Source organism: Globicephala melas, chromosome 11 (genome assembly GCF_963455315.2).
Source record: "Globicephala melas chromosome 11, mGloMel1.2, whole genome shotgun sequence".
NCBI classification, from domain to species: domain Eukaryota; kingdom Metazoa; phylum Chordata; class Mammalia; order Artiodactyla; family Delphinidae; genus Globicephala; species Globicephala melas.
This window is the reverse complement of record NC_083324.2, coordinates 76,584,181-76,872,538: the sequence shown is the minus strand read 5'-3', so window position 1 is coordinate 76,872,538 and position 288,358 is coordinate 76,584,181. Positions and strand designations below refer to the sequence as shown.

Here is a 288,358-nt window from a genome sequence, read left to right as displayed (position 1 = left end):
GGGTCCTCATGCTATCAACATTCTCCAAACAGACTCTGCTGATACTCTTCTGTCCAGAGTTTTGCTCTTTGAACCCTCTAAAACCCAGGATACTCGAAAGCATAGGTACAGAATAGCGAGCTCAAAATGTTATTCAAAGTTGTTACGTGGTGTTGAATGAAGCATTCTTTGAGCGGTGGGAGGAGGTGCTTGAAAGAGAGGCATTAGGAAATCCCAGCCTGTTAGGTTTTAGCATGTATAACTCTCAAAACAGATACATGTTTCTGTAATGAAGAGTACACTCTACATGTTATCAGGAGAATTACTGATACTGACACTGATTAAAGAGCTCAGAGAGCGATCAAAGTGAGAAAACAAAAAGTGTAAAGTTATGCTCTATTTTGCCAAGTATTATTAACTGCATGCATTTTTAAAATACCTCATTCTTTATGCCTAATCACCATTGAGATTAAGAAGTAATATGTAAATCACTAAGTGCTTCAGACTAATTTCTATAAATTTTGCTGGACTAGAATATGTCTGTCAACCCTCTTAGAAACTTGTTCCCATGACACGTTAATCTGCGGTATACTTGCCTCCTCACAACTTTAAAAGCATAAAGGGAGATTGTATATAACTAGGTGTATATTTCATGAGCCATTAATAATTGAGATGACTAATGGCTTGATTACATATGTTAACTAATAAATTTCCACATTTACTTGAATTCATCTACTAGAATTATATATTTATTTATTTCCTCTGCATATATTCTTAGAATATGAAATAGGAATATAAATGAAACAATACAAATAAACGCAACTATCTTTAAATGCACTAAGTCACGGAAAAGAATGAATCCAAAGTTCATCAAGCTTTAGTGCAGTTCTATTTTAATATATTCAATGGTCCTTACAGTTGACACTGACATGTTCTTCCACCATGTTTTGCATAAAGGAAAAGAAAAATCACCTTGAACGCAAGATTAAATTGTAAACTTGAAGAGGCTATGCACACAGTTGCAAGCACCCTGCTGATGATTTCTCGTCTAAAACTACCAGCTTTTTCCACCACTGTACCTCCTGCTTGTCCTCAATTTCTTAAATGACCAGAAAAGCATATGCATCATGATCACCACACACACACACACACACACACACACACACAGAAAATAAAGGTTCTTCCCCCGCCCCCGAAGGGCATGGGGGAGAGTGAGTTTTTTATTCTTTAACCAAAGTGGGGGGAAAAAAAGGAAAAAAGAAACAAAAATATCTTGTTTTTATTACTATTACACATAACATAAAGCAAGGGAGATACTTTAGCCCTGAACTACCTAGAATTCGGCCATACTGCTTTGTTCTTCTCTCGTTACCTTGGTATGTATGTCTTTCTCTGCCCCCTCTCCCATTCCACATTAATTCTCCAGCAGCTCATTACATATGGCTGTGTAAGTCACAGCCTTCATCTCCAATAATTTCCCAACCAGAAGACATGCTTCATGTTTTAACTGGAGCATAGCTAATGATGCAGATGAAATCCAGGCCTGGTAACATTTGATCTGGCCTCAGACAAGAGGAGCAAGGTGGCATTAGCCTCCTCTGATATAGTCTGCAGCCAAGGAGCGGCACCAGTATACAAGTGACATGCATATCACATGTATCAAAGTGGAAGCTCAATCTGTAAGGCAATAAGACTCTCTCACATCCCAGCATGGGTGCTGGCCCTGAGCTGCAGTTCCAGTAATTGACATAGTTGCCCAATGCTACAAAACAAACTCAGAAACTATTCTCATTAGACATCCCCCTGCTTTGCGACTCTGTTATTGTAAAACCCAAACACTGAGCCCCATACCAGCGTGGCTCTGTTTTTAATTAGTTCTGATGGCATTGGGCTGTAAGCCAAAGAAAAAATGAACTTCCTGTGACTGAGGTTTGCTGCTCAGTATGTTGCTTCCTTCTTAAAGAGGCTGTTTTCACAATATTTTATGAAAAGGACTACTGACAGAAATAATATGTCTTTACTGCTTTTGATATTTTTTTCAGGCTTATAAAAAGCAACCAAAAGTCAGAGAATTTGTAAAGTTACAATGCCATTATTTGGTCTTTTGTGTGACCCAGTTGACTTGTCTTTTGATTAAAGACATCCTACCCGATTAATTTTTTTTAATGGAGAAAACACAGGCTTCTGTTAAAATTTTAAGACCACGAATGTTTTAGTGTTTCTACTAAATTAATTCAGTGATATATTTTTTACTGCCTGGGTCACTGCTGGCATGGTGTTTGAATTGAGATGCTGGGAAGGTCACCTTCTGAATACAAGGAAGTAAAGGGCTGATGGGAACTCCAGACAGATAAAGAACAATTTACGTAAATGCTAGAATCTTACACAAAATGAATCTCTACTGGCCACTGATTTTCAGTTCTCCAGAATGCTTTGAAAATCCTTCCTATATGGGGAATTTCTTAATTTATGACTCTCCTCCCCAAGTTACAAGCTAGACACTTGTTTTCCAGACTCCTTTGTAATTTGTCACAACATATGACTTAGGGTCTGCCAATTAGACATACCCATACACAACTTCAAGACAGTGAAATGAGGAAGGAGATAGCACGTGGAACTTATTCTGCCACAAGAAGCATTGCAATATCCAGCATTCAGGAGCAGCAGTGGCCCAGGTCCCAGTTGTGGCACCCTCCCCCCCAACACTGCTAGCAGCACCCTGTGCAAAGCTGTGTGCACAGCCAGAAGTCATGGGGTCTCCACTAAATCAGTGCAGCAGTGGGACCGGGCATGCTTTTTGGATGCATATCCTTCAAATTTGACTCCCTGGCCCTCCTGGAGATTCTGTGAGCTGGCCAATTGCCTTTAACGAATTACTTTTCTACTTCCATTAGCTAGAGGGGATTTCACTGCTGACAAATAGGAACTCCTACACAATCACTCTGTATGCTATGCTTCCAGTAAAAAAGTAATAACGTGGTACTGAGTAGTGGTTAAGAAAACAGTCTTTGGAATTAGTTGGACATAGTATGGAGTCCTAGCTCTGCCACTTAAGAGCTGTGTGAACCTGAGACAATTGCTCTGAGCCTTTTTTCATCTGAAAAGTGAGGATGATTATTCATTACTCATAAGGTTCTTCAGAGAATTTGGTAAAATACTAAATAGTGATACTATTATCACTAATAGAGTCTTTTATAAGACTTTTCCAGTCTTTTTAGGTATGGTTATACATTTTATTTTAAATGAACAGGTGTTTACTTTCCTTGGGTGCAGGCTTAGAAGATCCCCGGGTTATAGAGTTGGAAGGATTATCTGAGTCCTCTCCATGCCTCTAAAAGGGTAATTATCTACAGTTTTCTATAAAAGGCCAGAGAATGAGATATCACTGATTATTTTTCACTCATATCTTACTCATACATACACATGTTTTGTGACCAAACCAAAACGACTCCTACCACACTTATGTATCTATTCCTTTTGAACACATCTAGTAGCCTGACAAAGTTCTATACATCCTTCACAGTCCACTGTAAATATCACCTCCTCTCTGAAGCCTTCTCCTATTTCCCTTAATCATATAGGAGCTCACCTTCTCTGAACACAGATACCATTGTCTCTAGTGGCAGTTAATACGTTCTCGCTTATGTGGAGCTTAGTTGCATGCATGACGTTAACTCCCCTCACTGGTATAAGCTAAGCTCCTTAAGATGAGAATTCATCTCTGCATCCCCTATAGCCCCTAGCAAAGGGCTCTGTGCATGCTATTCCTGTATATCGTACTGTAATCTACACTACTACAACATCTGCTCTCAACTGTGTAAGTATATTGGAAGCTCCCTGAAAATACAAATATTTCTTATTCATCCTTATACCCTCCTCAGCGCATATAATGTATTTGTTGAAATGAGTTAAACATATTAGACTAAAGTTTTCTATAGATTTCCTCCTTTTATTATAGCTGCTTTTTTTTCCTTTCAGTCAGTCTTCTTTGAAACTTTAAGAATCTACAGTCTTCAGCATTTATATCACCCCCAGCAAGACTTTAGGAAAGTAAATTCTTTGTCACCATTGCTGACCACACTTATTATTGCTTTTACATAAACTTTGCAAACTGGTCATAAAATATTTTCATTATACCTCATGTTTTAGACCAGCTATTACTATTTGCTCTCCCTAACACCCGCATCTGGAGAGCTACTGTGTAAAATATGCTACATGCTGCTGCAATTCCTCCAACCTACCAAGGGAATTCATACTTATCTGTATTGGACAACACGTCCAGTCCAAGTCCCCGCCAAGTTTCTAAGCCTCTCAACTGGAAGGTGGTGGTGAAATACGCACTTTCTCTTGGTCTACCATCAGTGAGACTTTCTCCTCTTGCCCTGTCTTTTAATCCCCTTAGAGACCCTTATAAGGATAGTTTAGATTTCTTAACCCTTAAAATTATCTCTTTTTGATGTCCACCAGGACCTCACCAAAATGGTATATGAATTTTTTTTAAGTCTCTAATATGAAGCCTTCTCTTTCCCTTTCTACACAAGAGCTGTTCCTGTTCTACAACTCTTCACAAACAGAAACCACCATGTGTCCTATGTCCTCAAATATGCTCTGTCTAATCCAATGCAGGATATGGTCCTAAAGAAGACGTTTGAACAGCTGCCCCAAGACAGGACATACTTCCAAGTTGGGAGGGCAACAAATGGCAAAGAGCAGCTCAAAACTCATCCTCCTTCCATCTATCTTTGCTCAAGAATCGGGTCCATAAGTGAATTCATCAGTCCCTGGAAACCTCATCATATTTTTTCCTTTGAAAGTTTCCTCCTTGGATTATTTCCTTGGTAATGTGGTTGGTATAGAGCCTCTCAAGCCTGCTAATTGATACGAACACGCTCAGTTCCCCAACCATGCTTTTTCCTGTGTGGACACCTCATGCTGTGTCTTACTGCCACACAACACCCACTAAAATGTCTTCTATTAAACAAGTGATATTAATGTTTTTCAGATGACAGATCTCTTTAAGAATTTGACGAGGGTTAGAATTATCTCCTCAGAACAATACACATGAGGACATACATAAATGCATGCATATGATATCAAGGGGTAAAGAGAACCACTAAAGCCTCTCTATAGACCCACTATATGGTAATCCCAGTTAAAAACCCTGCTGGAGTAGAAAAGGGTGTTTTGTTTTTTTTTTTAATAAAAGTACATGAAATTATCCACCACCCTTGAAGCAATCTAAGAGGCCACCACGAATCATATCAAGATGATAATGGGAACACAGGAGACGAAATTCACTTTTGGGAACGAGCAATGCCATGAAAGAGAGAAGCTGTATCTCTCTTACTTTAGAATGTCAAGATGTTACCTGTTGGCTTAAAGTAATGCTGTCAGAAGGCCAACCATTTGAGGAGTAAATCTAACACATATTTTATCCAGCGGTTATGGTTTCATTTAGACTGATAAAAGGCAAGCAGGGTTTTGTCTATTATCTATCTATCTATCTCTGTATCTATCCATCCATCCATCCATCCATCCATCTAGCTATCTATATAACATTATCACCAAATATTTAATTTTTCCTCCAAAAACTGTTCTCAAATTATTTTGAGATTGTCACCCAAAATCATCTGTCCTATTTATTATTTCAAGTTGAAAAATAATAAATACTAGATATGTCTCAAAAAAGCAAAAAAATAGCAAGATTTTTAAAAAGTGAAACCTTCTTAAACATTTTTATACTGGCGAATTCACGAGCAGCTGTTCTTGTTCAGTTGCTAAGTCACAGTTTTCTGAAGACAAGGTAAAATACTATCTACTAAACCATCTTGATGAGGAGTTCTGCCTACCTTGGCTTCATTCTTCCCCACAATGGGACTGGCTATTCACTTGCCATCTGTGCCCTTCTAAACATGTCAGTATAGAGATGCTGGTATATGGAATAATTTTATGGACATTAGAAATTTTATTTGTAAATTTCCCTGGGCAGCCAATCCTTCAAGAAAATTGCTACATTATTCCAAGTGGGTTAACAGACTCAAATACATCAACTAAGACCACAAAAACAGTCAAATCCTCTCTGACCTATACCTCCCCCATTATTCCTCAGATCTCATCTCCTACCAGTCTCTCCCTTTGCTCATGCCATGCCTTGCTTTACCGTCAATACACTAGCCTCACTCTTGGAATTCATTTGCTGTTCCCTCTGCCAGGGATGCTCTCTATTCCTTTACATCCTTCAGGTGTTTGCTCAGATGTCACCTTCTCAGTGAGGCCTCATCTGCTTTATTTTTTCAATAACATTTATCAACCATCCAACATACCACACATTTTACTTATATATTTTGTTTATCACCTGCCCCACCCTGACTCACCTAGACAGAATGTAAGCTCTGTCAAGGTATATATTTTTGCCCACATTTTTTCATCAGACTAACAACAGTGTGACACATAACTGATTCTCAGTAAATATCCTCATAATTATGGCATCTCATACCAGTGGTACCTTTTACTCAATGTTTGATACAGATGGAAACTAAGATTTTTCCCAGTTTGAAATATTATTCTCAAATGTATACATACACATGTATACTTATTTTTAAATAACTGAAATACAGTGAACATGGAACAAATGTTTGGAAGTAAATAAAAGTAGCAAGGCAAGAGGACACAATGGTTGAGGGGTCCAAGTCACTTTTCTAACATGCTGATTCTCCAGACCACAAAAGTTATTGTACGGAATAGCCAGGTCATGGAAGCAACCTAAATGTCCATCGACAGACGAATGGATAAAGAAAATGTGGTACAGATATACAATGGAATATTACTCAGCAATAAAAAGGAACGAAACTGAGTCATTTGTAGAGACGTGGATGGACCTAGAGACTGTCATACAGAGTGAAGTAAGTCAGAAAGAGAAAAACAAATATCGTGTATTAACACATATATGTGGAACCTAGAAAAATGGTACAGATGAAGCAGTTTGCAGGGCAGAAATTGAGACACAGATGTAAAGAACAAACGTATGGACACCAAGAGGGGAAAGTGGGGGTGGTAGTGTGATGAATTGGGAGATTGGGATTGACATGTATACACTGATGTGTATTAAATGGATGGCTAATAAGAACCTGCTGTATAAAAAAAAATTAAAATTCAAAAATTGAAAAAAAAAGTTATTGTATGGAATTTAGGTTAGTAGATTAAGTGAAATAACTAATGGATTCTCACTTCTATGGGATTAAATTAGATCAGGATGCACTCCAGATTCCAATGCCCACAGAGCAGGTAAGAAAGTTTTGCCAATGTCCTTGCTAGGTTACCACTCCCCCCAATCAGGATAGAGTTATCTATCACTCAAGGAACCTCACAAAGTCCCTTTGCCCACCTCAATAGCTTGAATAGAAGACACAGGTTGGGCAGGGTTCTACCAATGAGAAAACTCTGTCAAGGAGTGGAAGGGACTCAAGAACCACTAATCTGGTCCATGGGACCTTGCAGTAGAGTAGATAAGACCTAATGTTGAGATACAAGTACACATACCTCTAGAGTTTCCAAAACATCGCAACCCCTGGTGAAATAAAGTAATGAATCATGTTTGGCCTGGTGGTGAAAGGTGTGACTACAGGACTAAAGGTTGCCTCCACCTCTGATATATTCTCAAGCATTTGCAGTAGTAGCAGCAGCAGAGTTGGAGCAGTTTAGGGGTCAAAGCACTTACTCATCTAAAGCAGGTCAAAGAGCACTTAACAAAAGATCCTAAAGGATCTGCCAATGGTGCCATTATCACAGCTCAGACTCACTAGGACACTAGGGATGTGCCTCAGTACGATACTGACCAGCACAAGCTCAGAACCCAAAGGGCATGCAGTAACTCGTGACTTTGTCAGACCCAACCACCTAGACTGCCTTGACATGTGGAAGTCCAACAAACCCAGCCACAGCACAGCTAATTTTGGCACTTTGGCTGTCAGAGCACACTAGTCTCCATTGATCAATTCAAATCCAGTGATAGCATTTGATCAGTATTGGTCACTAAACTACTACACACCACCTCTACGACATGTCTAGATGGCGCAGAAAACATCATGAATGGATACTACCAGCTATCCACATGCATTCATTTACACTAGAGAAGTGTGTCCAGGTAGCCCAAGAGAAAAGACATCAGAATGATATGTGGTTTTGTCAAAGAAGAAATGTGATCCCTAGTCTAGGGCCCACGGAGAAATTTCCAGTCTGTCTTTGTTCCGCATTATGTTTTCCAGATCCGTGCCAAGCACTTAGTAGGCTGCATCCAAGTCAATTACCATCTCTGATTGCGATTAAATAGACCCAATGCATTGATTAAGGTCTCTTCCTATATTGCCCACTAAGCTTGCTGAATTTCTCTTGTCAATATTCTCATTTACCTTTCATGCCTCCATCCTAATTGGGCATCATTTAGATTCAGTAATGATGCTTCATAATATGGTGGCGATCTTTCCCAAGTAACATAAACAAAAATATTCAACTAGAAAAAAGAGAGAGAGAGAAAGAGGGAGAGTGTTGAAACCCAAGGGTACGTCTGCATTCTACAATCCCAGATCCAGTTGATCAGATGAAGTTCATAAATATCAAGTAGCAGCCTCCCTTAATAATATATTTTACTATTTATAAGAAAACTCAAATCATCTGCAATTGTTTTTCAGCAAATGATCTGCATACTGCCATTCTGTAGACACAGCTAAAGTTAGACGTTATATCTGTTCCAGTGAGTTCAGCTAAAGCATGATAATAAGCATAGTTATTCGGCTAAAAGCCATTAACAGCCACAGTTTTTCATTTCCATCATGGGGTAAAAACTGTTCTATCTTTACTTCTAATAGATGGAAATTTAACTAAAACTGGTAAGTAATATTTCTAAAAGGTAATACTAGTAGTAAACATGACATCTACATAACTATTCTAGAATAAATAAAACGGAGGAGATATACAATGTCCTTTTCCTCATTTTTTTCCTAGAACAAGAAGTTATAAACCATTATGTAGCTTTTAAAATGAATTCAGGTGAAGAATCAAGACAATAATCAAGCTGGTTCTCTAGATCATTAGGAGATCAAATCAAATCTGTTCCACAGTACCTTTGATTGGCTAGAAGTGGGCCTTTGTTTCCACTTCAATTCAAGAAGAAATCTATCATTTACCTGTGGGAGGAAAGGGTAGTAATCCATGAATTATATAGAATGTCTCAAAAATATATGTATATGTCAATATCAAGAAAAACTGAGAGTCATACACTGATTATCATTTCAGTAAGTCCACAACTGGTCACATAAACCTAAGATCACCAGCATTCACTCAAAGGCTAAAAGCAAATCAATCTTAATTAATCTTGAATTAAATGAAAAGACAATAATGTTCTATTTTTTATTTGCTTCATTATGTCATAAATCTCTATCTTGATATATTATACTTATTGCAATAAGAATTTGGGAGGGTTTTGTTTTAGGCTGGAATGGCCTGACTGCAAGAAGGATTTTTTTTTTCTGTTTTGGAGGCCTGCTTACTTTGTTCAGTCTCAGATGCTGAGACTGTGTAATTATCCAGAATATCCTCCTGAAGATCTCGGTGGACCCCGAATGGTTCCATATTCACTCATTTTAGCATGGATACAAAATGCTTTCATTCTTATGTATTTTTCATAGGAAGCATTAATATTGGAGATGACTAAGCACAGTCTACACAAACCAGAGTGTGCAAGGAGTCAATTGAAAACCGGACTGTGTGTTGAGAATGAATCAAATTCAGTCAGGAGCGGAAAGAACTGACTATGGCTCTGCCCTACATATTTTCCTGACTTTGTGAAAAAACCTAAATCATTGGTGGAAATCAAGTGGACTGAGCTGCAGTTGCTACACCGATAGGGTAAGACAGGAACGCTTGCAGACAGATAAGTAAACTACAAAGAAAATGAGACCATTAAAGTAAAAGGCAGGGTTTTGTTTTAATTATCTGCATGATTAACTTTTAACTTCTGTGTACTTTAATTTCTGTGTACAGACCTAGCTTTAGGCTGGGTTCAAGTGATTTCTTTAAAAATATGACTGTGGCAATGTGGATTCACATTTGGGGGCTATCTTCACGAGAAATGTGCTGGGTCAGAGAACCGATCAATCAACAAATACTGAGGTACACTGGGTGCTTACTCCCTACTGGGGGGACAGAGAGAAACCCAAAAGTATGGAACGTGGTCTCATCCTTCAAGTATGTAAAAACTAGCCAGGGACCAGCAGCGAAAAGAGGCAGTGTCACATGATGATAAAACACTCAGGTCCTGGGCTTCCCTGGTGGCGCAGTGGTTGAGAGTCTGCCTGCCGATACAGGGGACACGGGTTCGTGCCCCGGTCCGGGAAGATCCCACATGCCACAGAGCGGCTGTGCCCGTGAGCCATGGCCGCTGAGCCTGCGTGTCCGGAGCCTGTCCTCTGCAACGGGAGAGGCCACAACAGTGAGAGGCCCGCGTACCACAAAAAAAAAAAAAAAAAACACTCAGGTCCTAGGCCAAATACAGGGGTTTGGATTCCAACTCTGCCATGTAACCTCTGATGCCTTGGATTGATACCCATTTAAAATGGGTATCAAAATGGGTAAAATGAGCATGAAAACTGTATCTACTGCTTAGGGTTTTTGTGTGGGTTAAAAGACTGGGTCATAAAAGGTGTACAGTATCTATCTGAGGAATGAATGAACAAATTAATAAAATTTTGTGCACAGTTTTTAAAGTACAGTGACCAAAGATACAGGAAACTCCCTGTGTGAGGTTGAACCAGTTATAAACTTCATGGGTTTCGATTCCTCCTACTTAAAAAAAAAAAAAATGGCTTAGGCTAAATGATCCCAACACAATATTATAGCTTGGTTACATATAATTCTATAATTTACACATTCTTTGATGAACAGAGAAAAGAGGAATCAGTGAGGGCTAGAGTGATGGAAGTTATATTAAGGAGGTAAAGGTGATCTACCTGAGGAAATAGGGGAGAAGTAAATTGGTGGAGTGGGGGCAGAAAAAAACATATGAGAAGACACCAAGAAGGAAATGAGCGGGTCAGATTAGATGAGCTGAAAACAGAAAGTTCAGACGTATTTGAAAGCCTCACACAAGGGAGCAGGAGGAAGCAGGTATTTACACGAAAGGCGCAGCCGATAGTGTATAGAGGCTTAAAAGAAAGGCAAAGCAGCTCCCTTCCATGCCAGTAAGACCTCAAATCTCCTAAACACTTCTTGAGAAGAGGAATGACAACGTGGAAACAGTGATTAAGGAAAATTAATTTGGTAAATTTATGCACAATGAACTGGAGGAAGTGAAGATAACAGATTCAGCTATTTTTTCTAAAACTGACTATTAATACCGCTCAGAAATAAATGGAATGGCTGTTCTGGCCACCTCATAACAAGTTTCATTAATCTATGGCTAAAACTCAAATTTTGGCCATATGTACTATTTTCCCTGTGCCACACTGCTAACTAAAGATTTCATAAAATCTTGTGACATTTAAAAATTAAATACATCTATATGTGTATTTAGATATGTATTACGATCAAGTACCACATAGTAGATACAAGTAACATGTAAAAATACTATCATTCTGTCTACATGTGTCTCCCCAAAGATAAATGTAGTGTGAATTCAGTTGAAATCTTACGATTAATAGAACCTGAGATCTCTGGATAATCTCAGTTCTGCTACACAATGTTCAAGCATGTGTAATGAAATCATCTTTAAACACTTTTAAATGCTTTGTGATGACCTAGAAGGGTGGGATAGGGAGGATGGGAGGGAGGCTCAAGAGGGAGAGGATATGGGGATATATGTGTACTTATAGCTGATTCACTTTATTGTACAACACAAACTAACAAAACATTGTAAAGCAATTTACTCCAATAAAGATATAAAATAAATAAATAAAGTGAAATGAAACTGTAAAAATGAAAGGAAAAAAAACTGACATTTATCACAGGAGAATAAGAAGTCAGAAGTTAGAGATCAAGAACACCAGTGTTGGGGCTTCCCTGGTGGCGCAGTGGTTGAGAGTCCGCCTGCCGATGCAGGAGACACAGGTTCGTGCCCCAGTCCAGGAAGATTCCACATGCCGCGGAGTGGCTGGGCCCGAGGGCCGTGGCCACTGGGCCTGCACGTCCGGAGGCTGTGCTCTGCAACGGGAGACGCCACAACAGTGAGAGGCCTGCGTACCGCAAAAAAAAAAAAAAAAAAGAACACCAGTGTTGGGCTTCCCTGGTGGTACAGTGGTTGAGAATCCGCCTGCTGATGCAGGGGACACGGGTTCGTGCCCAGGTCCGGGAGGATCCCACATGCCGCGGAGCGGGTGGGCCCATGAGCCATGGCCGCTGAGCCTGCGCGTCCGGAGCCTGTGCTCCGCAACGGGAGAGGCCACAACAGTGAGAGGCCCACATACCGCAAAAAAGAAAAAAAAAAACACACCAGTGTTGAGGGAGACCTCCAAGATGGCGGACGAGTAAGACGTGGAGATCACCTTCCTCCCCACAAATACATCAGAAATACATCTACATGTGGAACAACTCCTACAGAACACCTACTGAACGCTGGCAGAAGGGCTCAGACTTCCCAAAAGATTTCCTTTTTTCCTTTTTCTCTTTTTGTGAGTGTGTATGTGTATGCTTCTTTGTGTGATTTTGTCTATACAGCTTTGCTTTTACCACTTGTCCTAGGGTTCAGTCTGTCTGGGGTTTTGTTTCTTTTCTTTTTTTATTACATGTTAACTTTTTTTTTTTTTTTTGAGGTATGTGGGCCTCTCACTGTTGTGAGCACCTCAATACATAAGGCAAATACTAACAGCCATAAAAGGGGAAATCAACAGTAACACAATCATAGTGGGAGACTTTAACATCCCACTTTCACCCATGGACAGATCATCCAAAATGAAAATAAATAAGGAAACACAAGCTTTAAATGACACATTAAACAAGATGGACTTAATTGATATTTACAGGACATTCCATCCAAAAACAACAGAATGCACATTCTTCTGAAGTGCTCATGGAACGTTCTCCAGGATAGATCATATCTTGGGTCACAAATCAAGCCTTGGTAAATTTAAGAAAATTGAAATTGTATCAAGTACCTTTTCCAACCACAACGCTATGAGACTAGATATCAATTACAGGAAAAGATCTGTAAAAACTACAAACACACGGAGGCTAAACAATACACTACTTAATAACGAAGTGGTCACTGAAGAAATCAAAGAGGAAATCAAAAAATACCTAGAAACAAATGACAAAATATGACGACCCAAAACCTATGGGATGCAGCAAAAGCAGTTCTAAGAGGGAAGTTTATAGCAATACAATCCTACCTCAAGAAAAAAGAAACATCTCAAATAAACCACCTAACCTTACATATAAAGCAGTTAGATAAAGAACATAAAAAATCCCAAAATTAGCAGAAGGAAAGAAATAATAAAGATCAGATCAGAAATAAATGAAAAAGAAATGAAGGAAACAATAGCAAAGATCAACAGAACTAAAAGCTGGCTCTTTGAGAAGATAAACAAAATTGATAAACCATTAGCCAGACTCACCAAGAAAAACACGGAGAAAACTCAAATCAACAGAATTAGAAATGAAAAAGGAGAAGTAACAACTGACACTGCAGAAATACAAAGGATCATGAGAGATTACTACAAGCAACTCTATGCCAATAAAATGGACAACCTGGAAGAAATGGACAAATTCTTAGAAAAGCACAACCTTCCAACGCTGAACAATGAAGAAATAGAAAATATAAACAGAACAATCACAAGCACTGAAACTGAGAATGGGATTAAAAACCTTCCAACAAACAAAAGCCCAGTATCAGATGGCTTCACAGGCGAATTCCATCAAGCATTTAGAGAAGAGCTAACACCTATCCTTCTCAAACTCTTCTAAAATATAGCAGAGGGAGGAACACTCCCAAACTCTTTCTACGAGGTCACCATCCACTTGATATCAAAACCAGACAAGGATGCCACAAAGAAAGAAAACTACAGGCCAATATCACTGATGAACATAGATGCAAAAATCCTCAACAAAATACTAACAAACAGAATCCAACAGCACATTAAAAGGATCATACACCATGATCAAGTGGGGTTTATTCCAGGAATGCAAGGATTCTTCAATATATGCAAATCAATCAACGTGATACACCATATTAACAAATTGAAGGAGAAAAACCATATGATCATCTCAATAGATGCAGAGAAAGCTTTTGACAAAATTCAACACCCATTTATGATAAAAACCCTCCAGAAAGTAGGCATAGAGGGAACTTTCCTCAACATAATAAAGGCCATATATGACAAACCCACAGCAAACATCATCCTCAATGGTGAAAAACTGAAACCATTTCCACTAAGATCAGGAACAAGACAAGGTTGCCCACTCTCACCACTATTATTCAACATAGTTTTGGAAGTTTTAGCCACAGCAATCAGAGAAGAAAAGGAAATAAAAGGAATCCAAATCGGAAAAGAAGAAGTAAAGCTGTCACTGTTTGCAGATGACATACTATACACAGAGAATCCTAAAGATGCTACCAGAAAACTACTAGAGCTAATCAATGAATTTGGTAAAGTAGCAGGTACAAAATTAATGCACAGAAATCTCTGGCATTCCTATACACTAATGATGAAAAATCTGAAAGTGAAATCAAGAAAACATTCCCATTTACCATTGCAACAAAAAGAATAAAATATCTAGGAATAAACCCACCTAATGAGACAAAAGACCTGTATGCAGAAAATTATAAGACACTGATGAAAGAAATTAAAGATGATACAAATAGATGGAGAGATATACCATGTTCTTGGATTGGAAGAATCAACATTGTGAAAATGACTCTACTACCCAAAGCAATCTACAGATTCAATGCAATCCCTATCAAACTACCACTGGTATCTTTCACAGAACTAGAACAAAAAATTTCACAGTTTATAAGGAAACACAAAAGACCCCGAATAGCCAAAGCAATCTTGAGAACGAAAAACGGAACTGGAGGAATCAGGCTCCCTGACTTCAGACTATACTACAAAGCTACAGTAGACAAGACAGTATAGTACTGGCACAAAAACAGAAAGATAGATCAATGGAACAGGATAGAAAGCCCAGAGATAAACCCACGCACATACGGTCACCTTATCTTTGATAAAGCAGGCAGGAATGTACAGTGGAGAAAGGACAGCCTCTTCAATAAGTAGTGCTGGGAAAACTAGACAGGTACATGTAAAAGTATGAGATTAGATCACTCCCTAACAACATACACAAAAATAAGCTCAAAATGGATTAAAGATCTAAATGTAAGGCCAGAAACTATCAAACTCTTAGAGGAAAACATAGGCAGAACACTCTATGACATAAATCACAACAAGATCCTTTTTGACCCACCTCCTAGAGAAATGGAAATAAAAACAAAAATAAACAAATGGGACCTAATGAAACTTCAAAGATTTTGCACAGCAAAGGAAACCATAAACAAGACCAAAAGACAACCCTCAGAATGGGAGAAAATATTTGCAAATGAAGCAACAGACAAAGGATTAATCTCCAAATTTTATAAGCAGCTCATGCAGCTCAGTAACAAAAAAACAAACAACCCAATCCAAAAATGGGCAGAAGACCTAAATAGACATTTCTCCAAAGAAGATATACAGACTGCCAACAAACACATGAAAGAATGCTCAACATCATTAATCATCAGAGAAATGAAAATCAAAACTACAATGAGATATCACCTCACACCAGTCAGAACGGCCATCATCAAAAAATCTAGAAACAATAAATGCTGGAGAGGGTGTGGAGAAAAGGGAACACTCTTGCATTGCTGGTGGGAAAGTGAATTGGTACAGCCACTATGGAGAACAGTATGGAGGTTCCTTAAAAAACTACAAATAGAACTACCATATGACCCAGCAATCCCACTACTGGGCATATACCCTGAGAAAACCATAATTCAAAAAGAGTCATGTACCAAAATGTTCACTGCAGCTCTATTTACAATAGCCAGGAGATGGAAGCGACCTAAGTGTCCATCATCAGATGAATGGATAAAGAAGAAGTGGCACATATATACAATGGAATATTACTCAGCCATAAAAAGAAACGAAATTGAGCTATTTGTAATGAGGTGGATGGACCTAGAGTTTGTCATACAGAGTGAAGTAAGTCAGAAAGAGAAAGACAAATACCATATGCTAACACATATATATGGAATTTAAGGGGAAAAAAATGTCATGAAGAACCTAGGGGTAAGACAGGAATAAAGACACAGACCTACTAGAGAATGGACTTGAGGATATGGGGAGGGGGAAGGGTAAGCTGTGACAAAGCGAGAGAGTGGCATGGACATATATACACTACCAAACGTAAAATAGATAGCTAGTGGGAAGCAGCCGCATAGCACAGGGAGATAAGCTCCGTACTTTGTGACCACCTAGAGGGATGGGATAGGAAGGGTGGGAGGGAGGGAGACGCAAGAGGGAAGAGATATGGGAACATATGTATATGTATAACTGATTCACTTTGTTATGAAGCAGAAACTAACACACCATTGTAAAGCAATTATTCTCCAATAAAGATGTAAAAAAAAAAAAAAAAGAATCCACCTGCCAATGCAGGGGATACGGGTTCGAGCCCTGGTCCGGGAAGATCCCACATGCCACGGAGCAACTAAGCCTGTGCACCACAACTACTGAGCCTACGCTCGAGAGCCCGTGAGCCACAACTACTGAAGCCCGTGCACCTAGAGCCCGTGCTCCACAACAAGAGAAGCCACCGCAATGAGAAGCCCACACACCGCAACAAAGAGTAGCCCCCACTCGCCACTAGAGAAAGCCCCCATGCATCCACGAACACCCAATGCAGCCAAAAATAAATAAATAAAAATAATAAAGTTCCCTTTAAAAAAATTTTTTTAAAGAGTAGTCTAATGACATAAGACAGACACCCAAAACTGACCCTAACTGCTTGGTATTTGGCGAGTTATTTAACCTATCCAAGTTCCAGTGCCCTCAACTATGAAGTGGGAATAATTACACTATTATATCCACCTAAAGAGGTTCTTAAAAGGACTAAAAGAGAAATAATGAACATAATACACTTGGCACTGCACTTGGCATACGTCAAATGCTTACAAAACCAGCAGCATTTATTATTAGTATGAGGCTGGAGTCCAGAGGAGCAGAGGGAAAGAGAAAATTTTATCTCATTCATATTTTTACAGTGACAAGTTGTTGCCCCAGGTAGCTTCATGAAGGCATACATTCAGCTGTACAATGACATCATTCTTTCTAAAATAAATTTCTGAGTTCACCTGATCTGCTAAAAAATTATTTAAAACGTGGGGGGCAGGGAAGGGGAGCACAGATGGCAATTTCATGCTTGATAATTCAGTCCTTCTCATTTGAGTTGAAAAAATAAAACAGACTTTATGGATTCTTCCTCCAGCCATGTGTCTTTGGCTACTAAAAAAAAAAAGATAATAGTCTTATCAGGATTTAAGGTTTTACCATTTTAAACAATTGTTTTTTTAAGTTACTTAGAAATCATGCTCCTGGAAAGGAACATCTGGTTGAAATCTCACATTTTCAGGCCAATAATACAATAAACAAAAATGCCTTGAACAAAGCAACCATTTGCAACTTGCTGCAACAAAACTTTGTGATCTTACAGGAGCCTCAGAGAAGATCACCATACCTCCCCGAACTATGGTGTGGTTGAAAATTAAACATACATCGAGAACGGCCACAACAAAAACTTAAGGGACATTCATCAGTATGTTGAGTTACAATCCAGCCTGAAGGCAAGGAGATTGCATAGATCAAAAAAGTAATGGATTTATTTGCTCAGGGAAGGCTAACTATATGCCTAGTAAGGCACTGGTATGCTGTTAAATATTTACATGCTTGCAGAACTAGAAGTTACCATAACCATATTAATGTATGTGTTCCTCTATTTTTCTCTCCCAGTTCTATCCTTACTTTTCTATTTCTTGTCCATATGATCTATGGAAGCCCTGCTGATTAAATATTTTAGGAGTGTCCATTCAGAGACCAGTCAGTTCTAGCAGAAGCAAGTTTTTTCTTAAGAGGACAATGATAGAAATCCTTTTAATACATGAAAAGAGGCACCCGACTTGACATTTGAAACATTTCATAGATGGACCTGAAAATGTAGAGTTATCAAGAAGGAAATAAACATGGAAGAAGGTGTGTTAATAATCCAGGAAACTGATTGTCATGATCAGCTTTAAAATATCCAGAATAGTCCATGGGAAAATAAGGAAATCATTCTAAACATAAGTAAAAACCTTGTTTTCAATGGCATTTGTTTTCCAAAATGGAACATTGATAGAGACAGACACAGACACAGGTAAAGATTTTTTTTTTTCTCTCCAGGAAGTTAAAGGAACCTCTCTTGGACTTCCCATATTGGCAGATAAGCTGACAGCTTGAGAAACTTAGTGAGGTGAAGAAAATTCATATATCCCCTTTAATATGGGATCTTTATTTCACTAAAGACTGGAAAGGTAGGTGAGATGTTGGTTCCACTCAGAATAAAAATAAAAAAATAAAACCACAAGCAAACGTATATTTCCCCTAGAAGAGGTGGGATAAGCAGAAGGATCAAAAAATTTTTTATTTTATTAAACAATACTTAGCAACTAATATGTACAGGCATAGTTACAAGCATTTTACAAACACTATCACTTAAATGAATCTTTAAGACAACGCCAAGATGAAGATTCTGCTGTTGGCTTCAATTAGCAGATGAGAAAACTGAGACACAGAAGCATTACAAGACTTAGCTAGGCTCACATGGCTACTAAGTGGCAGACCTGAGCTTTGAATCCAGACTGCTTGGCTCCAAAATCCACTCTTGTAATCAATATGTTGCTTTTTTTTTTTTTTTTTTTTCCTTCAAGGAGCTTCTCTTTAGAGATGAGTTTAATCTGTGAACATTTCTGGTTTTCCCACAGAGCCTGTAGACAAATTTTACTCAAGTGGCAGGGACCATTCCATAGACAAGATCGGTATTTTATTGGAGAATTTCCCTAGAAACCAGTTTAACATACCTTTTTAACTGCTAATCCCTTTAGAATGACTGAGGAGTTAAAGTCCCACACTTCTCTTTAGGAAAGATAGGTGATGAGCTTTAAACATATGACCTCATCAATTTTATAGGGACTTCCTAGAAGTACAGTGGTTAGGACTCTCGGCGCTTTCACTGCCGAGGGCCCGGGTCCGATCCCTGGTTGGGGAACTAAGTTCCCACAAGCCTCCCGGCCAAAAATAAGAAAAAAAAGTTATAAACATTTCTGGGAGCCAAGAGACAGGTGGAAGCAGAGACATGGGGCTGTTCAGGGACTCCTCCGTGGCACACAGATCACTTTACAGACAGATCCTGGAAAGGGCAACGTGACCTCAGAGTAACTGAACGTGGCAGCCGGTGAGTTTTCTTTTCTTCATCCATCCTATTCCCGAGAAAGGAAGCCTAGTACAGTTTATGATTCTTTGCACACAAGACGTCCTGCAGTAGCAAAATCATCTGTGACAAGGCCATGAGCAGCAAGAAAGAAAAAAAAGAAGCTTTCTCAAGTAAAGCAGGCCCCGACAGCACAATGACTGAATGTGGACCAGATAGTGCTGAATGTAATTGGCGCCTTCTTCTTCGCAAGAATCAAAAGCCATCCTCAAAATGATTGCCCTATTCAGGTTTTTCATAATAGATTGGAAAATATGACGCAAATACCCAGAAAGACTTGGTCCTTAATTTCTCAGGTTTCCCCCTGGCTAGTCTTTAAGCTTCCTGGAAGGTAGTACTCTAGACTTTCCCAAAGTGGTTTCTTTCTTTCCTATCTTTCAACCCAAAAGAACAATATAAGCTTGAGAAACTGTGTGTTTGTGTGCATGTCTGTAGATTTATAGTGTCAGCCCCATTTTTCAGACATCAAAAATAAATCGACCACTAAAAACAAAAGCCAAGCAAAATCGGGCACAAGGTTCCATCAAGTACCATCACACTTTGGGGTGAAGGTGAAGGTGAGCAGTCCCTCCTGACTGCTTGTCTTTGCACAAATACCCCTAACTGCACCAACACCCGGAGGATGGTGATTACTCAGGATTCCACTTCAGATGCTAGCAGCGAGGTATCTATATAAAACTTGAGTTGCAGTTGTTGCCCTAGGCTTACTATTCCTAATTGTATTGTTTTGTTGCTCTGCTTGGTTCAGTAAGCCAATGCATTAACTGTGGAGCAGCATAGAAAAGGAAATATAAAAACATGTTAGTTTAAGCAGTGGCTTCTTAGCTACCTTCTCTGAACATCTCCAGGGCTAGCAGTCAGCTGAAATGAGTGGTAAATGTAACCAGATATCCAGTGAGTGAGGGAGGCCTTCTCACAATTTCATTTACCCAGCTTTGGTCATTACATAGCAAAAACTGCAATGTGGTCACCCTTTTCAGGTTTCTGGTCACATTAGGGCCTTGATTTCATTTTCTTTATAGATTTAGTTGGAAGCAGTATTCAAAAGTTTGGAAACTGGGGCTTCCCTGGTGGTGCAGGGGTTGAGAGTCCACCTGCCGATGCAGGGGACACGGGTTCGTGCCCCGGTCTGGGAAGATCCCACATGCCGCGGAGCGGCTGGGCCCGTGAGCCATGGCCGCTGAGCCTGCACGTCCGGAGCCTGTGCTCCACAACAGGAGAGGCCAAAACAATGAGAGGCCCACGTACCGCCAAAAAAAAAAAAAAAAAAAGTTTGGAAACTGTCAAGCTATCTCTCCAGCGAGAAGTCTCAGAATAAATGGAATCCCATTATTTTCAGGATAAAACTGATAACTGCCTGAAAAGTCACACAAGGCTCTTGAAGAGCTGGAGTAACAGCTGTAGAGTGGTAGTGATGGTAACAGTGGCAATGACAGGCTTCTGAATCCTAGATTTCAGTGAGTTATTGACTCCTGGTTTGTCTGGCAGCCTCTCGAATCCCTCCTTTCCTGAGTGTGGCAGAGGCAGCAGCTCTTCTGGCAGGCCAGTTCGGTAGTCTTATTCTCAGAGGCTTCACCGGAGGTCCAGCCTAGTGCTTGCTCTCTAGCCCATCCAACAACTTTATAAGCACATAACTAACCTGTATTAAACATCTTATTATTTAAGATAACCAAAAATGGTTTTGGATTAAAGCACTGAATCCTAGTTGATACCAACCTGAAAATAACCCTGTGGGATTCTACTATTAGACCACTTTTACATATGAGAAAACTGAGGAACTGAAAAGTTAAGTAAAAAATAAATGATGAAAAGATGAGTCACAGACTGGGATAAAATACTTGCAAAACACGTGTGATAAATGGGTTGTATCCAAAATATGCAAAGAACACTTAAAACTCAATAATAAGAAAACAAACCACTCAAATAAAATGTGGGGAAAATACTGGAGCAGACACCTCCCCAAAGAAGATATACAGATAGCAAACGAGCTTATGAAAAACTGTTCAACAGTATATGTCATCAGGGAAATACAAAGTAAAACAAAGATGAGATACTACTACACACATTAGAATGGCTAAAATCCAAAATACTGGCAACACCAAATGCTGTAAGGATGTAGAACAACATGAACTCTCATTTACTGCTGGTGGGAATGCAAAATGGTACAGCCACTTCAAAAGACAGTATTGTGATTTCTAAGAAAACTAAACATAATTCTTACCACCTGATCCAGCAATCCATGTTCCTAGATACTTACCCAAAGTTGTTGAAAATATGTCCACAAGAAAACTCACACACAGATATTTATGGCAGCTTTGTTCATGGTTGCCAAATGTAGAATCAACCAAGATGTCCTTTAGCAGGTCAATGGATTAATAAACTGTGGTACATCCAGACAATGGAGCATTACTCAGCAATAAAAAATGAGCTATCAAGCCATGAGAAGACATGAATAAAACTTAAGTGCATATCGTTAAGCGAAAAAAGTCAGTCTGAAAAGGGATTCCAACTACATGACATTCTGAAAAAGGGGAAACTATCAAGATAGTTAAAAGATCAATAGTTGCCAGGGGTTCAGGAGAGGGAAGGGATGAATATTTGGAAAAACACGGGGGATTTTTAGGGCAGTGAAATTATTCTTTACGATACTGTGATGGTGGATATGAGACATTATGCATTTGTTAAAATCCATGGCACTGTACAACACAAAGAGTGAACCCTAATGTAAACTATGGATTTTAATTAATAATATATCAATATTGATTCATTAATTGTAACAAATGTATTACAATAATGCAAGATGCTGATAGAAAAAATTGTATGTGAAGGCAGAATATATGGAACCTCTCTGTATTTCTGCCCAAATTTGCTGCAAACCTAAAACTATTCTAAAAAATAAGCCTATTAATTTTTTAAAAATTATATGAAAGGCCATCTAAGGAAAATCCATATCTATAATCATACTAAATGGTGAAAGGGTGAATGCTTTTCCTCGGGGATCTGGAGCAAGACAAGAATGGCTATTGTTACCACTTCTATTCAACATTTTACTGGAAATTCTAGTCAGGGTAATCAGGCAGGAAAAAGAAATAAAAGGGATCTAGATTGGAAAGGAAGAAGTAAAACTATCACTATTTGCAAATGACATGATCTTGTATATGTAAAATCCTAAGGAATCCACCAAAATATATTAGAACTAATAAACGAGCTCAAAAAGATTACAGGACACAAGATAAGCATACAAAAATCAATTATATTTCTTTTTTTTTTTAATTTTATTTTTTGGTCATGCAGTATGTGGGATCTTATTTCCCTGACCAGGGATTGAACCCACGCCCCCTGCATTGGAAGCATGGAGTCTTAACCACTGGACCGCCAGGGAAGTCTCAAAAAATCAATTATATTTCTATACACTAGTAATGAGAAATCTGAAAATTAAGAAAACTATTCTATTTACAAGAGCATCACAAAGAATAAAATAATTAGAAATAAATTTAGGAAAAGGAGTGTAAACCAAACATAAAATAGATAGCTAGTGGGAAGCAGCCACATAGCACAGGGAGATCAACTCTGTGCTTTGTGACCACATAGAGGGGTGGGATAGGGAGGGTGGGAGACGCAAGAGGGAAGAGATATGGGGACATATGTATATGTATAACTGATTCACTTTGTTATAAAGCAGAAACTAACACACCACTGTAAAGCAATTATACTCCAATAAAGATGTTAAAAAAAAAAAAGAAAGAAAAAGGAGTGTAAGACTGGTACTCTGAAAATTACAAAACTTCATTAAAAGAAATTTTAAAAGACTTAAGTAAATAACAGGTTACTCCATGTTCATGGATTGAAAGATTTAATATTAAGATGACAACACTCTCCAAATTGATCTACAGATTCAACACAATCCCTATCAAAATCCCAGGTACTGTTTTTGCATTATTTGATCATAAAATTCATGTGGAAATGCAAAGGACCCAGGATAACCAAAACAATCTTTAAAAAGAACAAAGTTGTAAAACTCAGTTTCTGATTTCAAAACATACTACACAGGGCTTCCCTGGTGGCGCAGTGGGTGAGAGTCTGCCTGCCAATGCAGGGGACACGGGTTCATGCCCCGGTCCAGGAAGATCCCACATGCCGCGGAGCGGCTAGGCCCGTGAGCCATGGCTGCTGAACCTGCGCGTCCAGAGCCTGTGCTCCGCAACGGGAGAGGCCACAACAGTGAGAGGCCCACGTACTGCAAAAAAAAAAAACAACAACAACAACATACTACACAGTAGTCAAATAAGGGTGGTACTGGCCTAAAGATAAACACAGATTAACAGAATAGAATTGAGAGTTCAAAAGTATACACTTATATTTACAATGGATTTTCCATAAGGTTGCCAAAACAATTCAATGGGGAAAGAATTTTTTCAACAAGTGGTATTGAGACACTGGATATCTATATACAAAAGAGTAAAGTTAGACCCTTTCTCACACAATATACAAAATGGAACTCAAAATATATGATAGTCCTAAATGTAAGAGATAAAATTTGTATATTTTCCCTATGGCAGCTGTAACAAATTACCATAAATTTGGTGGCTTATAAAAACACAAATTTATTCTCTTACTGTTGTAGAGGCTAGAAGCCCAAATCTGGAAATCTATGGCGGTCTCCTTGAGTGTTTGGCTGAGTATTGATCTGTGTATGTGTGAGAGGCCAGGAAAAGAATCACCAGAAAACAGTGCCATGCTTAGAGCTCACATAAGGCTAGAGTGCATTAATATGTCTGGGTCACTGATTAGAGTGATCAGAAGGATATCATCTTAGTAGTAGGGTTAAATTAGCCTTATAGTAGGGTTAAATTAGCCTTATAGTAAAAGCTCCTCTGGATCCTCCCTAATGAAAGTTAAAAACTAACTTTAAGATTTATTTTTGTAATGTTTTTAAACAGAGGAAACAACATACTCTTTGGGGAAAGGTTAGGGATAAGACAAACCGTGGGTAAAAATTATTATGACACCATGTGGAATTGATAGGCCTGCTTAGGAGAGAAACACGGGCATTGCCCAGCACCATGAGGAACAACAGACAATACTCTCTGAGGCTCTAGAGACAATACCATCAGAGGAAAGTATGAACCATAACTTAAAGAATAACTGATTTTAAAAAAACAGAGATTACATATATGAGAGTTATCAGAAAAAGTATTACAAAAGTTACAACACATATGTTCAACATGTTCAAAAAGGTAGAGGGAGCTATGAATACGATAAAAAGAGTAATGCAAGATATTAAAAAAGACCCAAATGGCATTTGAAGGGGTGAAAAATACAATATCTGAAAGAAAAAACACACTGGAAGGTGTTATTCATCTTGCTAAACACTGCAGAAATATAAATCAGTGAACTTGAAAACACAGAACCTTGAAACATAAAACTTGAAAACATAAAGCAAAGATAAACAGAGTAAAAACAAATAAATAAGCAGGGAGGGAAAAGAGAAAACACGAGCAGAGCATCAGTGAGCTGAAGGATAATAACAAATGGTCTAACATACATGTAATTACAGTATCAGAAGAAGAAAATAGTGAAAAAATAATAATTGAAGAAAATTTTCCAAATTTGCCAAAACTATAAATCTACAGATCTATAAACTTCAACAAACCTTATGCAGAATAAGCATAAAGAAAGTCACACCAAGTCTCCTCATGAGACTGAACATCAATGTGCTGAACATCAATGACAAATAGAAAATGTAAGAGCAATCACAGAAAAAAAAGACATTGTATCCAAGAAGAAATCACAAAGAGAATTAGAAAGTGTTTTAAAGCAAATGAAAACACATCACATAAAATTTTGTAGTATGCAGCTAAAGCAGAGCTTTGAGGGAAATTGATAGCTCTAAAATGCTTATATTAGAAAAGAGGGGCCTCAAATTAGTGATATTAAGAAATTTAAAACAGAAAAAGTTAAATCCAAAATAAGTGAAGGAAGAAAATAATAAAGATAAAAGGAGTGGAAAAAAAACAAAATAGAAAAGAGGAAAACTATAGGAAAAAATTATAACGAAAACCCGTTTCTTTGGAAAAATTCATAAATTTTATAAATCTCTAGCCAAATTAACCAGGAAGAAAAGACAGAAAACACAACTACCAGTATCATAAATTAAAGTGGTAGCATCACTACATGCTCCACAAATATTAAAATAATAATAAAGAGTTATTATGAACAACTTTATGCCAAAACAACAATTCAGATGAAATGAAAAATTCCATGAAAGATACAAAGTACCAAAACTCATCCAAGAAGAAATAGATAACCTGAATAACCTTACTTTTGGAGAGAGCAAGACCGTGTACAGTAAGTAGAACCTCTGAATCTGATCTCATATATTTTATTTAGGCCCCAAATCAAGTAGCCCAGCACTAACCCTGAATACTAACTTCAAGGGTTTAAATGAATTGAACTGGAAGCAATCAAAGCCATTTAAATTCAGACTAAGACAACCATGTCCATGTAACTGGAGAACATCAAGTCACCAAATGACCGTTTCCAAGATTCCCAAACCCTCTCCCATTCCCCTATTCTGTACTCTCTCCAGCAAAGTTCAGGTAAGGCCATAAACCAAAGTCAATTCAAGCAGAAGCAAATTAATACAATTTCAAGGACTCTGACTATACACCTGGGTCCTTTAATAGGAGGCAAAACATTTCAAAAGAAAACTATTAAAGATGATGTTAAAAATGCAAATGTCCTTAGAGGTGGGATACGCATTAACAGATTTCTGATAAGACTTAAATGATTGATTTGAAATATCATTTTCCAAAGAACTATTTCTGTTAAGCATGAGATTAAATGCCTGAAGAAGCAAAAGGATGGGGAAAAAAAGGAGAAACTAGTGTAGGCATGGGAAGTTGGTGCTGAAACTAGTGTAGACACGGGAAGTTGGTGCTGAAACACATTTCCATTTATGTCAGTTTGACAAATGTTAGTTTTAGCACTGTGCAGGTGTCTGGCTAACTACTATAATACTCTGAGCCTCTCAAGGGCCTGGGAATTACTTAAGGCCTATTAGATGAGCCTTCAGGGTAACACTTCACATGTACCTTTTTCCTCTTATTCATCTCAGTCTTGTGGAATCCTGTTTCTAATGCTGGCTGTGTCATTCACTTAAATAAGATCATTTCTTTTTTATTTCAAAATCTAGTTCTTTTTCATTCTTTGTAAATTTAAATGCAAATGGATATAATACAATCCAAAATAACCGTTTTGGTTCTTTCACCAGGATTGGGCATAGGATAATGCTTTGTAAAAACTGCAAATGAAATAAAACAAAAGTTTCGTGCGTTCTTTTTCCTAGGCGCAATAAGAGATCTATTTTCACCATCACAATATATTTGTTTCTGAAAATCCAGGTATTTAATTAATGATGATAGTGCCCTCAATTAACTTTGGCAGTTTATATAGAGTCAAAGACATACTTGGCATTTTTTTAAGTTTATAACAATGTAAACAAAATTCTGCCAAAATCATTAAACTATTTAATTAGATGTGATGTAAATCTCCCTTAAGTAATTCACTACCTAGGTCATATATAAAGACAGACTTTGCTTATGCCCCTTTTATAGGAGACTAATAGGAGGCCATTATCCTTTTGGAGTAGAGAGATTTATGCACAAATCTTCCATTAGCGTTAATAGGTGTCCATGTAAATCACCAGGCACCAACAACTGAAGAGACCTCCCCCAACTACTGGGTAACTGGCTATTTCAGTTAAAAAATAATTTTGGGAGAAAGAAAAAAAAAAGTTATGTTTTTAATGTAATTATCTTCGGTTAAGACTACATTAAAATGACATAGTAAAGAATAATCGGTGACCTGACACTTCATTTGGTTTTTATTTTCCCTACTCTCTAAGTTAATCATAAGCATAACAATAAGATAGCAAGCATAAAGGTAGATTAGAGTGACTGCTTCTGAAAAGACAGGATAGTGAATTACATGATATGTAAGCACATTGACATAGATCATTAAATTAACAGAATGGAGTCACAATAAAAGCATATTGTTCCCTTCATATGGCAAATGTTTGCTACACTTGTACCTTAGACTAACGTAGGATTTGCTTAACATTTTAATTGTATTATTTTAAGAAGTACAATGTCTTCCAAATGTTCTCTTACTCTGCATATTTTTTTAGTTCTGTATTGCTGTTCACGCATATGGGCTTCTCAGGGTCCCTGGCACAATTTTATGTACCTCGAAATATCATGTGCATATGGTTACATTTTAGTTTTTCATTCTGCACATATAAGAACTTTCATGTGCTTAATGTAAAGCAAGGCTTAGCATGTCAAGTTGTCTTGTGTGACAAATAGTTGTATATAAATAAATTCACTGGATACACTCTAAAACAAAACAGAACTGTTTAACTTCTCAGAAATAGAGTACCAGAAATCCAGGAGTCTTTCCCATATTTGGCAGATGATTTTGCAATTCAGGTTCACTACCAGCAAAGTAAGTTATATCTTCATGGTTTAGACAGACAAATACCACATAATCTCTGCTCGGATTTAAAATGCATGCCTGTGTAATACACATTTGCAAATCTGTCTTAGAAATGTTCTGCTACAGATCAGATGCTTTGTTATTGAGAAATCAAACAGTTCTTTAAATAGAGGTTGAAAATGAGGCAGAAGCTAATTTTTGCAGTACAAAACTAATTGTGTGTTTTATTTTCATTTAACAGATTAAATATAGTTCTACCCTTGGCTTTGATTCCTCTTCTGTTTCTTACAAATGCGACAGTGTTGGAGCACATGCAGGGATTCCACTTAATTAAAAAGACACAGTAACCAAAAGAGAGAGAGAGAGAGAAAGAGAGCGCAAAGAAAAGAGAACAATAAAAACAAAATAATTTATAGGGTTCTAGTTATTGGAATTTTACAAAAGGCATTTCCGGGGAATTGTTAGGGAGCTATTTTATAGTTCTCACAGTAGATGCTACATATTCTTTTATTATTTTTATACTGTATTTATTTTTAAATCAAACATATAGAAGAGAGCCTGTAAAAAAAGGGAACCAGAAAAGAGCAGAAATGGATGACTGCCTCTTTGTGACATATTTTCTCCCTCGGCCTTGCGTATTTGCATTAAAGTGATTGTGAATAATGTACATTTGACCAGTGCTGTCTGCAGAACTAATGCCTATTAAAGGGATGGGAAGTAGCATATGTTGTGCCTAGGGCAGAGAAAGTCCAATCACCCCCACTGTGAGTGTCTCCAACTAAAACGCAGGACAGCCTGGGATTTATCCTAAATGAACCCAGCAGGGAGAAACAGGACACAGTCCCTCGGTCCACATTTAAGCTTCTGAACTACAATTTTTAGTTTGCTTCCCAAAATAACCCATAATGTCTATCACCCCATTCAGAAAGAGAATAGAATTTTTTCCTCCTTTGTCTTATGTACTTCTCCTACCAAATTTCAAGGGAAACCATTAGGACAAGAAATCGGACACAAGCCATCAGTTGTTAGAGAGTCAGGATGTATGTATGCTCTTTATTGCCATTTTAGCAACTCTCTCCTCTGCTTGAGCTATTCCCCAGCATTATCGGACAAAGCACAGTTTTGCCAGTAATTGCAAAATGTTTTGGGTTTGTGGTTTCACTTTTATGTCCTCGCACTCCACTAGAAATGCTCTGCTGTTTAAACACTTCACAAGGCTTCTCAGTCCCGTGAAATAATCTTCCTGGGACCTCTAGCACCAGGTTCAGATTCAAACTAGCTTTCTTTCTACCTGCGTTCACTTGAGAGCTGAAAAATAGCAATTATAAACATGTAGGAGAATAACAAAACCGGCTGAACTAGGGAAATAGAAGTTGCCAAACTGCCATGTCTAAAATGGTTAGGATTGCCTTTTGCCTCATTAGCTGCAGTATTACAGAAAAAAAAGAGAAAGAGAGAAAGACAGACTAGAAAATATATATTCAGATCATCCATTCGGTATATATGTAACCCAAAGGGAGGGGGGTAGTAAAAATAAAATACAACTGGAAAACTTGTAAGTGGTATCACAGCATGATATGAAAGAGTGTGTGCAATGCTGAAAATAACAGACTTGATGTGATTTAGCTTATCTTTTATCCTATTCTCTTAGTGTTTAATTCCTATTCAAATTACTGTGAAGATACTATTATGCTTTAGAATGGAAGAAAGCTCCAAACCGTTGATTTTAGTTTATTGGCCTGTTGGGGTGGGGGGTAGGATGACAAGGAATGGCTTTCCTACCTGCAAGAACTTCAGTCTTCGAATGGTTAGCTATTATGGGTTAGATGCTCTCAGGGAAATTAACTTTGGGGTGTTTAATTTTTATTTCTTTGGGTTCATAGCCTGCGTTTTGCAGATCAAAGATCTCTCTCACCCCACCACTGACTTGGCCCTCCTGATTTACTGGTGGCCCGTGATGGTCCACAAGTTGGCCACCTTCATTTTTTCCCCATGATTCCCATCTTCTCTACTGTCACCCCACAATGTTCCCTCCTAGTGCACAGAGCTCCTGAAATCAACCAAACCCACCTTGAAGAAATTTCATTTCAGGTCATGACTCAGTGACTTGGGTTTAGAAGACATTGATCCCCTATTAAGATTATGAAGCAGCTTCAACCTGCTCTGCAGTATTACAAAGCACCTATAAATTGTGGAGAGCAAAGGTAATGGAGGAGAAACCTCCGAAACAGGCTATCAGAAAAAGTAACATAAAAACCAGCTGACATCAGTCTTATCTTCGGCTCAAAAATACTGACTGTTTGATTAACTAATTGAAGCAGATGACTTTTCATCTTATATATCATCATTTTCTATCTTAATCTTACTCTTGGCCATTATTAAACTAGGGACTGGGGGAGGGGGAAGTGTGATATATTCATTCATTATTTCAGCAAATATTTATGAGGCACGTGCTATGTGCTGACACCAGATGAAGTTAGAGGCCTCTGTTTCCATTGAACTTCAAGCTAGTACTGGGGATAGACAATTTACAATACATTGTGATCATGCTATGATAAACCAAGTAACACGAGGTTTTATGGGGGTGCAAAGTAGAGATTGCAAAAAAGAGAAGCATAAAATTTAATAATTTTTTAGAAGAGGTTTTCAACTTATGCTACCAAATGTGCAAATTGCTTTGCTGTCTTGCTTACATGAAGGCTGCCGTTGTTGCTGTTTCACCAATAATCATATAGTTTATTCCTGTCTTAGCCACTTAGAGCTCAATATTGCAAGTAAATTGGGAGCTGGTGAGCTGTTCTCTAAAGAAAGCTTCACAGCAGACACTCTCCCTCTTATGCTTTCAGAGGCTTTGGTCATCACACATTTTGCTGCTGGGGCCGGTAGAAGTTTGTGTTGTGATGTATTACATTTGTCATCACGTGCCCACAAAGCCCCCTCCTCTTCTTGCATCGTTTTATTGCGGCTCAAGGTCTAAAACCCATGAATCTTGCTGTCTTCCAACAGCCCCCTTCTATAACACTACAACCTGTGCAAAATTAGAGCTAAAAATTCATACCAAAAAGGATAAAAGGGCTTCCCTGGTGGCGCAGTGCTTGAGAATCTGCCTGCTAATGCAGGGGACACGGGTTCAAGCCCTGGTCTGGGAGGATCCCACATGCCACAGAGCAACTAGGCCCATGAGCCACAACTACTGAGCCTGCGCGTCTGGAGCCTGTGCTACACAAGAGAGGCCGCGATTGTGAGAGGCCCGCACACCACGATGAAGAGTGGCCCCCGCTTGCCACAACTAGAGAAAGCCCTCGCACAGAAACGAAGACCCAACACAGCAAAAATTAATTAATTAATTAATAAACTCCTACCCCCAACATCTTCTAAAAAAAAAAAAAGGATAAAAATCACAGAGCAACTGGCTTGCTTCCAGATTCCGTGGAGAATCGAGTATTTTAAAAAGTGTCCTTTGTGAGCAGAATTCAGTCTGTGTGTGGCTCAGTCAGGAGCCCTGGGGTCTAGCTGCACTTCTGCTACAGATCCAGGGCAAGCATGAGTCCCCTCTGGAACACAATTCCCTCATTTCTAGATGAAGCAGGCATGGACTAGGAGATGCCGTAACATTAACGTCAATGCCAATATCCTATAAATGAAATTTTAAATGAACTAGATGAACTTTTTGTTCTTTTAATGTTAAAACCCTTCATCTATCCAAAGTCCTTAAAGAAAATTTTTAGATAGGACCTCATATATCATTCTATCATATGCAAATTGCTGAGAAATAGCATACACTCTACATTTCCGAAATAAAAGTCCTGAAACCCAAAGAGATTAAGTGATTTTTCTAAGAATATATACTGATTCAGCAGAGGAATATAGAATCAAATCCCTATCCTCTCAAATTTTAAATAAGAAACCAAAATATTCCATAGGAAAAAGAAATTTAATCTTTTCATAATTTCCTCTGATTCAGTTAATAATCTGACCCTCACTATGACTAAGTAAAACACTAACTATATTTGTCCCTCTAACAGATAAAGTCACTTTATTGGCCACAATGCATAGTTAAAGGAATTAGATGTTCATTAGAGAGCCAAATGGACTACACAAAAGGCACAGATTAAAGCTCCAATGTCTCTATTTGAAGGTAACAGTCACCACTGGCAGGCAGGAAAGCCGAGCCAAAGGTATTCTCTGTTAACTCCTCTCTCTTCCCCTCTGCATGCTGTATAGACATCACCTATGTGTCTGCATGCTTGGAAGTTTCCCTGAACTGGTTGGCAAAGAAACAACATATCTTCCTAAGGATGAATAAGTATATACTTAACTTGGTGGGTCCCTAGCCCTCAGTGGAACACTAGGAAAGGTCAGAATTACTTTAAATGTCACGACTTGATGACGACAGAATCTAAAGCTCCAGGATCTTAGATTCCAAAGAGGTAACACAGGTAATCTGGCAGTTTCTGTATCCCTTGTTCCATCCTGTTTTCTGCTCATTTTCAAAGTTACAATCAGTTAAAATCTGCACCAGGAACAGATTTCTGATAAATGCTGTAAAAGCTTGTGTGTAGGAAATGAGGGTTAGATACAATATATTTCTTGGGACTTCCCTGGTGGCGCAGTGGTTAAGAATCCGCCTACCAATGCAGGGGACACACATGGGTTCGAGCCCTGGTCCAGGAAGATCCCACATGCCGCGGAGCAACTAAGCCCGTGTGTCACAACTAGTGAGCCTGCACTCTAGAGCCTGGGAGCCACAGCTACTCAGCACACGCACCACAACTACTGAAGCCTGAGCGCCTAGAGCCCGTGCTCCGCAACAAGAGAAGCCACCGCAATGAGAAGACCACACACTGCAACGAAGAGTAGCCCCCGCTCGCCGCAACTAGAGAAAGCCCGTGCTCAGCAACAAAGACCCAACACAACCAAAAATAAAAAGATAAATAAATAAATTTATTTATTTTTAAAAAAACAATATATTTCTTGATATTCTGCTCAGATATCAACTCAGTTATTTCATAGTCACTTTCTCCCTGAGTTAGAATTCAGTCATCTAAAAAATGTGACAGCCTAGCATTTAGAAATTCAATTATTTAAAACGTATTTTCAGTGGCAATTATCATGTCATTTATGTCAAATGTAACCATTTTGTAACTAGTTCAAACCTCAGAGACTATTTTATCTTTTGTGATGCTGTCCTGTGCTTTTGATCTTGCCAAATCCCCACCTCCTAATCTGTACTAAGATTAAAGCTTGGTACTGGTCACTGTGATGTTTCTCTGTAAGTAGAGAGAGTCAAGCAATAAATTCAAAAGAATAAACTCTCTCCATTCCAATTTTTCTAAGGCAAACAAAAAAATAAGACATACAGGTTATCAAACACATTAATTCTTGTATGTTGATAATATATGGGGTCTTCATTCGAAGCATAATTTTATTGTCATTCCCTGAACAGAAAACAACTGGAATTTTGAGGTTTGCTTATATTGAAGAGATGTTTTATAAAACAAGTTCTCACTTTTAGGAACAGAAAAATCTATGTAATTACTTAACAAATATTATATAGAGCTTACTATGTGCTGGATACTATTCTAAGTGCTTTGTAAAATTTAAAGTATTTCATCCTCATAATAACCCCATGTGGTTCTATGACTATCCCCACCTTACAGGGTCAAGGAGACTAAGAAACAGAGGTTAAGTCACTTTCTGAAGGTCAACTAACCAATACGTGGAGGAGCTCGGATTCAAACTCAGGCAATGTGGCTCCAGAGTATATATTCTTAACTCTCAACAAGATGATTTAAATATCAATAAGAATATAAAAACTGGAAGCATTTCATTTCCAATGAAAACTGGAAGCATCACAATTTACTGAACCTGATGCCATCAGCACTGGAGCCATGCTTTCTCATGATACTTTTTCAAATGTTTGAGAGAATATTTGGAGAAAAGCCCTATTGTTTCTCCAAAATTGTTTCACAGTCTTTCTCCAAAATAAGTACTCATGCAACTTTTGCCAGATTTATTTTTGAAACCAGAGAATAATGCGAGAAGATGATTTTCTAGGAAGAGGAAATGGAGGAGCTGTTCTTATTATTTATCATCTCAGTTCACACGGTTGCAACATGTAAAAACAAGAGACCAACATGAATTGAAAGAGCTTTGGCACAGCAAACAAACCAAATCCTAATTCCACCATTCTGGAACTCTGCACTATTTGATCATGCTGAGCTTCAATTTTTATTTTGTAAAATATGGTTAAAATACCTACCTCACAGTGTTGTAGTATAGACTAAATGAAATAATATGTAAAGTGCTTAGCAAAGTTCCCGGCAGTAATAAGCCCTGCATAGATACTCAAACTCTCTCACCTCATTGTAGAAATTAGGGTTTTCTGTGTAAACACTCGAGGGAGAATTATAAAGCTTTGAAAGATGCAGTTGAAGAAAATAATCATTCAATTCTTCAGTAAATATTTTCAAACACCTACTATGTTCCAGGCATGATTATTATTTCAAATATAATAGGTTGGAATTCCAGATGGTTGAAAAGTCCCATGGGTATTTGTTTCAACGTTTCTAATTTTATTAGAAACAAGTGTGTAAATGGATGATTCCTCCAACTCTAATTGCTGGTTCTTTGAAGGAACACACTATTTAGTTCATATATTTAGTTTGAGTATGCTATGATTACTTTGTTTATCCCTGGACTTTGTAGGAAACTCATTTCTGAGTAGCCACACAGCTGAAAAGAGGCATAACACTTGGTCTTAAGTAACAGCTACAAAGCTATTGAGAAGTAACAGGCCAATGACGACGCAATGCCTTCCCATCCCTGGTCATTCCAGGTAAGCTGTCCCTAGAGATTAACATCAACCACCGCTAAACCCCTTTGTAACACGCACTGTCCAGTCTGATCACTGGCATTAAGACAGTGCCTTTCAGGTTGGATCTATTTTGCTAAAAACTCAAGAATATTTATCGCCTTTTTAAAATGATCCAGGTTTATTACTTGAGTTTCTAATACAATTATTAATGAACTTTCAGCCGCATAAAGGAGAATAAAGCAGATGACCTCAGACTTGAGAGCTGTTTCTTCTAGCTCTCTGCTTTGCCCCTGAAGTAGGAGGCAGCTGCTGCCTGCATCAGCTACCTGTGTGGAACAGAGACACTTGAATTCTTCTCAGGCTGTGAATTCTAATGTTTCCAGCCACATGTGTCTGTTCACAGAGCCTAACACTATTAAGAGCTCGGTCCCTCACCTCACTAGCTTTCCACTTCCCTCTTATTTCTGACTGCTGCAAGTCAAAAGATACGGCTCCCCTGGTGGATTCCCAGCAGTCACTCATATCATCACTCCACAAGCAGCTACTGGGCACCTCGTATGTAGAAGAATACTACAACAGTGCCACAAACAAAAGGCTAAATTCCACTTTGAAGATAAGACTCAGACAGATGAAGTTTCTAATAATGCAAGAGTTACATAATTAAGGACCATTGCACACCTGCTCTGCCTAGCCCATGATTCAACACTGGCCCCATCCAAAGTCTCCCTCGCTCAGAGATCTCAAAGAGCACTCCCCAGTGGCACACCCACAGCTGAACAGTCCTCATTATATCATCACTAACAGTTGCTCCTCATAAAGTGATGCTACTTTGCAACCCTTTATATTCTATCCAAATTTCTTTAATAATATATTCTCTCTCAGAATTGGCCTAAGGCTTCCAATGTCTTCATCTGAACTCCAAAATGAACCCCCTAGAATGTATTCCTTCTGCTAAATCTGTCAGTATTTTCACAGACTCCTTGGATAATCATACTTTGGTTGTACAGTCTCACTTTAAGTTAAGAAGATTTTAACAGAAAAACACCGCACGCACACGATCTTTGATTATCTATTCAATGCAGAGGAAAACATAAAAATATCCAAAAATCTAACATGTTAGAGCCAAGAGAGGTCACAAGAAAGTATCTACAATAATTATAATTATTAGTCCTATTTTACAGAAGAGGTTCTGAGGCTCAAAAAGAATGGGGCTTGTCCCAGTTTATAAATCGCTAGGACATTTATAAGTAAATACACTTATTTTCTTTTATTTGTACTATGAACATTTTTAATATTTACACTTACCAGAAACTTATAAAAGTTAAAATTGTTCAGGCATAATTTTTGTCAACCTACTTTTTGTTCTACATTTCATAACTACTTTCCCTGTTTCTTGCTAAACATGGAACTACTGGTTCCTATCATCACTTCTAAATTCAAATAAATTCAATTTAGCCAAAATTTAATGAATAAGTAATTTTGCTAAACCCTAAAAAAATGTTCATTCTATAGATTTTAAATTCCTAGGTCTGAAAGATTCTCACTGATAAAAGAGGAGTTAACAATTTGTGAGTGAACATGAAGATGCAGTCAATCTGAATAGTGCAGGGAATGCCTCTACTTACCACTTGGTCTGAGATCTTAACACATTAAGACTGCTTTTATGTATGGACACCAAGGGGGGAAAGCGGGGGTGGTGGGAGGGTGGTGGTGGGATGAACTGGGAGATTGGGATTGACATATATACACTAATATGTATAAAATAGATAACTAATAAGAACCTGCTGTATAAAATAAATAAATAAAATAATTTTTTAAAAAAATTTGCAAATCAAAAAAAAAAGAAGGCTTTTTATAGACTGTACTATATGTAGGACTTACCAAAGAAATACAAACATAGATGGCCCCAACCCCTCTGATCAGTACCCTCTGGAAACTTACGTTCCATTTATGGAGACAAGATCAAATTACTTTAAACATTAGCAAATAGTAATAGCATATAATTAAATACTACATTGAAGGCTACAGACTGTCAAATGTCACATAAATACAGAAAGAGTGAAATGGGTAAGGTCTGGAGCTTCTGAGAAGGCTTTAGAGAATCAAGCGGACTTGAGTTTAATACCTGTATGGATAGAATGAAGGTATATAGAAGGGAAACTAACACAAGAGAACAAGAAAAACTACACGGTTGAAATCAGGATGTTTGGGAGGCTACATTTCAATGGATAGTCCCATTTGGGTCCCTGGATCCAACCATATTTCAAGCCCTAGAACTTCCCATTAGAGTGAGATGATGGTTTCAGTGGTTTTCTTCTCCTAATGGGTCATAAGTGGAGTATCCATGGCACTCTCCATGGACCCAAAATCTAATTAGGGTGAGCGTATTTTAAAAAAGGAAAAAGGAAAAAGGAAAAAGGAGAGGGGGGGCCCAGAATGGGAAGCCAATACAGACTCCATATGCTTTTAAGATTTTTAAAAGTGATTTTTTAGGGCAGTGGAATTATTCTTTATGAGCCTGTAATGGTGGATCCGTGTCATCATACATGTGTCAAAATCCACAGAATGTACAACTCAAGGAGTGAGCCCTAATGTTAATATTGGCTCATTGATTGTAATGAATGTACCACACTAATGCAAGCTGTTAATAGGGGATACTGTGTGTGTGTGTGTGTGTGTGTGTGTGTGTGTGTGTGTGTACAGGGGTGAATGGGTATATAGGAACTCTCTGTGCTTTCTGCTCACTTTTTCTCTAAATTTAAAAGTTCTCTAAAAAATAAAGTCTATTAACATTTTTTTAACTTTTCACCACCAAAACTCACTAATCAAAATTTCAGACTCCTTCCATTTCTAATGTCTGAAAAAGTAGAAGTCCCCTGAGATTTTCCTAATTAGTCTTCTAGTCTTCTAAACAGAGTGGTCCAAACAGCCAGCAGGAGCCCTTCTTACAGACAGTTTGCACTGAAATGTCTGTCCATTATTATACTGCTTGTATTAAAGAGGCAAATTAGCTAACTGAGCAGTGATACTGCGAATGGGGCAGTGAGCTCATAAACGCACAGTCTACCTGGAGCTCTTCCATTCCAGAAAAATGCTTTCAGTTCAACAGCACAGGTATCTGCTCTCTGCTCTTAAAATGAAATGCTCATTTCACTTTTCTGTGTTTATAAAAGTAATTCATGTTCATGGTAGAAAATTTGGAAAATATAGAAAAGCTTTTTTTTAATAGTCCATCATTCCACCTTTTGATACATTTCATTCTAGAATTTCTTCCTATGCATTTTAACATACTAATAATATTTTAAATATCTTAATATATTTGTGATCATGATTGGCAGAGTTGTGATTTTTTAAATTACAATAATCTAAATAAATTGCTTAAAACTCCATTTTTCCTAATTTTGTCTCCAGTTTCTCTGAAACTGCCTCCAAGTTTCACTTATGAGTAAAACAGCACAAGACAAATCATAGGATAGTCTATGATTTAAAAGCCTTTTGCAAATGTGAAAGCTCTCCAAGACTGCTGCAGTCAACTTTTCAGCAATATAAAATATACAGCTAAAACCACATTTGTGTTACAAGGAACTGGCTTCTTGTATCAGCTGAAAATTTTGTATTATGACTAGAACATTTCTTTCTTTAGTATATAAAAGCAGCTTTTGGACCTCATCATTATTTCATTATTAGTTGTTACCATGTATTTTAATCCTTCAACAAAATATCTAAGCAGCATATAAAATACGATACAGTGAACAAGTTATTAACAAACCATTGGTATTATGCTGCAGAAGCTGAAATGCAAATGCAGCAAGATCACCATGTGTCATCACGCAACCATCAGGTTCCAAAACAACTCCTGCAAAGCTGCCTACACTACAGTCCACTGGTGAAGACCCAGCCAGAAGCAAGAATTTCCCCAGCGATGCCAGTTTTCACTATGGTGGAGGCCTAAAAAGCAAAGTTCGTGAATGTACAAAGAAACGAAAGAATCCAATGATCAAAAATGTTAAATGATATAAAAAGCCAGGGAAGACATAAAAAGATGTGGATTATGTCCATGCAGCCCAAATATTCCCCTCTGAACGTCCTTTGTCTACAGAACATTCCCTCAGAAGGCTATTACTTGAGAACGTGCTCTTTCCTCATGGAGTCTCTGGGTAAAGGGATGAATGCAATCGGACCCTTTGTCTGCCTTACTCTCTCATTGGTATTGGTAAAGAGGAGGGCTCTGACATGTGGCATGATGTGAGCTCAATGAAGCAGCAAAAAGGCAGAGAAGGACCTTGTTCTCGCTCTGCTATCACGTGACCACAGGAAAGTGACGTAAACTCTTTGACCCCCCATTTTTTTTATTTTCAAAGTATGTGTACTGCCCCATTTTCCTCCATCCCTCTCCTTCAACTGTCTTCACTTTTCTTCTAGCCAGTGAACTATTCTGTAGTTCCCAGAAAGCACTATGCTCCACTCTTTGTTTTTGCATCTACTATCCCCATTGCCAGAAATGCTCTCCGTACCTTTCTGCTCCTCAGCCACTTAGCTAATGCCTACTTACGATCCGTGTCTCAGATTAGACATCATTCACCCAGGAAAGCATCCCTGTGCCCTGATATTGGCTGACTGTACCTCCTACATATCCCCACTGCAGTATTCCCTGTACTAAAAGTCCATCTCCTCCCTCTTCTGAAAACTCCTATGAACTTGGCATGGCTAAGCACTCAAAAAAATACAGGTAGAGGAAAGAAAAAGACGGTAAGAAAAAGAAAGAGAGTGGGGAAGAAAGCGCAAGGAGCAAGGAAGGGAACGGTAGCCAAGGGAAAGGAAAACTGACCTTTTCTCTTCACAGGGTTGTTATAAGGACCAAATGAGACAATGTCTACGAAAACACTACAAAAACTCTACGTATCAGGATAGTTATTAAATGAGACATTTTCTGTTCTCTAGGAATTTGGAAATTTCTCCTGAGGCTCAAAGCTGAAGACAAGGGATGACCTAACTGACCATGAATCACTCATTCAAATATATATCTACACTAAATCTACATCTACTCTCTTTCCTGTGAAGCACTATTCAACACTTGGGACGCATATGTGAACCAAGCAGAGACCACAGCCCTTGTAGAGCTTCCATTCATAAGAAGAAGACAGACAATAAAAATAAACATGGCAAATTGGAAAACTGCCTAACATATTAAACAGGATAAGCGTGTTAAGAAAAAATAAAAGAAAATGAGAGTAGCATTAAGACTAATAGGAGTGACCAGGTCTCGGGGTTTATAATTTTAAAGGGATGATAAGAGAGGGGATTTTTAAAGGGATCTTCATTGGCAAGATGGCCTCTGAGAAAAAACCTGATGAATAAAAGAATTAACCTATGGATAACTGGAGGGAAGATCACCCCAGGCGGAGAAAACAGCTCATGCAAAGGTCCTAAGGAGGCTACTTGCCTGTCATGATTGAAGAACGGCGAGGAGGTGGCTAGGACTGGATCACAGGGCTGAAGGCTTATAGAAGTAGGAGATGAAGTGAAAGGGGCAAGGGGAAGGGGCCAATCATGTAATGGTTTGCAAGCCATTGTAAAAAGGCTGTATTTTACTGTGAAATAGAGAACCACTGCAGGGCTTAGAACAGAGCAGGATCACTATCTAACTTATATTTTAAAAGGGCCACTCTGACTGCTATACTGAAAATAGGTCCCGGAGGGGCGAGAGCAGATGCAGGTAGCCAGAGGAGGCCACTGCAGGAATTCAGGTAAAAGATGGCAGTGCCTTGGACCAAAGTGACATCAGTAGTGGTGGTAAGAAGGGTTAGATTCTAAATATATTTGGAGGTTGGAGCTAACAAGATTTCCTGTTCTAGGAATAAAGACACAGACCTACTAGAGAATAGACTTGAGGATATGGGGAGGGGGAAGGGTAAGCTGTGACAAAGTGAGAGAGAGGCATGGACATGTATACACTACCAAACGTAAAATAGATAGCTAGTGGGAAGCAGCCGCGTAGCACAAGGGAGATCAGTTCGGTGCTTTGTGACTGCCTGGAGGGGTGGGATAGGGAGGTTGGGAGGGAGGGAGACGCAAGCGGGAAGAGATATGGGAACATATGTATAACTGATTCACTTTGTTATAAAGCAGAAACTAACACACCATTGTAAAGCAACTATACTCCAATAAAGATGTAAAAAAAATAAAATAAATTTTAAAAATTAAAAAAAAGAAAGATTTCCTGTTCTTCTCAGAGTCTTTGATGCTGCTGAAAGCCAAAGACCTGAAACATCTTGAAAGGACTCTGCCCAAGAAGGCTACCTGGCAGACTGCAGAGGCACCTAGCTAGAGGACAAGAGGTCAGTCTTAAAATGTTACCTAGAGTGTATTCCCAAAGGGGACTCTTCAAAGAACCCATGGGCCCCTGTATGAGAGTGACAGCATCAGACTCTTGAAGTGACAGGGGGTATCCAGCAGCCAAGAGAATCTATATCCACAGGACAGGTCAATTAAAAGGCATGTGCCCCTCTCCTATCATCCCTTCTTTCAGCTCCGCAGAAGTCAGAAGCAGATGAAGGAATGGTGAAAGAGAAATGGATAAATAACGTGCAGCAACTGTAGAAGAAAACTCAATTTCTGGTCTGCAGACTTGTGGATCAGCCCTGAATTGGGAGGCAGTCTTGTAGGACTGAGCCCTTAACCTGTGGAATCTGATGCTATCTCCAGGTAGTGTCAGAGTTGAGTTGAATCGAGTTGAATTCTCCAACACCCTGCTGGTGTCTGAAAATTTTTTTTGGTGTTGGGGAACCCCTCTCCCCACATTGAAATTGGTCTTAGAACCCACTTAATGGCATTCTGTTGTAGTAGCCTGAGCTGACTAAGGCAGGCATCAACCAGAGGCATCTATGTAGAGAATGTGACTTACTAGCTGTGTGACCATGGGTAAATTATTTCTCTATTCCAAACTTTTCTCACTTGTAAACTAGGAATAGCAATAGTACCCACTGGATAGGTTAAAAAAAATTAGTACATGAAAACGCTTAGTAGTAATTATTATGGCTCATGGTAATTATTGAGTATGTGTTGTTATTGGTCTTAATATATATGTATAATCTCTTACTGTGCCTAATATAAATTAAACTTCATCAGAGGTAGAGATGTATAGGAAAAAACATAGTGCATGCTTCAGGCACCCACTAGTAGTCTTGGAATGTATCCCATATGGATAAGGGGGAACTACTATATATATGAGAAATATATATTTGGTCATCTAAATACCAAATATATATTTCTTATAAATCACAATACTGGAACTATAGACTGGGTGGTTTATGAACAACAGAAATTTATTTCTCACAGTTCTGAAAGCTGGAAGCCCAAGATCAAGGCACTGGCAGATTCAGTGTCTGGTGAAGGCCCAATTCCTGGTTTGTAGATGGCCATCTTCTGGCTGTGCCCTCACATGGCAGAGGGGACAAGGGAGTTCTCTGGGATCTCTTTTATAAGGGCACTAATCTGATTCATGAGGACTCCACCCTCACGATCTAATCACCTCTCAAAGGCACCACCTCCAAATACAGGTGGAGGTGGGGAACATTTTCATTCTACAGCAACACCCCCAGTATATTTGTTTGGCTCAAACAGCGTTTTTTGCCTGTTTGTTTTCATCTGAACGACTTTAAACTGGGTACGACTTTTCAGGTCAGCACAGTCTCACCATTCCTAACTGCCTCGCATGGCTGCCCACTTAATTAATTTACATTACCTACCTAGTTCATAGAGACTTTGGGGTCTGCAACTCCGGCCAATCAACCTAATCTCATTCCTGCCCCTGACCCTCATCTGCTACCCATCTGCCTATACTCATCCTTCTCAATCTGCCACATTCTCCATAGCCTCTCTTCTAGATCAACTACCATACTCAAATCTAGCTCAAGACCTAGCCTGAAGCCTTCCCAGACTAACTTCAGTAAACAATAACTTTTCATATCCTTCGCATTCCAACAGCACTTGCTAGTTGTAGATTATCCTCTTGCTCAGTTGCTTCATTAAAGTATACCTTATCTTCCCCTCCTCCCAAACAGAGTGTAAGTGTAGTGTGATGCTTTCTTTGATGTGTCAGCTTTGCTGGGCTACAGCCCCCAGTTATTCAATCAAATGCTAATCTACGTGTTGCTGTAATGGGATTTTGCAGATGTTTTCGGTGTCCCTAATCAACTGAGTTTAAGTAAAGTATGCTGGATAATCTAGATGGGCCTGATTGGGAGGCCTTAAAATAAGAGTTAAAGATACAGAGAGAGAGACTGATTGATTCTGCCTGTGGACAACAGCTCTGGCCTATGCCCACTGAGTACCATCCTGCCCATAATCTTCCCTTCCTGCCCTACAGATTTTGAACTTGCTTAAGCCAACCTTCACAATCATGTCAGCCAATTCTTTGTTTTACACATGTACATAAACACACACACACACACACACACACACACACACACACACACACACACACACACACCCATCCTACCAATTCTATTTCTCTGGTTGAACACTGACTGATACACACAGTAAGTGGAAAGAACCATCTCTTCTCTTTTAAACTCCCCCCATACGTAACATACAAACACACATACACATAAACTCACATTTGGGAACCTAGTTGATACCACTGAATAAACCTAAGACATTAAAATTGAGACAAAGTATCATATGCACAGAGAAACACACAGAATAAACTGGATAAACAAAAGCTGAGTCATCGAAAAAAATTATAATAGTAAGCCAGTAAATCACGGACCCTGTGGAAAGAAAAATTTTTGAAATGAAGTCACTAAGTTTTTAATATAGGCTGGTAGTGATAACAGTAGAGAACAAAATGAGAAAACTGCTTCTGAAACAGTGGCAGTACAAGTAAACAGTGAACCATATCTATATCCACCTATTTATTTGAACAGAATTCCAAATAATTAAAATGCAACAAAACACGTATTTTATTTAAACACGTCTAGGTTCCCAGTTTTTTAGTTCATTCTACCAAGCTGTCGTTGTGATGGCAATAACTGATGTTTACTGTTTTAATATTAAAGTTTTCTCACTAACAGTATTAGATATAAATGACTTTGATTTGTGATTTTCCCCCCAACACTGTGCTTTTAGAATGCATGACATGATTATGTATGAAGTGGGAACTGAAAATTCCCTTAATATCCATAAGCATGTATTTATGCAGTCTTTAAAGTTTAGAATTATGTAGGTTGCCTAAGCACTAAATTCAAACATTCAAATATAAGTGATTACATATATATGGTAATGGTCCCCAAAATGAAGGAATTGCAAGGAGCAGGGAAAGTAACAGTGAGTACAGGAGTTCAAGGTTACAACTTTCTGGATATCGCACCATCTACAGAGCACGGACATTTTTTAAATATTCTAAACCTTACAGTTGGCTATGCAATGACTCAGAATTGGCACACACTGTCACTAAAACCAAAGGATATGCTTTTGGTTTGAAAGCTGGTGTCTTGTGTCAGTTAAAATTCAGAACCACATTTGCTACTCCATGCCAACATCATTCTACAGCACCACTACTATTTAAAATTATTTTAATCAAATGAAACTATGTATATCAAGCTTAACTTTTTACCAAGTTATAAACCCTGAATGCAAGATGTTGTAGAATAGAAATACTGATATTCCACCAGGAAAAGTAGAAGAAGCAGTCTTTTATTTCATTATTTTAGGAGCTAGAGAAAGAACTCCTGCCCCCCAAATATTAAATTTTGGTTCAAATTCAATTTAGTAAACATATATGAAGCGTCTACTATTTACCAGGTGCTGAGCTGACAAATGTGAATAAAACATAGTTGTTGCCCTCAAGACGATCACTGTGTAATGCAAACAACAGCTATGAAACAATGTGGTAAGTATAATAATAGAGATCTATACAGAGCATTATAGGACCAGAAAAGAGTGTCTTCTAACCTCCTGGAAAGGACAGGAGTATCAGGGGTGACTTCCTAACGTGGTTATCCCTGAGCTGAGTCTCGAAAGATGAACTGAGATAACCAAGCAGAAAGGAGGGAGGAGAGCCTTACAAAGGGGACCTCCTGAGTACAGCAAAGAGCAGAGGCAGCATGCTGGATTTAGGTCACTACAGATAATTCAGGGTTGTCGGAGCCTAAGGAGTGAGACCAGAAGGGACAAAGGGTAATAAATACAATAAATACCAATACACTGATTTAAATCCATACCAAACTATACATATGATGGATAACAAAGACTTTCTTGATTAAATAGATGGACTTGGCATCTGAGAGTGTGGAGAAAGGGAAAACCGATACCAAAAAGAAACTTAAGACATTAAAGACAAACATTGCTCCTTTGTAATTTTGGTTAGGCAGATCCTAAGCAGTTGTAGAGACAGATAAACAACTTCCCCACTAACATCAAAAAACACCATCCACAGATGGTTAAGCTTGCCTACAACATAAACAACTAAGCCACGAACACACTCAATCTCAAAAATATCACCAATGTTATGATTAATCAAAACATTATTTTGACGGCTGTATTCATTCTCATTACAGAAAAAATGTCCAAGGTGTATAACATCTCATAAGCTCTTAAGTCTTTATAATGACACATATCTCTCTAGAAATTAGATTTCCTAAATTGTTTTCCATGTAAACAAACAAACTAAAACAATGACAATGCCCCTAACAAGTAATGCTTTCCTCCAAGAGACCTTAACTGTTACATTATGTCTAGTAGTCTGGGAATTAGCCCTGGCAGGACATAATGACCTGACAGTCTTTACAAAAGATTCCACTGGAGATCAAAACTATGCCTAATAACTAAAAATGTGTGATAATTTTGCTCTTACCTACCATCTAACTATCTTCTAGATAGGTGGGTTTTGGATAGGTATGCAATTATCATATGGAAAATATGCAATATAAGTGAGCACTATAGCTTGATATTATAGTTAAGAGGAAGAGACCTTGGGATTCAACCAGATCCTGGATTAAAATCTGTTTTCTGTCTCTAATAGCCCTGTGACCTAAGGAGATGTACTGAACTTCCCTAAACCTGGAGGATAATGAAAAAGATGCATTTCACAAGGCCCTTCAAAAGTCCCGGCAGGATGAAGCCCCCGTCGCCCCTGGGTGACCAAACAATAACGCATCCTATTGCACCTTTGAGTTCACTCTCCCCATTCCCTGTAACAACCCCTCTCCTGAACTCTGGCTCCCTGAGATGGAAATGCCTAAATAAAAGACCTCCACCCAACTTCTGTAGCAGGCTCTGCTCTCGGGGTAACCCAGGACAGTACCCTAAGGTAACTGAAGCTTAAGGACCTTAACTGTAAAGTCAGAAATTTCCGGTTTCTCATCAAACCAGACAGTTCCCCAAGGAAACTAGGTCCTTCTTCAGCTGGCTGGAAGGGAACGTGCACTTCTGGATTAGAGACTTCTTACGCCTTTCAGGACATTTGGTTTCCTCCAGATATTCCCTAGGGGCCAGGAAGAACCTCTTCCAGCTGTACCACGCTGTATTCTCTTCCCAAGCCCCTCCCCACGAGGGGTGTGCGGAAAACACGCAGCCTCTCCCACGCATGTGCACCCCTGGCAACTCAAGACCCGTGCGGTCTGGAGTTGGAGGGCACGCACCCCTTTCCCTCCTCCCGACTGCACACAGTTGTGATCATGATCGGTTCCATAATGCACTTTTCGATTGGCTTTTCCTTCTTCCTGATTTCTCACCTCCCAGTCCCCCACTCTTTTTCTTGCGTTCACTTCCCAAGATAAATGACCCCAGTCAAGCCCCTCTTCAGCCTCTTTAACGGAGATCTAGGCTAAGGAAATGTCTGTCAGCAAATTAGAGTACAGCAAACACACCTTGGGAGCAAGTTGTGGCCTCAGGCTGTCCCAGGGGGTTGTCCTGTTGGTTGGTTGGAGCCCTAAATGGACAGACCCATGAAGTGTCATTATCTCTTTAAAACATATAGCAAAAGGCCACATATAGCAAAAATCACACTTCCATTTCAAGCACATCGTGGGTACCATACTCAAACAGTTTATAATTGAATTATATCAGCTGGATTTATATTGAAGGCCTCCAGTCTTCAGCTATGTCAGAGGCAATCTGTTGACCAAAGTAAAAAAAGTCTCATCATAAGTGGCATTAGTTTGGAAGACATCAGCCTCAGGGAGGTGTTATCCCTCCCACCAATCACCAATCAAACCCCTACGCAGGGACCTGTGTTTAAAAGGAGGAAACAAGAAACATAAAATTTAAAAAGAAATGGTACCAATGTCATTCCATAGATAGTATAGTGTGCATATAGTTTCATATATTTATAATTATTCACATCAAAAGTGTATAAAGGACTAATAAAATCTTTAATTAAACAAGTTAGACAATAGAGTGGAACAGTAATATTGAAGTTTAAATACAGAAAAAGTACAAAAAGGGATATAGTTTAGCAGGTAGTGGGTTCTATGTTATCCCTCTGAACCATTCATTGAAGGCCACTAGGAAAGAGTAATCTTGCTGTATAACCAACGAGAGCTGAATTAGTTTACACTCCTCAGAACAGAGATCTGTGGCCTGAGAAGGAAAAGTAGAAGAGGCAGGTGCTGATAAGAAAAAAAAAGGTGGGAAACATTAGGGGCTCTGCACACCAAGAAGGGAGTGCCACATTTCAGAGCCAAATAGAGCTGCATTGCTTATACACTACTTGAGTCAACAATTGTAGAGGGAACACATTTCCATTAATATGACGGCAATGAAGGAGGGGGAACTTGCTAAACTAGCACTGATGTGAATTCTGTGATTTGCCAGGCATTGTGCCAAGTGATTTATGCTGCCTGCTCATTTAACTGTTCAGAATATTCCTATAAATATTATAAACCCATTTTGCAGATGAGAAAGCTGAAGCATGGGTTTTATGCACCTTTCCCCAAGACCAAACAATCAGTAAGTGGTAGAGCCAGACATGCCTCTCTGACTGCAGGGTCACTGTTCTTTTTCACTACCCAAGGCTGCCCATCTTTCTTTTTGTTTGAGTCAGCATAAATTATTGCCAAACTTTTAATCTACAGTTTTCATTTCCGGAGAAGTAAAGAGTTTTCTCTACAAGATGCCAGAAGTGTTATTTGTAGCATCTAGCTAGCTTAGGAACAAGAAGAACAATTCCTGTAGGTTCCAATATTGACCCCTATGTTTAGAAATGTAGGCTGTGTTTCTGAATTGCATTGAATTGAACTGAATTACATAGAAATTGACTAGAATAGGCCTGATTTACTGACTTTTGAATGTAAGGAATTTGGAATTAAATAATTAAAATTTTTAGTTTTGTAAATTAAAGAAACTCTTTGAAGCGGAATGAATAGCCAGGCCTGATATCTTTCCTTGAAAAGAGAAAAAGCAAACACAGAAAAGAGAAGCACCATTTCCAGACAGAGACTGAAGGGAAGGAAGTTTAACTGCCAGGTCTTCAGTGATTCTTTCTGACTCTAAGACCACTCTCCAGAGGATGATCTGGAGGGCTCTGGGCAAATCTCTTTGGAGACAGCTCTGCATCTTCCTGCCCACCTTCTTACCTTTCTAAAAATGTCTCAGCTTGTCTTTGAAATATTTGTGACATCAAAATGCAATTGTCTTTTCTCTTGCCTTTTCTCTGAACAGCAGTCCATAATTACTCCCTCTACCACCACCCATAAACCCCTAGAATGTGTGCATGTATAATATATCATGCATGTGTTCAACAAAAAATGGGGTTTTTTCTGCATAGAGAAAGGCTTGGAAATCTGACAAAGTCTTCAAGTTTCTATAACAGAATTTTAAGCACAGTATCTTTTTTTCTGCATTTAACATTGACCCCAGGCGTCTTCTGTGGCTTTAAAGTCTACAAACTTATTATTCAATTTACATTCTTAGGGTTACATGAATGCCAGTTCCTTGCAGGCATTGTGGTTGGCTTGTCCTGGGATACTCGAGTTGCCTTATCCCCATTTCTTTTGCAAACTTAGTCAAGATTTTAAAGGTCATTTTTACTAGCCTTTGGGATGTCATGTTTCATGGAATGCCTCGTCCATGGTCTGGAGCTCTAAACAGTATGCACAGTCACCTGCATCACTGACAGAAGCTGCTTTACTTAAGGTGTCGCACCACTTGGGAAAGCTCCAGAAAGAGGAGAATTTATCACAATAGTAATATAGTATGAAGTTACCTGCAAAGAAATATATTACCAGATAAATATCCAACATGGATATCAGGGTGGATTAGCCCTGCATGCCATTTAAAGAAAGAAAACTACTTTGTAATAGGAAAATTATTTTTATATCTCTGATCTCACCTGCTGCATTTCCCTTCCATTCTGCTGATGATTTTATACACTTTTATGAAGAGCAATTCCAGACTTCATTATTGTTCCACGTGCTGACATTCTTGCAGAAAATGAAAAACTGCCATAACCTTCCCTCCTGCTTTAAAGTCCTCGAAGAGGTGGATCAGACCAGAGAATCTTCTGACTTAAGGTAAATTTTTTATTCTTTTACATAAATCCCCCAGGCAGGAATAAGGAAGAAGTATTTCAAACCAATTCCAAATATTTCACTTGGAATCGCTCCCTGAGAAGAATGGAGCCACTGCCAATTAGCATATCTGTAGATGTTCTGAACAAACCCAGTAATACTTTCATTAATGAGTTGACAGAACAGAGCCCCCAGCTGTCACCTGGGTACATACCCCAACAGAAGAAGTAAAACGTTAAATAAAATAAAGAAGGTCAGATGATTATTATTTCTTAAAATGCCTTTGTAAGGCATGGAGAGGCAGGGTCCACAGTCCAACTGGTCTACCTCAGCTCTCTCATTTTACAGGTGAAGAAACTGAGGCCTGACGAAGTTAGAAGAGCTTTACAAGGCCATGTGGCTACTTAGTGACAGAGCCAGCACTGATGCCCAAGTAAGTATCTTGACCACTGATCTAGTGTTCTTCTCACACTGATAAAAATAATCTCTAATGTGCTACTTAACTATTTTCATAGCTTAGAGAGATAACATAGCAATTTGTTTTGTTTTTCTCAAAAGCTTAATTATACCTAGTAATCACATATCATCGTTCTTTCAGATATCCACTGAAACAACTGTAACGTCACTAAAATATAAATGTTGGTCCCATTTCCTCTTTTTCATTTTTATCCAAAATATGTTATTGGGATGGTTTTCCACTCATCTGATTCAGGGTGCTTTTAGTGCCTTTTACCCTAGGTAGTCGTAAAATGGTCCTCTATCTGGAGTTGCCCAGGGCACACTGAGTGGCCATAACTCTCTACTTCCAGAATGCCTGAGACAAGAGGGGGAAACAAACAAACCACAGTGTTCACCTGACTCTCTCAGGTACCCTCAAAAAAGTACCAGCTTTAAACTCTGGTACTCCTAGGACATCTAAAACTTGGGTTGAGATCAAAATAAGCCAATAACCAGGGGTGGTCTTTCTGAGCCTCTTACATGTGCCAGGGAGCTAGGTAGGAGCTGGTGAGATACAATGTCCGAGGTACAAATTTACCCATATTACAAAGAAACACTGATTTGGGCCCCAGGTTTAAAAGCTAAGGGGGTTTTCTCAGGGAGTGTCTTAGCTCAGCCAGCTACAACAAAAATATCATGGACTGTATGGCTTTATAAACAACAGAAATTTAGTTCTGGAGGCTGGAAGTCCAAGGTCAGCTGCCAGCATGATCAGGTTCTGGTGAGACTCTCTTCTGGGTTGCAGGCTGCTGACTTCTTATATCCTCACATGGTAAACAGCAAAGGGCAGAAGCAAGCTCTCTCTCATCACACTTATAAAGGCACTAATCCCATTCGTAAGGGCTCCACCCTCATGATCTCATCTAATCCTAATACCTGCCAAAGACTTCACCTCCTAATAATATCACTGGGGGTGGGGATAGAGTTCCAATATATGAATTTGGGAAGTGGAGGTACACAAACATTCAGTCCATAAGAAGGAATGTTCACTCAGTTATGCATAATACAATATGAAATTTAAGATACTTCAAAGAACTTCACCTTATTAGTCACTTGAGTTCTTTGGGGGAAAAGGGAAATCTCAGGAATTAAATCATCACTCTTAAGGAAAAGAATGCACTATTTAGTATTTCTTTGGGTTTCATTAAATTTCTGTTTATGCTCTGCACTTCAGTTTTAAAACTTGGCCAGATACATCCTTATTAACAACTTCAATCTTGTGGCTAATATTCAGATGTTTCCCATCATCTGCTCCAATTTTAAATGCTCTTACTTGTCCATGTCAACATATATAGAACTCTTTATCAAAAGAAGTTTTCCTTTCTTTTTTTAAATACATTTGTACCTCTAGGACAGAAGCTAACATACTTTATGAATATCATGGAAAAATAATAAAATTAAAATATGATATGGCTATTACCAAAACCTAGAGAAGGGAAATAACGTTGCACACAATTTCAACCATTTGATCATGACGTATTTTTAGATTAAAAAAATTGTATCTGTGAACTCCAATAGTTTCCAAATTACCCTTTGATGACAGACTTCAGAGATTGAGTCAATTGGGTTTTAGCAGCAGTAGGTACCAAGATACTGTGTTAATAGGAACAGTAAAGTGGTCCCTTCTTTTAACAACATCCTGTCCTTTTAACTTAATGCCAAATAAACACAACTCCTGGAACGAAGATTTAATAGGGGGGAAAAAGGGAAAATTTCTCAACAAATAATAGCAGCAGCACTTAAAGCACATGAGGAATTAAGATACATCTCTGCCACCAGATTAGTAATGAATAAATAGAGCCCACTAATTTTTACTGTGCTTGCAGTAAAACAGACCACACAGGCCTTCTCTTCTGGAATCTGTAAGTAGTGCTTTAAAATCCTTACATGGCTTTAGCACCTGTAATGACTTAGGATGTTCAGGGATGTCTAAAGGAAAAGGTACTCAGCATTTTCTTACACAGTTAAAAATAATTTCCTGACTGTTAGCTACTCTGACTCAGAGGACAGCTTCAGGCCCAAACATCAGGGGTATTATTTTCTAGTCACCTATTATCTACATTATGTGACTCATCAATTACCCGTATATAAATTCATCCTCCAGCCCTAATGATTGATATAAATGTTCCCCATCCATGATAACATAATTTACAGTACTAACTCCTTTCATCTACAATTCTGCATAGGTTTTTGACTTGTACTAAGATCCCACATCACTTTAATTTTTCATATGGAATTCATTTCAAGAGCTGCACCCCGGGAACCCCTCACATGACATCTCATTTTCAGGACAATCTGTAAACACTATGACAATCTGTAAGCCAGCCTGATAGGAGGCTATGTTTACAGAGACCCCAAGGACCCACTGCTGCTGAAGGGAGAATCACTCCTACTGTGTTGCTGCTCCCCACATTCGTGAGAGTTCCCGCTAACGGCTGTGTTCTGACTGATGCTGGCACAGAAAGAACTCAGATACGCAGAAATCACTCAGGCGGAGGCTTGGATAGCTGTACAGCCTTTAGTTCTCCGGGAGCAAGGCAGGGCTCAGAATGTTTATACAGAGGCAGAAACATCCCACATTCCCCCTTTCCAACCCCCAAATTCCTACTGTCATTGTACTATCCAGATGTGCCCTGAGTTATGACGGAAATTTGACAGTAAAAGTTTTCAGGAAAGCCCCGCGGGTTCTGTGCATGTTCCACCCTTTATTTCCTATAGCTCAACTCTAAACCTGCTAGTTTTAAAAAAAACAGACATGTCTTTAAAGATTATGATTTGGACCTAGAACATGTGTCATGGTAAAACTCACTGAGAACACTTGGAAGCATGGGTATATGACATATTCAACTGGGCATGAAACAGTTAAACAGTAAAAGCCTGTCGAGGCAGCCAGTGAACAGCTTTTAACCAAGGGCTGCTGATGTCATGGGGGGTCCTTGATAGCAAAACACAGGAAGTAACAATAAAGTAAATGACTTCTGAGTAGTGGGGGAGACTTTTTTTTAACTAGTGCTCAGCTTGAAGTTTGTTCTATTTCCCACCCTTAAATCTGAGAGAATCTTCAAAACCTTTCCATTACCACTGCAAAGAAAAGGCATTTATTTCCAGGCAGCTACAGAATAACTAAACAAGCACCAAATGAGAGGCTAATCATATGTCCAGCGTTAGCATGAATCCATATAGTAGGAAATAGGAAGCAAATAGCTAAAGCCATGAAAATCAGTAGATAAGGAGTTGACACTTCAAATGCTAAACTTTGTAGTAGAGGGACTAATAATTCTCCATAATTCATGTATCAGTCCTGACCCAAATAAGTGACCAAGCCTACACGGGCCACTGTAAGATGGAATGCATCAGCATGGGCCACGGATCAACGTGATACCAGGTGATAACAGAAAAAGCAAGTGGCCAGACTTGAACCAGGGCAGTTTGAAACAGACAGACCACTTGTCATGTGTATTATCCTCAGATTTGGGTTTGCCTAATGTTTCCCTGTGATCAAATTCAGATTATGCATTTTTTGCAAGATATCAAAGTCCATCGTGACAATGTAAGTGACATTGTCTTCTTCTCACTGTATCACAACAGGAGGCGCCTGGCCCTGATTAAGGCAGTGGAGGCCAGGTTTCTCCACTGATATGTTAAGAGGCCCCGCTGACTTCCTCCACTCGTTTTCAGTTCAACAGCAACTCCATCACATTGTCAAAGGCACAAAGAATATTTAGTTATAAATACTTCCCCTATATCCAAACAGGAAATAAGCTGAAATTGTCATTTTTACTTTGATTGAAAGTCATCCGTGCCACATACTCTTCTACATGTATAGTTGTACTTAAGTTTTTTAAATTGGTAGTAGAGAATTGAAAAACTTTGCCTCGTGTCAGGGAAATTTCTGGCTTCAAAAATCAAGTAGAAGAGACCTTAGAGGGGAGGAAGGCTTTTTTTGTCTCAAAGTCTTATTAAATGTCTGGCCGACTCTAAACATAATATTTTAGGGTCCTAAATGTCAGGTTTTCTGTGATAAAGAATGGTGGTATTACTATGATCTCACTTGCCCATTCCTTACTTCATTCTTTATTTCTTATTTCTGTCTTTCTATCTCGCTTTCCTTTCTGTCCTTCTATTCCCTTCATTCCTTCCTTCTGTGGATAATCATATAAGCTACTTTTTGTCTTCCTGTGCCCTAAGTACTGATGGCTGGACGCCAGAAAGACAGATATTTCTCAAAATTCAGTGTCCTCTCTTTCTCCTGTCCCACTGCCCTTGACCTGGACATACACCTCTCCTTAGGTGCTAGATGATTGGAAACACACACTTAAAATTCATCTAATTCGTTCTTTCATTATTTACTTAAATTATCATAGTTGCATTGATAAGTGTGGTTTTCTGTTGTAATTTAGAAGATTCTGGTGTGACAGGATGTCCACTGCCAATTAGAAGGCTTCCAGAGAATGAGCTGAAAGTCTCTTCGTTGCTTGTCACGGGACGAAGCCTATTAACTTTCCCTGACTTCCCTTTACTCAGCCAACTCTGTGCAGTTCATAATATTCCAGACAACTTGTGGCGGGGGTTAAATGAAACAAAATAGGTGAAGGCACGCTATCAACTGTAATAAAGCTGAACAAATATAAATTACCGCTTTCATTACTCTTTTAGACAAAAGATTATTCTTTGAGTTTGCTCAAGGCACCAGTCTGATACGTGTGCTTAGGCACTGGTTCTGAAGATACCAATTAGAAGAAAGAGACATAGTCTCTCAACTGGAATGATAAAACTCCAAGACAGAAAAGTACATTAGATTTCCCCTAGGTATATCCTGGGAGTCCTACACCTAAAAATGAAGATCTGGTGGGCTCAGTGATCTATTCAAAGGAGAAGAGGAAGAAGGAAAGGATGAAGATCATTTTCTACATCTATCTTTTACGTCTATTTGTCTATCTATCTATCTGTGAGAGACGAAGAGATAAAGTGCAAGAGAGGAAAAGAGAAAGAGGGAGATTAAAAGAGAGAAAGAGTGCACATCTCGGCTTCACTTATTAAATCTCTCTCTAAAATAAAAAAGAGGAGGAACACCATGAAACAGAATGTCCCCAGGCCTGGCAGGCCTGACTAAATACTGAGGATGTCTCATTAGTGGACCTGATTCTAGTGCTACTTCTACAGGATACCTGATGACCAGTGTCTACTGATGAACATTAATCGTTAAGTTGCTTTTTCTTCCCTAAACAAAGAGTCAAATGCATTGCCCGTGCTGTGGTTTCCTTAATGCCACTATTGTGCAGGGATTCACTCAGCAAGCTAGGGGAATAGCATGTGGATATTGAATACAAAGAGACAGTAGTTTCCAAATGCAGCCTCCAAAAGACAAGATTGTCCCTGTACCCTGCATGGGATGGAATGAAACTGTGTCTTGTCCAAAATTAATAAAGCCTGACCTGCGGGTCCTTAGAACAGAAAAAGATTTCCTATGAAGGTGACATCTGGATTCTCTCCTTGCTTCTGCTACTACCGCTGTTTTTACCACCATTTTCTGTATTCCCATTTCTTTGCTGCAACTGTCAAAAGTTAAGTTTGAAAATATTTTATCCAGCCCTCTTGCACTAAATTCAGGTGAGAGGGAAATTTAGGATTTCTCAAGTGGATATATTTTAAAAGGGTTTAAAGGCCCCACCATTTCTTCCAGAAATTTTAATAAGCATATAGAAATAGCCAGCTGGCTAATCCTGGGAATATCCCTTCTCCCTGTCCATTTTATAGAAAGACCCTGTGGTCAGGAAATATAAAGCTTTCAACACACTGACCACAGCTAGGATTATAGCCTCATATGGTAGAGATTTTTTCCCACTGTCTTTTTCTGGGTGTTGGCGATATCCAGCCGTTCTTTCACGCGTGTCGAAGTCACCTTCACCCTTCACTCACCGGGGAGAACTTCAAGATTGACTGCACTAATGAGGGAGTGTGGAATTGAGACATTACATGTAAATCCATCAGTGTGATTAAACTTAGCATGCACACTGTGTATGCTGGGTATTTTCAAAGAGCCTGGCTATTAAATGGCTTCATATTTTTATACCTTTTGGCACCCTCATAAAAGGACTTAAGGAAACAGAATTTTTCCTCCACTGCTACAGATGGACTAAGGCAAATCTATGCTAAGAAGCTATAAAATAATTTGAAACGTCTCAGGTTCATTGGTAAATCAAGTCGGTAGCTCTGCAGAATATTTTTACATGTATAAAAATGCATATATTAGTAAAGTTATAAGTGTATATAAAAGCATATATATGGTTCAAAACCTGTTAAGTTGCAAATAAAGTAAAACCTCATTAATTCAGACTCACTTAAATCAGAATTTCTGACCTGACAAAGGTCTGGCTGAGCAGAAGTTTTCTTTACCATATCAATGGAGAAAAGACTTGCTGAACAATTGGCCAGTGTAAATACAGATCACAGGGAGAGTACATAAACTGCTTAAGAGAATACACTGTCTTTAGTATTCTTGAGCACTTGAGGAGCACTTATTTACATACAAATAACTGAGAGTATGCTTACAGAGCAATCTTATTATTAACCAGAGTACTCTTAAGAATTGCTGAAAGGATTCTTTAATTATTTCAAGTATGCTTCTTCTGTATACTTGAAAGAGGTAAAGCTGCATCCTTTTAAAATATTCTATAGTTCCAACTTCTCACAAATGTATACACCTTTTTGTCCAGTTGATATAAATTAGTATGTGTTAAAATATGTATCATGCTATTATACAATAAAACACTACCATTGACGTTTTTGCATATCAAGTTCTGTAACAAAACTTAGTACAGTATTTGTGAATTTCTGTGGTTCCTGTAGATACAGCCTCCTGTTAAGTATGGCAGTATGGAATGATAGAAAGAGCATGGACCTTATCTGCTCTCCAACTACCTGCAAGTTGACCTTGAGTCTCAACCTGAGCCTAGGTTTCTCATCCGATAAAATCAAGAGAGGTGCTTTTGCACCCACTTTACGTCTCCAACTTGTTGCGAGGACCAAATTACATGATGTTACTTAAGTCAATGAAAATACATAAAGTGGAATGCAAATGTTACAACTATTTTATCTATATAATGGATACTTTGATTTAGAAGGAAATGTTGATGAGGCATACCATATTAAGATATGCAGATATAAACTTCAAATTCATTATTACCTGAAAAATATACTGTGTCCTAGCTTGGGGTGGAACTAGAGTAAAAGAAATGGAAACAATCTATAAATATCAATACATACTCATTCTATTTACCATCTAAAGTGCATCATTAGGAGTTGAAACCACCAGGAATTTTAGCAATCTGTCGAAAACTTTTAGATTTTAAAAATCTGAGCTACGTTGTGTAGGTAAGGGTTAAACAAAAATTTCACAAATGTACAGGGTTTAGGAAACACAGGGTGGGTCAATGCAAAGCACAGATAAAACCATGTCCAAACCGAGAGCCCTTACAGCCTTGTGCATCTGCCCTAACCTAGCCAGGAACTAGCACAGTGGCTGGCACAGAGAAGGCACTCAACAATTACCTGTCATACTAAGATGCCTCTTGGCCAACTATCAGATAACCCTAGATAGATCCACAAAGGCAGGGTCAACATACTTGCCTTCCAGGACTAAAGATTGTACATTTCACAGGTAAAGGCCCATGTCTGTCTTGTTACTGATGTGTCCCCAAATTCTGCAATTTAGTAATTGCTCAGCAAGAGTTTGCTGAATGAATAAGAACTACATGTTTCATGTAAGTTGACTAAGATGTGGTCTTTACACTTGGAGTTTATCATATGAGGTGGCCAGGGAGAGACTTTCATAATAGGACAATGGGGAAGCGTCCTGTTATGAAGTTAGTGCTCTGAGAACACAATGCATTGATTTGTTATCTCAGTTGTACCTTAGAATCACCTGAGGATCTTTTGAAGCAATACCAGTGTCTCAGATCAAATCCTCAAATCAGAGGATGGGGCTTGGACATCAGTATTTTTTTAAACTCTCTCTGGGTGATTTTAATGTGCAGCCAAGGTTGAGAATCTTGGGACAAGAAGTTAAAACAAGTAATTATAACAGCAGGTAAAGGAGTTAGGAAAGAAGTGTTTCTCAGATGAGGTGATATTTGAGTTGGGTCTGTTTGTCCCTATGATCCATCAAGCCCAGAGAAATGCTAAGATTTCTTCCCCTTCCCAATTTCCAACACAGCGTCTCTTCTCTAGGGAGTATGGAGACCTGCTTCTCCCACACTGCTTCTATAGACTCTTCCAAGTTATAAATCTCAAGGACTGAAAGGGGCATCAGTGAGGCTTCAGAGTCCTAAAGTCACACCTCCCTGGAGGGTAAGATTCAATACCTCAGTCTGGAGCAAGACTGGAATAAAAGGCAGAACAGAGACCTTGTGATTCTCAAATGGATGAACTGGCTCATAGTGTCCACTTTTCTTCACTTTGGGAGTTCTTCACATGTGATCATATTAAAGGTGTGTGGTTTCAGATTTAATCGTGACTGGCATGATCTGAGAAGTCAAAGCATCATTTTTATCTGCCACAAGTTTCAATCATGTTCACACTGAGTTCTGTTAACTTACACTCACTTTTATTTAAAATAAGTGAAGAACCTGGTCCACCACATCAGGAGGGAAAAACAAGGGAGTTCTTTATCTTATGAACCTGACCCTCCAATCCCAACTAAGTTGGAGGAACAATTTTCACCTTCCTTTTGTAACTAATACAAAAAATTGTAATGCCAAGAGAGTATCTGTCGTAAGGGATCTGTCTTTAAAATACTGTACTTCAGTCCCATGGGATCAGAATTTTTTAAGGCCTCTTCTTCAAAGCTACTGAAAGATATGTTAGAAAAACAAGTTGACACTTATTTAGAATAAAAACCAAAGTCCTAAGATCTTTTGTAGAGGAAAGAGCACTTTGAAACTGAAGTTCTAATGGCAATCTGCCAGGAGCCACACGCATGAAACTGGACAAGCCATTCTCTAAGCATCTGTAAGATGAAGTGGTCAGGCTGATGTCGTTAAAAGGAACTTTTCCATGTTAACATTTTGTCCTACTTTACATTCAACACATTGACAATAGTTTCCAAATGCATCCAAGGCAAGCAGGAGACTATCCTGAGGTAAGAAAAAGCCAAGCCTCCCCCTAGTGCTTTCAACATTTGTTTAGCGATTTCCACATTAAAAATCCTCTGAGGTTTGATCTCACCACCACCACCTTTGGACAGGGCCTTTTTTTGTCTAAGCATATTAGCACCAAGGCAGTTCTACCCTGACCAAGTTCTGAAGAATCCTGGAAGATTACATCTATATAACTTTTATGAGTATAGGCAGCCCATATGGACTTTATTGGTCCCTAGAAACTTCTTCCTACACAACTATGCTCATTTAAATGAAAGAGTTACAGCTCACGTGCTTTATTTCTCTGTGTAAGGTAGGCTGTATGTGAATAAAAGGAAGGGGCTGCGAGGCAGTAGAAGGCAACATACAAAAGGTACTGTTACAATTACTGTTTTCTGTCTTATCATACTTATTCAGGGACTATAAAGCAATGAATAAAAAGGATACGTGAGTAGAATGACAGGGCGGGTCAGTTCTAAAGACAGTCATACTTTCAGGCCCACCACCAGTGGATCCAACAGGTGTATTCAATACAACTGCATTTACAGATCTAACAGAGCTGGAAAGAATTTATGACCTCCATTGCTTGTGTAAACAAACCAAAAAAAAGGTGCTTCTGGGGGAACATAAACTTTCCCTTCACATCTATATAGTTCATAGGCCCTTCTCTCATATTAATGAGATTTTAGATATTACCTATAGGATCTCTAAAACCCTTGCTATATGTATTTTTGTGGCCAGGTACTTATAAAGCCAAAGACTTGTCAAGGAACCAATTGGACAGAAAGGGAACTTAACGTGCATTTGATCAGCATCATGAATTATCTTATTAAACCAACCCAGGGTATGAATGACGGCAGGTCCAAAGGAGAATTAAAATCACCCACATCTTCCCCAAAGCTGAGAAGGGCCACAAAGGACCTAACTGATTATGAGGTTAGAAATTATGTTTTCAAGCTCCCATCTGGAGGCATGTTTGTTTCTTACCGTGTGAGTTTGCTCCTGAGTTCTTCAATGGTCTGTTCTGAAAGGGTGAGACTGACTGAAACAAATGCCTCTGTCTTCAGGACTTAAAAAAAAAAATCATTGAAAACAATGTAGGGATATAAATGTCTGTGCCCACAGCCAAGATAAAAAATGCAAAGTCTGGGCCACCTTGCCTTTAATTTTCTAACTGCTGTTTTGTAAGGCTGTGTCATGCTTCTCAGTTCAAACACGCTTTGGCTCTTTATTATTCATGGACCTTTTTCCCAGTCAGTGGTGTTGAATAATAAAACAGCCCAGGATCAAATGGGCCAATTCTCCACGCCTGACACCAACTGCTACTGTTCGCTGGGCTCTGCCAAGCGTTGCCTCTGATAATGAGTGGGATTTGGTTAAACAGTAAATTAATGAATAATGAAATATCCAGGTTGATCAGTTAGAGAGCACGCTTGCTTTGCCCTGGGCTAAACGCTTGGGGCAGAAATTACTCTCAAAAGGCACTTGCCTGGCTGCTGGTCTGGATAACTATTTTACAGCCTATTGCTTGACAGAATGCTGGGGAGGGGGGAGCCAGTGGGGGAGAGGAAAGGAAGAAGGACAGAGTTATTAACAGCCAAAAAAAAAAAAAAAAATGAGAGAGAGAGAGAGAGGAAAAATAACCTAGTTATCACCTTGTAGGTTTCTAAACTGCATGTGTGATAACAAAGTCACAAATATGATCTGGAGAAGTCTGAGTTCTAAAATTCCCAACACATGTTTAACATCAAGGAGGAATGATGAATGAAAACAGTCTTCTGCGTGTGCCTGTGCACATATGAGACTAAACGCAGAACGACTGCCCTGCAGACACATGTTCCTGGGTACGCGTTCGAGTGAGGACATGCAGAGAAGCCATCCAGTGTCTAGTTGACAGGAAAACAATACCCTCATTTGAAGGCTTCATCCTCTGATTCTTAGACATACCCCTTGTACGAATTTTAGAATATTAAAAATAGGACTTTTCCAAAAACCTCCATTAGGAAAAATGTTTCACTGCAACTGAGATTCTATATCTGTGTATGTGCATGTGTGTGTAGTTTGTCACTTTTCAACTTTAACTTCACGCAAGAGTCTTAAATTGTTATGTAAGTTTATGCATGTATTAGTAATAGGTTTGCTCATTCAAGATCAGATACATGTCCTTTACAAGAAACAAGCTTTGAATCATCAAAAACCCACAGCAGAGTGCCACAGGGACACCACATACTGAGAAAAACGTGTTATTTCACTCGATATTTGTTTTGGAAATAAATTTCTCTAATTGGTTATCTCTGGAATATCTTATTCTTTCAGAACTTGAGCCCCTTTCAAATGGCCTCAAGATGGGTGGACTTTGAAGTTTTACACAGTGGAAGCTGAAATACTTCTCAATAAATTAACATGTGGTGGGTGTTTGTGTTTTGTCAAGTTGTTTGGGTTTGCTTTGGCTTTAGCTTGTTCTTAGGTGTAAGAGAGAGAAGGGCTTTCACAAAAGTAGGAGGAAAGTGAGGATGTATTCAGGAACCTCATTAACTGTTCTCACAGCTGGAAGTAAACTCAGAACAGTGCCGGGGAGAGGTGGACATTATCTTCTTCTGGTGCAGAGGTGACAGATGATAGGACTGTAAGAAAAAACTGCCCACAGCCTCACTGAGAAAGGAGCAATATGAATCACCTACAGCTTCAGTGTACACGATTACCACACTCCACTCCTCAGGGCCTACAAAGCAACAAGGCCTAACGGCTGCTACTCCCCTAGTTTCATCCTGCAGACTAGTATCATAAAGTTTTCACCTCTCCACACCAGCATCCAAACCCCTCCCCCAAGAAAAAATAAAATGCTCTAATTGTCTTTATTACTTTCAGGCACTAGCCACCAAACACAGATGTTCACTATTGAGAATTAAAGGAAGGGTAAAGGTCACAGGGACTCAGATCAGCTTGATCCTTCTTTGGACTATTTGACCCCATTGTCTAGAATGGCCCTTATCTTTGAAGAAGAAAAGAATATTTATATTGCACATAAAAGGGAATGAAATCATTCAGTGGGCCCATTTTGTTGGCAGGGCTCAGGCCTGTGCCGTACCCACCCCTTCCCTAACCCTAACCCTAACCCCTTCTTAAAAACAGCAAAAGGGAAAGTGCGTGAAACAACCCATAAAACGAGTCAACTGTGCTTCTGCCTCAAATCTTGGTAGTTTCCTATCTTTAGGAATCTCTGGCCAAAAGAATTCTCTTGAATGCAAGAGCCCTAATACCTAAAAAACAAACAAACAACAAAAAAACCTTTCCTGGGTTCCTTAACACATAGGACTCCCTTGGAAAAGAAAATTCACACTGGTATATGTTTTTTTGTGGATGTTTTTGTAGTCCTGCTATTAGGGAATTCCTATATTGTGTGTGTGTGTGTGTGTGTGTGTGTGTGTGAGAGAGAGAGAGAGAGAGAGAGAGAGAGAGAGAGAAAGCCCTAACTACAACCCCCAAAAAAGGTCTCATACCTTGTTTCTGGTAGAATCATTTATCAATGAGTTTAACATATACACAAAATTCAACCTAGTCCAAGATTGATACTTTGATCTCAAAGTTAGCACTAGCACCTTTTTTGGGGGCGGCAGCGGCGGGGGTAGTTGGTTAATGGAGCACTAAGATTTGGTTTGGTTTTACACTTGTTTTCTCTGCATTGATTGGCATTTTCCCAGCCATTTTGTACAACCCCTCCCCACCCCTTCCCAAACCTACAAGGGTGGACCGTTTCCCAGTAAAATCCACTGCTGTGTAGAAGCTATCTAATATCCTGTTTCCTTAGAAACTCAGATGATGGTCGCACTCACTTTGCCCACTTGAACAGCCACCGGCGCTTCCAGGTCATCAGGTGTTTCCGAGCTGCCCGGCCTCTACTTGCGCATCCGGACGCCAGGTTCTAGCGTTCAGGACCTGATGGTTCACGCAGGGAGCGCTAGAACTCATTGGGGTGACTTGTGTCCGATTTGGGTCCGAGTTTCCCCAAAGACTTGCAAGCGTCCCTTCCACGCCTCTGTACCCCAGTGCTCACGTGCCAGCTTTTCTCCAGTCATTTGATAAATGTCTGTACAAGAAGGAACATTTGACTGTTCCAGAGGTCAGATTCTGACCTCCCCAGAATATTGTACGCAAACACGCCCTGGACGTGCCCTCCTCCCGGTAAAACGCGTGGGCTAATGACAGCTGACAGCCACATCCTTGAAACGTTTGCTAATACGTCAGCGAACAGGTACGTCCCGGACGTTGACTGGTGGTCCAGACACAGATGACTGCCAGGCCTGCCCTCCGAGCGGCCTGGGCAGGTCACGCTTTGCTAAGTCCATTGGCTATTATGCTGCTTTTTAAAATTTTTAAAGAGCATTTTTATGCAGAGGCCTCTCCCGGCAGCATGTGTGACCCCTATTTGAGTCTGGACGCCTCTCGCCTGAGTCAGCTCCAGAAGGCTGCAGCCCGTCCGAGAGAAGGGAAAAAGCGAAAAGCAGCAGAGTGGGAAAGAACAAATAGGTTCCGAACAAATGGGCCAAAAATCGCCGCTTGACCTTGCTAGTTTGAGACCAGCGGCAGCGTAGAACGTGTTGAACTTGTGTGACAAAAAGGCTCCCTCAATCTCAGCATAAACAGTTTGAAAAAAAAAGAAAAACGTTGCCCACGCCGCAGCCGTTTGCAAACTTAACCTCCAGGACGCGGAGCGAAAAGCCTGACGCGCCGACCGCGCCCTGGGTAGTCGCTAGGCCCGGAGTTACGCCCCGGGGCGCCGCGGCGCGTGCGTGCGTGCGCGTGCGTAGGCGTCCGCGCGTGCGCGCTCGTTGACACTCGGCCCAGCCACCCGGAGAGCGTGCCTAGTCGCGGGCAGGGGCGCCGCGTGCGTGCGCTCCGCGCGGGCAGGGACGGCTTACGCGCGATACGTACGCACGCAGACTGGGCCAAGGGTGTGAATGGCTCAGCGCTGGTGCCTAGTCTCCGCGTTGCTGTCCGCGGTTGCGTCCTGGAAACGTGAGAAAAGGCGGTGGGAGTGCTCCAACCTGTGACCTGAGGGAGGGACCCGTGCCAAGAAAGTGGACCCGGGGAGACGTTTGACTGAACTCGCCCTCAGGAAGCGCTGGGATTATTTATGAGGCCTGATTTAAAAGTAGTGGCTGCCAGGGATGTGAAAAAGGAGCTCACCCCAAGCTATGAGAGAAGTTATAGTCGTAAGAATGCTGTTTATGACGGTATAAATCAGTGTGGAGCTTGTGATGGGAAATAACGGAGAGCATGAGTTTGGGATAGACACAAGGAAACAAAGTCAAGAAGGAAAATTGAGTTTTCGCCCTCCGTGTTCTGCCCCCGCGCAGTTCCTCCTTTCCAAGGCGCCCACGATTCCTGCGGGGAAGCTGGGGAGGGGTGAGCCCACCCCGTGGCGGGTCGGGTCGGTTCGGGTCTTCCCCAAGTTGAAACGAAGCTTGTTAGAGGGCGAGGGAATACATGTAAATAAACAACTCAGAAGATTTATGGGAAGGAGTTCAACTTTATAGGACTGTATTTATAGAGCCATTGCTGGTTCACTTTTTAAATAGATTAATGGGAAGCTAAAATTAATGGACTTGTGAGCTGCACATTTAATTTCTGAGGCTTCGACATGACAGACAACCGCCTTCGAAGTCCACGCACGGAAGGTAGCCTGCGTCGGGAGTCATGAGCGCCCCCAAGAAGACACACGTCCCATCGGGCCAGTATATCTCTGGTGGCTCTAAGCTCTGGCTGCCCGGGGTCCCAGGGAAAGGACCCCATGGGGCTGTTTTTGCAAATGAAGAGAAACAATGTGGCCTCATAAAAAAAACAATCGGCTCTTCTTCCTCCTAGCATTATTTTTAATCAGGGCCCGTAAACCGCTAATGCGGGCGGGCGAGCAGGCGGGCTTCTTGGCCACTGGAAGCCGCGCACCTGGGCTGGCTGCCTCCAGGTCACCTCCTCCAAGGTCACCCAGCGTCCCCGCGCTGGGCCTGTGGTCAGGGTCCACGGCCTAGCGGTTCCAGCTGCCGTTCTTTCCTTACTCCTTCTGCAGCCTGGTTAAGACAGTAACAAAAGGGCCGGCGAGGAGCTGTAACTAGCAGCTCTGGGCCATTTTGTTAGGCAAGGCTCTCTCTGGCTTCGTATCTTTCCTTCCCTCTCCTCAAGTTCTTTCCCCACATTCAGGCCCCTCAGGATCTTGAGTTTGGGGTGACTGTCTCAGATCCTTGTCAAATGGTGGTGGAAAGAGGAGGTGGTCTGGAATTTACCTATGGAATAATAGATGGAAGGTCTGTTTCTCCAGAGCTGGTGTTAACCCTTCAGTAGGAAAACTTGCCATAGGGTATGGAAATTACTCATCACCGCCTTTGTATAATCCTAGTGGTAACCAACCCCTCACTCTCCAAAAGGCAAATGAAAAGGAAACTCAATGTAAAACATTTGAGCCAGAGACAAAGGCATATACCTATTTTCTTTCTAGATAAATGGATTGCACGCCCTCTTAATCACACTTCCCTTGTGTATTTTTTTCTTCCTTCTACTTCCCTTCCCTTTTTGATTCACTCATTTATAATTCTAGCCATGATACCCCCCCTTTTTTAGTTAATAGGGAAGCCAAGAAGTGGAAAATCTCACATAAAGCAGATTCCATTGTCCTTTCTGTCTTTCCCTATAGGGAAGTCCAACTGGGAATGAGTCATCTGAAAAACAGAAAATTGATATGGGAGGCATATTACTAATTACCTGAGTGCCAACTATATGCTAAGCACTCTCCTAATCCAGGGTTTTCGAGATTTAACTTTGCCAGTTATCCTTAAATATATACATGTTGCTGTTCCTGCTTTTTACAATTAAACTAGACAATGTTGGAAAGGACCTTAGGAGGCCCACATTTTACAGATAAAGACTGAGGTCCAAAGAGAAACAGTGACTCGTGCATACCGTTTAACAGCTTGGATGGATTTACTTTCCTAGCCTCAGGGAAGACACCCAAGCCTTGGGATGAAATACAGATTGAGAAGATGTTTGATCACTGCAGCCCATTAGGGCTGGGCTGCAGCCCATTAACCCAAATGAGAAAAGCTCTGGCTTCCCTGGGCATCCTCTGAGCCTAAGGTAGGAAACCTCCTAAGACAGCCTCTTTCCTCCTCTGGTCAAGGGAGTTTTCCTCATTTGTTTACGGAAGGCCTTGCACTGCTGGTGAGGTCAGGGTTGGGTTCAGTCCTGAAATGAGCCAGTTAACTCCCCCAGATCCCAAGGTGTGGGGTGCAGGAGCCCATACCTGGCCCTGTGGGCTTCTGTCCTGCACCATCTCCGTCAAAGACATCATGGCAGAATGCCATCCCACCGGCAACATGAAGAGAGCATCATCTTTGACTTGGACCCAGAGGCCCTTCGTTCCTGGGACACGGACTCTTAATAACCTGGGAAGTAAGTAATTTGACAACCTCATTTTTTTAAAGGGCAATATAAACCAAGAGATGCAGTTAACGTGGGCTTTTATTGCAAATCCAGCTAGAAATAGGAGAGAAGAGTGTCAATTTGGAATTTTAATGAATCAAAAACACCTTCTAGTGAAAACAAAAGTGTCCATTTTTTCTGGGAGGCAAAATTTATTGTATTTATTGTAAGGAAAACACTGCCTGTGTTTCAATGATTGGGGGGGACAAAAAGAAAAAAATTCTTGGCCATAAATTGTTTCTGTCTGTAGAATTAAACAATATCTATACTCAAGAAACTGAAGATGAAAACACAACAAAAACACAACAATCTTTTTATTTATGTAAATCAGGTCAACACTGGACAATAAACCAATTGCTACCCATTACCATAACAGCTTGTCTATAAAGAACAGAAAAATTCAGATAGGATTCTACCTAGGGTCAAGCGGTTTGTTTTTTTTTTTTAACCACCCATTCACAGAGGTATAGATTCACAGATAAATAATCCCAAACTACCTGCTCACCATATTTACACATTCCCATTAAATTAAGCATAAATAAATATATACAAACTTAACATGGATACCCTCCAGAGCTCTTCTCGTGAAGAGTCAATAGATTGATATTTCTCGATTGTTGTCAAAAACAATGTTAGTGAATTAGAGACCAACTCAACAGAGGAGTCGATTTTGGCATTTCAAGAAGAATAGTGTTCATTCTACTTTTTAAAAGAAAACAAAACGAATTTTGTTATTTTTTTTTAACCTGATCATTTAACATACATCAGCACAGGAGGGGAAACACTGTTTGGGCTCTTGAGGCAACATCAGATGGTTTAAGGTTAATTCCTTTCCACAGAATGTATTACGCATACAGGATATCAAATGTGAGGACAAACTCCCTATAAACACTCTAAGTAGGGACGAGTTGCCCTTTTAAGTAAGGCTTTGTACCGGAGGAACAGTGTGTAGATAAGTTTGGGGTATTTCAGGTTTTCCATTCGACCGAAGTTTTCATAGGATATAAAATAGTTGCTTGAGAAAAAGTGGTTTCCTTGGCCAAAGAAAATAAAACAGCCAGGTCTTTGAAAGGTTCTTCAGTTCTTTATGTAGGGCTGGAGAAAGCTAAGGATGTGGTGCCAGGGAGAAGGAAAAAAGAAAGCGAGCTAACTAGGGGAGAATCCTCGCCCAGAACAGCCCTTTTCTTCTCTCTTTGCTTCCAGGAGAGCCACAATACGTGCAAGAGGAGGCAGGACTGGACAGAGAATGGTCAGGAGACCTTTAGAACCTCCAAAGGAACTTGCAGAGTGGAAAGTGTGAGGGCAGCGCTGCCACGTCCTGACTCTTGCTTTCTACCTTTAGCTCTTTTGGTTTGGGACCGGGCACTTAGGAGTGGGCACGCGGCTTGGATACAGTGTCTTAAGAGTGCAGGGGTGGGGTGGGGGAGAGCTGCAACTCACCTGTTTAGTTTGGAAACAAGACTCAAAGGGGCTTGCTTTAAAACGTTTCCCTTGACTTAAAAGGCAAACTCTTGAGTTAATCCCACTGTTTATTGATTTATGGGCCCAAGGAAACCAAATCTTTTAATAACTCAATTATCAGATAAACGTAGCAGGCCTGGCTAACGAAAGCAAGGGGGCGGGGGTCGTACAGGAAAGGAGAAGTGGGGGAGGGAGAGGGGGCAGTGGGTTCTCTCCACGTTGCGTGGAGGCGGGGTGCGGGGGACAGATGCTAAGCGCTCTGCTCAGCCCGGGCGCCAAAGGAACGCCCGGAGGAGGGCGAAGGGCGACGAAGGAGCCTGCGTAGCCCAGTAAGACAATTCCTACCCCATCACCCGCCTTTGGGAGCCTGAGGGTGGAGAGATTTCGTACCGGCAAAGGCGGGGGAAGCTTCCGATCCCCTGGACATTTCTAGGCCACTCGCCCTCGGGAAGCACGCGCCCGGGGCGGCCGCTGGCAGCAAGGGGCTCGGGCAGCGCTGAGACCCCTCCCGCCTGCAGCCCGCGGGGCGCCGCCCCATTACCTACTGGAGCACCGGGCTTTCTCGGTCGCCTTAGCCCTTAGGCTGAGACCGAGAGCGGGAAGGGCCCGCGCGGCCCGCGGCCCCTCCAGCGGCTGATTCTATGTCCTCAACACGACTGGGCGCGAGTGGCCCCCACGCTCTCGGGACCTGCACAGTAAGAGCAAGGCGCGTCCATCGCGTCTCTCGCACGTCACACGCGTGGGGCGCGTTGCCCTGCAAGGAAAGGAGACGATGGTTTTCAGTGCGGTTTCTCCCGGCCTTTGGCAATCAGAATACGTCTAATGCAAGCGGCCAGGCCCTCGGACAAAGGCGCAGGCTTCTGAGCTGGGAAGAGATGGAGTGTCTACACGCTCCCTGAGGTCTAGTTCCCGGCCTTTGCACTCCTGTCAACTCATCTATGGCTGAGCCCTGAACACCCAGAGGCCCCCAAAGAAGCTGACGTGGATGGGCTGGGGTCTGACATCAGCCATTGCTTGGGCCCTCCTGGTGGTCCGAAACCAGCTCCCTAACTCAGCCCCCCCCCCATTAAAATGTCAGTGCAAAACTCAGCAGGTTCCTAAATCCGACCCTCTAACCTCCCTCCTCCCCAGGCCAAGGCCCATGGGGCAGCAGACCTGAGAGTCCCCGTGGGTCCTAACTGTAAATCCTGCAGAACAAACCTCTGGATCTTTATATTCAAGGGATGCTGCAAAGGTCCTAATGCCTACTTTGTTTAAAGAGATGCGTCCATGCACACTCTATTTAGAGACCTAGGTCATCCACTCCTTCGCCCCTGGGGATTTCCCACTGCTTTGGGGATGGTGGGAACAATGGGTTTCAGATCTTATTTCAAGATAATGCTCAGGTGAAGCCCAAGAAAGGAGCAGGGCTGCCAGAAGTGAGAGATATTAAATGTATGAAACTTTATCCACTGGGAATAGTCCCAGTGTATCCAGACAGTACCATTCAAAGCTGAAATACATCTCCTTTCACTTTGCATTATTTTACCATTATTGCCAAAAACAAGTGCACGTCTGGGAGGGGAAAAAACGCCTCATTCATAAAGCATCTTGTAAGAAAGCAGTTGTTGCTGAAACACGGGAGCTTGCACCACCCCCCTCCCCGCGACCACTCGACCACTAGCAAAGCTGCTGCTTTCCCCACAATCACCAAAGAGCCCAAGGAAATGGAATCCGCTTTAAAGGCAAGGCAATAATGTTAAAATATTGGGCTCCAAGAACACTTACTCCTCTCCCCTAAAATTCATTTAGCAGCTCCCCACTTCCCCGGAATTCTGTGTTGAGGTATCTGTTAGCAACTAGACTCAAAGCTGCTTCAATCTCTTATTGGCCACTTTCTAAATTATTCCCTTTGAGCTTCTTTAAAGAAGTGCACCTGCAGAATTCTGACACACAGGCTGTGATTAAAAAGGGATCGGAATTTTTTTTTTCTCTGTACCTTATAGATTGTGTAGGAAGCCCAAGTCCTCTTTGAAGAAGCTCATAAACCATGCGGGCAAAGCTTTGGAAAACAGAAGAGAATGAAATGGTACATACCCCTCCGAAGGAATTACATACTAATCAACGTATTCATATTGTGTTTGGGTTTTACTATTGTTCTTAAAATCGGTAGATGACACATATGATAACAAATGCAAGATGCTCTGTAGGCAGATGCTGGCAAGGCTGGGAACTAGTAACGTTTCGGAAAAGAACTGATGAGGAGTCTGAATCAACTTATTGGTCCGGATTTTCCTCGGCCGGGCCGCGGGAGCCTCTCCTTAGCCAGCCGGCCCGAGAGCTGCAGCCACCGCCTGCGTCCCCGCGGGCCTCCCGCCCCGCCCGCCCTCGCCCTCCCTAATTAAGCAAATGGCCCGGAGTTGGGCCCCCTTGAGTTAAGGACACAGGGCGGGGCGGGGGCGGGGTCACCAAGGGGACCACAACAGCGCACCAGAGGGCTAACCACACGCCTTTTCATCCCGGAAGATTCCCGTGACAGCCGGAGGGAGGGAGGGCAACGTAGAAAAAGGGTGGCTGGGAGAGGGGCGAGGTGAGGTGGAAGGGCGGGGACTGCCAGAGAGTTTCCTAAAAATATATTAAAAATTTAAAAAGTTCGTGCGTCTCAGTCAACCAGCTCTCAAAGCACTGACACCGACACGGTTTCTCCGATTTTCTTCCAATAAGTTAGAGTTTTCTCACGTTTAGTCTTATGTTTATTTTCCAAAGGGGAAAAAAAATCATGGTTTTCTTTTTATTATCAGTATTACTAAGCTCGAAAGAACCGAAGTGGAAAATCCGGACGGTTGTCTCCAAGTGTATCTTGAAATAGACACTGAGAACCGATACTGTTGCTCCGTGGTACGCCTCAAGTTTTTTTTTTTTTTTTTAAGTTATTTAGCTTTGTTTTTTTTTTAACTTTGATTGTATGTGTATTCTACCTAATATAATTCTTCCAAAGCCAATCCAATATTTTTAGAGCTAAAATTAAAATTTTTTTCTGTTTTCCTTTTGTATTTAAAACATTTTTCCTTTTTTTTAAATTTTTCATTTCCTGTGTTTCTCCTCCTTGTCGCCAGTTTTACTACCTGGGCCTTCCCCAGACGTGTGCCTGTTAGTGGTGGTGTTGTTCAAGAACATCTTGTCCATGCCTTTGAGCGCCTCGGTGAGATAGTTCTGCAGGGCCGTGAGCGCGGCGCAAATGGCGGGGGCGCCGAAGCCGTGCGTGATGAGGCTGAAGTGCGTGAGGCAGCTCTGGATCCCCGGCTCCAGGATGGGGCTGGGCCGGCTGTTTCCGATCGGCGTCCGGTCCTGAGCGAGCAGATCTGTAAATTCTTTACAAAGTTGCCTGCAAAGGGGCGGGAGAGGAACAACAACAATAAGAAAGCAAAACAACAACAACAAAAAACCACCCTCAGTGTCGTTGTCATTGACATTCTAAAGGAGACGCTCACAAGAGCCCAGGGGCGCCCAGTCATGGGAGAGCCGGAGAGCGAGGCTAATGTGGGCGATTCCGCTCTGTTTCCTTTCCCAGCGTTCTCCCTTCTAGAGCAGCTGGGACTGGAAGGAAAGCGGGGGTGGGGATTTTAGGCACCCCTTCCATCCCAAAGCCTGGCCTCTCCCCCCGCCCCCTGCCCGTCTTTCCCCCTTCATTCCAGGACTGCATAAACCCCGCTTTGGGAAATGTGCTATAGGCTTTAGCGTTTGATTTGCAATCTTCAGTAACTTTTAGCTCTTACCTGACAGTTCCTCTAAAAGCCCTTTCCCCCTCCTCTCCCCTGCCTCTCCAACCTCTTGGTGATCAGACTCAAAAAGCCGGGAAGGAGTTAGGGCCCTGGGCCACAAGCCTGTCCCTGGCACAGAAGCAGATTGCTGGAGCCTTGCCTGGCCCAGGGCAAGCAACTGTTTATTCCAGGAGAGAATGCCGATTCCATTCAAAGCAGAAAGCTGTTTACCTGCAGCATGTGAGAAGGGAAGTATTCCCACCACCACCACCCCTTTTTCCCTTTCTTTTAAAGTACAGGCTACTGAAGATCTTTGTACAACAATATTGTTGTCCATATAAAAGGATTCCCACATTGTTTAAATAAAACCTAAAGGTAGATGGTTAAGACTCCAGGGAGGGTAGATTTTTATCGTTGAAGGTTTTTATTTCAAGGCACTGACAATTTAGAGGAATCTCCCAGCCTTAGAAATCCTGCGTGCCTAACTATGGACTAAACTTATTTGAGAAAATTTTAATATAGGAGGTGGACAAAAGGATTTTAGCCCTGAAGGTCCAGTGGCTTGGTTCACCTTGTGGTCAGAGGTATGGCATCCCAAAGGTCATAGCCTTTCACAGGCTGGCAGACTTCTGCCAGCCTGCCTCCACCTGGTCTCCAGGGTGGTGAGAAAAGAAAAACTACAGAACGCCAATCACAGGCCTCCCTGGGACAGTCTGACACTTGGTGACACCTGGCCTGGCCAACAGGTGAATAGGGCAGATACCTGGAGGCCCACGTCAGTGACCCTGGGGCACCTTTTCCCAGGGGATTACTCCCGGGAGGAGAAATGGCCAAATTAGATGGGGAATACCTCCTCCCCAACCTGCAGCAGCCAGAAAAGGTGTTTGGTTTTAAGGCTGATGGGTAGAGGACACTACCAGGAATCCTCTCACTACTCGTTTCTCTGTTCGAAATGCATACATACATCCTCCCAAGCAGGAAGAAACGGGTAACAGTTCTGACCTAAATAGGGCAGTTCTTAAGTCAGACATACCTCAGGATCATCTGTGGGGTTCAGATACACACATCCAGGCCTCCACCCTCACTGATTCCCACTCAGGGAGCCTGGGGCTAGGTCCACAAATAATTATCTTGAAAATGCTCCCCAGCTGATTCTGATACTCCCCCCAGGTTAAGAAGTGCTGGTCTTAAGAGAAGCCACAAGCACTCCTTAGGGAAACCACAGAGTTGTTTGTGGAATCCTGTCATCTAATTTAGCCACTTTAGTTTTATTTTTTCCCCAAAGTACCTTTACTCTTTTATAAAGCACCAACAGTTCCCCTGCCACTAGCCACCAGGGCAAGGGGTAAGAGGGCGATTTACTGATAAAGATCTATTATATTGCTAGTTGGTACATCAGAGGAAAGCCTTCTACAAAGACGGTGGGTGCCAGGTTTTGATCGTTGGAAGAGATGGTTAAAGGCTTTCCTGAAGTTTGTACTCATTACCAAAGTGCCAAAAAGGAAATGCTGAACTGAGGAGAACAAATGCTTAGAGTCAAACATTTTAAATCTTCAAAGCCCAAACCAGGGTCTGTAAGCAATTAAAGTTCTGGGACATTAATATTTTTTGACCCTGCGGAAAGGGGCAATCAAATTCCAATCACGTCTCAAAAACATCTGGACAAATTTGAGCAAATGATTTTTCAGCCTTCCATATATTTCTTTAAATTACGCTGTCAACGGAACAAACCGCGTCCTCCAGCACTAAATAAATGAGCGCCGCTGTTTGGGCCGCGCCTGCGAGAGAAACGTGCTGGCGCACGCAGCGCCGCCCACTGCAGGCCTGAGCCCGCCATAAAACACCAGCAATATGACATCGAAGCCAAAGACAGGAGTAAATCAAATAAATAGAAAACCCACTGTAAAAGTTCAAATGAGCTCTAGACCTAAATTTAGCCAGAGATTTACTATTTTCCCCTCTGGAGTTGTAGTAAATTTTACGTCTGTGGAAGATGCCAAACAGCAACGTTGGAAAGAGAGTAATTAGAGCTGCGGGTAGAGATGGGTGAACGTGGGTGACATATAGACACCCTGAGCGAGCACGCGTGGCTGTGTGGATAAGACAGGGAGATGTGGACCCCACGGAGAAATATGCATCCAGGGATGCAGGAAAGAACTGGAACAGGGACCCAACCGGAAAAGGTCTGCCTGCCATCCCCAGGGTTGGGGATGTGAATTGTAAAAAGCCTGGATTCGGATTAATAATGCCATCCCTCTCAGAAACTAGGAAATAGAGAAAACACACAAATACGAAGCCCATAATCAACGCTGAGGGTTGGGTGCGGAGGGGGGCGGAGATGGGAGGGTTCCCTAGCCAGCCAGCCACGGGCTTTCCACCACTGAGCTGCTTCCCTGCCCCACCGAGGAAGTCTGCGCTGCCGCTTCCACCGCCTCCTCCCAAGCGAGGCGGCTCTGCAGGTTGGGAGTCTGGGATGAGGACCACGAGTCCAGGACACTCACTTGGTGGCCAGCAGCATATTCTTCCGGGAGTGCAGGTCACTGGGGTCCGTGTGCTGCCGGTTCAAATACTCAGAAACAGCTTTGGCGGGAAACTCCGTTTCGCAAATGTACCCAAAATCCCGAGCTAAGTGAACAGCCTCTCCTGAAAAGACAACCGCAGAGGAAATAATCAGCACCCAGTCCCTGACCATCCCAAGGGCAGGAGGCGTTCCCTGGTCAATTCTGTTATTATTTACAAAAGAGGCCAGCTGTTAAGGGTTAATAGCAAAGATGAGACAGATGCCCAAACTAAACATGGTTCTCAGACCGTAATTGACGTTGATGGAACAAACTTTGTTCCTGCCACTCTTTCCAGCCTCTCCCTGATCATCCTTCCAGCCAAGTCCTAGCTAGACATCCCCTGAACAGCTTCAGGTCTCCCACACCCCATGCTTTGTCTTAAGGGAAAGATGGGCAGGCATTCAGGAACCACCTTACAATTGCACCTAGATAGACAGTGAGCTGCATTGTCAAGCCAGATTCCCCCTTTCTTTTTTAAAGCATCTGTTACACCTGCTTTAAATAAAATTTAAAAGTCTTCCTATCTTTTGTATCTTCCTATAATAACTAATATATACAAATATAGATCCCTGTGTGTCTATGTCCACATATATTAAAGAACATGTAAATCGTATATGGATCCGTTTCTATCCAGCAATGAAATATTTAATCTCCTTGTCAGTTTCCTGCCATTAGGCTTCAGGTTTCTCCTCTTCAGAGGTTCCTGCCATCATTCTCTTACTTAAGGGCTTTCTACTGCACAAAGGTGACACAGCAGCTATAGAAAACCTGGACAGCTGAAAGATTCCTTAACTTATGTGGAAGCCCCTTTCGAATAAAGCATTATTGCCCTTTAAAGCACAGCCTTCAGGGTTCAAGGGAAGATCCCGACATGAAAAAGAGATATGTTGAATTATCCCATAGCTACGTTATTTTAAGGAGCATGACTTACTTTTAATCATCATTAGCATAGTAACCAAAGACTTCAGGTACAGTGCTTACAACAACTCATAACACTGAAAACTGCCAAATGAATATTGGCATTTCAGTGCATTTTCCAGTTTCCTTCCTTTTCCACCTAAATCCGTCTTGGGCTGAAATTACTTTGACTGTTTTTCAAAACGAAGATTGTGATATTAGCAGTGCCTTAAAGGGCAAAAAGTAAAACCCCCAGGCTAAAAGTCAACCACTAATAAATGTGGTCTAGAAATTTAGTGACCGCTGTCCCTGGGGGTAAGTTTGGGTCAGGCAACTTTGCCTTAAAGATAGCAAAGTGCATTGCCTGTAAATGTGATGACTTTATGGTTGCTGCCTAAATATTCTAAGATCCCCTCCTCTAAAAACTAACTCCCCACAGGAGTGTCATAATATCACATCCATAAAAATAGAAGAAAAAACGAAGACCTACTGTTAGACTCTAGAGAAAATTCTACAACTTCCTCCATTAGGTCCATCTGGCTCTATTTCCTATCCCTTCCACATCCCACAGATTCAAATGCAGATCCTCTTGTTCTAGACTGTGGAGAAGATCCTGTTTATTACATACCATAAATATCATCCGCAATCCCAAAATGATGAGCAAATTAGAGTGTGTTTGTTATAAGTATGGGCCTTTAAATTCACAGCTGAAGATCATACACGACTCCGCTCCATGTTTCCTCACTCCCCACCCCATATTTTTCCTAGGTCACTGATCTTATAAAGCTGTATTTCAATAACAATAAGTCCCAGGTAATCAGCAGGAGATAGGGGCCCTGAGAGTGACACGAGTTTTAAAATAACCATTAGAGGTCATGAATGCAATAATAGTTTCATAAATCGACTGTGTTTTCTACTACTGACGACTCAGAGGTAAAATCTGGGAAGGAGAAGGGGTATAGAATGCATTGCTTCTTACAGAGTTACTGTTGCAGGAGTTCATACAGAGGGTGTTTCAGGCACCATGTCCTGCACCTGGCGGCAGAGACGACCCCTACACTGGCTTGGAGACTAGACCTGAGCACTCTCCAGAGCTCAGGGACCCTTGCATTGTCCCTTGGCCTCTGGACAATTGCCGCTCCCTCTAAGTAAAAGGACCTTTGAACTTCTCTCAAGCAATCGCTTGACATCCAACTCAAAAGGGCACAACAATTGCAATGATTTCCAGTTAATCATAAAACGTGTAAAATGTCAGCCTTCAGCCGACAGTTAAGCTCCACCACTTCGTGAAATGGCCAAACGTCTTGCTTACCTTCCACCAGGGAGGTGAGTAACGTGACATTTGCTGCCTTGCGCCTGCCCGCGGGTAAATTCAAACCGATTTTTTCTAGCCTTTCTCGCAAAGATCTCCCCCCATTTTTCGATTTGGCTCTGAAATTGCAAGAATTAACATTCTGATTAACCTCAGAGTGTTCCTGAAACAAAGTTTAGACTTAGCAATCTAAAGCCCAGTGGAGCTTGAAGAGGTTTTAACTTGAGGTTAGCACTTATTTTTTTCTTCCTTTTGGTTATTTGCTGATAGTTTGCTGAGGTTTGCTTAATTTCTGCAATACAGAGCATAAAAAAAAATTGAGTCGTTTATTTTCTTTATCTGGTGAGAAAAAAAAAGATACCAGATGGGAATAATTAGGGTGTAGGTTGTCGGTCCAGAGAAGGTAGAAGTTGCACATTCACAAGCTCAGCTCTTTCCTTGTCATGGAGCCAGTGAGGTGAGCAGAAACCGGGCAAGTACAACCTTGCCAAAAAAAGGGAAAGAACTGTGTGGTCCAGAAAGGAGAAGGCTTGGCCTGAAACAGATGAGCTTTGAGAGGAAGAGGTCAAGAGTTGCTATAAAATGGAATTGGGTTAAAGGGGGAAGGACACTAATGACGATGGTAATCATCATTACACTAAAACTAGCATTAGAGAGAGTTTAGTTATGGGATAAGCACTTTATATTGATTATCTCACTTAATCGCATAGTAAGTTTCATACACCCACCATCAATGCCCAGGGGTGACTGAAAGAAATTTCCACATTGTGGGGCTCAAAGGACTCAGTTGAAAACTGAACTACAAAGTAGACCAGAGCAAAAGGACTCAAAGTGAGAAAAGTCTGTGGGTCACACCCTTACTACTTTCCAACGACCCTCCTTTATGTGCTAAGGTCTGAGCAAAACTACAAGAAATAAACAGTTACTCTGACCTCTCTTGCTGTACTGTTCACCCAGCCACTTTTAGGAAAGAAGGGGACTTTCAACCCCCAAGATAGGCTAACTTGAAAAATTCATCTCATGCAATGTCACTTTCATATCAGGGACACTAACCAAAGGGTTCAGGCGTTAGCAGGGACTTTGGGGGAGGCGTTGAATCTTAAGATAAAAGCCACCTCCTTCCCCAGTCTCCACAAGGAGTCTATAAGATTGTCTTTCTCCAATATCGGAGAGCATATGAATGGCCCCAAGGAATAATTGTCAATACTTCTAAAGTGGTGTCATTGTTATTACTGGTGGTGGTACTGAAGAAAGGAAGTCACACAAGTCTAGAACAGAGCTTTACAAACTGCGGGGCACAATGCATTAGTGGGACTGGACCAACTTAGTCGGCTGCCAAGTGCACTTTCAAACAAAGTAGAGATCAGAGTACATTGCAGGTACGAAAGGGGTTGCTCCATGAAACTCCTGTTTTAGGTAAGCTTAGGTTGTGGCTCCCATTCAAGGTAGAGAATGCCCCGAAGGGTCCTGGGGATGGGAAGAGGGGCGCCAGGTGCCTGGCAGTGAAAGTGGAAGGTTCCCAGCCCGCAAGGTGAGCGGAAGGGCGAGGCGGAGCGTGCGGGGGCGCGCGGAGCCCTTGGCGGCAGCTGCACGCACTTAGGGATCCGGTTGCTAGGCAACCGCGCAGTATCAAAAGTGGTCGATACGGGGGGTTACCTTCTGAGGACGCCGCCGAGGAGAGACGCATTGAGGCATTCGGGGGGCGACAGCCGTCTCTGAACTTCCCCCACAGTTACTTTGTATTTTGAAGTTGAACTGAGCAGAGACAAACGGCCGGGGACCGAGCAAAACACCTCACCGGTGTTGACAGACATGCCTCCCAGGAAGCCATCCTTATTCATCATCAGAGAAGTCACAGATTTGGGAGGAACCGGAACTAGAGAGGGAGGAAAAAAAAAAAATGCCATAAAGGTGACCGGGTTTCGATCCTGGTGACCGGCCGATAGAATGTGTCGCTGAGTGCGCAGGGGCGAGGCCACAGGGCAGGAGCCAAGCGGAAAGCTGCAGGAGGAAGTGTTTGTTCCCGTGGTTCTGCGGTGCGTTCAGAGCACTGTGTACAAACAAATGCAAAAGCCATCACTCCTCTGGAAACTTACCCCATGCGTGTGGACATGTGAGAGTCGCTTGCCACTGTCCCGCTCACTACACAAATCAAGAAAAACAAGCAACCCAGAGTTTGGATTGTGCTGTGAAACCTGGCAAATTCGATCCCATCACGTGCTGGCTGTGTGACCTTAAACATCTCACTAAACTTCTCTGAATCTTAGTGTCCTGATCTGTCTCCTGATAATCACATTTGGTGCTGAAGCCTGAAGGTGATCACCCCATCAATGATATAAAAGAGTAATACCAATGGTCTTTATGGGAACCCTTCCCTCCTCTCCTATTGGACACAAATCTATGGTCATCACTGGCAAGGATCAGGAGGGTGGGCACCATCTGTCACCCTGCCCAAGAACAGCCAAGTAATAATACCATTAAACAGGGGAGTTGGGCCCCAAAGAGCTGCTCATTTCTCTACAGTGGATCCCATTCTTTCCAACATCCTAACAACAGATTCGTTTAGAAATGAACCCAAATGCTCCTCTCCAGTGAAAGCAATTCTGCGGTGACATGAATTTTGTTTACAAATTAATGTAAAGCACCGGCTGGTGATTGTTTGGAGCAGTTATGATTTACAACAGGTGCCCTGATCAATCAACCAATCACTCTAATTCATGTGAGCAGCGGTCTTGCCTTGCCCCAGTTGTTTCATTTCGGCAAGTAATTGATAACAAACCGCACTCAAGGTATGTTTTATGCGGAAGTTAATAAGAGCTGACAGCTGGTTGCCACTGCTACCCAGGCGCATTCAGTCTCTTCAGCCTGTATTTCTGTTTAATTGTGTTTCAGTGTCATCTGCACCTCAGGAAGAGGCGGGGCTTGATAGAACCAGAGGCTGGCAATGAGCTGGGAATGAGGAACAGTGAAAGGTCAGCCTCCCAGTTCCCTGACAGTCTCCTTCCCTTGGACTTCTACACTGCTGATGCCCATTTGTCTTCTGCAGGCTCTAGAAGCCACTGGGCAGGCAACATCCCCTCCTGGCTTGCCCTACACCTTAGCTACTTCCATTGGGATCTGAAGCCCCTCAAGCACTATTTGGTGATCACCAGTCCAGGGGATTTATGTAATGTTTCTGGTGTGAAAAAGGATGCTTCCATTCCCCCTCTTTAATAAAGACTCTGTCTCATTCTATAACTCTAGGAAGAGAAAGATATGCTCTTTCTACCATCTGGAGCCTAGAACCCCACACACCAAATAAGTTATATAACCTCCCTTGTCTAGAACAGACTAACCACCCTGAGGGTTCTTGAAACAGCTTTTCTCTCTACCACAGATCCTAGCACTCAGACCTCCATGATTATTTAGAGACTCCTAAAAGCCAGGTAGGTCCCAGATCTTTTATTCACTATGAATTGCATTTGGCCCTTTACAAACACCTGCAGAAAGGGCCTTCTGAGGAGAGTGGATGGGAAGACTGAAGCATTCCCTTTTTCTACTTCTTAGTAGACATTTTGGGATTTCTGGATCTGTCTACAGAGTCTGTCTCAGGGCAGATGAATGATGTGAGGTACCAGAGTGAATCTTCTGCCCTGTCACGGTGGTGGTGGGGAGTTACAGAGGGGGCTTTCTTATTTCTGATTCTCCTGATCATAGTCTCATCAGTGAAGTGCTTCTCATTTGAGAGTGAACCAATGCAAACTTGAAGTGTATTAATTAAATTTGGGTAAAATACGGATTTAAGTGACTTACTTAAAAAAACAGTGATTGGGGTGGGAACACCCTGTCATTTAATTATCTTGCACAATATCCACATCTATTTTAATATGTCTTTTCTTTCACTGCAGTCCTGATTTCTATATTTCGGATTCATATTCAAGCACTATAAGCAAATAATATATAATCATGGTAACCCTGGAAAAACTTTTCCCCAAAATATAGACAGCCCTTTGTAGTTTTAACATGGTATGAACTACAGAAATAAAATGTATAAAAAAATCTCATCTTTGATATTCAGCAACATTTTAAAATGTAAACACTATTTAGAAAGAATATTTTAATGGCTTGCCCTACACCTTAGCACCAAGCTGAAAATAGTAAGTTCAGTTCCTATTTCCCGGACTGGATAACTGAGTATCTCCTGAGAACTGGAATTCTACCTGCTTTTCACAGTCCCAGGCGCCAAATCTCTTGAAAACCTAGGTCTATAGAGACATTCTATAACCTGCCCTCTAATTTCACTATTGTTAATTGCCTGATTTACCAGACAAGAGCAATTTCCTTTGGGGAATGTATATCGCTCCCTCCCAAGGGCTGTACGTTTTTGCATATACATTATCACCTAAACATCACCCACCCAGTCAGCTCCCCTCAGCACTCTGCTGTCTAGGGGGAGAGGGAAGAGGAGGGTGGCGTTGTTTTTTCCCCTCAAAGACCAAGACTATTAGAGCAGAGGTGCTTCAGGTTATATTTCTATTTTCTAATTTAAGTATCAATCTTGTTTGCACCCTCTACTCTCCCGTCCTCAGGTTCTAAACCTCTCTCCCACCTGGGCCTTTGCACTGGTCCCCTAAACTAGACTTTACCTATTTCTTGTCCCTGCGCTTTTCTAAGTCCATCCTACTGTTAGCATCTACCTTCCCCACCACTGTCACACATGCTTTCCTCAGCTGATTAACCCCATATTTTATCCTCTTTGTCTTTTCCCTTCTGCTTTCCTCCAGCTTATCAATAAACCCAGGGAGCAACAGGGCCCGGTTGATTTGTTAGTAATTATGAGTGCACTGCCCTGCTCACGGAACCCAGAGATGACTAAGATAGGTTTAAAGCGACAGCAGGAAATGGTAAGGAAATGGAGCATAGCAAAACTCAGCGTGAAGCTTTCAGTTCTTTACATGTTTATAATTTTCTGTGCATACATTAAAACTGAGAGGTTTTTTTTTCTTCTTCAGTTCTCAGTTGGATAGCATGGCCAACTTCTGGACGTAACACCTCCCAAATTTGCTCCCCTCTCTTTAAACTTGCATTATATGGGAGGAAAAGACAAAAAGGTTTAAAAAATGATCAATATTTCATTACAAGGACTGGAGTTTTATTTAAGAGAGAGGAAGGAAAACTGGAGAAAATCTTATTCATTAGTGGACTCTACAGAGCCCAAGTGTTAATAAGTTAGCTCTTCATCTTTACTCTTTAAACTTAAGTATGAAATCACAGCTTTGAGATCTTTGTGTTTGACTGGAGGCACGTCCTCTGTGGGTCTGACCTGCTGGTGGGAGAGAAGGAAGAAATGAACCCATCTAATAGATTGAAGCATAAGTCCCTCTGTAATGTACCTGGACTTAGATGTGGAAACTACACCAGGAAGCCACAAGAGGTAGAGCATTGCTTGAAATAATTACTTCTTACCAGCAGATCACCGCTTTCCTCATACTTGCATTGTTTCTCATCTACCTGTTGGCTAAATGTTATTCCACGTGTATATAAGAGCATGGGTATAAATGTGAGCACTGAAATCCTGGAAAGAAAAATAAAAGGATTCCCACAGAGAAAGCTGGAACTTAAAAAAAAAAAAAAAAGTCCAGTGTTGTCATCCTTTGGGGGCAAAGCCTTCAAGAGGCTGAGTTAGGTCCCATCACTTACTCGGTGTGTGGGACCTTGAGAAAATAATTTGTCTTCTCTCTGTCTCAGTTTCCACACTGGGGGGTGGGGATGGGAGTTGGAGAAGAGTGTCTAACCTTTCCAGCTTTGAAATTCTATGAACTCTGATTACTCCCTGGGTGGCTGGAAACTGAGAGTCTCTAGTTGAATAAATACCAATTGGGATCCAAGTCAGCTCTGGAAATGTGAACCTCTCCATTTGAGAGGAAACTCATACCCTTCTCAAAGGCTCCAACAGATTCTGGGAGCTTTCACCTCCTAGGCCAGAAGGAGGAATCCCAACAGAACCCCTTGTAATTGAAATTGGCAATTTCCATATCTCCCCCCACCCAGAGAAAATCCACACCAATCAAAGTGCTTATGTGGGGAAGGGGCCAGACTAACGGGGAAAAAAGTGGGAGAGAACAGGAGGTTGGACTGAAACGAACCAAACAGGATATCCCCAAGACCAATGAAAATGCCCCACAGTCACAACATTTGGACCTTGGACTCCAGCCACTCTGGTCTTTCCAAGAAATCCCAGCATCTTTTCTGCTACCTAAGGTGTCAAGCCGATTGCATCTTGGCCTCTAATTGCACCAAAAACTTTTTCTGAAAGCCTAGGTGAGCCTCCTTTAGGTTAGGCTGTCGGATGGTGGCAGTGATCATTTACGTGAGCTGGGCACCACCCTGTCCCCTCCCAGCCCAGATTCCTAATCTTAATGGAACTGAGAGTTAAGAATGATTTTTTAATGTCTCGTTGGATTTTTAGACTGTTAATGCACCGAATCCTTCTCATTATTACTTTATTGATTGCTCGTGGACCAGCCCCCTTCAAATCGTATTAACCACCCTCTGCCGGTTTAGATTAGGAGAGTTTAAAAAGCACCTTTCATTACTCCCCCCCACTCCTGCCATGGAGTTGAGACTCGCTGGCTTAATGGGAGCTCTAATGGGGCAGCTAAGAGGAGAGGGGCCCCCGTCCCTGCCGACTGCATTAATAGCTCAAAGGGGGCCAATACAGAAAATTAGCCGTAAACGAGCTCTGGAGATCTTCAAATGAAAGAGCCATTTATCACGCTGGCTACCTTCACTCCACTCGTTTGCTCTCTCTACTGGGAACAACTCATTTCCTCTTAACTAAATTACTTCAGAAATGTCAGCTAAGCCCAGATAGCAAACATAACAAGAGAGCTCACCTACAATCTATGGGGTGATATCAACACGGGTGAAAATGGGACTGGTTAAATTTTAGGAGGGAGACCTTCCATAATTAGAGAGAGAGACACACACACAGAGACATATATCCTGTATGTCTAAGTCTTCCGCCTCAATACATCACACAGAAGCAGAGACAGCTAAACCTGGGCCAGTTGCTGCCTTTTTTATTAATAAGGTAGAATTTTTTAAATCTCTCTAAAAGCCCATTAGAAAACAAATAAAGCAACCTAGTCCCTTGCCAGTTGTTGAAATTTAGAATATTTAGTTCAGGAAACGTTCTCACCTCCTCTTTTATGAAATTAATCTCTGGGAGTCATCCCTCATAAATGTGGTGGAGGGGCAAAGACGGGAGACCAGAGGGCAGGGAAGGAGCTAATGAACCCATAACCTTATTTTAAGTGATTCACAGTGATCTAGAAAAGTAAATCAACCACTTATTCCTCTTTTGCCCATGGCTCTCTAAAGATAAAAATATATTAGTATATTTTCATCATGTAATAAAGCAAATACTTGAAATATTAAATAATAGAATTGACCTCACACTTTATATTCATACCACACTCCCTAAATCAATAAAATGACTGGGGTGCCACTTAGACACTTTAAGCTGCACATTTTTAAAAAAGATTCTGGAGGCCATAAAAAGTACTCTGAGTTTCCAGAACAGAACCAGTGACAGTCAGCATTCTCCTCTTCTTATTCCTGGAGATACCCATATACATACGTATTCACATTTCACTGACAAACATATACAAGCCCTGAAACCAAAGCATCCCACATCTAAGAATATTTTCAGCTCCATTTTGTTAGGTAAGCTAAGTTCCAAATATTTTTATTGGCCTGGCTGTTAAGAACATTTCTGATTGGTCATCAGTTGGGCATGCCCTACAGCCAGCCCCAACGCTGTTTCTAGGATACAGAACCCTGAGCTAAGGGGTTCTAGCTTTCCATGAAAAGGGACGGGGAAACTAAAACAGAAAAGAAACCAAGAAAGCCAATGACGAAGCGCCTCTCCTCCTCCCCATACCCACCTCCCATCAACCAGCAATTAACCAGAAGAGAAGACCCAGGAGGAAATGGTGAAAGTGAGCTGTCAGCGCAGTTGCAAATCAAAGCACGAGCCCGAGTGTCCCAGCAAACCCAAACCCCGGCATTAAAAACCCAAACGATACTATCTAAAGAAGAGCAGGAGAGATGTTTGGAGCAACACTTAAAATAGTTTTGCCCCAAACCCTAGTAGTCTTCTTGGGGATATTACGTTCCAAAGCCAAATGGCATCATTTCAGGGACAGCTTCCGCCTCCCACCTCCCACCTCTCAAAGCGACTTTTTCTGCTTTTGTGAGAGAAGAAAATTGAGGACACCTCACCCTGTTTGGAATCCTTCCTTCACAACCCTCCTATTCTACCGGCTTGATTCCGCATTACTTTCTGAAGCATCTTTTTCTCTTTTAATTGTTTTTGTGAATGTCCTCTGGCTCAAAGGAATCAGAAGTGACTGCAGCTAGGGATTGTTGACACCAAACAGAAGGACAGGCCTTGTCCAGCATCGATAAGAAAGAGTTACAGTAGTTAAAATTGTAGCTCCAAATACCAGTTCTTGTGATCATTAAAGATTGCACTGTTTACACATTCAAACGCCTAAATTTGTGGCATGTGAGTGACATTGGGGCCTTTCGGCAGGCAGCCATCCTAATCGCCAGGCATTCTCTCAGTGACTGTCAGAGAAGAGGGGGGAAAAATTAAGCAGCTGCAATACGCCCGAAATGAGTTATTGTAATTACATTTAATTAGTTTAATTAGTTAATTATTTTGCTTACAGCTGTACAAGAGACTGCAAACATTTGTTAATATCACATGCCCTTTAACAGTATGGGGTGATTGCACAGTCACACTAAATCATGAATGCATGTGTAGGAAGACTGAGAACTGTGCAGAGCCCGGCGCAGCTTCTCGGGAGGATCATATTTAGCAACACACTTGGCACAATTTTAAAAAATCTGAAGAAACAACTCATAAAACACAGAGAACTAGGAACAAAATTACCACCCAAAAATCAAATACAAAGGCCAAGAGAGAAGGAGCTACCCCTAATGGCATAGGGTTTTTAGCTCAACAAACTCCAGTTATCAATGAAATAATTATAGCATATTTTTGAAAGCAGTGTCTCCCAGCCAGTTCCATACGTGATGGTAGTTCAATTATTTACAATGTATCCAGAATTGCTAGCGAAGGTACTGTGAGAAAAACGGCAATAGTTTCTGTTCCTCTGTCTCTCTCATCCGGGTTTCTCCCTGCGGTCCCCCACCCCCATTCCTTCTTCCCAACAGGCATTTTCATCCAGATAGTCGCTGTGCTATGATTGTGAACAAACATTTGTGTCTTATAAAATAATGAAATCCTTCAAAGTGAAAACTCATCATAAAGACATGAACGCAGAGGAAACTTTTCTTACTTTGCGGGTGGAAGAATCCATACCTTTTTTTATGACAGACTGGTCCAATAGATTCATGCCGCTGTTATTGGCATCTTCAACTGACTGTGAATATAAAAACATCACTATTCAAATCGACTGGATATTAAAGAATCACACTCATAAATCATGTCATTCCAAACTGGAGTTGCTGTTATTTCCATTTATATTAATTCACAAGGGAGGTTTTATTATTATCATTATTACCTCCAAATGGACACAGAAATGAAATACACCCAAATTATAAATTCTTCCAATGGAAGAAGAGGAAAAAGGAAACTGTGAGAGACATCTGGGATGCAGGATTGGTTTAGTTATTACGTTAAACATAGATATTACATAGACACATAAACTTTTATATTATTTGCTCTTATGAGTTGTGAAAATCTAGCAGCACTGAAAGATTTTCACCAACATTAGTCAGAGCAATTTCTGTTTTCTATGCTATCCCAGTGCATTTAACCCCAGAGTCATTTTACAAATACATAATAGTTTACGTTATAGGATTTTAATTAAGGTCTGAGCAATTTGGAATGGAATGCGAACAGCAACACATAGGAACACGTCTGCAGGCTGTCAGGACTGCACACCCACTGCAGTTCACACACATCCCTGTGCTGGGTGAGCTTCCTGCCGCAGGACAATCGCTTGGGGGGACCTGCACAATCTGCTCCCCTCCCAACCCTGCCACCTCTGCTACCCAGCAAGAAGCACACCTGTTAGAAAGGCAGTAACTACAGACACACCAACACACACACACACACACACACACGGAGGATCTCCCAGTCAGCACCTGGGTAATGGCAAAGAACATTCACCTTCCTTGCCATTTTCATCCCAGAGAAGGAAAGTTTCGACCCTAGTTGTTGGCTGCATTTCAGAGGGGAAATAGCTGTTAGAATGATATTCTTACTGTCAGGATGCACCAGAACAGGGTTCTAGCCGTGCATCCCAGGGCATCCAAAGGCAGTAGATTCCCTCCCCCTACTCCCAAGAGAAAATCAATGCTAGGCCTTTCTGCCACGTACAGCTGCTTTCCTTGATCCTTAGGCACCTACGTTTGGACTAATCTGTCACCCACTCTACAGAGGAGTAAAAAGCAAAGGGCTTGTAAGGGGGGTTGTGTTTAGACAGCACTTCCCACCCACTCAAGCTGCGTCCCCAGACAGGGCGTGTGTTCATCACAAGGAAGAGACTGTGTACCCCAAACAAGCAGCACATTAGAAACGAGACGATCTAATCATGGAGGGGTCATGTTCATTTGTTTCTTTTCGTTTTTCGTAGCCACTCTTCTGTTCTCAGAAAGATGGGGGAAATTGTTATTCTCCATAAGGACCATTTTCCATATTGCAACATGCCATCTCCAACTTAAGAAATAGTACAAAGCTTTAAAAAAAAGAAAAATGCTTCATGTAACTTGTTCGGAACTCCCAGCAGACCCCAACATGCACACGGGCGCGCACACACACGATTCACGCCTTTTGTGCTCACGTGTCTACAGTGGCGACGTGTCCACGCAGAACAGAAATATTCGCCTGTGTCTGTGGGTGGGCAGACCCGCGATCTCACAGGCCCCGGACCGTGAGCGCCCACACCTCACCCTCACGTCGGTACGTAAATATGTATATACGCCTCATCAGCGACGTGGGGTAGTTGTGGTAGTTAATGAGAAGGCTCTTGTCTGATTTTCTATCTAATTACGGACGCCTGCTGGGTTTTTGTACAGGATATTCACGCAGCATGCTGGCGCTTAATCGTCACAGGGAGGATCGTAAAGATTTAATTAGGACTGCGTGCGGAAGCTCAGAAAAACGACTCCGACTCGTAATTACTAGACTTCTTTAGTTAAAAGTGATACCAGGGGTTGCTTTAAGACACTAGGGTGTGTTTGAGTGTGTGTGTGTGTGTGTGTGTGTGTGTGTGTGTAAGGGCTTTGACTTAACATCCTTATATGTTTACACTTAGGTAGTAAAGGTGATGAGAGGTTAGAGAGCAAAGATCGGAAGAAGGAAAGAGGTGTTCACAGCAACTAAACAAGCTCCAAACTAGCTGTCACCTCACGCTCTCTTTCTTTCTGATGCTGTTTTTCTGACTTTTAAACACAGCCGCCCCTCCCCACGTGCGCGCTCACACACACACACACACACACACACACAATGGGTAGAATGTAGCATACCCAGAACCCAAGCAGCGATTTGCTGGCTTAATAGCCCCTGTGAGTAAATTGAAATAGAAATTGACAGGGTTTTATAGTTTCATTTAAAAAATTATTAGAAGCATTTGGTTAATTAGCTCTCCTCATTCGCTTCTCTCACGGTCGGGGCGGTGGCCCCGCGCGTGTGTCTGGGTCACACAACATCTCCCCCCAGCCCTAGGCCAGGTGAGCACCGCTGGGTGTGAGGGCCCCCGGCCTGGCGGCGCCCTGGGATCTGCCTGATGCGCGGCTGGATGGGGGAGGAGGATCCAGCACACACAACAGGCCCTTGAGATGGAACGAGTGACTGGGGTCCAGGCTGAGGCAACCCTGGTCCCGTTTACAGACAGGTGGGGCGCAGCCCACGCGTCCCGTAGCTGCAGGAAACGCGAAACGCCGAAACCGCCATCAGCTCCTGCAACTTCAGCCGCCGTCCCCCACCGCGTTCCAGATTCCTAAGTCAGAAGTGGATCCTCCGGGACTGGACGGAGGAGGCAGAGCCTCTGGATTCGAGGGTCTGGTCCTAGGTCCATCTCTTCCCCTGTCTTTCTTTGTCACCTGCCCCGTGTCACGTCAACCACACCCCGGCCTCAGGACGCCTGTCATCACGGCGGAGACAGAGATCGCCCCAGCCCCTGTAGTTCCCCTCCTGGGACGGGCGCAGAGTGTATCCCCCGCGACCCCTTGCAGTGAGGGTCGACCCGAGAAAGTCCCGCGGGCCTCCCCACCTCGCCAGGCGACCTGCTGGGATGCATCTGGGGAGGAACGGGGAGAGGTGGGGTGGGCGGGGAGCAGCGAGGGCCCTGGGCCTGCGCCGTCTCTGCTCTGGGCTCTGTCCAGCTCCCGGATCTAAGCTCCGGCCACAACTCGGACAAGGGTGCTCTCCCAAATGCACACCGACCTGGCCCTGTTTTTCTCTGGTCCCTTGCATTTGACCGAACACTCCAAACCTCTCACAATTCTCTCTTTCAAAAAACAAAAAACTAAAACCAAAGAAATCTGTTCCCTCTTTGGGCGCAATCCTTGGGTTCCGTCGCCTAAACCACTAGGCCTGCCGAGTGTGGTGACACGGCCAGTGCAGCATTGCCAACAGCAATGCTGATGAGTTGATCCACTTTCATTATCTAGCACTTTGAACCATACCCAGAAAGGTTAATTTAAAAACTTTTCCCCCCAGACATATATTACCCCAATGCATTAAAAAAAAATACGATTAAATATTTCCTTTCTCATATGATATTCTGAAATGAGCATTATCTCCAGACAGGGACAGTTAAGCTCGGCTAAATCAACAAAACTACCATTCTTATGACTATGGGTAAATCCAGCCACAACTCAGGTGATTCTGTCATTTTTGGAAATATTAAATAACTGAATTTCCTTTAAAGCAGTAAGCCATCATAGACTACACACAGACAGCATTTAATTCTGTCCCCACATTTTAACTGTTCAAAATACATTTTCTTCAGCAAGGTAAAGAGGAAGGACTCATGCACCCTTTCCCTTTCCCATATTGTTTTCCTTTTCTTCAGAGGTATGTCCATAATGATGCATAATATATACAACCATGCCAATGAGACCGAAGGATCCATTGAATACCTTTCAACCATATTTATCTTTTCTGGAGACTATTTAAATTAGGGAGGAAAAGGAGACCTGCTCAGAATCACCCAGAGAGTTTTTATAAATCATTTCTTTGATGTTTCTTTGTTTAGTTTAACCAAGTATTCTCCACCAAATCAGGCTCCATTGTGTAGATTGAAGATGGGATAGTGAGTGGGTGGGGGAGTGTTTGGAGCCTTTTAAGAAACAAACATATGATGTCTCTTCAACTGGGGTGGTGACACTGGGGAGAGGGTATTAGTGGAAAGGAGGACTGGAGAGGGATATGGAGAACATTGCTCCACAGTCGTTTAATGGTCCATAGGGGGAAAAGAATCTCCAAAATCATATGTGTCCTCATGAATTCCCAAACAGAATTATGACTTTCTGGGTCTCTCCTCACAAATCTTCAATTTCTCAGATAACGACCCTGGAACTCAGTTATCTTGGAAAAGGGTTCAACAGCTTACGGGACATTCAAAGTAAGACCTGGCTTGGACAAAATAGCACGTTTTTCTTCCACTGTGCATTGTCATGCTTAACAACGTCTTTGCAAATCCAGCAAGAACCTCTATAGAGGTCCCTGCACCTCCATGCTGTAGCTTCAGGCAGTCAGGACTCCACCTGCCCTGTCAGGGGGCCCAGGCCCACTACTGGGCATGCAGAGCGGGTGGGTTGGGGAGGGCTCCCAGCTTGCTCGCACAAAGCGCAAGAGAACAGGAAGGAGTCGCATAGCTAAGGCAAGACAAAAACATCTAGCCTTGATTCTGATGATCCTAAACTAGCCAAACACACATATATTTTTCTTCTTCATTCTTTCATTTCTAGTGCTTCTGGCTTTCCTCATCAGACCTCCAGAAATCGCCACTAGAGAGCCATACACGTATACACACAGTTACGTACGTGGTGTCCAGCTGGTGCTGTTCTAAAGATGAAAACTACCTCCCCCAAAGGAGACACAGCTGTCCCTCCCCGCCTGTCCCCCCATACGGGGCATTTGTTATTTGTTTACTGTGTGTTTGTTTGTGTGCCGTTACCTGGACATCTTCCATCCCGGGGTGGCCGAGACCGTGCAGCGAGAGGCTGTCACCCATGCCCGCGTCCAGGCCGTGGTGTGCTGAGTGCAGGAGCACGTCCGGCCGGCGGACCGAGTGGTAGTCCCTCCGGGGGTCGAGGCCCGAGAGCTGGGGCAGGGCGGCCCGAGGCTGGGGCAGGAGAGAGCCGGCTTCTGAACCCACTTCTTGCCGCTGTCGTTGCCCCCAGGGGTGCTGCTGGGGCTGGTGCAGGGGGTTCAGGGAGTAGGGGTCGTTGACGTGGGAGTAGGGGTCCTGGCTCTGGTGGTAGGGGAGCGGCTGGTAGGGGGGCGGGAAGTAGGGTGGCTGGAAATCTGACGACGGCGTGTGGGACAGCGGCGGAGCGCTGGAGTAAGGTCCTTGGGACACCGAGCCCAGCTGGGAGAGCCGTGAGCTGTGACTCGGGACGCCATCGTGCCGGTCCTGGGAGCGGAGAGGATAAAGAGAGAGAGAGAGAAGGGGAGGAAAAAATACAATCGACAAATGGAGAAGCCCACCTACGGCATCTTCTTCCCGAGACAGGGGACGCAAGAGTCTGAAACAGACCCCCAAGCTGACTCAGAGGGTACATGATTTCAGCAATTCCAAATGCGAGGCTTTGGGGGAAAAGGGGGAGAATCACCCACTTAACCAACATCTAAGCCCTCTGTTGGGGTGCAAAGCCGGCAAAAGGGGTGAGTGTAAAGTAACAGTGTGTATGGGGGGAGATTCTCAATTCCCTAATGAAAAATACAGGAGTCTGACATAGGGTATTTGCTTTTCTGGGTGTTTTAAACTATTTTTTCCTAACTCTTCCAGAGGCCCAAAGCATGACAAATAAAACTTCATACTATTGGCTTCGCTGTTACTCTTCCTAACCCAGCCGGCTGACCAGGAGCTCCCCACACGACTTGGTCGTTCCAGGAGACCCAGGAATCTGCCTGATCTGAGTTTCCAGTCCCCCCTCCCTCCCCAAGAGGAATTAAATAATTTATGTAGTGTTTGATTGAAATGGATCTCATTCAAAATCATATCCTGAGTCCCTGTTAAAGTTGAACTGTGGTTCACAGGAGTTTTTCTAAGGTTGATTTTCTAAATATATCTATTGCTGTCCTACTCCAGGGAGTGAAGATGAAGGACCTGGGGTTGGGAGGGGGTGGGAAAGAACAAATAAAGGCCCAGACAACTTAGCGCTGGTCCTAAGTGGAGTGTTAAACTCAGTGAAAAGGGAGGGGGGAGGTGTGTGTGTGTGTGTGTGAGTTTCTCCCTCTCCTCTGTGGAAATGCCATGGTAAAGTCCCCATGGTTCTTTTTGGAGAAATAATCACCTAAATTTCCAAACTGCAATGGCAAAAAGTTTTTCTGTTCGGCCTCCCCCCTCTCCCCAGTTGACTCATGGAGCTCAGACGAACACACAATGCAGAGAAGCAGCTGCAGCCTCGTCCAATTATGGTGCTAAATTACCAAGCCAAAGGCGCTCGAAGGAAGACAGAGACGAGAGAGTGAGACGCACACACAAGAGACAGAGACAGAGAGACAGTAAGAGGAGGGAGCATGCAATTCTGGTACAACGTGAATCCGGACTCACCATGGACGAATAGGTGTGCACTAACATCTGGAAAAAAAAGCCTGGTTACTGCTCAAAATCAAACAATGATTTAAAAAAAAATCAAGGAGTCCAGCAGAGAAACGAGCTGGACACAGGAGCCGAGCTTGAGGTGTTTCCAGGACAAGCCATCAAAAAAAAAAAAAAAAAAATTTACCCCCCCACCAAACGAGATTGGCGTCGCCTGTCACACACACACAGAGCTGTTCATCGGTCTCTTGCTGTTTTTTTGGCTTTTTTCTTCTGCGGTTCTTCGGGGCTCCAGAAGCAGTCCTCTTCCGCCCGAAGCTGGGCTCAGACTGCTCGGCCGCCCCTTCCTCCCTCCGCTTGCCTACACCTCCTCATAATAATTGATATTCATGACTATTAATATTACACGAGTACTTTAAAGGGAGAATGGAGGACAAATGGAGCGTGAAGCAGCAGCGGGCGCAGAGCTCCCTACTATTGTAAATGACGTTCATTCAGTGGAGAATTACTAGATGTAATCAGACGAGGGGGCTGGCGAAGGCAGACCGGGGAAAAAGTTTAGCAGGAAAGAGGCAGAACTTCAATTAACTGAGCCGGGGACGCGCGTAAAGCAGCCCCTGCTCCCCTGGACCAGGCGGTGAGGGAGAGAGCATCGCTGGGGGCTTGTGCAGAACGTAGGTGTCCTGGTTCCTGGAGAGGGACTTTCCTACTGGGAAGAATGGATCGCCCTAGGTGCTTCCTGTGCAGATTAAAAAACAAAATAAAAAGGCGTTGCCTCCTCCTTTGGAGGGGAGAGCAAAGTAAACCGGTGGGCCCGGTTGTTTACAGTGACGTTTGCAGACTTTCACGCATACTGGAGATTATGCTTATTTATTAAAGGATAGGGGCGAGATGGGGGCTTTCCATCCCTCGTGCAGCCTTTCCCTCTTTAGTGCTCCTGCAGTCTGTGATTTTTTTTTACTTCAATTTAAAATATATGCAATCAATCTTCAAGTACACTAAACTTATCCTTTCCAGGCAAAGCCAGGGGCAACAGAAAACCTTTTTGGATGTTTCAGGAACCCGTTCAACTGGCCTAACTGCCATTTCTGTTAAAGTTCAACCTTTCTCCCGACTTAAATAGGCTCCTTCCACCGGGCTGCGGGTTCTCCTATATTTTTTGAGCAGAAAAATTAGGCAGATAGGAATACCTGCAGTATTTTCTCTCTCTCTCTCTCTCTCTCTCTCTCTCTCTCTCTGTGTGTGTGTGTGACTCTTCTCTCTCCCTCCCCCTTTATTCTGCCCTCTTTCCCTCTTCCACTCCACCCCTCCCTCTTCCTCCCTCCCTCCCTCCCTGCTTTCTTCTCTCCCTCCCTCCTTTCCCATTTAGCCAGTCTACCTTCCAGACTCTTAGAACGAGTTTTATCCTGCTTACTTTTCGGAACCCAGTGAAGTCCCTCTCTGTATACCCTGAGCTATTTACACCGTGGCCCCTTCCCCGCCCGTGCCAAGCCCACTTCGGGCGCTCACATTCTTTAGGACAGTTCGAGCTCCTTCGACTAGAGCATTATCCCGCCTGTTAAAGAAGGAAGAGGAGGCCGAACAGAAACAAACCCCACCAGGCGGAGGCGCGGCTCTTCGTTACAGTCAATACACAACCACAAAGAGGAAAGGAAAGCCCCAATCATCATTCCGCAGAAAGACGAATCTCCTCTCTCTCTCTCTCTCTCTCTCTCTCTCTCTCTCTCCCCCACACACACACACACGCACACGCACACGCACACGCACACACACCCCAAAATCAGGATTCGGGGCTGGGCAGAGCTGGGAGGCTCCAGGCGCGGGCGCCGGGCGCTGCTTGCGAAACGCAACCAGGCAGCGGCGGGGCGCGCGCGGGCTCCGCGGAGCCGCAGTCTGGGTCGCGGGGCTGGGCCGGCGGCGTCGGGAGGAGCCCGTTTCTAGCGTCCGCAAGGCGGCTCCCCGCCCGGCTTTCAGGAGTCGTCCCGGAGCCGGCGGGATGGCGTGTCCCCCGCGGGCTGGGGATCCTCTTTGCGTCCCATCGCGACCGCCTCGTCCGACCGAGCGCTTCCCGCGCCGATCGCCCGAGACTTGGCTTCTCGTCCTCCCTCCCCTCTCCGACTTCCCCTCCTTCCGACCTCCGACTACTGCCCGCTCGCCAGCTTCTACCTTCCCCGTCCCTTACTCCTCTGCCCCTTTCTCTTCGCCTTCCGCCAAGTTTTTCTTTCCCGCTTCCCTCCCTCGATGTCTCCTCGGAATCTTCGCTTCCCCGCTTCCCCTCACGCCTAATTCGGGGACTCCCAGGCTGGTGAGCTCGGAGCGAAGTTCCGCGGTCCTGGGCCGCCGTCCCCTCTCCGCCCGGCAGCCCGGCCCACGCGCAGCCCCGCCGCCCCGCCGCTCCGTCGGCGCCCGAGACCCGAGCGCACGGCCGGGGCGCCCCGCCCGCGGGGAGGCAGGCTCCCGCCTGGCTTCGGGCAGCATCTCCACCCGAGTCTCCCTGGCCTCAGCGGTAAAGAATGGTGCGCACTCAACCCGGGCAGAAATTTTCGTTAAAAATGCCAAGACATGGGGTGGTTTGGACGCCCCGACTCTCAAAGAAGCAAAACACGAGAAAAAAAGAAAATTAAAAAATTGTCGGCTACGGCTCCTTGGCTTGTGCTGTCTCTGCATCCATCTATCCATCTGTCCGTCTATCCGTCGACCTCCCTCCTTCTATATTTTCGTCCTCTACTGGGATCCGTTGGTTATCGATTTCAAAAATGTTATTGAAAATAAAAATTAAAAGCTCGAATCTGTTACGAAGTAGTCTTGAAAACCTAATTCTCTCCCACACTCAAAACGTGGAGAGCCTCTGCCTTTATCAGTCTCTATTTTCTCTGCCCACATTCACTAGCACCACTGTTCCCCATCAGATCCTAAAGGGGGGGGGGCGACGAAGAAAGAAAAATAAAATAACAAAAAAAAGAGAAATCCGCTAAGTTAAAGTAGTCAGATTTCCATCTTAAAGTCTTTTTTCAGAATAGCGAAGTTTCCCCAAGCCAGCTTTTCCAAAAGTTGGAGAAAGCTGAGAAAACCGACCGGAAACCTAAGAGCAAATAGCTTAAAAATATAGATGAGTTGGGGGTGTCAAGAAGCTCAAATTCTCTATCTGCAAAGCTCTAAGATGCAACCGGGGGTGTCGGCTCACCTCATAGATATCTTCGTACTTGACATTCTCCACGAGCTTCCAGAGCATGATGGCAGCCGGGTCTCTAGGAGGTGAGTGCATTCATGTGAGGAGCAGATGTCTGGCTTCTCAGGACTCCGCTGTCTGTAATGATCCATCTATAATTGGAAATGGGGGATACACACCAAATCCGACGCTCCTCTCCCATCGCAACTTATATCTGTTGTCTCAAACAATAGGCTGGAGAAGTAAGCCTCAGCTGAGAGAAAAACATTATTACACACACAGGAGTTAGATGCAACCCACAGACATATATATTATAAAAATCATAAACACGTATTTATATCCAGACACCCACATTTAGTTATATAAGCACCCCTGGGTCACACAGAGCCTACAGACTCTGAACATGCATTTAAAGGAGAGAGAGTCGGTCAGTGTGATTAATATAAATATAGACATTTAAAAACCTCTATATTGAAAATGATGAATCATTGTAGCCACTGACTAAAGCCTTTACAGTTCATAAGGAGAAACCAGGGTGCCAACAGTCCCTCATTTTCTATGTAGATTTTTAAAGGGGGACCATTACTGAGATTTTTAAACACAAAAGCTCCTCTTCTTGTTTGTTCAGCAGGAGGGTTTTGAAAGCTGGATTTGGGGATTTTAAGGGTGATCTCTCTGTGTTGATGGCTACACAACTTTTTCTTTTTTTTCACTGTACCTTAGTCACTGTAGAACAAAAAACCCGGCTCACCACAGTGACCATTTCTCATATTTTCCGGTCATTCTGCCCAACAAATTTGAAACCTTAAATACTGTATGAAGCACCTCAGTCTGTACTGCTTATGTTTAAGGGTTGTTTGTCTGTATTTTCAATGGATTTCATGTGCCATTCTTTTCTTGGCTGAAGTCTCCATTTTATGAAGGTTTTTTTCTTTTCTTTCTTTTTTCAGATGTAGGGAGCAACATACGTGCACAATAACACAATATTCATTTCAAGCCTTCTTTGCAGAGACATGGGACATTTTATATCTGCATCCGCTGTCTATAACTTTTAAGTGATTTTAATCATGGAGAGTCAAGAAATGGTCACCTGAACCTCTGGAAGGTTTAAGCAGAATGTTTTTCAAGGAGATATTGAAAAATACTATAGGGTGTGTGGGTTTTTGTTTGTTTTGAGTGTATTTTTTCTTGGTAAGGTGATTTGTATAGCTTTTTTATCCCCCCAAGAAAAGGAAAACATAAACATCAACAAGAACAAAGTTAACCAAACTTCGAAAATGGGCACCCTTTAAGGCACAGGGTTTCCGAATTTCATCATAAAGTGAATACTTGCCTCACTGGCCCCTTTTCCCACTCCCCCTTTTTTCTACTTCCTTCCAGGGTGCGGAAGGATTCCCACAGCCAGAAGGGAAGTCCAGTGAAGGCTCTCTGCCCCTGGGGCAGAAAATAAATGACAGGAGGGAATGAGGAGGGACCAGGGCAATTTGGGGTGGAAGTTATTAAACCTGATAAGAGTGAATCTGCAAAGGGCGATTGTCTGTAAATCTCAGGACTGCTGAGCGCTGCTGTGCACTCAGAAGAGAGGGCTCCGGCCAACCACGGTGGATATCGATTCGATAAAAACCAGGGCGATGCTTCATATCGTGCAGAATGAAAAATTCTGCAGATTTTTAATTTAATTTTTTCAAAGATAAGTCAAATGAAAGGAACTCGAAGAAGGTGCTTCAGAAGGAACTTCAGAAATAAACCCTTTCTTCATTTCCTGTTTAATTTTTATGTTTTGCCTTTCCCTCCCTCCCTTTCCCTCCTTCCTTTTTCCTCCATCCCGTTTTCCTTCCTCCCTCCCTCCCTCCCTGACTCCCTTCCTTCCTTCCTTTTTCCTTCCTTTCTCCTTTCCTCTACGTTAAACATTAACAGCTTAAAGTATACAAAATCTGTACAGATTTTCCACTAGGAGCTTGAGCGAAGATTTCCTTCTTTGCTCCCAGAGCTAGTCTGGACATGCGGAGGCATTCTTCCTAATTTTGTTGTGTGGTGGGATTTGAAACGGCTTTTACCCTCCCTTTCCAGAACTAAAATCAGTTCCAGATCAATATTTTGCAAGATAAATATTATAGACTTAGAAACTCAGATTCTCTAGACAGAAATTTATTAATGGGAATAACTGTCTTTTCCTTTTCAAACCAATAACTCCTTTATCTTTTTTACCTAAAGATCATTCCAACCCAAATAAAAAGCACTTGGAAAAAATCTTAATTTTTTTCCCTCTGAATGCTTTTAACACCTTTTTCATCTCTTTTTGGTATATCATTGCTTAGTCTATAATAAATAAACTCTAAAACTTGAAACTAAAAGAAAACCTCAGAGGGATACTTTTATATTTAAAAAACTACTTAAAAATATATGTTTTTAGTGTAACTATTTATGTAGCCATATACACATAGATATAATTTCAAATTTTCATATGTAATTTTATTTTATGGTGAAATAGATATTTTTAAAATTAGAAACGTCTGGAAATATTTGGTTAACATTTATGTAAACTCTTCAGAAAAACTGAAATCTGGTTTATTAAGAATGAAGCATAAATTTAAAAATATACACACATATAAAGAGCTACTCAAAGAAATACATAAGTACAATTAAAGTCCGAGTCAATTTTTCAACGTGGGCCTTGTTCAAAAAATCCTAGAAATTGCAAGGGAAATTTTTCTTAGGGAACCTTCCGTAAGTCATTGAACGGGCAACAGCGCCCTCTGTCGGGATTTTGTGTAAGCAAATCCTGCACGGCCGCTCGATTTTTTTTTTCTTCTCCAGCGATTTCTTCCAGTTCTTGAAAACCTTTTATTGCTTAAGAGCATTTTAAAAGCTCAATTTTTATCATATCTACTAATTTTAGAAATAAGTGTTTAAGCATCTATAAAGTTCAAGTGCCTCAAAAAATGTACAAATAAAATCTCATTCTTTACTAAGAAAAATTTCCTAACTTGAGCCAGCTTCTCTCGCTCTTAACTTTCTGTTGCATTTCGCTTTAACCTTCCAATCAACGTGAGGTAAGGAAAGATTTCCGCAAGGACTCAATAAATGCAAAACAAAATAAAGGCAAAGGCAAAAAACCCTCTGATTTTGAAGGGAAGATAAACGAGCAAAATATGTATTTTCATCATCATTTCATTTTCCACTTCGTCTTGTCCTATGCCCATTTTTTTGTTTTGTTTTTGTTTTTTCAGGGGTGGCACAGGCTTGCCTAAATATAAGCGTACTGGAGACATCCCAAGTAGTTATATTCGTATTTTCCCCTCTCACTTATATTTATTTCACTTATATTTATAATAGTAGACAGGCGAGTTAGTAATACCCCCCTTTTCTTAGCCTCGGATAGAGGGACTATTTTCCGATAAATGTAGGAGCCACTAATGGAGGTGAATGCACCTAGCTTGGAGCCCTCTGCTGGCGGTTTTCCGAGTAAGTTTCTAACTTTTTTTTTTTTTCATTTCACCGAAAAATATCATTATATTAAATCAAGGTCAGCTGTTAGCACTCTCTTGTCTCACTTCTTCTTTCTTCTAAAAAATCGAATTAAGAATTGTCTAAAGTTCTCAGACTTCCTTCCTTCCTCCCCCTATTCCTTACCTTGGCACCTGTGAGTTAAGGCTTCATGAGCTCTCTCCCTCTGCGGCTGCCTGATGGACTGCCTTTTCTCTTACACAATACACGGTCCGCCTGGATTTCCCTTTTCCGTCTTCCTAAGACACACAAATAATAAAATGGTAAACACCAAGACTTACGATTATTGTCACAGTCAGGACCCCGACCCCTCTCATTATGGGCGGTCCTGTAAGCTATTTAATAGCCAGGGTACTGAGCTATACGATGGGAATGTAGGTGAGAATTTGTTACAACAACACAGTATGAAAGGAATCTATTCCATACTGTCACTTTGTAAAACAATTTAATTTCCCCTCATCAACTCAAGACACGAGCTGCGTGTCAAGAAAGTGAAGGCTTCCATCAGCTAGGGACGTGCATAATTTCCTGTTTAGAAAGTGTCTGTGGGAACCCCAGCCTAGATCTCCCGACTATGTACAGGCTCAGCAGTTTGCCCACGGCGCTGTGATACTGTCTTTCTTTCTTCTTTCCTTCCTCCCTCTCTCCCTCCCTTCCTTATTTCCTTCCTCCTTCCGAAATGAAGAAGACAGTATTTTTGGACAATTACTTTTTTCCAGAGTTATTTTTGTCCTGGATTCATAAACAGGCAAAGGAAGAGAGACGAGAGAGCACTGACTTGTGACATACCAAGATACTACCTCCACCTCTTACTCCTCACGAAGCACGATCGTCCACCAAGTCGATTAATAAGTTGTGACAGGAGCACGTTTCATTGTGGTAGTCTAACTCTAGTTTTCTACCGTGTTTCTATCTGGAAGCTTTCTCATGATCATATTTTGGGGGAATCTTGATTATGTACTTTTAACATCAATTTGGAAAAGTTACTGTTGAATGTGTGAAACTACAATTCGAACCCCTGCCCTTAGATTTATAGGGCTTTGCTACCACATAGGTGTCAGCGATCTGGGTATGAGACAACAAAATAAGAGAGACTAATGTTTGCATAAGGGGGTTTTAAAAAAATTAAACGGGGGTAGAATGATCTCCAGAACGACTCTTCGTGATCTTACAGATTGAGGCAAACATTGAAAAGGAAATAGCATTTCTTACTTTAACCACAATATTTAATCAAGGGCACAATTGTGAATTTTTAAAGTGAAATCCCTTGTGAGAATGAAAAGCAGTGTGACTATGGAAACTTCTACTTGGTCTTGAACTTTGAGGAGGAGAAGTAATTTTATTGCATATTTTAGATGTTCTGAAGTCCTCAGGCTTTTCTGTTTACTTGTGGGGCTGTGAAGTTGCCAAAGGGACAGTTTTCAAATTTCTATCTCCTGGAGATAAAGAGGTTAAGGAATGGAAGATGGGGGCGGGGGCGGGGGGTGGGCTTGGAGTAAATGGTGCAAACAGCCAGAGAACAATTGTTTCCAATACCAATGGATACTTCACATACACAATGTGAGAGGTGCTCATTTTCCCTGGCGTGACCGATGCAGGAGGACAGGTATTTCCATCATTCTGGATATTTTCCATATTATTGACTTAAGAAGGGGCAATCTCAAAGGGTGAGAACACTAAACAATTTGGTTTCAAAATGCAACCAATAGACCAATACACATCGGAGAGGAAAAATTTGCAAATAAAGACATGGAAAAATGTAGAGCAGAAATCTAACCTTTAAAGCATGAATAAACACATAACGATGCATAACATCAGAGCTGAAATGTCTCTTAAGCACAAGGAACATTTAGGAGAAATTAGCATGACTTTGGAACTACTTCCTAAAACTCACATTCATGCATTTTGAGAAAAATAGAGAATGATGTGTATTCTATGACTCTCTTTATTTCTTTAACATAAGAAGATTCTTTCACTTACCAGCTATGTTATCTTGGGCAAGTCCTTTGACCTTTCCATGTCTCAGTTTTCTCATCTATAAAATGAGGCGAATTTACTGGATGATATATAAGCTTTTTTTTCTTAGAAATAGACTTAATGAGATTTAAAAGCAGCAAATAGTAATGAATGAAAAGTTTAAAATGGAAGTATTTCTGTCTGAACATGTTGCAGCAAAATCTCAGCTCTCTGGGACCCTCTGGGGTAGAGTTTAAGAGAACTGACCCTGATCTTTTGATAAATACTAATCACATGCACACACACACACACACACACATTTTTAGGAATATCATCTTAGAAGAAAACAAAGGAAGGATAAGAATACAGCTTGAGCAGCTCATGCAGCCCAATGTCAAAAAACCAAACAACCCAATCCAAAAATGGGCAGAAGACCTAAATAGACATTTCTCCGAAGAAGATATACAGACTGCCAACAAACACATGAAAGGATGCTCAACATCACTAATCATTAGAGAAATGCAAATCAAAACTACGATGAGATATCATCTCACACCAGTCAGAATGGCCATCATCAAAAAATCCACAAACAATAAATGCTGGAGAGGGTGTGGAGAAAAGGGAACTCTCTTGCACTGTTGGTGGGAATGTAAATTGATACAGCCATTATGGAGAACAGTATGGAGAATATATTAAAAAACTAAAAATAGAACTACCATACAACCCAGCAATCCCACTACTGGGCATATACCCTGAGAAAACTATAATTCAAAAAGAGTCATGTACCAAAATGTTCATTGCGGCACTATTTACAATAACCAGAACATGGAAGCAACCCAAGTGTCCATAGACAGATGAATGGATAAAGAAGATGTGGCACATATATACAATGGAATATAACTCGGCCATAAAAAGAAACGAAATTGAGTTATTCGTGGTGAGGTGGATGGACATTACTTCATACAGAGTGCAGTAAGTCAGAAAGAGAAAAACAAATACTGTATGCTAACACACATAGATGGAATCTAAAAAAGAAAAAAAAAAGGTTCTAATGAACCTAGGGGCAGGACAGGAATAAAGACGCAGATGTAGTGAATGGACTTGAGGACATGGGCTGTGGGGGAAGGGTAAGCTGGGAGGAAGTGAGAGAGTGGCATGGACATATATACACTACCAAATATAAAATAGATAGCTAGTGGGAAGCAGCTGCATAGCACAGGGAGATCAGCTCGGTGCTTTTTGACCTAGAGGGGTGGGATAGGAAGGGTGGGAGGGAGATGCAAGAGGGAGGGGATATGGGGATATATGTATATGTACAACTGATTCACTTTGTTATACAGCAGAAACTAACACACTATTGTAAAGCAGTTGTACTCCAATAAGGATGTAAAAAAAAAAAAGAATACAGCTTGAGGGAAGAGGCTATCATTTTAATAGTTAGTACCTAACTAACGCTTTGAAAGAGATGAAGCGTCAAGTCTAGATGAGTGTCATCTTAATATAGTCAAGAGTTTGATGTTTTGATCTTGAAATTATGATCAGTAACCTTTGATAACACATGCAAAAGGGAAGCAATGTCTAATAGCTGAGGCTGGAAAAAAACTTCATTTTTCAGAAAGAGGGAAGAAGAGGGGCTCTAGAAGTTACAGGTGGGGAATTACGCTATTGTTTCCTCAGAAAAATGATAGTTTAGGTTGTCAAAGTGGTTAGTCATGCAGTCTGGGAGGGAAAGAGGGGATATCCCAAGGCACCAGTGTGGCTTCAGGAAGAAGAGATCATTCCATGTTTCCTCATGTCCTTTGCTAGACTTAGTCTAGATTTACTAGACTGAGTATCAGGCTCATAATGTATCTGGAGCTCATGGAGACATTTCAAAACTTTCTCATTGGCTCCCCAGTCTGAGCTGAGTGATGCCATGGTATGTGGAGACGGCCTGCCTTCTGACTCAGGACATGGGCTTTGGAGTGGGACAGACATGAGTGATTGCAGATCCACTCCTTACTCTCTTGGATATTAAAAAATTACTTAACCTCCCTGACCCATAATTTTCCTGTATGAGACACTTGAGGGACTTCCCTTGCCGTCCAGTGGTTAAGACTCAACGTTTCCACTGCAAGGGGTGTGGGTTCAATCCCTGGTCTGGGAACGAAGATCCTGCATGCCATGCAGCCAAAAAATTAAAATTTAAAAAAAAAAAAGAAAGAAACACTTGAAATATATTTCCATATAAGAGACACATTCATTATATGAAACATGTGCATAGCAATAATCATTGCATGGGCCTGTTCATGATGATTAAATGAGATAATACATAAGAAATGCTTATGACCTCCAGCATAAGGAAAGCAGTCAGTATGTTGTAGTTACTGTTACAACCACAGATTGGCAGCTATTTGAATAATTCTCTCCCAAAGAGGTTGACTGACGAATGGAAACCAATTTGAGGCAATTGTTTCAATACCTTGCTATGGGGCTCGTTCTTAGTCTTACTCTTTCTAATATTAAAGAAAAATGGTGACTCAGAAGAAGAATTAGAATATGTGTCCATTATTTTTCAGGTGCTAAACATTGGGGAGAAGAGTTAGTTCCTTGGATTACAGGAGGAGGATTCAAAAATGTTTTAACAGGCTAATACTCTGGAACAAATCCCCAAAGCTATAACTTAACAAAGATAAAAGTAGCAAAAACATTGTGTGAAGGGGAAGATCAGAGACTGATAGAGGTGAACATATGGACAGTTTGGGAATTCCCTGGCGGTCCAGTGGTTAGGACTCTGTGCTTTCACTGCCGAGGGCACGAGTTCAGTTTCTGGTGGTGGAACTGAGATCCTGCAAACCGCGCAGAGCAGCAAAAAAGAAAATATGTACCGTTTTCCCCTGCAGAAGGTCCTTGTGGTTTCTGGAACACAATGATCACATCAGCATCATACCCAACAACTTACTGAGACTGACAAACCCAGAGAGTGAGGGAAATCCCAGGTTACATTAGTAAATTTCAGGGGTGACCTGCTTAAGACCTCATTGATAAATACAAATAACCCTAAAAGAAAGCAACCAGATTAAAGAAAATCCTGGACACCATGTCAAGGGAGAAGGAGTTGAGGAGACTGGGATAGTCATCCTAGAATAGAGAAAACTTAGGGATGTGAACCCTGTCTTCTAATATTTGGGACTGGTTTTGGGGAAGAAGGTATAGACTGGGGGAGAAGTTGGCATTTGTCGATTTAATTTTACATTGCCAGCATATAGCAAAGTGGCTAGCCCAGATGTGCTCAAAACATTTTAGGTGAAATAACGCTCTTTTCCTGTAAAGATACAGGATAAAGATCAGTACAGAGATGTTACCAGGAGGCCGATTAAACTCAATGTGAGAAAAATTTTTTCCTAAAAATGTAAAGTGCTGGGAAAGGCAGCTTTGATTGTGAACTGACCATCCCTGCAAAATACAAGCAGAGCCTGGGCGACCTCTGTCAGGGGTGGTGTAACACAGCCTGTATAGCGCTGGGCGGGAGGTCCTTAATGAGGCCAAGGTATTGGGATTCTACTCCACGAGCTTAGCTTGACATTCTGTTGCAACTTTAGCAGGTTACTAATTGTAAAGGACTGGCATTGAGAGGAATATGTGGAAGATGCCATTATTTCTGCATCTGTATAAGTATTATCTGACTGGGGAATTACACACATTTACTGAGCCCATGTTTCCATGTACTGCCCATGTTATCTGATTTCTATTAGTAGAAATAACATCACAGTAATTATACTCAGTAGCCTTATTGGTCTGTCAGTCTCTGATTGTTTTGCTTCTGTCATTATCGCTTTTTTTCTATATTTAATTGGATTTCTGTAGGTAACTTTATAGAATTAAAAAAGGAAATTTATTTATTTAGGTTATGGATGAAGGGCACTTAGGCTTTCATTTGTCATCATTTTTGAGGGACGTTTGTTTGCTCCAGAAAAGTAATAAACCCTTTGCAGAGGATTTATCCAATGATCACACTCCAAACCAGTTTGGAGCCAGTTTCAAAACTCTTTAAGCTATTAGAGCTTTGTTGCTTTAAACAATAAACAGTAACGTTTATTTCTGGATTCTTTTGTGTAATCAAATCTTTCTGCTCCCCATACTACAGTAATACTGTGTCAATTTAACTCACAGAAAGGTATATATAAATACTTTTTTTTTTTTTTTTTGCGGTACGCGGGCCTCTCACTGTTGTGGCCTCTCCCGTAGTGGAGCACAGCCTCCGGACGCGCAGGCTCAGCGGCCATGGCTCACGGGCCCAGCCGCTCCGCGGCATGTGGGATCTTCCCGGACCGGGGCACGAACCCGTGTCCCCTGCATCGGCAGGCGGACTCTCAACCACTGCGCCACCAGGGAAGCCCCTATAAATGATTTTAAACAATGACAACAACAACAAAATCTTTAGACAATTTAATGAGCACACAATAATAGAAAAGTCATTCTTTCTAAATCTTTCCTTAATTGCTTTCACTATTTTTTCTAAAGAAATTATGAAGTGTGTTCTTTTCCTGTTGTATTGTAAAATATTTTTATTAACTCCACCATCACAACCTAAACAAAGAGTGAAAAAATATTTTAAGACCCAACTAAGCATGGACAGTCAGTTTTTAATCATCTCTCTCTCTCACCAGTTTCCTTCACAATTTTGGTCAATAGATGAAATATTGGAGTTTTTGGCATGAAAACTCTCTGTAAGCTTCCAGGGAATTGAAATGGAAATTGGCATTAGGTCGTATTTGCAACTTCTGAAGCTGATGCTTTTATGGGGCCCATTATTTCAATAAATATTTACCAAGGGCCTATTTTTTTTTTTTTTTTTTGCAGCACATTATGCAGATATAAAGGCAAATCAGAGAAGGAAATCGCTTGGAAAGATTTTACTGTCTTATCAAAGGAGGTGAAATATTATAGGATGAGAAGAGTTTGTGATTTTGACTATGAAACTACATTAAATGGTATTTTATATTCTAATGTAAAGCCTTAAGTAACTTATCACTTTCTATCTAGAGTTTAAATGCCCGAGTTCAGACAAATTTTCCTTTTTTGCCTAGGAGTTTTGTTTTATTTCAAATAGAAGTCATGATTAGTGATTAGTAAATGAAATGCATGTGTGTGTGTATGTGTAGGGGGGAGGGTCTATTTGTTCTTCATCAGGCTCTACGATCCCAGAGTTTTCATTTCTTAGTAGGAGAAACTGTTCCCTATTCTGCCACTGGTGATTGTGTCTCATAAAGTCTCACCCTGAGCATCCCCAGATCTTGATTTACACACTCACTAGTGGAAGCCTACCTTCAGGGCCACATCTCTTATCACCCTTGGTCCAAGGAAAGAAAACAGCATTGGACAGTGAACCAAAGAGGAGGCTACTCCTGGCCTTGACACCAGTGTACTTACTATCTGGTCTTTCGACCTCCCTGGGTCTCAGAATCCAAGATCAGGATTCTGTGACTCACTGTGCCTGCCTGTTGAATGACAGATCAAGGAGAGAGCTGGCTCCGGCAGTAATGCAGCAACTAGTCAGTTATTGGAGATGCTAAAAAGGATCTGTTCCAGGACTTAACAGCTTTACCAGCTTTTCTGATTTTCACAGATCTTGAATGCAAGCCTGACCTTAGATCATTCTTAACTTGGTTTCTTGGGACAATGGCTCTTTTTTTTAAATCAGTGGGCTTGATGTTATTTTTGCAAATACTTTTCATTTCAGTTCTAGTATGGCGACAGTACTAGAAAATGAGGAATACGACTTTAAAGCATGTTATAATGTTGGCTGCAAAGTGACCTATTACCCAAGTGATTCCAACAACAACAAAAATGACTTTGGCTACAAAAAGAGGCCTTCCAAATCACATTCAACCTGAAGGGAAGCAGCATATCAGCTCAAGCCTTTGGAAATCAGGGTGTTTCAAAAATTTTCCCCAAACATTATTTAGTGAGTTTAATTATTGTTTCCAGCTAACATTTCTTTCTTCAATAGAAGAAGGGAGCAATTACTTTTGGAATGATTATTATATTAATATATTTTCTAGTACCACTGACTTACATTCAAGAATAAATGCAGTTGTTCCCGTGAAACGGTCACATTTCAGACACTTGGATGGAATTAGCAATTTTTTAATGTAACTCGGCAGAAAGACTGAAAGGATGACCATCACTAACTTGGCCCTTTATTCTACATTTATTTTCTTCGGCTAATTAGATTGTACCTGTTTTGACAACTAACAATAATAATGCTTTAATTTTTTTTTATTTCTAAGTTAAAACTTTACTGATTTTTTTCCAGCTTTATCAACATACAATGGACATATGACAATGTATAATTTTAAGGCAAACAATGTGAATTCGATACACATATATGTATATTGTGGAATGTTTACCACAATAAGGTTAGTTACACCCTTCATTTAATGTAATTATCATTTTGTTGTTGTTATGGTGGGAACATTAAAGCTCTACTCATAGCAACTTTCAAGTCTATTATATAATATAATATAATATAATAATATAATACAATCATAATGCAACTATAATTTCACCATACATTAGATCACTGGAACTTATTCAACTTTTAACTGAAAAGATTTTTTTTGCATCAACATATATATATACATATATATATATATATATACACTGTAGTATATACTATATACGGTATATACATATATACTGTAGTATATACTATATATGGTATATATATATAGTGATAATGCTTTAATTTCTATTGTGAGCTCTTATATTCTTAAAATCTCTTCACTGTGACTGAGGTATAGCTTCCTCATTTCTAGTAACATAATGTTATTAAGTAATAGCTGCTGCCTATTGAGACCTCCCCATGTTTCATGCCCTAAGCTAAGGACATTAAATAGTTTAGCTCACTTAATTTAATCTTCACAAGGTCTATGAAAAAGGCATTTCAGATGAGGAAACCAAGGCCCAAAGAGATTAAGCAACTTTGCCAAATTGTCACAGAACGAGTAAATGTTGCAGAAAAAGGATTTGAGCCCACCCTTGACTTCAACGCTGTCCCCTTAGCCTTATAGCCATTCTATGGGTGCTCAGCAAGGTCCAGAGTCAGCTTCTCTCTGACCTCCTAGTGCCAGTGGTTTGGACAATGGAAAAGCTAAATCAGATGCAGTAGAGACAGAAAAAAGAAACAGAGAAGAATAAAAGGAAGAGAAAAAAAGAAATCAAATGGAGGAAAGGGAACAAAGATGAATAGGGAAAGAAAGTTAGAAAATGGACAGAAAGGGAGGTAAACAGATAGAGCCAGGCGTGGGCTGTTGACTTTCTGTCTAGGAAGTGGTCCTCAATGTGGAGATGATCTTAATGCCCCAAAGACATTTGGAAATGTCTGGAAACATTTTTTAATTGTCACGATTGGGAGTGTAGGGGGTGATACTGGCATCCAGTGAGTAGAGACCAGGAATGCTGCTAAACGTTAAACAATGCATAGGACACCTTCCACAGCAAAGAATCATCAAAAGGTCAAAAGTGCTGAGGTTGAGAAACAGTAGTCTAGGGTTTGCTGGTCCAACCACTAAGATGGGACATTTTGGAATAACTTTGTAATTTTCTAAGAGATTTTAAATCATAATCCTCAAACAAGTCTAGGGCACATAAAAGAAAGAAGCCTTAGTACTGTCAATCTCTTTTTTTTTTTTCCTACAGGATTTGAAAGAAAAATATTCTATAGTGTAGTTTTAGAGTGATACAGTTTATATTTTTAATATAAATTGAAAATATGTATTATTCCATGTAAATTTCAATTCAACTAAATCCAGCCAGCTCTAAGGAAGCAGCCCTAGGTTGAACAGTTAGTTCTAACTGTTCTGTGTGAGGACTTTGGGAGGCCAGTATTGGAGCTGGAAGAAACATAAGGAATCATTATGCCAGGCCCTTCATTTTACAGAGGAGCAAGTTAGGGCTCAGGAAGATGAAATGCCTCACCTGAGATCACAAGTGCTGGGCTGGGACAAAACCCCGGTTCTTCCACCTTCTAATTCTTAGTTTTTCACCTTCACCTAATTTGCTTCTGTAGTTCATTACTAACTCTCACGTGCAAATGACTTTTTAAGCACCTTTCTCTTTAATTCCACAGGTCTACTGATTAAAAGCATCTAAAGACACAAGCACGTCCCCTAACACACACGTTAACATTGGCACACTCTCTTAAAAGCTTTGTGATGATGGATACAATATTTGCTCTTTCTTCTGTGGAGAGAAATATAAGAATAATGAAGTACTGCAGTTGATAGAACCAGATTACAGTTTTGCCATGACTGTAGTTCATGAGCTTTTATAACTCACAGTAACTGATGAAAATACTAATTGAGTGTTTCTCTTCATTTAATGCAGTTTTCAAATGTGTCTGACTTCCGTATCAGTGTAACTTAACCACAGAAGAATGAGCTCAACAATGAAAATCAAATACATGAATGAACTGTGCATTTCTCTGTGTCAGAGCTCTAAGTGTCTAGGTGTTATCCCTAAGTGTCTAGGTGTTATCCCATGTACTGCACTAGCCGCTGGATGATCTGGAAATGAGAAGAAATAGAAGTAGGATTCCTTTGTCCTTTGGGAATATGTATTTAATTAGAGAAGCAATGCATACGAGACTGAAACGCTCTTATATATGTAAATGCCTGACCCAGGGAAACGGGTAGGAGGGAAAGCTAGTACTAGTCAGAACATGATTGTATTCATAAAGAATTTCTAGGAGAATGTAGATGTGCAGCTAAAACTTAAGGGAAGCAAAAAACCAAACAAACAAACAAACATGAACAAAAAACAACTTAAGGGAAGCAGCAGAGAAGGAAAAACACAAAGAGAGGCGCAGGAGGAATGTGTACCAGGCATTGTGAAAATATAAAGACACCCCCTCCCAATGGCAACTGAGAAATCCTGTGAATGATACTGGAACGTGCCCTTGATTGATCTTTTCCCATGGTTATATCTGAAGGTGGAGCTCTAAAGCTAAGGAAATGATTCAAGATGACTAATTCAACTCGACACTCCTGAATTTGGGACCTGAATGAAGACTTCGTGTGTAAGCCAGAGGCAGCCAGAGCTGGGTGGGGCTCCAGCAGGGGGACTGCGCTCTTCCTGGATGCAGAAGTGCATGTCCATGCCTCCAAAGTGCATTCAGTAGTTTGTTTCTTCATCCAGCTAACGATCTCACTCAGTGGCAGGAAAAAAGAAAAAAATATATATCTATTTTCCCGGTTGACCAGAAATGTGCATAGGATGGTGGATAATTGGCTTACTGATGTGGTCAAATATTTTTGTTCAGGGGTGTAACTCATTCAAACCTTATATATATGAGTTGATTTTTTAAAAAGCAGCAATAATACCACCTTTGGTTTCATAACACTACTTAATTACTTTAAAATTATTTTAGAGACATTGTAACAAAATCCTAAAACCTAGGTGTGAAATTTCATTATGTGGTTTATTAAAACTATGTTTAAAAAGAATGGTTTTGGTTAAAAAATATAGTCTACTAATTTACTATAATTTTGGGGGGGGAGCTACCTCTAGTTGAACTAATGCAACAGAGGCCTGGTTATCTTTTTTGTTATGTAAGGAAATCAGGTGGAATGGCAAGGTTCAGGGACACCCTTGGGCCCATGCAGCGACTTGTATCATTAGGGAGTAGACCATTCTTTTGGAAAGCAAATCGGGCTCTACTTTTACTTACTGATTTATGTTTGCTTTTACCTCTTTGATTTTTTTCCCAGCAGTTCTCACGTGCCTATTCCCTGGATCATTACTTTTGAAATCTTTAAAAGAAAGTTGTTATAAGCCTTTGACATTCCCTATCCACAAGATCTCAGGTTAGGAATAAATTATATTAAAAATCATATTTAGGCAGTCCAGTGGTTAAGACTACACGCTTCCACTGCAGGGAGCACAGGTTCGATTCCTGATTGGGGAATTAAGATCCCACATGCCACATGGCGTGGCCAAAAAAAAAATCATATTTAAAAGTTTTGTATAAAGGGGATTTGTAATTAAAATCAGACATTTCAGATTAATCCCTGATACGAAATGAAATAAATAAAATGAATGAAATATGGTGAAGGAAGATAAATAGCAAATGCTGATAAAGAAAATATTTCTTTTCATTAGCATGTAGCTTGGGTTTCATAAGGAATGAAACTTCATATGGCTCTGAAAATTTGAACTTTGGCATAGTTTGCTATTAGACAATGGGAAAAATATAGCTTTCAATTTCTATGCAAATAATAGCAATATTATACTTGGAGCATTCATGGGAAAAGAGAAAGAAAATTTACTTTAACAAATATTTTAAAAATATTTTGGGCCTTTTAATTCAAGTGAAAAAGTCTACACCAGCTTCAAGGAATCAGATTAAAAATAACATAATAAGCAATCTTTTTTCTTTTCTCCAAATTCTGGGACATTGGATAGGAACTAAATTTTCACTTCAACTTTCCAGATTATGGGTGTACATATTTACATCCAGAGAAATAGTGAGAACATAACTGGTTAGATACAAAGGGTAGAGGAAACGATGGGAGCCTTGACACCCAGATGTGATTACAAATGAAAAAAATATACTTGGAGTTGTCTTTGTAGCACTCACCCTTTTCTTGCTCATGAAGTAAATCATGAAGTAAATAAGGTGGTAGGGGCTTCCCTGGTGGCGCAGTGGTTGAGAGTCCGCCTGCCGATGCAGGGGACACGGGTTCGTGCCCCGGTCCGGGAAGATCCCACATGCCGCGGAGCGGCTGGGCCCGTGAGCCGTGGCCGCTGAGCCTGCGCATCCAGAGCCTGTGCTCCGCAACGGGAGAGGCCACAGCTGTGAGAGGCCCGCGTACCGCAAAAAAAAAAAAAAAAAAAAAAAAAAAAATAGAGGTGGTAGAACTCAGTCCTTGTGATCTAATGACACATGGTTCATTCTGCAATTATGACAGATAGACAAGGGGAGAATGCAAGGAGAGACATTTTGCTTGAATGTTTTGGGCATATTACTAGACATAAAAGAACAAAATTAGATTCATGTTATGAATTTTGGGTAGGAATAGCACAGAAATTATGTGTTCTCATTGCATCCTATCAGGAGGCAAATGATGTCAGCCTCTGTCATGGTTGGTGCTATTAATGCTGATTGCTTGGCTCCAATGGTGTCTGCCACGTGTCTCTACTGTAAAATTACTCCTTTTCCCTTATGAGGAGGGAACACGGGGCACGTGCAATTTGAGAGATATATGAGAAAATAATTGCTCATGTAATAAAAGAAAGATGGAGAAACTGTTCCATATTAAAGGAGATTAAAGAGATAGGACAACCGAATGCAGTGCATAATTTGATATTCTCTTTTTCTTTAAAAGACCTTATTGGTATAATTAGCAAAATCTAAATAAGGTTGTAGATTATAAATAGTATCCTATCAATACTAAGTTCCTGACTTTGAAAGTTGTGTTGTGGCTATATAAGAGAATACCTTCGCCTACTGTATATAAAATAGATAACCTAATAAGAACTTACTGTATAGCACAGGGAACTCTACTCAATACTCTGTGATGACCTATATGGGAATAGAATCTAAAAAAGAGCAGATATATGTATATGTATAACCGATTCGCTTTGCTGTACAGCAGAAACTAACATAACATTGTAAATCAACAATACTCCAATAAAAATTAATTTTTTTAAAAAAAGAGAGAATACCTTTACACTTAGGAAACACACACTGAAGTATTCCAGGATGAAGCAGCATTATGCCTGCAGTTTGTTCTCAAATGGATATATAAAAAGCAAATGAGGTAGAATGTTAATATTTGTTCTTCTTTAGGTTTACAGAGGGAGGCTGAGTCAAGACTTCTGTGTCACCTTTGGATCTTCCCAAATAGTTGCAGGTGGAGGACCTAGAGGTATAGTGATGACAGGTTTCTTCTGGTGCACAAGGGGTACATATATTTCTCCTCTTCTTCCAAGACTTCAGAAGTTCACTAAGTCTGGAAAAGGAAGGCTTCTGATCCCTGGGAGAGGCTGACAATGTCAGGACATGCCTATTTTTGAGGGAAACTTACAGCAGACTCAGTACCTAGCTTAGACCCTCCTAAGACAGCACTGTTGGTGTCTCCCCTTCATGCTTGAGACTTCCACTCTATTGCATTAAACTCTCTGTCTGGACTTTAAGGCCTCCAAAATGTTTCTCCATGCCCTTCATAGGGCTTATTGTTTCTCTCAGTCCTTGTCAAGCAATTTTCATAATTGTACATCATTACATAATTGCACATTTCATAATTGTTACATCATTCCAACCCCCATTAGTGACTTTTGTTACTCTCTTCCCAATTTCAATATTATTTAGGAACCAGTCCAAGCTTTACCTTCTCCTTGAATCATCCCCCAGTAGTTAGTGCTCCTTGATTTCTCCAACTGCAGTTAAAGTCAGCAGCACGCAGTTTAGTGATTAATCATTATATATCTCATGGCATAGCCATCTCCTTGCACAAGATTAACACCTCCTTGAGGGTAGACAATACATCTTACCCCTACTGTATCCCATAAATGCCTCCTCTATTCTTTTGTGTACATGGCTTTCTGTATCCTTGCTATTTTAAATTTCAAAACACTCAAATGAGGTGGATGAAAGGTATCTTAAAAAACAATTATTTAATAGGAAGGAAAGCCATAAGGCTAAGAGAAGTGAAATGATCAATGGAGAATAAATTGCACAATAAAGATTCGAACTCAAATCTTGTTTCCTAGATCTTCCATTAGGTAACACAAGTAAGAATGCAAGCTCCATGAGGGCAGGGACATCAGTTTGTTTTATTTGCTGATACATCCCCAGTGCCTAGAAGAGTGTCTGGAGCACAGTAGGTCCTCAGTAAACATTTACTGATTAACTGATGGGAGCTTTTGAGCCTAGATAATAATTTGCTCTTTATTTAAAAAGACCATATGGACAAATAAGTGTTGGTGAGGATGTTGAGGAAAGGGAACCCTCCTGCACTACTGGTGGGAATGCAAATTGGAGCAGCCACTATGGAAAACAGTTTCCTCCAAAAATTAAAAATAGAAATATCATATGATCCAGCAATTCCACTTCTGAGTATTTACATGAAGAAAATAAAAATACTAATTTGAAAACACATATGCACCCCCATGTTCATTATAGCATTATTTACAATAGCCAAGCTATGGAAGAAACCTAAGTGCTTATCAACAGATGAATGAATAAAGAAGATGTAGTATGTATATATGTATACACAATTGAATATTATTCAGCCGTAAAAAAAGAATGAAATCTTGCCATTTGTGACAACATGGATGGACCTAGAGGGTGTTATGAAAAAAGTCAGATGAAAAAGAAAAATACTTTATGATTCCCTTTTAATGTGGAATCTAAAATAACTAACTAAATAAACAGAAACAGACTTACAGATGCATAGAGAAAACAGGTGGTTGCCAGAGAGCAGCAGATGGAGGGGGGAGGGTGAAATAGGTGAAGGGGATTAAGAGGTACAAACTTCCAGTTATAAAATAAGTCATGGGGATATAGTGTACAAGATAGGAAATACTGCAATAATTTTAAATTATGGTAACTAGACTTATGGTGGTAACCATCTCATAATGTATATAAATGTCAAATCACTATGTTGTACACCTGAAACTAATATAACATTTGTACTTCAAAAAAAAAAAAAGCTATTTTCCCATATATTCAAGAAGGTGTCAGAAGAAGTTCAGTCTATTTAATGGCAGGAAGCAAACAAAAACACAAGGTATGTATAAAAGAAAGAAAAATATGCATAAATATATATGAAGCACCTATTTCTCTCACGTTCTTAATTAGCTGATAAAATAAGACTTCAAAAACCAGGTTAGTAAAATTGCTATTTTTTGTGTTTACAAAACAAAGCATATTTTTAAGACACTAAAAGATCACTTATAAAAAAGGAAACTGATAGTATATTTTGAGAAGTGAAGAATTCTTAAATGTGACTTTATCGCCATATAAATTTGTATTATATTTACAGGGGTAGTAATTTAGAGTATTTTTTAAGAAATAAAGATACCACATGCAGTTGGAATGTACTGATTAGTACCATGGAAACTCACATGAAGTTAAGTGGAAATCCCCTCAAATTTTCCAACTTAGAGTCATAAAAGCCTGTTTCACCAGAGGGTTTATGAATGAACCACATAATTTCGTGGCTCACAAGTAAGGCGTAGTCATGGCACCATCCCATCTGTTACATAGTTATGCAGGTTGGAGCCACAGACACATGAGGAAAGATTTGAAGGATAACATTTTGATCCTTTGGAGGAACCACTTCAGCTGGTTAAGGCAACCAAGGAGTGTAAACATTCTGTACAGGGGAGGACATTATGGAATGATTAATGGAGTAATCTGGGCTGAAGACATGCCTGCTGAAAGGAAATAAAACACATCTTTCCTAAAGCCATTGAACCTGCAGGGAGGAAACCTCATTGCCCAAGAGACTCTGTGAGTCAAGAATGACAACCTAATACATCTCTACTGTGGTCCCCGGATCTCACGTTGCTTCTAAATAATGACTCATGAGAATGGATTGATTTTCACTTGTTCTATGCATTTGGGACATGTAGATTCTTGTAATAAATACCAAGTTCAAATAGGGTGGGCTGGTCCAGGTCTTGGTAAGTCATGGGATTACTCCATTAGTTAAGATGTGAGTGCTGGAAGTAGGAAAACCCCACCTTCATAGCCGCTCTGGTTGCGAACATCATCTCAGCTAGGTCGGAGAAAGGGAAACCGTCTTATGGCTGTGTCTAACCAAGTTGGTCACGAATAAATAAGGGGGAAAGAGCTGGGGAAGCAATAGCACATGTAAAAAGAAGGGTGTTTCTCTCTCTCTTCCGATTCTCTACAGGGGCTCCAGTTTCTCCTAGCTGTTCACATGCTCTTGGGTCTCCACCCTCCAAATGGAGGGTCTAGGAAAGGTCATTTTTGGGTTTTCTTCTAGCCCTGAATTCTGCAGAAAGACTCTGCAGTGGCTTTATTGAGTGATTTACTGCTGTTAGAAACTGGATAAATGTCAGGTAGACATTATGTCAGGTAGACATTATGTCAGGTAGACATATGTCAGACATTATGTCATACCTTATGTCAGGTAGACATAAGGACCAAGTCATTAAGGGACAAAAATACCAGCAACATTTTTTTTCAGCACCTACTAGATACGAGGATCTGTGCTCCACACTCTGTATACGTTTCCCCTCATCCTGCCCCAAATCCAGCAAGCTGTGTCTCTTTACTCTCATTTTATAAATGAGGATAATATAATTCAGGGAAGAGACTGCATGACTTACTAACTCTGGGGCTTAAGTACGTGAAGGGGCTCTTAAACGCGGTGCATACTACACAAGTGTTTGCTCTAACAGTTATTCAATGTTTTGTTAGAGCCAAGATCAAATTCCAAGTTTATTTGAGTCTAAGACCCATGCCTGTTCCCTGCCTGATGATGGGATAACACCCTTGAGCCAGTGTTCCAGCCCAAACACGACCCCAGTGAGTCATGGATGGAGGCATCGTTCAGAAGGGAGTGTCAGCAGTACCTGTCAAGGGAGGATACAGCATGTTCCCAAACTAAGACCTATCAAATTTTTAAGCCATTATATTTCACATAACCCTTCTGGAAACTTTGAGTTAAATCTATGCTTCCGATAATTCTATGACATTAAATATAGCATCCATATTTTAAGAAAATTTACACAGAAGCACACACAGTTTATTTGTCACCCTCAGTGTGCTCAGAATGTTGGAGTAAAAACTTTAAAGGTGGGTGATCTAAGGCACAGTGCAATGCAGCTGTTTATTAAATGTTGTATGAAGTGCTCTCATGGACTTCACATAAGTAAATGGAGATTTGACAACAATTTTCCTGTGTCTAACCTAGATCTTTCCCCTCTCCTGAGCATCTTCAGCTTATCAGTTATCTGTACATTGGTTAGGAGCATCTCCTTCCACATTCCCTACTTGTCAAGTGCTTACCATTTAAAAAGTGTTATCCTAGATTTATTTTGCAGGTTTATAGAAGTTTGACTTAGACCGGAAAATAGATCTAGTATAGTGGCAGAATATGCTCAGTCTTGTCTCTGAATAATAGTCTATCTATACACCTATCAATTATCTATCATCTCTATCTATCTATCATCTATTATCCATCATCTATCTACCATTCATCTAGTATCTATCTATCTATATCTAGATATCCATCAATCTATTCATATATTGTCTATCTATATCCATATCCATCACCTACATTAGATGATACATTAGCTGTCTGGTGATAACTAGTAGTTGAAGGGATTATGGAGAGAACAGCCATTTCCTCTCCAGTTGATGGGTGATAACTCCATCTTCCAGCAGAGGGCAGTAGAATACGCTCTCTTGCTTATCAAGGCCTTGGGAGCTATTGCTGATATTTGGAAAGGAAGTATACGTCTGAAGACAGTAATGTGAAAATTCTGGGTGCAAAAATTTAGAGGAACAGTAAGGGTTACATTAATTCCTGTTATGAGAATGAGAAATTATTTTTTATTGTAACTTTTTTCTTCTTCAGGGAATTGGTAATTGGTGCATGACTCAAAAACATTCATCATGACATAACCCTGTACTTTTCCTGTATCTTTGTGAATTATCTTCTATATTTGCATAATATTTCATCCATTTTGTATTTCCTTGTGAAATGAGTTATAGGGAAAATAAATATAATCCCTATGGTTACTAGTTTATTTAGTAAGGTAAATCTGTGCCTTATAGTTCCTGAAATATTTAGTAGTCAGATAAACCTGTGCCCTATAATTGCTTGTTTGTTTACTAGTTATTCAAGAAACATTTAAAAATAACTTTAAAAAAGTTTTGGGGGCAGAGATCGTCTTCCAGAGCCCCGCCTCTATAGATGATTTTATCCCAAACCTTGTGTATTTATGCCACTCCTGTAAGTGTGTGAAGATATGCAGGAAGTTCCCTCAGTTTTTTGATCTCACTGCCTGTTTGATCATATTTTCATTCCCTGTCACCTGCATGTACACATCTCCACCATCCACAAATATCCCCACCGCCCTCATCCCTTCTTCCACTGCAGTGATCACTGTCGGTGCCAAGTTTCGATTAGGAAGACAAAGTGCAAGGAGTTAAGAAAATGGAACTGTTCCCCTAGATCACATGTGTTCCCCTGGAACACGTCTTTTATAAAGGGCAGTAAACAGAAGCATGATTATCCCCTGCCCCAGAAGTAGACACTATTTTATCTCCCACGAATGTTTACAATACAAACAACCTCCAAGAGCTAGTTCAGACCAGAGTAGTCAGTGCAAAAGAGAGAAACACAGGAGACTCATGGAGAACAGTCTTCCGACAGAGTTGTCTTTGTTTTAGTCAACTTAAAACCTGGGCCACAATATTATTACATGGCCAAAATAAGACTGAAGTTCATCTGCTCCTTTGATTAGAAACAGTATACCTAGAGCTATCCTTAGTGGGTCTGTACAGGTGAGCTTTTGTGACTAGCTGGCCTCTGTACATTAGATCTGCAGAGTTTAGTCCTGCCTACAGACATGTTCTGAGGGGCTGGGAGGTTTGGGGTTTTATATACTCCCTTTTATTATTGCTGGAAGTTTGTTACACATTTTAGCAAACTTCAAGGCAGCATTTTCTGTTTATGTGGCATTTATGTGTTTATATAAAAAGATAAGAACAAGGTAGGATAAAATATACCCAGAAATAGGGGCTTCCCTGGTGGCGCAGTGGTTGAGAGTCCCCCTGCCGATGCAGGGGACACGGGTTCGTGCCCCGGTCCGGGAAGATCCCACGTGCCGCAAAGCAGCTGGGCCCGTGAGCCATGGCCACTGAGCCTGCGCGTCCGGAGCCTGTGCTCCGCAACAGGAGAGGCCACAACAGTGAGAGGCCTGCATACCGCAAAAAAAAAAAAAAAAAAAAAACCTACCCAGAAATAAATTTCTCCTCAAAAATTAGTTAGTAAAATTGTCAGAGAGAACGGACTGGTGGTTGCCAAGGGGGTGGGGGGTAGGAGAGGGATGTATTCAGAGTTTAGGGTTAGCAGATGCAAACTGGTATATATAGAATGGGTAAACAGCAAGGTCCTATTGTATAGCACAGGAAACTGTATTCAATACCCTGTGATAAACCATAATGGAAAAGAATATGAAAAGAATGTATATATGTATAACTGAATCACTTTGCTGTACAGCAGTAATTAACACAACACTGTAAATCAACTATACTTCAATTTTTAAAAATTGTCAAGGTGGTAGCTATTAAGGAATTGCCACAGAGAATTTTCTGGCTGAACTTTTAATTAGATATTAAATTGGGCATCCTTTTTGATGACTACTTTACTCTGCCAGTGCCTCTAAGTGGTTTTTAATCATATAAATAATATTTTAATTATTACTTTTAATTCTAGGACTCTAGTTAATTTGAAATTTAATGTTACAATATTTTCATACAACATATATTTCATTTCTTATGCAATAATTATTATGAATTTAAAAAATGAGAAATGATACACTTGTCAAACATACAAAACAGCCATTTCGGGGGGTTGCATGGATAAAAGTACTTTAAAATACCAAAGAAGACAGGACCAATGGCTTAATTAGGTAGGCATAGGATTTTTTTTTTTTTGAAAAAACCTCACACTTGAAAGATTCATTTTGTTTAAAACCATTGATCAATCCAAAGCAACATTCAACTTCACATATTGATTATACCCCGTCTCTGTCCTCTTTTTTTTAAATAAACAATTGTATGCTAAATCTAGATGACTCTTACCTATTTAAATAGGAGTGGCTTTTTCCCATTTTATCTCTAAAGAAGGTAACATGGGCATTTTTATACTAATGTCATCAATATTTATATTCCTTGATATCACAGGAGCATTCATAGTTTTAAAAATTAACACAGCGTGAACTGGAGTTCTTTAGGCTAGTCTCAGTATTTTTTGCTTATTTTGTGCATCAGTTGTGGGAACAATCTCATTCATGTGACAATGTTAAACTTTACGGGAGCCCTGTGTTCTTGGGAAACAGCAATGGTTAAGAAATCCTCCACTCTTCTATGTGCAGGGAAATGCCTTACTGACAAGAAACATTTTTCCCCATATGACTTAGATAAGAGCCAGATGTCCCCTTGCTGACCTTTGGCAATGCCAGACACACACCCTCCACATTCTCATTCCTTGTCTCATAAATGATGGGTTGAACTGTTTGTACCCACTGACTAATCTGAACAAAATACCTGACTTGATCAAACTAGAGTGAAGCTGGTCTCCTTCCCCCAAGCCCTTGAACTCTGAGTTATGCTCATTCTGAGCCAGTGTACAAGCCTTCCTTAACCACCCTTCTGAGAATCAGCTGACCCAAAGGAAAGACATTCCTGGATTAACTGTCCTGCCACTCCACTTATTTCCCCACACCAGATTCCTTCTAGCCTTGTTTACTCCCCATCCTGTATTAAAGAAAAATCCTTTCCTGCTGGACCGTTGAGATCCCACAGATCTTCCAGTTGGGGGATTCTCCCTACCGCAATAGGCCCCCTTCCCTTCCTGACCCCTTTGAATGACCCCTTTGAACGAAGTTTCTCCTTAACTAAGCCCAGATTAGTTTTTTGTGGTTTTTTTTTTTGGTGGTACGCGGGCCTCTCACTGTTGTGGCCTCTCCCGTTGCGGAGCACAGGCTCCGGATGCGCAGGCTCAGCGGCCATGGCTCACGGGCCCAGCCGCTCCGCGGCACGTGGGATCTTCCCAGACCGGGGCACGAACCTGTGTCCCCTGCATCGGCAGGCAGACTCTCAACCACTACGCCACCAGGGAAGCCCAACCCAGATTAGTTTTTGTTTAACACATGTTTAGTCTCCTATACTGTTCTTTTCATCTCTCTGAAAGGAAATTGTTAACCTTGTTTGTATGGAAAATTAAGTTCAGTTCACAGGCATTTTCAAAACACTTGACTGTAGATGATGATGGATGTTAACTAGGTTTATCGTGGTGCTCATTTCACAATACATACGACTATTCAATCATTATATTGTACACCTGAAACCAAGATTATGTTTTATGGTTTTTGTTTTTAATGGTGGGAGTATGGTTTATTAAGCTGTTCCTTAGTACGGGCACTGGGGCTTGCCCATGGTCCTCTTAATGTACAAAGCCCAGACATTCTGCCACTTTGTCTTGAGCAATGACACCAGGAAGCTGACAACTAAGTGGATGTTGAACACAAGCTCATCGCGTGTCATCTTCAGGTGGCCAACAGCCACTGCCAGACACAGCACCTTCTTCACATGGAACTTGACTGTGGACTTCACTTCATCAACTTTGGCCACCATGTTCTCATTGTGTGTCAGCAAGGAAGGGAACTTGCCGGCCTTATTCAGGCCTGGGCCCAGGATTCGTGGGATCTGCTTGATCAGAGACTCTGAAGAGAAGAAGGCATCATCCTTCTTGGCCAGCTTCTTGACCAGTTGCTTATTCTTGTTGACTTTCTTCAGTGCCTCGATGTCTATACGCGGAATATTCACAGCCTTTGTCACATCACTACGTTGCTGGTCCCCCAGAACACATACGGAGAACTTGGGACGGGAGTGGATTTAAGCCGGACGGTGCCTGAGAGGCATTTGTCCTTCTGAGGGTCATAGTTCTTCAGGCAGATCTGAAGCTACACCGTCTGCAAAAACTTCCAGCGCTCGAGCTGGTTCCCCTGCAGCACTTCCCGCACCACCTCGTAGAGGGAGTCGCCGGAGACTTTGCTGTTCATGGTGCCTCGCGCTGCGATAACCGGAAAAGAGCAATATAATGCTATTTGTCAATTATATCTCAATGAAAAACAAAACAGAAACATGCTTGACTATACTTTACAAAAATGGTTGGAATACATATAAAATGTCAAGTTCACTTCCCAAGGAAGCCATATACTAAAGATAAAAAAACATGACGTGGCAAATACCCAAACATCAGTTGACTGCCAGATCCACTATCAGCAGCTCATTCCCGGAAATTCGAAACCTCGACTTCGAAGAAAGTGGCTCTGACGTGATCTTTATGTGGGTGTCTTCACTGAGGGCTTCAGCATCCCTGGTTTTTGAAAATGAAGATTATCATGCTCACACCTGTTTCTGAGGGTCAGGGGGCCGGGCAGATACTAGCGTCGCCCCCTGGGATCTTGCCAACATTCTTTGTCCACCTGATCCTACGGACATGCACCTGCTTTTTTTTTTATCAATAATAAGATTTTAAAACACTTATTTCCATGCTCCCAAAATCACTCACCTGTTTCCAACGGGAAATGAGCCCTAAAAAGAAAGGAGATAAAGAGTTCTAAAGGGCAGATAGGAAGAGGTTTTGAGGACTGAAAACCCCAATTGGTTTCATCACTTTCTGGATTAAAAACCCTCACTGGCTGGGGCTTCCCTGCTGGCGCAGTGGTTGAGAGTCCGCCTGCCGATGCAGGCGACACGGGTTCGTGCCCCGGTCCGGGAAGATCCCACATGCCGCGAGTGGCTGGGCCCGTGAGCCATGGCCGCTGAGCCTGCGCGTCTGGAGCCTGTGCTCCGCAACGGGAGAGGCCACAGCAGTGAGAGGCCTGCATACCGCAAAAAAAAAAAACAACAAAAAACCCCTCACTGGCTCTCTATTGCATTTAATAATGAAACACAGGATCTTCAGTTGGACCGCAGGTCTGGAACATTCCTGCAGTCTCATCCCCACTCCCACCCCTGACTCACCTGCTCCTAACTCACCCCATGGCAGCCACACTGACCTCTGACAGCTCCTACAGACGCCAAGCTCTGTCCCTCCTTGGGGTTCAGCACACGCAGTTCCTCCACCAGGAATGCTCTCCCCTCCCGCTTTGGACTGGGTAAATACCATCATCCTTCAGGTCATATTCTTTTCCATTCCTGGGGTTTGCCTTATCTCTTCTTATCTAAATTAAATCTTTGTCATTTTGTCTTCATCATCACACTTAACACAATTTGTCTATTTGTTCATTCATTTCAAAGGTGCCGAGGCTGAGAAACTCTAATCTGCTGAAAGAATGTCATGCGTAGTTCTTTTTCCAAGGATTCTTTTGAAAAACGTTTTTCCTCCCTTAATCTAAGTTTCAGAAATAGTTGTATTTCTGCCGACCAACTGTTTTGGCTTAGACTTAAGCACAAACACAGTGAATTGAATAAATGCTCAATTTCCATTTTGTTATTAGAGAAAGCTCAGAGTTAAATTTGTTACTTACCTGTAGTACCGTAAATATTCATAACTCTATTTTGTTTTAGCCTTATTTCTGGCTCTATTTTATACCTTTATCATTAATTTGCCTTTGTATTTCTTGCTGTTCCTAACATGTAGTATGTTATTATTTGTCTAAGTTTCTGAAAGCTGTATTAAATCTTATTTTTGAAGAATCTAGGGGTATACATGAATTAATGCATAAAATAAAATACCATATTTCTAGTCAAGGACTCACTAAAAAATAAGTACATAAAAAGAATTGCTGTATAGCCAGGAAATGAGCATTAATCTCTCAGGTCTAGGACTAGAAATTAATATGAATCTTAAAGAAACAAGACCAATGAAAACAAAAAGTTGAATAAGATTTAAAGTTCTAGGGCTGAAATTATTCAGAATCTTCTATTAAATGTTTAGCATATGACCTGCATATACTAAGTTCTCAATAAATATTTGTTGAATGAATAAATAGATGAATAAATTTGATTAGCTGCCATTCTGATAATGACTGTGAGAGGATTTTATAAGAAAAATTTCTCGGTTCAAGAAAGTCTTTGTTATTCACTATGATCTGTTGCTGATAATTAGAATTTTAGCTTGACCAATTTGTAAAGAAATGTGGAATTCCCAAAGTTACTGTTATTTGTTCTAGGAGTTATACGTCCATGTAACAATTAAATACATGCTTTCATACAGGGTAGCAGGCGTTAGAGGGAAAGCTTATATACAGTATGCTCTGAGCATAATACTGTTCTAAGGCAGTCACAGGCAATCTTCTCCAAAACGCTTTCAATAAAACCATGATAACAGTCTTCTGTCTCGAAGCCTTTATAATGGCTTTATAACCTCTAGGATAAAAGACTATAATTTTCAATGGAATTCTGTCATTCATTAAGAAAACAGAACTTATCTTCAACTGTAAATGGAAGTTAACTAATTAGAGACAACATTTAGGAAGCCAGAAAGGAAATGCAGCGTCTCCATACCCTCTCCATTACCCCAGAAAAAAGAAAACATCTTAACTGCTAGTAAATAGGCTTTAAATAGATAATTAGGATAATGAGGAACAATAAGTATTTATACCCATTTCAGTGCTGTTTGAGGATATGATACTTTGTACCAAGAAGGCTTTGCTGTCCATGAGACAATAAGTTGTCAGTTTTATTTTGCATTGCTCTTTTATTCAAAATCTTGGTTTTAGCAACATGCTTACAGGGTTTATACATTGGAGACTGAATATGACAATGACTTTCTGTGTTAATGCAGGAGATATTTTGCACCTATCCCTTTTCTTTCTGGCACTGTGAATCTGAAAACACTTCTGGGGCTCCCAGTAATTTATGATGGTCTCTTTTCTTAGAAAGAACCTTACATATTTTCTCTATAGACCTTGGACAAGTCCTTGAATTTGCCTCATTTGCCCATCATTCGTGTCTTACCAGTCATATGCCAGGTAGGCGCTGGGCTAGTTGCTGAGAGTAAAATAATAGGCAAGATATATGGATTCCCACTTCAAAACCTAATGATGTTTAATACTAACAATTCCAATATTTGCAATAATATTAGCAGCTAACATCATTTGGGCCCTTAGTATGTCTCAGGCTCAGTTATTGTTTTACATGGACATTTTCATTTAACCCTTATAACAACCTAATGATGTGAATACTTTAATTATCCTCATGTTACAGTTATGGAAACTGGGGATTATCTGTCTGATAGGAAAGATAATTGAGCAAATTATTGTTAAAAAGTCTTTAATAAGTGACATGATAGGGATAAATGATGGTATGAGGGCACAAAGGAGAGAAAAGCAACTTGGTTTAGGGAATCAGAAAAGGCCTCTGTGGTAGGACCAATTCTAAAGATGAACTCCCATGATTTCCCACCCTAATCCCCGGGGACTCTGAATATAATGTGATATCACATTCATAAGCATATTAACTTGGGTGATCAAGGAATTTTTCAGAAGTAATTAATGGCACTAATCAGTTGATGCTGAGTTAATCAAAAGGAAGATCACCTGGGTGGGCACCATCTAATCCTGTGAGCCCTTTGAAAGCAGTTTTCTCCAGCTGGTAGCTGAAGGAAAAGTCAGAGAGATACTTGTGATTTGATGGGCTGTCACTGGCTTTGAACATGGAGGGAAGCATGTGATAAAGACTTGAGAGCAGACCCTGGGAGCTCGGAGTGACCCCTGGATGACAGCCAGCAAAGAGATGGGGACCTTAGTATACTACAACCACAAGGAAATGAATTTGGCCAACCATCTGAATGAGCTTGGGAGTGGATCCTTCCCATCCTGGCTGCTTTCTTGAATTCAGCCTTCTGAGAGTCTAAGCGGAGAATCCAGTTAAGCCTGGCTGGCTTGTGATCTATAGAAATGTGCACAAATAAATGGATGCTGTTTTAAGCCACTAAGTTTGTGGCAAAATGATATGTAGCAATAGAAAACTCATAAAAGTTGCACCAAATTAGTGAATTCAAAGTTGACACCCCAAAGATAAACAGGAGCCGGCTTGTGAAGGAGCTGAGGTAGAACATAAGGTTTCAAGCTAAGAGAACTAATAAGCTAAATCTTAGATCATGGAGAGTTTCAGGAATTTATAAAAGGCTTGTATGGCTGGACCATGGAGTGTGTATGTGGTTGGGAGGAGGAGGGAATGTGATGGGGGAAACAGAGATACTAGATAAAGCTGGAGGAGGCTGGAGAAGAGTGCAAACACCAGGTCAGAAGGATGTTGTAAATCTTCTAGAAGAGTTTGACTTTATTGTAAGGGCAACAGTAAGCCATGAAGTGTTTTATTTGTGATGTGCAAATCAGATTTGCTTTTCAGAATGATTTTCTGTGGTGTGGAGAATGGAATAAAAAAGAGCAAGGCCAGAGGCTGGAAAAACAGTGGAGATATGGATTTGGAATTCATCAGTACTGTGTTAGGGTAGGCTAACAAATAGACCCTCCTACCCTCCACGCCCACCGCCAATTTCAGTGGTTTAATGTAGTAGAAGTTTAGCTTGGAGAAATGTGCACTTCTCTTCCATATGGTCATTCAGGGATCCAGGTACTTTCCATCTTGTGTTTCTGGCAACTCTAAGACAGTGGTTCTTATCTAGGAGTGATTTTCTCCCCCTGGAGACATGTAACAATGTCTGGAGACAATTTTGATTGTCACAATTAGGAGAGATGTTACTGGCATCTAGTACATAGAAGCCAAGGATCTGTTAAACATCCTACAACACACAGGACAGCCCCTCACAATGAAGGTCCAGTGGAGCCAAGGTTGAGAATTCTTGCCCTAGGGCCTCATTGTCATCTCATGCAGCAGGAAGAAGAGGACATAACATGAAGGAAAGTAAGGACAGGGCTGGTTTTTATTGGTAAAATCTGGACATGGCCAATATCACTTCTATTCCTCCAATGGAGAGAACTTAATCATATAGCTACAAACAGCAGGAAATGCTGAGAAATTTAATCTGGGTTAGAGGTTAGCAAACTACAGGAATGCGTGCTCCAATCCATCCCAATGCCTATTTTTGTAAATAAAGATTTATTGGAACAGTCATGGCCATTTGCTTACATATTGTCTATGGCTACTTTCATGCTACAATGGCAGAGTAGTTGCAACAGAGATCATATGGCCTGTGTAGCCTAGAATATTTACTATCTGGCCCTTTACAGAGAAAGTTTGCCAACCCTCGGCACAGGTAAACACCCAGGACAAATGCCCAATGGACTTTCATCAGATGGCTATTGGTCTTTGCCACAAGAAAAGACATGATAGTTGAAATTATACAAGAAGATATTGCCCAGGGAGAATGGGCATGGTAGGAAGATAAATGATACTAATATTTACGCATACAGTTAGCTTTTTTTTTTTTTCGGTACGCGGGCCTCTCACTGTTGTGGCCTCTCCCGTGGCGGAGCACAGGCTCCAGACACGCAGGCCCAGCGGTCATGGCTCACGGGCCCAGCCACTCCGCAGCATGTGGGATCTTCCTGGACCGGGGCATGAACCCGTGTCCCTTGCATCGGCAGGCAGACTCTCAACCACTGCGCCACCAGGGAAGCCCTACTTATTTTTATTTTTTTCTGCCTTTTATGGGGGGTTATTTCAAATTTTCTTAAGTGTCTTGGTCCTTTTGAATCCTCTGCGATGCACATGAGAAGTAGCTGAAATACAGTTTTTAAAAGTAGTAGGTATGAATGCCTTTGTGTCAATTTGGATATATGAGAAATGTCACTTTATTTTATATATATTTGAGCCTTCATTTTAAACGTGGCAGAAATTTTATCTCAGTCCATTCAGGGTCCTCTTGGTTTGCATCTGTGTCCCAGAACTGGGTGGAGAAGGTTTATGTACCACCAAACTGTGTGGGGGACCATGTGGCCTGGATCGCCATCTGTGGACGCTGGCAGCTGCAGAGATGCCCACCTTTCTGTATTGCCTTTCTGAAACTATCTTTCTCATAACCCTTTGCCAGCAAGCTTCTAATTAGGTTCTGACAATGGGAGATACTGCTCAGAATTCGAAGGAAGAGGAGACAGAAAGATGCTCCAGATATTTCCGATTCCTGTCCCCAACCCTCCAGCAGAATAGGAAGGTTATGGCTCTAGCCTCCAGCTTCTTTGCAATCCCAGCGTTAGCCAAACTCTACCCCCTCAGAGGTACCACCAGCATTAATCTCAGACATTTAAGCAACAACTGTGGGGAGGGGGATGCCCTCTTCCAAGCTCCCAGATTCAGGTAACCTCACCTCTTTCCTTTTGTTCTCTCATCTATAGGGTGGTCACTACTTTTTCAAATTACTAGTATTTGGGTGATTCAGTGTCTCATTTTCTCCTCTTTCAACTTTCTAACACCTGTTTCACCTGTTATCTTTATTAAATCCTCTCTCTTTGAAATCCCTAAAAAGGTTTTTGTCCTCCTGACTGGACTCCAAGTGGTACATCTGAATATCCCATCTGGTCTTTGATTGTCATGTGTGTCATGTTCCTCCTGTGTGTACGTGGGTCCAACCTGCATTGCTTGCGTGCTACCTGGGTAGCTTCTGGGTGGGCCTGAAATATCCTTTTTTTTTTGCTATATCTCTATGGATTGCAGGAATAGCTGCTTCTTTGTTTTCTGCTCCCACACACATCATCCTGGTCTCTCCAGGCCATGTTGAGAGAATCTCCTTTGGAAAAACCCTGTGAGGTTGTCTGAGAACCATCTGCCTAGACACACCCCACATAGACAGCACCTCTGCTTCTGCATGATGCTGGGTGGGCTTCCTCCCTGGACCTTCCTCTGGGGTGAAGACGTGGTTCCCTCCATCACCAGACGCACCCCCAGGATGTGGCCCCTTCTCAGAGAGATGCAACGATAGCTACCCTTTCTTCAATTCTTCTTTAATCCTCTCCTTCTTTCACCAAACTGGGAACTGTTTTATGGGCTCCAATGTGTCTGTGTCTGTGTCTTCATGTGTGTGTGTCTCCGTGTGTGTGTGTGTGTGTGTGTGTGTGTGTGTGTGTGTGTGTCTGTGCGGAGGAAGGAAAAAGGTCCGGACTGATATACTTTTAAACCTCAAGTCCTCCTTAAGGCCTAGGATTTTGAAACTGAGAACTTGTATAAAAGTTCAATTCCTTTGTTGCCTGCATTCCCTTGGGTCAAGTTCCTTCCCTGAGGCAGTATGGACAAAATGTTAGGTGCCCTCGAAAATGGAGCAGAGGTATAGGAATAACCAGAAATATAAATGGCATTGGTTAGTTTTCAAAATCACATCCTGCCCCAAATATTTTTAATTCGCCCAGAACCGTAAAGTCTCCTCTTCCTGGTTTCCACCTTTCCCTTCCCTTCCACCTTTACAACCCCTCCTTTGATTTCTCCCTCTCCCCTCTCCTCCCCTCAGTTCCCAGGACCTGGGTCTGGTTTGTGTTGGGATAACTCGTGCACATTTACATCAGGGCACTTACCATATTATAATGGCTGGGATCTTCATAGGAGACTGCGAGAAACTCATAAGAAAAATGCTGTATTCCTCGCTTTATCTTCAGTCTCTAAGACAGAGCCTGACATATAGGAAGGATTCAACAAACTGAAGAGAAACTGATATCTAGATAAAAAATATGGTTTGTCCCAACTCTAAGTATTAATGACAATAGCTAACACTCACATAGCACTAACCATGCCCCTATTCTGCTCTTAGCAATTTATATATATTAACTCTGATTCTGACAGTAGTTCTGTGAGTAGGTATCTATTATTATCCTTATTTTACAGATGGAGAAATGGAGACCCAGAGAGGTTCAGCGATTTGCCCAAGGCCACACAGAAGCAAACGAAAGATCCATGATTTGAACCCAGGTTATTTGGCTTTAGAGTCTACGCTCTTAGTCACAATGTCAGGCCACCTCTCATATATTGACCTGGCCTACGTAGGGAGATGGCATATTCATTGTGTAAAGGATGCTGATACATTTTAAAAATTGCACTGGTTGGGCTTCCCTGGTGGCGCAGTGGTTGAGAGTCCGCCTGCCGATGCAGGGGACACGGGTTCGTGCCCCGGTCCGGGAAGATCCCACATGCCGCGGAGCGGCTGGGCCCGTGAGCCATGGCCACTGAGCCTGCGCGTCCGGAGCCTGTGCTCCGCAACGCGGAGAGGCCACAACAGTGAGAGGCCCGCATACCGCAAAAAAAAAAAAAAAAAGAAAAAGAAAAAATTGCACTGGTCAAAAATGCCTCCAAAGAAGCCCAAAAGGAAGAAAATATAGGGTAATGAAATTATATTGTTTTACTCATTTTAACAAGGATAATTCATTGACACACTTACTTTAAAAGCGCCAGGTGACAAAAGTCAAATTCTAATCACTGTCACACTAGGGTCAGGATACTCATAGGTGCTAGAGGGTCATGTTCTGTCTTAGACAGTGAAGAAAACACACCCTCAAAGAAGGGAAAGGAAAAAGGAACTGCAAAGCCAGAAAGAATTACCCATTTTTAAAGCATCTGAAAAGAAGGGTGCAGGAGAATAGACTAGGCATCTTCCCAGGAATCTGATCTTTCCAGAGAAGAAGATATAGAATAATTCAGTTTTCCTTTATTTTTCGAGAACCACCAAACTTAAGTCAAATGGTAACTCTAGTGAAATAGCCATAGAAGTGGCATTTAAATTGGTTATTGAAACAGCCTTAAAATGAACATTTCTTTTTATAGGAGTTTGACTCAATTTTTCCTAAGTTTAAGTATATTAATTTTGAGTAAGCATGAGAGGTTTGGACAAATTGTCTTGGCCAGTGGTAGTTAATCTGGAAAGCTTTTTCATTGCTTTATTATTGACTGTAACACTGAAAATCAGATTTTGGTGACCTACCTTCCTTAACTATAAACTATGATACTGATAACAATTATAACTTTACTTTTGTTGAAATTATGATACTTACCTACTTGTTTTTATTGTTTTATATTAAATGCATCTAGTTGCAACTAATGTGATAGAGTGGAAATATTTCCCTGTTCATTAAAATGTGTTATCCATAAATTACCATGGAAGAAGCCAGCCAGACTGAAGCAATGGGTATCAAAAAAAAAAAAAAAAATCAAAAGTAAAAGGTCCTTTGGCCCACTTTGGACAAAGAACACACACACATTCATTTACTCATTTATTTAAAAAGTGTTGAGTACCTTATATACAAGGCAAAAGTAGGTATGTTAACAATGTCTATTAAATATGATAATAAATAATTACTCTAAACATGACCAGTCCATTAATTCACTTATGTCCTAATGGCTGGTTAAGTTAAATGATGGGTGCTGTCCATTTAAGGCTCTGAAGACACCCAAAATCCTGGTAAATAATATGCACTGTAGTTATAGTTATACTTCTGTTTCCAAGGCTAATAAATAATAACACCCCATTGAGGTGTTAAGAACCCCAACTAGTCACAACTATGGGTTGAGAAGTAAGCTGGTTCTATAAGCCAGATCTAATTTTTTATCTGATTATGGGTAAACATTTGACATGGTATATAACTACATTAAGTACTTAGCAGATATGCATATGAAAATGCCATATTAAATACATATGTATTGTTAATAATAAAAGGAATAAAAGTCAATGTGGAAATTTCATTAAGGAAATATTAGTAGCCCACATTATGTGTATATAGCTTTCCTACTACTTATTAAACTGAAATATTCATTTTTGTTTCACATGTATATTTTACAGTATGAGAATTTTCATGTAAATGGAAACAATTTATTTTGTGATGAAATTTGGAACTGCAGCAGAATCTCAGCTTTATTCTATTTTATTTCAAAAAAATTTAAAGCCATGAATAACGGTAAAATTTAAAAAATGGAACTAGATAAACTCATGAAGTCACAATTCATTACTTTTACATTTTCTTTATTTTAAATTCTTCTACTGTGTAACTATAAAACCCCTTTATTATAGAATTCCTTACTAGTGTGTTTTGTTAACTGAATTTAGTCTAGAAAATTTAGATATTCATTGATTATGTTCCTCTTTTCTGTGTAAGATTGAAGATAAAAGTCGAATGATTTTAAGAATTATTGTTAGGTAAAAATATTTTCTGTGATCTCTTGATGAAAATTCTTAAGCAATTTTCTCTCAATTAAAAAAATAATAACATTCCTCATCGGGTTATAGTGTGGCAGAGACATTCTGAAAGTAATTGATATATGTTAACGAGAGGAGAATATTTTCATGCTAAACGATGTCTGGAGTCCACATATTTTTTAAATGATTTTTTTCATAGACGATGACCTACATCTTTATTTGCTTAGAACTTTGAAAACTGTTAACAGTAGAAAGGTTAGTACTATGTGGTACCAGTCAGGTTTCTTGACACATTCAAGTTTTAATGGTCTGAACTTTCCTTCAATTAGCCCTTGGCCTTTGCAGCCAGGAACCTCTTGTTTTCAGTATTATAACTACAGGACAATAAAGCTTAAGAACAAGCTATGAAAAAAGGAAGCATCTTAAAAGCAAAAGCCTTCTCTGATCATTCTGTTTTTGTTTTCTTTATTGAACACAGACCTGAATGCTTCTGTGCCTCTAACGGTTTAGAACACAGCTATCGGGCAGGTAGCAGAATCACAAAAGTAGAAAAAGAATAACGGCTGTCATTTTAACCATACAATCATTGGCCACTAACACTTTGAGGGGCCTCCACTAGTTCCCTGGGCTCTTCTTCTGTCTCTGAGGGGCAGGGCTTCCTGGAAAGATCGCTGTTCCTATTCCCTTGCTTTTCCAGGCAAGACAATACCACAGCTTTCCGTCAGGACCCCAAGTGGCAAAGCTACCCTTTCCTATATCCAGCCTGCCCTGACCCAGTATATGCAGTCTGTTTCCTTGAACAGTTAGGTTGGGGAAGTGAGGAGAATGGATAGGAGAGGTCATCTTTTTTCTCTTCAATATTCTGCTGGTCTCTTCTTTAAAAAATGGACCTAGGGTGGGGTGGAATAGTCACACAAAGAGGGGACAGAGTTTTCTGGAATTTTTAAATACCACCAAGGCACTGGTAGTTAAGTGGGTTAGCGGTGACCGAAATTTTTAAACTGCTGTCAGTTCACAGGACAAAGATTCATGACTGCCCTTTTCAGTTCCCAGAGCATTTATTGATGGATTGATTGCCAGATTTGTCTATTTAATGGAAAGAGGCACTGTTTTGTTATAGGGGATTAAGTCAAGAAAGACTGGCGCTGTATGCGCTGGTGGTGGAGTCCAGTTTGGTCATGCTTTCTGATCCCTAACTACAGAGCTGGATAAGAAAGTGCAACAGTTAGATGTGAAAAAGCATGTGCTGCCTCTCCAAAGTCCAGAAGTGCTTAAAAACTGTGATGTATATAATTCGGAACAATAAATTACGTGCACAAAAGGAGTTTATCATAACATAAAATTAAAAAGTGACAATTTCATCACACAGTTACACTGCTCTTTTCCTTTTTTTTTGTCTTTTTTTTTTTTTGGTTTTGTCCTTTTTTGTTTCATTTTTCATTTCCATTTTTGTTTTTTATGGAGGGTTGGGGCAGGGCAGAGATTTGGTCCACTGAAGATTAATCACCCTCAATGATATGTATATTAGAAAAAATATCAGCAGCAAGACTCTCTGGAAATAGATTCTGTTTGATGTAGCTAGTCTGTCTTTTCTGTTTTGCCCTCTTTCACAGCAGCCTCTGAAGTTTTCCGCAGGGGGGCTTTCTCCGAGGTGCCATGTCCTTGGCCAGAATCCGCCGCTCCGCCATTTTTGTGAGTAGTGTGTTTTTCCAAGTAGTTTAGCATTTCACTGAGGACTGTTTGGAAAGTGCTTAGGGCTGCGCATATTGCTGGGGTCCCAAAGCCATGAGTGATCAAACTGGAAATGAGAAGCGGTAGGAAAAAGAGATGAGCAATTTGCAGTATGATACGGGGCAACAGATCCCCCCATTTAATCCAGAACAGTCCATTAAACAGGCATTTATTGTGATCCGAAACGGCGCCAAGCATTGGGGAAGGTAGACGCAAGTCAATGCATTGCTCTGAACAGTAAGAAATTCAGGGACTATCTGGAAGAAAACGTCACTGATAGACTTGATAGGCACTAATTATTAGCAGCTCTGAGTGTTTAACGCACGACTTGACTCTGAGTCTCGATCTCATTAAGAAAGCCAGAAAATACAACTTTCTATTGTGTGGGAATCATCTCGTTTTTAAGAATGGCACGTATGCTTATATAAGCATATATCACCCGAGAAGAGATCAAAATTGGCTGAGTGTGCCTGGGGTTTAGCTGCTCCTCTAACTTCATTCTTCTCTTCTTCAAGGTTATGGAGTTCTATCTGGGCACAAGGCCATCCCGCTGGAGACAACATTCCCAAGCTTTCCTTGCCGCTAAGTTTAGACACAGAGCTAATCCTTCCACTATAGACCACAGAGGAAGTGATGTTTGCAATTCCCACCTGCTTAAAAGGAAAGGGTGTGCCTTCTGTTTCCTCTCAAAATAGCTATGGAGCTGTGCAGCTGAGGACAAAACAAGACGGCAGGAACCTACTCACCTCCAGTCTCCTAAATGAGAGAAAAATTAAATTCTATCTAATGCAAGCCACTCTTTTTGGGGGTTTCCGCAGCTGACTAATTCATTAATAATCATAACTAGTGAGCCAGCATAGGGAGGGGTGGAGCAACTTCAGCGTCGGTAGCCCTTCCAACCACAACAAATAGCATCTCTAGCTGAACAAATACATAAGTGTAGATTCATTCTTTCTGTGAACAAAACCCACCCAGATGGTTCATTTGCGTCCATTGTTTCTGAAGTGACACTGCCAGGTTCTCCCCATAACTCATATCTTGTAAAATATAGAAAAACATGACTGACATATATCATGCATATATTATATCTATCTATAAATAGCACGGCATATATACTGTATATTCAATATATGAAGCCATTAATTGCTTACAAGCCCTAGGTTGTTCAGTTATTGTGATATTAGCAGTTTTTAAAATTAATTAATTAATTAATTTTTATTTATTTATTTTGGCTGCGTTGAGTCTTTGTTGCTGCGTGCAGGCTTTCTCTAGCTGTGGCAAGCAGGGGCTACTCTTTGTTGCGGTGCATGGGCTTCTCATTGTGGTGGCTTCTCTTGCTGTGGATCACGGGCTCTAGGCAAGCAGGCTTCAGTAGTTGTGGCACTTGGGTTCTAGGGGGAGTGGGCTCAGTAGTTGTGGCGCACAGGCTTAGTTGCTCCGCAGCATGTGGGATCTTCCCGGACCAGGGATCAAACCCGTGTTCCCTGCATTGGCAGGCAGATTCTTGACCACTGCGCCACCAGGAAAGTCCCAATAGCAGTTTTAAAATCAAATAGTACCATCCTTCACAATCTGTTAACTAGCTAATTATCCTTCTTAGGGTATGTAATCTTTTTTTTTTTTTTTTTTGCGGTACGCAGGCCTCTCACTGTTGTGGCCTATCCCGTTGCGGAGCACAGGCTCCGGACACGCAGGCTCAGCGGCCATGGCTCACGGGCCCAGCCGCTCCGCGGCATGTGGGATCTTCCCGGACCGGGACACGAACCTGCGTCCCCTGCATTGGCAGGCAGACTCTCAACCATTGCGCCACCAGGGAAGCCCAGGGTATGTAATCTTTAGGGGCAAAAATTACAAGATCTTAAAATATTGCAGATGAGGGATTTAGGATCTCAGGCAGCCTATTGATATGCCTCAGTGGTGATAATAATAAGATTAGCACATGGAGTTGTTGCTCTGTTAATACACACATAAGACTCAAGACGATGTCAGACTTTTAGGAAGTGCTCCAATAAATGGTAGCTATTGTTGGCTGTGGAACGTTCACGCTGAGAGTAAACTTTTCTGCATGTCCTTTATATTTTATAGGTTGCCACCATCTTTCATCCAGACATTTTACAAAGCCTGCCCTATGCCTAAGTCATAATTAACATATGTTAAAAAGAAAAAAAGATTTCAGTCTCCAATTATTTAGAAAACAAGACTGGTCAATGTTTTGCCAATTAGGTATACCAAAGTTTGTAATATAAGGCATCATCATAGTTCAAGCGTATGCATACGTCGCATTGCTGAGCAGGAAAACTGACTTCAGCTCTATTTCTCCAATGATATAAGTAGAGGGGAATCCAAATGTTTTAGGACTTAATCAGGGAGGAAGGACATAAATGGAATTAACTGAAGTGCTAGAAGAACTAATCATGGCGGCACTTGCAAAAAAGAACCAAATGAAGCCATCTATTAGTGTCTAGATGCTTGGCCCTGGGCAAAACCTGCCTCTTTTCTCTTGTTTTACTCCTGTTCAGGGCTCCTCGTACCATTAGATAATTTGTTTTTCCTCTCTATTGCCGTGTTCTCTCAGTTGTGACTCCCCTTTTCATCTAGGCTGAATATAGAGAATTTAGTTCCACTTGGGTAAACATTAAGGTTAATAGCCAATATTTGAGTCCTGACCACATGCCAGGCCCTGTTCTAACTGCTTTATTCTGTACCCCCTCACAAAATCCTGTCAACAACTGTAAGAAGTAAGTATTATTATTTCCATTTTACAGGTGAAGAAACTGATATCCAGAAATGTTAAATAATCTGCCTGAGAAATTCCGTACTGCCTCTGTGCTTATCTATGTTCCACTCAGGCTGTGGGTGCGTTTTACACCTTCTCTGTGAGAAATCGCATTCTGTTGGCAGTTTTAGCTCAGCTTCTCTAACTTAACTTTGTTCTATGGGCAGACTTGTAGACCTGGAAGATCATTCCTCCTCACTTTCCTGTCTAAGACCAGGGTTCTAAAAGGCCAGATAGAAAGTAGATGTGTCTGTATAAATGTTTTACTTTTCCATGTTGAGAAGAGTGGTTGCCATAATGAAAAATTCTCAGGCTGGCATCCCTTCTTGACTGATGGCCTTCCTTACTTCTAAAATATGTACCTGGTCTTTAGTAAACTGCACTGTCACCTTTGCACTGGATTGAGACCTCCTTGCACAGAGTTCTTCACACTGCCTTCAACCTTGGGCACTGTGTGATTTGTGGGAAGTTATGTAGCCTTGTAAGACGACAACAGTCTGACGAAAACATCTGCAAGTTTCTTTCCAGCACTAAGCTTCAATTCACTGGTATAATGCTTAGGGCACACTTCTTAAAACCAACGACATGACAGAAGGTTATAGATGTTGAAAAAGCACTTATCTCAACAGATAAGTCTCAAACTGTGCAACAGTCAACATAAGAAAAGTAAGGACTTGGGCTTCCCTGGTGGCGCAGTGGTTGAGAGTCCGCCTGCCGATGCAGGGGACACGGGTTCGTGCCCCGGTCCGGGAAGATCCCACGTGCCGCGGAGCGGCTGGGCCCGTGAGCCATGGCCGCTGAGCCTGCGCGTCCGGAGCCTGTGCTCCGCAACGGTAGAGACCACAACAGTGAGAGGCCCGCATACCGCAAAAAAAAAAAAAAAAAAAAGTAAGGACTCGAAGTGTTATCATTCTGCATAAAAAAATTATGTAAATGTTGTTAATGTCCTTGATTTCACATTACCTGCACATCAAAATTATGCATGGAACACTACATAGGATGATGCTAAAAGCAAGGTATAGCCTCTGTTCTAGCAGTTTTCGGTAAGGTTTATGAATCTAAATAATTAATCTAATATTATATGAGAACAGCACAGAACAAAATGTGAAATCACAGAACGATTAAAAGAATTTCTGGGAACGTCATGTTTTTCTTTTAGCCCCAGCCATTCCAGAAAAATAGGTATATATCTCATTCACAGTGACATACAAAAAGGAGAAAAGGGATAACGTAGAGTCTACAGAAAAATAAGAGAAAAACAGAAAGAAGATTTTCAGTCCTAGACAGAAAATAAACTAAGGTCATCTATCTGTAAGGTAACACACTGTAGTCAAATCTCTAAAATCTTTGATAAGGTCATTTTTTTGCCCTTAGAGAATATTTTTTAGCCACAGATTTAATCTTTAAGTTATATTTGGCATTTGCATCTATTTTCATCAGATTAATATCAGAGAGCATTTCACAAGTAAATATTACCTGGGCTAAACAGCAGCCATGATGGTTTGAAGTAGGTTGTCAAAATATAGAAGTCCTTCTAAATTTAACTTCATCTAAAAGTTTGTCCTCAAGTAGACAAGCTAGAGAGACAATCAGCATTGTTCTAGGTGTATCATCTTCATGCCACGTTTAAAACATTTTGCTGAACAGTGGCAGACAATACAAATGTTGTATCAGATTTCTTAGTGTATTTGCATTTTCCAGCTCTCCTTCCTTCACCCTTTATAATCATATGTTCTATTATTTTATTTTTGAAAGGCTTATCTCTTCTCTATCCTCAAACCTACGATGGTCATTCCTGCTTGTGTACCTTTGTTTGTCCTCCCTTTTTTTTTTTTTTTCAGCCAATCTAAAAATCACTCAACCTTCAAAGTATCTTGGATGATACTGGAAAAAAAGGAGTTAGTTTCCTGTTCCCTTGATTAAGATATTGAAAAAGATGTGCTCCTGCCAAAGGATAGAAACTTGCCGAAGTGATGAGAAAACTTAAATAGAATTCTGAGGAGAAAGGAGTAACATTCCCCACCAAAAGTGTAAAACTAGAGCCCAGAGAAGACAATGGGAAGAAAATAAGTGAGGGCAAGATCTCATCATCAAAGTGGGAGCTATATGCAGCCATAGCACTTAGCGCATAAGTGATCATCGAAGTATCCTAGATTTTAACATAAGTGGCAAATAAGATGTTATATGTATCTCCAACAATCTGTGGCATGAGTTCTTACCATAAACTGGTAATCAAAAGTAAGAGTCTTGGACTTCCCTGGTGGTGCAAAGGTTAAGAATCCGCCTGCCAATGCAGGGGACACGGGTTTGATCCCTGGTCTGGGAAGATCCCACATGCCACGGAGCAACTAAGCCCGTGCACCACAACTACTGAGCCCGCGCACCCTAGAGCCCAAGTGCCACAACTACTGAGCCCACGTGCTACAACTACTGAAGCCCGTGTGTCTGGAGCCCATGATCCACAACAAAAGAAGCCACCGCAGTGAGAAGCCAGCACACCGCATCGAAGAGCAGCCCCCACTCGCCACAACTAGAGAAAAGCCCACGCGCAGCAACGAAGACCCAACACAGGCAAAAATAAAATATAAATAAATGAAATTAAATTTTAAAAGAAAGTTAGAGTCTAATCTTAAGAAAAGAAAAATACGAAGGGTTGTTAACAAAATAAAACCAAACCACCAGGCAACAGCAACAACTAAAACAAACAGGACTGAGGTAGAGCGCTCCTATTGTCAACCTACACTACCTGACATGTCTGCTGCCAGCATCTGGGCATTTATCATTTCCAGGAGGCAGCAGCCTTGAGGATGAAGAGGTGGGACTCCCGTGTATGGAATAATTGACTTAGCAAAGACTAAAGTTTCCTCGGTTTCATTCAGGAGACTCTGTTGCCCAGGCCTACAGGATTTAGTTTGAAATGAGGAAGAGGAACAATGCAGAGAGAGGCCTGGTGGAGAGAGTGCTACGTTAGCAAGTGAAAGATTCAATGGTAATTAAGAAACTTAGTTTTCTTTTCAAAGAGTTTAATCTTTAAAACTGGCAATGGTATTAATGGAACTGCAACTTTTTTTTTCAAGTATAGGAAACTCCTATTTCAGGATCAAGAAAACAGAGGCATGTGTTTCTGAGACACTTGAGTGGTTAGGTAACCTTTGAAAACTCATGGAAAATGGGGAGGAAGTAGTGAAATGGAACAGAGTAACGTGCCTTAAGAATTAAAGCAGGAGAAAAGAGACAGATTTTAGAAATTCTAGGTTATTAAATTACATTTAATTAGTCCTTAACGAATTTCTTAAAATGGGATATATTAAAAAATCAGGTATACCGACTTTAAATTTACATACGATAATATTAGCCCTTTTAGGTATATAGTTCGTTGAATTTTGACAAACCCATACAGTTGTGTAATGACCACCATTACCCAAAACATTTTCTCGTGATCCCTTTCGGTCAATGCACTTTCCCCACCCCCAGATCTTGGGAATCAGTGTTCTAATTTCTATCTCTATAGTTTTTACTTTTTCCCCCGAATGTCGTATAAATTGAATCATGAAGTCTATAGACTTTTATGACGGTCTGTTTTCACTTTGCCTAATAATTTTGAGATTCATCCATGTTTTGGTGTTTATCAATAGATTATTTCTTTTTATTGCTGGTAGGTATTCCATTGAATGGGATTATTGCAATTTGTTCATGTAATGGGTTATTACTAATTTAAGGGCTAATATTTAAGAAATAGAAGTGATCGCTGAAATGCTGCATGGCTTCAGTAATAATTGAGTTAACAAGGGCTAAAGGGTCCTCAGTTTCCAGTGGAGTGCTGCAAGACTTTCCCATTAATCCCACTCTCCTCCCCATCTTAATTGACAACGTGATTGACAGCGTCATGGATTTGTAACTTAATGGCTGGTATTAAAACAGAGAGAAAAATTCCTGCACTGGTTAGCAGAACCAAAGTGCTGAAATACCTTCACGTGGTAAAAAGCTTAGTTGGTGGGCTAAATCAATGATGTGAAATTTAGGAAAGATTAAGGAAAACATATCTGTTTGCAGTATGTTGAGAGAAGGAGAGAGTTGACTCAAGCAATTCTTAGGGAAAAGGCACACCAAATCAGTAAGTCTACACCATAAAGGGAGGATCAAAATGTGAGCTTCAGATCATAGCTAGTCAGGCTTAGAACTCCATTTACCTTGAACTATTCTCTCTCTGTCTAAGCAGATTCCAGCTCATTGATTTAATTTTCCTATTTCACCCTGAGGAGCAGGGTTCTGACAGACACCTGCTGAGAAAATCCAGACTGTTGAAGTTTACGCACCCGATGTTCTAGAAAATGTAACTTATATTTAACAGTCATCTTCTTAATTTTATTCGTGGTTTTAAAAACTCCTATTTTGCTAGACTTCCTAATTAACATTCTTCAGAGCATCTTTCTTCCACATAAACCATCTCTTCAAATTGCCTGTTTGCTGGATCCAGAGGTGAAGCTCTACTTTTGACTTTCCCCCTAAGTGTTAAAGTGTGTTCACATCTCAGCAGCTGGAGAGATACCACAGGGTAGAACCACCCTTTCTAGGGAGATGGTGTTTGTTTGAGTGTGCGTGCACATGTACATGTTGTTGACTTAACACTGTTTTTATTAACCTGGATACGTCCTATAGATATAGATTTTAACTTTTTAAAGGAAAATATACTGCAACAGTTCAAAATGTATTCTCTATCAGTGGGATTAAAAATGAAGAAATTGAGACAGAAATGAAACAGGAAATAGAGGATGGTAGAAAAGAGATTGCTATTTGAAAAAGAATAAATTATAATCCTTTCTCCTTTTTCCCTGTGTAATTTTGCTAATAAGGTGTTATTAACAACCCATCTTTAACTCCAGCAGTATTTATTTATTTATTTATTTTTTGCGGTACGCAGGCCTCTCACTGTTGTGGCCTCTCCCATTGCGGAGCACAGGCTCTGGACACGCAGGACCAGCGGCCATGACTCACGGGCCCAGCTGCTCCGCAGCATGTGGGATCTTCCCGGACCGGGGCATGAACCCGTATCCCCTGCATCGGCAGGCGGACTCTCAACCACTGCGCCACCAGGGAAGCCCCTCCAACAGTATTTATACTTACAAACTATTTGACATTAATGATGAGGAATTATAATAGAAATTTCACAAACTCCCTGTGACCTCTGGCTAAATGAATTTCTTTTGCTTGTGGACAAGGCCTTACGTATTTATCTTTAGACTCTCCAAAGCTTCAGTGCTTACTTGGAATATAGGTTAATATAGGATTCTGAATGAACATATACCAGAGGAAAAAGAGCTGCTTAACTTTCCTTAATCTAAGTAAATATGGTTTACATTTCACCAGCTCTCTTGTCCGCTAGAGACGTGGTACAAAGCTGTTTCCATATTGCTCTAATTGTCCTTTGGAAATGTTTTATCATTACTTTAATTGATTTGTCTAAACGAATTCAAATTAAACCACTCAGGCAATTTTCTAAAACATAGCCTAAAGCAAATTCCTATGGAATCTTCCCCTGAATTCTTCCTATCTTGGCAAGAGTTGGGCCTGGCACATGAAAAGATGCTCAACATTGCTAATTATTAGAGCAATTCAAATCAAAACAACAATGAGACATCACCCCACACCTGTCAGAATGGCTATCATCAAAAAGTCTGCAAATAACAAATGCTGGTGATGATGTGGAGAAAAGGAAACCCTTATACACTATTGATGGGAATGTAAATTGGTGGAAAACCATATGGAGGTTTCTCAAAAAACTAAAAATAGAGCTATCAGTATGATCCAGCAATTCCACTCCTGGGTATATATCCAGAAAAAAAAAAAATGAGAGCACTGGTGCAAAAAGATACATGTACCCCAATGTTCATAGCATCATTATTTATAATTGCCAACATATGGAAGCAACCCAACTGTCCATCAACAGACAAATGGACCAAGAAGATGTGGTATGTATTAGCCACACATACAAAATTAAAACCTCCCATTTGCAGCAATGTGGATGAACCTAGAGAATATCATGCTTAGTGAAATAAATTAGACAGAGAAAGACAAATACTGTATGAAATCACTTATATGTGGAATCTAAAAAATAATACAAACGGATGACTATAGCAAAACAGAAACAGACTCACAGATACAGAAAACAAACTAGTGGTTACCAGAGGGTACAGGGAAGGGGGGAGGGGCAAGTTAGGGTTATAGGATTAAGAGATAAAACTACTTTGTATAAAATAGATAAGCAACAAGGATATACTGTAGAGCACAGGGAATTACAGTCATTATCTTATAATAACATTTAATAAAGTATAATCTGTAAAAATACTGAATCACTGTGCTATACACGTGAAACTAATATAATATTGTTAGTCAACTGTACTTGAATTTAAAAAGAAGAGTTGGGCCTGGGCTCAAACACATCCTTTCCACCTACTAAGGGAACACTGATTTAACAGGATTTAAAGGAAATCAGGATTTCCTGATTTAAAGGAAAATAAAAGTCTCATTCCTATTTGCCACTGAGGACTGCCTCACTCAGTTGTGTCTGACAACTAAGGACGGATTCTTCTAGCTTTCTTTTGGGATACAAAAAGCTGGAAGTAGTAGATACTATTATACTACAAGCTAGAAGACTGAAAATCAAGAGAAAATACTCTACCATCATCATTTAGATAATTAAAGCAAAAGCTGATTTTTCTTTGTCAAATTTCAACTTTCTATCTGGAGAAGTTTTTGGTGTGTGTAAAGGTTGAAATAGTTTGGGCTATTGTTCCTATTATTTTGTTATGTTGCATCATTCCAGTGGGTGTTTGGTCTCACGTACCTTTGATTTTCCGAATAGCATAGAGATGCCACTGTTATCAACCTCAGTTCTGCTTTCCGGCCTCTGGGAGGCATGCAGGCAGCAAGATTTAAAGGGAAGACAAGCCTCCTTTTCCTTCTCTCCTGGATTATTCAGAGACTGCAGGTTTAGGTCCAACTGTAGCCTGAGGCTCAGTCTGTACTCCTCACTACTCTTTTAGGTGGCAGATGGAAAAATGCCTTCTTCCACTCATGAGAACAGCCATGAGGGCAGGAGGCTGGGAGACAGACCCTGGAGAACACCAGCAAAGGATTGTGGGGCTTCTCTGCAAAACCTTAGTTCTTTTCAGAACCATGAGGGGAAGATGCTTCATCTCTCTGAAGTGGCACAACTCCTGAATATAGGTCATGGGAAGAGACCTCCGCCTGAGGAAAGCAGCTGGGTCTTAAGCACCCAGAACTTGATGGCATCTATCCTTTCTAGCCAAACTGGTTGAGGAAGCAGAGAAAAAGGAAACTGACCGATTGTGCTTATTTCCTACATAAATTATATTATCCCCTAGCCCCCAGGGCTTTTAAAATGGAGTTTAATTGAGGTGCATAATTAAGGTATATGGTTCTCTGGTAGTGAGTAGCAACCCACTTGTTAGCAAGGCCTTGTCAGCACCCACAAATGTTCTATGGTTTCTTTAGCTGGTGGTTCTCAACCCTAGATACATGCAAGAATCACCCAGGGAGTTTATTTAAAAAAATGCCAACGTGCGGGTCCCACCCCGGAGATCCTGATTTAATTGGTTTGGGATGGGTCCAAAACATCAGTATTTTAGAAACAGTACTGAATAGTTTAAATGTAGCTAGGGAGTTAGGCATGTTCCCTTAGAGCCAAGAAATGACACCTAAATACCGGGTTGGCTAACCTCCCTGGGTAAAAGAGGAAGCTGAACTTTTCCAGCATTTCCCCCAAGAACTTCTGCAGAGCCTTAGTTCCATGGAATGTTAATAGGTATTCTGAGAAAAAAAACAGTTTCTGTGATCAAGTTTTGGAGACAGGAAGCTAAGCATTCCTTCCACTCAAAAACAGTTTTGGGAGCTTATAATATGCCAACTGCGTTGGCGTACCTCTAGAGGAGTATGGTAGTCAGGGTTTCTTGAGCCCAAAAAAACACTTGACCATGACACACTTTCAAGGAGCAGCTCATGGGACTGTGAAACTCACTTTGGAGAAGTGCATTTATGACTGTCCTGAACCTCTGCCAGGTTGGGAGACGTGATTGCCTATCCATCACTCTAAGGTCACGTTTCTCCTGTTTTTCTCAGCCACTTACTCTGAGGTCCCAAAGGGATTGAGTCCTTGTGATTCCATTTTACTTCACTCCATCTCATTAGCAAAGGAAGCTAAGGGTATAATCATTGCACACACATTAGGAGAGACCAAAGTCAATCACATCCAAGTCAATTTTTTGAAGGTAAAGACATTTTTTTTGATATCTCCACCCTATTTTTTACATATGGAAATAGAGCTTTGGGGGATAAATTAACCATGTCCTTATATTTCTCCCTATCAGACAATTCGTATTTTCTTTGTAGAATAGGGGAAGGAAAATGCTAAGCTGAGGACTCGTGCTCTCTTAGATGAATTTAGTCAACTGTTGACTTCTGGGGAAATTTTTTTTATTGAAGTAACCTTGGTTTATAACATTATGTAAGTTTCATGTGCACATTATATTTCTACTTCTGTATATACAACAGTGTGCTCACCACCAAATATATAGTTTCCATCAGCTGTTGACTTTTTTAAATGAACAAGTTGCTAAAACACATAGAGAGGAAGTGAGATCACATGGAAACACAGCATAAATGATTGACTGAGCAGTAAATGGAGAATGGAATAAAGAAGCTTAGAAGGAGCCTTCAAGATCATCCAGCTTAACTGTTGTCAATTTACAGATGAACCTGCAGAGGCCAGACTGGTAAATGTCTTCTCTAAATCCACACTTCCAGCCGGAAACCAAGAGGAGACTGAGCTAGACGCCCTGACATCCATTCTGAGTATTTCCCATGATTTCGTGCTGTCTCTCCCCCAACCCACAGATCAACAAAGATAGAAATTATTTAAATACAAATTTACCAAATTATTCACATGTAATTGTTAGGGGACAATGTTTGCAAATTTTTGTTAGAAACAGTTGCTTCTGGTTTCTCTTGTTTGAATTACCAGTCTCCTATGTGCTGAAGCTAAAAATCCATTAAAATGTCATCAAATCACCTGCAATAGATGTTTTTATGTTCGTATCGCCTGCAGCATTTGGTTTGGGGCCATGCACTTTGTGAAGGACAATAAATACTGGCAACTGATTTACACTTTAATTTCTTGCTTAACGTTACGTAAAGGTAAGTAATTTAATGTAGATTCATGCAAGAAGGGCATCATGGTTCCACTTACCTGCTAAGGAAGTGAAAACTGTTGCCTGTTTTTATAGTCTACATTTTTTTCTATTGAAAGTTTTACTTCAAGGGAAAGAGGTTTTTTTCTCTTATGTAAATACAGGCTGTCCTTTTTTATTTAAGTAGTGAATAAGACCACTTACAGGTATGTTTTTCTTTGAAGTGGAGAATGTAAGTGCACTTTTGGAGTCTAGGTTAAAGTTTTAAAGTTTAATTTCAGCCTTACATAAAGGAGCTTCAGTGTGGAAAACATAGGATTTTTTTTCCTTCACAATTCAGGCCTATTATTTCCAACATTCTTAAATAAAATGGTCTTCGAAGTCCCCTTGAACTGGCAGAACATCCTGAAGAGGTCAATAATTCTGTTTCTTAAATCTAAGCCTAGGTATGTAATTTATTTTACGATGTTTTCTTTTGGGATTAGAGATTTAATTGAAATTTCTTTATTTCTCTTCTGACACTAAAAATGCTTTCACAAGATTAATAAAATCCTCCACTCCTGGTTACCTTCCCCACCATTTTCCCATCCCAAGAAAATGAAAAAATAAAAACAAAAACCAAAAACTATACACATCTTAGGCTCCTTGGAGAAGACGTGTCCACATCTAAATAGAGACACACATCCTATCTTCAGTGTGTTGTCAAGCACATAGCACTCAGAAGATTCTAGTTGAGTTGACTGGAATGCATGTCATACGTAGAACACAAAGAGAAGGGGGATGAGCAGCCCAGGAAGAGAAAATTCAGAGAGACATGAGCGCTGCCTCTAGAAACTGGGAGGGAAACAGGATTAAACTGACTCTATAGGGCCCCCAAGGAGTGGGAATGTTAGGGAGACAGATCTTGGCCCAACGGAGGGAAGGCATTGCTAATAGAGTTGTCAGAGATAGAAGGGATGCCAAGGCACGAAAAGAGCAGGCTATCACTGGAAGTTATCGAGCCCGGGATGGGTGACAACTTGACAGGGATGTTGGAGGGAAGATTCAAATGTTGGAGGAGAGTGGGGAACTTAAGGGGCCTTCCAACACTGAGAATCAATGAGGAGAATTTAATCACCAGCAAACACAGACATCGGGGACAGCCTATGCATTTCTTATTTCCAAAGCGTTATGGGAGTTGTAGGAGGGTCTATTTCTAAGAAGATGTGATGTCAGTATACTTTGTGACTCAAATAGAAGAATTTAAGCACATTGAACATTTCACTTCCCCAGCCCATGGTCCAATGAAAACACCAAGGCCCTGGGAATGAACCAGAGGAGAATATATCCAAGACAAAACAGAGTTAGTATCGTATTCTACATTTAGTAACATATAGGTATTGGGCACATACTGTGTGCTAAGTACTGTGGATAGACAGAGGAAATCCTACAAGGACCTACTGTATAACACAGGGAACTATACTCAATATTTTGCAATAACCTATAAGGGAAAAGAATCTGAAAAAAAAAAGATACATATGTATGTAAAACTGAATCACTGTGCTGTACACCTGAAACTGACACGGTATTGTAAATCAACTATATTTCAATAAAAAAATATTTACAGTAAAAAAAAAAGGGGGGGAATCCTTTCCCAATTATCCCAGGTAATTACCTGCACTCTACTTAACACTCTTATAATCTCTCTATGTTATATTTTAAGTCTTTGTATGTAACTGTCTTCCACTTCAGAAGTACTTAAAGATGGGACAATCCTTTGGCCATCTTTGTACCACCTGCCCTTCGCACAGTAAAATACAAGAAACAGTAAAATATCATGCTCCCAAGGCGGGTGTTGAGAAAGAAAACAACCTCATTTTCCCAACAGGTTGTTTTCTCTGAACTGAGCATTAAAAATAGTCTAGCTTCCTCCCCTTACTTACGTTGTTCAACGTGCTTTTGCTTGACTTTAGATTCAAGGATATTAGGAGAACATAAGACACAAAGAAGGGCAAAGTTATTAAGATTTCTTGAGATCTCAAAGAAGGGAATTCCTAACATTTCAGAAAATTAGGGCTCTGGTTTCCTCTGAGCTGAGTCTGTTCTGTCCGTGAAGTCCCACGCCACCTTGGTCTAATTGTCATCACCATTCCGGGGAACTGTGTCTGTGGGGACTTCCGCAGATTTCAATCAATCGTCTTCCCCTTTCCAGTAGATGCTGTGGTGTCTGCTCTGGTCTCTAAAGCAATATACACTTTGGATGGTACTCAGTAAAGTATAAATAATGGATAAACCTGCCTCCTGTCATTTTGATAGAAACAAGCAGCTTTCCAGGCTGTGAGTCGATCACGAGAAGGGTCACTACTCTCCCCACAGTTTCCCAGAGCACCCTGATATGTCAGTTACCACAGAAAACTGGAAGTAGTTATCTGGGCTTTACAAGGCCAGATCATTCCCTAGCTCTACCTAGACATATTCAATCTGCTGAAAGTAAGCCATGGTTCTCCAGGTACCAAATCAGCCACCCTGGAAGATGTAATTCAAGTGGTTTGCACTGGGAAGGAGATTCTGACGAAATAAAATAGTAGCACAAGTTGATGCTACTAATCAGAGTCGTCTCTATGCTCATCCAGTCACACTCTCTCCTTACTTCTTTCCCAGACAGCACTCAGCAAAAACAGTGGAAAATCAGACTCTGCTAATGGACTGTTTTCAACATCAGATGTGATATGTTTCCTTTCTAACACATTTTTCTCTTGAGCTGATGCTTCTATCAAATTAAAGTTACCACCGTCAGTAGGAAATTATGAAAGAGACACCTTCCATGCTAACACATTGTTACCCAGCTTATTAGCAGGATAATAGATGTAGAATCTCTTTAATTCATTAGAGTATAAGACAGAACTTTACGTAATTCTCAATGTCACTTTGAAAATGAATTAGAGGTTTCCCTGGTGGCGCAGTGGTTGAGAGTCCACCTGCCGATGCAGGGGACACGGGTTCGTGCCCTGGTCCGGGAAGATCCCACATGCCGCGGAGCAGCTAGGCCCGTGAGCCATGGCCGCTGAGCCTGCGCGTCCGGAGCCTGTGCTCCGCAATGGGAGAGGCCACAACACTGAGAGGCCCGCGTACCACAAAAAAAAAAAAAAAAAAAAGAATTAGAAATGTTTTTCTTCCAAGGGAAAAGAAGCTAATAGTCTTGGAATATCCTAGGACTGTGAGCTGTCTAGACTTAAAGCTGTCTAATTATCAGAATCAACTTCAGATTTTGCAAATTATACAGATGCCTGAGTCCAATCCTAGACTTGACCTATTGAATTAGATCTTTAAAAGTGTACTTCAGGCCTCAAGATTTTTGTTTTTGGCAACGCCATGCAGCTTGCAGGATCTTAGTCCCCCAACCAGGGATCGAACCCGTGTCCTCGGCAGTGAAATCACAGAATCCTAGCCACTGGACAGCCAGGGAATTCCCTTTTGTCTTCTTTTTTTGGCTTTTTTTTTGGCCTCAAGACTTTTAAAAAGCTCTAAGGGAAATTCCACTATGAACCCAGGTTTAAGAGCTACACTTCTAAAGTGTGAGGTATTTTTCCAAGGTCAGGCAACAAGCTGATTTTACAGTCCTATTAAGATATTTTATTGAGGCTACTTTTAATAAATACACAGTAAAAACCAAAAGAAACACACACTTAAATTCGGTTTACATCAGGAGACTTAAACTTGGATTTTAATTGGAAATGTCAACCATGTTTAAAACTTTTGTTTAAAAGAATATTAAGACAGGCAAAAAAAATAAAGTTGGACACATCTTACACCATATACAAAAATTAACTCAAAATGGATCAAAGATCTAAACATAAGACCTAAAACTCTAAAACTCTTAGAAGAAAACACAGTTGGGGGAGAGCTTCATGACACTAGATATGGCAAGGATTTCCTGGATATAACATCAAAAACACAGGCAACAAAAATAAAAATAGGCAAATTGAACTATATCAAAAACCTCTATGCATCAAAGAACACAACAGAATAAAAAGTCAACCTACAGAGTGGGAGAAAATATTTACAAATTGTATATCTAATATGGGGTTAATATCCAGAATATATAAAGAACTCCCACAACTCAACAACAAAAAGCAAATAACCAGATTTACAAATGGGCAAAGGATGTGAATAAAGAGCTCTTCTAAGATGCCATAGAAATGGCCAACAAGCATATTAAAAGATGCTTAACATCATATTTATTAAGGAAATGCAAATCAAAACTTCAATGAGATATCACCTCACACTCATTAGGATAGCTACTATCTGCCCCGCAAATAAAATCACAACAGTAAATAACAAGAGGTAGAGGTATTAGAACCCTGTGCCCTGTTGGTGGGAATGTAAAATGGTGCAGGCACATTGGAAAACAATATGACATTTTCTCAAAAATTAAAAATAGAATGACCATAGACATAGTGATGCTACTTATGGACATATATCCAAAAAAAATTGAAAGCAGGATCTTCAAAAGATATTTGCACACCCATGTTCAGAGCAGCACTATTCACAATAGCCAAGAGGTAGAAGCAACCCAAGTCTCCACTAATGGATGACTGGATAAGCGAAATGTGGTATACATGTACAATAGAATATTATTCAGTCTTAGAGGAAAGGAAATTTAGCATGTACTACAACATAGATGAACCTTGAAAACATTATGCTAAGTGAAATAAGTCAATCACAAAAAGACAAATACTGTATGAGTTTACTTATTTGAAGTATTTAGTCAAATTCATAGGGACAGAAAGTAGAATGGTGGTTGCCAAGGGCTGGGGGGAAGGGGAAATTCGTTGTTTAATGGCTATAGAGTTTCAGATTTGCAAAATGAAAAAAATCCTGGTGACTGGTTGCCCAACCATGTGAATATACTTAACATTACTGAACTGTACACTTAGAAGTGATTAAGATGGTAAATGCTGTTGTGTTTTTTTAACCACAATTTTAAAAAAAGATATAATTAAGGAAATTTGCTGTAAAGTGAATTTTGGTTAAGTGATTTTTAACGTCATACTACCCGCCATTGTGAAATCCAGAAGATTTCATCTAAATAAATAATCAGAATGTAGTTAAAGCAAAATATATGAAAAAATCTGACAAACTTTACAAAAGCATAATAAATGGGAGTCATAACTTTCTGATTGCTAACTACTCAACATATCAATAATAATACCAAAGTTTTATAGGTGATACATTTATAAGTAGATATACCATGTAATGTTAAATGTGTTAAGATATGGCTGTACATTTCAAATTGTTGTGACTGAGAATCTGCAGGCATATATCTTCTCGAGAGCTTTATACCCAAAATGTAATCTCTCTTTTTTACGGAGAATGAGGAGGAACAATTTACCATATATTTAGCTTTTCTCTAGGAAACATCAGACTAGCTTCTCTGGGTAATCCTAGACTAGCTTGTTACTATATTTTGCATGGGGAGGAACCAAAGGGCATATAAAGCACATGTAGGAAACATTCAGCTCAAGTTTAGAAATGAAAGTTTTCTCTAAAGAGTTCTGTGGCATTAAGTTGGCAGATGACTCAGGTATCAACAAATTAGCAGATTGTGCGTACGCTAAACAGACAAATCGTTTGCCTATTTATTTTACACTGTAGCTGATATCCAATTTACCCATTGATGCCGTAGTCTGTTTTGAGCCTTGAAAAAGGACAGCTCACTGTCCAATAAAGGCTATGACCTCTGTGATTGGAAATGACCTAGCAGATATGACAGAGAGCCCCAGTTCTCTGTATTCCAACAGTAAGTTCCTTCTTGGAGTAAATCTGTAACTCAACAAACCTCCTTAAATCCAGAATTGAACTTGTATAAAAATTATTAAGCTGTGAATTGAACTTCTGTAAAAACTATTAATCTCTTAAGTATGTATACAAATAAAAATGTGGAAAAAATTTGTACAGATATGATAGTAGAGCAGTTTGTACTTTTTAAACTTGGATCCGTGGTGCAGTAAACAGTATATCATTTATTGAATGCTTACTCTGTATTCATTTTCTCATTTTAGCTCACTACCACCATGTAATGGAGCAGTTCTTATTCCATTAAAAGCTAGGGAAAGAAAAGCTTGAGAAGAGTACATACATTACCCCAAATAACCCAGCTCAGATGTATTAAGGGTCTGGATTTGAAGACCATTCTCTTGACTCCAAAGCCTTTTGCAGTCAAAAGAGAAAGCACTACGCTTTCTCCCAGTTTTAGTACACTCACCTTCACTAACCCAATTGAATGGTAGAAGAAAAGTCCTGGGAACTTATCCTACATTTGGTGCATTTTTAGAAGACAAATCCTTTAATCTTCAGAGAGGTGTCTATTACACCTTGAGGAGTATTGTGACATGATGAAAAATTAAGTATTTTATTTAAAAGTCTCTGATGTTGCAGATAAAATTCCAACTTACTTAAATATCCATTATTTTGTATAACAGAATATCTTCCTCAAAAGCATTATAATCATTGAGAGGTATTGAAAGCATTTTGAAATTTAATTATGTTGGTCTTTCCTTAGCATTGATTTTTTAAACTAAATGATAATAATAAAAAGAGGATAAATAAAAATTTTTATTGATGAGAAATGTCATGTAGGCATTAGAATTCTAGAGTTTAACATTTGGAAGGCACCTGAAAAATTATCATGTTCGTTTCCACATTGCAACCAGGGCATAAATTAACCAAGAAAAATAGTCTATTCTCTTCCAAAGAATTTCAGAAAATGAAATTTAAGATATACTTTCAATAATACATCCTGGGTTCTTTAAAATATGCTTGTGTGGTCTAACTTAAGAACCATGCGCAGTTTCTAACTGCAGAGAAATCATTAGCGTACTCCTGGAAAATCAGTCTAGGATGTCCCATTAGTTTCTATCACATCGTCTGCCTGTTCAACGATTCACCTAATCAAGGTAAAGAACTGTTTAAAGGATTTCAGGATCCTGATCTAAAAGTGCTATTGTTTGAAATAATAGAGCTCACAGTCACAGGTTCTTTGAAATCACACAAAGTTATAAATTTTCTGATCCAAAGTGTTTCATGCTTTAGCTACTTTTACAATTTGATCTTAGGTGCTTGGAATTTCAAAAATTTCAGGCAGTCACCATATATATATATATATATGTTTTATCTCTAAATGGAACTGTGATAGGACTACACACATGTCTGGGTTAATAAAGATGGTTTTAACAATTTAAAAGAGAGTCTGAACAAATTGAAAAACGATTCTTACCTGAAATGTGTTAAGTGTCTCTGGATGTCAAGGTCTAGAATTGGAGTGGGTCTGGAGGATCCCAGCGGTGATCTATCTTGGCTCAAGAGGTCTTGAAATTCTTTACAAATTTGTCTAAAATAAAAGATTCAAAATTAAAGTTGAACTCTTGAGACGGGGCTTTAATTTCATCCCATGATATTTTTCCAAAGGCTTGTTTTCTCTTTTAAAAGAGGACTAGATAAATATCATAAAGCAACCTCTGAAGTTCCATCTACAACATACAGATGAGGTTACAATGAGTTACAATAGCAACTATGCTCTCAAGTTGATCATGCTCTCAAGATGATCATGAAAACTTTCAAGTGAGTAACAGTCCAGGAACATTGACAAAACCAGTGTTCATTTTTAAGGTGAATATTCATAGATTAACCTCAGTATAAGGGAAAAATCTATAAAACAGGATCACAATTAATAATTCCTTTAAAAAAATTAAAATGTGATTCTGGGGGTGGGGTGTCATGTCTGTAAACAAGTTTAAATCAAGCTATAGGCTTATTTCAGAGCCATGATTCAAGTAGACTTTGGGAAATCCCTTTCCCCAATATTTCATTATAATTCAGACTCTTCTGGACTAAATTTGTGTTTTTAATATTTGAAGTAGACAATCACCCAAATTTAGTCTACTAGCCTCATTTTGTCTCAGAAAAATGATTACATTGTGCTCCACGTAAGATAGTTTCTTGCAAAAAAGTATCAGCAAGGGCATTTTTCTGCTGCTTTTCTTAATTTAAATGATTATGATTTCTGATCATTGGTTTCATATTACCATGATTGTTTGATAACAGTAAAGCCCTTGTGATACATAGTCCAAAAGATATAATTCTGAAGAAGCAAACATATGAAGGAACCGTGTGTGTGTGTTTTTTTTTAACAACAAAACACTAGATTAATGCAGAAGCTGAAGAGTGAAGTAAAAGACTGCCGAGGAATTGCTCAAAAGAATCCATCAGCTAAGTGAAACCACTCCACATTCAAGGCATACTATGATAGTGAAGGTTTTTTGTCTGGATTTACAACGGGCAGTCACAAAATGTAATAATGTAGCCCTGACTATAATTACCTATGGAGCCAAAATCAAGTACAGAAGGGTCAAATTATTCCAAGTGAAAGCCACTGCGTGGGCCCAGCCACAAAGTCCTCTCCAAAGCATTTGTGTCATTAAGCAAAAAACTACTACAAAGTGACAAAATGTCTTGAAGCCCAAATAACGTACCATTGAGTTAAAATCAGAGGAGGCTTGTTTATTATAAGGTACCCCATATTTATCGAATTCTTCTGGAGATCATGTGAGACTTTTTTTTTTTTTTACAAGCAATGAGTCTCAGTTTTAATGCCAGTGTTCAAATATCATCATTTCACAGAATTTGCCTTACTCATTTTGAACAGAAGTGAAAGTAAAAGAGGGTCATAGGGAAAGGAAAAGCCAAACAACAAACAGATAAGTCTTTACCTGCTCTAAATCAAACAGGATCCTCCACACCACCTGTTAATGTTTGGTTGCGTCTCAGATGTAGCATCTAAACGCATGTTTTAACAGTGCATGTGTGTACTTCCACTGAAAATATTTTATCTGAACTTCTCACTTTTTCTGTTCTGAGTTAGACTCAGTTGGCTGACTTTCAGGTGTATTGCCTATTTTTAATTAACGAGTAGCAACTTAAATTAAATGTTGATATTATTTGTTGGCATCAAACAGTGACATTTGGTGGGGCATCGTTATCTGTTGCACTTTATGTTATTTAATAGTTATATTGTTATCTTTGTTTTTAGAAAATGTCTTACTAAATTTTAAAATACAGACTCTTGCTATCACTTTTCAGACTAGCAATGTGAATTACTACGTGGTAGGTCATCAGTATGATGCATTATTACAAAGGAATATTGGAGTTGTTTAACGACTGGTCTCTTAATTTTCTATCAGATTAAAATGTATTAAAATTTTAAGTGGAGGTTAAAACATTGCTTTAGTTTGTGTGTTATGATATGGGAATTTCTCGGATAATTGAATAAGCTAATTTAAAGTTGGCAGATCAACTTCTTTACTGTTTAAACAACAGAGCAAGTTACAATAAACTTAAAGTTGAGGAAGAAATGAGGAAAAGGCAAGTGTGGAAAAATTTAACTTATGCTAAGCAATTCAACTACTCCACATATGAAGCTGTATCAGGAGAAGTTTCAGAATTTTCAACCTTGATATTTGATTCTTCTGCTTAATTCACTGACTTTGGACAGCCTCCAGACTTAAAAACAGATGACAATTTTGTAGATTTCCTTTAGGCAATTATCATCATCACATTATGACAGTTACAGAGTTATTATTTTTATGCTTAGTTTTATTCTTATTTAAATTTTTATCTATGAAGCTACAGTAAGAAATACTCTTATTTCTCCAAACAAAATGTCACATTATGAATTACGTAACACAAGATGATCTTCGATGAATCATAAATTCTAACTTTATCACTTACGTCATTGTCCTTAAGGATTTAATTTTTTAGCTGATGTCTGAATTTAAAGTTCTGTTTCTCCTTTTGACTATTAATGTTATGGTAAAAATTAAAACTCGCTAACTATTCCTCTTTACCCTAATGCAGATCAAGTGTTAATCATATTTAGTTCTAAATTCAATGAAGAGGTTTAAATGTGTTTTTCATAAATCAAATAAATGTTTTGTCCAGTACATTTTTAGATCTCAAAAACTGTCTAACTCAGTTTCTATTACCCCCCTTAAATAATTATCTAATTACACGAAAATGTTTGGTTAATCAACAAAGCACTGGGAATAAAGAGGAATTAGGAGGGTAACGGCACTTAATCAATGAGGCTTTCTTACAATTGTATACTCGGCAATATAATTAAATACAACAGAATCTGTTATTCATAGAGGTAAAAAAGAAATATGTAAGCCATTGTGCCCATGTGGATCAGCAATTGGATCTCTCATCTAAAGAATTTTGAATTTTGTATATATTTTTGATACAATTGTCACAGTCCTGTGAACAAAGAAAGGTGAACTGATTAGAATGTAATGAATATCCAGGTAGATTACTTAATTTCAACACTGAGCATTTTAATCGAAAACAGCCAATGCTTTACCATTGGAAAATTTAGAAACTACTCAGAACACATGTTGGATCCGTTAATATGTTGCAGAAAGGCATTTATTCCCACACACCCCTTAATTTATCTACTTATATTGATGACTACTTGTATTGAGTATGTTTGCTATGACTGCATAGTCTCCGATTCTTCAATTCTTGTTTCACATGATCTAATAAGAAGATGGAATGGATATAAATAACCACAAAAACAAAACATTTAGTCTGTCTCCTAATTTCTGGATGTTTATAGTCTATTTACTCTTACTTAAAGTAAGGTAATTGGAATTAGTGAATTCAATTCTTGCTTGACATTTAATGGTCTGCAAATGTCCAGCTACGGGAAGAGGGATCAAAGAGAATTACATGTTCTTGAAATATTTCATGAAATCAAAGTTCAAAATATCACCTAAAATAATATACATTACTTAGATCCCATGTAAAAGGGAAGTACTACTCCCTAGTTGAATCCACTACTATAAAATAGACGTCTCCATACAACTTTGACAAATATGAAAGTACTTCTCCCAAGTTCTTCTAACATTTACTTCTGTGAAAACAAAATCTCAACATCAGTTTGAATGCACTGACTCCCAAACACTTAGAGTGATGGGAATTCCCAAGAAAATGGGAGCTTGTGTTTGGAAATGTAATGGTGGCCTTGCTGTGGATGGTGGGAGTGAACAGTTCTAGAATCTGGAGGAAGGAAGACAAGAAGGATTTCTCTGGATCAGGGGGTGAAAGTCTTAGAAAATGCATGATAAAACCACAACCGAGTCATTTTGAGGTAGGAAACATGAAGGTGTTTTCTCTTGGATAATTAGTATTTGGGGATAATAGTATCATTCAGAGGTATCACATGGGTATGCATGTTGGGAAATTTGTAAAATCCTACCAGCTAGAATGATATGCTTTGGGAACACCTAGGAGATGCTACCTAACTTCTAGCACTGTCTATTTCTCCTGATCTGTAATAATTTGTTACAGTCTCCTGAGATTACATTAAGGATACAAACGAACGAACTACATGTACTTTCAGTTCCTTCTGGTAAAACTGAAATGTGGAGGATGAAGACCCCTCTGGGTCAAAAACTGTTTGGAAGAGGGAAAAAGTAGAAGCAAAGTAGATGTGAAGATCACCCCCCGCTCCCCCCCCAGGGAGATAAACTGCACAAAAAATCTAGGTTTAGGTCTTTCTACTAGCAAGTGTTCAGCAGCTTCCCTAGCACAAAGCTCCTCTCAAAATTTTAAATCCAAGTGTTACATCCCTTATAATGTTCTTTCTCTAACTCTTAGTCTTACTTCTGTCTTTCTGCTATTCCTTTCCCCTTTATCTCCTTGTTTTGTCTTTTCTCTTCTTTTGCCAACACCTTTCATTTCCCTTTTCTTTGGGGCAAGGTGAGAGAATTATCTAGTACTCTCATAAGAGCAATGAATAAATATATCTGAAACCCAAACAGTGACAGCCACAAGCAGCACAAACCCCAAATAATGGACTTAACGTTTCCTGGGCAAAAGCCTGGTGGGTGGTAGGTATGCCACACAAAACCTTAAATTTGTAAGAAGATCCATGTTACTTTAGATGTAGTAGAAGGAGGAATATTTATTTTTGGTTTTGTGCATTTTGAGACATTTACATTTTAGCCAACATATCGTAAAGTCATTTTAAAAAATCAGCTTCTAAGAAGCAATGTTTCTAACACGATCTACCACATACTTTCTCTTTACAAGTTTTCCCCAAATAAGAAACTAATGTATAAATGATAATTTAACCACCTGGGACTCTTAGTTCTAAAATCTGAATATAGAGTTAGGAAATTAAATAAGATTATTAATGGTTTATCTGTAGCAATAACTTGTTTCAGTAAAGAGAAGAGAGCAAGAATTAGCTACCACTTGAAAGATTTTCATCTAAATTTTTTTTTGTCCGTGCAGCGCAGCATGTGGGATCTTAGCTCCCTGACCAGGGATCGAACCCTCAACCCCTGCAGTGGAAGCATGGAGTCCCAACATGCACTGTTTTTAGAAGTCCTCTTCTAAAAATTTGAACGTGATTTGAGTAGTACTTAAGGTTCTGCTGGGTTTTCACACAGTAAATGATAGTTCTTTCATTAATTATCAAAGAACTTTCAAGTTTGAGGGAGTTTGAAGTTATCTTATGAAAGCTTCCCCTTTTCCACATCATTTCCCTCATTATTTTAATTCACATTTTAATTGAACTTTTTACAATTTTCAGGAGCTTTCTCACACATTCTATCTTTTCTTTTCGACAATATCACTACAGGGGCTGGGGCAGTTCTGGGATTATTTGCTTAATTATATACAAGAAAAAATGGGGGCACTGATGCCAATTCTTGATCCCAGAGGTCTCTCTGTTACCTCTCATGCATCTGGGTCCTCAATGTTTCACATTCTCTGAGAAGTTATAGTGTTTTAAGATCTTTCTCCTCATTTATTAAGGCACAGTGAGTGGCTTAGACCGAATTGCATAGCAACCAACCAGCATATTTGCCTGGAATCTACATCTGCTAAACATGCTAGGCATTCCTACTATTCCGAAGAGGTTTTCTAAGAACTTTTGTCAGTGTCGGTGCAAATCTTGCTATGGGTGCAATGTTGGGGAAGTCCTTGTTTAATACATCTAGCTGCTGGTGTGTGAGACCCCCCTTAGAGACCAGGTGCTTTCTAAACTGTTTCCCTCATTCAAAGAAAATGAAAAAAAAAAAAAACAAAACAAAACAGGATGAACGCACACAGAGTCTTCCCCATTCTGCTTACTTGGTCGCTAGGATCATCTTTTTTCTTGCTGTCTGTTCTTTCTGTTCCATATGTTGTCTGGCAAGATGTTCTCCTACTGCTTTGGCTGGAAACTCTGTTTCACAAGTGTAGCCAAAATCTCTAGCCAAGTGTAACGCCTCCCCTGTTGGCAGACAATAAAAGTCAGTTTCTCACTAATTTCCTTGGCAGACAATAAAAGTCAGTTTCTCACTAATGTCCAAATTCAACAAGAGGAACACCTTCTCTTTCCTCAAGCCTCATTCCTGGTTGTGGTCATGTGAATCATTTTTCCTATTCATTCTAAATAATCCAAGGAAAGGAGCTTTGGGGGTGGGGTGGGGTTAAGAAACATGGAGAAACAGAAGCTACTTACCCGGCAGGGGTATGTGGGAAATTGAGGGGGAAAATCAGAAGCACAGTCCAGGAGTTTGGATTCCCCTGGAGGCTCTGACCATTAGACCAGATGGACATCTGAGATCTTACACATGAATGCCCTGGGGGAAAAGCTCTATGGGCATGTCATTTTGTTGCTGCCCAACCTACAACCTATTCTCAATGTATCCTAAATATTCAGATATCTTTTCCAGGAGGCCTATCAAAACACTGGCAAAAGGTCCACATAAATTTTCAAAGAAGTGGGAACACTTTGGAAAGGGAAATAATTGAATTATATCAATTTCACAACATTATGTTGCTAAAGAGATTATACTGCCTAATTACAGTACTAGCGTTATCAGGCTTCATGGTGAGCCTCAGTACCTTTTAGTACTATGTATAGTACTTCTTCAGTACCTTATAAAAAATACAGTGCTTCCTAAGTACAGTATAATGATAAATAACTTTTGTTCTTTCACAAAATCTGAAAGACATGGGGTAAAAATGACTTATTGGCAAGGCAAGATTTGGCCATGGACTCCAGTTTGGAAAACAACAGTATTTTTAAAGCTCAATCAAGCCAATACTTACTTGACCATTAAAACTTTAAAAAAGCAAGCTCTCACTACCTATATATTGAGCACCTACTTCATTCAAGGCAAAGTGCTAGGGAGGAGTAAAGGCAGATATAAAAGGGCACCAAAGATTGTCCCTGTTTCTAGGAAGGTGACAGTCATATCAATGATAGTAGTCACAACAACAACAAATCCAGAAACACCTCAGTAGCACTTTATAAGTTATACTGCATCTACATAAGCATTATCTATAGTCTGTACGTGTTCACTGACATTATATTGATATTATATATCAATATATGTGTTGATATATAATATCAACACATATATGTGTGTATATATATACTTTTTCCCCTCTACTGTTTGTGCAATAGTAGGAGAAGTGAAACAGTGCAAACAGGAGGATGGCAGCGTGCCTCTTAAATTTTGTGTTAAAACCTGATTCTTGAGGATCTGGCCCATTTTAGGCAAACCTCTCACCGTGTGGTAGTTTTAAAAACAGTTTGAATGGAACAGCTGCTATTTACATTTACACTGACAGCCAGATCCTTCCTTCCCTTAGCTCTGTTTACTGCTTTCTCCTGCTTGCGACGTAACATTGTTACTGGATGTATAGCGATGCTACATCAAAAGAAGTGGCAAGTGAAGACACTCTGACGTGTGGTTAAAATGAGTAGACCGTGCCACAAGAGCTTTGTGTGCGAGGACCCAGGAATGAATTAATTAATGGATCCATGGATTAAAAGACACACGACATTCAGGAACAATGACAAATCTACAGTTCAATCCTGTACCACAGATATCTTAGAGTCAACGGGTTTAAGAAAAATAGAAAACTTTGGAGCAGAAAAGCATGTGAATAAGACTCTAGGGGATTTGACTGATTTGTGAAAATAAAGAACTACGAGCTTCTCTGTCTCTGTGGGGAGACGAAGTACCCACGTGAACAAGTAGGTGCAGTAATCTGGGGTGACAGAGTAATCCCTGGAGGGCTAGATCCCATAGAGCAAACATGGTAGCGGCTGTCTCATTTCTGTGCACGATGAGGTGGGGTGCCCCGTAGTGGTTGTTTTCCAGAGAGGATTTAAGCTCTTCCTTTATTTCAATGCACTGTGCCACCTGACAAACCAGGACCACCCCACCTCTGCTTCTTTACACCACTGAAGCAACACAGTAACTTTGGCAAATACGTCCATTGTACTTCATGTCATTCCAAAAATTACTGTTTTAGAAGTAGGATACATGCGGGATAGTTTGAGAGCTTGGACAGAATATTCTAAGTGCAAGGCTTTAGGCTCTCTATGCCAAGTAGTGACACCCCCCTTCCAAAAAAGGGGAAAACACTAAGCATTTTTCAATAGTAACAGCAGCAGTTAATGACTCATGTTGAGGACCTCTCTCTCAAAAAACCAACACAAGCAAAGTTACAGAATATGGGAAGAGCATAAAAAGAGACTTTGCTCTTTTTCAGGGCATCCATTTTTCACACTCAAAAGCAAAAGGTAAAAAACTAAAGGTAAATATTAGGAAACACTTACATGGCAATTATTGGTGAAGCCCAGAAATGGAAAGTTAGTGGAAAACATGTTTTCTGAGGAAAGTGGATTGATCATTTTACTGAGATCCCGGGTTCCCACATTATTTTACCTGAAACAGGTCTAAATGCATTTTTAAAATAGAAATGAACACACCTAATTTCAACATTTTATCCGGTCATTAAGGATTTTTTCTCCTTTTAGAATTATTGTATTTTAGAAGAAAATGTACTTTAGACAACTGTAAATCAATATCTAAAACTAATTTGTACTAAAGGATACTTTTACATAGTTATTCGCTAGACAATTCTCACCAACTGTCACTAAATTCATTGCCTTAGAAAGAATTCAGGTTTAACTTCTTATTGTAATACCCAATATTATTAAATGAAAGCAACAATTCATATGTGTTAAATTCCAGCCACATATCTGTGATTTCAATTTTAATTACATGTATGGAATAACACATTCAAATCTATCTCTGGGATTATTCTGAGAAGCACCTATTAGATAGCAAATTTGAGAATATTTTCAAATCTGAATGAGATATTTAAAAAGTTATAAAAAAATGTCAAGCTTCAGTAAACGCTAGAGCTGAAGGACAGGTTTAATGTACCCGTTACAGGCTTCCAGAAAGATTCTAAAAGGAGTGCACTCTGTAACACTATGTATCATATAATCTACACTATAGGTAAGTGCCTTATAATGTGGTAGTTTCCCTATTTAACGAGGATTTTGTTTAAATATCAACACTTTGTTCCTCAAAGTGATAGTTTTGTTCCCCATTCCATACTCTGTGCTTAGTACAGTGCCCAATTCGTAATAGGTACTTAGTAAACATCTGTTAAATGGAAAAGCTTTCAAATATTTTATTGGTTAATTATGACAATAATCTTGCGAGGCACCCCTTCCAAAGAATATAAGTGAAAAACTAGAGCAAAAGAGAATTGCTAGAAAGAATGAAATACATAAAAAACCCGTTGAGTACATCATTGTATCAGTGGAGCCATTTAGTAAAATAGATTATGCTTGAAGACAGTGTTTTTCAATCCTTGCTATTCCCATAACCTGGGAGTTTGTTTAATATGTGTGTATACAAGCATGTGTACATACACACACACACACACACTCCCCCCCCACACACACACCAGGGTTTCACCCCCTGTCATTCAATCTCTGGAGCCAGGGCATCTGCATTTTTTGGAAGCTCCTGACCTCATCTCAAACCAGGGTTGTCCTAAGGTGAAGGGAAAGCATTATGTGGGGATGAAATATACACCTTCCCCCAAAACAAGGATTCTGTGGCTTATATCAATAAAAAAGAAAACAGGGCTTCCCTGGTGGCGCAGTGGTTGAGAGTTCGCCTGCCGATGCAGGGGACACGGGTTCGTGCCCCGGTCGGCGAAGATCCCACATGCCGCGGAGCGGCTGGGCCCGTGAGCCATGGCCGCTGAGCCTGCGCGTCCGGAGCCTGTGCTCCGCAATGGGAGAGGCCACAACAGTGAGAGGCCCGCGTACCGCAAAAAAAACCCAGTTACCATGGAGTTAATATTAAACTGTAAAGACCTCTGTCTATCTGGGTTCTTGCATACTGAGTTCTGCCTTATTTTGCTGATATAATACACACTCTAGAAACAAAAATGGCTATGTGGTGGGGTAAAGGAGAGACACTGTTAGGGGACCAAAGTCATCAGTCAATTAAAAAAGTATATTTGTTTAAGGAGATTTAGTGTAAGATGAAACTTGCTTTTCATAACAATAGGGGAAAATGGATTATCAATAAAAGATGTTGGGACAACTGGCTGGCCATCCGGGGAAAAAAAACAAGTAAAATTAGATCTATATCATACATCCAACAACAAAAAAAAGTCCAGATGGATCAAAGATTTAAACATAAAATATAGATCCACAAAGTAATTAGAAGGTAACATGGGAGAAATATTTTATAATCTTGGGATAAAAAAGGACTTTCAAAATATTACAATAAAAATGAAAGGCCATGGAATAAAATATATGAGAAATATGATTATATCAATATAAAACAGTTCTGCATGACATAGATCTGAACAAATAAGCACCCAAACAAAAAACTCATAATAGTAAACAGACAAACCAGAGCCAGGGGTGGAGACGCTTTGCAACTCATATCAGAGGCACACAGCCCGTTTTCCTTATATACAATGAGCACTTACAAATGAATGAGAAAAATGTAAAACGTTACCCTATTGGTACAAAGTAAGTGAACAGACAAAAAAGCTCATAAAATTCTCCTAAGAATATACTCAACCTCCTTCATAATAGAGGTAGTTTATTTTTTTTTTCCACTCAAATTAGCAAAGATCAAAAAATTGATAGCACCCTGCTTGGGCTAGAGTATAGGGAAGTACTAGCATATTGATGCTCTTACCCCCATCACTGATAGAATTATAAATTTACAACCACTGTAAAGAGCCATCTTCCAATAATCTTTTTTTTTCTTTTTTAACATCTTTATTGGGGTATAATTGCTTTACAATGGTGTGTTAGTTTCTGCTTTATAACAAAGTGAATCAGTTATGCATATACATATGTTCCCATATCTCTTCCCTCCAATAATCTTTTAAAATTACAAATGCAAATATCTTTTGACCCTGCAACACATTCTTAGGAATTTATTGAACAGATACACTTGCATATCTGAAGAATTATTTATGTAAGTGTGAGGTTGCTTATTGTAGCATTATTAGTAATAGCCAAAGATTAAAAGCACCTATATGATATTTAGTAGGTCACTGGTTAAATAAATTACGATGCACTCAAACAATGGAATACTGTGCATGTTTAAAAGAATGAACAACTTGTAAAAACTGAAAATAAAACTAAGATAATGTGTGGGGCTTCCCTGGTGGCGCAGTGGTTGAGAGTCCGCCTGCCAGTGCAGGGGACGCGGGTTCGTGCCCCGGTCCGGGAGGATCCCACATGCCGCGGAGCGGCTGCGCCTGTGAGCCATGGCCGCTGAGCCTGCGCGTCCGGAGCCTGTGCTCCGCGACGGGAGAGTCCACAGCGGTGAGAGGCCCGCGTACCGCAAAAAAAAAAAAAGATAATGTGTGAAAAAATGTGCAGAACAGTGTGTATAGAGTGCTATAATTTTTTAAATAAAAACCAAAACTATGCATACACATATATATCCTTGGAAGGAAACAGAGAAACCAGTAACATTTGTTTCTTCCAGGAGGGGATCTAAATGGGGAATAGAGTGAAAAGGAGACATTTCACTATATATCCTTTGTAACTTTTGAATTTTTACCATCTAACGAATTACCTACTTAAAATTATATTAATTAAAAAGCAAAACTGCTCTCTGACTCAGTTCTTAGAAAGATTTCATCTAAACTCAAATACTTGTTGTAAATTAAAACCTAAGCAATTCCAAAACTTTCATTACTATTCAGTAGGAGTTAGATGTCATTAGGAATAATTACAATCTACCATTTTATTAGAACACCTATGCATTTTGACAAATGTAAACAATGGAGAAAAGCAGAAACTGAGTTTTGAGAAGCGCATTAGTTGGCATGAACTTTGAAAGAGAGCATAGTAGAAAAAAGAAAAAACCTAGGAAAGTAATGCAGAGACGTGCTTCTGAGGAAGCTTCGTGATTTGCAGGAGTGAGTAGCATGCTGGACCAAAGGGGCAAAGGCAGGACTGAGCCGAACAGGCTTGGATACATTTGTTTTTTTGTGCCAGAATAGGAGTAGGAATCCAAGCACACCACAAGCACACAGTCAGACACAAGGGCATAAGTGCAATAGCCTATTTCCTCTACCCTCTACATGTAAACACGTTTCTCCCTGAAAATGAATGAAACCATAAGATACAGGTCAGGGGAGCACTATTAGGAAGTAAGCGAATGATTTAAGAAGATTCCTCTGAGATGATGTCTATTTATCCACAATATTGTAAGATACTGAGATCAATTATTGAAAATTCTGATAGACATGAGTTCTCAGATATTAGACAACAATATCAAATTGTTACCTAATGATCAATTATCAAAGCAGGGTCTCTCGATAGAAACCATTCCATGACTTAGAATAAGAAATTTACAGATAATACCTATAAGTCTGAAAAAAAAGGCATTTTTCCAAGAAAGACCTTAAAATGACTAACATAGACTGCACTCGCATTTACTTATTGAGTCCAATTCCACTGGCAGCTCTGAAACGCAAAGCTGTGCCCGAGAAGACATTGTCAATGCTAGAGTGTTTGTGTGCAAAAGGGGACACCAGGGTCCCCTAGTGATTAGGCTCTTCCAGGTCATCGTGTGACTAAAGTGAGCACCAGTTAGAATTATTATAACAATATAACAAGGGGTCAATGTATTACCCTTTTAATATCACATACAGTTTTAGAAGAAAGCTGGAAACCTTTATCCCAGAGGAGGGACTTAGGTGGAAATGTGATATCTGGAATGGCTGGTGAAGGAGTTATGTTGGGACGATGGTCCTTTCAGACCTACAGCCATGCTGTGCGTCCTCAGAGATTAGCCCTAAGCTCCACACACCCAGAGAAACCCACTCTGGTACCTGTGTGAAGACAAGGGGAATAGCACCTTTGTCCTAAATTCCGTGAGAAGAGCAAATAATGCTGAGTGTGCCCTGTGCGTGTATTATCACTGATACTTGGCAAAAGGATTTTGGCGTTTGAATCCTACAAGCCTCAAGTAGCGAACAATACCTCTTCCTAAATTAAAAAGCCATGGACTAATCGTACGAAGAAAACTTGCTCCCTAATATCTCGTTTATAGGAAAGCATTCATTGTCAAGTTGATCGTTCTTTTCCCTGGTTTCTTGGAAATGCAATCATATAGGCTCAGGATTAAAGACAAAGGGGAAATAGCACCAAGTGATAACATTCCTGTCTCCTACCTTAGGTTGATTTGGCTGAAGTGGAAGGAAAAGGTTTTGTAGGATAGTCTCCTAACTAACTAACTAGATTGGCACCCTTTTGAAAGTACAAGAGACACTATTGATAATTATTCCAGAAAAACAGAAAGAACCAAGATTTAATGTCATCCTAACTTTGGGGGATTAAGTGGCAGCAGATGGTGCATCAGATGTTAAAAACAGCTTGTACTATTGGATGCAAAAAAGCCCCACAAGCTTGCCCAGGATTCCTAGCAGCACGGATGTCCAATCCATGGTGAAAAACAGGCTCAGGAATTGATAACTCTTTCTATTCCTTAGTTATATTGTTATAACTGTTGTAACTCTAACTATAAATATATAGTTAAATTCAGAAGTAGTTTAGCAATGCAACTGTTCAGAATCCATGCCACTAACATAAATCCGAGTGGAAAACACATGGTGATGTTGCAAACCAGAAGACCTGGGTTCTCCTCCTTGCTGCTCCCGTGATCCTGTGCAAAATGGTTAATCTCACTGTACCTTAGTTTTCTCATTTGAGAATAAAGATAACTAAAATTTATCGACACCAACTTTTTGCTGGGCACCCTGTGAACTGCTTTATAAACATTCTGATTTCGCTCCGGCAACAACCTTATGAGGAGGGTACTATTATTAACACCTCTTTATAGGTAAGGACACTGATGCTCAGAGAGGTTGTGAGTCTTTCCCTAGAGCACACAGCTAGTAAGTGGTAGAAGTGGGTTCAAACAAGGTTATTTGGCTCCAGAAGCATACTCTTTAACCACGTGCGCTATGTCCCACTGCCTTAGACTACTCAATCTTCCATATCCCTCCAGGGTTAAAGTTTTATGATCCTGAGTAAATTCTGCTATTAAGTAACACTATTGTTTAGGGAGAAAGAGACAAGAGAACAGGTACTAATTTTTATTAAGTGTCTCTTTGCCCCACTGTGTCAAGTGTTTAACGTAGCGAATGTATTTAATTCTACAAAAGACACACAAGGCAGATGTGGCAGAAATGGGAGCTGGACCGTCCAAGATTTGTCCTTTCTTTTATACTACAGAGTTGTTGCTGAGAAGATTCTGCCCAGCTAGACACTACATTTTCTGGTATATCTCATGCCTCTGGAATTAGGCATAGCCATGGGACTAGTTGTCATGGAATGTATACGGTAGCAACGTGGGCCAATTCCTGGCCAAGTGGATTGGAAGCTCTGTCCTTTCACCATCGTGTCTTTCCTTATTGTGAGCTGAATGCCTAGGGCTCTCAGGACCTAGAGGAGGCCATAGCTAGAGGTGGAAGTACTCTGGTCCCTGAATGAGACTAAGAGGAAGGAAGGGCCCGGGGGAGAAACACTCACGTCATCTGTGAAGAGTGAGAAATAAGCTTCTATTGTGTTAAGCCACTGAAAATTTGGAAATTAACTGTTATAACAGCTAGCATTACCCTAAACATCACAGATAGTGTGATCCTTATCTGTAAGTTAGGAAAATGAAGCTCAGTCAGGTTAAGCAACCTGCCCAAAGTCAGCCAAATGTCAAAAGTATTATTACTGGGGGCAGAGGTGGAGGTACTAGGCCAAGGGATGAGGTGAGGTGTGCAGGACAGGGGCTGGGAGCTTACTTTAAAAAGAAAGGAAAGAAAGAAGGAAGGAAGGAAGGAAGGAAGGAAGGAAGGAAGGAAGGAAGGAAGGAAGGAAGGAAGGAAGAAAGGAAGGAAGGAAGGAAGGAAGGAAGGAAGGAAGGAAGAAGGGAGGGAAAACTAAAGAAGGAGGCAAAAGGGACTAAAGGTTTAGATTTGAAAAGAGTGAATAGATACCAAACACAATATGTGTAAATGGTCCCCTTTCTTTTGCTGATGCATATTTATACCCTTCACTGCCCCATACTGTTTTTTAAATATATATATAAACAGAACTTGATATCTGGTCATGACAAACTGAAAGCCAAGGCATTTATGTTTAAGGACTTAACTATGCTTTTGGAACTCCTGGTGCTGCCTGAGAATGCTCTATGAGCCTTTGCAAGTCCCAGGAAAGCACCCCACTCAAGGGAACAAAACTTCCCTCCAGCAGCACTCCATAACTTTGGCCATCTTGGAAAACCTCAAGTGAGGTGGGAGAGATAGACGGGAATGACTCCTCATTCCTGCCATAATTGACCCCTTATACTTGTTTTAACAACCACCAATGTTGCAAAGATTGTTCTGGAATAAAATATAGAGGAAGCAGCTAATTGGTGATTCATAAATAATAAATATATAGCAAGAGTGTTAGAACTAGAACAATAATATTGGCCAAACTCTTTGAATGTTTTCCAGATATAGAATTTCTCCCACTCTGGAAGAGTCTGGGATTATCCCAAGATCTCAGGAAGATCAGCGAATCGGGTTAAGCAATTCTAATCCCCTGAATTTTCTGGAAAATGACAACTCTCTAATGTTATAGATACGAGAGTGGACAAAGGAGAAGTCATAGCAATGTGATTAACAAGGGAAAATAAAAAGAACTCCAGGCTTATGATAAAGTGGGTACAAGAAGTTGTACCAACCATTAGTTATATATCTAAACCCCATTAAATGAAGACATATGAGTAAAAAAGGAATATGATCCAGTATTACATTCAGTGGACTCTGAATTCAAATACTCACATCTCATTGTAAGTCAAATATATCTGTGCTACGTGGACCGAAAAAAAATCCCCACTCTAAATATCTGCCTTACTAAAATGTTCAATTTCCAAACAACTTTATCTGGTGAAAAAAGTTAGTCAGTCTTGAGTTCTTCCTCCCACTGATTATTAGGCGCAATGCTATTTGTAACAGAAATGTTGTGAATAATTTAAATATTATAAATTTGCATGAAATAGCCCTCTCATAAATTCCTAAAATAGTCCCTACAATAATGACTCTAAGATGTTGATTTGACAACGATGCTAGAATGGCACTATTAGTAGAGTGACTCCATTTAAAAGAAATACAGGGGGGGCTTCCCTGGTGGCGCAGTGGTTGAGAGTCTGCCTGCCAATGCAGAGGACACAGGTTCGAGCCCTGGTCTGGGAGGATCCCGCAACTAGCCCCGTGAGCCACAATTACTGAGCCTGCGAGTCTGGAGACTGTGCTCCGCAACAAGAGAGGCCGCGATAGTGAGAGGTCGGCGCACCGCGATGAAGAGTGGCCCCCGCTTGCCGCAACTAGAGAAAGCCCTCGCACAGAAACGAAGAACCAACACGGCCATAAATAAATAAATAAATAAAAATTTAAAATAAAAAAGGCAAAATTCCTTAAAAAAAAAAAAAAGAAAGAAATACAGGGGGAAATGATTATAAAATAATTTAAAACAAAATGATTGAAAACCCAAGGCAAGTGTGGAAACCTAGGAATATCACGATGAAACCACTGTGAGGTTTGTGACAAGGGTAGTTTTTGAAAACCATACCTTCATTTGCTAATTTCATTCCCTGTTATAAGGTACCTTACTGTTCACTGACTGAATCTTGACAAAGGGTAAATCATGTCTGCATGGAGAGTCTAGCAGGGTCCCCATACACTACTCTTTCTTTGGGATTTTTATCAAAACAGCATCAATGGCAAGGCTGTATTCAAAGCATCCCCACAAAGGGGCCGAGACAAGTACTAAAAAGTCGCAGAAGGTCGACCTTAAGGAGATTTATTTCCAAGTGTGGTCGAGGAGGAATAAAGCCAGTCAGAATTATCTTGTTCTCAAGTGCTGTACCAAAATGGGGAAGGATTGAACCATTGCTGGACTGAACCCCAGCAATGTCTTGGGCCATCAGGAAGGTAAAAAGTTTCTAAATGATGAAACCAATTAGTATTCTTTCCTACAGAACCTTAGGTCTATAAGAAAGCTGATGGACCATTTTTGACAGTTGGAAATCTCATTTTAGAATTTCTGGAAAAAACTAATCTAAAATGTCACTGGCTCCCGCAAAAATGTTTGATTGAGGGGCAAAAATATTACCAAAGACATGGTCGATTCAAGGTCTATGAATACCAACCAGTAACCACGGTAAAGTTTTAATTTACCAGCTAAAATGGTATAAGCAAAACAAGCTTGAAATAACTGAATTAAATCCATGTTAGCACAAAGAGGACAAAGGTCACACATATTAGGTTCTCCTCTTGTCCTAAGACCACTATGTAGTTTTTTAAACCATGGGTCATGACCCATGACTCAACAATGAGTCTTGAAATAAATTTAGTGGGCTTACACTCAGCATTTAAAAGTAGTGGGTTTACAATCAGCATTTTAAAAGAATACAAAAATATGAAATAGAATAAAAATACCATAGAACATAGTACATAGTAGTGAAACTTAAGACGCGTGTGTGTGTGTGAGAGAGAGAGAATGCACACATTTGAGGGTCATAATGTAACATGTGGGGAGTTGAGGAATGTAAAAGGTCCCTTTGCCCCTAAATCTCATTTCCTCAGTTCCATCAGAATGCCTGGAATTCAACAATAAAATATTTATTTCTCTACACCATGAATATTTGGGGGATTTCAAAAGCATCCAGTTAAAGTGAGATGTATCTGAGAAGGATACAGTCTTAAGTTCCATCAGCCAAGGCTGATGTGACACCTCTGTGAGCAGAGGTGAACACAAGCGAAGCACTTTTGTGATAGGAGAGTTTTGCTGGAAGAGTAGATGGCAAGACCACGAGAGTGTCCTAGGATTTCACGTTTTAACCTGTATCCTTTCTGTGAGCGTCCATCAATGATTCCCACACAGGGTGCTCTGGTGTTGTGGGCTAACATAAAAATCAATAAGAAGAATTCTGAATATACCCTTTTAGGGTTCTTCAGGTTTTACTGGATAGACATTCACAGACACCTTGGATAAAGGTCTCTCTTAGGGCCTTTACTTTTCACACCAGTTACATGAAAAGTATCTCAAGGAACATTTAAGTCAATGATCCTTAAGCCTCATTATACATCAGGGGGTGTTTTTGAAAATGTAGATACCTGTGCCGTACCCCCAGAGACTGCATTTCAAGTGGTTTGGGAATGGGGCCCAGGCCCATGATTTTACTGTGGAATTGGGTTTGAGAACCAATCATGTTCTACGATTCATATGATTCTTGAATCCACTCATATTTTGAACAGATTTTGTTCTTTTGTTAGATAGCTATAATTTTCATGATGTTTTCACTTAAACTAAGCAGGAATCTGTCTCTCTTTAGAATCAATCCATGAGTCATTTTTTTCTACTTTGCTCTTCCTTGAGTACGCCCAGCCCCCATGGATGGATTATGGGTCAACTCCCTTTACCATATGCCAGCTCTTAGTATTAGTATACACAGCAAACAGCACAAGATATATAACATAGTAACAGTTAACACTTATTAAATGTTCATGACCAATAATACTATTGTGGTTGTTATCATTATTACAATTAGGGAGTAAAGCAAAGATACCTGTTAATAGCAAAATCAGGGACTTCTCTGGTGGCCCAGTGGGTAAGACTCTGCACTCCCAATGCAGAGGGCCCGGGTTTGATCCCTGGTCAGGGAACTAGGTCCCACATACATGCCGCAACTAAAGATCCCATGTGTCACAACTAAAACCTGGTGCAGCCTAAATAAATAAATAAATATTTTTTAAAAAAATACCAAAATCACCAAAGCAATTTTGCCAAGACCAAGGTCAAGAACACACTACTTCACAGAGTTGTTCAGTAAGTAGTGTGTGTTGATAATCTGGAAAAAGGCAAGATGTTTGTTTGTATGTTTCACTTACCTTTTACTTCCTACAGTGTCTTATGGTCAAGTGAGAAACGAATGCAAGAAAAGTGTCATAGGTGTGCTCAGATAAGGCTTGGCAAAAAGGCTTCTTCGTTCATATTTAAGGCAATAGCATTCTAGGTTATGGAAGAACTCTCCTTTGAATTCAAAAGCTCCTCCACAAAGTTTAAAAGGTCTCCAATAATACCTCTTCTTAGAAGACTGAATGAGAATATGTAAAGTTTAGTTCTTACAGAAGAAACACAAGGGAAAAGGTAAATTGGAAAACAAAAACTTCTGGGGGTATGTTTCCACGTCTGTGTCTACCCCACTGGCGAACCTTAACCTTTCTGTGAGTCAGCTTACCCACACATAAAGCCGTGGAACTTCACTGTACTTTAAGAGATGTCTATCGGATTAATACAGTGTGCTCTCAGGCTTGGTGCCATGTCTTGAGTCCTGTGAACTCTCTATAAAGGATTATTATTTATCCTGTAGATCATGTTGCACTGAATAACAATGAGTTAAACCAGATTTATCTGAATGCTAAAATAAACAATAATAAAAATCACAATTGCAGAGTTTTTTTGTTGCTGTTATGTGGGGAATACTTGTCTAAGTACCTAAATCTTCTATTGTTATCTTCTTTCCTATTACTGCCAAGATTAGTAAATCAGATGATAGTTTATGAATCAATATCTAAGCCTTATATTAAGTCTAATTTAATCTTCATTATCATGATTAGTTGGGAAATTCACCTGTAACTATCGTAACAGTATAGACAAAAATGAAACAGCATAATCAAACAAACGTGAATTTCAAAGAATTGCTAACCTTCCATCATTACCTTGTGGAGCTAAAAAGTCATACCTTCAACTAAGGAAGTGAGGAGGGTAACGTTGGCTGCTTTCCGTCTTCCGGCTGGCAAGTTCAGGCCAAGCCTATCCAGTTTCTCCCTCAGGCAGCGACCCCCATTCTTGGATTTTGCTCTGTCCGAAAACAAACAAAAGCTAGGTTTTGAAGGTTGACATTCGGAGTAAAATGATGAGAAGACTTGACCACATGGGGTATTCAACATGGGACAGAAAATGTAAGGGCTGAGGGTTGGGGAGCGTGGTACCAGTACAGTTAGAAGACCGCAGTGCCAGAAAACACCTTTTTCTTACCTTCTCAAAATGCCTCCCAAGAGTGAAGCATTGAGGCATTCAGGTGGTGAGAGGCGTCTCTTCACCTCAGCAATGGTCACCTTGTATTTGGAAGTAGAACTGAGAAGGGACAAACGACCAGGGACAGAGCAAAACAAGTCTGTGGGGTTGACCACGCAGGTGCCACCTTTGGAGGGAAATATATATTATATATTAGTGACTGTGTGAGCAGATAACAACGTAAAACACATGTGATAAACTTACTATCACAACACTACATAGGATTTGGAAACACCTGGCACAATTTTCCTTATACATATATCACCTGGATCATCTCAGACAGCTGCTCTGAAGATGTCCTTTCAAATAACACTCAAGGTTTGTCTTTCAAATATCACACAGAAAATATTTGTGAGGGTATAAAAATTAAAATATTTTAGCCAAAATTAGCATCCTATGGAGTGTTGGCTGGCCCACCAAATTTAATTTTGACATCATCCACAACAAGAAACACTTCAATTAGGTAAATACCCACAAAGGGTAGATATTATATATCCATGGCTCTGTGTGTGTGTGTTTTTGTATGTGCACGCATAAACACAATGGATAGGGTTTTTTTTTAATCCATGACTTACTATATAGACAAAAGTTTTGAAGCTCTTTTCTAAAATGTTTGAGAAGCGCCATCTCTCTCCCCTCGATCATCTAACAACTATAGGCACCAGAGTCATTCAATCCCCAGGTACCACTAAAACTCATGTGCCCATTGCCAGAAACTCCCAACCCATGTGAGTGGATAATTGGTCAAATTTCTCTACATATGTCAGCCGTCAGGATCAGCACACACAATCAAACACAGCACCAGACTTAGAACATAGTAACAGTAACACATTAAATGTTAATGGCCAATAATGTTACTGTATTTGTTATTATCGTTATTACTAGTAGAGAACAAAGCAAAGTTAACTGCTGTTAGCAAAATCACTAAAGCAATTTCGCCCTGCTGGGGTTCCTGGAGCAGAAGCCTTGTGTCTCCAAGGTCCAGAAAGCCCCCTGGAGCTTTTCTCTCCTCCAGGAATAACAGAGAACATCCCCTAACCTCAGGCAGCTGAAGTAGACTTGAGGACGCAAAGTGATCATCAGTGGGGAGGGTTTCCTACTGCCGGATCCTCCCTTAACGCAAAAATCCTGAGCCAGTGTCCACGCTGCTAATGCAGTGGCTGTACAGCCTCAGGATCCAAGGCTCCTCCCTGTGCCCTGAATAATCTGAGGGCAGAGCTTTGGAGGTTCCGTGGCAAGTTCAAATTCAAAGGTTGCTTTTCTGAGCATACATTGTATTTCTTCAGTTATGGGTAATCTTAAGACCCATCTCCAGAAAACGGTCAAGTTCTATGAGGGAAATGAGGAAAAAGTAGGTGGAGGAAGAAAAATGGGCAAGAGAGTGTTGTCCAATATTTTTACTCAAAGGGTAGTTCTCAGCTGGCAGCACTGGCATCTCCTTGGCAGCGTGTTAGAAATGCAGAATCTCAGGCCCAACCACAGACCTTCTGAGTCAGAGTCTGCATTTGAACGAGTCCCTCAGGTGATTCATGTGCTCGTTACTTTTTTTTTTAACATCTTTATTGGAGTATAATTGCTTTACAATGGTGTGTTAGTTTCTGCTTTACAACAAAATGAATCAGTTATATATATACATACATTCCCATATCTCTTCCCTCTTGCATCTCCCTCCCTCCCACCCTCCCTACCCCACCCCTCCAGGCGGTCACAAAGCACCGAGCTGATCTCCCTGTGCTATGCGGCTGCTTCCCACTAGCTATCTACCTTACGTTTGGTAGTGTATATATGCCCATGCCTCTCTCTTGCCTTGTCACAGCTTACCCTCCCTCCTCCCCATATCCTCTAGTTCATTCTCTAGCAGGTCTGTGTCTTTATTCCTGTCTTACCCCTAGGTTCTTCATGACATTTTTTCTCTTAAATTCCATATATATGTGTTAGCATACGGTATTTGTCTCTCTCTTTCTGACTTACTTCACTCTGTATGACAGACTCTAGGTCTATCCACCTCATTACAAATAGCTCAATTTCGTTTCTTTTTATGGCTGAGTAATATTCCATTGTATATATGTGCCACATCTTCTTTATCCATTCATCCGAGGATGGACACTTAGGTTGTTTCCATCTCCGGGCTATTGTAAATAGAGCAGCAATGAACATTTTGGTACATGGCTCTTTTTGAATTATGGTTTTCTCAGGGTATATGCCCAGTAGTGGGATTGCTGGGTCGTATGGTAGTTCTATTTGTAGTTTTGCTCATTACACTTTGAGAAGCACTGGTGTAGGAGTCACCACCTGCCTTCCCTTCCTTGAGTGAGCAGCTCAGATGGAATGTTATGTCCATCAGGTCTGTGGCATTCAGATTCAGGTGTGTTTTCTAGGCACCAGGGCTAAGGAATCTGGGAGGATGTTTAAAAGGACAAAGGGGCCCTGGACCTGGGTGCAGAGAACAGGTTAACTTTGCCCCACTCTTAAAGTGTTTCTACCCCTGTGCTTTCTGGAATTCCTCCTGCTGTCCTACAGTTATCCAAGATTCCCCTGAAAGTGCTAGGACCTGGGTCTTTCTCCCTAAGCATTCCGAGGCTGGAGATCACCCTGAATGCCCCCTACTCCAAAACACAGGACCGGATATTGAGAACATCCAAGCAGCCAGCTCTCTACAGGCTGGAAGACGAGTCCTGTACACTTGGCTAAATTCCCAATGCTGGTGTCTGGAAACCTGCCCTCAGTTTGAAGCCTGAAAGGTCATAGTCTCAATGATCGAATTGAAATTCTTCTTGGCAGTTAAACTTGTGGCCAACATAGTGAAAAAATATACAAATGCCTGCCTCAGGAGCTGGAAAAACAAATTCAACTGTGTTTCCCCACCTCACAATCTCAGAGAGAATTTTTAAACAAATAATAATAATTTCTGCAGATTTCTGGTCTAGAAACTACCACTATACTTTCACTGATCCTCTCACTTTTTACCTCTAGATGCAAAATGTATTTTAAAAGTAAACTCAAGTGACCTGTCAAAAGTTGAGATGAACAGGAAAGTAAGCTAGATATCAGTGAATCTGGGTTTTATTGTTGTGTTGTAAGAATCATGACCCTGTTAGCTTTAGGACTTAGGCAATAGTGAGGTCATCTGAAGCAAAAATATTAAGAAAATAAGGGAGTTCCCTGGTGGTCTAGTGGTTAGGACTCTGAGTTTCCACTGCTGGGGGCCTGGCTTCAACTCCTGGTCAGGGAACTAAGTTCCTACAAGCCGCACGCACAGCCGGAGGGAAAAAAAAAAAAAAAGAAAGAAAGAAAGAAAGAAAAGAAAAAGAAAGGAAATAAATAATAATGTTTTTACTCAAAATTCACACATTTTCTCCTGAAAATGGGCTTTCAACTATGGTCACTATGAATCATCAGCAAATTTATATTCTTACATAAATCTTCCTCTCTTGCATGCTAGCCAGTACACACACAGTGCAGAACACAAGAATCTCACCCAACCGGTCTCAAGTTCATTATCAGTGTACGTGTTGTTTTCCAGGAAAGGAAAGGGCACAATTTTAGAACTTTCCTATCTTTGTTAATCTGCGGTAGGTTAAAAATCAAATACAGGGAGTTGCAGAAGATTATAATTTTTGTAAAAGAAGGAGTTATATTGGGCTTTCTCCAACTGGAAAACTGCCCCCTTTGGGCAAAGTGAACCCCCTGTGCTGAAAGCCAGCTGTTCTCAGGGAAGTCACTGAGTCTGCCAGCTAGCCAAGAGAGAACTCTCTGGGCCCTGGGTCTTCTCTCCTGCATCCAGGTTAGCCTTCTGGCTTATGCTCACATAAGCACTTATTAGGTAAGTCACACAGGCTGCATATTAAGAATATGCTTTATGCACACACAAATCGCCTGGAGGATTTATTTTGTATTCAGGATTAGCCATCAACTCTAGAGTCTTTTATTTTTTATGTCACAGCATCTTTAAAGGGAATTTCTGTTACTTTGATACTTGGCATTGCTGCAGCCTTGGGGAACTCTCTTGTCCTGGTTAAAGATTTGGCAACTTGTAGAGTTTACAGCAGCATGTGGGGAACCTGATGTCTTTCTTCCCAGTGGTTTATTTTTTAAGGAGAAAGAAAAGAGTAATAGGTCAACATAACCAGCGTTTTGCATTTGGAATGAAGGTGGGACGTCTCTAAGGGGCTCCAGACTACAGATGGCAATGATGAGATTTCAGAAAAGGAAAGTCATGAAAGGGTCAACTACGTCAAGCCATTTAGAGTGTTCCTCCCGGGTGTCACTAGCTGAAATTCCTCTTGGTGCCTGTGTTGCATGTCAGCTCTTATTGAAATTATGCAATATTCATTCTAGACCCAGCACTCCAGTTAGGGGTGTCTCTGGTGCCATAGCTAGGGTTCTCATGCCATACTTCGCTAGAGTACACCCCTTTTCCATTCATAGTGCACAGACGCAATACTTCCATGGGATTTACTATTTTAAAAATCGACATTTGGAGATAGAGCTTCCTACTTCCAGTGATGCTGCAAACTCAGATGGGTAGCTATAGTAACAGCATAAGAAATCATCTACTCAAGGTCACTTGTTAGGACGTGGCTATCATAAAAGGGATAACTTTGCCACAACTACAGTGAAAAGTCAACCAAAGCCTGTGTGGGGAACAAAACCAGCACAAAATACAGAGATGCAGATCCTCCAGCGGCCAGACTTTGTCAGATCCCGTGAGGCCAAAAAAGCACGGGGATGGGGCTGCACCCGCCTTGGCGTGCTGGGGACGGTGTGGGGGAGGGAAAGAGGTAAAAGGTTGGCCAACTAGTGACCCATGCGACCTTAGGCGGGTAATTCTGGGCCTCCGTCTGCCCATCTCAAAAATGGGGATGCTCACACCTGCTCCATTTATTTCCCTTATTTATTGTGAGGAGGTACAACGGAAAACGGACGCACGCGTGCTCCTTAACCCGAGTTAAGGCCACTCAACCTTACCATTGTGTTGAACAACCGCCGCGGCGCTGGGCGCAAGCTGCAGAGCGCGACAAGACCCGCCCACTTTTTACGCAGCTACGGAATCGGAAAGCCAGGCGCCTCTGCCTGGGTCCGCTTTTCCTCTTCTCCTTCCAGGCAATTAGGGCAGAGGTAAGAATCCGGGCCCTCTCCCAGGAACTGCGGCTCCCCTGGAACCCCTAAAGCTGCCTCTAAGCTACTCTTCCCCTCCGGGTGCCTTCCCGCCTCGGAGCAGAGCTGAGGACGGCTAGAGGCCCCGCACGCTACGCAGGTGCGATCAATACTTCCCGCGGGCTTCCGGGCGCGGGCCCGTGCGCGCAGCCTCTCCAAAGCCGCAGCGCCGCCCCACTCGCCGCCGCCTCGGTGTTGACATCATTAGACCAAATCTGGAGAGCAAAATAAATGCTCTGTTCGCCTTACAGCCAAACAGATGTTTACAATTCAAATGAAAGAAATACAAATGGCAGGGATTTTTTTTCTCCCCTTCTTCATCTCCAGTGATCGCTCGTTTTTTTCTGACACATTAAAAAATGTGTAAGTGATTACAGGAGTTTTCTGTCCCTGTTTGTTCTGCGGCTGCATTTCTGTGAGGTGAGCGTGTAAACGGGGTAGGGTAGGAGCATTCTCGGCTGCTTTCTCTCTAGCCTCTCGCCCTTCTCAGTCCCAATTACCCACCCCTCGCCCCACGTAATCCCCTCCCTCCACGCAAAGCAGATGTTAATTGTAATCAAACAGTAAAGGGATAAGGGGCCTAACTGCAATCAAATAGGCCTCGGATGCCGCATCCGCAGCTAGCTGCACTGTTTGGGGGAAGGATAGGTCGTTACAGGTATTACTGGGTTACCAAGTCTGAATGCGCTTATCCAGGTCGAGATTCCACGCAGAACAAAAGAAAGGGAGGTCTGCACGGAGAGACCTTCTGGTTTAAGGTAGTGGTCGGTGTGTAACGTGTGTGCAGAGAGTGCTTTGGCTTTTGGTGATGTCCAAAGCAATAAAGAAATTAGAGAGACATCAGTAGGCTATGGAAAAGTAGCTCCCCTGCCCCTAAAATAGATTTCCAACAAACCATGCCTCTAGATCCTTCGGTACATGAATTTTATACTTCATATAAAGGAGACTGAATTCTGCATCTGCAGCATCTGTGTTTGGGCACTAAGACGGCAGGCGAAGCCCCAGGTGTATTTCTGACAGTATTTTCACAGTGAATGAGCCACAGTGATGAGTTTTGGTGATTTAAGTAAACAGAGATTCCAGGGGCTCTGACAAAAGAAAAGGAATAGGGCTTCTCACTCCCCCCCCCCCCCCCCGCCTTTAATCTTACTCCTTTCAGGAGCTGCTGAAAGAGTCAAAGTCTCTCTCTAACTCCAGTTCCAAAGCCCAGGGCCCTCGCGAAACCCGAAAATACAAAGGAAATCTCATCCTTCTGCTCAAGCCGCCTGTGGGCAGCCGTGAAGGCTGCAGACGGGAAGAGTGGTCGGGTCCATCCACCCGGTTAATGGCAGACTGGGCGACTGATGGTAAGCCCCCTTTCACGGAAGCTTTTTTTTTTTTTAAATTAAATCAGATCTGACAGTGTTTGCACCGCAGCGTAAATGCCTCCGCTGGTGTGCCAGTCACCTCTAAGCGATCTGACGCACTCCAGCTCTCTTAAAACGTGCAGAGTTCAGATCATATTAATTCCCCCAAAATGTTTTGATTCAAAGTAGTTTGTATTTTGTGTAGCCACGGGCAATCCAGTAAGCGCTCCTTCCTTCCCGTGGCCGGGTCCGCTCCCTCTCCGCGTGGCCCAGAGGCTATGGCGGTATTTAAGCTTCTGAAATTAGCCTGGGGCTGCAAGGCAGAGTGATCACAAAGCGAAACAAGGGCGCTTCCCCTCTTCACTTTTTTCTTTTTTTTTTTCTTCCTTTTTTTTTTTTTTTTTTTTTGAGTTTGCCATCCCGATTTCACACAAAAAAAGACCAGGGCCAAAATGTCCCTTTCCACCCAAATATGAAAAAGCTGGGTCTTCTCATCTCATCTCCATCCTCTTCTGAAAGCCATGGGCCAACTGAACCCCTACTCCTGCATTTCCAATCTGAATCCTCTCACTATTAGTTTCATCATCATCATCATCGTCGTCATCAACATTGTTGTCCTACTATTAAATTCTCAGAGCGAGAAATGAAAGGGATGAGCATCTGACAAAGGGGAAGGGGCCATAAGGGAGCCTCGGAAGATTCAAGGGGAAAAGAAGAGTGGGTTTTCCTTTCTTTTTCTTCTTCTTCTCCTTTTTTTTTTTTTAATGATTAAAAACACAGACGACTCCTGTAAATAGAAGCCTCATTTCTTCAAGAGATGCCTTTTGAAACCCAGTATCTGAATATTCAACGAAGGCAAAGCTCCACTCTGTACGTACAACATTAATATGATCTCTGCAGAATTTGCTACTCAGAAATATTAACATATCAAAGCCAGTGCCGGAGGCGAGAGAAGCTATCGATACGCGAGCACAGGGTAAAGTAAAGATTATTGGTTCTGATGGTTGGAGTGGCGGAGCTGCGGGCAAAATCGCGCACACCATTAACAGAGAGTGAGCGCTCGGGGAGCTGCACCTCCGACGCGGTGGCAAATATTTTATCTAGGTGGTAATTACCTCGCCGCTGACCCTCTTCCGCGTTCTTTGGCTATAGGGCTTCATTATAGGCAAAGACAGTGTAACTGCCACTTACCAGAGTGAGTCAGGGAAATGATATTTTGTTCTTTGCAAACAGAAGTGGCCAAATTTAAAGAACTGAGACACACACCTCCCCCCGACAAGCACACGTACCACACTGCAAACAGGACAGCCTCTCCCTGATGAATTCGTGTAGGGCATTTAGGGCACTGTCCTTTTTTCTAAAAGAGCATCCAGGGGTCTTGAGAAGTGAAATCTATTTTTTTCCTCCCACAGTAAATTCTGGAAATCATTAGAAATGTAAGTTCATCCGAGAGCTCAGCAGGAGAGGAAAAATGGCAAAAAGTTTTGCTTTTCAAGAAATCATGTTTCATATGGTGAGTCACCTGTAAAGCATGGATTAGAAGAGAAACAGACTTTTCCATCTGAGCTATTGCACAATATGGCGACATAGCAGAGCGCTTGAGTTAAAGCCCTCCCGATTTTTGATGAACAAAGGTGACTCGAGCTATTGATGTTAGAATCCTGTGTGCTACCAGTGACAATAGAGAGAAGGGACTTCCTTAGCGTTTCTTCAAAAACGGGGAGTCCTGAGATGAAAGAGCTGGGCAGGCGGCAGGACAAACACCACCTTTTAATGCAAGACTTCCTTGCTATCCATTTGCAAATTGTCCTGAACATTGATCCTTTCAGAGTAAACAGACACACAGAGACACACGCCCTGGTCTCCGAGGCTCAACTAAATTAATTGGCCTTTCTCTAAGACACGTGGAAATGGAATAAACTCAGCAGCTAAATTCTGAATGCCTTTGCATGGAGGGGGGAAGGATTAGGCTTTAGTCAAACAATACAGTCGTAAACCCCAAGTTACCTCCCCTCTCTCCTTGGAGCCACGCCGTTCTTCTAAAAGATCAATGTTTGGTTTAAAATAAATTCGGCTCCTATTTTTAGGTGAATGACACCGAATTCTACAAGAGCAATCAAACGTTACCTAAGGAAGCCCATTTCCATGGCCCTGAGAGGACAGGCACGCAGTTTCCATCTTGTAGTGACTGGAGAGCTTTGGCCTTTCCTGGGCGGGTGGTGAGGGCTATCCCCTAAATCTCTTAACGAAAATTCAACGGATTGCACAGCCGCCTCCCTTCCAGCTCTCCGCCTCGGCCTCATAATTCTCATCCCCTGCCAGCTATTGTACGATCGGATGTAATTGCCAAGCATTTGAGAAGGTGATGTTGGAGCCACTGCGGAACTGAACGCAAAAACGCAGTAGCGCGAGCCGGGCTCTGGGAGGAGACAGCTCCGGGCTCTAATTAGTGGCGCTGTCCTTCAGCACCACCGACATCTCCGGGAGCCCTGAGTACTTGGCCTCACCTGTAGTGTGAGCACCCCAACGGACCCGGATCAGCACGTCACCTGGTCCCTCTTTCACTGTGTATTTTAATCCCTCTCTCCAATAATATGTATATTTTATTTCAATTTTCACTAGTCTGGGCCTATTTCATGTCATTTCAAAATGGCTGAGTATTGGCCTGTCTGACAAGCTTAATACGGCTCATTTTTTAAAATCTCTGTGGAGCAACAGTAGTAGTTTAAAAAATAATAATTTTCAAATCGCCATGGGGTGAAACAAAAGATTTAAATAGCCATTTAATGGAAGTTCCAAATATCCACTCTGACAATAGTTAGTTTCCCAAAGGAAAACTCTGTTTTCTTCCCACCTCAATTTAAACGGAGTTTCACATTGGACATTGGGTTGTAAAACCTGCAGTTTAAACATGGAATAATCCGTTGCTTCCTATAGATGCATTTTTTTCTTTGGAAAAACACTGGAGTCTTTTAACAAGCTTTGAAAGGGGTGGAGAGGGACTGAAGGACATTTATTTGGTGCCATCAGAAATGACTCCGTTTTTAGTGGTTCGGTTACTAGAGACAACTGCGGCCCTGGAGCTGGAATTAGTCCTAGTGAATAGGCCACATCTTATTAATTCGTATGAAGTTGGGGTAACAGCTGGTCCGCCTTGCCTCGTGTGCTCCTCGGGTTACTCAGCTTGCTAGGAAAATAAGCTTCAGAGGCTCTGGGTACAGTGAAGTGGGGAAGCCAGCAAAATTGGCACTGCCTTGAGGCCCTTAAAATGTCATAGTTCAAAACCTTTTGTCAAAATGGAATATTTGAGATGCAGCTCCCATCAGCGTCTGAGCCAAAATCAACAGCTCTCCACTCTTGCCTACCCCCCACCTTCCAATTCCATGGGTAACTCTGGATTCAGATGTTTCCCTCAACAGATGGGAACAAGAAAGCTTTATCCGGTACAGTTAACACCACCTCCTCCTCTCACCCTCCCTTAAAGAAAGAAATGTTCTGGACACTTAGAAAAATGAGGGCAGCTACAATATTGGTGTTTCATTAGCCTTCCCTGAAGCCCAATGAATTTAACCTCTCAAAGCCTCAAGCTAACATCATTACCTCAAACACCCAGGCTGTGGCTGGCACATTTAGGGGTAAAAGAGACCAGAAATTCTGCTCGAGGATGTGGTGATGGGAAAAGGGAGTGTGAGAAGGATTTTTTCCCTTTTTTTTTTTTGCCTCTAACTTTGGTTCTGTCACTGCTCCATTGAGGAAGAGCAAATCTCTTCTATCACAGCCTTTTGGACACAGGCTGGTTCAAGCCTCAGTAGAGGAAGGGAAACTTTTTAATGTGGGTATGCCTGTGTGGGACAAGAGTAATTGACCAAGAGTCATTGTTTCCTCTATCATCAGATGGGGATCTGATGTTTAAAAGCATCACTGGACTTTGAAGGCAAAGTAACAGATGAGAGAAGAATGTTTAGTTTTAATATGTTGTTACTTACCTCTTCTTATCACTCCACCTTGGCCATTGAGAACGAGCCCACACTGGGCTTCCACAGAGCCCTTAATAAAAGAAAAAGAAAGAAAATCACTCATATAGATACTAATAGATACATTAGTTAAGTCTTTCAACCTGTCCCACCCCGAACCCCATCTCCCCATAACCCCAAAGTAGACATTTAAATGCAACCACTGAGCTGAAGCAAGTTTGGAAGCACACACAATTTTAAGGGGAAAAAGTGTCAGAAAAACCACAATCTAAAAGTTGTATAAATTTTAAGGTATGCATTTTACAGCACCATACAATATTACACTTCAAAGCACAGGAGTGCCTTTTATCTTGGCATAAGAGAATGAGAAACGCTTTGAGTCTCCATCAAGGCACACAGCATATATATAGACAGTTTCCACGGCATTTTCTGCGTGGAGCAAATGACACCAGAAGCGTCAAGTCTGGCACTGTGGGTTTCTTGGGAGCTCATAGGAGCTATTTCAAGTGCAGGATTCAGGAGATCTTAGGAGGGTTCTGTTTTACCCCAGATGTAGGAGCATCCTACCATGCTACCCAAAGTGTGTCTTATGGAGGAAACACCTTCAGTGTCACTCACTGTAGACCTTCAGCCTCCTAATGGATTGAGGGATCATTTGAGCTGGGAAGGAGGAAAAGGTCTGCTGATTTTTGATTAAGAAAAATAAAAAATTTCTCTCTCTCTGTCTTCTTTCTTTTTTCTGAGTCGAAATGTGTTAAAGGCTCATTTTCCTTTACAAACAAACGAGGTATTGGACTTGAAAGAGGCCTTGAAGGGTGTTAACCTACCCAACAGCCCGTGAAGAGTTAAGTAAATGCGGAGAGAGTCGGTGCATAATAAAAACCCACTTTACAAAACAACCTTTACAGCCCTGGCTCCCTTTCGCTTCCCCATTTTCACCATATTGAGGCAGGCCTGTAAGACCCCCCTTTTCAACCTACTCACGAGTTCTTTCTTATTTTAACTGTTCTGCCTTAAAGTGATTATCAAATCAATATGAAAAAAAAAAGTTGGAGACTGAGCATAAATTAAAGCGGTGATGGGAAAAGGTGTGACAGTTTCCTTTGTTGGCCATAGCAAATCTTTTTAGGGGACTCAAAGATGGAACTGAAGCCACAAGACTGTTTGCATCTGTTAGGCAGACTTAGACCGCCCTCCAAACCATTGGACTTTCACTTAAAATTCTGTGCAGGGAAAAGTATATTTACATTTGTTGCATTTGAAATGAGGCATATGCTGATGAATGTTTTAAAAAGGAAGAAATAAAAGGAGAGAGACGGGTTTCTCCCACACATCCCCTCCCCATTTCTCTTTTTAAAAGTAGCTATGACTTTTTTTCTTTTTCTTTTTCATTCTGACAACTAAGTCCAGGAGGGGTGGAAGAAAATAACTTGCCAAACTTACAACTTGCTTCTATATCTGTATCAAAAATGTATATACACCCTTCTGTAGACATAGATGCATAAATATATACCATTCTCCTCTATTTCTTCTAGTGTCTTGGAGTGTTTCTCTCATGATGAATTTTCCCTCACTATGAGCAAAAAATGGCAAAAAGGAGGTTAAGAATGTTAAAAGACATAGGATGAAAGTAAAGTTTTCAAAATGTCTGAAATGGAAAAGGTAGAGGCCAGAAGTTCTCCAAGGAAGTGAATCACTTTCCCTCCCTGTCTGTGGCGCACCGTTAAGATGTTTATTTTCTTAGAGGAAATGAATCTTTGTCTCTTCACTTAACAAACTTTTCCCCCTCATAAGTAAAACATGTTGTTTGGTCGGATGACATTGCATAAATGACCAGTTGAATGGCACTAAGTCGAAAATTGGATAAACTACGGTGTTCTTTTGCACGGGATTCGCTCTTTGTCTCGTGCTTGCAAATGTTCTAATCCCCTCTTTTGAAAAATGCCCGGCTTTGTGCCTAGCACAGGAAAAAAATTTGTACAGATACAAAAAAATCAGCGGCAGACGTGGCTATTAAAAGGAGTAAATAGGTTTTAGTTGAGCTAAGCATTGAATGGCAGATTTTTTTCCTCTTGAGACATAAGGAGATCCTTGTGAAAAATGTAAAAATGCCCTGAGCGTATAAAATTATTTCGTGAATGTAAATGTAGAAAGCAAGGTTTATGGAGCCAAACCTTTTTTCTCGTGCGCGGATTTTGTGGCTTGGGCTCTTTGTTGGGACTGTAAGGGCTTTCGCTTTAATTTTTAAATAATCCCTTGCTCAGAGGTAAGTGAGGGGGAAAGATTTTCTGTGCGCAACGAGGGATCTCTTATGTCTCCGACTCGTGCTCTTCCAGTATCTCTCCTTTCATTGTGGGGACCTTGGAGAAAGTGGCCACCTTCGTGTGGACTCGCAGGCAGAGCTGTACTTTCAGCCAAAAGAATGCACAAACTCGTGTCTTCTGGGTTCTGTTTGGGACATGTGTGGACTTATTTGTTTGAAATGTGGCTGTGACAGTATGTCTGCATAATCATATATTCTATTGTTGGCAAACAATGTGCAAAAATACATTAAGAGAGAAAGTAGGAGAGATCATTTGATTGAGTCATGGCCTTCACCATATCTGAATTCCTTCCTTCCTTCCTTCCTTCCTTCCTCTCTTTCTCCCTTTATTACTTTCTCCCTCGCTCCCTCCCTACCTTTTCTCCTTTCTTCCTCCCTTCCTATTCATTTTCTCTCCCCCTCTCTCTTCCCTTGTTTCCTTTCCTTCTTTCTAAGGAGTTGCATCTTTTGTAAAAATTAATGGCTTGGAGAGTGAAAACAAAGTTGTGACTCGTTCAGCCAGGTGACGGGATTGGGTGCTCCTCGGGCAGCGAGAATCAGGCTCAAGCCCACACCCCGGCCAATTGCATTGTGCAGAGCCTTTCATTGGGGTAAATTTTTGAGGCTTACATTTGCGATTCTTTACTGTCCACAACGATCTAGGATATTTGGTGAAATTTTAGCTGGCGCTCAGGGTCCCCCAAATGTTCTGAGAACAAACCAGCCCCCCCAATTCATAGTACGCGCCCCACAAGCTCAGTCTGGGACAAATGCCTGGAACACGCGGATAGACGCAGCAAAGCTCCGAGACTGAGGGTACGATTGGTCATCAACTCATCGGGTCTTACGCTGAGTCCAGTTGGCTCAACCCCAGCCTACGTGATCTCCCCCACCCCATGCCTCAGGGACAGAAATGTGGATTCACAAAAGACCTCAGTGCAGAACGCCGGAAAGTGGGGGGGCCCGCAGCTAGCTGGACTCCCGAGCGTCCAGGTGAAATGCCTGCTCCAATGAGAGGGACAGAGTGGCACACGCCTCCTTTAATTGTTTTGATAACTTTCCCTAAGTGGTGTGTATGTGTGCGTGTGTGTGAGTGAGTGTGTGTGTGTGTGTGTGTGTGAGAGAGAGAGAGAGAGAGAGAGAGAGAGAGGTGGCGCGGGGAGACGGCTTACAGTCGGATTATTAACGGCGCGGGAGGGGGAGGGAGAGGAGGGGAGGGCGCAAATTCGCCGCATGCTTATTTACCTGCAAGTCGTCGGCTCCCGCGGCGGCCAGCCCCAGGCTGGGCCCTGGCAGGAGTCTTTGATCTGGGTGCATTCCATACTGAGAGCCATGGCTCATGAGGGACAGGTCGTGGCGGCGGTAGGCATCGAGGCAGCCCAGCTCCCGCCTCTGCTCGTCCAGGCAGGACGACTTGAGCGCCCGCGCATTGTGCAGGTTAATAAAGTCGGTGGGCTCCCCGTGGTGGATCTGCTGGTAGTACTGTTGCGAGTGGTGGAGCGAGTTCAGAGAGTAGGCGTCGGGAGTGACGGCCGGGTGGCTGTGCTGAAACTCGTAATGGAAGGACTGGTGGTGGAGCGGGGTGTACTGGTGGTTAGTGGAGAAGTAGGGGGACGCAAACTCGGTGCCGGTGGTGGAGTAAGTTAGAGGGGAAGAGGAGGAATAGGCGACAGTGGAATTGGCTACGGACTCCAGACAGCCAAGCTGCATCAAACGGTAGCTGTTTGATCCGTCGTGACGTATCTGGAAGGAAGAGGGGGAAAAGGGAGAGCAGAAAAACTTGAGGTTTGTCATTTTGCAACCGAGGCGCGGCTGTCCCGGAGCCGGGAGCTTTTCTCCGGCTCTCCGAGGGGCGCGAGCGCGCAGGGCTCGTGCCGAGCCGCAGCCGGGCTGCGCGCCTTCGCCGGGGAGCCTGTGCGAGTAGGCGGACTGGGGGTGGGCGGCCTCGTCCTCACAGTCGAGAGCTCGGAAAAATATCCCCCACCCTATATAGGTGCGGGTGACACACACACACGCGCGCGCGCGCACACACACACACACACACACACACACACGCACAGCCCCTGCCCAACTTGCACAGGGAGCCGGACCCGGGAGCCAGATTTGCCACTGACTCCGGGGCTGCGGGCAGCAGAACGAGAGCGTCCACAGGCGCAGCGCCTCGCCACTCCAACCCGCTGCCAACGACGAGATGCCGCGGCTGTGCACGCTGGGATGTTCTGCCAGAGCTGCTCAAAATCTTTTATCTATATATTAAAAAAAAATCCAGTCTGTGCAAATCGCCCAACTTGCTCATTTTCTTAACCATTTGGGGCAGGGAATCCGACTCCCCCCTTTCTGCTTTAGTCTCCTAGAATAAGCCCATTCCAAAAGGGGTGCGTGTTCCCCACCCCCTTGTCCACCTACCGCCCCCCACCCCATCAATCTCTTTGCCTTTCTGAGTATCTTTTTCCCATCTCTATCTCTCTTCTCACCCCCTCCTCCCTTTCTTTATTATTAGGATTATGTTTTTCCCCTCATTATGCCAAATGTTTCTTAACGTGGCAGAGAGTTGCCCTTCCTGGCGACAGATGTCATAACGAACTTTCTCCCTTTTCCTTCCTTAACTTCCCCCGAAAGCCAGATTATAATTAAACGTAACGGTCCGATATAAATTAGAGACAGGGGAAGCTGCCACCGCCGCCGCCACGCCGCCGCCGCCACACACACGCGCGCTCAAAAAAAAAAAAAAAGTAATAATACCTCGGCATCGTGGACTAGTCCCGGAAAGGTAGTTGACATGTTGGGTTTCTCCGAAAGCTTACGATGCAATTTCCCCCTCCAAAAAAAGAATCGGGAAAAAAATCCAAACTTCTTGTATTTTCCAATTTTTTTTAAGGAAAAAAAATGTTCTATAGATAGAGATCTAAATTGTAATGGCTTTGCCCAGATCAGATAGCTCCTTGCCTCGTACCCACTTAAAAACCTGTAGGAACAAAATTTTCCCTCTGCACAAAAGCAGCTCCCTGGAACAGATTTTGTACTTGCTGAGTATTTCTTTGGCTGATGTCGTAGGTCCCTTGGTAATATAGAAGTTTTGAAAATTAAGCATCAGCACTGAGAACTGGGCGGACAATAGGCAGAAGAGATTTATCCCAGGAGACAAGGAATAAATATTGTATCTTCGCCTAATAAGGAACTGGAGGTTCTTTCAACATTTTTATCCATTTTTTCCAACCTTTATCATGCTTTTCTATACCGACTGAGGTGGGGACTCATCTCTGCAGAGAGCATTTGCACACATTTTATTGTGAAGATAAAGATCTAGCCCCGACGTGTGTATATTAGAGATAGAAATATATATTAATTAAAGCTTCCTTTTACACAAGTAAGTGTTCATGCCTATTGGTTCCACTCCCTGGATGCTGAAAGCTGCTTTTTCCAACGAGTACCCAAATCAATTTCACCCAGACTTGGGGGTATCTGCCTTTGACCAAGTGGGAACAATACTCCTCTTTCCATATTTACGTGAATTTGGGTTCTTTTCCCTTTTTTGAAAGGCAACACCTGGCAGTAGCTTACACTTTCAGCAGCTTTAAAACAAATAACCATGATGGACAGTCCCACGTTTCCATCATAAAGAAAGTGTAACTGGCCATATATTTAAGAAAAATATAAGAGAATAAAGACTTGTGACAAGATTCTACATTTAGGTGAAACGTTGTCTTCCACTCCTCAACCCAACCTATTTTCCCCCTCTTTTTGTGTTTTACTACTTCTTTTTCGAAAAGACTGCTGAATGTTGTATGGACCATTTAGCAGGGGCACCAGGTATTTGAATACCATTACCCCCCCCAGACCCTTAAATGTTTGAAAGTAATATTTTACAAAGAGAGGGCATGAAGGAGGCAGTGCACACTTATCTCTGTCTCCTCGGTGGATTTCTCGACTTCCAAACAGTATTTGAGTTTCACTTCATTCAAAATTCATCTTCCCGCATCAAGTGGTCTAGCGCCTAGAGCGGGTAGCAGTGGCTACAGGCCCGCAATACTGAGGCTCTGCTGAGTCCGCTCACCAGCCCTGCCTGCCTCCTAAGAACCGGCTGGCCCCAGACTCATCTCAGAGATAGAAGGGGTAATTTCGTCTTAATTGCCATTGCATTTGGTTGGCTTTTGAGTGTTTAAGCTGAGAAGGTGTCTTAATAACAAGCCGCAGGCAAACAGGCAGGCATGTGGCTTTTTTTTTTTTCTTTTTCTTTTTTTTTAGGTCGGGGTTTGGGAGGGTTTATTAGGATCTGCTCATGCAGGCTAACTGGGGCTGTCACTCAGCACTCTTTGCTTTATATAAATGGACAAAGCCACACGACAAGAATTGAAATGCACTGTCTGAGATGGAGATCCGCGGTGCTTCAGTCCTGCGCAGGGATCAGCTGCCAGCACTTGCTCCCCTTTTCAGGGTGCGCAAGTGCCCCCCTCCCAACTTCTCGAAATTCCATATTTTGGTCTAATGAAGTCAGCTCAACAAAGATGAAAAGGAAGGATGACCAACTTGATCTTTAAGTAGGAGGGGTGAGATAAAGGCCGTTGCCACTGAGAGGCTGACTCCCAAAATGCTTGCAGTGGAATCTTTTGTTTGCCAGGACGGAGAGAGGCCTCTATATTCCACCCACAGACAAAATACGCGTCCGTGGCAGCCGGGGCCTGCCCCCAACACCTTACCCCAGGAGCGCCCGCCCCTGCGGAGGTACAAACCTCCCCCCAGAAGAATGTGCAGGTTATCTAGAGAATGGCCAGACGCGCTTTTCCTGGTGGCTCTTGTTGGTTTCCCAGTACATCCCAGCTCAAATGGGAAAGGACGGCCCCTTCTCAGACAAGCCGCAAACCCCTCCCTCAACTCCCCTACTGTCAGATACATCTTCATTGAAGGCGAAGGGACCTTCTTTGCCCGGCTTAGGTCCAGGCAGCAGACGCAAAACCCTCTCCCTCGGGAACGACCAGGAGGCTCAGGACGTCTTGGCCGCCTGCTCTGACTGCTGTCCCAGCGCATTTGGCCTCTGCGTTTGGCCCTGTTGGGGCGAAGGTCCACACGCGGCCCCCGCACTTCTGGTACTCCCGGTAATGAGCTCTGGCCTGGAGCTGAGTACATCCACAGAATGACCTCCATTTGTCCCGGCCATCTGAACCCTTCTGGACATCACCGAAGAACTGACAAACGTACCTCTCCCTTCCATTCCCTAACCCCACCCAGTTTTCCTGAGCGACTTCTAGGTACCAAGACAAAAGGCGTCCAGGCTTCATTTACTGTGCTTCTTGACCGCCCCCCCCCCCACGCCGTGGTATCAGAGGAAAGTAAAGATCACGAGGGATGAGGAAAAAAACTTGTATTTAAAGGAGATGAAGCGGGGAGGGTAAACAGCATCTCCTTTAGCTTAGGAGTCTACTTTGCCAGGGCCTATGGCTTCTTTGGAAAGCTCTCCTCCCATCCCAGTGCCCCAGCTTCCCACACCAGCGTCTAAACTGTAGGGAAACCCCATTTGGCCAACTGCTCCCTCTCGCCTCATCCCAACTTTAAAAAAAAAAAAAAGAAAGAAAGAAAAAGAAAAAAAGCTGTTTGTCCGTGAAAGAGAAGTTGGGGAAATCATCAGCGCCATATGTACATACTGGTCAGCGGCTCCCTTCCATCTGCTCTGGGGTTGCTTGGCGCGCCCCTTTTCTAAAGAAACTCATTGAGGCAGGTGTGTGCTGTGCTTGGTGTCTGTGTGTGTGTGTGATGAGCGCGCGCGGGGTTTGTTTCTGTCAGACAGTCCCCCCCACCACCTTCCCTTCCCATCCAATTAATAGTCTTGAGCAATTAATAAGTGCCATCCTGCTTGACCCAAAGGCTGGGCTTTTCAGCAAAGCTAATTCCCCTTTCTCTGCTTTGGCCCTTTCCGGGAGAGCGACTGGCCACACATTCTCCAGCGGGAGGTGTAATTGAATTAACTGGCCACGGTGAGTTGGAGACACAGTGACAATCGCCTGGGGCTCCCTCCCTGGGGAAACCGGTAGTGAGCATCCCAGCCTGAGCCGAAGCCGGACCCGCTCCGGTGCACTCAAGATAGCTCATAAAAGCACAGAGCAACCCTGCCAGCCCGGCACCCTAGAAGCTGGAGAGGGTCTCTCTTAGCACCCAGCGCTTCTGCTCTGCCTTCTGAGTCCACGCTCCACTCCAGGAGGGATTGTTCCACCGCAGCCACTTTAGGAATCAGCAGAGAAATCTTTATATCTAACGGGTTTGTTTTGGTTAGGATCCAAAGCTAGAGAAGAGAGTTTCTGAATGGTTTCCTACAGTTCAGACTCTGGTGTAGAAAGCTCAGGTCCCTTCCTGGGCTTCTAGGCTGGTACCGTACTGGTCACCCCAGTTTTCATCCAGTCCCAAACATCTCCATAGAAAGGATCTGCCACTCAGTGCGTGTTTGAGTTTTGTGGACAAGTAACAACAAGCAAGTGCCTATCCCTAGTTATTAAACACGTGTTTCTCCTCCTCCTGTTTCTTCTTATTCCTACTTGGGATTTCTTTTGCTCTTCCAAATGGATTTTCTATGGACTTTGTTCTCCTGTTGCTTGAACAGACTTTTCCTACAGAATTGCTTGCATAATTCTAAGTGAAGTAGAGTGGTTAAGGACTGTAATTATTTGGGCATTTTCAACCAAAAATACTTCCTTGGATATACACATACATCAACCACAGTATCTTCTTTCCCTCCCTCTGTTCTTCCTCATTTCTTTTGTTTCTTCCTTCCTCTTTAGAGGAAGGTAGAGATGAGATTGAATCCATTAAACTTATGCCTTAAGGGAGCATGTGTGTACATTGTCTAAGAATGACATTTAGTGTGTTCTGCTCCAGCGGGGCACACAGTTCCAGAGCCCAGACATGAGCTAGCACAATAGGAGACAATTTTCATGATCGCGAAGACCCTGGCTTCGGAAGGGTACTTGTACAGGAGGACAGTGGAACACTGAAAAATCCACTATGTTCTTTCCACAAAGTGACCAAGAAGTGTAGATCTGTTCATCAGTACTTCTCCTAACCCTTCCAAGCCTCCAAGCCCCTTTCACTCCTTATTCTGGATGCACATAAAGAGCAGAGGTGACTTTAGAGATTCAAAAAAAAAAAAAAAGTAAACAACTGCTGTGTCCTATCTTAGTGGTGTTTATTCTGGTTCTATCTGCCCTCACTTCTTTGTGAATCTCCATGAGCACTTCCACCCTGGTTAGTCTTCTAAGACAAACTCAGCCTGGGGTTTCCAAGAGCCAACCTCACAGGGAGCCCTCGGGGGCCCTCGCTCAAGAAGCCCCAGTTTCACAGTTACTCAAGCTTTTAATGACCTGGCAACCTCTTCTTATTCAAGGACCTACTCTGGTGTGATTCTCCTAGCATCTACCAGTAGTAACCGTGGGAGAGTGGGTGGGTGGTGTCAATCCTTCAGGTGGTGGAAAGGGAAACATGCTGGGTCCACCAGGCAGTATCCTAATCCCTGGTTCATTCAGTTCTCCTGATTAGCCAAGGTGGACAGAGAAGAGTGCTCCAAATCAGGCAGATTCTGGGCAGGAGGCAGAAATCGAAAACTTGACCCAGTTACAGGACCAGGATATTAAGGGAGAAAAGTCATGGCAACGTGGGTATGTAGGTGCTCGGGGTCAGACTCCGTCTCCCCCCGCCAGCCAAAAATGAATAACTTGCCTTTCTTACTTCAGTTAGCCTCAGCTGGTGCCAACTCTGGGTGTCTTTCTAAAGGTCCCTCCCCTTTCCTTTCCAGTTAGGCTTTGCTAACTCTTCTTCCTCTTGGTATTCCCCACCCGCATCCCCATTCTTCCTTCAACAACAGAAGGGTCACTTTTTGAAAAACGTTACCTTAATTGCAAATGAGAAATGGCAGACCAGTCTTAAAAAGAGCTGTGGGATATTTAGGGGAAATTAACATTTCTGATAGACTCCCCAGTCATTTCAGTTTAAGAGTTGTCATTGATTTTTTTAAACTCCGTTTTCTTTTTCTTTCTTTCTTGTTTCTTTTTCCCCCTCGGTAAAACCTCCTCCGGCAGGACCCTACCGCCCCGCCCTCTGGGCTGATCGTCAAAAGCCTAATGCGGATCTGTATTCCGCCTTAGCCTTGCAGCCCACAGGCAACATGGATTCCGTAATCGTACAGAGAAAATGCATTTGCAAGCAATTAAAACGCCTCGCGAACGTATTAGTCGAAAATTAAACAGAAGAACTCTCCCGTCTGAAGTCTTCCCTTTGATAACAGTGAAACTTGGAGCGGAGGCCCTCATCCTAGAGGGCGGACTCCTCGCCCTTCTGCAGCAGCTGCCTGGTTGGACCGGGGCTCCCACCCTCTCCCGGCAGCGCAGCCGGGGCGCCTGTAGCGCCTGCCTTGTCGTCCCCGCGTGGTCTGGGGGCGCTCAACCCCAGGCAGCGGGGCGAGCCCGGGAGGGCGCGGCGCCTGGAGACCTCTGGGCTGGCTGTGCTCTTTGTGACAGGAAGCTGAGGCCTAGCTCTCCCAAGGGAAACTTGCCTCTTTTAGCTAAGAAATGCATGAGTTCGGAAAGGACCGCGCTGCGTGCTCTCTCCTCCCTCGGTGGTTTAGCCTTGCAGCGCACTAGGGGTTTTGGGAAGTCGGCCGGCGGCCGTTTCAGTAAATGGAACCTTCGTTTACTAAGCACTTTTACAAGTGTTGACTCCTCTGATGCCGAGTACACTCCCTCTCCCCATTACTTTCTTTTTATAGAGCAAAGAATAACAGTAAAGTGACAGCAACAGCTAACACTGAGCACTTAAACGTGTCAGATCCGTTCCGAGCTCTTTACGAGCATGGTGTCATTGTATCCTTACAGCATACCTAGGAGTTAAGTATTCTGGGGTAGGTAGAGTGTGTATTAGTGTCAGTATGAGGTAGGTATGAGCGCAAACGGGGACCCTGAAGCCCTGGACCCTCCCTCGCCCAGCAGGTAAGCAAGCAGTGAAAGTGGGGGTCAAAGAGGTTTCAGTGATAGCCTGGGTCATACGAGCTTTTAACTCAGTGATTTTTGGCATCAAATCCAGACTTTTTTCCCCCCCTACTACATCTTCTGGCTTCTACTGCATCTAAACTTTTCCAGGTTTTAATTTCCTCCTTTTATCCCACATCTCCATTCCTTTCTAGATGCCTAACAAAACATACCCACATTGAGGCCCGGCCCAGGTTTCTTTTGCAGTAAGGGAGGGTCATCTTGACGCCTCTGGCTGCAAATCCAGGCTCCTTGATCTGACTCCTCAGTTTCCTGGTGACGGACTGCGTGTGGGGCTTCCAGAGGCTGCCCGCCCTACCCAGGCAGGTCGGGTTCTGGCTCTATCCCCGGTAGGCAGGGGCAGAGGCCGGCCGGCTCCGCACGGATGCTCTGAGGCTGCGGCGCACACCCGGAGCCAGGCCACAGGGGCGGCCGGCGGTACCCGCCAGGCTCCTCTTATACGCGCTTCCCAGTCCCACGGAGGCTGTGGCTTTGTGGATCCACTGCTGGCCTCCGGGACCCCCTCGTAACCGAGATGCAGCAATAGGACTGTTGGATTTGGAACCACAGAACCTGAGCTTCAATCCTGAGTTCTACCTGAGCAAGTCACTTAATTTTCTCACTTGTAAAATGGAAAACAAAAAAAGTTACTAACACTTAGCTCCTCTGGCTGTTGTGAGGCTTAAGTGGAAAAATTGCCTATCTATTATCTATTATCTATTATCTATCTATCTATCATCTCTGTGATTAGCCTGGACTGAGGGGAGCATTTAATAAATGTTGGGTATTATTATTTGGAAGGAGGGGATTGTTAAGAAGGCCCCAGAAGAGAGCCTTTATTAGTAGGACATCCTTGCTTCCCTAGGGTCCATTTTTGCAGACCTTGGACAGATGGCACCAAAGAAAACCCGGCTGGGAGGGACTTCAGAGGTCACAGGATCCTACCCTTTGCTGACATATGATGTATAAAGTCACACAACTAAGCGAGCGACAAGGCCAGAGCCAGAGCTAGAACTCAGACGCTTGCATCCACTCAGTCCAAAGCCCCTCATTCAGGATCCAGGGAATGGACCACTCGCTACCCGCACCCTCCCGCTTCTTTTATGGCTAATTTGTATTTCCTCCTGACTTAATTAACATTTTGGTCTTTAAATTTTTTTTTGAATTTTGTTTCTTCTCACTTTCTCTCTCCCCCCTCTTCATCCCCCCTTCCTCCCCCTCTCCCCCCACTTTTGCCCCAGGGTCCCCATATGCCTTCCTGGGATTCTGCTGTTTTAGCTCCCTCCCCGCTAATCCTCAAAGGCTTCTGTCTCACCTTTGGCTCAATATCCTGGGCATCTTCTCAGTGACATGGTTGAGGGAGGGGGAGCGTGTGTGCTTCTCCATCTGCAATACTTTGAGTCCTGGTCACCCTAGCACATGTCACATCACCTACCTTCTAACCAACCCCTGTGGGTCTGCCTGGTTGCTGACCCCAAGCCCCTGCCTCTGCTTCTTCTCCCTCCTAGTGGCCTTGGGGAGCTTTGAGGCAATCAGGCAACCAAAGCCTCCTCTTTTTTTTTTTTTTTTTTAAAACTAAAAGAGCTTTGTCTTCCTCTTCTGTCAATTACCCCAGCAGCCTCTCAGAGGTCCCATTTATTTTTCCATTGACCTTTTCTTCCTTACCTACTGGAACAATGCCTTATTATTTTATTTATCTTAATCTCTGGTGCAATCGCCCTTTTATTCTTCAAGTTGGCTGCGCTAGTGTTTGCTTTTACACTTTCTCGACTTCATTATGTAATCTCGCCGAATCTCCACGCTCTGTGCATGCTGTTTAAACCTCATGTCTGTCTTTTACTTACCCTTGAATAGTTCTGTTTTGAAACTCCAGGTCCACCCATATTTACCGTATTCCTTTTTTTCCCAACTATCTGTCTGCTGCCTGGAATGCCCAGAGATATTGTCCAGCAATGTGTACCAGTTCTGCTTTACTGCACATCTTACCCAACAAGACGTTCTGTTAAAAAAATTTTTTTTTCTACTTGGGCCCTGCCATTTTTGGTGGCCTGTGGTAACGCCCCTTCCTCCAAAGTCTTTTCTGGTTACAGGGTTCATGTGGTCCTTGGAGAACTGTTAAGATACATTTCTCTCTTTTGATTTCCCTTTGAGCAAGTAGAGGATGATGAAGAATACGTAGATCGTGCCACCGGTTAGCTCTGTGGCTTCAGAAAAGTTACTTAACCATTTAGCTCTCTCTCACAACCAGGTTACATTAAATGCGGTACGTGTATATGGAACCACGTCATAACTGATAGTGTGCTTTAAAATGATTGGTTATGATTTATTTCTGCAAATAACCTTCTTGCTGGTAGGTCAAGTTGCCTCATTAGGTTTGTATCAACCTTAATCGTGATGAGCAGTACTGTGTCTCTTCCACGACCATCCTTTCCAACACTGAATTCTGGTTTGTCTGTCTTCACAGAAATGTCTACATTGCTACTAATTTCCGTGTCAGAGACTGTGTTCTAGAAGTCTAGAATCAGAAGGGGACACTTCTCCATTCTGGATTCACAGAAAGCCTTGAGGGAACCTATAGACACACTCTATTTATTTATTTATTTATTTTTTGCGGTACGCGGGCCTCTCACTGTTGTGGCCTCTCCTGTCGCGGAGCAGAGGCTCCGGACGCGCAGGACTCTCGACCACTGCGCCACCAGGGAAGCCCTATAGACACACTAAATCTCCTCTGTCTCTTAATGTTTTCTGCAAAGGATGGAGATTGCCGTCCCAGAAACAGCCTATCGCCATTCCTGCCCTTTGGTAATCCTCTCTCCATCAATTTCCTTTTCTTCTCTCAACCACTCACTCCCTTTCTCTCTCTCTGTCTTCAGGTAGAGAGTCTTAACTGAAGAAAGAAATAAGCACAGAAAAGAAGACAGCCCACTTGGAGCTTTTTCCCCTGAGGGATATCCTGCTAACCTGGCTGGGAGTAGATCATGTCACGGAATGTCCACTTTAAGAAGTTCAGTGAAGTGGGACAGTATGGGTTAATGTTTTGTGATCTTCAGATGTGAAAATGACACCTCTCAAGCCTTCCCTTTTGGAGGAATTAGAGATTAAACCTAGCACTGAGATTTCTCTCTGGTACAAGACCCTGGAAACACGTATAGACTGTGATGTATTAAGTATGTGTCATATATTAGAAATATCTGTAATGAATGCAGACATTCGGATAAATAATACAGTGTACGGTTCTTTGTATGATTGAACACTATCTACTTCTCATATATTCATGTGCCAGCCGTTAAAGAGAACAGGTTTCTTTCCCTAGTTAAATACGTTGAAACAGCATTAGTCTTTCAGGAGTGTGTTCCAATTTGAATGCTAAGATTTAGATGGTGACAAAACTAAGCACATGTAGTTTCTCTGCTTTGGTACATTCAGTTTTGACTTAGAGGAAGAAGCTCTTCCATTAATTATCTGGACTCTGGTGGTAGAGGAGGTGTAGTAATGCAGGATGTTAGAGAGACATCATTTCAATGGACTTTTCATTGACGAGGTCCAGTGTATCTCAGATACAGCTGGCAGCAAAATTCAAAATTCTTGAGATGAAGAAATTGTACACCTTGACCATGTGCTTGTTTACCACTGTTGCATAGATTATGGTGACCAAAATAACCCAAGTTTTAAAGAAGTCTAGGATTTCAAATTATTCACACTAACATTTTTTTCTCCCTTTACAAAATTAGCAAACCAAAGATAACTCCAAAATCTGTGTTTTTCCCAGAGAACATGGAACCTAACTCATACTTCCACAGATAAGTAAGACTACTGGCTTAGTAGGAAATAAGTGTAGAAAGGTAATCTTATCTCTTCCCAAGATGGTATATCAAACATGAGACTGAGGCTGTGTTATGACTCTTACTTGGTTGGAAAGAATGTCAGTAGGGTGACTTGAAATGACAGAGTTAGTGTTTTATGACACCATAAAATCTATTTTTAAGAAGTGATTCATTGACTGGGCATTAAGAAATGCTAAAAAGCAGAAAGATGTTTCACCCATTTTATTTAACTCATGCAACTCCACACCAATGCAGAAAATTGGGCCATCTTCACACCTGATTACAGAACTCTACCATGAAGTCAGTACATTACATTATAGGGGAAAGAAACATAAAGAAAAAGAAAGACCAAAGAAAATCCAGAGCTCCATTACTAGCAGTGAAATTTGCAAAATCTTTTGGATTCTCCTGGGAAATAGCTCCAGTCAGTGTGACTCTAGCAAATAGATTCAATTTCAGATTGTCTGAAATAATTGTGCTGTCTTATGCAGTAATAACTAGGCACATGTGGCTATTGTGCACTGTTATGGACTGAATTGTGTCCCCAGAATTCATATATTGAAGACTTAACCCCCGATGTGACTATATTTGAAGATGGCCCCTTTAAGGAGGTAATTAAGGTTGGGATTTCCCTGGTGGTCCAGTGGTTAAGACGCTGAGTTTCTGCTGCCGGGGGCCCTGGGTTCAATCCCTGGTCAGGGAACTAGATCCCATATGCCGCAACTAAGACCCGGCACAGCCAAGTAAGTAAATAAATATTTTAAAAAAAAAAAAGGTTAAATGAGGTCATAAGAATGGAGCCCTAATCCAATATGACTCATGTCCTTATAAGAAGAGGGAGAGACACCAGAAATGTGTACCTGCAAAGAAAAGGCCGTGTAAGGACATGGTAAGAACTCAGCCATCTGTATGCTAAAGAGAGAGGCTCCTGGAGAAACCAAACCTGCTGACACCTTGATCTTGGACTTCCAGCCTCCAGAACTGTAAGAAAATTAATTTCTGTTCTTTAAGCCACTCAGTCACTGACATTTTGTTGTGGCAGACTTTGCAGACTAACACAGGCACTCTGAGAATAAAAAAACAAAAAACAAACTGACCCTCCCCCCCTCCCCCTACCCCCCCCCACCCCGGCCCAATGTCCAAGAGTTGGACTAGTATTATCAGTTAGGCCCTGGTGTTGCTACAGGCTGGCCTGACACTCACAGTCAGATCTTGGTGTTTGGTTGAACACAAACCATCTCACAGAACATCAACATCAGACAGGGCCACTCTGTGACCATGATGGATCAAGACAGAAACAAGACTACTCTATAAGCGTGTCCAAACACAGAACACAAAAGTGCTCGACATACACCTCTCTCTCTTTTTTTTTTTTTTTTTTCTGTATGCGGGCCTCTCACTGTTGTGGCCTCTCCCGTTGCAGAGCACAGGCTCCAGACACGCAGGCTCAGCGGCCATGGCTCACGGGCCCAGCCGCGGCATGTGGGATCTGTGGCATGTGGGATCTTCCCAGACCGGGGCACGAACCCGTGTCCCCTGCATCGGCAGGCGGACTCCCAACCACTGCGCCACCAGGGAAGCCCACCTCTCTTGGTTAATATTGGTGACTGCTGCTTCTTCACCAATACAGCTTTATCTTCAGTTTTTCCTCTCTATAAAAAGTTTACTGATATACCCAATCATAAAGTTCTCCCTCTTTCTGAGAGCACTTAATCTAGTGTGAACATTTGCTCCCTTGGACCATCCCTGCAATCACCCAACCAAGACCCAGATCCTATCAGTTCTTTCTAACACACTTTATTGGGTGTTCCGTGATTCCTCATGATGTGTGTCCTCCCTTATTACAACATGTTATAAACCCAGTTTCTTCAGCTACAGACATGTGTTTGGTGGTTTTTGACTAGAAGGCACTGGCAATTGGAAATGAAGCTAGTCCAAATTGAGATGTGCTGTAAGTGTAAAATACACACCTGATTTTCAAATACTTAGTATGAAAAAGATAATGTAAAATATCTCAATTTTTGTACTAATTATAAAGATAATATTTTGGATATATTGATAAATATATTATTAACAGTAAGTTTACTTGTTTCTTTTAAAAATATGGCTACTAAATATTTAAAATTACTTATGTGTCTTGCATTTTATTTCTTTTGAAGAGCGTTGGTTTATAATGTCCCAAGAAATGTCAATCATTGACAATTCTGACCATGGGCAGCTTACTGTTGTTTTTTTTTCTTTTAAAGGAGTTTATTAGTCAAATTACAACATGCTTCAATGTGGTAACAAACAAGTCCAAAATCTCTGTGGTTTAACACAACAAAGGTTTATTTCTCTCAAGCACACAATCCATTGTGGGTTTGGAGACCTCGCCAGGGCGGCTATCCTCCATTTCCATAGCCCCAGGGATCTAGTGAGATCTTTATCTCTGCATTATCAGGAGGTGAAGGTTGGGGAGGGCTCTGCAGGTTCTGGTACAAGTAAATTACCCTTTGTTCCAGAAATATGTTGGCCAGATCAGTCATGTGGCTCTGGTTAACTACAGGGCAGGGAGAGTGTAATCTCCCTATTTGCCCAGAAGAAGGGGAGAATTGAAAATGAGAAACAATAGTCATTAATATCTGCCATAAGGGGAGAAATGTAAATAGGAATACAAGTTCTAGGTCTTAGTTTAACACAAACTTGTGACATAGTTGATATATACTTAAAGTATTTTATTTAGGAGACCTAGACTCAGAGGACATCAGCAATGATGTTGAACACACAGTCAGAAAAATCCTTAAATTTTCCAATTCACATTTCTGTGATAACATTTTAATGTTTCAAGGCCCTTAAATGAACACAGCATGTGGTTACCAATAGCTCACAGTTCCTTACATCTTTTTTCTTATAACTGGATGAGCCTTATATATCTATTTTTTCTAGATGAACCTTAAAACAAAGTTCAAACTTTGAAAGCAGTGTACAATTGAATTAAATTAAAAAGGAGAAGTTTTTCAAGATCATTGATATTTTTAAGTTCCTGGATTAGGCTCTGTGTCTGTATCTATCTATATTTATATCTACTCTATTTCCCTGTCTCTCTATATACTTACAGATATATACACACACACTCATGTATATACACATGTATTCACACACACACTCCACTCGCATGTATTACTTTATTCAACAAGGTTTCATAACATTAAAAACAAATGTGATCCTGGAGATTTCAGTAGTTAGAATCTTCCCATCTGCAGGAGGGATTCCTAAAATGCAGGCGAACTTGCCTTTCTTATCTTCAAAGGTCTCCTCCCAGCATTAGAAAAGTTGTTTGTAGTAAGCCCAGGGGAGGGAGGAGGGTCTAACAAGCTTTCTCCTCCTCTTTTGTGGATGAACTGAGCAGGCTTCTAGTATGACTGATTTTACCAATATACATCAGTAGGTTAATTTCCAGAGGAGGCAAGCCTATGGCTGTGTGGAGCGTGGGCGGGGGGAGTCAGCACTCGATCTCACTCTCCCGCCCCTTCGTCCTCTTCTCTCTCCTGGGTCTGCCACTGCCCGCCTACACTGCTAGCCCCCAGCACACAGCCTAAGAGAAAGGAGCTGTCCGTTCAGTACCAGGGCCACGTGCAACCTGCCCGCCAAAACACAAAGAACTGAAATATTAATTAAAAAAAGCCAATCTGCTCAATCCTCCGCCCGCAGGCAGGCTCTAACGGAAAACCGCATATGCTTTCCCTTTCTCCTCAATAAATCTTCATCTGGGCATTAAAATACCTAAAAGGATTAGTCATTAAATGCTTGTACATTTGGCTTAATTCACAAGAAACTGTGTGTCACAGGGTTACATCAGAACTGCAGTTTAATCTAATTTGCAGTATTTGTGTAAATGCTTTATTTCTTCTGCTGATTGTTACAGAGGATAATATTAATATCCCAAGTGTCCAGAGGGAGAAGGTTAACACACCGGCACGGAAATGAGCTGGATGCTGACTGATGTATAAAAATATCAAAGCTTCTTTTAAGGTAAAACACAAAAAAGAATAAATGGGAGTGTGGCTTTTCCTCCTCAAGCTGCATTTATTATTATTATTTATTATTTGATCCTCAGGTAATAAGGAAAAGGCGTTTTTTGAAAACGAGTTTTGCACTTCAGTTGGGTATGCTGTCCTACAATAACGCGTTCAAAAGCTGTCTGTACGGAAACAGTGAAACAACTCTTCAAAGGATGTAATTGCAGAATCATTCTTATTTTTTTCTGAGGCGTTTCTGCTATAACAACAACATCCAGTCCAGTTATGTGAGTCATCCTTTCCTCCCACCCCCGCCAAGCATTTCTCTGTCCACTGAACTACTGGAGCATGTATTGTCTGTTTTATGCATCTACATCTGGCCCTGATAATTTACTTTCTGGTGCTCTTACTTATTTTTGTACAAGGTTTTTACAATTTTTCTGGACAGTAAGTCCACAGGCAAAAAGGGATAAAGCTCTATCACTAGCTAGAAGAAAATAGTCTTATTTATTAAGTGCATATTTACTGACTACCGACTCTGTGTGAGTACTCTGATGATTTTTACTTATGATATATTTTCCAAATATATCATATCTTTTTTTATTTTATTAGTTTTTTAATTTAATTTTTTATTTTTTGACATCTTCATTGGAGTATAATTGCTTTACAAAACATTGTGTTCGTTTCTGCTGTATAAAAAGTGAATCAGCTATACCTATACATATGTCCTCATATCCCCTCCCTCTTGCGTCTCCCTCCCACCCTCCCTCTAGCTGGTCACAAAGCACAGAACTGATCTCCCAGTGCGATGCAGCTGCTTCCCACTAGCTATCTATTTTACATTTGGTAGTGTATATATGTCAATGCTACTCTTTCACTTTGTCCCAGCTTACCCTTCCACCTCCCCGTGTCTTCAAGTCCCTTCTCTATGTCTGTGTCTTTATTCCTGTCCTGCCCCTAGGTTCATCAGAACCATTTTTTCTTTTATAGATTCCATGTATATGTGTAGCATACGGTATTTGTTTTTCTCTGACTTACTTCACTCTGTATGACAGACTCTAGGTGCATCCACCTCACTACAGATAACTCAATTTCGTTTCTTTTTATGGCTGAGTAATATTCCATTGTATATATGTGCCACATCTTCTTTATCCATCCATCTGTCAATGGACACTCAGGTTGCTTCCATGTCCTGGCTATTGTAAATAGTGCTGCAGTGAACATTGTGGTACATGACTATTTTTGAATTATGGTTTTCTCAGGGTATATGCCCAGTAGTGGGATTCTGGGGTCATATGGTAGTTCTATTTTTAGTTTTTTAAGGAACCTCCATACTGTTCTCCATAGTGGCTGTACCAATTTACATTCCCACCAACGGTGTGAGAGGGTTCCCTTTTCTCCACACCCTCTCCAGCATTCATTGCCAAACTTATCTTTTGATTACATATTTTGGACATATCTTAAATTAATGAAAGAAGCCCTTCATTTGGGTTAATGCTTGCTTTCTTTTGCCAGAATGCTCATGGAATACAAGCTAATGTATTTATTAAAATATGCACTTAATAATTAAATTTTACATTAATTTTTAGTGGAATTAATTTTTAAGAATATAATGAGAGATTTGAATACGAAGTTAACACTTGATTGCCCAAACTTTATCTATTGGCAATAAGTAGTCTCAGACTGGTAAAGAGTCCATTTCAATCCAGGTTTTCTCCTTGTCCATGATGTGCTAGATGATGTGAACAGGTATGTTTCCTCTACCAACTTGGAAGGTTAGCAGTAAGTACTCTATTGACATATTGTACAGGGGGTGAAAAAAGATGATAAATGGACAATTTGAGACATTCCTTGGAAAAGAAGAAGTTTTTAGGTGATTCCAAACAACAGCATTTACAATTAAGCCAATGTGCGTTACTCTTCATGATAGATGAGTGAATATCTGTATATTGTGCTAAAAAGAGCACTTACAGGGAGTTTTTTCTGTTCTTGGTTTAGTCACCAATTTTTACATGTACAGCAAATCTCTTGATCTCTGATATGTCAGGCTGGTATATGGGCCATTTTTAAGATTTCTTCATGCTCTGACCTTCTATGGTCTAACTGAACATCTTCAACTCCTGAAATTTTCATTCCACGTCCCATCATGACATTCTTATCTAAGTTAAAAATTGTCTTCTTTGAGTCACTCTTTTTAGTTTGTTTTTAATAAAGAGATAACGAAATGGAGATTTTAATTAACAAAGCTGAATCACCACAATTATTTCAGCTTTCACTTATTTTCTCTGACAATTTACTGTTTGTTATTTTTTTACTCCTTTAGCTTGTATTATTGCTGAATAATTAATTGTTTGTCAAAACATAAATGATAATTATTGGTCATTACTTGATGTTTTTATCATCAAAGTTTTGTTTTACTTTGAAGAGATTAGTTATACAAAATTAAACTGATTCTGATATCCATTGTTATTTTTGACTCTATTTAGATGTAAGTTTAACATGTTACTTCTCAATAATTTAATTAAATTCAAATAAAAAACAATTACATAATTAGCAAGGGCCCATTATATTTATATCCAATACTTTATTAAATAGTGAGGAAGGCATTAAGAAGTGTATACAAATAATTTTTAGTGTTTGGGGAATTTACAGTCTAGTTGGGGAAACAGTATTCATATAAAACAGTTAATTAAGAGTACAAAACCATATATAATGAAAGGCAAATGTGGTAACAGAATGTGACATCATGAAGTGGGACAGAGAATGGTGTAGGTTAGTTTTCTGGGACTTGATGAAGAGGGACATTCTTAAACAACATGGTCACAGCCCAGGCTTTGATTCATGGCATTAAAAATCAAGTTACAGAATCATAATAATTTATTCACATTTTCAACCTCTAACTCTTCTTTGACAGATAAAAATTTTCCCCCAGTTTTATATTAGAACATGGCTATATTTTGTCCTTCAGATAAAGGCTTTTTCCCCCCAAGAAACTCTCATGTTTTCTTCGCTCTGAGGAAGGAAATGATACTCACATTCAAAGCATAAACCTGAACTTCCCATGGGACTGCTTGGATGATAACTGGATAAGAGAATTACATTAGGGCAGAAGTGCAGGTCATACCATATCAAACCAAAAGCATGAGGCGAGAGTCAATTTTAGTGAATTTTGTTTGTATCTGATCATTTTTAGGTCAGCTCTACAATTTGTCTTCCCTAAATAAGGATAATATACTTGTCAATGAATATTAAATTGAGTTTCTTTTAAAGTAATGAACTAGCAGAGGGTCACAGACTCAGACATTAGACTTGATCTGGAACAAATTGTGATGAATAATTCCTAATTAAAATAATGACAAAAGGCTTCCCTGGTGGCGCAGTGGTTAAAGAACCCACCTGCCAATGCAGGGGACATGGGTTTGAGCCCTGGTCTGGGAAGATCCCACATGCCACGGAGCAGCTAAGCCTCTGAGCCACAACTACTGAGCCTGCACTCTAGAGCCTGCAAGCCATAACTACTGAGCCCACGTGCCACATCTATTGAAGCCCGCGTGTCTAGAACCCGTGCTCTGCAACAAGAGAAGCCACCGCAATGAGGAGCCCGTGCATCGCAACGAAGAGTAGCCCCCCGCTCACTGCAACTAGAGAAAGCCTGCATGCAGCAACGAAGACACAACACAGCCAAAAATAAAAATAAATAAAATAAATAAATTTATTTTAAAAAATAATGCCAAAATATGTGAACCATAGAATTGATTATACAAACTTTTAAGCTAAGGACATCACTTTTTAACAAATGCATCATTTCTAATGCACTGGTAATTCTAGGGAGGGAAGTTTGCGGGAACCTTATCTACAAGACTATTTAATATCATCTGTTGCCTACAAAAATACATAGCATTTACATCTAATTTGTATTTTTAACAATTATTTTGAGAAAGTTCTCGCTATGACAAACGCTTTTTGCTAATATATTCTGTTACATTTGCTACATATTTCCAAACTCTGAAAAGAGAATTTAGGGTAAAAGATGCCTTAATTAAAAATATCTACTACATGCTATATAATAGTTTTGTTTAAATAATGTTTGAACTATAGTCTTAGATCTCAAAATAAGTGGTATGTTCAGTATCCCAGACCCAGAATACATATGTAAAAACCTAGAACCTGAGTCAAAAATATAATAAATATAATAATATATCATATGGAGTTTTAAAAGCTTATCTGCAAAATTTTTTACACTCTTTCCATCAAGAAGTGTTTGTGTGTGTGTGTATGTGTGTGTTTTGCTTAGTTTTGAATCTAGGCTAACTTTAGTGATTCTTTTTTTTTTTTTTTTTTTTTAGTGATTCTTTTTAACTAATAGAATGCTGTGGGAGTGATACTGCGTGACTTTCGAAACTGGGAAAGCATTCACTCCGTGGGCTAGGACACTTGTTTTGGGACTTTTTGTTAATATTTTCTTGTTCAGGCCAAGAATTCCTACTGTGCCCCCAAAATGTTAAAGCTGGGAAGAATGATTGCTAGAATTTTGTAATAGTCTCCAGGCAACATTCTTAAGTGGTTTAAGACGATCATTTCTCTTCTGTGTCTTCCTATTGTTATATATTTGTGTGTCTGCCTTTCCTTATTTTTTTTTTTTAATTTTATTTTTTGGCTGTGCCTCAAGGCATGCGGGATCTTAGTTCCCTGACAAGGGATTGAACCCGTGCCTCTTGCAGTGGAAACGCGGAGTCCTAACCACCAGGGAATTCCCATCTCTGCCTTTCCTTTAATACCCTCCACTAGATATATTAAGGCCCTTATATCACCCTTGGTCTAGGTGAAGGTGAACAAAAGAAATGGCGGTCTCCATGAGGTTAAATACTAGTTTAACTGACTCAGGCCAATGGCTGACCATGGTGGGTGCCTACCATGGTGTCCCACACCAACTGTCATGCTTGGGAAATAAACAGACATATCTTTGCCTTACTCAGACCCCACAGAAATGTATTTCTTTTCTTTTTAAAACTATTATTATTTTGGCAGCGCCTGCCGCGAGGCATGCGGGATCTTAGTTCCCCAACCAGGGATCCAACCGGAACCCCCTGCAGTGGAAGCGTTAAGTCTTAACCACGGGACCACGAGGGAAGAGCCTGTATTTCTTAATAACGATTGATTTGGCACATACTATGTGCCAGATACTACGCTAACTACGTATATTATCTTTTATATTTATCACCAAAATTCTAGGAAGTATTCATTATTGTTGTCCACAATTTATAGATGAGGAAACTGGCTTCAAGGAGTTAAGTCACTTGCCCAAGGTGACCCATATTAGTCAGGGCAGGAGCCCTTACCATCCCAGTGAGGTCAAGACTGCCTCTGCTTGTGGAACCCTGGAGTCTATCTTGAACCTTTGTTACCACCTCCAACATGGATCTTCCACACTCCTGAGTTTTGTTCTGTTAGCTCAGGGAATCAAACCTGTGACAGCTATGGCTGATTGACCAGTCCCAGTTCATGTGTACTGCTTCGCTGTAAAAGAGGCCAAACAAACAAGTATCTAGATGTTTAATTCCCCCACCCTGGGAGACAGGTTTTTTCTTCTACCAAAACCCATTCAGTGAGGAATTCTCAAAGCCAAATCTGGCCTCTGTACCCCGACACCGAATTAAATCTCGGGGACAGAGTTTTGGGTTAAGTAGAAAAGAGTAGCTTTCTTGCTTTGTGAGGCTAAGGGGACCACAGAGGGCTAGTGCCCTCAAAACTGTGTCCCAACCCGTCGGGGTGTGGGAGGGATGGGGGCGGGTACCTGTGAGGAATCTTATAGTCCAGGGGTGTGTTGCAGATAAGGATCAGGGCACTGTGCAGGGCCCGCATCCCTTCAATCCAGAGATCATCTGGCCTCAGGTGATGATGGGCAAACTGTGACCTCTGGAATGAAGAATGCTTCATCAAGTAGTTAACCTCTTCCATTGGGTGGGGTTTTAGTTCTGCAGAAGAGCTCAAAGATAACATTATGTGTATCCCTTGAGGCAGAACCAGGACCCTGCCCCTTAGGCTGCACTATTGTTTCTTGACGCTCCTCCCTTGTCTTTGCATCCCCTTGCTTCCCTGATTAACAGCGGTTTGAACTTGCCCTTTGGAACTTAGAGAAGGGGACACTGAAAGGCTTTTGTGCCCAGGAGCCCCACAGGGTCCTGCTCGGTTTCAGAAACATGGGAATGGGATTCAAATACTGGGAGTCATACATGTTAACTTCACATAGGTATCCATTTTCATCTATATCATATATATAAAATGTCCAGGTGATAGAAAAAAAATGCTGTATCTTAGGGAAATTACAGACTGACGTTCTCCCAGCTCTAAACCTAATACTGATCTTCAATAACAAGATAAATTTTAAGAAGACCAAAAACATAACACTGGTGTAGAGTAAATGAAATCACTTAATACTTACACGAGCATCAAAGTCCAAGCAAAAAGAGAAATATAAATCATGCACCCCAAGTCTTCCTTAGGTGGTCCGCACATGGTTAATAAAGCTTTATACATTTCACCTTAAATCTCCAAATCATGGATTTAACCAACTGTGTAGCTTTAGTTTTAGGTAATACGCACTATGCATCTTATACTGATTAAAGGCACATTTCGACAGCTATGCCTCTTGAAAGGGCCTAATTATCAGTACAACAGCAAATTTTTGTTTCCCAACTGAAAATAATTTATGAAAATGTAGTTTTCCCCATGTTATCCTATAGATTTGGGACTGAAGCTGAAACCGTGCACCTCAGATGGGGACTTGAACCCACGTGGCCGGGACTTGATCCTGGTCAAAACCCACACTCTTCCAACTGAGATCACACACCTGGTTTCAGGACGTAATGAAGCTCAGGTTCTTGATGTCTCATCGAAGAAAGAATTCAGTGAGAGACAAAGTGATAGCTAAGAAGTGGATTTATTTAGAGAGAAACACGCTCCACAGACAGTGTGAGCCGTCTTAGAAGGTGAGAAAAGGCCTCAGGGTATGGGGTTGTCAGTTTTTATAGGAGTGGGTAATTTCATAGTCTAATGAGTGGGAGGAGTATTTCAGCTATTTTAGGAAGGGTCTGGGATTTCCAGGAATTGGGTCACCACCTACTTTTGATCCTTACCTTCAGTCTTTGAACAGTCATGGCGCCTGTGGGTGTGTCATTTAGCTTGCTGATGTGTTACAGAGAGGGTATACTGAGGCTCAAGGTCTAGTGGAAGTCGACTTGTCCGCCATCTTGGGCTCGTTTGTTCCAATCAATTTATGTCATGTCCTCGGGCTATGTCATTCTTTCAAAAGTTGTGCCCTGCCTCCTTCCCTCCTGTTTCAAAACCAAGGACTTGGACTCCATTTTGATGCTCATTTTCCTTTTGGTCTGCTTGAGGGGAAATTACCAGTACTATTTTTTTCTATCTGAAGAAAGCAAAACTTGAATTATATGCCCCAACTCCTTGCAATCTTGGCTATGATCTCACAATACTAAGAAAATCTGGTTTCTTTCAAATAAGGTAGACAATGCTGAGATTTTTAAATTTTATTTTGAGACAACTCTGAAATATACAGAGAGAAGCCTAGATGTGGACATGATATGTCAGAAAAATTTCATGTTTAATTTTTATGTGGAGTAACAAGAAACTGCTTTTGAATAATGACGCAGGAGTGATTTGCTGGTTGGAGAGACAATATGCTTCAAACACATGTTATTTAAGATTGGAACAATTTTCAGGTCCAGTCTTAAATAATTTCTGAGAATGTCCTGTGGAAGGAAAATGAATTAGAAAGGATCTGATAAGGAAATTCATTTGCATCCCATGTGCAGCAGAGAACGTGTTGAATGACATTTAAAAGAGGATTAAAGCTGATTTCTTACAAGTTCTGGGATAATCAGATTTCTAAGCTACAGCAGAATGAGGACTTCCAATTCACTTACAAAGTAACTGATGTCCTTGACCAGAACCCTCGCAGTGCATTTGCTTCTGGACATACGGTCCCAGCATCTTTTTGTCTCCTTCAGGACTTTGCTTCTTTCTAATATTTTTTCATAACATAGGGCTAAAGATGTATTGTTGTTTTGTGTTGCTGCTGTTATTGATATGCAAATTCTAACAAGGTATTTTATAGTTAAGACAAATGAGGCCATACCATGGTTCCACGGGCTCCATGACATTTCTTGAACAGCGTAGATCCTTCCGTTAAGAAATATTAATTGAAAGACATAAGCACACTGTTAATGGAGCATATTTCTTGAGTGAGTAATAATGTTACCATTTTCATGTTGTCAATGCAATGAGTACTTTTGAGATCATGCCACTCTCCTTCTAGAAATTCTGGATGCTGGGGTCTATTGGATTTCCTAGGGAATAGCCTAATGTTCCCATTATATGTTCCCTCTGTATTTGTCAAATTTGACTCTGTTCATTTTAAAGTGAAAAATGCATCTTGAGTGTGATTTCTGGCTATCTGCTTTACAATGAGGATCTCTCCCCACACTCCTTTTTTTCTTATTTTTAATTGAGATATAACTGAAATATAACATTGTTTAAGTTTAAGGTGTACGATTGATACTGAGCAGGACCCTGTGGGGCTCCTGGGCACAGAAGCCTTCCTGTGTCCCCCTTATTTTTAAAAATTAATTAATTTATTTATTTTTGGCTGCGTTGGGTTTTCATTGCTGTGCACGTACTTTAGTTGCGGCAAGTGGAGGCTACTCTTCATTGTGGTACGCGGGCTTCTCGTTACCGTGGCTTCTCTTGTTGCGGAGCATGGGCTCTATAGGCATGTGGGCTTCAGTAGTTGTGGCTCGCGGGCTCTAGGTCACAGGCTCTGTAGTTGTGGCGCACGCGCTTAGTTGCTCCAAGGCATGTGGGATCTTCCCGGACCAGCACTGGAACCCGTGTCCCCTGCATTGGCAGGCGGATTCTTTACCACTGCGCCACCAGGGAAGACCCCTCCCCTATTTCTTGATGACAGGAAATAGGCTTCATTCAGCATCAGTGACCTTCCCTGAGTTTCAATGGGCAGGTTCAAACAGTTGCTAATTAGGGAAGGGAGGGGATGCAGAGGCAAGAGAGGAACAGTCAAAAGAAACAATAGTGCAGCCTTGGGCAGGGTCCTGATTCCCCCTCAAGGGATATACATAACAATATCTCAGCTGTTTTGCAGGTACTGAAACCCCTACCAGGTGGGAGAAATTAACAGTATGCTGCCCACAGGCTGGAACCAGAAGGTTGATGATGCTGACTCCCGATGACCTCACCACCAACCAATCAGAAGAAGGTCCATGTGCTGATCATGCCCGCTTTGAACCATTACTATAAAACTCCTCACCACCCTCTCCAGGTTGGGACACACAGTTTTGAGGTCATTAGCCCTCTGTGGCCCTCTTTGCCTGGCAAAGCAATAAAGCTATTCTTTTCTACTTCACCCTGTCTCTGAGATTTAATTCAATGTCTGGGTACAGAGGCTGGATTCGGCTTCACAATCTGTTGGTATGATACTTTGATATATTGGAATATGATTACCACGCTAGTGTTAGCTAACACGTCTATCACATCACCTAATTATCATCCTCTTTTTGTGGTGAGGACACTTAAGGTCTAGTCTCTCAGCAACTTTGAAGTGTCTACCAGTATTGTTGATTCTAATCACTGCTGTGCTTTGGATCTTCAGAACTTATTTATCTACTAGTTGCCAGTGTGCACCCTTAAACAACAGCTCCCTAATTCTCCAACCCCTGCCCCCCCCCACAGCCTCTGGTCACCACCACAACCCTTTTTTTCAACTTTGGCTTTTTAAGATTCCATGGATAAATGTTTGTCTTTGTCTGACTTATCTCCCTTAGCATAATGCCCTAGAGGTCCATCCATGTTGTCACAGATGGCAGGATTTCCTCCTCACACTATTCTTTCTTTTAAAATTCCCACCTTCTCTATCAGTTGGCGATAGGATTATTGTTCAGCGCACATGCACTCCCTTCTCCTCTCACTGAGGGTAGAGGATGCTTTACTGCCCCGTTTAATATCGGCTTTGGCCATGTGACTTGCTTTGGCCCAAGGAGTGTTCTAGAAGTCTAAAATACACTTTCACAGTTTTGCTTTGCTCCTGCACTTCTGCCATGGCCATGAGACTCTGTCCCAGTGGCTGCTGGCCCTCAGTCTGACCCCAGAATCAGACCCACGGGACAGGTCTGAACTAGCTCTTGCCCTAGACCCAAACCCAGTTGAATCTGGCTGAGATCAGCAAAACTTGAACTCCCATGAACAAGAAAAATGAGTATTTGTTGATATAAGACACCAAGAGTATGAGATTATTTGTTATGCAGTATTTTTGTGGCAATAGCTGATTCTACAGATGGGTAAATTCATTGATTTAACATTTTGTGATAGGTACATCAAGACGAGGAAACAGGATTCCCAGAGCATAGGTGAATCGTTAAGACACTGGGCCTGTCACTTTATTATTTTGAGAGTAAATGGCTTATTTTATTTATTATGGATGATATTTAAAACTAATTGAGCGCTTGCTGTATATCCTGCACTGTGCTAGATGCTTTACGTGGAGTATCTTATTTAATCTTCACAATAACTCTCAGAGGTGGGCCAGGTCATTGCTATTTTAGAACTAAGGAAATGAAGGCATAGAGAGGTTCAGTAACTTTACCACAATCATTAGCTGGTAAGTGGTGGATCCAAGATTCAAACCGGCAAGTGGGCGTAAGACCATACTCTTGACGTTGACATAATAAGGAAACATCTCTTTAGATGAGACAAACAGTCCACTGTGTCCAGTGCTGGCAGACTAATAAGAACATAAAATGGTGTTTTGTGTGAAAACAACATGGTCTTCATTTACTTTTACTTAAAACAAAAGCAAAGCAAGCAGACAAACGAAAAACCTCAGAGACATTTAACCTGATTTCCTTTCTCTATAGGTTTATCATTTTGATCTCTTTCCAACATATCTAACTTCTAGTTTATGCCACTCCTTGATGAAATCTGTATCATAAATTTACTATTCACAAAGGTGATTGGTTTATCCTAATAACATCTTCAAATTTCATGGCTTAGGTCCTGGTTTTGAAATTTTTTGATTTGGTGACAAAGTCTAATTGACCTTATTCGTAGCTTTTTTTTTTTTTTTTTTTTTGCGGTATGCGGGCCTCTCACTGTTGTGGCCTCTCCCGTTGCGGAGCACAGGCTCCGGACGCACAGGCTCAGCGGCCATGGCTCACGGGCCCAGCCTCTCCGCGGCATGTGGGATCTTCCCGGACCGGGGCACGAACCCGTGTCCCCTGCATCGGCAGGCGGACTCTCAACCACTGCGCCACCAGGGAAGCCCCTATTCGTAGCTTTTATATAAATTACAAACCTTGACAACTTTTCAAATTTTACTTTCCTGAGATTCTCCCATCTCTCTAGTTACTTCAGTTACTTGTATTAAATTTCCTCCAGCCCCTTTCTTCAGGGAGTAGTCCTTGTTTTGCACCAGCGTTAACTAGCACTTTCACTCTGGTTTCCCACTATGTTCTGGAAAATCTCCAGAACGATTCTAAACCTTCAGGCCTTGGCCTTCTCATCTTTAGGAATGTGTACTTTTTAAACCTTCCAGAACACTCAGCAGTGCTTGGGCCACATTTCACCAATGATACTTTACTTTTCCTAAAATAAGTTTTCTGTCGAGTTATAGTGAGTCAAGTTTGAGGTTCTCTTTCTGGTAAGGATGCCCAGATTGAATGGCTTGTTGGCTGGATAATGCAAATGTTGTGGGAGTATTCATACATATTACAGCTGCTTTTGAAACACCTCTGACAAATGCCATGTCATAAGAAGATTGTCAGCACGTCCTCGCCAGAGTATATGTTTGGTGGGGACAGCGAGTTGTAGAGTGAAAGTGAAAAGTGTGTTGTGTTTCTGCTTGGCTATGATCTTTCAGCCACAACAGAGACAAGGGAGGACACACAAATATCATGCCAGTAGGTAGGTGGGATTCCTGTTTACTCAGGCCAATTAAAGCAATGATGTACAATCTACAGGAGAGCAAAATCCAGCCTAGAGATTGGGTTGAGGCTGGCATTTGGTTCAGGATAGAATCTGTTAATTATGATTTATTTGGTTTCCCCTTGCTTCAAGTGGGAATGTATTGCACGGTTTACATAGGGATGAAGTAGGCCTTCCATAGTGTATCCGTAGAAAGTAGCAAGATACACACAGACACATACACACTCACACATGTGCCTATACATACCTGGCTTGTGTTCCCTGCCAACTAGACTACTAACATAGATGTTTATTCCCTTTGGCTAACTTTTCACAACCTTGTGATTTGGGGTCTGAGGGCTCAAGACTAGTCATGCGGCAATATCATCACTCCAGGTAGCTTTTATTTTCACCTCCTTTCTTGGCTTATCGCAAGTACAAGCAGAACAGACTAATACGTTTGAAAAATCAGTTTTCATCCATCTTCATGGCTAATATGATGTTTACATTTAATATCTTATCACCTTAAGAAAGGCTGATGGCCTTATGTGAAAAGACAGGGGGTGCGACTGCCGTTACATGGCAATTTGCCATGGAATGGAGGCTAGTGTGATAGTTCAAGGTTTTTACCTCATCCACCAGTGGAAATGCACAGGGATATAACCGAAAGGAAGAAAGGAGAAATTATATGCCTTCTATCCAAAAAAGGAAGGGCTGCGGAGGTTGGAGAAATGATTCTCAGCATGACTTTTAGGACTGTTGTCACTTTAATTGGCAGCGGTTTGGGTGGAGCTAGAAGTGGCACACATATAATGATGGCTTCTGTGCAAGATTATGTAAAAGCATTCTTAAACAGGTTTCTGTTTCTAGGAGCAGCAGGGGCCTTGGATCATCCTTTCTCTGTCACTCAGGTTTATGACTAACTAGAGAGGAAAACTCTGTAGGAACTGAAGGGACATTCTTCTCCCTGCCCCAACTCTCCAGGGAGATGTTCAAAGAGAAGAAAGTCAAAACCACTGGATATCTACTACTTATTTTTATAACTGTAGCTAATTTCTGCCTGTGACCATCGACGTTATATCCTTCCTTTCATCTTCCTGTATGCACCCCTGGACAATACTCTGAAAAGAAGAGCAGAGGGTGCTTTCATGGGTAAATGAAAACCGTCCACTAAACAGTAGACTCAGCCGCAGGTTTGAAAGAAGGTAATATAATGTCTGGAGGAAGGGTAAATCACTAACAAACAGAAGTAGCAAGCCACTTCCTCAAAATTTCAATCAACAACCCCCATTTCTGAGCAGCTTGACTGCAGTTCAAGAGCTCATTTGAAACCAGGAGAACCTGGCCCTCTGGATTAAGAACTAATTTCATAGTTCTTCTTCTTTTTTTAAACCTCTTTCTTTGTTTTCCTAAATCTCTCCAGACTTTGCTGAACTTCAAATCTCCACTGTCATTCTAGCAGCTTATATTCAGAAGTTTCCCTCCAGGCTAAGAAATCATCAGAAGGTGGCCAAACATCTTCTTTCCTCAAAAAAATAATGATTGTATTTCTTTTCATTTAATGTTCACTTACATTATATGATAAGAAGTTACTAACCAAGTTACCACCCTTTTACCCTTTAGTATCCAAGATGAAGTATAAAATTTAAATTCAACTGTGTTCATGACTTTTATTTTTCAATATCTGAAATATTTGCAATAGTAGATATTTGAAATATCTGCAATAGTAATTAAATAAGGTAATTCATGAAGGCAATGCCAAAGTAGTAATGTCTTTCCTTAAAAAAATAGTAAAATAAGCAAAAAAGAAAGTCTTAAGTTTTATTCTACTTAGTAGTCAAATCTCTTTCTTTATAGCAGAAAGCTATATAATTGGGATAGATCTATTTTTTAAAATATATACATTTACTTATTTATGGCTGCGTTGGGTCTTAGTTGTGGCACACGGGATCTTTCGTTGTGGCGCACAGGCTTCTCTCTAGTTGTGGCACGAGGGCTCCAGAGCATGTGAGTTTTCTAGCTGTGGCACATGGTCTTAGTTGCCCTGTGACATGTGGGGTTCTAGTTCCCCGACCAGGGACCGAACCCACATCCCCTGCATTAGAAGGTGGATTCTTAACCACTGGACCACCAGGGAAGTCCCAGGGATATAATTTTTTAATTAATTAATTAATTAATTAGTTTATTTATTTTTCTCTGTGTTGGGTCTTCCTTGCTGTGCACAGGCTTTCTCTAGTTGTGGCGAGTGAGGGCTGCTCTTTGTTGCGGTGCGTGGGCTTCTCATTGAGGTGGCTTCTCCTGGTATGGAGCACTGGCCCTAGGCATGCGGGCTTCAGTTGTTGTGGCACACAGGCTCAGTAGGTGGCACATGGGCTCTAGAGCTCAGGCTCAGTAGTTGTGGCGTGCAGGATTAGTTGCTCCACAGCGTGTGGTATCTTCCTGGACCAGGGCTTGAACCCGTGTCCCCTGTATTGGCAGGCGGATTCTTAACCACTGACCCACCAGGGAAGTTCCCCAGGGATAGATATTTTAAATTGCTTTGGAAAATACTGTGGTTATGATATGACAAATGGTTTCCATGGTAAATTATGAAAATACTTTACAAAATAATAATATATATAATGTACTAGAGGAAGGGAATTTCCATGTGCTATTTCCCTACTGTGTATGTATTAGGTAGGTACTGTATATTTTGGTGTGTTATCTAATTTTTTTTCTTTAGTGGTTGAAGATCTAATTCAAATTACATTTAAATTTTGTCCTCCTCTTTCTAGGTCTTCTTAGAGAAAAAAAAGTGAATTCCAGTTTAAGTCTGTAGCAAAGATGAACTATCATTATTTCTGGGTAATTTTCACCTGTTAATAGTTCTCATTCACAAGGAGCATTTTCTTCAAACTATCTTTCAAACTATTTTAAGTAAGATGTTAACCTTTGGAAACCAATTGTTTCCAAAAGGTTTATATGCTAATTACAAACAGCTCCTATCTATTAATTAAACCTTTCCAAAAGGTTTATATGCTAATTACAAACAGCTCCTATCTATTAATTCCACAGCTAGAAACTTTAGAGGACTTTCTTAGGCAATGCTTCATGAATCTGAGACATTTGATAAAATGAAAAAGTATCTAGTACAGACTTTTTGTTGCTTACTTTCTTTTGGTTCACTCATTAAATATATATTTAACAGGCTCTTACTATGTTCCATAATAGTGCAGAAAAGGGGGTTAGAGACTGCTGAAGGCTGATGAGGAAGGGTTGAAATGTTAGATAGGGAGGGCTGAAGAACTCCCCTGGCGGTCCAGTGGTTAGGGCTCTGTGCTTCCACTGCAGGGAGCATGGGTTCGATCCCTGTTCTGGGAACTAAGATCCCGCAAAAAATGAGGCCAAAAAAAAAAAAAAAAAAAAAAACGGGAGGACTGAGACGATTTCATTGAGTTGACATTTGAGTAAGACCTGAAGGGAATGAGGGAGCAAGCCACCTGGGAGAGGAATGTTGTGGGCAGAGGAAATAGCAAGAAAAAGATCTGAATAGGAGTGTACCTGGAGTGTCCAAGGGACAGCAAGGGGACCACTGTGGCTGGTGGGGAGATAGCAAGGGGGAATGGAAGAGATCAGAGAAACTTTAAGGGGCTTGATAATTTTGATGGGGCTCCATGTCCCCGCTCCCCCCCACCCCCTTGTGCTCTTACTTTGAGTGAGGTATGAAAAGATTGAAGAATTCTGACCTCTTTGACATAGTAGAGTCACTCTGGCTGCTGTGCCGAGCATTTTCTCAAGGAAAGCACACCAAAAGAACTGAGCTATTGTAATGATTCAGGTGAGTGATGATGGTGTCTCGAGCCAGAATGGTGAAAGTGGTAAAAAACGATGTAGTTGAGGATATATTTCAAAGCTGTATCTCACAGGATTTGATGATAGATTGCGATGTGAGAGAAAGAGAGAAATCAAGAATGACTCCAAAGTTTTTGGCTTGAGCTACTGGAATTGCTGAGTGATAATTATGATGGAAAGCTTGAGAGAGAAACAGATTGAGGGAGAAGTTTATGACTTTGATTTGAAGAATGACTGGGTTTGAGAAGCCTATCAGACTTCAGAGGGGAGGTGTTAAGGAGGCAACTGGATATACAACTTTGGTTATTAGGAGGTAAGTTGGTCCTCAAGGTATACATTTGGTATAAACTTTGGAGTGGTCAACATTCTAGTAATTTTAAAACCCATGGGCATGTCTCTGATAAATAAAAAGATAGACAAAAAGAAGGTCAAAGCTTGCGCCTTGGTGTCCACCATTTTGGAAAATGAGAGGAAACCAGCAAAGGAGGTTGAGAAGGAATGCAGTGAGCCACTAGGAGAACCAGTGGAGTATGTGTCTTGGAAGACAAATAAGAAAAGTGTTTTAAGGAAGCCCCTTGCTGCTGAGAGATTCAGTAGGACGAGTACTGAGAATTGCCAACCTTAACAGCAGGTGGAGGTCGTTGGTGACTTTGATAAGTGTAGATTCAGTTAAAAAAAAAAAAGTGAGAGGTCTGATTGGATTCCAAAATGAAATAGAGCAGCAGGAAGAGGCAGAAGTGGAGTCAAGTGAGAGTTTTCTTTTCAGGATGAGAGATATAATAACATGTTTGTACACTGATGGAAAAGATCCAGTAGAGAGGGAGAACGTGATGATTCTATAGAGAATGAGGAAAATTACTGAAGGAATGATTATCCTTGCATTGGTGTGAGAGGTTGGAATCTATTGTACACGTGGGTGTGTCGACTTGCTCAGGAGCATGGACAGTTCATCCTTAACAGTAGCAGGAAGAAATATCATGTGGGTACAGGTGCTGATAGGAAGCATATGGGAGCTTGTGGCTGTTTACTTTTGAAGCAAGTATGAAGCAGGGGGTGTTGGAGGATTGAGGATAGAACATGAATTCTGAAATAACATCTACAAGTGTTGCTTGAGCGAACCAGGAAAATACAGTATGATTGCCAGGCAGCTTTGAGGACCCTCTAGAAGTTCATGGTCATACATTAGAAGTGAGATCAAGTCAGCATGCTTTTCTCCAGCCTGGATAAACCGTCCAGGTCAATTATTAAAAATGTTAATGTTTTTTCATGCTAAATGTCATGCACTGGTGATATAAAAATGACTAGGGAAGAGTACCTGCCCTGGAGGAGCTCACAGTCTACTGAATTTGAAGGACCTTTAAACTAATAGCAGAGAAAAAGTATTGTGACAATTTCTATAGTAGTTGTACAAAATGTGCCCATGACTTACTGTACACTGGATGGAACTCAGCCTTTTACATACCAATCGGTCATAGCAAAGTGAATAACAAAAGATCTTCAGAGAATACTTATTCACTTTGATATTTGGCACGTCTGTGTGAAATGTACCCGTGGTATTTGTGAATTGTTGTGAGATACATGCTTTAGGGAAATTGTTAGAATTACAAAAAATCAGAGCTGGAATGCAACATATGATTCAGTCTCTTATTTTTGCAAATGAAGAAGCTGGGTCTCAGAGAGGGAAGGCAAACTGGTTAAAAGATCAAGCCTGGTGACTGTCAACCCAGAGTTCTTTCTGTTTCACCACCCACTACCTCTGGACCAGGACTTCACTCAACCCAAGACTCTAAGATAGTTTTTACTTGTTATTCTAACTGGACCTGGTACTGGACTTTTCTATTTTGCAAGGCTTTCCACCCTTCCACAGTTTGAGAACAGAAATTGCTCTGGTTTATTTCAGAAGTTAAACTTGAAATCATGAAAGCAACCCAGAAGTGAAAATGAGACCAAAGAGAAAGTAGGAAACTCTTCAGGACAGTCACTACAAGGGATTTAAATTTTCTCTAAATTTCTGTTCTTCCTTAACATAACACATGTTATTTGAGGATTTATTATTTATCATCAGGCATTGTGAGCGTATAGAAAAATATAGAAGAAGATCCTCACGTGTGAGAAAATTAAAATCCATGGGCTCAGTGAGAAAACCTGCTTATCCCTCCATTCCGTCCCCCTTCCTTTTGTAGACTTCTCCATTCATAGTCCAGACTTACAGACACTCCTAAGTGAAAGGAAGCATTATCTGTAGTGAACCCAGTAACTTTCTCATTAAATCTCAAAAAATATCAGCTAGGTTTAGGTTAACAATACATCATAGAAGAGAGGAAAGTCTTTTTTTTTTTACCTAAAGGTCATAGTAAAGACACATAGTCCAGCCAGCCCAATTACTCTATTAGTTAATTATTAAACAATTAAATCAACATATGTTTAACAATTAAATCAACACTTGAGTGTCCATTACATGCTCTCAACTGTTTTAGAAGCTAAAAGATATGTATCAATTATCCATGCATAATGTGTAATATATAAAACATGAAAACTGATGGTTGATAATGAGTCTCAGTTGATAAAGAATATTTCTTAGAGCTTCCCTGGTGGCGCAGTGGTTGAGAGTCCGCCTGCCGATGCAGGGGACACGGGTTCGTGCCCCGGTCGGCGAAGATCCCACATGCCGCGGAGCGGCTGGGCCCGTGAGCCATGGCCGCTGAGCCTGAGCATCCGGAGCCTGTGCTCCGCAATGGGAGAGGCCACAACAGTGAGAGGCCCGCGTACCGCAAAAAAAAAAAAAAAAAAAAAAAAAAAGAATATTTCTTAAAATTTTCTGTTTCTATACTTAAATAAGAATATTTGATTTCTATTTTTGAGTCATAATAAAGTGAACTCAAGTTGGAAATATATATGTGTGTATATATATAGATGTATACACACACACACACACACACACACACACACACACAGCAAAGGAGTAGTGACAATGCAGTCGATGACTTCGTTTGGTGTTTGGGGGTTGGAAATTAAAGGGACAAGTCCAGAATGAAGTACACGAAAATCCCTTTTGAATGATCATAAACAGCTGAATGTGATGTTTACTATTATTTTTATTATTATTAATTTTAGGTTTGTGTTTCCCTAGTTACAGACAAAACAACAAAATTGGAAAACCACATCCATATTGCACCATTAGTCTTGCTTTTCCTACTGGTGAACAATCTTCCCTAGTTCTCCATCCTTTAATTGGTCCTTAGAGAGTCCTCTCAAACCTTTACAATGACATTCAGTGAACATTTCTGAGTCGTGCCAAGCCAGAATCTCTGTGATAGCTCACAAATTACAGATTGAACTAAAGCTGTATTACTTCCTTTTGCGATGTTTAATGCATGAGTTTTCTTATTCGGCATGGCTAAGCTGATGACATACAATCTTTTCTTCTTAAAGCTTCATGAATTTCTGGGAATATGGTTTAATATATGTTCTTTAAAAATGATTACATGACTAACCTTTCCTTCTATTGTTTCCTCTGCACATGGTTTAAAGCCAAATGATTACACACGAATGGTATATTTCCGAAAAAGTACAAAGAGTCTGTACAGGTGGATTTGAAATACTTAAAAGTCACTGATTCTGCTTTGACAGTTCTACACAAAGAAAACTGAATTTTGGAATATTTGCAGGTTTCTTCACCATCTCATAAAATGAAAGAAAAGGTATATTTTGGTGGTTATTTTACATCAGCTTGAAAATATTTTCAGTATTGACTAGATAAGCTTCAGATGTAGGAGAAAACTTTAATAACTTTTTTGATAAAGAAGAAGGAAACAAATTTTCAAAAGTTACTCATCGGTGATTATTGTTTTCTATCTGAGTTTCTCTGTATTCCAAAATTATGGAACATATTGTGCATAAAAATCTAATCAATGTTATTTTGAAAACAATTATGGACTTATTAAATAATGTACTTTCATCCCCCTTCCACTTCTTGGTTTTTTAAGCATTTATGATTTTTGGACATATCTTATATGCATTAATTTTTGTGTTTCTGACTTTCTCTAATGGTTAGAATGAGAAGTCCTGGAGGCCAGGGATTTGGTCTATTTTGTTGACTGCTGTATCTGAACAATACATAGAACAGAGGCCAGGGAGGAGGTGAGGTTGGCCCTGTCTGAACCATACATAATAGATTATCCATTGGACAAGAGAAATTTTTCCAGGAGATAAGAGTTACTAGACAGAAAATATAACAGTCTATTGTATTTGACTTATGGTTTCCTAACCCCCTCGTGTGGGGACGCACATATAGTCGCACATGTGTGTTTTTGTTCCTGTTGATTTTAAGAACAGTATCAGCTGTTCCTGATTTTAAGAACAGTATCAGCTGCAACTAGAAAACCACTCCCACCTCGCCACTTCTAGCTACTGCATCTAGTGCCCATTCCAGATGATATGTTTTCCTTGAGGTTCGGTCCAGGTATGGCTCCACGTGGTTTGACAATGAATAAATTACACATTTAACTGTCCCTAACACTCTCTTGGGCAGGAAGAACAAGAAATCTCTGTCTTGGCAGGGGAGATGGCTTCTTGGTTAGCTCAACAGAAGACTCTGCCTGGCTCCTTGTTTCCCAGGACCACAGCGGGAGGTAGAGAGGGATTTCTCTTGTAGGAGCTGCACCACTTTAGCCTCTTACCTCTATCAGGAGTTGTTTGTTGGGGGGTGGGGTAACAGGTAGAGCATGAGTTACCTAAGCCCAGGGAATAAGCAATGAAGGACAAGCCTCTGTTTGTCAGACTTGGACTTTTTTGCTTTTTGACAATGCAAACGCTGTAACAGTCTAATCAGTTGTTACTTTATTGAAATTCTTTTCCACATTACCAGCTATTCAGGATTTTCTTATGTAGTCACGGTCCTTGAATACAGACTGCTATCAAAATCCTCACCCTTGCCTCCCTTTGTAATTCCTGCTCCTTAGCAATTGGCTTCAGAACTCTGCCCATTTCTCTCATCCTCCTAACACTGGCTTTAGTCTTTGCTTGTTCCTTAGATCAACAGGAAAGGACAAGTCTCCCCCAGGTTTGTTGTATGTGGATGGTGGTGTTTAATCTATCTATCTATCTATCTATCCATCTATCACCTATCTATCCATCTATCACCTATCATCTATCTATCTATCTATCATCTATCTATTATCTATCTATTATCCATCTATCTATCAAAATGAAATATATTTAAAATATAACACTGTGTAAATTTAAGGTGTATAGTGTGTTGATTTGATACATTTATATGTTGTAATATGATTGCCATTGTAGCAACTCTATCATGTCATATAATGATCATTTCTTTTTTGTGGAAATAATAGTTGGTTGGAAAAATTAATATCTAGACTCTCAGCAAGTGTGATGGTTGTCATAGAATATTGTTGTCTATATTCACTATACTGTGCATTGGATCTCTAGGACCTCCTTATCTTCTAGTGATGCCAAAAACTCCAGCTTTGTGCACCGGTGCTGAACTGAATCTTGGACACAGAGTTTTGGGTGAAGTAGAAAAGAATAGCTTTATTGCTTTGCCAGGCAAAGGAGGACACAGGAGGCTCATGAGCTCAAAACTGTGTGTCCCAACCTGGGGGGCATTTGGTGAGGAGTTTTATAGCAATGGTTCAAGGGTGAGATTGCTGATAGTGATTACAGTGTGCGCAGGGCCTGCATTCCTTTAATCTGGCCTCAGGTGATCTCCTGATGCGCTTCTGTGGTTCTTGAGGTTATCAAACAGTGACCTTCTCTATGGAATGAAGAATGCTTCTTCAGGTGGTTAACATCTTCCATTTGTTGGGGGTTTTAGTTCTGTAGAAGAGCTCAAAGATATTGTTATGTGTATCCCTTGAGGCAGAACCAGGACCCTATCCCAAGGTTGCACTCTTGTTTCTTGACCGCTCCTCCCTTGTCTCTGCGTCCCCTCCCTTCCCTGATTAGCAACTGTTTGAACCTGCCGTTTGGAACTTGGGGAAGGTCGTGGAGACTGAAGCCTATTTTCAAAAAATAAATGGAGAACACAGAAAGGCTTCCATGCCTAGGAGCCCCCCAGGGTCCTGCTTGGCTTCACTAGCTGCAAGTTTGTACCCTTAAACAACATCTCTCCTATTCCTAGCCTCCTGTCCCTACCCTCACCCCTCGTAACCACCATTTTACTCTCTGTTTTTATGAATTTGGCTTTTTAGAATTCCACATATAAGTGATATCATGCAATAGTTTTTTTTGTCCATGTGGATGGTGTTTATAGTGTAGATAATTATTACTATTTTTTTAAACCTCACAATAACGAAATTATTTTATTTATTGACAGTTAATAGGGAGTTTTTTTTTTATTAGAGTATAGTTGCTTTACAATGTTGTGTTAGTTTCTGCTGTACAATGAAGTGAATCAGCTTTATGTGTACATATATCCCCTCCCTCTTGGAGCTCCCTCCCACCCCCCCACCCCCATCCCACCCATCTAGGTCATCACAGAGCACTGAGATGAGCTCCCTGTGCTATACAGCAGGTTCCCACTGGCTATCTCTTTCACACATGGTAGTGCCTATATGTCTATCCTAATCTCACAATTCGTCCCACTCCCCCTCCACCCTTACCTCTCCCACCCACATGTCCACATGTCCATTCTCTACGTCTGCATCTCTATTTTGTCAGGCTAGAGCACACTGCAGGAGGGGTTTTGGGGAAGCCTGTCAGATCATGCTCCCCCTTCCTCTAGCTCTTCCCATATCACAACTCAATTTTCCGCAAGTTCTACCATCCCACACCTAATTTTTGCTTATACTTTATTTGACTCGAAGCTACCTAATGGGCTTTTGCAAATTCTGAAAAATGCATGATAATATAACCCTTAGCAGTCTTAGGTTTCTTGCTCCTGGCAAAATAAGATCTCTTGCAACAAAAACTCTTGCTGTTACCTTCTTTCTTTTCAACGGATATATCAGTCTGAAGAGCCTCCCTTCAAATATATATTCGTAACCCCTCACAGAAGTAGCCAGCAAAATCTAATTTTATGATATTTTTCTATCATATCTCTCAAATTTCCAGTCTAGGTATGAGTTGCAAGATACAAAATTCTACAAAATAGGTAAAGATAAGGTTATCATGAAGCTAATTATACTTTTTTTCTGGGCATAGTAAAAGAAGAAAAACTTCCTAATTCTTGTGATGAAACAAGTATAAATTGGTATAAAAACCTGAAAAAATTATACCAAAAAGAAAACTATAGCTTATCAATGCCAAACTTGTAAATCAGATACTAGCAAACAGATTACAAGGACACTTAAAAGTTCATTATGACCCAGTGGGGTTTTCTTCAGGATTGTATGGGTAGTTCAACAAGAGGAAAACCATTAATATAATTCAAAATATTAATAGAGCTAAGGAGAATAAATATATTACCATTTGATAAGAAAAAAGGCATTTAAAAAAAATTTAAAAAAAGAAAAAAAAGAAAAAAAGATAAAAGGCATTTGACAAAATTCAATAGTTTAGTATTAAAAGTACACAATCAATTACATTTGGGCTTATAAGCCTTCTCAGACTAAGTTTTGTATATCATGTGAATTAGAGATCAAGGTTTGGACTTAGCTGGCATTAACTGGGTAAGACTCTGAGTTTCCACCTCAGGGGGTGAGGGTTCGATCCCTGGTAGGGGCAGTAAAATCCTACATGCCACATGGCACGACCAAAAAATTAAAAAAAAGAAAAAAAGAGAGAGAGAGTAGGATTCACTTTTTTTCCCCATATAGATACCCACGTCTCAGTGCCATGTATTGAAAAGGTCATCGTTTCCTTACAGAACTGAAACAATCTCCTAATTGGTTTTCTTGCTTCCAGTTTTGCTTCCTCTAGGGTCTGTTCTCCAGGTAGCAATCAGGGTGATTTTTAAAAAATTGTGCATTGTATGATATGATTTCCACGCTCAAAACTCGCCGATAGCTTCCTATCACACTTTAAATAAAATTAAAGAATCTAATGACCCCCCAAGAATCCACAGTGTCTGGTTTATACATAACCCGACTCCACCTTTGACCTGAAGTTCCGCCAATCTTTCCATCACTCATTCTGCTGTAGCCACACACACACTGGACCCTTGCTGTCCCTTGACCTCTTTGAATATGTTCTAGTTTAATAGTGTTTCCCTCTACTCAGAGTGTCCATCTCTAAGTATTTGCATAGCTCACTCTACTGCAGCACCTCCAATGTCATTTCCCCAGAGTGGCGTCTTTTGAAAGATTGTCATAAATGGTCTATAGCAGAACCATTTCTCTATTCCTATGCTGCTTTATTTTTCTTCATGACACATTTCACTACCTGACATTATTATTTAAATTTATTTATTTTTATTTTAAAATATTTTGGTCATGCCACGCAGCTTGCAGGATCTTCGTTCCCCAACCAGGGATTGAACCCGAGCCCCCAGCAGTGAAGGTGCCGGGTCCTAACCACTGGACCGCCAGGGAATTCCCACTACCTGACATTATAGTTGTTTATTTGTTTATTGCAATAAACCACATTAGAAGGTAAACTCCATAAGGGCAGGGACTTTGTTTTATTTACCTCTGCCTCCCAACACTAAAATAGCACCAGATATCATTAGGGAGTCAATCAATATTTGTTAAATGAATTATTGAATAAATGGAAAAATAGAAATTGATGTTAATGATGTTGAAACTCATGAAAATGCAGAGAGAAGAGGGCTGAAATTACACTTCTTTTTTTCCTTTGAATTATTTTGTACTGTGATACTGCTGCTTCCTACATGTGCTTTCGTTGTTCTTCATATAGCAATGTACAGAAAGATTTGAGTTCAAATATTGACTTCTATGTACCATTTCTATGATCTTTGAGACTCTCTGAGCCCCAATTTCCTATAAAATGGGAATAAATAAATAAAATGTGTCATTATTGTTAGTATTATAAATAACTCATGTAAAACACCTTCCCAAAGATGTATATAGAGGCTTGCAAAAACTATAACGATTTTTATTATTATATTGTTTCCTATTTATAAACTAAATGGAATATCACTGATTTTTTAAAAAATCTCTATACCTCCTGCAAAGTTGCTAGTAGGATTTTTGCATATATTAAGAGTACAACAAATGCTTGCTGAATAAATGAATAGATGCAGACAGGCTCTTAAGAACTAAAATTACAGGAGGAATCTGCCTACTTCTTTCTCTGTGTGTCTCATGTTGATTTATTGATTAATAATGGAATTAATGTGTCGTTGGGCTAAGTAGAAAAATCTCTAGAGAAGAAAAACAATCCCTATTTTACATGGACTCTTAGTCCTTACAAAATATCTTTGACTTCTTATTTCTCTTCTAACTTTAGAGCCAGACCTTTTGATTCCTCAGTATGCACAATTGTGTATTTCAGTTATTTTTTCAATGGGCAAAATACTTCTCCCCCTTCCCTTTTCACTTCTGAAACCTCACAAGCTGTTAAAATGTCCATCCCTTCTGCTCCATTTCCTCACCAAAATCCTATCACATACCATATGAATTTTTAACCCTAACACCTGTCTACCCACATGGTTCCAGAGGGGTAAATTAAAAAAAAAATTTTAAAAAAAAGCCCTATGCAACTAGCCCACAAAATCTATAAAGGATAGTTTGTCAACACGGATTGTCTACTGTGAATGTAACCACAGGGACCAGAAGAACACAAATGTTATGTATAAAAAAGTCACAATTTTTCCACTTTTCTTGGTTCCTGACCAATGATCTTGCTACACTTCAATTTGTATAGCTTCAAAAACCTTGGGTTTAAGGCTTTTGCCTCATTATCCAGGTGCCAAGCAGTCCTCCAGGCTGCAGAGAAAGCTGTTCTGTGAGATCTGCTTCTGCCTTAGGGTGTGGTGTATGACAGAAAAGAACAAGAAGGAAGTGTGTTATTGCCAATTTTAATCTGATTCGTTAATTACACAAAAGCTTGATGTTATAATTTTCTTATTTGTGTATTGGGAGTGAGTAGGAAAACCTTTAAAGAAACCTTCTGTGTGAAGCTCTTAACTCTGTGAATATTAGAATTTCTATATACTGGGAATCAGTTAACCCTTCTGTAGCGGCACCTGGAATGATTGACAAGCTTCTCCTCCAAGCAGCATTTACTGTCCCATACTTCTCCATGTTAACCTCATTTTCTTTTTTGCATCTGATGATCCAGTTGGGAACCAAGGGGAAATGATATGTGAGAGTAGCCCACTCTGGCAGGGAAGAGTATGACTGACATTGTTCAAAATCTGGTACATCGTGATCAAAAAAAAGCAGATCAACTTTTTGTTGGTTTTATCATTGTTTTAAGGTTTTCTATAGACAACATAATCTCTTATTGCTGGCACCCTGGGTGGATCTCTCATACTTCCTACTCTTCCTTGACATGCTACTGATAGCAGTGAATTTCTCAAGAGATATTGAAATATATCATTGGGAGGTCAATTCCATAATGAGAAGATGAGTATTTTGATAAGAAGAAGAGAAAGACCTCTCAATAGCTCTCCATGTTATGTATATTATTTAGGGAATTGCATTTAGCTGTTCCCTCCCCCCCACCCTTGGCTCATTCTTTTTTTTTCCCCAAAATCTCATGGCTAAGGGGCTTGTTGGTAAAGAAAGAAAAAAATGATGCAAATTATATATGATACAATGGTTTCTTATTACTAAGATGCTGACAGGACTTCCTTGGTGGCACAGTGGTAAAGAATCCACCTGCCAATGCAGGGGACACAGGTTCGAGCCCTGGTCCGGGAAGATCCCACATGCCACAGAGCAACTAAGCCTGTGCGCCACAACTACTGAAGCCCGTGCGCCTAGAACCCATGCTCCACAACAAGAGAAGCCACTGCAATGAGAAGCCCGCACCCAACGATGAAGAGTAGCCCCGCTTGCCGTAACTAGAGAAAGCCCCCATGGAGCAATGAAGACCCAACGCAGCCAAAAATAAATAAATAAATAAACAAATAAATAACAGAAAAATATTATGTGACTTTAAAAGAAAGAAAATTCTGATTTTCTACATATGGAAGATAGGTTTTAATATCTATTTAGACATAAATTTTATATTTTATCACACTTGGATATGCATATAAAAGTATATAAATAAAATGAATTGTTCAAGATATTTATAAAGTTTTTTTCATGCTCAGAGTCTAGTCTACTTGGGATCACTTAAACTTAGGTTTTTCAAGGTCAGTATTTTTCTAAACAATACTGTTCTTTGTGTCATCAAGAGTTTTGATGATTTAGTAACCTTGTGCAATGACAACCTACCTGAGTTCAGTTTCCCTGCAGGCAAAGTGAGGATAATAACACCTCATTCTAGTTACAAAAATGCAGCGAGATACTGTATGTTACAGTACTCATGTGACTCTTAGAAAACAGTAAGTGCTCAGTGCTCGGTTGCGATGATAATAGGGATCGTGATCTGATATGGAAGAGCAATATTTGTAATAGAAAAATCATCAATCAATCTTAGAATTATAGACAAAAAAATCATGAAGGAACTTTTACAAAGTTACATTTGAGAATATTGTATTATTCAGAGTATCTGAATATATCAAACACACAAAAGTTGAACAATTCATCACCAATCGATACTCACAATATTGTGGCAAGTGCCCTGACCAGGGATTGAACTCGTGCATGCCCACTGCAGTGGAAGCAGAGTCCTAACCACTTTGAGAGCTTTGCTCTCCTATATTCTTAAACTTCTAACCGTTCCTTCTCCCGTTGTACTTTGTACTACTCTTCTAAGTGCCACCAAATTGATATGCTTTAAAGCCAATTTATTAGTCCACAATGACTCTCTTTCTAAGATGGAAAGAATAGTGAAATTAAGTTTAAATCCTAGGTCTAGCATCTACTAGTGTGAAAAGTTGAATGTGTTAGTTCACTTCGCTAAGCTTACTTTTACTTAGTAAAAATGGTGATATTACTCATAACATTTTAAGGGGGATTAAATGTGAATGAACTTGGTGAATGATAGGTACTACCTAAATGTTTTTTTTCCTTTTTTCATTCTCCCTTTCATTTCTCAGACTCCCTACTTCAGACCTTATTTTCTTTTGCCAAAATTACTGCAACTGTCTCCAAATTGACTTCTCTGTTTTAAGTCATTCTAGTTTAATTCATTTAAACGGTTCTACTAGACTATTCTGCACAGAATTAAAAAAATATTTCTTGAGTAAAAAAGTAATATTATGAGATGTACTTTAGAACATTTAAAGTTCAAATCCACTCAGTCTGTCAGTTAAAATGGTCCCAATAGGGTCTCAAATTATGTCTTCTGCCATAATTTCACCATTCTCCTAAAAGAACAGTTTACTATGATAGACTAATTTGTTGTGAAATTAAATTCTATATGCACAGACTTTTTTGGCCCTTGACTCATCCCTGGAATGTCTTCCTTGTTCTTTTTTGTTTATTTTAGTTTTTCTTCTTTCCAGTACAATTTTCCTTTGTGAAGTCACCCAGGGCTACTCCAGCCTACGGAGATCTTGTCCCTTCTAGATTCCTATGGTGCCCTCTGTCTGTACCAATGATTTGATGGTAAAAGTATCTGAAAGTGTATTGTCATGCATTTATATAATAGGAATGTATTAAGTAAGGTTGTAATAAGCAACCTCAAAATCCCAGTAGCTTTACAAAGCAGAAGTTTAGGTCTTGCTCATGTAGCAATTCATAGAGAGTACTTTGGAGGTGGCCTGTCCTGTAGTGATTCAGAGTTCCCACTCCTTCCATCTCGGGACTCCACCATCCCCTAGAGCCACGCTGTCCAAAATTGTCATCACGAGCCCGCATGTGGCTAGCGAGCATTTGAAATGTGATCTATGCGTAAACTGAGATGTATTGCAAGTGTGGCATACACATGGATTTTGAAAACTTAGTGTGATAAAAAATGTAAAAAATCGAATTAATAATTTTTAATTGATTACATGTGGAAATGACAATATTTGGTATGTATTAGATTATATAAAATACAGTATTAAAATTAATTTTACTTTTTCTTTTGTGTGTGTGTGTGTATGATGACTAGAAAATTTTAAATTTCACATGTAACCATATTGCATTTCTATTAGATTGCACTGTTCCAGAGCTCCCTTTGATCTTCTGTAGCTGGTGAAAGACAGAGGAAGAAAAAGAGTGCAGATGTTTGTAAGCTTTTATGAGCCAGGCCTGCAAGAGACATATATCACTTCTGTCCCAATCCCATGGCCAGAACTGAGACATGTGGCCTCACTTTTCTGAAGGAGGGCTGGGACATGAAGATGAGTGTGTTCTCAAGAGAAATAGAAAATAGATTTTAGCAATCACATAGGCTGTCTTTTCTGCATGTATTTGTGTGTGTGTGTGTGTGTGTGTGTATATGTGAATAAATGTTTTGTTACGTGTGTTAGATACCACCTCTTTAAATCTTAACATTTTTAAGAATTTCCCTACTGGGCTTTGTAAGTCACTTAAGCACACAGAGTGTCACTAAATATCTTTAGACTGATCTGAAAATCAGTGGAAACAAGGAAGCAGAGATGAGAATACCTGAATTGGGAGATAATGAAGATATTGACCTTATTGAAATGGGTGGATGTGTATGAATGTGTGTAGGTTGGGGGATGAGGGGGGAGGGGAGATACAAATGGAAGAATAACTAGAAATTTGACAGAGGAAAAAGTTTTATAGAAGGCAATGAATACCAGGCAAGGAATATAGACTCAATGCTATTGACTATAAAACGATTGAATCAAGGAGTGCAAGGTGATGGTGAGAACATTATTGAAGAAAGTTGAAGCTGTGTGCCTGATGCATTGGAGTGGGGAAAAGCTTTGAATCAGGGAGGCCTGGGAGAAGGCTACTGAAGATGTATTGAGGTCGAGTCAGGCTATTTAAAATATGTATTAGGAGGCAGAAAGGGAAAGGTGCTGTCTTACTAACCTGCTATCTCCCTCTCTTAAACTTTGCTGCTCCTCTTTTCTAAACAAAGACATTATTTTTTTTTACATGGTGTGCAACAGACTTCTGTTTGTTTATTCTTCACATGCAAATTGCCTCTTGTTTTCCAGCCAGTCTGCTCATTTCAAAGCCGACACAGGATAGATGGGAGGCTTATGGCATTACACCCTCAAATAACAAGGAAATGCTAAAGTTGCTTCATTTTTAGAAAAACTCCATGTGGTGTGCCATGAAGTCAAGCTGTGACTGTTTGGTGTCAGTCTCTTTTGTCATACCGATTGTTTCAGAAACTTTCTCCCTCTGAAGAGGGTAGTGGAAGTGCATATACCTGAGAAAGGAGCCACCATGGGGTCTGGGGATGCCCATGTGGGTTGGCGGGAGTGTCAGTAACAGTCATGGGTACTTGGGTGTTAACCCATCTGCATTGTTTTAAAAGGAGTTGTTATCCTTTATCGTTTGGTGATGTCTAGAGGGGAGACAGTGGAAAATCTGCCCACTAACTTAGCAGTGGCAACAATGTGTGTATATGCACGTGTGTGTGTGTGTGCGCGCGTGCGCACAGGTCCACATGCATGTGTGTGCACTTTAATAAAGGATTTTCTACACTCCATAGTCATTTTGGTTAAGGCTAAGTCGGTTGAAGTGCTTATGGATGTGGACTGAATGTATAACTATTTTTTGCTATATTGTGATTAGATAACCCTATGTCAAAGCATCCAAATAAGCTTTGTGTTTTATGTTTTTTTTTGTCATTGAAATATACACCTTAATACTCTGCTTTTAAATAGCACTTTCCACTGTTATAAACATTGTGGCATCTACCATGTCGTTTGATCTTTGTATCCATTCTTCGAGGTAAAGAAAATATAATGATTCCCATTTAACAGGCTGAATACATGAGGATCCAAACAGGAAAAGTGGTTTACTCTGGTTTATGCTACATAATTGGTGGTAGAGCTGAGGCTGTGGGTATGTATGTTCTTGCTTCATTTTTTAGAGGCAGACAAGAGGAAGCAGGTGTAGTCGAGTCTTAATTGGAATGTGGAAGAAATGCTTCAGAGCCATCTGGGATGTTTGTTAAAAATTCAGGTTTCTTAGCTCAAAGAAGATCTACTGAGGCACAGTCCTCAGAAGCAGTGCCTGAGCATCTGTCTGTAGCAACCATCCCGGGTGATTTTATGCATACCTAAGTTTGAGAACCACTGGAAAGCGGAGTATAATTAAGCCTTGGCATTTAGTAGTTCTACATGTGGATGGCAACTGTTCTACTAAGCTGTTTGACACTGAGCTTCAGTTTTCTTGCATTTAAAATAGGAGTAATCTCACATCCAACTACAGAATAACGTACAAGAATTGCAGTGGAAAAATGACTTCTGAAAAACATGGTGAATGCATCAATAGTGTTATGCCAAATGTGGGTTGCCCTATTGCTGACGGATATAAACAAACTCAAATCCTTTTATGTTACCCACATGAGACTAAAGACAGAAAAGAAAAATTAGTAAAGATCAATAAAGAAACATAAAAAAATAAACTTGGCTCTAGGTCATGCAAAATTATTTGGGTAACTTAAGCCATTTGAAAACCATGGGCTCCAAGTTTAGAAAGAAACATAAAATTGAATTTTGGAGTTTAGGTTTTCTCTAGCACAATATAACACGGATCTGTTGCTTGGTTAATTTTTTTTTTTAAAAATTCAATTCCCCTGGCAATCCTAGAAGCAGGGCATGAATAATTTCCAAAGGAAAAAAAATCTTTGTTGTTTAATCTTTGTATAGCTTTCCATTCAGTTGGAAAAATTACTAAAATTTCCCTTGAAAAACAGTGACTGAAATGTTCTAAAAAAAATTCAAAGAACTTTTTTGAAAATATCAGCTTCAAAACAAAATTTCTCAAGGTTTTCATAAAACCAAAACACCAAAACCCTGATGGATGCTCTCTTATCTCTGGCCCTTATGTTGTCAGCTAATCTGATACTTTGAATCTTTTGGGGAAAGGAATTTTAAGTATCGTGGAACCAGATTTCCCAGTGCTTCAGCTTAATGCTGGGATTGGGCCAAACACTAATGGCAACTTTTTTATATCTGCCAGGCAGAAAAGTTAATAAGAATAATAAACATTTTTAGAACCTGTGGTTTGGGCCAGACACTGTGCCAAGCACTTAGAAAACATAAGATGAATAAAATAAGGTTCCTACCCTGTAAACACTGACAGTTTCATATTTACAGGCTGTAGAAAGGACATTGAGATGCTGGGGAATCTCTATCAGCATCTCTTATTACTTTAGAATTCTTTAAGTGCTCGAAGCATGGAACTGTCAACTTATTTTGGGGGAACTTCAGGAATGAAAGATTTCCTGTAACATCCATTATGCAAAGAGATTTTGGTGAGTGGTTTAGATTTGGTCACCTGAAGAATCAAGAATTGAGGATAGTTTTTAGTTCTGACTTTGACAACCTGTGTCAGCAAAGACCAATCTTTTTGACATTTCACCCAAACTTAAGAAAAAGAAATTATGTAGAAACATGTCAATCATGTTGAGATGCATTTTTGCTGAATCAGCTGGCTAGTGCAATACTCAAGAAAGGGAAACCATTTTAATTGATTGATCGTGTGATTGATGAAAGTTGAGAAGGTTTATTTAGAAAACGAAGTACACATAAGTGGGAGAAAGATTACTTTGCATATTCTGGATGAGATATCACCTCATTTGAAGGAGATTCTAATGGAAGCTGCTGGGTTGATCACTATCGTAACTGGTTCTGCCTGTGGAAAAAAAATTCAAGTATATATATTTAATTCCTCAAATTTGCATTTCAGTTGTGTCATCATGGTTTCTTTTATACTACACTTGATAAGGGAAGGGAATAAACATTTGCTCAGCTGATAACAGACAAACCCATCTCAAAAATAAATCATGCAAAAAAAAAAATCGTGCAACCTGGCCTCTAAATCAAGAAATAGAATTAAAAAAAAAAAAAAAAAAAGAAATAGGACTGAGCCATGACTTGTGCATAAGATGTCACATCTCTGGTCCTTCTGCTTCTAATGGACACGTGTGCCGTGACTGTTTCACAGGAATACTGGAGGGGCTTAAACAAATGACGGAAAGTTCTTTGAAAACTGTGAAAGTAGCATGCAAACTTTGCCTGTATTTGTACAGTTCTTAAAAGTTGGCATGACGTTGCATAGTTGCATATCATAGCTCTGTTTGAAGGGAAAATATCGCCAACAATGGAATCAAATGAACTAAAACATTGAAAAAAAATTGACCTCCCACAAAGCCAAATTTCACGATCCCATGAAGAACTGCTTGCGGATTGGTTTTCAGACCTAAGGTGGTCTAAGCAGGTTCCATGAAGCATTATTTCCCAGAGTTGCTCTGGGTTAAAGGGTCAAAATGGCACACTTCCCTTCAAAATTCACAATGAACATAAAAATATTATTCTGATAAGTCCTGCAAAGAGAAAAACCATTGTGTTTATTTTTGTTTAGCCTAACACTTCTTAAACTTATTTAATGAGAGAACACCCCCACCTTTTTTTTGGCAAAGGGTAGTATCTATTCATATCTGTTTTCTTTGTTTATTTGTTTGCTTGGGGTTTTGGGTTTTTTTTGTTTTGTTTTTTCTTTTAGCTTGGATATAGGTTCGTCCAAGGAGTTCTGAAAAGTTAGTTAATTTAGGTGGAATAATTTAGGCTTGGGAATTACTTAACAGGCAATCCCATATGGATGCCTTTTTTTCAAGTTACACCTATTACCATCCTACAGGATTTGTGGTGTACAGAGCGCACCCCAAGAAATACTGGTCTATGGGAATGGTAATCCCTATCCATTCCAGAAATCAAGCATGCTGAAGGTCTTTGAGATCCTCACTGATGACTTGCTTTTAGTTTAGAGGTCTTATCTGTTACCAGAAGAAGCTTCTGCCCACAAACCCTCTCAATCCTCCTGATATTATCAATCACCTGTTGAATCAATGCTGACCACATCGAAAGGCACAACAATGGGCAGGATGTTCATTCCTTTCGTTACTAAAGTCTTTGTACAAGCGACATTCGGTTTACTTTCCCCTCTCCATTAGTTTTTGTCTACCAGATCCTTTTTAAGCCTTGTTATCTTGTCTTTCATTCCTTCAATAGATATTTGAGCACCTACTTTATGCTTGAAACCCTGCTAGGCCCTGGAAGGCCTGTGGACACAGCGGTGAATAAGAATAATGTTTTATTTGCTCTCAAGAAGCTTCTTGTCTGCTTTTAGCCTTCTAGTTCTTCTGCCTGGCTTCCACCCCACTGCAAGCTCTAACACTGATACTTTATCCACTCCTCAACTATGATTTACATAATTGATTTCTGGCTTTCAGCCCCTTCATACTACACACTTGGTTACCCAGCTTGGCATAGACAACTAATTTCTCAGACCTTCTCTAGACCCAGCGTCCTCTCAAGCAGGCCTATTGAGGACCCTAGTTTTGCCTCAAGCCTTTGAATTTGTCCTGGCTACTCAACCACAGGGGGAATGATGAAGTGGTTGAAGGCTGTATAACTTCATCAAACAAGTTTTTGGAATCTACTTTTGATCTTTTCAAATAGGCAGAATATCTAAGATGATCTAGGAGTACTAATAGGAGATTTTTGGTGGTTTTAAAGCAGTTTTTGTGCACAGAAAAGATTCTGTTTCCTTAGTCTTTTAAATTGCTACTAAGTTTATTAAAGCATTAAACTCAAAATCTTGTTTTTCTTAAGCTGTTTGATATTCATTTATATTTTATATGTATTTTCATATGAATTTTAGTAATCATTTTTAAGGGGGCTTTTGATCAATGTTCAATCAACTTAGATAGAAAAGAATGAACAACTTTAGTAATCAGTCCATTTTCACAGTTCATTGGTTTAATTTCCTTAAACCTTTAAAACTGTATTCGTGCAACTAACGATTAACATACTAAGTGAAGTAAGTCAGAAAGAGAAAGACAAATACCATATGATATCACTTATATGTGGAATCTAAAATATGGCACAAATGAACCTATCTACAAAACAGAAACAGACTCACAGACATAGAGATCAGACTTGTGGTTGCCAAGGGGGAGAAGGGGAAGGAGAGGGATGGACTGGGAGTTTGGGGCTGGTAGGTATAAATTATTACATTTAGAATGGAAAAACAACAAGGTCCTAATGTATAGCACAGGGAACTATATCCAATCTCCTGAGATAAACCATAATGGAAAAGAATACAAAAAAAGAATGTTTATATGTGTATAACTGAGTCACTTTGCTGTACAGCAGAAATTAACACATTATAAATCAACTATACTTCAATATATTCAATATATTCAATATATTCAATATATTCAACTTTCATTTATAAATACTTCAAATATTTAACCTAACAAGTAAAACTTTCCAGGTACTGAACTCTGATCTATCTAACAACTAAAATTTATAGATATATTGAACCACATACTCTTAATCATTTCAAGAATGTTTACAAATGTAATTAGATGATCCTATAGCTTTCAATTTGAAATCAGAAAGCTGAAATCAACTAACTTAATTACATATTTTGCATATTTAATTATATATCCACAATTACATATTCAATCACAAGGCTGAATCTTAAAAGATTTTTATCTAATTTTACAAATAGTTTAAATACCAAATCTGCAGATTAAGTTTTGCCCAAAATTATTAACAAGGTTGGGATTTACTTAATAAATGTACTTAATTAAAACAAGAGCTCTCAGAGTTAAAAGACACTTATCCACTAGTGAACAATTTTATTTTTCATGAAAGTTGTGTCTATCAACATAGAACCAGAGAATTCTGGCCAGGACACAAAACCTAGGACTATAGAGCTACAGGGTAATTCTTATTACAATACTGACAGATGTGTTGAGTCCTTGTTTGTGGTCTCCATGACAATAGAAGCTTCATGTGCTACAAAGGGGTTAGTCCTATAGTCTGTAATCCTGGGTACAAGTCATCCTATTAATTGATTTTTCTGCCTGAATTGAATAAAGAGAAGTCTATAATTTCTTCCACTGCTGGTTTGAGCTTGAACTCTTATAAGACAAATCTGGCTCCAAAGACACCCTACTGTTATTCCACTGGGTAGTTCACACCCTTGTATAAATGTTTTAAAACATGCTTTAATTAAAAAAAATTTTGTAAAATACACATAACATAAAATTTAACACTTTATCATTTTTAAGTGCACGGATCAGTGGTATTCACATTGTTGTGCTACCATAGCCACCATCCACCTCCAGAACTCTTCATCTTGCAAAACTGAAACTCCGTACCTGTTAAACAATAAATCCCCATTCTCTCCTTTCCCCAGCCGCTGGCAACTACCATTCTATCTTCTGTCTCCACAAGTTTGACTACCTAGATACCTCACCCAAGTGGAATCATACAGTAATTGTTCTTTTGTGACTGTCTTATTTCACTTAGCATAATATCCTCAAAGTTCATCCATGTTGGAGCAGATGTCCTTTTGTTTACCCATTTATCTGTCAGTAGATACCTAGGTTGCTTTCATCCTTTGGCTATTGTGAATAGTGCTGCTATGAACATAGATGTATAAATATCTCCTTGAGTCTCTGCTTTCAGTTTTTTGGGGGTATATATCCCAAATTGGAATTGCTGAATCATATAGTAATTCAATTTTTAAGGGTTTAACAAATGGCCTTACTGTTTTAACCTCTTTTAATTTTATGTCCTGATTAGGTAAAAAGAACGCTGCTCACCTCTTGCACCCCAACAAAGTTTCTGCTAACTTTTTAAGCCTTTTTTTTGTGGCCGCGCCCTGCAGCTTGCGGGATCTTAGTTCCACGACCAGGGATTGAACCCGGGCCACAGCAGTGAAAGTGCTGAGTCCTAACCACTGGACCACCAGGGAACTCCATCTGCTAACTTTTTAAAACACTAATTCTTGTACTGACTGACCGAACTCTTTCAATAGTGTTCACTGAGTATAGAACCATATTAACTGGGTCCTCATGCTTTGCTTTCATTTAGAACTGGGAAAAAAGCTTGAGCCTGCTGCTTACAGTGTGACTTATGGACCAAATGCATGGATATTAGCTGAGAGAGTTCTAGAAGTGGAGAGTCTCAGGTCCCACCCCAGAGCTAATGAATCAGAATCTGCATTTTAACCAGATCCCCAGGTGATCGTTATACACATTAAAGTACTGGAGGAGCACTGACTTAGATGATTTCTCTTGCCCACCCTTCCTTTTTTAAAAAAAATTTGTAGACTTAGGGTGATCTCAGATATTATTATCTACTGTTTGTTGAGCAATCTTTCCTCTTTTATTGGGTGGTTGCCAGAGCTCAATGGATTAAGACTAAAAGAAAAAACCTTTTGATCACAGGTCATAGCAATGGTGAGGTCTGAAACATTCTAAGATTCAGGATGTCTGGGAAATCAATTATTTAGATGATATTAGGCTCAGGGTCAGAGTAAAAAAATTACCAAAATACAATAAACTTTTCAAGGGTAGAAATCACGTCTTACATCCTCAGTCTAGTACTATATGTGGCACTAATAGATGTTGAATAAATGTTTGTTGAATCCAGTTTTTGCAGAACTAATAAAAACCAAGTCTGAGCTCTAGGCATGGGGGTCTGTAGTCATAATAGTCGACTGGTACGGTTATCGAGTGTCATAAGCAGTACCATTAACCCTTCTGGAGACTGAGACCTTTTTTGAGGGTAGATCTGGGCATTTATATCTAGCTGTACTTTGACCTAAAGCAGCTCTGCCATAGGAGTCTGGAGAATTTTAAGTTCTGACAGTGAAGCTGGACCCTAAATAGAAAAAGGTAGTCTTTGGTCTTTAGGAAATCACTTTTTAAAACAGCAAATGGTTGCTGAGAAAGGTGACCTAGCTTTGAGAAAACCCAATACATAAATATCAGAACTGCCAAAAGAGATCAATGTTACTGTCATGAAACTGCCTTAAATTTCCATCCCCAAACCTTATTTTAAAATAGTTTTATTTTAAAATGTTCTCTTCTTTAGGAAGAACATAAACTCTTTCAGGAAACAGCTCTGGGAACTCTGTACTAGGACAGGTTGGGAACTCAAGTTATTACTAGAATGTTTCTGAAAGAAGATCTATTGCGCATACAATTCAAGGTCATCTAGCTACTAATTCTAATAAAAGAAAACACATAGCTAGGGTTTGTAATGTGTCCTTTTAATACGGAAAAAAGAGTAGTGTTTTTCTTAAAGGTTCTGATGTTAGATGTTAAAACGAAGCTTATACAGTAAGCAGAGAGATTCAAGGGCAAAGAGGGAGCTAGGACTGGAAAAGAAGAGTCTCTTTAAGCGATTCAAGTAGTAGGTAAGATAGAAGAGAATCCAACTTTTGATTAACCTGGAAAGAGGTTGGTGGTTTGCCTCAACAGTAGGGCTGAGTATCTCAAAGAAGTGTTGATACTTCAAAGAATATTGATTCCAGCCACCCAAAGTTTAACGATGTGGTACTTCAATGACTTTTAAACTATCATGTAGGAAATTTGACTTCAAGTTAGAATTCAGGATAAATCATAAAGAAAAGTTAAGAATCAGAAAAAGGTAATAGTTATAGGAATTTCCTTTTAATTTTTTTCTCTAAAATATGATATTGAAATGCATTAATTCAACTAATAGTCACTGAATACCCAAAAAACTGTTCTAAGGGCTATGGGAGATTAAAATAGAGAATTAATGTTCAAAACCTATAACTTAAGGCAGTGTATAAGAGCTACAGTTGTGCTAAAAACAGAACACTACCTGAGTATGGCAGGGGGGAGATCACTTCCTGCTGGGATAATGATGGAAGAGGTGACATCGAAACTGAGCTTTCATTGAAGGATTTTTGTAGCTAGATAGAGGAGGTGGTAAAGCTCTTTAGATAAAAGGATTGAATGAGCAAAGGCTTACAGTAAGCATTTATTTAGCCCCTACGAGTACCAGTCTCTATACTCTGACACTTTTTTTTTTTTAAAAAAAGATGAATGTGATACAGAAGTGTAATGAGAAAAAACATATGTGAGAAGTAGTGAACAGACCAGATTTGACATAGCAAATGTTTCTCATACAGGGGAAGTATGGGAGATAGACCTGAGAAAGAAATTGAGGACCGTGATAGATATCCTTGAATACCTGGCTAAGTCTGACTATTGAAATAGCTAAATATAAAGAACAGAGGAAGTTATATTCTGGAGAGTTAAATGGAAAATCATTCCTAGTTTTAATTTGAATCTCAAAGCACATATTGGAGGGACCACCACCTGGTGGCAGAGTACTTACATTGCATCGTCTGTTATTAAGAGATGAATAAAGATTCTGAATGCTGAAACTACAAACCTTTATTTATAAAATGGTAAAGAACATGACCAAAAGATGAGATGATTATTGTACAAAAGTCGTCTCTACCAGATTCCTTTCTAAATAGAAAAATCCCTGGGAGCATCTAAGATGATTTTTTTTCCTACAAATCCTGATATATTTTTAAGTAGAAAAATGGTGAGAATAATCCCTATTTATTTGTCCAAATTATTTTGACAACTAACAATTATAATTCCACCAACTGTCTAACGACAACATTAGGAAAAAGATTTAACAATTTTATTTTGGGGACATTTTAATCTTAAAACATTATTTGGCTCTATCCTTTAGCTGTATCTTGATTTGGTGGTGGTTACACATGTGATAAAATTGCGTAGAACTACACACACACACACACGCACACACACACATAAAGCTGGAGAAATTTGACTATCTGAAATAGCTAAGATCTGAATAGGGTCTGTGGACTGTACCAGTGTACAATCAATTCCTGGTTTTGATATTGTGGTATAGTTATTTAAGATATTACCATTGGGAGAAACTGGGTGAAGGTTCATGGTACTTTTCTTTATGATTTTTCTGTAACTTCCTGTGTATCCATAATTATTTAAAAATAAAAGGTTAATTATAAATATTTAGCTCAACTTCTACAAACTTCAACTGCAGAAATAAAGTATAAATCGGTTTAGTACTTAATGAACATTTGTAACTTTTTATAAATTCTATCAAAGAAAGAATATACCTTAGAAATTAAAGGGACATTAGGTATGAACATTATACCCATTTTCTTTCTTAATTAAAAACGTACTCATCCAGACTGATGCATTTTGTTCTCACTTATTACTTATAGGTTTCTTTTTTTCTCTTTGAAATAAGTTTATACATTGAATGACATATTATTATTGCAGAAAAATCAGAACAAATCAGACAATTAAGAGAAGTATATGGAAGTATTATCACTTGGGCCCACTCAAATGGTATTTTTTTTTTCATCCGTCAACCCATCATCCATCCATTCAACAATTACGAACAAGTCTCTGCTCTGGATTCTATTTGATAATATAGATTAGTGAATGGTATAGCCTGTTGTGCCTTTTCTAATTTGCACAAGGACTCTCTGAAGGTTAGCGTTGGCTCAGAAGATAGATATATACAAGGAACTTACATTAGTGACTACTTCAAAATATTGCATTAAATGAATTTTTCTATATGTCTGACATATAAAAAACACTATGGAAATATTAGCTATTATTATTATCATCATCATCAACTGCTAGAATTTCTTATAAGTATTTGACCCAAAGGAAAGTAGCAGGGCATGATGATCACAGAATATAGAATTATAAAACCTTTGTTTTTCATTCAACAAACAATTTTGAGTGCCTTTGACATGCCAGGCACTGTTCTTGTGAAGGGGACTGGGAAAAAAACAGATGCCCCTCATACAGTTTACATGTATGAGTATTTTGAAAAAAAAAATCACCAAGATGAACTAATGAAATTTATTTTCATTTAATGGTTTTTAACTAGGTTCATTGTGCTAGATGGCAATGGAGAGGGTGGGAGATAAGACAGACAAGGAAGTTGAAGGCTATCTCTGTTCTCAAGAGTCTGTGGTATTAATAAAGAAGACATACTTTCACAAAGAAATAGCAGGACAAGATAATAAAGTGTCAAAATACATTGTACAGATAAAACATTTAGAGGGGGGAGAAATTGTTGAGGCCTGTGGTAATGAAGCAAATTTTTCTGGAATAAAGAGGACCTGAGCTGCGACTTCAAGGATGTATACATTCATATGCTGCTGTGAAATGACTTTTTGGATATGTCTTTGCAAGGCAAAGACTGGTTAGCTGCTCTCCAAATCTGCTTTCGCTTCCTTTTGAAAATACAGCAAAAGTTACATATAACACTTCCAGGCTTGGTCGCTGGAAACTCCATTGCTCTTCCATTTGCCTTCTTTCCTCCAAATGCTGGTGAGAACTTAGGGCAACCGTGGGAAGCCACATGCTGAAGTCTGCAGAGAACCCATGAGCCTGCATCCCTAAACCACTACATGAAGTCATCATACCCCCCGCTCCACATCAACTGCTGTTCTTTACTTGAATGAAAAATCATCTTTCTCGCCTGTTTATTGGTTTGCCTGTTACAGCAGTTGGCTTTAATATACTCTATACCATGACCAGATTGACTTTTATTATTATTATTATTTTTTTAGCACGTTTGACAGTGTGTCAATCCATAAAATACAACATGCAAACTCTGGATCAGCTGACAGTATTCAATCTATGGTGAGGTGATGGTGGGGTTGGGGTGGAGCTCCTGTCTGATCATTAACCGATTCTGATAAATTCAGAACTGGAGATTCGGGGCATGAACCTTTTGCTGAGATAGGGATACAAACGAGAGAAAAGGAGGTATTAAATAACTTGCCTAGTATCTTACCGGGGTATATGGGCGTGGTTGTGAGACTGCAGGAGAGCACGCACAACTCCTAACACCAAGGTTGCTTCACTTTCCATTATTTCAAGTAATCGTTGAATTTAGTCTAAATTCTCTTTTCAATCATGTGCCCGTGGCACAAACAGAAAAGCAATTTAGTTACCATCATTTTAAAATGACTATATTTAAAACCTATTATCCCCTCTACTTTATCTTCCCTGATTACAATCCAGCCTCCGTTCAATTCCTTGATGAAATTTGTCAAAAAAAGCTTACCAGTAGATAAATACAAATGTTTGTAAGCTTTCCTTTTGGTGTGAGTCTAGTTCTGTCATTGACTTTATAGACTTCAGGTGGTCACGTGAATTTTTTTCACACATCATAGCTCATGACATGGCTGAATAAATAGCATTTCATGGAAGATGGGCTATCGTGTGGATTCGCATGCAGGTGCCAGGTGACCATAACTGGGCAGGTTGTCACAGCCGGAACACAAGCGAACAGATGAGAATGGTGGCAACAGAAGTGTAGACTCAGGACTTTAAATTAGACCCCGTATGTTTCCATTGCCTCCTGTCAATACTGACTCTTGACCTTTGGAAGACACTGAGCCTAAAGGAAGGGGAAGAGTAGTCTGAATGCTGGGTAGAGAATATGGGGGAGAAAGAGGTAAGTTTCAGCACATGTCTTGGTCTTTCAGTTAATTTTCTATGATTGACCCCTTTTTGTCTGGAGGTGCTTCTTTGTTTAGACATAGACACAGTGTCTTCTGTTTTAAAATGACTCAGGCAATTCTTTCCCCCCAGATATCAACAAAGTTAAGGAGAGATTCTAATATCCCTTGAGCCCTTGTCAATATCCTTGGGACTATCTGAGAAGTCTTTATAATAATTAAAGAAACTATGAAGGAAACGTTCTTTAGAGATTATTTGCAACTACAGATGCTAACTAAGAAGGTTTAGTTTTTGAGTTCTTCTAGGAATGCAGTGGAAAGTAGTATGAACTTAGGCTATGGAAGCATCTGTGTTTTGGATGTCAGATGGGTTCCTAAGACAGAGTCCCAGGTCTTGCTGCCTTTCAGGGTGTCACCTAGAGAGCTGATGGACAGACAGAGGCACCGTATTCCTCATGTTTTTGTTCTGAGAAAAAGTACTGTCCAAACCACATCCTGTTACAATGCTGCGTCTAAGAGGATGCCTGGCACCAAAGCATTGAATTAGGAAGTGCCCCTTCCAGTAGTCAGACCCCTCACTTGCTGTGATAATGCTGTCAGATCTAGCCAAGGATCTAGCTCTGCCAGGTGGACCACAAAAAGGAGGGATGCTCTTCTTTTCACACAAACAGAAAAGATGCCTATGCTAAGCTCCTTCACACTAGAAATTCACTCTTGCACATCTAATATCTCTCAATGATTCCTCCAAGGATTTAATTTCTTTAGACCTTAAGAGGTCTTTGAGGAGATAAAGAGCGCCGATTATCAGGCAGTCACTTGAAAAACAAGAGACAAAGGCAGAGGCGTCAGAACACGCACCAGTGTCTGCACACATCAATGGCTTTGTTATGATAGTAGATCACAGTAATTTTCAAACGTTATAATTTGGTAAATTGGATCTTCAAATAGGTGAGGAAGTTCACCTTAAAAAAAAAAACAATACTTTCACACAGAGACTGATTGCTCTTTTGTGTAGTTTCTCTTCTCGGAGTGTTTGTTGTGTGTGTTTCATGCTCTGCCCTTTGTTTTCCAGCCCCATAGAAAGTGTGCTCCTTTCTTCTGGCTTCTTATCACAGCTCTGCTCACCGAGGCAGAGCCGCCCCTGGAACTGTTCAATACATCTGACAGGCAGCTATCCTCCAGTGTACCTGCAAGATCCCCAGACATCCTCCCTCCTCCTTGTTTCTAAGACACGGCCGGAGTTAATGAAAATTTATTAATGTTTACTGGTTTCAATTTGATATCATCAAAGGCAAGCATATTTTTCTGAAACATAGAACTATTTTCCTTCCTTCATTAGCAAAATTAAACAATCGACTTATAACTAATTTATTTGCTAAATCCTTTTAAGATTTTCACCTTTGACTTTTAAATAAAGGTATACACGTGTGCTATATTTTCAAGACAAATAGGTAATATTAATTTCATCACAAATTATAATAAAATATATAGTTGGGACTGCGGTGTGTGACTTGCCCCGGTTAGGCTGATCTGCATAATTTATTTAACAGAAATAAATGGTCATATTTAGTGATTAACCAAAGATAAGCTGAAATTACTCACTTATCTTTTATAATATCAAAAAAGCATCAAGTCCTATGTGTGTCGAATCAAAGGCCTTGTTAATACTGATCGTCACTCAGCCTGCTATGGTTGGGTTTATTCCCATAATGCTCTGAACTTCCTTGTTCCTTCTCTCCTTCCTTCAATCCTCAATGCGACTATTGTGCCTTCTATAACTATCACTCCGTACCCAGGTAACTCCCTTACCTGCCCAGCCTCAGCCTTCAGACCTTTCTCCCTATCCTTCAGGTGAACTCCCATCCAGGCGCCAGGTCCTCTGAAGTCCTTCCAGGCAGGGGCTTTTTATTAAGAGTGGGTGTGCTTGGCGTCTATTGATCCTACAGTCTCTTTTAGACATTACCTCTCCCCCATCTTATACAATACCTGGATTCTTGAGGTGTATTTCCTCCCCTCCTCAGTGCAGTCACTCTACCTCATTTATTTATTTATTTACTTTTTTCACATCTTTATTGGAGTATAATTGCTTTACAACGGTGTGTAAAGATGCTGTCATGTAGCTGCAGATCACTCTCACAAAGTATCTGGCTTTCATCCTGGGGCTCCAATGTCCTTGGATGGCTTATCCAATAGCCTCTCAATTCCTCAAACTCCCCATCTGCAACCATCTTCACTTCTTCATTAGCTCACACTTGGACCTTATCAGCAGAGACGAGTTCTCCCCCTTCAAAATCACTATTTTCGCTCTCTGATCATAGTGTTTTCTCCTTTCTGTTGCTTGTTCAATACCTGTACCTCATCAGAACCTGCGGTCTACTGATCACTCTATTTTTGCCCTCTTCATCAGTTTTCTTTTGTCACTTCCCTCCATTTTCAGCTTATATTCAGATGGCTTGTCATCTCAAAACCCTCTAAGTGATGTTAAATAATTACTTGATCCTCTCTTTCTTTGTTATCTTCTTCTGGAAGAATTGCAGCCTTCTTCTTCTTAGAAAATTCTGTACACCTATTTTTAGAAGATAAGAGCTGTGGAAGAAAACCCCACTACAGGGGTAAAATGGTTTCACTTAAACTCATAATCAATTTCAAGTGTTTGTCAACACTGACCAATAATACTAGAGCAACTCACTTTCCCACTTACCATAATGCCTATTTCAAGTCTTTTCTGGGCTCCTTAAATCGGTGATTCTGGTCTTTACCCTCCTCTCTTCACTTATCTCTAGTTTTATAGAGAAAATACTCACCATCTTTTGGGAGTTTCCTCATTTCCCCATATGAAGCACCAAAACCTATTAGCATCTGTCATTAGTCCATCCTCTTCATTTCTGTTACGTTAGAGCATTAGCGCACTCTCCCTCTTTTTTTTTTGGCTGTGCCATGTGGCTTTTGGGATCTTAGTTCCCAGACCAGGGATTGAATCCAGGCCTGAGCAGTGAAAGTGCCGAGTCTTAACCACTGGACTGCCAGGTATCTCCCACTCTCCCTCTTCTTTTTGTTTTTTTTTAAAATTATTTATTTTTGGCTGGGTTGGGTTTTTTTTGTTGCTGCGCGTAGGCTTTCTCTAGTTGCAGTGAGCGGGGGCTACTCTTCATTGTGGTGTGTCGGCTTCTCCTTGCGGTGGCTTCTCTTGTCACGGAGCATGGGCTCTAGGCGCACGGGCTTCAGTAGTTGTGACTCATGGGCTTAGTAGTTGTGGCTCACGGGCTCTAGAGCACAGGCTCAGTAGTTGTGGTGCATGGGCTTAGTTGCTCTGCAGTATGTGGGATCTTCCCGGACCAGGGATCAAACCCATGTCCCCTGCATTGGCAGGCGGATTCTTAACCATTGCACCACCAGGGAAGTCCCTCTCCCTCTTCTTAAGGTTAATCTATCCTTGGATTTGAGCCCATCTCTTCCTCTGAAACTACTCTGTTTTTTCCTTGCTTATATTTCAACCTCTCTAATTCTGATGGATCCTTCTGGCTGTCTTTTAAAATCTTCATATTTCCCACTAAAAATAAGTTACTGAGCCCTTCATTTCTTTCCTTTAGTGGCCAACCTACCTCTTTCTCTTCAAATATCAACTTCATATAGTGTTGTCTACATTGATTCTTTTTTAATGAATCCATTCATCGAACAAATATTTATTTATTAGCTACTATATACCATGTACTGTTCTAAAACTGATTTGAGATTTATGATCATTGATAAAGTATAAAGAATTCAAAATGATTTTGGGGGGTGAAACTTAATTCAGATTTCTTCATCCAAACTATCATATGCCAATGACATAACTACAATGGCTGTCAGTAAGGACTTTTTCCTGACTCTCATCTTTGTTTGGCATATCCCTATTTTTCTTTTTTGTTTTATTGTGTTAATCAGCCCTTGTTTACTGTGACAGCCAACTCAATCTGTGTCTGTGTCAACATTATACTTTATTGTTTTTCATTTATGTTACATAATCTATTAGGTCACTTGAACCACACAACAGATGCTGAGATATCCTGCTCTTTGACGGAAATAGATTTTCATGGGGTATGAAGAATATGATTCCCTCATTTCTGCAGGGAGAGAAGTTCTCTGTGAAGTGTTTAGATGACATCTCTAAAGAGTTACTGAGAGCACTGTATTGATATTGGCATGTGGGTTACTTATACGGTTTCTCACTCTAACTTCCATGAGCCCTTTGCACACCTGGAGGTACTGTGGGCACAACACAGTAAAAATATGGACAGAAAGTAGTTTTATACTGAAGTTCAACACATGCCAAAATATAGGTTCTCTGCCTTTACATCAAGAAATGCAGCTTTTGTCAGTGTCTGGGGAGTTTAGGGTGAATATCCAACACCAGTTTAGATTGTAATAGTTATTCCTGGCAAATGTTAGAGCTCTGTAACTCCCATTTTCAGGATCCAAATGCTTTAATGCAACTCCAGCGTTGCTTAGACCCCTTTGCTATGTATCCCTTACGGGGAAGAACTCTTCCATCATTCTGACCCTATTCCTTCTGTAAAATAAATACATCCTAGGGTCTTTTCCCTCAAGACTCTACCTTGATCCATGGCTCAGGACACTAATGAGTGATTGATATCCGATGACATTTCAGGAAATGTAATTGCTTTAAGCAAGATTGGTTTAGAAGGTCTTAATGGTGAGATACAGAGGATATGGCAAACTAAAGTGGGAGATTTAAAAAATTTGATGAGGGATATTTTATGACCTTGAAAGTATAACTCATAAATCAACTATGCATGTGCTGGACTTGCTAGAACATTAGGTACTACAAAAACACAAAATAATAGACAAACACAGCCCTCAAACTTAAGCCTGTTGATAATATTGTTTCTCTAGAGCCATATATCCATGCATTCTTATTTTCTTGCACATGCAACAATCCAATTCAGGTGTTCCTGATTGGTGTGTGGGTTTCCTCCATGTGGTGATTCAGGGATCCAGTCTGCTATAGGCTTGTAATTATATTATCCTCTGGGGCACCAGTCTTCTTCATTCAATGGACAGATGGGAAGAATGAGGATAGAGAATGTATATTCACTCAATCATCTGCAGCAGCATACCATTTCTGCTATTATGTTGTCAAGAATGTGTCATACAGCTCCTTTACATACGAAGAACCTGAGAAACAATTCCCCCTCAACAATTCTTATGACTACTCTACACTATGGAAAGGGGTGCAGAAATTTTTGGTGAACTAAGGAGTCATTTGCTGTAATGTTATTACAGAAAGCTTCCAGAATATAAACTAATATATCTGAAGAAGTGAACATGTATTTGTATTCACTTACATAATTGAGTCTCATTTAACATTGTTGTGCAATTGTATCAGTTCTCTAACTTGGAGTTTTAAATGCTGCAGGGACCGGATTGTTAGTACCATTTCATGAAGTACCACCTACTCTAGTTGGATCAGTGACTAAGATATTTTAAGGATCTATGTTGTTCTTTGATGTTTCACTGAATCTTTTTTCATGTTAGGAAACCTGCTGGTAAGCTCATGGCTACTAAACATAGAGGCTTGGGGTTTGACTGGAGAGAAGAATCAATTTATTTTTGTTAAAGTTCAGCTTTGGTCATCTATGTCATTAGACCAGACTCCCAGAAGCACATCTCTATGTGTGTTTCCTCTAGGCTAGATTATACAAATCCCTTCTTGCTGGCCACTGAATAAATTGCTCTTTGAATTTGCTTCTTTTTTTTTAATGTTCATCTGCTATTCTTTCTTATGTAGAGGAACCATGTTTTGCTACCATCACTCCATGTCATTATTACTACTATATGCTAAACTCTGAGTGAATATCATAATTTGAAGTTTCTAATATCAGAATCATATGCATACTCACTCAAAGAAATAAAATATTTTAAGAAAACACTGGCATTAAAATGAATTCCAGAATTCATGTTTTATTTCTCATTCAATGAATAACCCAGACTGAATTATTTCCTGGGTTTAAGGCACATACTTGTTTGAGATCTTTCTTAATTTCCTTATACAGATGTTCTACCAAATATGATGCATTCTGAATAATTCTTAAAAAGGACAAGCCATAGTGTAAACATAAGGACTTTTAAAAATCCACCTTAACTTAGGGAATGATGTTTTAATAATGCAATAAGGAATTAACATCTTTATTAAGTTATAACCTGTACTCACTCTCAAATTATTTTTTAATGCATTTTTCCTGCTTCCCAATATTGAAGACTTTTTCCCCATCACATACTCTCATCTATGTGAGAGAAGAGTTGCTGTGATGCCTTGGAAATAGTTGAATAGTTCTCTGGATAAATTCTGAGTTAAAAACAAAAAAAGCATGTGTAAGGAATACCAAGAATTGAGATGTATGTGACAGTTGGGGATGCGTGGTGTAAGGTACCCAATATCCCATCTACTCTATCTTTTATCACGTTGGCAGATGGGGACATCTGCCTCACTTTATATCTTCTTTTTTTCTTCCATCATGAACTAGCTATTTAAATGTGGGGAAATGCAAAGTAGTAAGACACTCAGTTCCTGATGCTCAACTGGGTCAAGGGATGTGAGTGCCCCCTCCCCGCCCCATGACCAGCTGATGTCACACTGCCACACCTCCCCTTGTCCCCTGAGCTAGAGGGAAATTACAAGTCCTAAGCCTGGGATGTAGTTTTCCTGATGGTTTCAAAGTTAGTTAAAGAGTAATTGTTAATTGTAATGGTTAATTTTATGTGTCAGCTTGGCTGGATCATGGTGGCCAGATATTTGGTCAAACATTATTCTGGATATTTCAGTGAAAGTATTTTTGGATGAGATTAACACTTAAATCGGTAGACTTTGAACAAGGCAGATTACCCTCCACGATATTACATTACAGGAAAAATGTAAAATCTAGTAAAAAGTCACCCATAACTTCATCAACACCCTAAAACAGAGATTCTAATTATTCTGTTAAAGTTAGACAGTATGTTTCTTCTCCACCTAATATATATTGTATCATAATCATTTCCTTGTTCCTTAGAAGTCTTTATAATCCTATAAAGAAGCCTTTATAATCATAGCTGTGAGATTTTCTACGGTACCATAATTAACTATCCTCTCGTTAATGGAAATTCAAACTATTTTCAGTTTTTCTCTATTATAGAATACATCGTTCAGTGGTCTACCATTAAAATGGACACCAATCTAAGTATTTAAAACAGAGAATTTAGTGCAGGAAATTTGTTACTCAGGTGATGGAAGTGCAGAAGAGCAGAATTGTGGCAGGAAGATGAGGCATCCCAGAGATTAGCAAGAGCAAAATGTTACTTCCAACCCTAGGCTTAAGACAAAGGTGGATGGGGTTATGTTACCTAAGCTCAGAGACTGGAGTCACCCAGTTAAAGCTGGAACCATTGTGGGAATGCTGAGGCAGAGAATGGGCATGGAGAGAAAAACTGGCTTCTTTCTTCCTCCTGCCGTCCATTTTTCAACATTGTGTCTGTGATATAGTGATTTATCAGAAATATGTATTTGGTCTTTGTCCTGTTTCTGGTACAGAGCTCCTAAAACCTTGGAATTTCCTAAGTGATGAGAGCCATTAATATGTTTTTCTTTTGTTAATGAAGCGACTTTGGACCCCACCTAAGGATGGGGGCTGGTATCCTGGAAACCCAACCTTGTGATTGGAGGGTTGGAGCCTTCAGTCCCACCCCCTGACCTCATGCTAAACACTAGGATCCCAGTGTGAGGGCAGCTGGCAGGAGACTACTGAAATCCTATCATTTGCTTTTTAACATCTCTAGATATTCTAACTTTAAGGCTATTTTACATGGAGGATGGAATTTATTAAGCAAAGACAATGTATTATAAAATTTTGCAGATCTACTTCTTCATACAAAGAAGTGAAGCAAAGAACCAGAATATGTATATGTACCTCTTATTGAACTATTCAATATGGTTATTGGCAGCCTTAAAAAACAAACATCACACATATCTCAGAGGCCAAATTCATCTTTTAGATACTGAAAAGGATTGCATTGCTTTTATTTTTTATTTTATTTTATTTTTTTGCGGTACGCGAGCCTCTCCCTGCTGTGGTCTCTCGCGTTGCGGAGTACAGGCTCCGGACGCGCAAGCTCAGCGGCCATGGCCCACGGGCCCACGGGCCCACGGGCCCTCGGACCCAGCCGCTCCGCGGCATGTGGGATCTTCCCAGACCGGGGCACGAACCCGTGTCCCCTGCATCGGCAGGCGGACTCTCAATCACTGCGCTACCAGGCAAGCCCCTCCATTGCTTTTAAACTGAGAACTTGAATGGTGTCAAATGTTCAGACTCTCCCTGTCTTGGACTTGCTTAAGAAGTGAACGATGCATAGAAGGGTTCCTTCTTCCACAAAGGAAGTTTTCATAAACTTTTGAGCTCAAAGGCCAACAGTGAAAAGCAATGCACTTTTGTGTTTCAGATGGTTCCCATATAGCAATTATAAAGACAGATAAATCTTTATTATGTTTGGAAGTTATAGCATATACTACTGAATTTAAAAGTGGCCTGACAACTGGCATTGCTTTATTCTCTCCTTGCAAAGGACCACCACCAGCGACACGTAACTTAAAGGTGATAACTTAAAAGTCCATAGTGTAGTCTTGCAGAAATTGTGAGAAAGTTAAAGAGAATAGATCTAGCTCTTAGCCTAGGTTCTATCACAATCTTTGTGCAAAAACTTAGAAAATTCCTTTAAACTTGATTTACTCTATTTGGAAAATAATGCACAGAACTTTAATTAGGTTAGTATTGGAGGAAAGGACAGGCATTCATTTTGCATTTTAATTATGCCAAAGGGGCTTTTGTTATATTATATCTTTGATCATGATTTGATGCCTGATATATTTAAGTCCATATAGAATAGAAACTAATCTTATTAAAATGGGGTTACTATAACACTACCTTATATCACTAGAGGGCAGTATGACAAATTAGACTATCTCCGTAAAATGTTCTGTATGTAAAATGCCCTAGATGAGTTGGAGAAAGGTGATATGTAAATTTAAGTTATTCTGTTACAACATTAATTTTTTTTTTTTGGCCACACTGGGTCTTTGTTGCTGTGCATGGGCTTTCTCTAGTCGTGGCGAGTTGGGGTTACTCTTCTTTGTGGTGCGTGGGCTTCTCACTGCAGTGGCTTCTCTTGTTGCAGAGCATGGGCTCTAGGGTGCACGGGCTTCAGTAGTTGTGGTGCATGGGCTCAGTAGTTGTGGCTTGCAGGCTCAGTAGTTTTGGCTCGTGGGCTCTAGAGCGCAGGCTCAGTAGTTGAGGCGTACGGTCTTAGTTGTTCCACGGCATGTGGGATCTTCCTGGGCCAGGGACCTGACCCACATCCCCTGCATTGGCAGGCGGATTCTTAACCGCTGCGCCACCAGGGAAGTCCCCTGTTACAACATTCTGTGATTTTATAGTCTTAGAACATACATAATTAGAAGTCATCACCAAATATTTTGTTATTATTATCCCAAAAGTCATTTAGTCAGTAAGTGGTAGAACCAGGATTCAGAAACAAATTGTCTGCTCACAGGTCCTGAGCCCCTTACCCTTATATATCATATGCTCAGCTGGGGTGTAGATTTTCGGTGCAGTAAGAGTTCAAAGACAGAAGAGATCTTTACTAAGGGGTGGAGTGATATTAAAGTAAAATATACAATAAGAAAACATTCTAGACTGAACTGAGTCTTAACTGCTACCTCAAGTGTGGTTTGTAAGTATGTGGTTGAAAATTTAAAATTTTTGTATTAGATATTCAAAGATCTTCACATATATCAATTTTATTCCTCTACAAAACAGACTTAGGTAGTAAAACCGTGCTATTGATTGATACACTCTTCTGGCTTCAGTTTTCTTTCTATGCATGGAAGAACTTGGAATACATGTGGGTTACCATTACCATTAGCTCTTCCCATATGTAAAAATCTTGATTCTATAAATTTAAAGTACAAGGAATATTAAGTTCATATAGAAATTGAAATTCCAACTGATGAAACACTTATGACCTCTAGGTTATGAGTGATTGAGTGATAAAGAAGAAATGAGGGAATTCCCTGGCGGTGCAGTGGTTGGGACTCTGCACTTTCACTGCCAGGAGCGTGGGTTGGATCCCTGGCTGGGGAGCTAAGATCTCACCAGTTGTGCGGTGCAGCCAAAGAAACAAAAAAAAAGCAAATGAAACTTACACCTTTCCTTTCCTTCAGGCACAGGGTCATGGGGGTTGAGTGTATTCCCACTTCCATTAAACTTAGGATCCATCGTAATACAGAGACTTACCCAAGTAACTTGTGTTCATGGTATATCATCAGGATTCTGCTCTGGTGTTCACTCATACACATTGCTCTACATTATGTCATAAAATCCTTGGGAAACTGCTCAGTTGAAGTCCGAGAGCCTGGTACCTTTGTATAATATTCTTCTCTTGGGAGTAGATGTGGCTAGTAGATTATGGTCCTTGTTCTTAAGCAGAGAATGTCATATACCCTCTGCTCTTTCCTAAAAGCAAGGCTACGTATTCACATGGAGGGGACATGGATAACCTTTCCAAATATTTTGCTTAACCATCAGGAATCTTGATTGCTATCTTTTAAAAATATTATACATTCATGGATAGATTAGGGGGAAAATTAGCCCTTTATATTCCAAATAAGGCAAAAGAACGTTATTATTGGAATCAATCAAAACCCCACAATTTCTGCCCTTGAAAAAAATATTAAAACTAAAAAGTTAGTTTACCTTTTCCATTCGTTGGACCTCCATTTGTTAGGGGTTGGGCTAGAAGCTGGGACCAGGCCCAGGCCATCAGCCCCTATCACTAAGGAAAGTCCACTCCCGAGTTTGGGAATGTCTGGGTTTTAGAAGAGTCATCTCTCTGGGCTGGAGGCAGTGCTGAGCAGCTTAACCTCTAGATATCCTTTGATACTGCATGCATTTGATACATAATACAGGGTTTGTGAATGCATTCACCAGCAGCCTTTTGTTTTTTTGGTTTTTTTTTGCGGTACGCGGGCCTCTCACTGTTGTGGCCTCTCCCGTCAAAATTTCCCATCAAAAATTTTTAGCTTTCTACCACTGAGTATGATGTTGGCTGTAGGTTTGTCATATGTGGTCTTTATCATGTTGAGGTTTGCTCCCTCTATACCTTCTTTGTTGAGAGTTTTTATCACAAATGGATGTTAAATGTTGTCAAAAGCTTTTTCTGCATCTAATAAGATGATCATATAATTTTTATTTTTCAATTTGTTAATATGGCATATCACATTGATTTCTGGATTTTGAGTCATTCTTGCATCCCTGGGACAAATCTCACTTGGTCATGGTGTATGATTCTTTTAATGTATTGTTGAACTAAGTTCACTAATATCTTGTTGAGGATTTTTGCGTCTAACTTCATCATTGATATTGGGTTGTAATTTTGTTTTTTTCACGTTATCTTGTCTGGTTCTGGTATCAAGGTGATGCTGACCTCATAGAATGTGTTTGGAAGTGTTCTTTCCTCTGAAATTTTCTGCAATAGCTTGAGAAGGATAGGTGCTACATGTTTGGTAGATTTCATCTATGAATCTGTCTGCTCTTGGACTTTTGTTTCTTGGAATTTTTTTTTTATTACTGATTCAATTTCCTTATTAGGAATCAGTCTGAAATTCATATTTTTATTTCTTCCTGGTTCAGTCTTGGGAGATTTTATGTTTCTAAGGATTTACCCATTTCTTCTAGGTTTTCCAGTTTGTTGGAGTATAATTGTTTGTAGTAATCTGTTATAATCCTTTCTGTGGTGTCAGTTGTAACTTTTATTTCTGATTTTATTTGAGCTATCCTTTTTCTTTCTTAATGCGTCTAGCTAAAGGTTTAGCAATTTTGTTTATCTTTTCAACGAACCAGATCTTAGTTTCATTGATCTTTTCTATTTTTTTTTAGTGTGTATTTCATTTATTTCTGCTTTGATCTTTATTATTCCTTTCCTTCTACTAACTATGGGGTTTGTTTATTCTTCCTTTCCTAGTTTCTTTAGTTGTAAGGCTAGATTGTTAATTTGCGATTTTTCTTGTTTAATGAGGTAGGCTCGTATCACTGTAAATGTCACTCTTAAATTGCTTTTGCTGCTTCTCATAGATTTTGCCCCTGTTACTTATATTGTTTTTCTTTTGGACTGGCACCTTTCTATGCTTAATCTTTCAACATCTTCTAGCTTGGCTACATTGACTGAAGAGGGTGTGGTTTTACTGTCCCTTCCAAGTGATTTGCAAACAGCTTTAACAGGTTGTTATTTTCAGACCTGTCCAGTAGGGGTTGCTGTAGTTGTAAAATGGATTTTGTTAAACTTACAATAATAGCATTGAGAGGATGGTCCTTGGTTGTGCACAGGTCCCATGCAGCACACTTAAGACAGGGCTCTGGATTAGTGTTTCTCGAATTTAGACTATTCGCTTCAGAATCACCTGGAGTATTGGGGCCCTAAGGCCTCCTGAGTGAGAATATGCATTTGAAGCAAAGTTTCCCTGTACTTCTTGTGTGCAAACTAAAATTTGATTAACATTGTTGTCAGAGATGGAGTCATCAAAGTATGGTGCTTATCTTTAAAACAGTAACAACATGTTTGTATGTGATTAAAATAGTGAATCATACTAGAATGTGATCTCGTCCAGAACAGGAGCTGTAGCTCATTTGTTTCTGTACAAAGTAGGTGCTCAAAAGATATTTTAGACATGAATATTAAACTAAATCTACCAACGTGCCTCTCAGGCAGCCCATCTTGGCCAAATGGGGGATTGAATGGTTTAAATACACGTGGGTCTGGCTTTCATAGTCTTATCCTGTATAATGATCATGGAGCTAAGGAAATAATTATGAAATATTAGAGGTGGTTGAGAAACTGGAATCAACCCTTCATTTTATAGATGGGAAAACTTAGACCTACCGTTGTTGAGACTTAGCTGAGCTTTCAGAGCTAGTTAGAAATGGACCCCGGAGCAGAATTTATGACTTCAAACTCCTAGATTATTCCTCTACCACTATAACCTCTCAGATAACTTTCATTTTTTTTTTTTTTTTTTCGGTACGCGGGCCTCTCACTGTTGTGGCCTCTCCCGTTGCGGAGCACAGGCTCCGGATGCGCAGGCTCAGCGGCCATGGCTCACGGGCCCAGCCACTCCGCGGCATGTGGGATCTTCCCAGACCGGGGCACGAACCCGTGTCCCCTGCATCGGCAGGCGGACTCTCAACCACTGCGCCACCAGGGAACTCCCAAACTTTCGTTTTTGATGCTTAATGGAAAGGTACTTACACAATCCTAGTTAAGTTAGTTTTATTTTTAAGTGCCAGCATGAGCAGTCCATTGTGTGGCTATAAAAAAAATCACGTCAATTTTGTGTAGATACTGCTTAATATTTTAAAGCAAGGTTGATATCTACAAATGGTATCAGATGGGAAAGCCCAAGATGAAGGCGAGTGGACCCCTGTCTTTATGGCCCTTCAGTAAGTTCTCAAAGCCTATTCTTGCCAATTGTAAGACCAGCTCCTTACCAGGCCAGGTTTCACTCCTGGCATCCCTTACTTTTCCATGCTGCCAGTACCTTTTCTGTGGAGATTAAGAGACAAGCATCCCATCCAGACAGAGGAGGTTTCCTATCCTGGTTCTGTCACTGTTTTTGTTTTTTTTTTTTCAGCCACGCCGGAAGGTTTGTGGGATCTTAGTTCCCTGACCAGGTATTGAACCTGGGCCTCGGCAGTAAAAGCCCCTAGTCCCAACCACTGGACCACCAGGGACTTCCCTGCCACTTTCTGGTTCTGTGCTTTTTTACCTCATTGTGCCTCAATCTCCTCAATGATAGAATGGAGGTAATACAGGTGCCTGCCTCCTAGGGTTTTTGTGAGGAATAAATGAGCTAATGAAGTAAAGCCCTTAAACCTGAATCAGGAACTTGCGAGGCACTTAAGAAACGTTGGCTTTTGTATATTTTCTGCCTTTCCATTCCTCTGCCATTGTTGCTCTCCTTCAGAAGTTGAAATAACAGAAAGTTTAGATTGAAAGGAGCTGTGACTCTTTTAAGGCGAACTTTTACACGCACAGAAACTAAAGCTAAGAGTTGTCTAGGTTTCCTGAGGTTACATGGTTAGAGAGAGAAGTGACATGAGAAGCTGATTATCTCGTTTCCGTGATCACGTGGGATTTCAGTGGGTGGAGGGTGAAGGCTGGAGCAGACTCTTCATTTCCTTCTGCCTTCCTTCCTCCCTGCCCTGAAGCAGGGGTAGCAACTTTTAGCTCAGGGTAACTTGTGTTGGTGTTTTAGGATGGCTGGTCCGCTTTACAACAGGTATTGATGCTCTTGTTAATACTGTTGAATGATTTTTTTTTAATTATCTATTTTGTGGTCTAAGAAATGCCTAGTTCTGTGAATCAGGTGAAATCCATACTTCTTTACTTCAGGTCATCTTCAAACATGGATGGGATATTCTTTTCAATTGTATGTAGATAATATGAAAAAGTTAAGAAATAAATGGAGAGTTAAATGTAAAGAACTGAATCTTTGCAGTTTCAAAATTCTCTGAAGGACTTCATTCTAACTGCTAAACATTAGTGATTTCTCAGTTGGTGTTTGGAGTCTGTAAAAAGACCAGAGCTTCTTAGAAATAAGCAAGTGGTACTAACAATAGAGCATTAACAATTGTTGCTGCTTTGTCACAGTTTCTGTTACCGAAAAAAATTTTCTTCTTCTGTGATGTCTGCCCAACATTTCAAGAATTAGGAAGGTAGTGGTGTTGCTCTGTAGACTTGCGAAATGTGCTTCAGACTTCTAAAATTTAAAATTATCAGGAGGTGTTTATTATGGTTTTATTTAATAAAATGGGAAATTAATGCCTTGATGAAACCATCTCTTGTAATATTATCTAATAAATGATATTATAACATGACATTCTAATCTCAATATTGCTTAGATAAGAGAGAGAGAGAGAGAGAGAGCGCACATGCAAAGTATACACACTTAAATTGGCAATTCATAATAAATGTGGAGGTTACACCTTGAAAAATGGGCTACTGGGAAAAAAAAACAAACAAACAAAAAAACCAAGGCAAGCCAGACTTCTATGTGAGAATAATTATATCATGTAATTTGCATGAAATATATTTAAACTAAAGAAATAATTCTAAATTATTCATAGCATAAGGTTGACTTTGTATTGCCATTATTCCCTACATAAAATATATGCTATAAATCATGCTTTTTTAAAAAAATTTTTTTGCAGTACGCAGGCCTCTCACTGTTGTGGCCTCTCCCGTTGCGGAGCACAGGCTCCGGACGCGCAGGCTCAGCGGCCATGGCTCACGGGCCCAGCTGCTCCGCGGCATGTGGGATCCTCTCGGACTCGGGCACGAACCCGCGTCCCCTGTATCGGCAGGTGCACTCTCAACCACTGCACCACCAGGGAAGCCCTATAAATCATGCTTTTAACGTAGAGGAGAGCTGAGATGAAAATACAGTTTTCTCCCAGATGTACTAAATGCAATTGAATATTCCACATTGAGAGAGGTAATTCTCAATTACAGCATATTGGAATTACTTGATAATCCATTATATGTTAGTAGTTTAAACAAAATGTTCCTCTTTACAACAAATTAACTTTTCTTCCAAGGATGTATTTCTACTCTTTGTGTAAGGTAATAACGATTTATTTATAAACTATAAAACATATATAGCACTGCTATGCCTACAGCACTCAGAAATTAGTAGGCTCTATATTCATTAAAGAGAAGTAATTACTTTCCAGATATCTTGCCTACGATCTTTTATTGACCTCATAATGCAATTGCTATGCTTAATACGTGATGCAGCTGTTTATGCAATGCTTTTCACAACATATGAGTTGGCTACACAAGTTCAATAATAATTCAAACAGGCACAGCCGCTTAGTAAGCTTAACAGACAGGAACACAGAGTCCACTGTACATGGGAAAATATCAGTTGAGAGCCCCAAGGATATGGAAGAGGAGGGCAAAAATGATAGAATGTTTTTATGGTAATTGATTTGTAATTGTTACTGCCCACGTTTGGTCTCATTGGGAAATAACAGTTTCTGAGGATAGTCACTGAAATCATTTGAATTCTGATTTGGGGAAGATATTTGCAGAGTTGGGCTTTGTTTTCTTCAAGATGCCACAGAAATATTCATAGATCACTATGGACGTGAAAATATAGGAGCAGTAACAGCGACGATAATATGACAATAATTTCTCCTTCCTTGGGGGTTATTTGTTCTGTGTGTGCTTTATGTTGTGTTACAGGGTTTTCCTCCAGTATTTTCTGACACTATAAAGAAGACATTAATTTGAAATAAAAGTGTGAGTGCAAACTTCATGGGGATAGCAAGCACAATTGAAAAAGTATGTTACGTAGATTTAAATAAGTTTGGAATGGGGACTGCTTTCTATTAACTTTGTAAATTACCAGGCTTATTTAAAAGAAACATTTGAACCATCTATATGAATAGATGTTTCTATATATGTCTCAATATATACACACACATATATGCTTATACCTGTGTACATTAAATGAGCACTTCAAGCAAGCAGGTGAAAAAATACAAGGAAATGCTTTTTTTAAGTATGCTTTAAAGTTGAAATAATACATGAATTACTTTGCTGTGTACTGTATCAAAATCTACTGTTTGTTGAGAAATATGTTATTATTTTAGTTTATTTCTGCTTATAATTTTAATCCAGATTAAGAACATATTCTGAGATGGGAAAATGGACTATTCTGATAAAACCTTCTTCATATACAAATGATCTTTATTTTTAGAAACTCTTAAAGAGGGCAAAAAGCTAAGTATCCATCTTATTGTTTTAGTTTTTTCTTGTTCACCAAAGACAATTCAGGCAACATTTGAAAGTATTTATTAAGATGATGACGTGATTAAATCTAAAACCTTGGTATTCAACCACTTTAAAATTAGACTGTAACTTTGGGAAAATACTAATCAGTGTTCTCTGCTCAGCATTGATATCATATGGTAGCATCATTTTTTATTAACATAATACAAATAACCTGTGCCGTGCTACCCCTTTCATTGCTCGCGGCTTCAGAATCAAAATGTCACAGCAAATTTTACTTTCACTAATAGATTGAGACTTGTACGTTACATTAGTACCAGTGAACAGTGGTGTGGTACTATGCCCAAACAGCAAAGGCAGGCACACACAACAATACACTAAATTACAGCTTGGCTCTCCTTTGTCCCCAAACAATAGCAGAAGGGTGAGAAGTTTGGGTAGGTAGTTTATTACCTTGTTGGAGAAAAGTTCACCTTTCTGCGCCTTCTCTATATGCATTGTCAAAATATCACATTATACATTCACTGGAAGTGAACTTACTGCTAAATACCCATTAGGTTCCCAGGAGATGCCTTACATTAATTGTTTAGTGAAAGCACCCTTAGGCTATCACCGGGGAAGCACATTAAATGCATAAAAAGAGAAGTCGACAGAGATCCCTGTAGAACAAGATGCATCTACCAAGCTCAAGTCTTCTCCAAGAAGAATCCTATGAGGCCGTGTTGAGAATGGTCATCTGGGGTGGGGGTAGTTTTTCTTCTTTTTCTTTTTCCTACTAATACAAACAAAATTAATAGGAGAAAAAAAATGATGCGAGAAAATGATTAGAAAAAGACTGCTCAGGAATTGTAAACAGAATTCGCTTCTAGGTCTTGGTTCTGATGCATCAATGCAGTTTGCAGACAGAAAAAATTGCAAAAGTTAGAGATGAAGGGTATGATTCTCCCAAAGGTATTATAAAAGAGAAATGATAGTAAACAATAGAGAGGGGAAATTCAAGTTTTAAAGTAAATGAGAAGAAAGAGACTGGTAACAAAGTTTCAGGCTAATGGCCAAATAGGCTGATGTAGGAAAAAAAGTCAAGCCACAACTGAATGACAGTGAATTCCGGCAAAATACGTTTTCATGTCTGTCTGCCACATTGCATCTGAATACGTTTTCTGTTCTGAATATAGCACGGATTTTTATCACTCCCTTGTTTAATTACAATTGCTGGTGAAACTATTGTACGTCTATTATGCACTATTATGTTTGTTTATTTCACATCATTTTTTTTAGAACGTTTCTAAAAAGGAAATGTAAAAAAGCAAACGGAATATGTGCTTGGCGTCTTAAATCCCTCCACCGCCTTTTTTTTTGGCCTGCATTACTGAGAAAATTCCACTAGAGGGGGCACTAGTAAAACAAGAAGCAAGATAGAACAAGACTTTAACTTTATCCTTCTTTTCTCTTAGAGGTGACAAAGTCTCACCCTCTTCCTTTCTCATACCTGGACAGGAATATTTTGAGGAGGTTCCAGGGAAGCAGTGAAGTTGCCACATGGAAGGAATCTTTAGGTCTTTAAAATATTTCTGTTAATATCGGCTTCTTATTTTAATATTAACACGCTGCAGTCAAGTTTCAACCAAGAGAGCAAGAATTCTTGGTTAAATACAGATAGGATTTCATATATATGTATTCTGACTGCTGAAGGCTGAAGTCATAAAGAAGAGATGTTTCAGTGACTTTTCTTTAGTGATTCCTATCATTACATAAGCAACTGAAAGATGAGGATTATTATTTAGTTGTCAAATTGAATTTACCCACGTCACAGGCGTGGTCTTAACTTTAGTTCATCACAGAAAACTTTTTAAAAGGTAGTCAAAAACGTGTCATTTGTTTAGAATAAACCTTTATTAAGAAAATGAGAAGAAAACCCATATTTGTCAAGCACTATTAGCTTTAATTATAGCTACTGATTTGATGCTGTATATTATCACTATTATTTCTCTTACTAGGCCATATTTATTTACATAACTTTCCTAACAACTAACAATGCTAGCATGACAGAGGTAGTTTGCTATGAGAAGATGTCATATTTTGAGAACGAGGGAGCACATCCTTGTCTGTTGGCCCGCGTGAGCTTTGGCATCAGCAAGGAAAGGTCTGCCCAGAAAGAGCCCAAATCAATCTCTCTTCCTAAACTTCTATACTTCCTAAATTTATGGCGTGACAAAAAAATACATTGTTTTTCAGTTTAATTCTCAAAAAGCTAGTAAAATGCCATGCTGTATTGGATTAAATAATCTATCCTAAATCCTTATCACAATGTCCGGCAGAATATATATGCTCAATAAAAATCAGCACATTTTTATTTGGTATTATCATTCATTCAACCTATTCATTCCTTATCCCTTGGAATATATAGTTTGGCTAGGTTTTCATGATCTGCTACCATCTTTAGGATTTCTATCCAATCTTTTTTTGGCTTTACCTAACACAGATTTTCTGAAGGAAACTGGCTACTCCTTGCTTAAAGATCAGCTTTCTACTCCGACACATTAAAATGTTTTGAGTTGGTATTTCTTCTGCCCCAGTTTGGGAGATTGCCAGTATTTCTTACAAATGTCAGAAGAATGTTTTAGAAAATTAATGTCTAAGATCCCCGGCTATGTAAATTTCATGTCACTTAAAAATAGCTCTGGAGAGAATAACTGTCATGTGCTGTATACCAGAGTCATTAGAACCTTCGATCTGGATTATGTTCTTAGAAATTGTTTAGCACAAATGCCTCCAACACATGGAACCTGGGGACAGGAGGAATTATGTGACCGCCCAAGGTCACACAGCTAGCCGTGAGCTGAGCCACGATCAAAACGCGAGTCTCAGAATTGTTTTAAAATGATGAATTGGGCGATTGGAATTGACATGTATACACTGATGTGTATAAAATTGATGACTAATAAGAACCTGCTGTATAAAAAAGTAAATAAAATAAAATACAAAAATTCAAAAAATAATTCAAATTATGGAGTTGATTATTTCCTTGTTTGACTCAGAAAATTAAAAAAAAAATTTTGTGAATAGATATAAGGTGGGGAAATGCCCCAGACCTACTGTGCAGTTGCATGATGCTTTAGAATTCATGACATCTGTTTCCAAACAAGGTTGCCTTTAATGCCTTGGTGTGTGGTGGGACTTTCTTAGTTTCACTTGTACTGCAAGAAAACTTTGCTCGCATCTTCTTGCAACTTTTTCATTCTGTTTTTTATGAATGTAAAGGTGATGCCCTTATTATTCAAACCGTTAAGTTGATATGGGTGGGCTCTAACTGCCTTGGAAATAGTTGTGTAGGGTATTGGCTCACTGGTGCTGAGTTACAGATTTTTTTCTCCTCTGCTTTGCTGTTCTGTGACCTCAGGTTTGTAATGGACACATAGAGTGGTGATGGCGTTTGGCACCTGGGGCTCTGCCACCAACATGGAGAGCTGTCCTGATCTTCATACTCCTTTATTCCTCTCCTCCAGCCTAAAGAAGGGAGGGAAGGAGGAGGGGGCAGAGATAATTCTTCGATGTCTGATTCCCTGTGGCCAGCTGCTTTTCTCCATCTCTGTTTCAGAATATACCTACTGATTCTCTTGGGATGAGTTTGGTGAATTATAGAATTTCACTATTAGAAAGAAACTGTAGACAATTCATGTTTCAACTCCTTTATTTTATAGATTCACAGTGATTGAAATGACTACCCCAGGGCCATTCACTCTTTTATCTATTTATTTGTTAAACATGGTTTTTGTTTTTGTTTGAAGATTCTATGCTGTTTGAAGTGTTGACAACTAGTTAGTGTTAGTGGTGGTGGGAAGGAAATCTGGTTTTCTTAGGTCAAAATCCAGTGTTTTTTCTTAGCTACAAAGCTCCCCACAAAACAGTTGACCATGTTGTTGTCAATATTAAACCAATAATTCACTTCTGAGTCTTTGACTAGACTTGCTTAGTTTTCAAAGTCGGCTGAAAATTGCATTTTTTTGAGCTGTTCTTCAGTGTTCTGGTGAAATGACCGATTAACAGTAACAAAGTATGTTCAAAGGAATCCTATTAATTTGGGGTTCTGTGATTCCTTATGAATTATAGAAGTATTTTTCCATATTATACATTTACTCAAATAGTTTTCCTTAGGTATATTTTACTCCCCTTTTCCCTCCTTTTGATCTTATAGGATTGTTTTACTTTTTGTTAACTAGTGTAGATTATATCATATCATTTCAAAAACAATATGTATGTCCAATTTTTTGAGCCTAATAAAGATGGCCAGCCCTATACAACTTGGGATGGCAAACAGTACATGACGCAATTTCAGTAGCATTTCCAAATAACTGTCTTGTTCGACTAGTTTCCAGCCAGTTTATACTGGGAATTTCCATTGTTTCACAATTCCTTAGTTAAGATATGGATACAGACAAGAGGTAACCCAACTGCTAGGTAAAACATTTTAAAATGTTTGGTTATCCAATTAAGTCACTAGGACTGACTGCCACAGGAGCTTTGATTGGCTGGAAGAACACATTTTGATAGAGGGAAAGAGGTAAGAGGTTGAAAATAATACTTCAGGACAGGTTGAGTATTGCATTGGGGCCAGCCGGGGGGCACCGCAAAGGCAGTAGATACCAGAGGAGGGGGAAACATGAGTGTCAAAATGTATTAGAAAGACAGGAAAACAGAGAAGTGGAGGTTTATAGATTTTAAAAAAAGCAGAACAAGCCAAACCTTGACCCTCATTCACTTTTTTATTTATTCAGCCATTTTTAGTGCCCACTATGTGAAAAACATTACACTAGCCCTTTAAAATAGTGGTGGGTTTGTACTGTCATTAAATTTCCTAGTAGAACAAGTGAGTTGCCTGCGAACATGACATCTGAGAAGTAGGTGTATATTCTAACCCTGCAGGCAAAATCCACACTGTCTATTTGCACCTTCACCTCAGTCTGTCCCTCTTCCCTTCCCTGGCTATTTCAAGGGACACCATTAGGATGAAAGAGCACAAGTGCGGAAGTGGGGATGCTGAGCTGTTTCCACCCACAGAATTGTCAACAGGTATGCACACAGCATCTGTGACTCCGGCAGAGCTGACAGGCTAGGAGCCAGCTGTGGCTTGCACTTGAAAATAATAATAATATCCACTTAGGGGTATGGAATTATTTATCACGACTGGTGGAATTTTTGCCAAAGGCAAAAAATGAAAATATCTGATGAAAAAATGTCCTTAGTGCACAGCCCATCATACTCACGCACTGAGATTAACTCTGACCAAGGATCAACCGTCCTATAGTTATTACTATTATTATTTTGCTTTTAAAAAACATTGGGAATTAAGGAATCAGAGCAAACCTGGCAATTGGCAGGGTTTGTATGAGCATCACTCAGGACTGAGTTTGCATGCATAACTGATGTCTCTGAAGGAGCTTCTTTCCTTTCCTCTTTTTATTTTTTAATTAAAAAAAATTTTTTTTAATGTTTTTGGCTGCGCCACACTGGCATATGGGATCTTAGTTCCCCGACCAGGGATTGAACCCAAGCCCTCGGCAGAGTGAGAGTGCAGAGTCCTAACCACTGGACCACCAGGAAATTCTCTCCTTTCTTCTTTGTTTTTCTCTTCCTCTCCCCTTCTTTTCCTATCTACAGTCATTCTGGGGCCCAGGACAGGGATGTGAACATGGGGGAGCAGCGGGATAGAAACCTACAGGCAGTATTTTTCTGAAACCTGTAAGACGGTGCTCTATTTGGCTATATTTATATGCTGAGTACGTATTGATACTTATGTGGGGCTGCTGTTAGCTTGCTTAAGTCAGGTTGTCCACTTACTGTTATCCTGATGTACTGTTTATGCATAAACAAAGTCTGTATATAAATCACAACAAGGCACAAGTGAAAACTATGACTGTTGGTCTGATGTGGGTTCTTGCCAGCTCTCTGGCTCTGCATGTGACTTTTTAACTTGATAAAGACCTGCTGCCCAGGCTTGGTCCCTGTGAGCCTGGGTGACTGTTCTCTCTCTCTGTAAGAAAAGGCCATCCCAGGATCTTGTTTTTGTGTTAGTATTCAGCAGAGACCCTGGCTTTGGATTCTCAAGCTGGGTCTCAGAACACCTCATTTGACCTGTCTCTGAGTCTACGTTTCCCCTTGTGGGGCACCTCGCTCTGAGTTCTTGGTGTCTGGCCTCCTTTTACTGGTGTGGTTTGGTTTTGTAAATGTCCGCTCCAGGTTCCATTTCTTTTCACCTGTCTGGGAATCATTTCCAACCTTAATTCTTTTGAGCCCATTTCTGATTTTCCTTTGTTTCACAAACCAGTACGTCCTCTTCTTGACCCCTGAGGAGCTAGGGTTAAGGGGCCAAAGCACCAAAGTCTCAGAGGGAAATTGGGCTGTTCTTTTCTGCTTTTTAATTTTTCCTTTCTTTTTTCTTCTTTCCTTTATCCCATCTTTCCTTCATCCTCTCTTTCTTCTCTTTTCTTCTTTTGTTTTCTCTTTTCCCTCGCTCTTCAATTCATAAGGGCATGCTAAAAAACCTGGCATGAAATTTTGGGGATTTGACTAATTATCAGGGTGTGTAAGGTATACTGGATGGGGATGCTAATCATATGACAAATTTAACCAATAAAAGCCCATTTTCACTATTTCTTCTCTAAGCAGAATAGAATCCTTACAGCAACAAATCGAAAGTTAGCCTAAGAGGCAAGACTCAGATTTCAGGGAAGTTCCAGTTCAGGAAGAGAAAATTGTTATCTTAAGAAAAAACTTTGGATGAAACCAAATAAATTAATAAAAATAGTGTTTCTCAAACAATATTTAATGTACATTTCTAGTGTTCATGCACATATCCTTTGGGCTCCACATTTTATTCTATCAAAAAATATTTAACAATTTATATGACATTTCAGATTGTATGTAGAATCTTAAAATAAAGTTATAGAAATATAGAATATTTATTTGGAATTAATACATAATTAGAGTAAGGTATAGTGAATCTTGAAACAATAAATCCCGTAAATAATAGTTTTTAAAACATTAAATAGAATTTTACTGAATACAAGTTCTAGAATTTTAGAATTATTTTATTGACTTTAATTAGAAATAACTTCTAAAAGAAAAATAGTAAGGGATTTCTAAATACATGTTCATATTTTCTTCACTTCAGTCCTGAAATCCAGAAACTTCCGGGAAATCTAAGTTTTAAAAAAATTAATTTGGCATCAAAAATTGACCTGAACTGAGAAGGCTATTTATAGCCTTTATTCACCTAGTTATTATGAATATTCATATATTTCAATACAAAATGTTAATGTGTTCAATAATGATTCAGCCCTAGGCCCCATTGAGGGTTCTACATAATATATAGTATGTTACCTTTTGAATTTTGCAAAATTCTGAATTACAGAATACATCTGGCCCCATGTTTGGGATAAGGGATTGTGGACCTGTATGTGGGTTACCTTCCTTTTCTTTTTTTAAAATAATTAATTAATTTATTTGGCTGCATCAGGTCTTAGTTGCAGCACACGGGCTCCTCCTTGTGGCATGCTGGCTTCTCTAGTTGCGTCGTGCAGGCTTCTCTCTAGTTGTGGAGCGCGGGCTCCAGAGCACGTGGGCTCAGCAGTTGCGGCGCACGGGCTTAGTTGCCCCGCAGCGTGTAGGATCTTAGTTCTCGGACCAGGGATTGAACTTGCGTACCCTGTGTTGGAAGGCGTATTCTTTACCACTGGACAACCAGGGAAGTCCCAGGGTTACTTTTCTAAAGTTGATTGTAGTTCTTATTTGGAATCTAACTATAGAGAACAAATTACATTGAGAAAAGAAAATTGTGGGTTGGCCACTGAATAATATTTAAAAAAAGGAGTTTATTTTCCTGCCATACACACTAGGTAGAATCACTTGACGTGACAGCATGTTGTAGCCAAGTTGAAAATTACATGAATCGCCTTCAATGTATATCCTAGTGAATCGTCTTAAAAGAAAAAAGGCGAAGCAAACATCATAAGAAACGTTGATACTTGGCTTACTTTTTCGGTACACGGGCCTCTCACCGTCGCGGCCCCTCCCGCTGCGGAGCACAGGCTCCAGACGCAGGCTCAGCGGCCATGGCTCACGGGCCCAGCCGCTCCGCGGCATGTGGGATCTTCCCGGACCGGGGCACGAACCCGTGTCCCCTGCATTGGCAGGCGGACTCTCAACCACTGCGCCACCAGGGAAGCCCTTGGCTTGCTTTTAAAAATTCAAATATATATATTTACCTTTACCCATTTTCTTCTTAACTCAAGAGCTTCTATTAAGCACGTCTTTGAAATTCCCTGGGAAGCGCACATTGCTCTGATCAGCCTGGCTTATTTCTTCAGCCACTTGCTAAGGCTGTAGGAACCTTCACATGATTAATCAAGGGCCTCTTTTCACAAAATCCAATGATGAAAATATTTGACTGCGGCTCATCTGGACAAACAAGGGCGGTTTGATCTCCACATGTTCTGCTGAGCTTAATGCTTTACTGAAGATACATATCAATACTCAATCTATACCTCCCTCCACATACATCTGAAGAAACCTAGGGAACGAGATTTTGCATGATTCTAAAAATCACTGTCGTTAACTTCTGGCCACTCAATGAATATCACATATTTATGCATGTGAGATTCCATTGCATATGGAAGTATCCCTTTTCAAAGCAGCATTTTAAATTTAAAATCACATTGTTGCTAGTCATGAAAGTTCTGTCCATTGTTTATGTTCAAGAATCTGCCTCATATAAGTATTTTAATATGTTTTTAGTTAATATTTAATATTCATTTAATGCTTTTAAATGTTACAATTGTTCTGAAAACTCTCCAAAACATTAACCAGAATCTTTCTTTGTCCAGAGATCTTTATGAACATGAAAAATAATTGTTAGTGTGATATTGAGTAAGTATATTTGAATATACATGTATATATATGCACACATAGCTAGTAAGTATGTATATACAAGTATATATTTGTGTATATATATATATATATATATATATATATATATATCCATGCTATTTTTAAAATTACCACCAGGGTGCAATCAGTTTTATAAATTTTACTCTTCTTCACTTCATTCTCATTTCCAAAGTGTCTTTTGATACATTTCTGGTCAAGAATAGACAATTCTCTTAGGTGTACAAAAGAAAAGATGGACAAAGCAAGCCAGAGAGCAAAATGCTTTCAGTGAGTGTCATAGCGGAGCCAGTGGTTTCTGTTAATCACATGAAGTCTTATTTTGCCTCTCCTCTCCTCTTCACCTCTTGTAATTTCCCCAGTTTTAACTTTTCTGATCATGGCTTTTCCAGTCTGGATAGTCTGGTCCTCCTGCTTCTCTCCACCCACTCTATGTTTCCCTCTCTCTGCCTTAATGCACCACTGCGTACATTTAAATCTCCCACATGGCTCTTCTCTCTCTTGCAATCACAGCAGCACTGCCTTTAACCTCAGCTAAGGACACCTCAGTTTATATAGATAAATGTTCCTGAAGTGAGGGTGAAGAGTCTCTGAAGCGACATCATTTACCATCACCATCAGGACACAAGAAATAATTCTTTGTATTTAAATAACAGGAATTTGTTTCAAAAGGTGAAAATGTTTTTTTCCAGTTGTTTACATTTGTTGTTTCATTCTTCAAGAGAAAAGACTTCAGAGAATCCATATGGTTTTATTACAACCATGAGATATTTTTCCTTTAGGGGAATAGCACATTGCTGGGTACTTGTTACTTTGGAGTCACAGGAAGTCTCGTTCTATTAACGATGGCATCAGTTTTGTTTTTCTGAGATACAGGGGCACACAAAGCCTTTTTCCAGCAGCTGGGAAATTATGCCATGATATGCACCAATCCCCCCCACCCCCAAATAAAAGCATTCTGTTTCCAGTATGAGATTCCCTCTGGGATTTCCAGTCTGACTGTGATTACAGGAGAAGTGATAATGGTTTTGAGCCCAGGGTGTGTTTACTCCTACGTGCAGCTATGCAATCTGTTCTATTCTCAACTTTTCTGTGTATTAATATCCTTCGAAGGATACACTGTGAAGCAGTATTCTAGGCCTGATTCATCAGAAACAGGATAAGTTAGGCTACAAAAGGCCACTTTGGGAAAAAGATGGAGGAAGTGTGTCCTAATTGTGAGGCACATCTATGTCTAGAAGTGTAGGCCATGGCCTGGGATTCTGTGAAAGGTGGATTAGCATGAAAGTGTATCCTTAATGCCTTAGGTATCAGCTGTTGCTCTTTTCACAGGTGGGCTGGGCTGTATGTCTTCTTTTCAATTTGAATAATCAGTGTAGCATTTCATATAACTACCCCACTAGCAAAACTCCAGAGCCATGCATTAAGATAAGAAAGGCAGAGAGAGGCACAAACAAAATATGCAACTTGATGGGGTTTCCCTGGTGGTGCAGTGGTTAAGAATCTGCCTGCCAGGGCAGGGAACATTGGTTCGAGCCCTGGTCTGGGAAGATCCCACATGCCCCAGAGCAACTAAGCCCGTGAGCCATAGCTTCTGAGCCTGTGTGCCTAGAGCCCGTGCTCCACAACTACTGAAGCCCACACACCTAGAGCCCGTGCTCCGCAGCAAGAGAAGCCACCGCAATGAGAAGCCTGCGCACCGCAACAAAGAGTAGCCCCCGCTTGCCGCACCTAGAGAAAGCCTGCGCACAGCAACGAAGACCCAACGCAGCCAAAAAATAAAATTAAATTAAAAAAAAGAAAACATGCAACTTGAGAAACTCTTCCAAGGATCTATATATTTCTATATATAGTAATAATTTATCTATATAATAATATAGATAATAGGCATAGTTATAACATACCTATATAATAGTGTATAATAATAGATATAATAATATACCTAGGGCTTCCCTGGTGGTGCAGTGGTTAAGAATCTGCCTGCCAACGCAGGGGACACGGGTTTGAGCCCTGGACCAGGAAGATTCCACATGCTGCGGAGCAACGAAGCCTGTGCGCCACAACTATTGAGCCTGCACTCTGGAGCCTGGGAACCACAACTACTGAGTCCATGTGCCACAACTACTGAAGCCCACACGCCTAGATCCCGTGCTCCGCAACAAGAGAAGCCATCACAGCGAGAAACCCACGCACCGCAACGAAGAGTAGCCCCCGCTGGCCGCAACTAGAGAAAGCCCGTGCGCAGCAACGAAGACCCAGCACAGACAAAAATAAATAAATAAAGATAAATAAATTTATATAAAAAATCTATATATTACTACTACAAATAGGACTACAAAAAAGCTTCCTTCTCTTAGTCGGGAGTTCGGTTTTCTGAGTCACCAAATAACTTTCAGATAGTCAATGAAGTTTTTTTAAAAAACCTTGAGAAGTGGGGCTAGGAGGAAGTCTTTTCCCTTCTGAAGGATGGTATATTACCAATTCCTTCCTAAATTGGAGGGCTAGAATCAGGAAGGGGACTCATTAAGCCAGACATCCAATTACTAGAGAGGTGAGGGGTTTGCACAAGACCTCACAGCATGCCAGGGAGATAATGGCATCCTAGCCCAGGAACTTTTGGTACTTCATTTATTTATTTATTTATTTATTTGAATTCCTAAGAAACCAGATTGCTGCCGCTTCACAAAACTAAGGCAGCTCTTCTGCCCAATTTAATCAGAGCAGCACAACAGATAGGAGTTTAAAGAATACCAATTTGTAAATATCAACGTCAAGAGGTGGGTCCAGTTTTGACCATGGTGATGCTGGGCATTCAGTAAATAATAACTAATTATTTGCAATACTGATGATGCCACAAAATGCCCGAAGTTACCAATAAGAAATGAAAAATTTTAAAAACCTTTCAGATGGACAAAAGAATTTTAAATTAGCAAAATATTCTGGAAAATTCGGACTCTGTTCTTTGGTTAAATTTATTTGGAAGTGCTATAAAGTATGTGATATGTAATATCTATTCTCTCACAATCTCTATCTGGAGACATCTTTGCACCTGTTTTTTTCCAACATGAAAACTCAAAGAGAAAGGTTAAGTGACTTGTCCAGTATTGCACAGCAAGTCATAGGGAGGGGTCCTGTATGTTCCGGAGTTGATTTTCCAGTGTTTTATGTGTTATATTTTTCCTACAACTAGATATCTTGAGAAGGGACATCACATCTTAAGACCATGGTGCCTGACCTTTATTTAGTGCCTGCAGTAAGTAACTTCTCTTTCTGCTAGTTTCACTAGGTAGTGGTACTTGATTCGACATTCTAACGAAATGTCATGAGTTGCTATAACCCCCCACCCCACTCTTTTTGAGAATTTATATACTCTGTGTAGGAGTGAAAATACTGAACCTTAAAAATCTCTAATCTCAACATCCTTCAGTCATTGGTTGTAGCGTGGTAAAGGTTATAAACTCTTCTGGGCAGGTTGATCATCAAAAATATATTCTGTCCCCAAATAACTTCCCAGAATCACCTGAGTTTATTTCTCTTTCGCTCTGAAAGTCAAGTGTTCCCTTAGGAAAGAAATCTCAAAGTCCATCCAACCTAAAGTTCTGGAAAGCTTAGAAGAGAAGTCAAATATCCCACACTTGCAGATCAGGCCCTGCAAACTATCTTGACTGTTAGAGAATCCTTGGGGATATCATACATTAGAAAATACATTCCAATGCAACGCTATCTCCTGAGGAGGGTGAACCGCGGAGACTCTCAAATCCTGAAAATAGGACACTCTCCTGGCACTGCCTCCTGAAAAAGAGCTACTTGTTGGAGGGAAAAAATTTTTTTTATCCAACACCAGACAAATGAATGCTGTAAGCAGTCAGAGTACTAATGGTCTTTTTTTTTTCCACATTGTTTCCCTTCCTCCCCCTGAAACCTGAAACAAGGGACTGCAGAGACTTCAGGAGCCTCTTCACGCTATCACTTCACAGGCTAGAAGGTGACAGCTTCGCCAGGGACTAATGCAGTCCGACATAATTGAATGTGGCCTGGAGCAAAGCAGCTGCCTGCAGCCACTCTTGATTGTAGCTGTCATCAGGTAGTGCCTGCTGCAGGAAAATACATTCCAGTGGACGCCAGCCCACCTCGCAGCTCCATGGTGATAGCTTATTTACCCTTACTCGGCGACCACAGTTTTGTAGTTAATAGTTGTCAGTATCACACTGCTGAGTGAGTGTGGATGCCGGGCCTTTGAATTATCAATAATCTTTTCAGTGATCTCTCTTTCTCACGTTTTCTCTCTCTTTCCTCCTGAATTAAATCATTCCCCAGAATTCTGGAATTTTCCAGAATCTGACCTGATTCAAAACTACTACTCTATCCATTTTCCACTTTGTTTAATTTAATGGATTCAACATTCCTTTACAAAACAACAGAAAAAACTAAAAATGTTCCTACTCTTTCTGTGTATGGCAACATCTCAGAAAATTATCTGCCAAATTAAGTTTTATGAATAGAATGAAAATTATTTGACATTTTTGGGTTTCTCTTTAAGGGATTATAAAAATTCATTAAATGCAAATGAATAATGATTCAAAGTATTATATGTCTTCTTCCAACCAGATGCATATAGATTATTTTAGGGGGCTCAGGTTAAATCCTATGCAAATAATTTAACTTAAGGGTAAATCTTTTATATGCAAATAAAATAGTATGCAATAAAATAAACATAGCTATTTTTAGTATTTGTCTGGTCACATGAAAAAGCAAGCTGTGTCATTCTGCAAATTGAGGTACAAGTGAATTTAGAAAAAAATCAGTATAATTTGGATTTTGCAAATTATTTCATTAATTTTGTATTTATTCTTGATTTAATAATTCATTGTTTTAAAATCATATAAATATTTCTGACTTTTTTGTATCCATCTGACTTTGAGATAAGAATTAAAATTCCTTATATATTGTTTGCTGCAATTAGTCTTCAGTTATAATTAAATTCTAATGTCAGCTTGTGGTGTAAGTTTTATTTTACAGATTAATGGAGATGCTGAATGTTTCTAAGACTGGCTGCAAGCATACAGATGTCATATGTTAATGCTAAAGAAAAAAGAGGACTGGATTCTTGAAACCAATTTAAAATGATAAAATCTACGCTTTTCTTAGAAAGTCCTATTGTTTCCTCTCTACTATGTCCCCACCCAAATACTTAATTTCTCTAATCAAATCTTGTCTATATTTACCTCCTGTAGTATTAATACTACCCTCCTTCCCCCAACCCCTTCCCCCCCAAGAAAAACTGGACTCTGTCTGGCACTTAGGAAGGTATGTGATAAAATATTTCAAATAAGTAGCTAAGGTACTATCTGCATAACTAGGTTCAAATGAAGCCAGATTGTCATTTTATTGGAACGTTTATTGTTTAAAGGACAATATTTTTGTCCTTTGTTCTAAAGCTAAGTAATGACAAAACCAGCTATGATTTACTATTTAGCCACATATAACCATGCCCTTAAGCCTAATCAAAGAGGTGTAGAAAGTTGAAATCTATTGAATTCTAGCAGCAAGAGAGACAATAGAGCTGGATTTTTCAAATTCTAAAATATCAACTTTAAGTGTCATATAGTTGAGACACACTACCCATATTGCTTGAATTTCTTGAGATAACTACTCAATTCTCTAACATATGGAATCAAATTTAGGAGAACTTAGACTATTTAACATATATATTTTTTCTACGAGAAGTAAAAGAGGAAGAGAAAGTAATATTTACTAGTTCACTGTGTGTTTCCTAGAGATTTTCACGCATGTTTTATTTTCTTTGATGCTCTCAGCCCTTCAGTTGAATCTATGCTGCTTGGCAGTATTAAATTAGAAGGTAGATAGGGTTAAGTCCTCAGTTACAGATTCAGGAATTCCCATGATTACCAGCAAAGCAATAGCATCTGTAGGCTGAGTATTTAAAGAACAAATTCTATCAACTGCAACTCGTTCTACTTTCAAACCTTTAGGCTCTGCACAAGGAGCTCCTTCAGAAATAAGCTCCTCCAATGATGACTTTGATGAAGATCCCAACTGTTCCTCTCCCCTGAGTTGTGAAGCTGTGCCTAACTGTGTGAGAAGAATATTACCTGTGCAAATAAAAATGAATTCCATTCACAAAGATTTCTTCAATAAATTCCAGCAGAGACATCTGCCTCCCCTGACCCCAAGATGAGAGAAAATGTTGAATTTGTGAAGTCATCTGCTCCAACTTCATATTCTAAATATTATTTTGGGAGGGGCGGAATGAGATAGCATTTAGTGAATATGAAAGTCAGAATAATTCTCCTAAAAAAAAGAACAGATTCTACAACAGTATAAAATTTTACTATAAAAGTGAATTTTGGGCTTCCCTGGTGGCGCAGTGGTTGAGAGTCCGCCTGCCATGCAGGGGACGCGGGTTTGTGCCCCGGTCTGGGAGGATCCCACATGCGGCGGGGTGGCTAGGCCCGTGAGCCATGGCCGCTGAGCCTGCGCTTCCGGAGCCTGTGCTCCGCAACGGGAGAGGCCACAACAGTGAGAGGCCCGCATACCGCAAAAAAAAAAAAAGGAAGTGAATTGCTACAAGCAAGTATTTTATTTTAATATTTTAAATTATTTTAATATTAAATTAAATAATTTTAATATTTTGCATGATATTTTAATATATTTTGCATGATATTTCTTTCTTGGAATGAATTTCCTGTTTGCCTTTTTCTGTAGATGTTAACCTATAGATATTTCCATGGGCTAAGATTTAAAGCAATTGCTTCAGCCATTTAATGCTCTGGGATTCTACTATGGAAAGATATGCATGGGTGTGAATACTTGGATGGGATGACGGTATTTCTCTGACGTGCATAGGTCATTTCTGTAACCTAAAACATTATGACAAATCCTTTCAACGTGGAAATGAGTAGAGGAACAGAGATTGAGCTTTAAGTGCTGAGGCATAATTTTAGGTAAAAGTAGTTTCCAAAGTGGACAGCTTCTTTTCTGTATTCTGAGGTGGAAATATTGAAATCTGATAAGTGTTCACAGTACTGGAGGCTGACATCTTAAGAGTTAAAACCCGTCTTAAGAGTTAAACGATAAATCACCGAAGTACCCTCTCCTATTCACTCTGGAAACAAAGAGATAATGTTATGACCCTCCGATCCAATTCTTCTATTAACCTGATCATTTAGAACCAATAGAGAGTGTCAACATTGAAATTCCAACTGTCTCCAGAGGCTGAATTTCACGAGCTGTTGTTTACAAGCCTACTTTACTCTGCCTGAAAACATGCAATGCAAATCGATCATTACTTTCTAAATATTAATATGCATCATTTATGTGTGTATAAACATAACAATAATACGTATACATATAATTATATGAATATTTCTTCATGGAAGGGCAAAGAATTAAATGAGTAAATGAACCCCAAGTGTATTAAGAAGAGATAGCAGTGGTTAGCATTTGATTTGGAAACATTCTGACACCAAGAAATATCTTTTCATGTGGCTCTACACAGAGAATAGAGGAAGCGGTCCTCAAATATTTTAGGTCCCCAAACATTCTTGAGGCTCAAGAATTTCAGCTGTGATGCATCAATACTGCAGTGTAATGTCAAACACATTGTTTTATAGATTCTCTCTTTGCCAGGATCTGCTCATTTCAAGTCACAGTCAAAATCATTTGCTAATGGTTCTTCTATTTTAATTTAAAGTATATAGTTTGTATATTATCACATGTGTTGGTCAACAGTAGTCTTTTTTTAATGAATGAAGACTTTGTGTTTTTACTTCATCAGTTAGGTGTAGGAAAATTACATTCCTCCTGGACTTTGCTTTAACATGTGTTGCATTTCACCTGTCAGTGATCAATCCTTCTGCCATTAACAATGATAACAGATACCACCAGCCACCGTAGCTTTGTTTACTTCTGGATCACTATTTAGTAACTTTAAACATATTTGGCAATGGAGATATATAGAAGCCCTTTCATAAGGAAGCGGTTCCACCCTAAAAGAGCAAAATAGTTACAAACCATAAGCAGAAGCTCACCATCACACACTTTTTAAGGTGGACTTTTAAAATAGTATGGGGGCTTCCCTGGTGGGGCAGTGGTTAAGAATCCACCTGCCAATGCAGGGGACATGGGTTGGATCCCTGGCCCGGGAAGATCCCACATGACACGGAGCAACTAAGCCTGTGTGCCACAACTACTGAAGCCCGCGGGCCTAGAGCCCGTGCTCTGCAACAAGAGAAGCCACCGCAGCAAGAAGCCCACGCACCGCAACGAAGACCCAACGCAGCCACATATAAAAATAAATAAAATAAATAAATTTATATAAAAAAATAGTACCAGAACTACCGAAAATAAGGGGGAAAAGTCATCAGACAAAAAATGTCTTTCCATGTTTTAAGACCAGGTGCTCGCTAAGTGGCTGCCAACAATGAGATTCTTCTCAGAGGTGAGGTCCATGGTCTATCCCTGCGAGGGAGACACAAGTTTGCTGTATTTCCATGAACATGAAAAAGTATATTTTTAGGAGTCGCCCAGCTCTGACTAGTCAGCTGTCGGATTGTATTTAGATTTGGGGCAGGCTGTGAGAGGATTGAGTAGTTGCAGTAGTTTCACTGCAATGAAGTTGGCTCTGGCTCCAGGGAGCCCTTGGTGAAGTACAATGCCCAGGGCTACGGGAGATGGAGGCCTCAATAACTGATATGAAAGGTCCTTAATTAGGCACTTAGCATTTCAAGGCAGTCGTCACTGTTCGTCCACAGCCCGAGCTGGCAGTCCGTCACCGCCGATAGGCCACCTAGAAGACTAACGTGAGTTGAGTCGAGTCTTTTGTACTTGAGGCGAGACGCCCCAGGCACAGGCTGATCCGGTGACCCTTCCAGATACACTTTCTCTGCCGGAAGGAACAGGATATCGGATGTGACAACACTGCAGCCAGGGGAGGACTCCCCTCTCCCCGCTGTCCACCCCACACCCTCCGAAAGATCAGGGATTTGAGGGGGAAGTTAGAACGACAGTGGTACTTCCTTGGCTCAGCAGATCGGTATGGATACAATGGAACCCAATGAATGAACAATGACGCATGTATTATGAAGAAAAAGGGAAACCCCCCTCAGTGTAAAATGTCAATTATTTTGCAGTTACCCAGGGCCTCGAAAAAGTTAACTAGGAAAGAAACAGTTCCTTTTCCAGCCTGCCCCACTGCCAAAGCACCGTGATTCTCTGGCCAAGAGAAACCAGAATAAACATAAATGTTTGGGGGAAGTTTATCTTTATATTAAGGAGCTGGGAGACTTGGCAGCATTAAAATAGAAAGGGTTAATGGAATGAACTATAGATTAAATTGTAAAACAATCAGAGAAAACCAAACAGTTTATAGCAGACAACCATCTTCTGGTGTTTGGGTCTGTGTCAAGCCATGGATGTGGAAAATTAAAGCCATACTGAGAAGGGAAATGAACCATGTCTAATACATCCCCAGCAATAAAATGTTTTCGCTAGGACTGTAAAACTGTGGCTTACATTAGGAAAAAGAAAATCAAACTATATGTCAATTCCACATCATGGGACATGAAGTGTCCACAAAAATTTATATTACTATTTAGAAGTGTTTCATTCTGGTGTTTTATTGTGATTGGATGCGCCCTTCTCAGTATCTTTTGACTGGTATGAAAATGATTTGAACTACTTTTTTAGCATTTATTTTACATCTATTACCTGTTCTATTACTTTTTATTATTTTATTGTGCTTGTGTAGAGGATTTTGCACAGTTTTCATTACAATGTAACATTAAGTCAATTTATTTGTGTATTACATGCTGTATAATTGCACCTTTTTCTAGAACAATTTGGATTTCATTATCTAACAAATCAGCACTGTTACATTTCTAAAAGCTCTTGTTAGAAATCAAGTGTATTTTCAAAGTAGGACAACAAAGGTTAAGTTTGCACCAAAAAGATGCCTCGACAATGCTGGAGCTATTTGAACATCAGGTGAAGGTCATACTGAAAAGAGGGAACAACTTGTTTCTTTGAGAAAATATTTAATTATTCACTATTGTACTAGGTTAAGATCAATAAGGATCAATACTGCAAGAAAAGAAATCTTGTAGAACAAAGGGTTCTGACATGGAACAGATAAGTGTGAGATTAATTTGTACATGGAATGTACAAATTAATCCAGAAAAAATGTCAAGTCTAACTGTATTTGGTTTATTATTGTAAAGGATATCAAGATACCATGTGGATGCTTCATTTACAAGGTTGTTATAAAACTACCAAGCACAATGAACTGTACATATGTCTTACATAGTTATTTTCATAGACTGATCTATGCCTAACACAGAGGTGGCATAAATGATTTCAGGAGTCACACAGGTAAAGTGCAAAACACTAAACAAACAAACAAACAAACAAAAAGCCCCACGAGCACTAAGAAATTCATTAAGTTGTCAAATCATTAACAGAATGTGGCTTGATGTTTTATAGGCATAATTATATTTCTACATTTTCAATGAGTTAGGATGTAGAGATGATAAGTTTTTGACACTACATTTTCTAGACTGCATCCTTGGTATTTATCCCAACTTATTTTGGGTTTGGTTTTTGTTAGACTCTTAGTGAGCTCAGAATACTGACCCTCTGATACTTCTACATCTCCACAGCCCTATGACCAGCACAGATAGTAGTAATACTGACTTTCTACTACTAATAGGAGTAAACATCAAGAAATATTCCACTGGTTAAGACAAGTCATCACTTACTTTATTTAGCTTCCAAGAAATGGATTATCAATGCCTTTTTTTTTTTCCCCTTAAGAATGTATGGTATATGATAGGACTTCCCTGGTGGTCCAGTGGTTAAGATTCCGAGCTCCCAACGCAGAGGGCACGGGTTCAATCCCTGGCGGGGAGCTAAGATCCTGTGTGCTACATAGCATGGCCAAAAAAAAAAAAAATGAGAATATATGGTATATGAGAACTTTAGAAGTCTAAAGAAAGTCCCATTTTCATTTGTCAGGGAAACTATCAAGTTCTCTTTTGAAGACTTTGGTGATGTATTTATGAAATCTTTATCAAATATAAAGGTGTTTTGTTTTCCAAGAGTTCATTATAAAATAATAGAATGTATTTCATTTAACCTGACAGTTCTACCTATTATTGAAATTTCATTCAAAATATTCTCAAAATTGTTAAATAATACCTCTTAGTGAGGGTTTTTATTCTCCCATCCACACCAAAACTGCAGGGACTGTGGGAGGGGATGCTTTAGCAAAAATTTTAGCAGTGTTTTGGACATGTGAATAGTATTATTTCATTAAATCTTGGCCTTTTTTACTAAATTGTTATCTTCACAAAAACATCTTTTCATAAAATTTCTGTGTTGTGCTGTCTTGCTACTCTCATACACAGGAACTCATTGTTGAGGAAAACAACAAGCAATAATAACAAAATGCATCCATACACTCGATGGTTGAAGTAAAATTGAATGAAGTCTTCAACTCAGTTATCTTCATTTGCCCTTTTCTGTTTCTTCAGTTTTCCCTTTTTATACTTTATCCTTGAATTATGCTTTTCCTAATTTTGTGATTCATCTATACCCTTGGATTTTAGATGCATGCGAGTGATACAAAAGTCAATCTATTCTTGGCCTCTAATCAGCTCTTCATTCCTTCTGTGAAATTCCTCATGCTAGCAGCTAATAGCCTTCAGGTTAACAGCCATGAATTTCTACTTCTACCAGTTTGAGTTGTATGTTTGTTCCCCATATTTGTACCTTTCCCTGTAATCATATAGTGTAAGTGTTGTATCAACCAATAAAATAACTGCCAAATATTTGCTCTCTGAAAATTGTTGAGTGCTTTAAGAAGACTTGATAAAATAAATTGCAATAAAAGATTCCCAACTTTCTTGTGAATAAGAAAAAAGGTAACCATTTTGGATTCTGTATATACACTTTCAGAGCTCATCAAGACACTCAATTCTAAAGAAATCCAAACTAAACATAGTAGATAATACTTCATGGTGATGAATTTTGCTTTAAAAATAGGTACTCCAATCAGGAGATCCATACTCAAAGAAAAGATCTTGGCTGTACTTCAAAAGTTTGATGAATGTTTGAATGGATATTACTCTTTACTAAGTTAAAATAAATCTTAAATGGATGTATATATCATTTTTATAATTCCCCTGATAATAATGCTATACATCAGGCTAGTTGAGTTTAAGGATTCCCAGGAACTATATTGACACCAAAAATCAATTTAGATATATACCACAACAGAAACTCAAGAATCTAGGTTCATATGCATCATACAAATATATAACCAAGGAAAGCAAAATATAATTGTTCATGGAAAAATTAGGTAATATTTATATCTTTCATATTGAGAAATTAATAGACACTGTCAATTTCCTAGTTAAATTGAGAAGTAAAGAATTATAATTTTTGAAAGTTAAAAAGTAATCATTTAAAAAGACACAAATGAACAACAAAAAGCTATATTTTCTGAATTATTAAAGGGGAAATTAAAGAATAAAAACCTATTGCCAAAGATAGGAAAAATAAACTATTTACAATAGAAATAAAATGACAAATATAAGACCAAAACCATAATCAAAATATATATAGGATATATGTTATGTACCATAAAAACATATTATGTAAATCTCGAGATAAACATAGTTTAAAAAGAAAAAGCATATAAAATTGGGTGAAAATAAAAGTGACTACTACCTCCTCCAAAACCCCCCACAAAACCCTCAAAGTTTACAAGTAGAAAAATAAGAAATATAAAAATCCAGTTAAGAATTAGTAATCAGATTATTAATATCACAATAAGCTGAGTTCAAGTTAAAAACATAAAATGTAGGGAAAATAAAACCCAGTCACTTTAAAAGTAATAACATGTATGATAAAAATAATTACATAAAGTGTAATGAACTTACATGTTTCAAATTACATGGCAGAGACATACTTGAAACTATGTTTTAGTATTTTAAGAAGAATTGATTGATAATATTATCACAATGGTAACAGTAATAAATATTAATAGACCTCTTGATTTCTTGATAAAATCAGAACACAAATTATAAGCAGTGATACAGGTCTTTCTAAACAATCTTTTGTCAAACTTTGGTTTTTCTAGGGCAATTTTCCTCAGTGTGTTCAAGAACCACCTTATTAGAATAAATGTAGGAGTGCTTGTTAAAAAATGAATATTCTTGGCACCTAATGCTGTCGTTCCAAACCATAGTTTTTTTGTTTGTTTGTTTGTTTGTTTTTTGTGGTACGCGGGCCTCTCACTGTTGGGGCCCCTCCCGCTGCGGAGCACAGGCTCCAGGCGCGCAGGCCCAGCGGCCATGGCTCACGGGCCCAGCCGCTCCGCGGCATGTGGGATCTTCCCGGACCGGGGCACGAACCCGTGTCCTCTGCATCGGCAGGCGGACTCTCAACCACTGCGCCACCAGGGAAGCCCCCATTTTGGCTCTTTTTGAACTTCATTTAAATGGAATCACGCATTGTACACTTGTTCTGGCTTCTTTTGCTCAACCTTAAGTGTGAAAGATTTATTTTTATTGTTGTGTGTGGTGGTACAGTATTTTGTGCTTTTTTTTATTGTTGTGTAGTATCCCATTGTATGACTATTCTGTAATAAATGTATCTATTCTCTTGTTGATGGGCATTTATGTTGTTTCCATATTTTGGCCATGAACATTCTGTAATATCTTTTGATGTACATATGCATTCAGTCCTCTCAGGCATGTCCCTATGAATGGAAATGCTTTCATAGAGTAGGTGAATGTTTAGGTTTAGTATATACTGCCAAAAAGTTTTCCAAAGGGATTGTACCAATTTACACTCTCACTAGCAATTCATGAGAGCTCTAATTTTTCCATATTCAGGACAAAAGTTGTTATTAGTCTTAATAACGTTGGTAAGTTGGTTAGTCTTTATAATGTTAACCAGTCAAATGTATATGCAGTCATTCTTTATTGCAGGTGTAATCTGCATTTCCCTGGTGACTAAGATGTTGACTTCCTTTTAATGTGCTTATTGGCCATTTAGTTGTTACCTCTTGGAAAATGCCTATTCAACATTGCCCGTATTTTTGAAGATGTTTATACAGACCACGGTGCTTCTACAAATTCAGTTTTACTTCAGTTGCTTTCTTTGCTTGGAATGACCTTCTCACTCATTTTCTCTTTTTGTTCTCTTTAAATTTCATCTCAGGCATCATCTGCAAAAGAAAACCAGCCCCACATAGACCAGGTTCGACTCTCTGCTATTCTTTTGTATAATCATCACACCTTGGCATATCCTCATTATTAAGATTACAACTTACACAAATAAAAATTCTTCATGTTCTTGTTTTAGTCTCCTACATGCTTATCCTCAAGACCCATTGAAGGGAAAGGCGGTTATAAAGCAAGAGTCAGGAATCTAAAAGGAATGAGCAATGGAAACACACATGCGTGGTCCTGGAGAGACACACCTACATGTGTGCCTGCATTTCCTGACGAGGTTGAGATTTGAGAATCCACAGTGGCACCTAGATGCCTTCCCTCCAGTGAGAAAAATGGAAGCTGACATCTCAGGGCAATTCTTTGTCAGAAATATAAATCTGCATGAAGAGAAGAGAGTTAAAAATTTAATCTGCAAAGCTATTTAGAGAGTGGATAGGCCTTGACAGGCCTCCCAAATGGATTACAAGAACAAGAAGAGTGGAATTGTGAAAAAAAAGCTGTTGTAGCAAACAGAATGAAACTAAGCTTTCTTGACAGAACCAGTTTGCCGAATGACTTTAAAATCGCACTTATCCTTTTTTTTCTTCTTAAGTATACTCTAATTTAAATGTTTGAGAGAAACTTTTAGGATTTATAGTGTGCCTTTGGTGCCCTTAAAGAACCGTAAGGTAAAGACACAACAAACTATATACATAGTATTGTTTGGGGAATGCGTGTGGGAAACAAAATTAAAAACTGTCAAGCCACTCATCAGTCACAGAAAAGAAATGAGGATTCTGGAGGTATCTGTGATCATCTGACTGGTAATTTTTAAGCAACCACCCTATGTCTAAAATATTGCTCAACATGAATAAACAGAATAAAACTTTGGCAATCAACTTCCAGAAAAATGACAATTTGATGTCACTTTGTACTCTGTATTCGTTTTTTTAACCTATTATTTTAGGAGGTTCCCCTGTATATGTCAGCCCACATGTCATCATTATTATAGGGAAAAGTGCTGTTCTATTTCCTGTCTTAGTATTACATTTCTTTGTCCTTTAAATTCATATTTATTTCCCTGAATGCTAAAATAAACAAACATACTTTTTTTTTATATATATATAGGTAGTGCTTGGGATAGGCAGATCACCATTACCAAACAGTTAAGAAAATAAAGGTATTGGGAATTTCCTGGCGGTACAGTGGTTAGGACTCCACATTTCCACTGCCAAGGGCCAGGGTTCAGTCCCTGGTTGGGAAATTAAGATCCCATGAGCAGTGGGGTGTGGCAAAAAAATAAAGAAAGAAAGAAAGAAAAAAAGAAACATATAAAATCATATGAACTTTTCAAGAGATATAGAAACAAATGTGCAATAAAATACAACATTTGTTGAATGATTTTCCTGTTTCAACAAAGTTCTAGACTCCACTGCTGTTTTTACAGCTCTAATTTTTTTTTTTTTATCTGACCAGGCCTCAGCTTGGGCAAAAGCATACTACTTACGCTAGCAATATCCTGCCCATTAATATTGTAGAAATTTTTTTCCATTAAAGTCTTAACAACTACTGAAGCATAACTTTTAAGTCCTAAGACTTACATCTATCTTAAAATGTTGCTTTAAATCTTTAATATCTAGGGCCTAACCATGGTTTCCAGATTTACCTTTAAAGTATCAACTTGTTAAATATAAATACTGATCCTTTGGCCCCCAAACCAATGGTATCTACTTTTCTTAACCTGCCATGTTCTTTGTTAGTGGGTTCTGGGCCAACTTGCACTCTGCTCAGATATAGCCAGTGTCATGGGAGGATTCAAGTTTATCATATCATAGCAGTTATGAAGACCCTTTACAAACATTTTCTTTCTTCTCCTTCTGAATATATGGTAGTTTTGTATTTTCCCGATATATTTTGAAATTAACTGTCATAGTGTGCCTTACTTTGGTCAATGGGATGTGAGCAGAAGTGATGTGTTTCACCTCCAAGAAGAGCCAGGGTGCAATGTCCCGTGTTTCTCTTCCCTTTTCTGGAAATGTTGGAAATGTATTAAGATGAATCTTCTGCCAGACTTGGCTTTTGACCAGCAAGATGAATATAGTCCTCCTCTGTACACCCAGTCCCTGCTGATGATACCTGTTGGCCATTAAGTATGAGAGATAAGTGAACTTTTGTGTGTGAAACCACTGAAATGTTGGGGTTTTCTGTTACCACAGCATAACTTGCTCTAGCCTAACTGATACACCAGCTTTACAGGTGCTTGGAATTCGGCTTTTAGGGAGACACATTTTGAAAGGTAATTTAAAAACTATTCATTAGATACCTAATTTTTTCACTTACCGTTTCTGAATGTATTGATTTTTCCTCTTTTATTTTCTTAATGTGACATGTTGACTGATTTTTCACAGCTTCATTGGAGTATTATTTACATACCACATAACTCACCTAAGTGTACAATCCAGGGATTTTTAATAAATGTATAGAGTTGTATAATCGTCACAACAGCCTAATTTTAGAACATTTCCATTCCCTTGCCCCCCTCAAAAAAAACTCATGCCTATTTGCGGTTATTCCCTAACTCCCACTGCTATCTGAGGTAACCACTAATCCATTTTTTGTCTTTGCTGATTTGCCTTTTCTGGATATTTTATAGAACGAATCATTCAATTTGCGGCATTTTTGTGACGGCTTCTTTCTTCTAGGGTCATGTTTTCAAGGTTCATCCATATTTCAGGATGCATTAGTTCTTTACTCCTTTTTATAGTGGAAACATATTACATTGTATCGATAGACCACATTCTGTTTCTCCATTTACCAGTTTCTAGGCATTTGGGTTGGTTCCAGATTTGGGTTGTTATAAACAATGTAGCTATGACCATTTGAATACAAGTATTTATGTGGAAACGTGTTAATTTCTCTTGGCTAGATACCTATGAGTGGAATTGTTGGATCATATGGTGAATTTGTGTTTAACATTTTAAGAAGCTGCTAACCAGTTTTCCATAGTGTAGGAAGCATCATTTGTCCAGTTGAACAAGACTATTAAATCCATAACTTAAAGGCCCTTATATAGTGGGAAAGTATTTAGGTAATGAAGCAGGATATTCCCTCTTTCTTCTCTCTGTAACTCATATATGCTTACCCATATATATATTTTTCACCGTTAATAATTCCTGGTAGAAGAATAGCCATTAGACTCCCCATTTGTTTCTGAGCACCCTATTTATTGAATCTTTGCATGGGAAATAGTAATTCCTAAGAGGGTTGAGATCTCTGTTGAGATAAAGTCTGGCATGCAGAGTTAGGTGACAGCTCCTCTCAGATTCCTATTTACATACTCGAATTACCAGTGATGCTTTAACTGTTTAAAAATCACCTGTCTTGTCTGATTTTATTTTTATCATGTTCACACAATACTGTTCCTAAAACAACAAAAAACCAGCTTTTAATAGTATATAAATATAAGTAGCTTGATTAAGTTTCTTTCAAGTCATTTAAGGAAAAATCCCACCCATTATGTTGTCTACTTATTTTATT

The 288,358-nt window shown here is 40.2% G+C and overlaps 2 protein-coding genes and 1 pseudogene across 9 annotated transcripts; all 3 read right to left on the bottom strand.

Moving 5' to 3' along the window:
• Positions 1-66,751: 66,751 nt before the first annotated feature.
• TFAP2B (transcription factor AP-2 beta) lies at positions 66,752-95,803 on the bottom strand. 8 transcript variants are annotated; one of them, XM_060308079.1, is made up of 10 exons: positions 95,736-95,803; positions 95,399-95,636; positions 92,227-92,253; positions 90,625-91,083; positions 85,797-85,857; positions 78,080-78,299; positions 76,424-76,542; positions 74,155-74,296; positions 71,018-71,277; positions 66,752-69,954 (listed from the first exon to the last, which is right to left on the bottom strand). In XM_060308079.1, the coding sequence occupies exons 2-10, from the start codon at positions 95,477-95,479 to the stop codon at positions 69,893-69,895; spliced, it is 1,431 nt and encodes a 476-aa protein (XP_060164062.1). In that variant the 5' UTR covers positions 95,480-95,636; positions 95,736-95,803; the 3' UTR covers positions 66,752-69,892. The 8 variants fall into 8 exon arrangements, 7 of the variants coding, with proteins under 7 accessions (XP_060164062.1, XP_030726357.1, XP_060164063.1 ...); XM_030870497.2 differs by lacking the exon at positions 95,736-95,803 and having other exon boundaries at positions 66,752-68,667; positions 69,892-69,954; positions 95,399-95,673; XR_009565859.2 differs by lacking the exon at positions 95,736-95,803 and having other exon boundaries at positions 66,752-68,667; positions 69,892-71,277; positions 95,399-95,669.
• A 25,204-nt stretch (positions 95,804-121,007) lies between these two features.
• LOC115860845 (large ribosomal subunit protein uL1 pseudogene) lies at positions 121,008-121,660 on the bottom strand (annotated as a pseudogene).
• An 11,600-nt stretch (positions 121,661-133,260) lies between these two features.
• Positions 133,261-188,466, bottom strand: TFAP2D (transcription factor AP-2 delta). The gene is made up of 8 exons (XM_030871100.2): positions 188,428-188,466; positions 186,931-187,428; positions 183,396-183,456; positions 172,868-173,033; positions 172,572-172,690; positions 158,569-158,710; positions 152,651-152,764; positions 133,261-133,480 (listed from the first exon to the last, which is right to left on the bottom strand). The coding sequence occupies exons 1-8, from the start codon at positions 188,464-188,466 to the stop codon at positions 133,261-133,263; spliced, it is 1,359 nt and encodes a 452-aa protein (XP_030726960.1).
• Positions 188,467-288,358: the final 99,892 nt, after the last annotated feature.

What these genes read in the sequence shown, in the direction of transcription:
- TFAP2B (XM_060308079.1), bottom strand. Translation starts at nt 95,479, where the DNA reads ATGCACTCACCTCCTAGAGACCCGGCTGCCATCATGCTCTGGAAGCTC. An exon ending in AGTACGAAGATATCTATGAG is followed by an intron (nt 92,254 to 95,398) that starts GTGAGCCGACAC and finishes TTTTTTTTCCAG; the next exon opens with ATGTTAGTGCACACCTATTC. An exon ending in CACGTCTGGGGAAGGCCCAG is followed by an intron (nt 69,955 to 71,017) that starts GTAGTAAAACTG and finishes TGTTTTCCAAAG; the next exon opens with CTTTGCCCGCATGGTTTATG.
- TFAP2D (XM_030871100.2), bottom strand. Translation starts at nt 188,466, where the DNA reads ATGTCAACTACCTTTCCGGGACTAGTCCACGATGCCGAG. An exon ending in GACTAGTCCACGATGCCGAG is followed by an intron (nt 187,429 to 188,427) that starts GTATTATTACTT and finishes TCTTCCTTCCAG; the next exon opens with ATACGTCACGACGGATCAAA. An exon ending in AAGATGATCCTAGCGACCAA is followed by an intron (nt 152,765 to 158,568) that starts GTAAGCAGAATG and finishes CTTTTATTTTAG; the next exon opens with ACAAATTTGTAAAGAATTTC.